The 288,358-nt window shown below is 36.5% G+C and overlaps 3 protein-coding genes across 4 annotated transcripts in view; 1 reads left to right on the top strand and 2 right to left on the bottom strand.

Annotated features, from left to right (window-relative positions):
- LOC123560855 (vascular endothelial growth factor receptor 1-like) overlaps window positions 1-87,109 on the bottom strand; it is a 100,451-nt gene extending 13,342 nt beyond the window's left edge. Inside the window, exons 1-8 of the mRNA XM_053516837.1 lie at window positions 87,001-87,109; window positions 62,495-62,869; window positions 36,106-36,287; window positions 20,934-21,063; window positions 18,001-18,146; window positions 16,598-16,751; window positions 13,182-13,241; window positions 9,266-9,354 (exon numbers count right to left, since the gene is read on the bottom strand). Coding sequence (XP_053372812.1) covers window positions 9,266-9,354; window positions 13,182-13,241; window positions 16,598-16,751; window positions 18,001-18,146; window positions 20,934-21,063; window positions 36,106-36,287; window positions 62,495-62,869; window positions 87,001-87,040 — 1,176 coding nt within the window. The 5' untranslated portion in view covers window positions 87,041-87,109. The remainder of the gene's footprint in view (window positions 1-9,265; window positions 9,355-13,181; window positions 13,242-16,597; window positions 16,752-18,000; window positions 18,147-20,933; window positions 21,064-36,105; window positions 36,288-62,494; window positions 62,870-87,000) is intronic.
- Window positions 87,110-111,945: 24,836 nt separating this feature from the next.
- On the bottom strand, window positions 111,946-181,919 carry LOC128559843 (prenylated Rab acceptor protein 1-like). 2 transcript variants are annotated; one of them, XM_053552564.1, is made up of 5 exons: window positions 181,791-181,919; window positions 161,234-161,443; window positions 135,652-135,749; window positions 132,465-132,566; window positions 111,946-115,336 (listed from the first exon to the last, which is right to left on the bottom strand). In XM_053552564.1, the coding sequence occupies exons 1-5, from the start codon at window positions 181,868-181,870 to the stop codon at window positions 115,245-115,247; spliced, it is 582 nt and encodes a 193-aa protein (XP_053408539.1). In that variant the 5' UTR covers window positions 181,871-181,919; the 3' UTR covers window positions 111,946-115,244. The 2 variants fall into 2 exon arrangements, with proteins under 2 accessions (XP_053408539.1, XP_053408540.1); XM_053552565.1 differs by lacking the exon at window positions 181,791-181,919 and adding an exon at window positions 181,603-181,753.
- A 6,230-nt stretch (window positions 181,920-188,149) lies between these two features.
- LOC128559842 (V-type proton ATPase subunit F-like) lies at window positions 188,150-233,929 on the top strand. Its single transcript, XM_053552563.1, has 5 exons — window positions 188,150-188,233; window positions 216,923-217,004; window positions 221,764-221,846; window positions 225,030-225,152; window positions 231,543-233,929. Exons 1-5 carry the CDS (start codon window positions 188,171-188,173, stop codon window positions 231,570-231,572), a joined length of 381 nt encoding a protein of 126 aa, XP_053408538.1. The 5' UTR covers window positions 188,150-188,170; the 3' UTR covers window positions 231,573-233,929.
- Window positions 233,930-288,358: the final 54,429 nt, after the last annotated feature.

Genomic DNA, 288,358 nt, shown 5'->3' with positions numbered 1-288,358 from the left:
TGTATTGGGGTGTGTGTGTGTGGGGGGGGGGGGGGGGGGGGGGGGGGGGGGGAGGTTAAGATGTTGGGGGAATGATGACATAGGATACTACGAGACAATATCAAACAAACAAAAACCACTGGTAGTCATGTTTTATGACAAAACAGTATAATTTGTATGTAAAGTGCCACCCAAGACAGATTTGCTTAAACTTATTTTAAAATTGCGCCTGCTGTTTCAAAATTTTCAAGGTATGGGGTCAAAATATTACCACAGATTTTCAGATTAAAAGAAGGAAAATAGATAAGACAAACAATGTACCTGTATTTGTGGAACTGGATAAGTCTTGCACTATATGGCAATGTGTAACATATTATTATTATTAACTAATTTCTATGTCAAAAAAGCACCATAACTGAGCCAAATTCCTTGTCCAAGTTATTTAGTCTTGCCTAGATATAAAGACTATGATGGTAAAAAAGTTGTCAAAGTTTCAAAGCCATATGTCAAACAGTTTAGATAAAATGTAGACTTGTGTGAAAACTGAACCAATATCCACGTCCAATAAAGGGCCATAATTCAGCCAAAGTACTTGATAGAGTTATGTACTCTTGCCTACAGATAAAGACTGTTATAATACACAAGTGATAAATGTTTCAAAGCCATAATGTCAAACAGTTTACACAAAATATGGACTGGTACGAAAACTGAACCAACTTCCAAGTTCAAAAAGGGGTCAAAATTCAGCCAAATATCTTTGACATAGTTACATACCCTTGACTACAGATAGAGATCATGATAATGAACAAGTATTCAAAGTTTCAAAGCCACATGTCAAATAGTTTTGACAAAAGGTGGACTTGTATGGAAAACTAAACCAATTTCCAAGTCCAAAAAGGGCCATAATTCAGCCAAAATGATCATTGTAAATTTTAATTATGCCGCTTATTGCAGTACCGCTTATATCATAAACAATTATTTTCTTGTATTAAAGTGCTGGCTCGATTTTAAAATAAAAACAAGGGGGTCATTGACCCTAAAGCGCTCACCTGTGTACAAGGCTTCAAGTATGTTTGTATAAGTACAGAGTTAGGTTTCTTCTATGTTAACCTATATTATATACATATCACACACACTTTTGAACCTAGAGTAATAATTTGAACAATTATGGTAGACATTACAAATCTAATATCACATGCCAAATATCAAGGCTCTAGCCACTATTGATTCAGAGAAGAAAAGTGACCACGCCCCCTGACAGCCATGTTTTTTGACGAATCGGAATAATTTGAACAATCTTGGTAGAGGGCCACACAAGAACCATTTGTGCAAAATTATTTTAAAATCGGGCCAGCAGTTTCACACAAAAAAGATTTCGTTTGAAGATTCGTTTGAAGTTTTTTTTCTATTTTTAGCTCTGGCAGCCCCTATGTGCAACCAAGCAAAACCGTTTGAACAACTTTGGTACAGGACCACCCAAGAAACATCATGGCCAAGTTTCATTAAAATCTATTCAGTGGTTTTGGAGGAGATGTCGTTTAAACACAAATGTTGACGACGGACGACTTGACGCACGGACGGACGACGGACACAGCGTGATCATAATACCTCAACATGAGCACTTTGTGCTCAGGTGAGCTAAAAAATTGTACAAAAATTGTAACTTTCTGCCAAGATTATTCAAATTATTTTGATTTGTCAAAAAAGATGGCCGCCAGAAGGCGTGGTCATTTTGCCCCTCTATGTATACTTTAGAAACTTTTAAAATTCTTCCGGTCCAAAACAACTGGCCCAATTTTAAAATAATTTTACACAAACGTATCTTTGATGATCCTTTATGAAGAATGTTCAAGTTATTTTGATTTGTCAATGAACATGGCCACCAGGAGATGTGATAACTTTTCCCTATATGTATAAAGTGGAAACTTTAAAAATCCCCTGCTGGCTGTATATAGTGGAAACTTTCTTGTATGTAACTGTTGGCATGATTTTGAAATAATTTCACAAAAATGGTCCTTGGGTCCAAGTTAGTTTCAATTCCTCAAAAAGACATGGCTGCTAGGGGTGTGGTCATTTTTAGCTCCACTATTCGAAGAATAAATGACGCTATCCTACTCACCAAGGCGTCGGCGTCACACCTTAGTTAAGTTTTTCATACCAGTCCACATTTTGACAAAACTTTTTGATCTATAGCTTTGAAACTAGCTGTGAAAAAATTGGACTAGCAGTTTAAGGGGATATGTTGTTTGAAGATTTTTCTATTTTTAGCTCTGGCGGCCCCCTGTGTGCAACCAAGGGAAAAAGTTCAAACAATTTTGGAGGAAGACCACCACGGCCATGTTTCATCAACTTCCATCTCACAATTTCAGAGGAGATGTCATAAGTGTGGATGAAGTGACGGGCAACAGACTGACAGACAGTGAGTGATCACAATAGCATACCCGAGCTTAGGTGAGCTAAACAGCAGACTGCAACTGTGATGAATAAATAATATGTAGTCACTTGGTTAACTGAATAGTTATCAATAAAAGAACTGCTGAAATTACACTTTTCCATCAAGTAATTATTTGTTACAACAAAAGCAAGCAACTAACACAATATTAAGAAGTTTTAGCAGTTTAGCCTTAAGTGTGAAACAAATCAAACTAGAGCTCGTAGAACATGAATGTTGATGCATTCAGTAATTGCAAAAGGAATAGAAATTATTTGGTCACTATACACAAAAGTTCTACTGTTCTGGGTCAATGTGACCTTGACTTTTAACCTATTGACCTCAAAATCAATAGGGGTCATCTGCTGATCATGACCAACCTCTATCAAGTTTCGTGATCCAAGACCCAAGCGTTTTTGAGTTGCCATCCAGAAACTGTTTAACTGTTCCAGGTCATTGTGACCTTGACCTTTGACCTACTGACTTCAAAACCTATAGGGGTCATCTGCTATCATGATCAACCTCCCTATCAAGTTTGGTGATCCTAGGCCCAATTGTTCTCAAGTTATCATCCGGAAGCTTTTTAATTATTCAGAGTCACTGAGACCTTGACCTTTGAGCTACTGACCTCAAAATCAATACAGGTCACCTGCTGGTCATGATTAACATCCACATCAGCTTTCATGATCCTAGGCCCAAGCATTCTTGAGTTATCTGGAAACCGTTTAACTGTTCCTGGTCACTGTGATCTTGACCTTTGACCTACTGGCCTCAAAATCAGTAGGGGTCATCTGCTGGTCATGATCAACCTCCCTATCAACTTTCATGATCCTAGGCCCAAGCGTTCTTGAGTTATCATCCGGAAACCATTTAACTGTTCCGGTTCACTGTGACCTTGACCTTTGACCTACTGATATCAAAATCAACAGGGGTCATTTGCTTTTATGACCAACGTTCCTATCAACTTTCATGATCCTAGGCCCAAGTGTTCTCGAGTTATCATCTGGAAACCGTTTAACTTTTCCTGGTCACTGTGACCTTGACCTTTGACCTACTGATCTCAAGATCAATAGGGGTCATCTGCTGGTCATGACCAACCTCCCTATAAACTTTCATGATCCTAGGCCCATGAATTCTTGAGTTATCATCTGGAAACTGTTTAACTGTTACGCCTCTCTGTGACCTTGACTTTTGACCTATTGAACTCAAAATCTATAGAGGTCATGCGCTGGTTATGACCAACCTCTTTATTAACTTTCATGATCCTAGGCCCAAGCGTTCTTGAGTTTTCATCCAGAAACCGTTTAACTGTTCCTGGTCACTGTGACCTTGACCTTTGACCTACTGATCTCAAAATCAATAGGGGCCATCTGCTGGTCATGACCAACCTCCCTATCAACTTTCATGATCCTAGGCCCAAGTGTTCTTGAGTTACCAACCGGAAACAGACTGGTTTACATACAGATCGACTGACATCTGCAAAAGAATATACCCCTCCTTCTTGGAAGGGGGGCATAAATATATTGCTCAATTTTCATGGTGGTATTTGGCACTGACAACTGTGAAACTTTATTTGCAAATATTTCTGCACTGCAAAATTAACCTCTTATACAGAACAACAAACTTATCTACCTTTAAGGTAGTTCTGCAAATTTGGATTGTAATTTTTTCTAATTAAACTCTTGATTTTTCAAAACTTCAAAATATACTTAGAAAATTCAGCAAAAAAACAAGAGTAGTCCATAAGACAGCATGCTCAACGTTTCTCAGTGCTTGACTCTGAATTAGAGCTTTGCCAGTAAAAACTTTATTAAACTTTAACTAAAAAATTCTAAGTTAAAAAGGGGCATAACTCTGTCAAAATTCAAATCAGAGTTATGGGGATTGTTTCTCCTGGTGTAGACTTTGATAGTAAATAGCTATTTTAAGTTTCAAGTCAAAAGCTTTGATAGTAACAGAGATATTTGACTTTATCAAAACCTTTAACCGAACAATTCTAAGTTGAAAACGGGGCATAACTTGAACATGTCGGCAATCTGCACAACTAGGCTTGATCCTGATCACTCCTGTGAGGTTTCGTCGAAATCTGTCCAGCAATTTCACCTATGAAAGCTGGACAAGATTTTTCTATTTATAGCTCTGGTGGCCATTTTGTGCATAGAAGTGGAACATGCCAGCAGTATGCACAACTAGGGTTGGTACAGATTACTCCTGTGAAGTTTCGTCGAAATCCAGCCAGCAGTTCGACCTGTGAAAGGCGGAAAAGATTTTTCTATTTTTAGCTCTGGTGGCCATTTTGTGCAGCAAAGCAGAACGTGCCAGTGACATGCACAACTAGGGTTAGTACTGATCACTCCTGTGAAGTTTCGTTTAAATCCAGCCAGCAGCTTGACCTGTGAAAGGCGGACAAAATTTTTCTATCTTTAGCTCTGGCAGCCTTTTTTTGCAACGAAGCAGAACGTGTCGGCGATATACACAACTAGGCATGGTACTAATCACTCCAGTGAAGTTTCGTCGAAATCCAGCCAGCAGTTTGACCTGTGAAATGCGGACAAGATTTTTCTATTTTTAGCTCTGGTGGCCATTTTTTGCAGCGAAGCGGAACGTGTCGGCGGTATGCAAAACATGGCTTGGTACTGGTCACTCCTGTGAAGTTTCGTCGAAATCCAGCCAGCAGTTTGACCTGTGCAAACCAGACAAGCTTAATGCCGACTGACGGACGGACAAATGGCGGAGGCAAAAACAAATGTCTCCCCCACCTATGGGGGAGACCTATTAACTTAATTGGTTCATGACTTTGTGCAAAAATATGTTTAAGTTCAGACAGAAATTACAAAAAAATTAGGGATAATTTATAACAAGAGCTGTTGGAAGACAGCAACGCTCGACTATTCAACAGCCTTGTCAATTGAATGAATACAAAAGTCGAAAAAGGGGCATAATTTTGTAAAAATGCGAAACAGGGTTATGGAACCTGCACAGTGCTTATCAGCTCATGACAGTGGACAAGTGTGTTAAGTTTCAATCCATTCCCATAAGTGGGTACTGAGATACTAGCTCACATAATAAGAATTTAACCAACAAGAGCTGTCCGTAAGACAGCCAAGCTCGACTATTCGAAATATTGTCCCAGAAGCACGAAAATATTACCCAAAAAGGTTAAATATCAAAGGAGTTTTAAGTTTAAAAGGGGACATAATTTGACCAAATGCATATCAGAGTTATGGGACTTGCTGCTATCAACTACAGTCTAACCTGTCTTAAGCAGCCAGCCAAGGGAAGCAGACAATTTGGCCGCTTAAGCCAGGTGACCGCTGATCGGAGGTGCAGCCAGTATAAGTATTTTTCAGACTTCTGACCAGTTTAGCCTTTAGGCCCATTTCTTTGGGTTTTCCATTATTATTTTACCAGGATTCAATGACGTGCATTTGCCTTCGCAATACGAATGGTCTTCTTAGCAATCTAAAACTCCGGCGTGGTTTTTTACTACAAAAATTTTTACAGACAATTTTCCAACTTCAAAACAAGTTTGTTTACAATTTTCGCCATTTTGGTAAGGGAAGCTACTCTCCGCGCTTATTGTCTACGCTAAATCTAAGATTGCCGTTACGTTCCGTAAAAGATAGAGTGGTTTATATTTTTTTTCAAACACAATTAATTTCGTATAAATTCAATAGTATTTTGATGACAGAAGTATAAAAAATCACAAATATGCTACTAATTAGTTATCGAGTATTATCTTTAACCGAGGTCAAACTGTGAACAACAAAATTGACATGAGGTGACACGCTAATTGCCGATAATTACTGGCCATTTGATAATAACAAAAAGGGGATTACACCTTTGGTTATCAGTTTTAATTGAGAAGCTCATGTCATTTTGTCTTTCTTGTAGTGAAGTCATGCGAAACTTAGCAATCACGTGCTTCTGAAAAATCGGGTATCTTCGGCGATTACTGCCTAAAAATAATTGGTTTTGGAAGAAAAATGGCCGCTGAAAGGGGTCAAATACGGCGGTCGGGAGGCAATTTCGGTGGCCGGTGAATAAACTTAGCAATCACGTGCTTCTGAAAAATCGGGTATCTTCGGCGATTATTGCCTAAAAATAATTGGTATTGGAAGAAAAATGGCCGCTGAAAGGGGTCAAATACGGCGGTCGGCAGGCAATTTCGGTGGCCGGTGGCCGCTGAATAAAGTGATAAAATAGAGGAAAATCCGTCGGGGGCATCATAAAATGGCCGCTGAACGGAGGTGACCGCTGATTGGAGGTGACCGTTAGTACATGTTAGACTGTAGTTTTATAACCCCGAAGACACGTGAAGTTTCAATTCAATATCTGCATTAGTTTTGGATGCATGTAAAACTTTAACCAGAATTTTCTAAGTCCAAAAGGGGACATAATTTGCCCAAAATACATGTCAGAGTTATGGGACTTGACCCAGTGAGGTTGGTAATTGACCTAGAAAAAGAAAAAAATAAGTTTCAAATCTATATGCCTTTCAGTAATAACTTTATGTACTTGCACGCAAAACTTTAACCATGATTTTCTAAGTCCAAAAGGGGACATATTTTGGCCAAAATGAAGGTCAGAGTTATGGGACTTGCTGCTATCAACTAGTTTTATAACCCCGAAGACACATGTGAAGTTTCAATTCAATATCTGCATTAGTTTTGGAGATAGTACCTTGCATGTTAAACTTTAACCAGAATTTTCTAAGTCCAAAAGGGGCCATAATTTGCTCAAAATACATGTCAGAGTTATAGGACTTGTCTCAATGAGGTTGGTAATTGATCTAGAAAAAGTAAAAATAAGTTTCAAAACTATATGCCTTTTAGTATTAGCTATATGTACTTGCACGCAAAATTTTAACCAGAATTTTCTAAGTCCAAAAGGGGGCATAATTTGGCCAAAATGAAGGCCAGAGTTATGGGACTTGCTGCTATCAACTAGTTTTATAACCCCGAAGACACATGTGAAGTTTCAATTCAGTATCTGCATTAGTTTTGGAGACAGTAACTTTAACCAGAATTTTCTAAGTCCGAAAGGGGGCATAATTTGCTCAAAATACATGTCAGAGTTATGGGACTTGGCCCAGTGAGGTTGGTAATTGACCTAGAAAAAGAAAAAATAAGTTTCAAAGCTATATGCCTTTAAATGATAGCTGTATGTATTTGCATGCAAAAACTTAACCAAGGTGTGACGCCGACGCCAGGGTGAGTAGAATAGCTAGACTATTCTTCGAATAGTCGAGCTAAAAACTGCTAAGTTGAAAAAGGGGCATAATTTTGTGAAAATGCAAAGTAGAGTTATTAAACCTTTGCCATGCATGTCATTTCATGATAGTGAACAAGTGTGTGAAGTTTCAATCCTTTCCCATTAGTGGATACTGAGATACCAGCTTACATACAAAACCTTAACCAAAAATTAAGACAAAAAAGGGGCATAATTTTGTAAAAAAGCAAATAGAGTTATGGAACCTGTGCAATGTAAGTCAGTTTATCACAATGAATAAGTGTGTGAAGTTTCAATCCATTCCCACAAGTGGTTACTGAGAAACCAGCTTACATACAAAAACTTAACCAAATTGGGACGCGGACGCCGACGCATGGGCGAGTCCAATAGCTCTACTATTCTTTGAATAGTCGAGCTAAAAATGGGAAACAGGGTTATGGAACCTACACAGTGCTTATCAGCTCATGACAGTGGACAAGTGTGTGAAGTTTCAATCCATTCCCATTTGTGGGTACTGAGACACCAGCTTACATAATTATAAGAATTCAGCCCAAAACTGCTAAGTGGAAAGATGAGACATAATTTTGTAAAAAAAAAAAAAAATAGGGTTATGGGACCTGCTTAGTGCATGTCAGATGATGACAGTGAACAAGTGTGTGAAGTTTCAATCCATTCCCATCAGTGGGTACTGAGATTCCAGCTTACATACAAAACCTTAACCAAAAATCTCTTAGTCGAAAAAGGGGCATAATTTTGTAAAAAAGCAAAACAGAGTAATGGAACCTGTGCAATGTAAGTCAGTTTATCACAGTGAATAAGTGTGTGAAGTTTCAATCCATTCTCACAAGTGGTTACTGAGATACCAGCTTACATACAAAACTTAACAAAATCGGGACACCGACGCAGACGCGGAAGCACAGGTGAGTCCAATAGCTCTACCATTCTTTGAATAGTCAAGCTAAAAATAAGGGCATTTTTTAGGAATTTGGCACTTTTTGAGTGTTTTTTAGGAATTTTAGGGAGGCCTAAAAAAACAAGAGCTCTCCGTAAGACAAGCGCGCTCGACTTTTCCCAGTGCTTGACTCTGAATTAGAGCTTTGCCAGTAAAAAAAATTCCAAGTTAAAAAGGGACATAACTATGTCAAAATTCTTTAATAAAATAGCTTTGATAGTAACAGAGATATTTGACTTTATCAAAAACTTTAACCAAAAAATTTAAGTTAAAAAGGGGCATAATTCTGTCAAAATTCAAACCAGAGTTATGGGGATTGTTTCTCCTGGTGTAGACTTTGATAGTTAATAAGTATTTTAAGTTTCAAGTCAATAGCTTTGATAGTAACAGAGATATTTGACTTTATCAAAAACTTTAACCAACGGCGACGCTGACGCCGACACCTGAGCGAGTGCAATAGCTCTATTTTTTCCTCGAAAAGTCGAGCTAATTAGGAATTTTTAGGGCCACTTGAAAGCCTGAGATAACTAAGAATTCAATATAAACCTTGAAATGATTTGATGCTTTTTAAAGACAGTATATTTGCAAACTGAAATAGTTGCGAAATTGTTGTAAAAGAACAAAATTTCTGTACAGATTGACTTGATCAGAATATATGATACACAACTTACCCTCATTTTCAACGCAAGTAGGATGAAGACAATAATAAGGATCACTGCCAGGCTGGCGCAAACAATCGCCCCAATTGCATATGGTGAAACTTTAATAAATAATTAATGAAACTTTGGAAAGTTATATGATATGTAGGAAATTCACTGCACAAAATATGATAAACTACCTATTGATTTTTTTATATATATATTTTTTTGTTTTTGTTGGGTTTAACGTCACACCCACACAATTATAGGTCATAATGTGACTTTCCAGCTATGATGGTAGAGGAAGACCCCAAGTGCCCCTCCATGCATTATTTCATCATGGGCAGGCACCTGGATAGAACCACCGACGTTCTGTAAGCCAGCTGGATGGCTTCTTCACATGAAGAATTCAATGCCCCGAGTGAGGCTCGAACCCACATCAGTGAGGGGCAAGTAGTTGGAAGTCAGTGACCTTAACCACTCAGCCAAGGAGGCCCATTTTGTTTATATATTAGACACAAATAACGGTCAGCCTTAGAGCACAGACAATATAAGACGATGGTACAACGCCCAGACTACGAAACCCGATGTTGCCGGGCTGACACCAAACTACAAAAACTCTTTCAGATAAGATTATAAATGCTATGAATCCTGCGTAGGGTGATTTGCATTTGATCTGTATGTCAAAGAACCAAGTGAAGCTTCTAGAAAAGAAGCATCTTCTGCATCTTATACAACCCTCAAACACATCGATAAAGTTCTTCTGGAGGAGTCTCCTATATTGGAAACCAGTGGTTAATACAACTTAGATACACACAAGGTAGTATTGAAGCTATTTAGTCACAGGGAGGAAGATAGACATTTTAAATATACCCACATGAAATAGCAAAATTATATCACAGATTAAAATTAGATGTTAGATATGGTAGATATGGGTAACAAGTATATTCTAGCATGACCCAATTTATTTTCCAGATTAAACAATGAAGACTGAAACTGTGACATTCATATGCAACAAAATCTCTGTTTGTATGTCACATTAAATTTTATTATGTCATGGAGTCAAACACCAGTGGTGTATTGAAAATAAAACAAAAAAACCATTAGGGATGGCAACGGTTAACCGAGTACTCGCTCGGTGATACGAGTATCGATTACGAAATTTATTAATCGAGTACTCAAAACAAGAGGGTCATTGACCCTAAAGCGCTCACCTGTACAAGGCTTCAAGTCCACTTGTATAATGTAATGGTACAAGTAAAAAGTTAGGTTTCTTCTATGTTAGCCTATATTATATACATGTCACACAATTTTTAAAGTTTTCACTATATACATATAGGGAAAAGTAACCAAGCTCTCTGGTGGCCATGCTTTTTAATAAATCAAAATAATCAGAGGGTCACACAAGGACCATTTGTGTAAAATTATTTTAAAATCAAGGCAGCAGTCTCACAAAAGAAGATTTCTAAAATTTCCACCATACATATATAGGGAAAGTAACCATACCCTCTTGCGGCCATGTTTTTTGACAAATCAAAATAATCTGAACAATCTTGGGAGAGATTATCACAAGGACCATTTGTGATAAATTATTTTAAACTCAGGGCAGCAGTTTCACACAAGAAGATTTTTTAAATTTCCACCATATACATATAGGGAAAAGTGACAACGCCTCCTGGCAGCCATGTTTTTTTGACGAATAGTAATAATTTGAATAATCTTGGTAGAGGGTCATACAAGGACCATTTGTGTAAAATTATTTTAAAAAAGGGCAAGCAGTTTCACACAAGAAGATTTTTAAAGTTTCCACTTTATACATATAGGGTAAAGTGACCACGCCTCCTGGCTGCCATGTTTTTTGACAAATCGGTAAAATTTAAACAATCTTGGTAGAGGGTGACGTAAGGACCATTTGTGTGAAATTACTTTAAAATCGGACCAATGGTTTAGGAGAAGATGTCGTTCGAAGATTTTTCTATTTATAGCTCTGATGGCCCCTCTGATGTGCAACCAAGCGAAACCATTTGAACAACTTTGGTAGAGGAACACCCAAAGAACATCCAAGCCAAGTTTAATCAAAATCTATTCAGTGGTTTTGGAGGAGATGTCATTTAAGCACAATTGTTGACGCCGGACGGACGCCGGACACAGCATGATCACAATAGCTCACCATGAGCACTTTGTGCTCAGGTGAGCTAAAACAAGGACTATCTTAAACAAGAGGGTCATAATGACCCTGGATCGCTCACCTGAGTAATATGAGCTACATGTTTTAAAGATCAAACTGATGATAAAATATTAAGAAAGTCAGTAGGTCACATTCATGGTCAATGTAATTCAGTGTAAAACTGTGTATGTCATCAAAATTTCAAGGCTGTATCTTAAAAAACAAGAAAGTAGGTCAGTAGGTCAAGGTCACAGTCAAGTGACATCATATTACTTGGGGTCATCAGGTAATTATAATTAAACAGTCTTGGAAATAGGATCAAATGATTTTTTAAGTTTTTTTTCCTATATATCTCACATAGTAACTGACCCCAGGGCAGGGCCTCTTTTAACCCCAGGGGCATAATTTGAACAATTTTGGTAGAGGACTACTAGACAATGCATCAAGCCAAATTTCAAAAGCATAGGTCGTATGGTTTCAGACAAGAAGATTTTTAAAGTTTTTTCCTATATAAGTCTATATAAAACTTAGGACCGCCAGGGCAGGGCCTCTTTTCACCCCAGGGTACAATCTGAACAATTTTGGTTGAGGACCATAAGACAATGCTACAAACCAAATATCAACAGTCTACATGTTGTGGTTTCAGACAAGAAGACTTAACTTTTTTTTCATATATAACTCTATGTAAAACTTGGGACCCCCGGGGCGGGCCATATTTGATCCTAGAGGAATAATTTGAAAAATTTTGGTAGAGGACCACTAGATGATGCTACATACCAAATATCAAAGCCCTAGGCCGTGTGGTTTTGTACAAGAAGATTTTCAAAGTTTTCCCTATATAAGTCTATATAAACCATGTGACCCCCAGGGCAGGGCCATATTTGACCCTAGGGGATAATTTGAACAATTTTTGTAGAGGACCACTAGATGATGCTACACACCAGATATCAAAGCCCTAGGCTCTGTGGTTTTGGACAAGAAGATTTTTAAAGTTTTTCCTTTCGGTTGTCATGGCAACCAGAGTTCTGGAATTCAATTCTTTGAACAATTTTTGTAGAGCTTCACCCAAGGAACATTCCTGTGAAGTTTGGATGAAATTGGTCTAGCGGTTTATGAGGAGATGTCGTTTAAAGTAAAAGTTTACGGATGGACGCCAGACGAAGTGCGATCACAAAAGCTCACCTTAAAGTTGATGGACACACGACACACGAAGGACGACGGACATTGAGCCGTCACAAAAGCTCACCATGAGCCTTTGGCTCAGGTGAGCTAAAAAAAGAGTTTTGAAACATTATATTACTGCTTACGGTAGCCATGGTGAAACAACTAATGATTTTGAATTATCTCCCTTTAATAGTGAACAAATGCTAAATATGGCCGATTCTTGCCTATTCTGGTTACAGAAACCACTTCTGAATACTGTTGAAAAACGGCATTAAACCCAAAACAAACAAACAAACAAACTTCTGAATAATCGAGTACTTGATCGAAAAAATCGGAGAGTACTCAAGTACCAAAATCGGTACTCGTTGCCATCCCTAAAAAACATGCAAATATTTTGTGGATATAAGTACTATTATTATCCTTGATACTGTGTTAGAATGAAGTTATATTTCTCCAACAGTGAAGTTCTTTTGAATAAATTATTGTATGTCACATTGATGCATATTATGATGTCTCTCAAACTGCATCATTGAGGTACAATTCCTTCACATCTGAATTCCAATTGTTTTATTCAAGGACAAAGTAATATATTATTTCTTAAATATAAAAGTTACTTACAGCCTTTATCTTTTTTGTATTCAACACTGACTGGTGCGGCAGTAGAAGTTACACCTCTGCCTGTAACAAGATTACAAGTCTTTTAAAACTTCTGACAGCCAGGATAATTTTAATATAGTACTAAACTGCTCCATTTTCTAAGTTGTTTTACTGAAAAATTGACAACATTTTACATTAAAGCCACATGGAAATAAACAAGCTAGCCATGACAACCCTACAGCCACTCACTTGACCTTAATCTTCTGACATCAAAATATATGAAGACACACTGTATCATGAATTGCAACACTTTTGTTAGTATGGAAAACATGCCATTGCTCGTCTGCAACTTTCTCATCTAATGATGATTAACAAGTGTTCAAAGTTTCAAAGCTGTAGCTCTTATAGTTTTTGGGGAAAAGTGGACCTAATTAATATTTCAATAAAGGGCCATAGTTCTGACAAAATGCATATCAGAGTTATGGTTCTTGGCTACATAGTCCTTTCAAGATGATTAACAAGTGTGCAAAGTTTCAAAGCTGTAGCTCTTTGTTTTTGAGAAAAGGTGGACATAAACAAAAATTTTAATCAATGCAGACACCGACGCCAATGATCAAATGACGACAATGCCTCGTAGATTTTTTAAAAAAATCGTGCAAGCTAAAAATTCCTGGAAAAATGAGTCGCTCAAGCAGACCATTTGCATAAATCTGAGGAAACTTCACACACAGTTTGGTAACTATCCAATATAAATCATTTTTAAAGCTCTAAGGGCTCCTAAATGCAACCAAGAGGTACCATTTGTAAAAACAAAAATTGAGAAAGGTCCATGGCAATGGATGCTATATATATGACAAGTTTAGTAGCAATCCATTAAAGAGATCTGTAAAAGTTGAGTACATAAGGTAGAGAAAGAGTTTTAATTAAGGGTCATACCTGAAGAAACAAGAGCACCGCAATATATGCCTGAAGGTATGACCTTTGACCCCTAAGTGTGACCTTGACCTTAAAGCGAGCCATCTAAAACATAGGCTCTGCATGTCATCTTGATATGGTGAACATTTGTGCCAAGTTCCTTTAAAATCCTTCAAGCAGTTCAAGAGTTACAGAGCGACACGAAACATAGTCATATGACCTTTGACCCCAAAGTGTGACCTTGACCTTGAAGTGAGCCATCCAGAACATGCGCTCTGCACGTGGCTCAATATGGCAATTATTTGTGTCAAGTTTCTTTGAAATCCTTTAAGTGGTTCAGGTATGACCTTTGACTCCTAAGTGTGACCTTGACCTTGAAGCGAGCCATCCAAACATACGCTCTGCACGTCATCTTGATGTGAACATTTGTGTCAAGTTCAAGCAGTTCAAGAGTTACAGAGCGGACACAAAACAAAGTCATATGACCTTTGACCCCTAAGTGTTACCCTGACCTCAAAGCGAGCCAACAAAAACATGCGCTCTGCATGTCATCTTGATGTAGTGATTATTTGTGTCAAGTTTCTTCAAAATCCTTCAAGGGGTTCAAAAGTTACAGAGCAGACACTAAATTGCTAACGGACGGACAGGCAGACACCTGGGGTATAACATATAATACATCCCTTTGGGCGTATAAAAATCCCGAAATAAGGCAAATCCACTTCATGTTAATGATAAATTATATGCCAAATTCCATGTGAATTGGATGGAAACTGTAGGAGAAGCTGAGTACACAAGAAAATGTGATAAAAGAATGGATTGAACGACAAATGAACATTTCGTACATATTATGCCTCCAGGGTCTCCAACAATGAGGCATAAAAATGTGACATAACAAAGCTTAAAGTCCTTACTAAAACCCATTTAGAGTAACTGAAACATTTAGAGCAAGATTCTGAGATAAATGGTCTCAAAGTTTAATGTGGCATGTTTTCTTCAGTTGACATTTGGTAACTTTCGATAATCATATGGATATAATTATATAATAGACATTTAATTCAGCTGCTTACTTTCATTTATAAATGTGCTTCATAGCAGATACTCATTTACTTATTTCTACAGATATACAGACCTAAGGTTCTCCTATTTGTATTATTTTAGAGACAGCCGGGCAACTGCATAGAATCAGACATTCTACAAGCCAGTTAGACCACTTCCTCATATGATGACCCGAGCAAGGCTTGAACAAACAGTGGTGAGGGGCAGGAGATTTGCAGTCAGCAATAGTGATGTTCCGATTGTCGTCGATGTTCGATTAATCATCGCCAAAGTTTCAAAGTCGGCGACATCGATTCTGACCAAAAAGAATCGATTCTAGTCGCTGATTTTATTAAAAAATTAAAATCCCGCTTTCAGGACTTTTTCAGATACTTCTCGCTGTTTAGCTTAAATACTTTAGCTCTTTTATAATCTTTGGGTTAGTATTTCAAAATATCTGCTCTTTAAATTGGAGAACGCCGTCAGGTTAGCTGTCATGATCGTAACAATAATAAAATTTTTGTTGCCCTGGCAGTAAAAAATAAGACGCCTTGAAATATTTTGGGTTCTGCATGAAGCCTGAATGCCGGGTGTTGGTTCCTTTTAAGGAAAATTTTGATATTACTAGAGCTGTTTGCAAAATATGCTTTAAAGCATACATTAACGAAGGTACCCCTCCCACGTTTTTCTAATTGGAAATAATTTTCAGGTTTTATTTGACAAGCTTTTATTATTCCCTCAATACAAAATAGTGGATTTACTTAAAAAAAGATGATAAACTAATTCCAGACCTGCTAGCAATGTCCCAAGCATATCTTCCATGTCAAATTTGGCAGTGCATCTAGCACGACTTGAATCCCAGGCCTTGAGTCATAGAGAAAAGATGAATTCTGGTTACTTTTACATTTGGTCCAATAGTTCCTCCCAGATCGCAGTTTGGACTTATTTGTTCGAACATTTGAACAGCCGATTAAGCTATCGGTTGGTTAACTTTTAAGGCTATATGTCGACATTTTAGAAGAATTTGAAAAACAAATCTTTGAGTTAAGAACTGCCTTTATAGTGAAATAAAAAAAATCCCATCAAGACAAATATTTTGAACCAAGATCTAACCAGCAGATAGGTTAACAGCCGGTTAAAGATTCGAACAACTGGGCCATAATTGCCCAACAGTTGCTAAAGGCTGTACAGTACAGCAGCTGTGTCTTAGAATTCTTCATAAAAAGTAATAAAAGTAGTCATACAATAATCTGAAAGTCTTGAGAAAGGTTTGCAGTTACTACCATATTGCCACATTACAAGTCTGTATTGATCTTTCCGTTCCGATTCTTTCGATTAATCGAATCGGAGAGAGATCAGAATCAGAGAGAGATCAGAATCGGACCGATTAATCGATTCTGCTTCAGCTGTCCGATTCTCATCACTAGTCAGCAATATGAACCACTCATCAATGAGACACCACATTAAAGTCATTTAAATTAACATACCATTGACCTTCAGATATAAGGTCTGTGTAGCAGAACGGTCAACACCTTTCACTGTGTTTGAGACGATACATTGATAGGATCCAGTATCCATTGTAGTTAGGTAACTCAATCGGCAAGTAACAAATTTGCATGGTAGAACTTTCGACTTATTCACCTGTAAAATGTAGATTATAAAATGCCTAAAAAGATAAAGAACACTGTGCTTTAAATATTATGAAAACAAGTGACACAATTTAGATTTTGACTCTCCTATTTTGTTCATTCTATATTAAAGGAGGTACTGGTAGTATACCGTAACATTGTGTGAATGCCCAACTGAAAGCTAACATAAGGATTTACGACAACGTTTACGACAAACTAAATGTGTTTGTATATTCATTCTTCTAAAACAAATTCATTAAACTGTCTCTGATCCGATGCTTATTGGTTTAATAATGCTGAAATAATGAATTACCATAGAAACGCTACAAAACATTAAAAATATGTCATGATGTTACGTGTCAGTTACCGCGCAAAATTAAAAGCTCTTATCTTGAAAGTACTTTATTCTGAGCATTGTTTTATTTGAGCTATTTTTAAATAGCCATTATCATCCAAAATATTTTAATGAGTCTTTCACTTTGAATAATTAAAATTATTTTGAATAAAAATAATTCATTTTATTTTTGCGAAAAATAGCGTTCTATTGTAATACTGGCTACGCCACTGCAGACCGATGGTCACGCTTGTAGGTCACAAAACCAGTTTTAGTTCCCGGTTTGTTTTATCTTGATCTTAAAAGTGCAGTATGTAGGAACCAGTCTATGTAAAGAAAAACTCGAGCATACGTGTAACGCTCTCAGTTGAATTTCTACAAGACAGAAGTCAAGTACGACGCTCTAACCTTTAATCAAGCGGCCACGCCCCAAACTTTTATGAATTGATTCTAACAACATTTAGTAAATAGTTTAATTCTAAGGTTGTTTGAACAAATTTACTGTTTCTGATAGTTTGTATGTTCCAGGAACGTTGCTGTTAAACTGAGACCAGGAGATAATGACGTCACAGATATTACAGTATCAAAGGTTGATGTATGACGTGAACAAAGTGTCAATGTGAGATCAAATCTATTAACATTTAAGCATTCAACTAGATAAATCATGAACTTCGTTAAATGCAGTATGATTTTTACTGTACATGACTTCATATATTCTGTGCCGCGTAGTGATAAAGACAATATTGTTATAGCTGAAAATCTCAGATATGTGACGTTAATTGTGAATTATTATTAATTTAGTTGTGTGTGTATTTTAAGTTTTGTGGAGGATACATGTGTAAAGACTATAACAGACAAAATTCATACCAAGGAGAATACTAAATGAACTAAGCATGAGAATTTATATTATAATATCATAAAACACAACCTTTTTGGGGAAGAATTTCCAGGTCCAGTCAGGTCGAGGGTTACCATGAGCTTCACAAGCCAATGTAATGTTCGAGCCTTCTTCTGTCTGGTGATTGTGTTCTTCTGTCCGAGGGAAAGTTCTCAAGTGTGAAATGTAGGGAACATCTGTCAAGACAAATTACCTGATACATTAATACACACAAATGAAATACAACAGGCATAGAAATAGAACATACACAGGCACAAAAATAGAACATACAACAGGCATCAGACACAGAAATAGAACATACACAACACAGAACAGGCACAAAAAAAGAACATACAACAGGTATAGAAATAGAACATACAACAGGCATCAAACATAGACATAGAACATACAACAGGCATCAGACATAGAAATAGAACATACAACAGGCATAGAAACAGAACATACAACAGGCACCAAAACAAAACATACATGTACAACAGGCATCAGACATAGAAATAGAACATACAACTGGCATAGAAATGGAACATGCAACAGGAACAAAAACATCAGAACATACAATAGGCATCAGACATAGAAATAGAACATACAACAGGCACAGAAAAAGAACATGCAACAGGCATAGAAACAGAACATACAACAGGCACAGAAATAGAACATACAACAGACACAGAACAAGAGCTGTCACTAATGGTGACAAATGCCCCCGCAGCACCTTGACCTTTGACCTGGTGACCTTGACCTTTGACCTGGTGACCCCAAAGTCAGTAGGGGTCGTGTACTCAATAAGTACTATCTGCATGTGAAGTTTGAAGGTCCTGGGTGCAGTGGTTCGTGAGTAAAGTGCCTTCATGCAAAAAGTTAACACTGGCCCCTGTGACCTTGACCTTTGACCTGGTGACACCAAAGTCAGTAGGAGTCGTGTACTCAGTAAGTACTATCAGCATATGAAGTTTGAAGGTCCTGGGTGCAGTGGTTCGCGAGTAAAGTGCCTTCATGCAAAAAGTTAACATTGGCCCCTGTGACCTTGACCTTTGACCTGGTGACCCCAAAGTCAGTAGGGGTCATGTACTCAATAAGTACTATCAGCATGTGAAGTTTGAAGGTCCTGGGTGCAGTGGTTCGCAAGTAAAGTGCCTTCATGCAAAAAGTTAACATTGGCACCTGTGACCTTGACCTTTTACATGGTGACCCCAAAGTCAGTAGGGTCGTGTACTCAAAAAGTACTATCAGCATGTGAAGTTTGAAGGTCCTGGGTGCAGTGGTTTGCGAGTAAAGTGCCTTCATGCAAAAAGTTAACGTTGTGACAAACAAACGAGTTAACATTGGCCCCTGTGACCTTGACCTTTGACTTGGTGACCCCAAAGTCAGTAGGGGTCATGTACTCAATAAGTACTATCAGCATGTGAAGTATGAAGGTGCTGGGTGCAGTGGTTCGCGAGTAAAGTGCCTTCGTGCAAAAAGTTAACATTGTGACGAACGAACTAATGAACGAGTCAACATTGGCCCCTGTGACCTTGACCTTTGACCTGGTGACCCCAAAGTCAGTAGGGGTCATGTTCTCAATAAGTACTATCAGCATGTGAAGTCTGAAGGTCCTGGGTGCAGTGGTTCGCGAGTAAAGTGCCTTCATGCAAAAAGTTAACATTGTGACGAACGAACGAATGGATGGACAGTTGAAAACTAATATGCCTCCCTTCGGGGGCATAAAAAGAACATACAACAGGCATAGAAATAGAACATACAACAGGCATAGAGATAGAACATACAACAGGCACAGAAATAGAACATACAACAGGCACAGAAATAAAACATACAACAGGCATTGAAATAGAACATACAACAGGCATAGAAATAGAACATACAACAGGCATAGAAATATAACATACAACAGACACAGAAACAGAACATACAACAGGCATAGAGATAGAACATACAACAGGCATAGAGATAGAACATACAACAGGCATAGAGATAGAACATACAACAGGCATAGAAATAGAACATACAACAGGCACAGAAATAGAACATACAACAGGCACAGAAATAAAACATACAACAGGCATTGAAATAGAACATACAACAGGCATAGAAATAGAACATACAACAGGCATAGAAATATAACATACAACAGACACAGACGTAGAAATAGAGCATACAACAGGCACTGAAATAGAACATACAACAGGCATTTTAATAGAACATACAACAGGCATTTTAATAGAACATACAACAGGCCCAGAAATAGAACATACAACAGGCACTGAAATAGAACATACAACAGGCACTGAAATAGAACATACAACAAGCATAAAAATAGAACATACAACAGGCATTGAATTCGAACATACAACAGACTAAAAATAGAAGAAATGGAACACACAACTGGCTCAGAAACAGAACATACAACAGGCATAGAAATAGAACATACAACAGACATTGAAATAGAACATACAACAGGCACAGAAATAGAACATACAACAGGCATAGAAAAAGAACATACAACAGACATTGAAATAGAACATACAACAGGCACAGAAATAGAACATACAACAGGCTCAGAAATAGAACATACAACAGGCATAGAAATAGAACATACAACAGACACTGAAATAGAACATACAACAGGCACAGAAATAGAACATACAACAGGCATTGAAATATAACATACAACAGTCATAGAAATACACTTGTTAATGAGTGTAAGGCCTGCAACACTGTCTAATCATTCAGAACAATTTGTCCCTCATTTAACAAATCTTTATTTATAATACAATTAAATGAAATGTACATGGCAATATGACTGTTTGACACTGGTCCTGTGAGCTTGACTTTCTTTAGGTTTGAACATAACACCATCATATGCAAAGTTTTGGAATAAACATGACACTTCAGAATCTGATGAAACTGATTATCAATATATAATATGACTAACTTCAAGGCCCTGCAACAATTGTATAACTTACATTGAACACTTTCTGGTTTGAACATGGTTGTACAATTATATGTTGAAGATATGTTGACAAATGAGGCAGAACATGTAAACAGCTTTCCATCTATCATATGTTGTAAGCCAAGGGTGACACTTGAGGAAACCTGCAAATTAACAGCTCTACAAATTACAAAATAGTAAGAAACATTGATGTTAACATATGCTTCAAGACAGATATCTCAATTTAAAACTCAAACACTGGATTGACCTGGTTTCTCTATTATGAATGACTGACAACTCACAGACATGCACACTATCAAGCTTTTCCTGAACTATAATTAGATAATGATGTACTGGAAATGCCACTGGGAATACTGCCGAGTTCCTATCATATGAACGAAGCTACAAACAAGAGGGTAATTGTCCCTAAAGCGCTAACCTGCGTATAAGGCTTCTAGTGTGTTTGTATAAGTACAGAGTTAGGTTTCTTCTATGTTAGCCTATATTATATACATGTCACACACACTTTTGAACCTAGGGCAATAATTTGAATAATTATGGTACACATTAAAAATCTGATATCACATGCCAAATATCAAGGCTCTAGCTATTATTGATTCAGAGAAGAAAAGTGACCACAGCCCCGGCAGCTATGTTTTTTGACAAAGCAAAAAAATTGAACGATCTTGGTAGAGGGTCTGTTGACACAAGAACCATTTGTGCAAACTTATTTTAAAATTGGGCTAGCAGTTTCACATAAAAAAGATTTTTAAAGTTTCCACTATATACATATACATGCGGCCATGTTTTTTGAAGAATCAAAATAATTTGAACAATCTTGGGAGAGGGTCACACAAGGACCATTTGTGTCAAATTATTTTAAAATCGGTCCAGCAGTTTCACACAAGAAGATTTTTAAAGTTTTAACTATATACATATAGGGAAAAGTGACCACGCCCTCTGGCGGCCATGTTTTTTGAAGAATCAAAATAATTTGAACACTCTTGGTAGAGGGTCACACAAGAACCATTTGTAAAATTATTCTAAAATCAGACAAGCAGTTTCATACAAGAAGATTTTTAAAGTTTCCTCTATATACATATATGGAAAAGTGACCACGCCTCTGGCGGCCATGTTTTTTGACGAATCGGTATAATTTGAACAATCTTGGTAGAGGGTAGCATAAGGACTATTTGTGTGAAATTATTTCAAAATCGGACCATCGGTTTAGGAGGAGATGTCATTTGAAGTTTTTTCTATTTTTAGTTCTGGCAGCCCTTATGTGCAACCAAGCGGAACCGTTTGAACAACTTTGGTCAAGGACCACCCAAGGAACATCACGGCCATGTTTCATCAAAATCCATTTAGTGGTTTTGGAGAAGATGTCATTTAAACACAAATGTTGACAATAGGCGACTTGACGCACGGACGGGCACAGCGTGATCGCAACACCTCACCATGAGCACTTCGTGCTCAGGTGAGCTAAAAACCTGTTCAGTTTGATAGCATGTTTCCAACTGTTGTTGCCACTGTCAAAAACAAGAGGCCCAAATGGGCCGCCAAAGTCGCTCACCTGAAGAAAACCTTAACCATCTGACTTTGTTTCTAACTAGGTTTTGTGAAAATCCTTTAAGCTGTTCATTATAACCAAAGTTATATAAAGGCTTTTTTCTATAATTTGCTGTCACACACCAAAAACGCATAACCATCAGCAGCCAATTGTATAAAACATTTAACCGCGCGGTAACCACTAAGTGCCAGTAACCAACATGGTAACATCGTGGTAAGCGATTGTATAAATAACGTCATTCGTGGTAACCACAATATAACCACGGTTAATTTTAACCCACCTACGGGAGCTTGGTAACCACAAAGTAACCACTCAAACATGGCCGCCGTACAATTCGACGTATTGACAGACAAAATTTGATTGACTTGACAGATGAACAAGAGCTGTCTCCATAGGATGACACATGCCCCCGATGGCACTTTGAATGAATAGTTATGGCCGATGTTAGAGTTTAGGACCTTTGACCTACGGACCTGGGTCTTGCGCGCGACACGTCGTCTTACTGTGCCACACATTCATGCGTAGTTATTTTAAAATCCATGCATGAATGACAAAGATATGGACCGGACACGCCCATCAATGCACTATCATGAAAAATGACCTTTAACGTCTAATTGTGACCTTGACCTTTGAGCTACGGACCTGGGTCTTGCGCGCGACACGTCGTCTTACTGTGGTACACATTCATGCCAAGTTATTTGAAAATCCATCCATGGATGAAAAAGATATGGACCGGACACGAAAATTGCGGACAGACCGACAGACGGTTCAAAAACTATATGCCTCCCTTCGGACCATCGGTTTAGGAGGAGATGTCATTTGAAGTTTTTTCTATTTTTAGCTACGGACCTTGGTCTTGCGCGCGACACGTCGTCTTACTGTGGTACACATTCATGCCAAGTTATTTGAAAATCCATCCATGGATGACAAAGATATGGACCGGACACGAAAATTGCGGACAGACTGACAGACCGTTCAAAAACTATATGCCTCCCTTTGGGGGCATAAAAATTACGCAAAAGTTATTTAGGTGTTCAGCTGACAACATAGACAGACTTGTTGGACTTGTTGGACTTCTTGGACCGACTTTGGAGCGACGGACACAACGGAACCAAGCTCTGACACCACGGCAACAGATTTTATTCGACGACGAATCATGAGTGGATTTTATAGGGCTCCCGTCTGTAATTCACTAATCGGTTGTATTGACGGGACCCGTGTTAAATATTTTCGTCCGTTTATCCGCATTTGTTAATAGAAAACATCATCACAGTATCAATGTCCAGGCAAACTGTGACCACAAAGGCATGTATTTAACAACGGTATTGCACCATTGCGCACTAGCTCTACAGTACATTACATACACATAGATACAGTATGTGAAATAAAGAAGCAAACATCTTACTTGATAATCCATATTCATCAATACAGAACGCATTTGTAGACATTTCAAACAGCATTTCCTTTTTACAGTCCTACTGTCACTTTAAACACACATTACTCCGAGGATACTTATAAAATCCATATTTTAATTAAATGCACAGACTCTCTCTGCAATGTTTACACTGTTTAATAACCTTGAAATCGGTAAAACACAATATGTACACACGTGTATTGATGACATCATTATACTGATGACATCATAAAAGTACCTTGTTCAAGGAACTATATGGAAGGCCGGTCTTGCGCGCAGTACATTATTGGTAAATTTACCGTGGTTAAATTAATATTTTACGTGGTTAGGTTACCGCGCGGTTAAACTGGTTTATACAAGAGAAAATATTCAATGGTTACCTAACCATGATATATACCGCGGTTATAAATTTACCGTGGTATATTTTAACCATTGTTTATACAATTGGCTGCAGAAGAAATCATTCAAAGGTATTTCTACTTAACTCTAGTGGCCCATAAGAGCCCAAGTGCACCCCTTTTAAACAAATTTAGCATAATTTTTAAAGACCTTATAATGATGTTACAGACCAAGTTTGATGAAGATCTATCAAGCGGTTCATGAGAAGAACTTTAAAGGTATTTCTATTTCAAGCTCTAGTGGTCCCTGAAAGGGGCCATTAGTGCCCCCAATTGAACAAACATGGTAAAAGACCTTATAATGATGGTCCAGATAAGGCCTGATGAAGACTCATGAAGCAAGTTCATGAGAAGACGTCCTTTAAAGGCATTTCTATTTTTAACTCTAGCAGCCCCTAAAAGGGGCCAAGTTCCCCCATTTGAGCAAATTTAGGAGAGGACCTTATGATGCTACAGATCAAGTGTGATGAAGATCCATCTAGCAGTTCATGGGAAGAAGTCGTTTAAAGGTATTACTAATTTTAGCTCTACAGCCCCTAAAAGGGGCCAAATGCCCCCATTTGAACAAAATTGGGAGTGGACATTACAGTGATGCTACAGACCCAGTTTGATGAAGCTTCGGCAAGCGGTTCATGAAAAGAAGTGTTTAATAGGTATTTCTTTTTTTAGCTCTAGTGGCCCCAAAAAGGGGCCAAGTGCACCCATTTGAAAAAACTCGAGAGAGGACCTTATAATGATGCTTAGACTAAGTTTAATGAAGATCCATCCAGCAGTTCATGAGAAGAAGTCATTTAAAGGTATTTCTAATTTTAGCTCTATGGCCGCCCCACCCCCCTCCACTCAAAACAAGTGCCCTATTTGAACAAAATTGTGAGAAGACCTTATAATGATGCTACAGACCAAGTTCGATAAAGATCCATCAAGCAGTTCATTAAAAGAAGTTTTTTAAAGGTTTTTCTACTTCTAACTCTGGTGGATCCTAAAAGGGGCCAAGGTGGACCATTTGAACAAACTTGATAGAGGTCCATGCCAGGATGCTCATAACTGACAAAGTTTGGTGCAATTCTGACCAGTAGTTTCAGAGAAGACGTTTAAGTAACAAGAAAGAGGGCCATGATGGCCCTATATCGCTCACCGGAGTTGATCTGGCCTACTGATCAAGTTTTTGACCCCACATGACCCAGTTTCAAACTTGACCTAGAGATCATCAGACAAACATTCTGACCAAGTTTCATAAAGATAGAGTCACAACTGTGGCCTTTAGAGTGTTAACAAGTTCTTCATTTGATTTATTATTATTATTATTATACCAGATTTATATAGCACCCTTTTCATGATAAACACGTTCAAAGGCACTTTACATACAGCAACTGCAGCCACACAGGGCGCGAAATCATCCTCTTCTAGTACAGACACAGCGCGATCTGACCAGAGGGACAGAGTGAGATAAAGATCCTAGAACAGACAGAGAGAACTTTTTCAGATACAGACGTGTCCGGCTAACTTAGCCTAGCTCTTTTCAAATAGACAGTCTGGTTCTTTAATGTGCCCAGTGTATAGCACCGATACACGCGAAGCCGTCTTTCCTGGGAAAAACCAGTACAGGCCTCTAGTTAGGTGGGAGACACTCAAGAGCATCTCAGAAATTTCCAGTGCCTGGACCGGGATTTGAACCCCGGACCTCTGGATAGACAGTCAAGCGTGTTACCACTAGACCACCGGCCCACCTTGACCGGGTGACCTAATTTTTGACCCCACATGAGCCAAATTCGAACTTGCCCAAGAGGTAATCAAGACAAACCAAACATTCTGATCAATTCTCATGAGTTTCAAACTTAAACCGTGGATTCTAGTGTTAACAAGATATTCCTTTGATCTTGCCTGACCTAATTTTTTAACCCACATGACCCAGTTTCGAACTTGACCTAGAGATCATCAAGACAAACATTCTGACCAAGTTTCATAAAGATTGAGTCACAACTGTGGCCTCTACAGTGTTCACAAGCTTTTCCTTTGATATGACTGGCTCACCTAGTTTTTGACCCCACATGACCCAGATTCAAACTTGAACTAGCGATCATCAAGACAAATATTCTTACTAATTCTCATGAGTTTCAAACTTAAATTGTGGTCTCTAGAGTGTTAACAAGATTCTCCTTTGATCTGGTCTAGTGACCTAGTTTTTGACCCCACATGACCCAGTTTCAAACTTGACCTAGAGATCACCAAGACAAACATTCTGACAAAGTTTCATAAAGATTGAGTCTTAACTATGGCCTCTACAGTGTTCACAAGCTTTTCCTTTGATTTAACCGGGTGACCTAGTTTTTGACCCAACATGATCCAGATTCAAACTTGATCTAGAGGTCATCAAGACAAACATTCTGACCAAGTTTCATAAAGAGTGAGTCACAACTGTGGCCACTAGAGTGTTCACAAACTTTTCCTTTGATCTGGCCTACTGATCTAGTTTTTGACTCACATGACCCCAGTTTCGAACTTTACCTAGAGATCATCAAAGCAAACATTCTGACCAAGTTTCATAAATATTGGGTCACAACTGTGGCCTCTAGAGTGTTCACAAGGCAAATGTTGATGGACGTCGCATGCCGGACGCCGGACAATGACCGGTCACAATAGCTCACCTTGTGCACTTCGTGCTCTGGTGATCTAAAAATGTTGATGCAGGACGCAGGATAACAGACTAGGGACGACAGACTATCTACCTATACTAATATCTCACCCTGAAAGCAACAGCCAATCAATACTCATTCATAATAAAAGGATTTTGCAAAAACAATCAAGACCCTCTTATGGGGATTGGAACCTGCCACCTCCTATACTGTCAGAAAGGCTTGAACTTAAAATGTAGGAGACAGGGCTCTTGCCATGAAATAATATTTCCTCATTTATAGCATGTAATTTGAAATAAAATATATGAATATCACAGTATCATAACTGTATATACTCTGAAGGTTGGTTATCTTTATGTATATATTGATCACCATATTTTAAAATAGGACAGGGGCAAGAGGGAAAACTGATGTAACTCAATTAATTTAAGAACATGTTACAACAATTTCCCGTTCTGCCCTTGATATTTACTCTGAACTTTAGTGATCATTAGATATAAATCAACCTTAGAATTTAGATTTGAGAATTTCAAGTAGAAGAATTTTTGAAGAGTCAGGAGTATCCCTTCCTCAGCAGGGGTGTAGAAATGGGCCAAAAGCTGGAAAAATCACCCGGCTATTTGAGCATTCTCACCAGCTACTTTTTCCGCAACAACGGAAATAAATTTTGTCAAATTTGTGTTCACATCCGCGGAAAGTTGACAGGACACGATGCTGAATTTGCTCGATCTATATCTGTATCCCCCTGGCAAGTAATTAATTTGTTTACTTCCACTGAAAACCCCAGTCGCTATTTTTAAACATGACAATAGTTTCCCACACGCACATGCGGCATTAGCTCGATATGTGACGTCAATAGTCGCATCCCTCTCGCGAGTTAATGTAGCAGGAAATCTCAGAATACACAAAATGAAAGTATGCCGTTATGCACATGATGCGGCTTACAGGAAAACAGTTGTAAACGAGTCCCAAAAAGGAAAAAAACAAACACTGCATTTATGAACTAACTTTAAATCAAAGATATTTCAGTAATAAACAAGAGCTGTCAGTGGACAGCGTGCTCAACTATTCTCAGTGCTTGATAGTATAATATAAGCTATGAGTAAAACTTTAACATTACAATAAGCATATTCTAAGTCAAAAAGGGGCCATAATTCAGTCAAAATGCTTGATAGAGTTGCCTCCTCCTTTTTACAGACTGGGGTCATGATGGTAAACAAGTACGCAAAATATCAAAGCAATATCTCAATGGACTTTGAAAATATTTGGGGTGGTACGCAAACTTTAACATTTATTCTAAGTCAAAAAGGGGCCATAATTCAGTCAAAATGCTTGATAGAGTTGCCTCCTCCTTTTTACAGACTGGGGTCATGATGGTAAACAAGTATGCAAAATATCAAAGCAATATCTCAATGGACTTTGAAAATATTTGGGGTGGTACGCAAACTTTAACATTTGTGTGACGCTAACGCTCACGCTCACGCCGACGCCGGGGCAAGTAGGATAGCTCCCCTATTCTTTGAATAGTCGAGCTAAAAACTATTGAAAACACTAGAGGGCATGTTTATATTGAACAAGAGGACCATGATGGTCCTGAATCGCTCACCTGTCCCCACATGACCCAGTTTTGAACTGAGTATGATGTCGTTTTTTTCTATTATTAGACATAGTGACCTAGTATTTGAGCTCATGTGACCAAGTTCTGAACTTGACCTAGATATCGAGATAAAAATTCTGACCAAGTTTCATGAAGATCCATTGAAAAATATGGCCTCTAGAGAGGTCACAAGGTTTTTCTATTTTCTGACCTAATGACCTAGTTTTTGAAGGCACTTGACCCAGTTTCGAACTTGACCTAGATACCATCAAGGTGAACATTCTCACCAATTTTCATGAAGATCTCATGAAAAGTACGGCCTCTAGAGAGGTCACAAGGTTTTTCTATTAATTGACCTAAGGACCTAGTTTTTAAAGGCACGTGACCCAGTTTCGAACTTGACCTAGATATCATCAAGGTGAACATTCTGACCAATTTTCATGAAGATCTCATGAAAAGTATGGCCTCTAGAGAGGTCACAAGGTTTTTCTATTTTTAGACCTAATGACCTAGTTTTTGACCACACGTCATCCACTTTCGAACTTGACCAAGATATCATCAAGGTGAACATTCTGACTAATATTCATGAAGATCCATTGAAAAATAAGGCCTCTAGAGAGGTCACATGGTTTTTCTATTTTTAGACCTAATGACCTAGTTTTTGACCGCATGTGACCCACTTTCAAACTTGACCTAGATATCATCAAAGTGAACATTCAGACTAACTTTCATGAAGATCCATGGAAAAATATGGCCTCTAGAGAGGTCACAAGGTTTTTCTATTTTTAGACCTAATGACCTAGTTTTGGACCGCACGTGACCCAGTTTCGAACTTGACCTAGATATCATCAAGGTGAACATTCTGACTAATTTTCATGAAGATCCATTGAAAAATATGGCCTCTAGAGAGGTCACAAAGTTTTTCTATTTTTAGACCTATTGACCTAGTTTTTGACCGCACATGACCCTCTTTCGAACACGGCCTAGATATCATCAAGATGAACATTCTGACCAATTTTCATGAAGATCCATAGAAAAATATGGCCTCTAGGGAGGTCACAAGGTTTTTCTATTTTTAGACCTACTGACCTAGTTTTGGAAAGCACGTGACCCAGTTTCGAACTTGATCTAGATATCATCAAGATGAACACTCAGACCAACTTTCATACAGATCCCATGAAAAATATGGCCTCTAGAGAGGTCACAAGGTTTTTCTATTATTTGACCTACTGACCTAGTTTTTGATGGCACGTGACCCAGTTTCGAACTTGACCTAGATATCATCAAGGTAAACATTCTGACTAATTTTCATTAAGATCCATTGAAAAATATGGCCTCTAGAGAGGTCACAAGGTTTTTCTATTTTTAGACCTACTGACCTAGTTTTTGACCGCAGTTGACCCAGTTTCGAACTTGACCTAGATATCATCAAGATGAACATTCTGACCAACTTTCACAAAGATCCCATGAAAAATGTGACCTCTAGAGTGGTCACAACCAAAAGTTTACGCACGGACGGACGGACGCACGGACGGACGACGGACGACGGACGCTGCGCGATCACAAAAGCTCACACTGTCACTTTGTGACATGTGAGCTAAAAATAGGTGTAAAAATCGTTAATATGTGCAGACAAAACTTGTATAAAAAACATCAATTATTGAAACGAGGGCGGCCTATTTGGAATAATTTTATTTGATTAGGCAGCCAATTGGCGATAATTAGATTACTGAATAACAAATTGGATAAGCATAATCATTTAATATATTGTGTACTTGATACGATTATATGAGCAGTCGTCCCTTACGATCTATAGCATTCTTTTATTATTACCCAGGCTTAGTTTGGGTAAAAACAAATAAAAAATGCTTTAATTAAGTAGAAATTGTAAGTATTGAATACCTATGATGATAGAAAAGAAACACAAAACAGATATGTTTATAAGAATTTTGAATTCCAACTTCTGTTTGCAATATTTGTCACCAATTCGCGACCGTTATTTTCGGATATTTCTGTCCTTTCTTAAGAGATTTTATAGTGCAATCTTAATAATAAGTCACTAAATAGTCTACATTTAAGAAACAAGAGGGCCATGAAGGCCCTGTATCGCTCACCTAACCTAATGACCTAAAGATCATCAAGATTAACATTCTGACCAAGTTTCATTAAGCTATGGTCATAAATGTGGCCTCTAGAGTGTTAACTAGTTTTTCCTTTAATTTGACCTAGTTATCTAGTTTTTGACCACACATGACCCAGATTCGAACTTGATCTAAAGATCATCAAAATTAACTTTCTGACCAAGTTTCATGAAGATATAGTCATAAATGTGGCTTCTAGATTGTTAACAAGCTTTACCTTTGATTTGACCTGGTGACCAAGTTTTTGATCTCACCTGACCCAGATTGGAACTTAACCTTAAGATCATCAAGATTGACAGTCTGACCAAGTTTCATGAAGATAAGGTCGTAAATATGGCATGTAGAGTGTTAATTAGCTTTTCCTTTGATTTGACCTTAACTGACCAAGTTTCATAAAGATAGGGTCATAAATGTGGTCTCTAGAGTGTTAACTAGCTTTTAATTTTATTTGACCCCAAATGACCCAGATTTGAACCTGACCTAGAGGTCATCAAGACAAACATTCTGATCAATTCCCATGAGTTTCAAACTTAAAATGTGGTCTCTAGAATGTTAACAAGCTTTACATTTGATTTGACCTGACGACCTAGTTTCTGACCCCATCTGACCCAGATTTAAACTTTACCTGAAGATTTTCATGATTAACATTCTGACGAAGTTTTATTAAGATATGTCATAAATGTGGCCTCTAGAGTGTTAACTAGCTTTTCCTTTGATTTGACTTGGTGACCTAGTTTTTGACCCTACATGACCCAGATTCAAACTTGACCTAAAGATCATAATGGTTAACATTCTGACCAAGTTTCATAAAGATACAGTCATAAATGTGGCCTCTAGAGTGTTAACAAGCTTTTCCTTTGATCTGACCTGGTGACCTAGTTTTAGACCCGACCTAACCCAGATTAAAACTTGACCTAAAGATCATCAAGATTGACAGTCTGACCAAGTTTCATGAAGATAAGGTCGTAAATATGGCATGTAGAGTGTTAATTAGCTTTTCCTTTGATTTGACCTGGTGACCTAGTTTTTGACCCCACTGACCTAGATTTGAACTTGAACTAAAGGTCATCAAGGTTAACATTCTGACCAAGTTTCATTAAGATATAGTCATAAATGTGGCCTCAAGAGTGGTAACTAGCTTACCTTTGATTTGACCTGGTGACCTAGTTTCTGATTCCACTTGAACTAGATTTGAACTTGACCTAAAGATCATCAGGATTAACATTCTGACTAAGTTTCATAGATATATTTCATAAATGTGGCCTCTAGAGTGTCAACAAGCTTTACATTTGATTTGACCTGGTGACCTAGTTTTTGACCCCACCTGACCTAGATTTAAACTTGACCTAAAGATCATCAAGATTAACAGTCTGACCAAGTTTCATTAAGATATGGTCATAAATGTGGCCTCTACAGTGTTAACTAGCTTTTCCTTTGATTTGACATGTAAACCTAGTTTTTGACCCCACATGACCCAGATTTGAAGAGGACCTTAAGATAATCAAGATTAACATTCTGACTAAGTTTCATTAAGATATGGTCATAAATGTGGCCTCTAGTGTTTAACAAGCTTTTCCTTTGATTTGACCTGGTGACCTAGTTTTTGACCCCACATGACCAAGATTCGAACTTGACCTAAAGATCATCAAGATTAACATTCTGACTAAGTTTCATGAAGATACAATCATAAATGTGGCCTCTAGAGTGTTAAGTTGTTAACAAGCTTTTCCTTTGATTTGAACTGGTGACCTAGTTTTTGATCCCAGATGACCCAATATCAAACTGTTCCAAGATTTTATTTCGGGTAACATTCTGACCAATTGTCATTAAGATTGGGCCAAAATTGTGACCACTAGAGTGTTAAAAGTCAAATTGTTGACGACGGACGGACACAGGCAATCAAAAAAGCTCACCTTGAGCACTTCGTGCTCAGGTGAGCTAACAAGAGGGCCAAGATGGCCCTAGATCACTCACCAGAGTAACACACCATAACAGTGTAAACATGTTTGACCTAGTCATCCATTTTTTGATACCACATGACCCAGTTTCAAACTCAAGAGTTTTCAAAGAGATAAACATTCTGACTTAGTTTCATGAAGACTGGAGCAAAAATGTGGCCTCTAGAGTGTAAACAAGATATTTCTTCGATTTGGCATTAGTGACATAGCTTTTTAGCCAACTATACCCAATTTTTGTCCAATCCAAGATTTCAAGGAGACAAATATTCTGACCAATTTTCTTCAATTTGACCTAGTGACCTAGTTTTTGACCCTACATGACCCAGATTAAAACCTGTCCATGATTTCATGAAAACAGTTATTCTAGCAAAGTTTCGTGAAGATTGGAGCAAAAAGTAGCCTCTAGAGTTGTAAACAAGCTTTTCCTTTGATTTTACCAAGTGACCTAGTTTTTGACCCTACATGACCCAGATTTGAAATCACATCAGGCTTTATGATACAAAACATTCTGAACAAGTTTTATGAAGATTGAATAAAAAATGTGGCCCCTAGAGCGTAAACAAGTTTTTTCTTTGATTTGACTTGGTGACCTATTTTTTGTCCCCATGTGACCCAGGTAAAAATACATCCTAGACTTCATAGAGACAAACATTCTGAGCAAGTTTCATGCACATCAGATGAAAAGTGCAGCCCCTACTGCATACACAAGGTTTATCTTTGACTTGACCAGGTGACCTAGTTTTTGACCCCAACTGACCTAGATTTTATCAAAACAAACATCCTGACCAATTCCCATGAGTTTCAAACTTAAAATGTGGTCTCTAGAGTGTTAACAAGATTTTCCATTGATCTGGCCTAGTGACCTAGTTTTTGACCCACATAACCCAGATTCGAACCTGGCCTAAAGATCATCAAGATAAACATTCTGACCAAGTTTCATGAAGATAGGGCCATAAATATGGCCTCTAGAGTGTTAACAAGCTTTTTCTTTGATTTGACCTGGTGACCTAGTTTCTGATCCAACAAGATCCACACACTGGAACTTGAACTAGAGGTCATCAAAACAAACATTCTGACTAATTCTCATGAGTTTCAAACTTAAAATGTGGTCTCTAGAGTGTTTACAAGATTTTCCTTAGATCTGGCCTAGTGACCTAGTTTTTGATCCCACATGACCCAGTTTCGAAATTGGCCTAAACATCATCAAGATAAACATTCTGACCAAGTTTCATGAACATACGGTCATAAATGTGGCCTCTAGAGTGTTAACAAGCTTTTCCTCTGATTTGACCAGGTGACCCAGCTTCTGACCCCACATGACCCAGAATCGAAATGGAGCTAGAGGTCATCAAGACAAACATTCTGACTAATTCTCATGAGTTTCAAACTTAAAATGTGGTCTCTAGAGTGTTAACAAGATTTTCCTTTGATCTGGCCTAGTGACTTAGTTTTTGAGCCCACATGACCCAGTTTTGAACCTGGCCTAAAGATCATCAAGATAAACATTCTGACCAAGTTTCATGAAGATAGGTTCATAAATGTGGCCTCTAGAGTGTTAACAAGGCAAATGTTGACAGACAACGGACGACAATGACTGGTCCTTAGTAGAGAAGAAATTTCTGATATTATTAGTTCTAAAAGAGTTGTTGGCTTATGACAAAGCATGTATATACCAGGGATTCCACTAGACCTGAAAACCCAAGAGTCCCAGGACCCTTGGGTCCAAATTTTGAAGGGTCTTTTTCCAAAATACAGGAGTCCTGTCCAAACACATCGATATAATTGACCCTGAAATTTTCTTATATAGTTATAAGCAACTGGTAATACAATAAAGCCAAGATTATGTTACAACATAATAAAAATGTCTGTTTCAGGTCACACTGTAAACTAATATTTATCAAAAATCATGTTATACTGATTAGGTCTTTCATCAATATTTCATTAACAGAAAAGTTCTATAAAGTGCTATAACACTCTCTTAAAAATATATCCAAAAGGTACAATCTCGATACTGGTACACTTTCAGAATGCCGTCTGAGAGCAGTTTTTGCTCAGATTACTTGACCCACTAGGGTAAACCAGAGATAGTTCCTCAAATTTTTATGTTATTTATCATAAAATATTGCATTAAAAGTCAGCTTTTTTTAAAGAATTTTAGAAAAATTGCATATGACATCGGGTGTAATTAGAATCGTGAACGGACATTCTAAACTTATTTTTGTTTTCGAAATTCATTAAAATTTGTGGATTTTCCAGTTGAAATTACGATACGATCACTAAACAATGGTCTAATTTAAAGGTTGCATGAAGAAATCTTACAGGGCACTTTTCACGTGCTCGGTTAATCAGCTGGCCGCTTACGGATAATTTAATAATTGGCGCCTTTTTGACAGTACACAGAATCAATAAGCTTTATCAATTAATTTTAACAGTTACCTGTGTGCAATCCCCGTGACATTATTTGCTGATAAAAAAAATCGGCGAGGCATGTCTACAGGATAAAAGGCGGGATTTAGCAGAAGATCAAAGGCAGGAAGACACTGCGATCGCCTATCAATGGTGGGTTTAACTCCGCCTTCCATACCTTACTGCTTATGTCATGCATATCATTATTAGTGTAACTGGAAAATCGCATGACCGCAGGTGTTTATTTAGAATACACGTGTTAATTGTGGATATAAGTTTTACTGCAGGAAATGAATGATAAGTGAAAGGATTATCAAAGGAAAATGCCCCCGGGTCCCGAGTGACGCACAGGGTCAAATGGAACCCCTGTATACTAGTTTTAAAATGAAAGAATCTGATTCTCAATCTGAATATGACAGTGAGGACTAATGATATAACAAACAGCCAGTGCTGTTCTGAATATTGCCAGTGCCTAGACAATAGAAATTGTGTTTACTAGTCAGTATATTGTGCCAATCATAAATGCTTTCTGAATTTTCCTATTAAATATATTCATCTATATGCCTAATTCTGGATGGTAAAAAATGATGGAAAACCTGCCTCAGATGATTCGAGTTTCAGAAGGGCAAAAATCGCTGTCAGCTCGGAGGGCTCTGCCTCCCTGAACCCCCTACAGGGGACGCTGTCCCCTTGAACCCTACAGGAGAGGAGCCCCCAGACCTACCTTATATTTTTGGAGATTCACCTGCTACTTGAAAACATTTTTACACCCCTGCCTCAGTTTAAAATCATATAACATGAAATCGTTTACTTAAGCTGGCATACAAATTCTTTGGTTTCATAAAGCAACAAATGGTATTTCACGAAGACACTAATTTGTCAATTTAAAATTTAAAAGATAACTCAATTTTGCTTGTTAATTGGGATTTTATTTTGTTGATTAAGACAACCTTGAGATTCCAAAAATATTAATGAGTTTGTAGTGCACACTTATTAAATGGAGACAGGTTTTTACTACTGACCAAATTTATATAAGTAGTCAAGTAATAATAATTTCTATAAGGCAAAGTAATAGATGATGATTTTTACCAAGTTAGCCGAGTTTTCTTGTTTGAACCTCAAATGATCATAATCCACATGCCATCTGGGTAAAGTCCAATCTAACTTTGGTTTCTGGTTACCATGGAAACCCATTGTGCATGTCAAGGTCACAGAGTCCCCTTCATAGTAGATTGGACCATCATTGCTCTTGGTACAGACAGGAATTGTATCTGAAACACCATCAAAGAAAACCTTCAAAACTTTTACTCTCTGATTTCTAGGTTGAAAAACATTCTAATTTCTACAACCTTTATAACGAGGATGTCTGAAAATTCCAGATTTGCATTAAGTTTAACAATTAAATTCTGGCTTTGGGAAATTTTACCAGAATCAATTTTTCCACCTTTTTTTGTTTTGAATTTAGCACCCTTTTTCACCAGTTATATATGAGTATTTCAGTTAAGTGCCCTAACCAGTATTCCTGGAGTCATCAATGTTAGAACAAGCAGTGTTTCGCTGTAGACAAGTTTGTACTTTCACAACCCTGTATACACTGAGGTACACACAATACTACACACTGAGGTAGCTTCTCTGAGGTACACACAATATCACACAGTGATGTAGCTACACTGAGCACTGAGTTACACACAATACTACACAGTGATGTAGCTACATTGAGGTACACACAAAATTACACAGTGATGTAGCTACACTGAGGAACACAATACTACAAAGTGATGTAGCTACACTGAGGTACACACAATACTACAAAGTGATGTAGCTACACTGAGGTACACACAATACTACAAAGTGATGCAGCTACACTGAGGTACACACACTATTACACAGTGATGTAGCTACACTGAAGTACACACAATACTACACAGTGATGTAGCTACACTAAGATACACACAATACACACAGTGATACAGCTACACTGAGGTACACAAAAAATTACACAGTGATGCAGGTACACTGAGGTACACACAATACTACAAAGAGATGTAGCTACACTGAGGTACAAACAATACTACAAAGTGATGCAGCTACACTGAGGTACACACAATATTACACAGTGATGTAGCTACACTGAGGTACACACAATACTACACAGTGATGTAGCTACACTAAGGTACACACAATACACACAGTGATGCAGCTACACTGAGGTACACACAAAATTACACAGTGATGTAGCTACACTGAGGTACACACAATACTACATAGTGATGTAGCTACACTGAGGTACACTCAAAATTACACAGTGATGCAGCTACACTGAGGTACACACAATACTACACACAGGGTTCTGCCGAGGCCGCGATATCCCGAGAATCTCGCGTTAAAAATAAGAATGTCGCACTAAAATTGGTCTAGAAGCATCAGTTGTCGCGTTACGAAAATTTTGGGGATGAAGTACGAATCGTACTGTATCAGAATAGAAGAGTTTTCTGCAAAAACGTCATTTTGATCAACAATGAACAATTTTAAGCTGCATTTTAGTATCTGCAGGCAAGAAAAACATTCAGTCTAATGTTTCACGGCCTAGTACTTGTAGTACATTGTACTTGTACATGTAGCTTCATAGAACCTCATAGAACACACAAACCCGATGTTGTTAATCGTTCTCCACCCACTGTCTTGGCAGGTGGAATTGAAAGTGAGTCCGTTGGCTCCTTAAAATCTGTCAACCATTCCACAGTAATTGCCTCCAAAATTGAAAATGCGTCACAAAATCAAACCACAAAGGGTGCAGAAAAATCGAATGAAGCCAAGAAGGAAAGTGAATCCAAATTTCAGGAGAGTTGTTTTAAAGAGTTCTGTTTTGTTTTGTTTTGGGTTTAACGCCGTTTTCAACAGTATTTCAGTCATGTAACGGCGGCCAGTTAACTTAACCAGTGTTCCTGGATTCTGTACCAGTACAAACCTGTTCTCCGCAAGTAACTGCCAACTTCCCCACATGAATCAGAGGTGGAGGACTAATGATTTCAGACACAATGTCGTTTATCAAATAGTCAAGGTGAACATACGCCCTGCCCGAGGCTCGAACTCACGACCCCGCGATCCGTAGACCAACGCTCTACTTACTGAGCTAAGCCGGCGGGCTTTGATTTAAAGAGTATCAATGGTTGGACTAAAATAAAAACTTCAGTTTTAGTGATGTTACTGTCTTATTTATTGACATATGGTCAAAAGTTGTTGTCCCCAAGATATTGAAAATGTCCCTATATTTTTCATACCAAGGGGACATGTGTCCCCACCATTTTTGATCTTTGGCAGAACCCTGTACACAGTGATGTAGCTACACTGAGTTACACACAACATTATACAGTGATGTAGCTACACTAAGGTACACACAATACACACAGTGATGCAGCTACACTGAGGTACACACAATACTACACAGAGATGCAGTTACACTGAGGTACACACAATACTACAAAGTGATGTAGCTACACTGAGGTACACACAATACTACAAAGTGATTTAGCTACACTGTGTTACACACAACACTACACAGTGATGTAGCTACACTAAGGTACACACAATACTACACAGTGATGTAGCTACACTAAGGTACACACAATACACACAGTGATGCAGCTACATTGAGGTACACACAATACTACACAGTGATGTAGCTACACTTGGGTACACACAATACTACACAGTGATGTAGCTACACTAAGGTACACACAATACTACACAGTGATGCAAGTACACTGTGGTACACACAATACTACACAGTGATGTAACAATACTACAAAGTGATGTAGCTACACTTAGGCACACACAATACTAAACGATGATGCAGCTACACTGAGGTACACACAATACTACACAATGATGCAGCTACACTGAGGTACACACAATACTACACAGTGATGTAGCTACACTGAGGTACAAACAATACTACACAGTGATGTAGCTACACTGAGGTACACACAATACTACACAATGATGCAGCTACACTGAGGTATACACAATACTACACAATGATGCAGCTACACTGAGGTACACACAATACTACACAGTGATGTAGCTACACTGAGGTACAAACAATACCACAAAGTGATGTAGCTACACTGAGGTACACACAATACTACACAATGATGTAGCTACAATGAGGTACACACAATACTACACAATGATGCAGCTACACTGAGGTACACACAATACTACACAGTGATGTAGCTACACTGAGGTACAAACAATACTACACAGTGATGTAACAATACTACAAAGTGATGTAGCTACACTGAGGTACAAACAATACTACACAGTGATGCAGCTACACTTGGGTACACACAATACTACACAGTGATGCAGCTACACTGAGGTACACACAATACTACACAGTGATGCAGCTACACTGAGGTACACACAATACTACACAGTGATGCAGCTACACTGAGGTACACACAATACTACACAGTGATGCAGCTACACTGAGGTACAAACAATACTACACAGTGATGCAGCTACACTGAGGTACACACAATACTACACAGTGATGCAGCTACACTGAGGTAGACACAATACTACACAATGATGCAAGCTACACTGAGATATGTACAATACTCAGGGTTAGCAAAGTGCTGACATTTAAGAGTATTGACACGTCGGTGACATTTACTGGTATTTACCAGCATATACAGAGCGCTTAAAAACTATTCCCTTACCCCCTCATCAATATTAGATATCATTGTATTTTAATGTTAATGGTGTCAGTAGGTGATATCAACATATCAACAGGTGTATTTAATTGTTTGGTAATTGTGTGTAATAGGTGACACTTTGATCATCACATCAACACATGTATGGATAAATTGCCTAAGGCCACAATTTCATTATTGTGCAAACACCATGCAAAGTAGCCCTGCAATTATGTCTGTAGAAAACAGTGATCAGTTAATCATGTTAAAGATTACTACTGCTGTAATAATAGAGTAGACCACTTAAATTCCCAAATGAACAGTTATTTTTGGTAAAAGGTAAGACAAGAAACCTTTTCATTATGTCATTGAGTGATTGACAACTGTTCATGATAAAAAGGCAAATATAGTTATAAACAAGAGGGTCATGATGACCCTATATCGCTCACGTGTTAAACTTGGCCCTGTAATCATCAAGATAAACATTCTGACCAAGTTTCATAAAGACACGGTAATAAATGTGGCCTCTACAGTGTTAACAAGCTCTTTCTTTGATTTGAGTGGTGACCTAGTTTTTGACCCCACATGACCCAGTTTTAAACTTGGCCTAGGAATCATCAAGATAAACATTCTTACAAAGTCTCATTAAGATAGGGTCAGAAATATGGCCTCCAGAGTGTTAACACCCTTTTCCTTTGATTTGAGCCGGAGACCTAGTTTTTGACTCCACATGACCCAGTTTTAAATCTGGCCTAGGAATCACCAAGATAAACATTCTGATCAAGTTTCATGAAGATAGGGTCACAAATGTGGCCTCAAACATGTTAAAAAGCTTTTCATTTCGTTTGACCTGGTGACCAGTTTTTGACCTGACATGACCCAGTTTCGATCCAGACCTAAAGATCATCAAGATAATCATTCTGTGCAAGTTTGTATCAAATCAAAGGGGGTTGGAGTGGTGACTTATTGAATGTGATTATGTATGACTTTGAGTAATCACTATGTCCAGTATTGTATAAATATTTGTAAATATGTTCTACTTTCTCAATATTTTCTGTGAAATATACTCAGTTTGATTGCTGTTTGAAGTAAATGCCAGTATTTGTTGCTTACACTGATTTTAGGGGTATCTGTCATGCCGGTATTTATATACTTTGCCAACCCTGACAATACTACACAATAATGTAGCTACAATGAGGTACACACAATACCACACAGTGACGTAGCTACACTGAGGTACGTAAAATACTACACAATCAGGTAGCTACACTGAGGTGCATACAATACGACACAATGATGTAGCTACACTGAGGTGCATACAATACGACACAATGATGTAGCTACACTGAGGTGCATACAATACGACACAATGAGGTAGCTACACTGAGGTGCATATAATTCGACACAATGAGGTAGCTACACTGAGGTGCATACAATACGACACAATGAGGTAGCTACACTGAGGTGAATACAATACAACACAATGATGTAGCTACAATTCTTTGGGAACTAATCTCACTGATTACCTGATTGATAATGTAGGTACTTTGCCGGCCAATCAATTACTTTAATTAAGAACTCTAGTTTGACAGAATAATGTTAGCGGTGTTTGTTTTTTTCTGTGGGATGTATCATGGATGTTCTCCGGACCGTTTAGGTAGGGATTGACCCAATCATCCGGGACAGTTTGCATGCTGTGATGCATTTCGCAGACATCATTCCGGTCGATTCTGTCTGTTCAAAATGTTAGCTACACTGAGGTGTGTACAATACTACACAGTGATGTAGCCACATTGAGGAACACACTATACCACACATTGATGTTGCTACACTGAGGTACACACTATACCACACAGTATTGTAGCTTCACTGAGGTACACACAATACCACAAAGTAATGTAGCTATACCGAGGTACACACAATACCACACAGTGATGTAGCAACACTAAGGTAAACACTACACCACACGGTGATGTAGCTGCACTGAGGTACATACAATACAAGAAAGTGATGCAGCTTCACTGAGGTACACACTAAACCACACAGTGATGTAGCTAAACTGAGGAACACACTATACCACACAGTGATGTAGCTACACTGAGGTACATACTATACTACAAGGTGATGTAGCTTCACTGCGTTACACACAATACCACAAAGTAATGTTGCTAAACACAGGTACACACAATACCACACAACATGTAGCTACATTGAGGTTACAATACACTATATCTCACAGTGATATACTGTAGGCATACATTTATTAGCGCGGCAAAAATTTAGCGCAAACGCAATTTTTGGTGAAATATCTAATTAATGCATGGACGTGAATTAGCGCTCTCGCGAGACTGCTAATTTCTAATTTTAGCGCTGTCCGAGATGAGGCTCTCGGAGATTTACTGAGATTCACGAAGATTTTCGGAAATAAACTTAACTGTCGGTAATTTTTATGTAATGTGTTTCTGCTGTAATTATATGTCATACTGATTATGAAATCAACTTTTTTCACTGTCAGCGGGCTAAAGAAAGAACGATTTATTTGAAATTATTTACTTAAGTGTTATACCGTAAATCTCTTGAAAATTGTGAATACTAGTTACTACTAGTAAATATCTGATAACTGATTAAAGTCTAATAAAATTCAGTTTTCATTCTGGTCGATGCACACAGAAATGTGAAAAAAGAATCAGTCATGACAGGGTGGCGCCTTATAGGTCTAATGGATGCAATCGAAAAAATCCATTAGCTAAAAACTTTAAAACATGTACCAAGTATGACTTTAAGATAGTGTGCCGTGATGATACTTGTATTTTTTCAATGATACTTTTAACTGTGATGTAGCTTTACGTTTATGTACAGTATATAAAGTATAATATTGCCTGTATTGTCTTCTTGTATTTGATTATAAAAATCTGCGTGTTTTATATTCTGTATACTAGTTATAATTGCTGAAATAAAACGAGATTGTCACACATTTTAATCATTGAATCCCCTTTGTCCTGCATTGTGTCTTAATACAAACGTTCACACCTTTCCGTAAACAAGCGACTGCAACAACGGACATGCCCGAAGGTGATACGGAAATCGATAACAACTTGATCAAATGACAAAAAACACAAACTACAAGCTTAAATATTTTATTTTGCATGATCATATATTTAAAATAATAATATGAACAATAAACAGGAATATCATACAAACCTTAAAATAGTAGCAAGCAGTGTAACTAGTGCAAACTCTCAAGAGTGTTTATTTGCAAAATTTCGAAGAAAACATCATCAAATGAAAATGTACATGAAAATGCTCGGACAAATTACTGCGCGGACATGAATTAGCGCACGTGCGACAGTGCTAAAAGCGCTGTTATTAGTACACCGCTAAAGTAAGTAAGCCTACAGTAGCTACATCGAGGTACACACTATACCAGACAGTGATGTAGCTACAGCAAGGCACACGAAATTCAACACAGTGATGTAGCTACACTGAGGTACACACAATACCACACAGTGATGCAACTATAAGGAGGTACGCACAATACCACACAGTGATGAAGCTACACTGAGATACACACAATACCACACAGTGATGTAGCTACACTGAGGTACACACAATACCACACAGTGATGAAGCTACACTGAGATACACACAATACCACACAGTGATGTAGCTACACTGAGGTATGTACAATACTACACACCATTACACAGTACACACAATACTACACAGTGATGTAGCTACACTGAGGTACACACAATACTACACAGTGATGTAGATACTCTGAGGTAAGCACAATACTACACAGTAAAATAGCTACTCTTAGGTATACACTATACCACACAGTGATGTAGCTACACTTAGGTACACACAATACTACACAGTGATGTAGCTACACTAAGGTACACACAATACTACACAGTGATGCAGATACACTGAGGTACACACAATACCATACAGTGATGTAGCTACACTGAGGTACACACAATACCTAACTGTGATGTTTGTTTTGTTTGTTTGTTTGTTTGTTTGTTTTGGGTTTTACACCGTTTTTCAACAGTATTTCAGTCATGTAACAGCGGGCAGTTAACCTAACCAGTGTTCCTGGATTCTGTACCAGTACAAACCTGTTCTCCGCAAGTAACTGCCAACTTCCCCACATGAATCAGAGGTGGAGGACTAATGATTTCAGACACAATGTCGTTTATCAAATAGTCACGGAAAACATACGTCCCGCCCGAGGATCGAACTTGCGACCCCGCAATCTTTAGACCGACGCTCTACCTACTGAGCTAAGCCAGCGGGTTTTCTAACTGTAATGTAGCTACACTGTGATGTAGCTACACTGAAGTACACAAAATAATTCACTGTGATGTAGCTACACTGAAGTACATAGAATACTATACAGCAATGTAGCTACATTGAGGTACAAAAAATGTACATGTATATACAATACTACACACTGATGTAGCTACACTGATGTATACACAATTCTGTACAGTGATGTAGTACACTGAGGTACACACAATGTAGCTACACTGAGGTACATACAATACTATTCAGCAATGTAGCTACACTAATGTACATACAATACTTCACTGTGATGTAGCTATACTGAGGTACACACAATACCATACAGTGATGTAGCTTCACTGAGGTACACACAATACCATACAGTGATGTAGCTTCACTGAGGTACATACAATACTTCACTGTGATGTAGCTATACTGAGGTACACACAATACCATACAGTGATGTAGCTTCACTGAGGTACAAACAATACCATACAGTGATGTAGCTTCACTGAGGTACATACAATACTTCACTGTGATGTAGCTATACTGAGGTACACACAATACCATACAGTGATGTTGCTACACTGAGGTACACACAATACTTCACTGTGATGTAGCTATACTGAGGTACACAAAATACCATACAGTGATGTAGCTTCACTGAGGTACAGACATGTAGCTTCACTGAGTTACACACATACTTCACTGTGATGTAGCTACACTGAGGTACATACAATACTACACACCACTGAGGTTCACACAATACTACGCAGTGATGTAGCTACACTGAGGTATATACAATACTACACAGTGATGTAGCTACACTGAGGTATATACAATACTACACAGTGATGTAGTTACACTGAGGTACATACAATACTACACACCACTGAGGTTCACACAATACTGCACAGTGATGTAGCTTCACTGAGGTATATACAATACTACACTGTGATGTATCTACACTTGAGGTACATACAATACTACAAACCACTGACATACATACAATACTACACAGTGATGTAGCTTCACTGAGGTACATACAATACTACACTGTGATGTATCTACACTTGAGGTACATACAATACTACACACCACTGACATACATACAATACTACACAGTGATGTAGCTTCACTGAGGTACATACAATACTACACTGTGATGTATCTACACTTGAGGTACATACAATATTACACACCACTGACATACATACAATACTACACAGTGATGTAGCTACACTGAGGTACATACAATACTACGCTGTGATGTATCTACACTTGAGGTACATACAATATTACACACCACTGACATACATACAATACTACACTGTGATGTAGCTACACTGAGGTACAGACAATAATTTACTGTGATGTAGCTACACTGAGGTACACACAATACCATACATTGATATAGCTTCACTGAGGTACGCACAATACTTCACTGTGATGTAGCTACACTGAGGTACACACAATACTTCACTGTGATGTGGCTTCACAGAGATACGCACAATACTACACAGTCAAGCAGCTTCATTGATACACACAATACATCTCTGTGATGTAGCTACACTGAGGTACATACAATACTACACAGTGATGCAGCTACACTGAGATATGCACAATACTACATAGTGTTGTAGCTACACTGAGGTACACACAATTTTATAGTGATGTAGCTACATTGAGGTTACATACAATACTATTCAGCAATGTAGGTACACTGATGTATATACAATACAGCAATGTAGTTACAATGAGGTATGCACAATACTACACAGAAATGTAGCTTCACCGAGGTTCACACAATACCTCAGGCCACATTTAAAAATGTCTTTGTTTGCTGTCTCCCAAGCCTACTCTGTGAAGATGGGCAGGTAGGTAGGCAATTTTTTATTCCAGTGCTACTTATAACTAATTATTTTATATTTCTCATGAAGATAAATGAATAAAATATGAAAAGATATCTTATGTCATTTTATATCTGATTTGTTGATACTTTTGCGAATATTTGAAAAAAAATCTAAATTTTAAATGATACAATTAAACTTCTTTCTGCTCCTTTACAACAATGACTAAAATTCTAAATTGTTGTTATCATTTTATGTGGTAGAGGTGGACCTCAGTCTGGGTAGGATGTGTGGAGGTGTAAAACGTATTTCATTTCGTAGGGTTTAGTTCTTTTTGATAATTTAATTTTGTTCATGTTTTTTTTAACAGATGAACTTAATACTAGGGGGAGAGAGAGTACAGATGAGGCTACAGATCCATGGTAATGTAGTTTAAAAGGATTCACTGAAAAAAGTCACACTCCTAATCTCCCGACGTCGATATAAAAATTTCCTGTCGTAAATACTGTGTGCTAAGACAATCTACAATTCTGAAACTTTACTTAAAGTAATTTACATAAGCCTCTAAATGTTGAAATCTATTTGCATATGTTACGAGGAAAATATGCATACATTTAGTAAACAGAAAACCTATGTCATTAAACGCACGTGTATTGTTCTCCCGCCGAAATATACAGAGTGCATCAGCAATTAATTCATTTTTAGCAGTCAGAGTTCAGGATTTTTGCTACACTACCGTCTACACTACCGTACCCTACCGTCTGTATTTCAAGTCGTGCAACGTGAGATTCTGAGCTATTTTCATATTAACATCTGATAAATTGATGAATTTTGCGCGGCGACATCGAATAACAAGAGGGCCATGATGGCCCTATATCGCTCACCTGAGTACCATTGCTTTAACCAAAAACAAAAAGAAAAAATTCTTACAAGGTACAGATCTGTCAAAATACACCTAAAAATTGGAGGTACCATCCATGTTGTAACGCAAATGCAGAGCAATAATAACATAAAACAAAGTCATATAACCTTTGACCCCTAAGTGTGACCTTGACATTGAATTTAGCCATCCGAAACATGCGCTCTGCACATCCTTTCAATAAGTGAACATTTGTGTCAGGTTTCTCTGAAATCCATCAAGGGGTTCAAGAGTTACAGAGCAGAAGGGAAATTGCTAACCAACACACAGACAGACAGACGGACACCGAGGCGATAACATAATACGTCCCTGTGGGCGTATAAAAAAGAATCCAGATCTTATGTTGATACAAGTTGTGTGCAAGTTTGGTTAAAATCAAATCATAAATGAAGCTGCTATTGTGCAGACAAGGTCAAAATAGCCGATTTTGGCTCTTTCCGGGGCCAAAACTCTGGAACCCATTATGGGATCTAGCCGGTTCAAGAATGGAACCAAGATCTTTTGGTGACACAAGTTATGTGCAAGTTTGATTAAATTCAAATCATAAATGAAGCTGCTATTGTGCAGACAAGGTCAAATTAGCTAATTCCAGCCCTATCAGGGGCCATAACTCTGGAACCCATTATGGGATCTGGCCGGTTCAAGAAAGGAACCAAGACCTTATGGTGACAGAAGTTTTGTGCAAGTTTGGTTAAAATCAAATCATAAATGAAGCTGCTATTGTGCAGACTAGGTCAAAATAGCTAATTTTGACCCCTTCAGGGGCCATAACTCTGGAACCCATAATGGAATATTGCCAGTTCCAGAAAGGAAACAAGATCTTATGGTGATACAAGTTGTGTGCAAGTTTGGTTAAAATAAAATCATAAATGAAACCACTAACGTGCAGACAAGAAATTGTTGACGGACGGACGGACTGACGACGGACGACGGGTGATCACAAAAGCTCACCTTGTCACTATGTGACAGCTGAGCTGAAAATGGCGGCATCTATAACGTTTTCGGTGGCAACACCTACGAGTCTAATCAGGAGAGGTGTATTGAATGAATAAGACAGGTTACTCTTCTCAGGACCAGAAATGGACAGGAAATAATAGTTCCCGCTGTAATTACTCTTTTGATTTTTTGACCTGAAGAGACTGGAGTAGCCCTTCCGCAAACACAATACCAGTCATGAAACGCACGTGCTTCTCTCCCGCCAAAATTATAATAACGTACCCACAATGTAATTATTTTCGCAAGCGTGCACAATCGATCTCATTTCAAATCTACCAAAAGTATCCTAAGATGTTAAACAAGAGGTTCTTACAGTTTTGTATATAGTTTTTTTGTGGTTTAATACGTTCTTTAGAACAGATATTATTAACACCGGTTATAGCAGTTCTCTAATAGATTGTTGTATGATTTTATTAAACTATCTAATGGTATAATTGCCATTTTTTTTAGTGTACACCTGAAAGATTTTGAACTATACATTTAAAACCTGGGACAGCTGTACAAATTTACAAGAGATCATAGAGTGATCTTGGCGCCCACCATTGAGCCATTTTTGAATGTTCCAAATTTCAAGACTAGCTCAAGGTCAAAATCAAGGTCAAACTAGAAATTGCTTTTGTAAACAAGAGATCACAGAGTGATCTTGGCGCCCACCAATGTGCCATTTTTGAGTGTTCCAAATTTCAAGACTTACTGACTAGCTCCAGGTCAAATTTCATTTCCGTACACAACACTGTGCATGTGGTTCAAATTCGAAAGTTGTAGCTTGAGAAATGTGAAAGTAGGTCACTAGATCAATTTCAAGGACAAAGTTCTTTGTACACAAAACTATGCATGTGCATCAAGTTTGAAGGCTGTAGCTTGAGAAATTTGAAAGTAGGTCACTAGGTCAATCTTAAGGTCAAAGTTTAATTTGACACACAAAACTATGCAAGTGGTGCAAATTTGAAGCCTGTACCTTCAAAAATGTGAAAGTAGGTCACTAGGTCAATGTCAAGGTCAAAGTTTGTTTCGGTACACAATCCTTGCATGTGGTCTAAATTTGAAGCCTGTAGCTACAGAAATGTGAAAGTAGGTCACTAGGTCAATCTTAAGGTCAAAGTTCATTTCGGTACACAAAATTATGCAAGTGGTCCAAATTTGAAGGCTGTAGCTTGAGAAATGTGTAAGTAGGTCACTAGGTCAAAATCAATGTCAAATTTAATTTTGAAACACGGAACTATGCATATGGTCCAAATTTGACGCCTGTACCTTCAAAAATGTGAAAGTAGGTCACTAGGTCAAAATCAAGGTCAAAGTTTTTTCCAGTGCACAAAACTATACATGTGGTCCAAATTTGAAGGCTGTAGCTACAGAAATGTGAAAGTAGGTCACTAGGTCAAAATCAAGGTCAACTCATGTCAAGGTTCATCTTGCCACTTAAAAATATACATGTGGTCCAAATTTGAATGTTGTAGTATTGACAAGAACATTTTAAAAGCTTTTCCCTATATAAGTCTTTATGAACCATGTGACCCCCGGGGTGGGCCATTTTTGACCCTAGGGGCATAATTTGAACAAACTTGGTAGAGAACCACTAGATGATGCTACATTACAAGTATCAAAGCCCTAGGCTTTGTGGTTTGGACAAGAAGATTTTCAAAGTTTTTCCCTATATAAGTCTATGTAAACCATATGACCCCCAGGGCGGGGCCATATTTGACCCTAGGGGTATAATTTGAACAATCTTAGTTGAAGACCACTAGATGATGTCACATACAAAATATCAAAGCCCTAGACCCTGTGGTTTTGGACAAGAGGTTTTTGAAAGTTTTTCCCTATACAAGTCTATATAAACCATGTGACCCCCAGGGTGTGGCCATATTTGACCCCAGAGAAATAATTTGAATAATCTTGGTAGAGGACCACTAGATGATGCTTCAAACCAAATATCAAAGCCCTAGGCTCTGTGGTTTTGGACAAGAAGGTTTTCAAAATTTTTCCCTATATAAATCTATGTAAAATATAGAAATAAACAAAGGGCCATAACTCACTCATAAATTGTTGAACCAGTCTGATTTTCAGGGGGACACAACTAGGGTACCAATACATCATTCTGACAAAGTTTGGTCAAAATCCCCCTAGTAGTTTCTGAGGAGATGCGATAACGAGAAATTGTGAACGGACGGACGGAATGACGGACGGACGGACCACGGATGCTGAGTGATTTTAATAGCCCACCATCTGATGATGGTGGGCTAATGACAGACATTCCGGGGTTAACTGAAAGTGCTGCTCTGTCACGTGAATAAAGTTTGGGTTAATGTTCTGCAGCTGATCAGAACTTATAAAAAAAAATATTCTGCTCAGTGGGCCAATAAAAAAAAATTCGGAGCGCAGTGTTTTTTGCAGGTTGGTCGGGAAACAGCAAACAAACCTAATTTTAATTCTGGCCTCACTGTGATGTAGCTACACTGAGGTACACACAATACTACACACCAATGAGGTAAACACAATACTACACACCAATGAGGTAAACACAATACTACACACCAATGAGGTAAACACAATACTACACAGTGATGTTGCTACACTGAGGTACACACAATACTTCACTGTGATGTTGCTACACTGAGGTACACACAATACTTCAGTGATGTAGCTATACTGAGGTACACACAATACCATACAGTGATGTAGCTACACTGAGGTACGCACAATACTACACAGTGATGTTGCTACACTGAGGTACACACAATACTGTGAAATCATTAATATTCGTGGGGGATTCATTTTCGTGGATTTCATGGTTGAGTCAATCCACGAAATTTAATCACAATGAACAAGTAAAATTCCTATTAATTTTATGTTCAAAAGTTGAAATCCACGAATTCTTATCCCCACGAAATTGCCGTTTTTACCAAAACCACGAAATTTCATGCCCACGAAATTAAATGATTTTACAGTACTACACAGACATGTAGCTTCACTGAGGTACGCACAATACTACACAGTGATGTAGCTTCACTGAGGTACACACAATACTTCACTGTGATGTTGCTACACTGAGGTACACACAATACCATACAGTGATGTAGCTTCACTGAGGTATGCACAATACTACACAGACATGTAGCTTCACTGAGGTATGCACAATACTACACAGTGATGTAGCTTCACAGAGGTACACAATACTTCACTGTGATGTAGCTACACTGAGGTAAACACAATACTACACTGTGATGTAGCTACACTGAGGTACGCACAATACTACACAGACATGTAGCTTCACTGAGGTATGCACAATACTACACAGACATGTAGCTTCACTGAAGTTAACACAATACTTCACTGAGATGTAGCTACACTGAGATACAAACAATACTGATGTAGCTTCACTGAGGTACACACAATACTTCACTGTGATGTAGCTAAACTGCTATACACACAATATAAACTGTGATGTAGCTACACTGAGGTACACACAATACTACACTGTGATGTAGCTACACTGAGGTACACACAATACTACACAGTGATGTAGCTTCACTGAAGGTATGCACAATACTACACTGTGATGTAGCTTCACTGAGGTATGCACAATACTACACAGACATGTAGCTTCCCTGAGGTACACACAATACTACACTGTGATGTAGCTTCACTGAGGTATGCACAATACTACACAGACATGTAGCTTCCCTGAGGTATGCACAATACTACACAGATATGTAGCTTCACGGAGGTACACACAATACTTCACTGTGGTGTAGCTACACTGAGGTACATACAATAATACACTGTGATGTAGCTACACTGACGTACATACAATACAATACAGCAATGTAGCTACACTGAGGTACATACAATACTATACAGCAATGTAGCTACACTGAGGTACATACAATACTATACAGCAATGTATCTACACTAATATACACACAATATTACACAGTGATGTAACTTGGGTACACTGAGGTACACACAATATTACACAGTAATGTAACTGGGGTACACTGAGGTACACACAATATTACACAGTGATGTAACTGGGGTACACTGAGGTACACACAATATTACACAGTGATGTAACTGGGGTATGTTATTACTTTTTGCAAAGCAATGAAAAAGCTAAAAAAAATTCAAGGGAGAATTCCTTGAAACACAAGGTTGTGCCTCAGTGTAACTTTCTGAATACATCCTGGCTTTTTTAATGCAACAATAATTGAGCAGTTTGCTGTTTTCCCCAAGAATATTTATTGACTTTGCGGAAGGAGATTCTATACCTTGACAGCTGATCTGAAGATCAGAACTGCAGGCAATGTAACTAATTAATTCTCTTGCTTGCAGACAAATTTTGTTTCTACTTGCTTGGAAATGAAATTGTCACAGCAGTATGTCTTAACTTGTTCTGTTAATAAAAAAACCATTTCACTCCACTTGACAAATGGCCGTTCATTCTTAGTTATTGTTAAAAGAATAAGCATCAAATGAAATATTACTTATGAATAAACTGTCTTTTAAAAGATGTGGGGCCTATAAAATTCAATTTCAAATATGCAAATAGAATAATGCTTTATGTGACAAATAACATGGTATTAAACCGGCTTGGTCTTAATTCAGAATGTAATTAAAATTGTATTTTTAGTAAATTATTTTCAACAAATGAATTATTTATAACTTCTCCAGGGCTTTGTTTAGAATTAAAAACCAAAACTGCTTTCAGCAAAACAATGTAATGAATAATTCTTCTAGGGATAATCATTAATTCTTAATGACAGTACTATGTGACTGGTCTCATTTAATCATTGTTATTGATTTTGTCTAAGTCATAAAGTCTCTGCAACCAGTCTGCTCTCATCCTTGACACTTGTGAAGCAGACTATGTTTATTGCATTAATTTTACATCTGCTGCAAAACTCCATATGTGCCTAGAAACACTTTCATGAAGTCTTAAACTAAACATTATTTGTAATCAACCACAAGTGTTGAAATAACTTAACATCAAATAAAAACAAGGCAATCAGTAACACCCATGGATACTCAGTCATGGAAGTTGTGTTAAGGAGAAATGTGGTCAGAAAGAGTTGTGGTTCTTTAACACTGCACTCCCTTTCATTGATCTCTATGAATTATGTAAAATATGAAGTCAATAGCTTACATAGTATTCGAATTAGGCCCCTGACAAGGTTTTCAACAAGAAACGCGGCAATGCCACGAAACCAGGTTTTCAACACTTTTCATAAGAATAAACAAGAGTGCCAGAATGTCACAATATACACCCGTCACAGCAAATTTCTTTACTCTAGCACCTGTATTTGCAGATGTAATTTTAATTTTGTGGTTGTTTAGTAATCATTGTAATTCTTTTGTTTTTCTAAGTCCACAAAAAAACTCCTTACCAGGTAGAGATACCTTAAAATACACCTAAAATTAGAAAGTAACAACTATGTTGTACCACAGAAAAGTGGTCTTGGTTTTTCCCTACGGTCAATTATAAAAAAGTTACAATATAAGTTATTTATAGTAACAACTAAGGGAAGTTAATCTTAAAAAAAAAAAAAAAAAAAAAAAAAATACAAAAAAAAATAATTGTAAGTCCACACAGAAATCCTTACCAGGTAGAGATTGGTCAAAATACACCTCAAAATTGGATGTAACATGCATGTTGTACTACAGAAAAGTGGGCTCGATTTTTCCCTACGTCTAGTAATGAAAAAGTTACAATATAAGCTATTTATAGTAACAACAAAGGGAAGTAATTCTAAAGAAGGGAACTGCGCAAGACACTTTGTCTCATGATGGTGTATAATTGTGCCAAGTTACATCAAAATCCCTCTATGCATGAAGAAGATATGCTCCGGACAAAGTTTTCATTCTTGTATCCTTTGACCTCTAAGTGTGACCTTGACCTTAGACCTAGGGACCTGGTTCTTGCGCATGACACTCTGTCTCATGATGGTGAACAATGGTGCCAACTTTCATCAAAATCCCTCCATGCATGTAGAAGATATGCTAACCCTAACCCTAACCTAACCCTAACCCTATTTTTAGTAACAATGACCTTGACCTTGATCCCAGAAACCCCAAAATCAATCCCAAGCTACAACTTTATATAAGTTTTCTATACACCAAGTTTCATCATGATAGCTCATTCCTAAGTTAAGTTATTGACCGGAAACCCTTTTTCTATTTTAAGTAACAGTGACCTTGACCTTCACCCCAGAAACCCCAAAATCAATCCCAGCCTTTGTCTTGATATAAGCTACATACATACCAAGTTTTATTCAAATACCTTTACCGAAACAAAAGTTATTGACCGGAAACACCAGTTTGACGCCGCCGCCGCCGCCGCCACCACCGCCGCCGCCCGCCCGCCCGACCGACATCTACCCCAATCTAATAACTCAGGTTTTCGTTGAAAACCTGGTTAAAAAAGGGAGATAATTCAAAAATGGGATCACTTATAGTAACTGTTATGGTTCCTTTTCACTGCACTCCCTCTCACTGACCTCTACCAATCTGTAAAGTATGCAGTCAATAACTTACATAGCAATCAAGTTATGACACTTGTCACTGCACTTTCTCTCAAGGAGGTCTATCATAGTATAAAGTTACAACTTGGTACCTTCAATACTTTTTGAGTTATCCTCCGGACATCAAGTATCAAACAAGAGGGTCATGATGACCCTGGATCGCTCACCTGAGTAATATGAGCTACATGTTTCAAATGTCAAACTGATGCTAAAATATTAAGAAAGTCAGTAGGTCACATTCATGGTCAATGAAAGTCAGTTTTACGATTGGTGTGCAAAACTGTGTATGTCATCCAAATTTCAAGGCTGTATCTTAAAAAGCAAGAAAGTAGGTCAGCAGGTCAAAGTCACAGTCAAGTGACATCATATTACTTGGGGTCATCAGGTAATTATAATCAGGTAATTATAATCAAACAGTCTTGGAAATAGGATCAGATAATTTTTTAAGTATTTTTTCCTATATAACTCATATAATAACTAAGTGACCTTGGGGTGGGGCCTCTTTTAAATCCAGAGGCATAATTTGAATAATTTTGGTAGAGGACAACTAGGCAATGCAATATACCAAATATCAAAAGCCTAGGCCTTTCAGTTTCAGACAAGAAGATTTTTAAAGTTTTTTCCTATATAAGTCAATGTAAAACTTTGGACCCTAGGGCGGGGCCTCTTTTCACCCCAGGGTAATAATTTGAACAACCTTGGTAGAGAACAACAAGGCAATGCTACATACTAAATATAAAAGGCCTAGGTATTGTGGTTTCAGACAAGTAGATTTTTAAGTTTTTTCCTATACAAGTCTATGTGTAACTTAGGAACCCAGGGCAGGGCCTCTTTTTACCCCAGGGGTACAATTTGAACAATTTTGGTAAAGGACCATAAGACAATGCTACAAACCAAATATCAAAGGCCTATGTCTTGTGGTTTCAGACAAGAACATTCTTAAACTTTTTTTCCTATATAAGTCTATGTAAAACTTGGGACCCTGGGGCGGGGCCATATTTACTCTAGGGGGTTAATTTGAACAACCTTGGTAGAGAACCACTAGATGATGCTACATACCAAACATCAAAGCCCTTGGCCGTGTGGTTTTGTACAAGAAGATTTTCAAAGTTTTCCCTATATAAGTCTATATAAACCATGTGACCCCCAGGGCGGGGCCATATATGACCCTAGAGGGATAATTTGAATAATCTTGGCAGAGGACCACTAGATGATGCTACATACCTGATACAAAAGCCCTAGGCTCTGTGGTTTTGGACAAGAATATTTTTAAAGTTTTTCCTTTCAGTTGCCATGGCAACCAGAGTTCTGCATGGAATTCAATTCTTTGAACAATTTTGAAAGGGGGCCACCCAAGGATCATTCCTGTGAAGTTTGGTGTTATTCTGCCCAGTGGTTTTCAAGAAGAAGATCTTTTTAGACAAGAGATCACAGAGTGATCTTGGCGCCCACCTTTGAGCCATTTTTGATTGTTCCAAATTTCAAGACTAGCTCAAGGTCAAAATCAAGGTCAAATTTCATTTCAGTACACATCACTGTGCATGTGGTCCAAATATGAAAGCTGTAGCTTGAGAAATGTGAAAGTAGGTCACAAGATCAATTTCAAGGTCAAAGTTCATTTCGGTATACAAAACTATGAATGTGCTTCAAATTTGGAGACTGCAGCTTGAGAAATGTGAAAGTAGGTACTAGATAAAATCAATGTCAAATTTCAATTCAGAACACAAAAATATGCATGTAGTCCAAATTTGAAGCCTACAGCTTGAGAAATGTGAAAGTAGGTCACTAGGTCAATTTCAAGACCAAAGTTCATTTCGGTACACAAAACTATGCATGTGGTCCAAATATGAAGGCTGTAGATTAAGAAATGAGAAAGTAGGTCACTAGGTCAAAATCAAGGTCAAATTTCATTTCGGAATACAAACTATGCATGTGGACCAAATTTGAAGCCTGTACCTTCAAAAATGTGAAAGTAGGTCACTAGGTCAATGTCAAGGTCAAAGTTTTTTCCAGTGCACAAAACTATGTATGTAGTCCAAATTTGAAGGCTGTAGCTACAGAAATGTGAAAGTAGGTCACTAGGTCAAAATCAAGGTCAACTCATGTCAATGCTCATCTTGCCACTCAAAACTATACATGTGGTCCAAATTTGAATGTTGTAGGTTATTGACAAGAAGATTTTAAAAGCTTTTCTCTATATAAGTCAATATGAACCATGTGACCCCCGGGGCGGGGCCATATTTGACCCTAGGGGGATAATTTCAACAAACTTGGTAGAGAACCACGAGATGAAGCTACAATTCAAATATCAAAGCCCTAGGCTTTGTGGTTTGGACAAGAGGTTTTTCAAAGTTTTTCCCTATATAAGTCTATATAAACCATGCGACCCTGGGGCGGGCCATATTTGACCCCAGGGATATAATTTGAATCATCTTGGTAGAGGACCCTAGATGATGCTTCATACCAAATATCAAAGCCCTAGGCCCTGTGGTTTTGGACAAGAAGATTTTCAAAAAATTTCCCTATATAAATCTATGTAAATTATAAAAATAAACAAAGGGCCATAACTCACTCAAATATTGTTGAACCAGTCTGATTTTCAAGGGGACACAACTAGGGTACCAATACATCATTCTGACAAAGTTTGGTCAAAATCCCCCTAGTAGTTTCTGAGGAGATGCGATAACGAGAAATTGTGAACGGACAGACGGACGGAAGGAATGACAGACAGACGGACCACGGACGCAGAGTGATTTGAATAGCCCACCATCTGATGATGGTGTGCTAAAAATGTTGACGGACAGACGACGCACGACAAACGATGCACGACGGACACTGAGCGGTCACAAAAGCTCACCATGAGCCTTTGGCTCAGGTGAGCTAAAAAGGGAGATAGTTCAACAAGAGTGCCAGACTGTCACAAAATATGCCCGTCTGATGAAAACTGTTGGACTTTAGAGCGGACAAGGCTAAACTCGCAGTTTTTCGAGTAATTCAAGGGCCATAATCCAAGAGTGCCTGGGGCGATCTGGGTGGTTATCGAACTAACTTGACCGAGATATTATGCCCACAAACATTGTCGGCAAGTTTGGTGAAGATCAGATGAAAACTGTTCGACTTAGAGAGCGGACATGCTTTGGACGCCGCCCGCCCACCACAGTTGTTCACGTAATACATCCCACTCTTTCAGAGACGGGCGTATAAAAATGGGACCACCTAGAGTTATAGTTCCTTGTCAATGCACTCCCTCTCATTGACCTTGACCTCTATGATTATGTAAAGTATAAAGTCAATATTTTACATGGTATTCAAGTTACACCCTGGACAAGGTTTTCAAAAAAAAGAAAATAATTCAACAAGAGATCACAGAGTGATCTTGGCGCCCATTGAGCCATTTTTGAATGTTCCAAATTTCAATAATAGGTCAAGGTCAAAATCAAGGTCAAATTTCATTTCAGTAAACAACACTGTGCATGTGGTCCAAATTTGAAAGCTGTAGCTTGAGAAATGTAAAAGTAGGTCACTAGATCAATTTCAAGGTCAAAGTTCATTTCGGTACACAGAACTATGCATGTGCTTCAAATCTGGAGGCTGTAGCTTGAGCAATGTGAAAATAGGTACTAGGTAAAAATCAATGTCAAATTTCAATTCAGAACACAAAAATATGTAAATGGTCCATATTTGAAGCCTGTATCTTCAGAAATGTGAAAGTAGGCCACAAGGTCAATCACAAGATCAAAGTTCATTTCGGTACACAAAACTATGCATGTGGTCCAAATTTGAAGGCTGTAGCTTGAGAAATGTAAAAGTAGGTCACTAGGTCAAAATCAAGGTCAAATTTCATTTCGGAACACAAAACTATGCATGTGGTCCAAATTTGAAGCCTGTACCATCAAAAATGTGAAAGTAGGTCACTAGGTCAATGTCAAGGTCAAAATTTGTTTCGGTACACAAACCTATGCATGTGGTCCAAATTTGAAGGCTGTAGCTACAGAAATGTGAAAGTAGGTCACTAGGTCAAGATCAAGGTCAACTCATGCCAAGGTTCATCTTGCCACTCAAAACTATACATGTGGTCCAAATTTGAATGTTGTACGTTATGGACATGAAGATTCTAAAAGTTTTTCCCTATATAAGTCTATATGAACCATGTGACCCCCGGAGCAGGGCCATATTTGACCCTAGGGGGATAATTTGAACAAACTTGGTAGAGAACCACTAGATGATGCTACATTACAAATATCAAAGCCTTAGGCTTTGTGGTTTGGACAAGAAGATTTTCAAAGTTTTTCCCTATATAAGTCTATGTAAACCACCCCCAGGGCAGGGCCATATTTGACCCTAGGGGAATAATTTGAACAATCTTAGTAGAGGACCACTAGATGATGTCACATAATGTGACATGTAAAATATCAAAGCCGTAGGCTTTGTGGTTTTGGACAAGAGGTTTTCCAAACTTTTTCCCTATATAAGTCTATATAAACCATGTCACCCCTGGGGCGGGGCCATAATTAACCCCAGGGAAATAATTTTAATAATCTTGGTAGAGGACCACTAGATGATGCTACATACCAAATAGCAAAGCCCTAGGCCCTGTAGTTTTGGACAAGAAGATTTTCAAAGTTTTTCCCTATAGATATAAATATATGTAAATTATCAAAACAAGAGGGCCAAGATGGCCCTAGGTCGCTCACCTGATAAACACACCATAACAGTGTAAACATGTTTGACATAGTGATTTCATGGAAACAAATATTCTGACCAATTTTCATTAAGATTGGATCAAAAATGTGGTCTCTTAAGTGTAAACAAGCATTTTCTTCAATTTGACCTAGTGACCTAGTTTTTGAGCTAAGATGACCTACATTCGAATCTGATCTAGATTTGATCAAGGCAATCATTCTGACTAAATTTCATCAACCTCGATTAAAAAATACAGCCTCTATCGCATACAAAACATTTTTCTTTGATATATCCTAGCGACCTAGTTTTTGACCCCAGGTGACCCATATTCAAACTTGACCTTTATTTCATCAAGGCAATCATTCTGACCAAAATTCATGAAGACCAATTGAAAAATACAGCCTCTATCGCGTACACAAGGTTTTTCTTTGATTTGACCTCGTGACCTAGTTTTTGATCCCAGATGACCCATTTTCGAATCTGGCCTAGATTTTATCAAGGTTATCATTCTGACAAAATTTGATGAAGATCAGTTGAAAAATACAGCCTCTATCGCATACACAAGGTTTTTTTTTTATTTGACCTAGTGACCTACTTTTTAACCCTAGATAACCCATTTTCCAACTCGGCCTAGATTTTATCAAGGTAATCATTCTGACCAAAATGCATGAAGATAAAATGAACAAGAGGACCATGATGGTCCTGAATCGCTCACCTCTTCCCACATGACCCAGTTTTGAGTATGACGTCGTTTTTTCTATTATTTGACATAATGACCTAGTTTCTGAGCTCATGTGACCCTGTTTTGAACTTGACCTAGATATTATCAAGATAAAAATTCTGACCAATTTTCATGAAGATCCATTGAAAAATATGGTCTCTAGAGAGGTCACAAGGTTTTTCTATTATTTTACCTATTGACCTACTTTTCGAAGGTACATGACCCTGTTTTGAACTCTACCTAGATATCATCAAGGTGAACATTCTCACTAATTTTCATGAAGATCTCATGAAAAATATGGCCTCTAGAGAGGTCACAAGGTTTTTCCATTTTTATATCTACTGGCCTAGTTTTTGACCGCATGTGACCCAGTTTCGAAACTAACCTAGATATCATCAAGGTGAACATTCAGATCAATTTTCATGAAGATCCATTGAAAAATATGGCCTCTAGAGAGGTCAAAAGATTTTAATAATTTTAGACCTACTGACCTAGTTTTTGACCGCAGTTGACCCAGTTTCAAACTTGACCTAGATATCATCAAGATGAACATTCAAACCAACTTTCATACCGATCCCATGAAAAGTATGGCCTCTAGATAGGTCAAAAGGTTTTTTTATTATTTGACCTACTGTCCTAGTTTTTTAAGGCACATGACCCAGTTTCAAACTTGACCTAGATATCATCAAGGTGAACATTCTGACCAATTTTTATGGAGATCCATTCACAAGTATGGCCTCTAGAGAGGTCACAAGGTTTTTCTATTTTTAGACCTACTGACCTAGTTTTTGACAGCACGTGACCCACTTTCGAACTTGACCTAGATATCATCAAGATGAACATTCAGACCAACTTTCATACAGATCCCATGAAAAATATGGCCTCTAGAGAGGTCACAAGGTTTTTCTATTATTTGACCTACTGACCTAGTTTTTGATGGCATGTGACCCAGTTACGAACTTGACCTAGATATCATCAAGGTGAACTTTCTGACTAATTTTCATGAAGATCTTGTGAAATATATGGCCTCTAGAGAGGTCACAAGGTTTTTCTATTTTTAGACCTACTGACCTAGTTTTTGACCGCACATGACCCAGTTTCGAACTTGACCTAGATATCACCAAGATGAGCATTCAGAATAACTTTTATACAGATCCCATGAAAAATATGGCCTTTAGAGGGGTCACAAGGTTTTTCTATTATTTGACCTACTGACCTAGTTTTTGAAGGCAGGTGACCCAGTTTCGAACTTGACCTACAAATCATCAAGGTGAACATTCTGACCAATTTTCATGAAGATCTTGTGAAATATATGGCCTCTAGAGAGGTCACAAGGTTTTTCTATTTTTAGACCTACTGACCTAGTTTTTGAAGGCACGTGACCCAGTTTCGAACTTGACCAAGATATCATCAAGATGAACATTCTGACCAACTTTCATGAAGATCTTGTGAAACATATGGCCTCTAGAGAGGTCACAAGGTTTTTCTATTTTTAGACCTACTGACCTAGTTTTTGACCGCACGTGACCCAGTTTCGAACATGACCTAGATATCATCAAGATGAACATTCTGACCAACTTTCATAAAGATCCCATGAAAAATGTGACCTCTAGAGTGGTCACAAGCAAAAGTTTACGGACGGACAACGGACACCGCGCGATCACAAAAGCTCACCTTGTCACTTTGTGACAGGTGAGCTAAAAATACAGCCTCTATCGCATACACAAGGCTTTTCCTTGATTTGACCTAGTGACCTAGTTTTTGACCCCGGGTGACCCATTTTCGAACTTGGCCTAGATTTCATCAAGGTAATCATTCTGACAAAATTTCATGAAGATCAATTGAAAAATACAGCCTCTATCGTATACACAAGGTGTTTCCTTGATTTGACCTAGTGACCTAGTTTTTGACCCCAGATGACCCATTTTCGAACTCGGCCTAGTTTTCATCAAGGTTATCATTCTGACAGAATTTCATGAAGATCAGTTGAAAAATACAGCATACACAAGCTAAATGTTGACGGACGACAGACAGACGACAGACGACGGACGCCGGACATCGAGCGATCTGAAAAACTCAGGTGAGCTAATAAACAAGGGGCCATAACACACCCAAAAATTGTTGAACCCAGTCTGATATTCAGGGGAACACCTTGGGTACCAATACACCATTCTGACAAAGTTTGGTCAAGATCCCCCCAGTAGTTTGTGAGGAGATGCGATAACGAGAAATTGTTAACGGACGGACGGACGCAGAGTGATTTGAATAGCCCACAATCTAATGATGGTGGGCTAAAAAGGGACCACCTAGAGTTATGTTTCATTTTCACTGCTCTCCCTCTTACTGGACTCTATCAATATGTAAAGTATCAAGTCAATACCTTACATAGCATTCGAGTTATGCCCCCGTCAAGGTTTTCAAAAAAGGGAGATAATAAAAAAGTGGGACTCCTTATAATTATGGTTCCTTGTCACTACACTTCCTCTCAGTGAGCTCTATCATTGTATAACGTTACAGCTTGGTACCTTCAATACTTTTTATTCTCCAGACAAGAAGTGTGACAGATGGACAGACAGACAGACAGATGGACACAAGGTGGTGACTATATGCTCCCTAAGAGCACCTCTAACTGCCCCCACCCCCACAAAAAAAAGGGCGTGTAAAAAACACAAAACCAGAATAAGATCATAGTTACATTCTAGCCAAATTTAGCAATAGAACATGGATAGGAGACATTCCTCGTCAACTGCAAACATTTTTATGACATAATCATAAATGAAAGTTAAATGTTTTGAAACTGCAAAACTCACCTAAAATATATAGTTGAGCAGATGCAGTCTGTTCTGACATCAGTTTACATGTGTATGTGCCTGCATCTGATACTGTCAACTCATGTATAGTGATATCTGGCCAAACCTCCTTGTGATATTTGAAATCAGACTTATTGACTGTACTACTGCCGACTAAACCATCATTTGTTCTGTTCTGTTCAGCAAAATTTAGTATCACTACAGAAGCATTTGATCCAACTGGTGTAAAAGACCATTCAATATTTTCTGGGCCATCAATCATTTCCATTCCGTCTGTAGTGTTCTTCTTGATAATACATCTGAAGGTTGCGTTGCTTCCCACAAGAGACACAAGATTCTTTACAGTAACAATTAACTCATCATCTGTACTTAACCCTGAAATCAATATATATGGTTGTATATCACACGAAATCAAAATAAAAAAACAAGAGGGCCATGATGGCCCTATATCGCTCACCAGAGTTGATCTGGCCTACTGGCCTAGTTTTTGATACCATATGGCCTAGTTTCAAACTTGACCTACAGATCATAAAGACAAACACAGTTTCATAATTATAGGGTCACAACTGTCAAGGGGGGGTATTCGATCTACTCCTTCCCACCGAAACAAAATGGCGGCCAAAACTGAAAATGTGAGTTTTTCTTACTTTTTATCTTTTTTAAGGATTTCTAGACCATTACACATGGCTATCAACCTGCTCCACTGTTTTTTCTATCTATCGGTACCTTTCACTTTGGAAACAGTGCTGTAATTTGTCTGGAATGCTGGTCATGGGATTTGAATCATGGAAAATCCTCCGTTAAACACGGGATAAGGAATAGTGCGATTAACAAAAATGGTCTTTTTTCCTAATTATTCAAACAGCTGTGAGCTATTTTTCTGATTAGAAGTAAAATTTCAATATATATTTCCTTCATGGTTAGTCTGGAGCCGATTAAAAGTCGTAATTTTAAATTACAGTTTTTTGTCTGATGGTAAGGAACAGTGTACGAAAATAAGAGGATAAGGTGCAGTTCACTTCTTCAAGCGACTTTTTTCTTTGCTCTTTTCAGAGACAATCAAGTAAAATTCTGTTAAAGTAATATTTTGGCGATCATTTATAACTATTTCTTGCTCAATGTAGTAAGATTTAAAAGGTATCCGCCTGTCTATCAGACACGTGATGTACTGAAAGCCAAAAGTTTAGCAAGTATTTAATATAGTATCCCTTGCCAACATTTAACTATCTGTAAATTTCTTTTTGGTATAGGAGGGTTTACACTATGTGCTTTTACATTTGTGTTTTGACAAGTGGTGCTTATGCTTCTAATGTTTTTGGAGTTCCCACTATGTGTTAAAGCATACATGTTAATTTCAGGGGTGAAAGCAGTATCATAAAATACGTTTATCAACACATCTAGTTCCATAAGCTTTATAAATAAACGAATCTAAATCTTAATATTATGATTTGAAAACACTACTGCTAACATCTTTTTATACAAGAGGGCCATGATGGCCCTATATCGCTCACCTGTTATCATTGCACTTGAGGACAAAGGACAAGAAGGTCCTCAGAAAAAATATCTAAGTCCAAAGAACAGGAACAACAAAGGGAAGAAATTTAACCAAAAAGAAAAAAAAATTCTTACAAGGTATAGATATGTCAAAATACACCTAAACATTGGAGGTACCATCCATGTTGTACCACAGAAAAGTGGTCTCGGTTTTTCCCTACGGCCAATAATAAAAAAGTTACTAAAATAAGCTATTTATAGTAACGTAAAAGGGAAGTAATTAAAAAAAATAATATTGTAAGTGAACAAAAGAAGGATCTGCCAAATAAATCTGTTGACATAAATGAAATTTCAGATCAGTATCTTCATTAGTTATGGAGATATACCCATTTTAATTTGAAATAAAGGGAGGTAATTTGACATAAAATCAGTCCATAGTTATCTACCCTGATTGTCTCAGTCCAACTAATAACAATAATGAAATTTCAAATAAGTCCTATAAGTACTTACTGATATAAATCCATTTTGATTACAATCAGGGGAGGTAATCAGATATAAAATAACTCTGGAACCTACGATTGGATCTGATTTGTCATGGAATCCAAGATTTATTGTTGTTGAAGATATTTTGGAAGTTTGTATCAAATAAAACCATAAATGAAGTCTCTATATGGCTGCAAAAGCCAAAATAGCCAATTTTGGACCTTTAAGGGGCCATAACTCTGGAACCCATGATGGAATCTGGCCAGTTGAAGAAGCGAAGCACGATCTTGTGGTGATACAAGTTGTGTGCAAGTTTGGTTAAAATCAAATCATAAATGAAACTGCTATTGTGCAGACAAGGTCAAAACAGCTAATTTTGGCCCTTTCAGGGGCCATAACTCTGGAACCCATTATGGGATCTGGCCGGTTCAGAAAAGGAACTGAGATCTTATGGTGACACAAGTTTTGTGCAAGTTTGATTAAATTCATATCATAAAAGAAGCTGCTATTGTGCAGACAAGGTCAAAATAGCTAATTCTGGCCCTTTCAGGGGCCATCACTCTGGAACCCATAATGGAATCTCGCCAGTACAAGAAAGGAACCAAGATCTTATGGTGATACAAGTTGTGTGCAAGTTTGGTTAAAATCAAATCATAAATGAAGCTGCGTTTGTGCAGACAAGGTCAAAATAGCTAATTTTGGCCCTTTCAGGGGCCATAACTCTGGAACCCATAATGGGATCTGGCTGGTTCAAGAAAGGAACCAAGATCTCATGGTGATACAAGTTGTGTGCAAGTTTGGTTAAAATAAAATCATAAATGAAACCACTATCGTGCAGACACGAAATTGTTGACGCACGCATGGACGCACGCACGCACGCACGGACTGACGACTGACGAAGGACGAAAGGTGATCACAAAAGCTCACCTTGTCACTATGTGACAGGTGAGCTAAAAAAGGACTACACCTTATTTTCCAGAAGCCTTTCTCCTAATGGTATATAATAATTCAAACATTTTAAAAGCTTTTTTGGGGAAGTAATACACCCAAAATCACATAAAAAGTCTGAAAAAAATAATTTTGAGGTATACAAGTGAGGTGCTTTCATTTCCAAAATAGAACATACCTAGATTAAACACACAAAAAAATCAACCATGAAAATTTTCTCCGAAGAAAGTTATGATACATTAAAAAACATCACCACTTTTTCCTTGAGGGTTTTCAAAATACTTACGTGACTACACCAGTGTTTAAAAAACAAACTGTTTTCGGGAACAGTTGCGCGGTTGACTGTGTCAGTATGTTTAGTAGAATAGCTGAAAATATACCAGCATTTTAGCTACATACTGATTATACAAACTGCATTTATTTTTCTGGCTTCGTATATCATTAAACTAACAAGATGAATTGAAATCAAATTTTATTTAAACATTCGGAGTGAACTAAACCAGTTTTTTTCTTTTTTTTCTAAGTAATTTAAACATAATACAAAGAATAGTTTTGTCTGAAGGAAAAGTCCTGGAATATTTACAGTCATTCTAACAACTGTGAGAACATTCTATCATATTTTTATCATACATAACACAAAATCGATGAGTATGCTCAAGGTAACGTATGTACCAGTTAAGTTAATTATGCATATACAATGTATTTACCGATACCACTTTTCGTTAATTTAATAAAATCTTTTATATGCTCTTTGAATATGTTTCGATAACATTAAATTTTGTATTACTCTTAATGGGCAATAGTGTATTCTCATTTGAATTCAATCATCTATGGTACTGCCCTGAAATTTATGTACATCCTAAATTTCTAGTATATTGGTCCAAAACTATAATAAAGAAAATGTTTTAAGATGTTTAATCACTATCGAGGCAGTTATCATATCATGTGAATTGCAGAAAAGAAGAATAAACAATATCGCGACAACAAATAGCTTTTTTTCAAAGCAAATACATACGTTACTGCACAATTACACTGGCATGTAACCTCCTGCTGTACAAAAATAAGAATCTGCGTTATGTAATCGTCAAAATTCTATGAAAAGATATAAAATCCATCCTGTACGAATGAATTGAAGCATTATGATTGATGTAAATGAATTACAGATCAAATGGAACTTGAATTACATTGTCAAATCAACTTTGGACATAAATAATGGCACCCGTTCAAAATTAAACATAATGCGAAAATACTTTTCTATCTTTTCATATCCTGTATATTCTGAACATGATATTCAAATTATTTTATTACTACATTACGAATGCCACAAAAAAAGAAATGTTTTTTTATTTGAAATTATACATATGTTACTATTGGTTACGTATGTATCACTCGTACACACTGTATCTTTACTTTTATATACATTAATATATATGTAATGATTTCATTTGAAAATAATAAGCATATTCTATATTTAACAAGAGCTGTCCGTAAGACAGCGCGCTCGACTTTTCTCAGTGCTTGACTCTGAATTAGAGCTTTGCCAGTAAAAAAATTCCAAGTTAAAAAGGGACATAACTCTGTCAAAATTATAATTAAAGTTATGGGAATTGTGTCTCCTGGTGTAGACTTTGATAGTAAATAACTATTTAGAGTTTCGAGTCAAAAGCTTTAATAGTAACAGAGATGTTTGACTTTTAACAAAAAATTCTAAGTTAAAAAGGGGCATAATTCTGTCAAAATTCAAATCAGAGTTATGGGGATTGTGTCGCCTGGTGTAGACTGTGATGGTAAATAAGTATTTTAAGTTTCAAGTCAAATGCTTTGATAGTAACAGAGATATTGACTTTATCAAAAATCTTTAACCAAAAATTCTAAGTTAAAAAGGGGCATAATTTAGTCAAAATTCAAATCAGAGTTATTATGGGAATTGTGTCTCCTGGTGTAGACTTGGATTGTAAACAACTATTTTGAGTTTCAAATATAAAGCTTTAATAGTAACAGAGATATTTGACTTTATCAAATTTTTAAAAAAAAATTCTAAGTTAAAAAGGGGCATAATTCTGTCAAAATTCAATCAGAGTTATGGGGATTGTTTCTCCTGGTGTAGACTTTGATGGTAAATAAGTATTTTAAGTTTCAAGCTTTGATAGTAACAGAGATATTTGACTTTATCAAAAACTTTAACCAAAATTTCTAAGTTAAAAAGGGGCATAATTCTGTCAAAATTCAAAATAGCGTTATGGGGATTGTTTCTCCTGGATCTCTTATCATATCTATAGCATACACTTCTCAAAACTGAATTTGTTTACAATGTGTAGGTGATAAAAGGTTATCAAAATTAAAAGTTGGCGGCCTAAAAAGCTTGTAAACATGAAACCCTGCGTCACTGTTGACGTATGCTGACGTAGGAGTTAGTTTCAAATATTTCAGTAACGTATGTATCGATCACGTATGTATCATTTCCTTCTTTGATGCTCATAAAGAATATTCATAGATAGATATTTGTTGCCTAAAGGGTAATCAGCTATCAGATATGACAATGAACTTCGTCTTTAAGAGCATTAAAAAAAAATGAATTAAATTGTGATATTTCTACAATACGGTAACGGATGTATCAATCTGTTATATACGCTTCTGGGTAAGGTTTTCCACGCTGATATGGTATAAAATGTAACCCGAATTAACAGCATGAATGAGCAAGCATAATAGTTATATAATTTACGAACAGACATGTGTGAATGTTTATTCTACCCAGAAACGGCAGAAACATTATCATATTCTTTGGCATAACGTATGTATCATTATGGTTGAGACATCATTTTAAATGATGACTGATACCAAAGGAGTCCGGAAAAATTTGTATCTATGTTTGATTATAAAATAACTTCCTATGTTACTTCATAAAAATATGTGATTTCGTTGACTACTGATGAATTTTAACTACAAGAACGTTCATTAAACATAACAAGAGATCACAGAGTGATCTTGGCGCCCACCATTGAGGCATTTTTGAATGTTCCAAATTTCAAGACTATCTCAAGGTCAAAATCAAGGTCAAATTTTATTTCTGTACAAAACACTTTGCATGTGGTCCATGCATGTGGTCCAAATTTGAAAGCTGTAGCTTGAGAAATGTGAAAGTAGTTCACTAGGTCAATCTCAAGGTCAAAGTTCATTTCGGTATACAAAACTATGCATGTGCTTCAAATTTGGAGGCTGTAGCTTGAGAAATGTGAAAATAGGTCACTAGGTCAAAATCAATGTCAAATTTCAATTCAGAACACAAAAATATGCTTGTGGTCCAAATTTGAAGCCTGTAGCTTGAGAAATGTAAAAGTAGGTCACTAGGTCAATCTCAAGATCAAAGTTCATTTCGGTACACAAAACTACGCATGTGGTCCAAATTTGAAGGCTGTAGCTTGAGAAATGTGAAAATAGGTCACTAGGTCAAAATCAAGGTCAAATTTCATTTCGGAACACAAAACTATGCATGTGGTCCAAATTTGAAGCCTGTACCATCAAAAATGTGAAAGTAGGTCACTAGGTCAATGTCAAGGTCAAAGTTTTTTTCGGTGCACAAAACTATGCATGTGGTCCAAACTTGAAGGCTGTAGCTACAGAATTGTGAAAGTAGGTCACTAGGTCAAAATCAAGGTCAAATTTCATTTCGGAACACAAAACTATGCATGTGGTCAAAATTCAAAGCCTGTATCTTCAAAAACGTGAAATTAGGTCAATGTCAAGGTCAAAGTTTTTTTTGGTGCACAAAATTATGCATGTGGTCCAAATTCGAAGGCTGTAGCTACAGAAATGTGAAAGTAGGTCACTAGGTCAAATTTCATTTCAGAACACAAAACTATGCATGTGGTCCAAATTTGAAGCCTGTATCTTCAAAAATGTGGAAGTAGGTCACTAGGTCAAAATCAAGGTCAACTCATGTCAAGGTTCATCTTGCCACTCAAAACTATACATGTGGTCCAAATTTGAATGTTGTAGGTTATTGACAAGAAGATTTTAAAAGCTTTTCCCTATATAAGTCTATATGAAGCATGTGACCCCCGGGGCGGGGCCATATTTGACCCTAGGGGGATAATTTCAACAAACTTGGTAGAGAACCATTAGATGATGCTACATTACAAATATCAAAGCCCTAGGCTTTGTGGTTTGGACAAGAAGATTTTCAAAGTTTTTCCCTATATAAGTCTATGTAAACAATGTGACCCCCAGGGCAGGGCCATATTTGACCCTAGTGGCATAATTTGAACAATCTTAGTAGAAGACCAATAGATGATGTCACATACAAAATATCAGAGCCCTAGGCCCTGTGGTTTTGGACAAGAGGTTTTTCAAAGTTTTTCCCTATATAAGTCTATATAAACCATGTGACCCCCGGGGTGGGGCCATATTTGACCCCAGGGAAATAATTTGAATCATCTTGGTAGAGGACCACTAGATGATGCTACATACCAAATATCAAAGCCCTAGGCTCTGTGGTTTTGGATAAGAAGATTTTCAAAGTTTTTCCCTATATAAATCTATGTAAATTATAAAAATAAACAAGGGGCCACAACTCACTCAAAAATTGTTGAACCAGTCTGATTTTCAAGGGGACACAACTAGGGTACCAATACATCATTCTGACAAAGTTTGGTCAAAATCCCCCCAGTAGTTTCTGAGGAGATGCAATAACGAGAAATTGTTAACGGACGGACGGACCACGGACGCAGAGTGATTTGAAGGACGGACGGAAGGAAGGACGGAGGACCACGGACGCAGAGTGATTTGAATACCCCACCATCTGATGATGGTGGACTAAAAATGAGCTGGCGACAGTAACGTATATATTGTTTACGGTCGTTTGAAGCTTCATAAATTACTAACAGACAAAGGTAACAGTCAAAGATTCGGTATAAAAATCAAACAAGCTTAGTGCTATATGACATGGAGACGAATTACTCTTCTATTAATTTGTGAATAAGATAGTAAACAGTAACATACACATGCACCTCACTAGTGATTTTGGGTGAATAATTCCTTTTGCATTTTTAAATGAAGACTGAATCCAAGTCCCCATAATTATAGCCATGTTTATGAAAATGTTTACATTTTTCACTTATCTCAGGCTGATGAGACATCCTACTTGGAAGTCTTTCAAGTGAGATTGGATTACCGTATGTTCCGAATGCCTGGTTTATATATTTCAAAAGCACGACAACCAAATGCTTATACGGAAATATCATTCATTTTACACATGGAAATGCACAGCACCTGAAAATTGCTACTAGTATTATACTACACGAATTACAGTAAGATGATCAGAGTTTCACTTTAAATATGCAAATGAGATTGTGAAATATAAAAAGCAACGGTTCTTGGCCGTCATGAATAATCATAAAAGTCTACCAAGAGACCTAACCGATTTGTAATTTCCAGAGATTCGTTGTTGCTTATATTTCGTGAAAAGCTTCTGAAGTGGAAATCAAACTTTAGTAGTATATCTTCTGAAGAGGAAATTGGTTGCTTTGTATATTTAACCAATGGAAAAATCGGTTACATTTGCTCCCTACCTATTTAGCATTTGAATGGCCAAATATAAGTTCCTATAAAATGTTTGATTGGCCAAATATCTAGGTATAAAGTGATATAAGACACCACTTAGAACAGAGAACAACAGTTTTGTTTAATCGACAATCACTGAAAAAGTCAAGTGTGGTTACCTACTGACATATCTTGTCTGGTAATATGTTCATTCGGGGATTATGTTACTGTTCTACTCCTCAATCCAACCCCTTCAATTATTACATGGTAGAGAAATGTCAACTGGTTATCTCAGAAACGATGAAAGAAAACTGTAAAATCCTTTTGAAAAAATTGCACTGCATCTTATCCTCTAATTTTTGCACACTGTTCCTTACCATCGGACAAAAATTGTGTTTTTTGAAAATACGAACTGTGATCTCCACAAAACAAACAGTATTAGATAAGTATGTGGAAATATTCCTTCCAATCAGAAAAATAGCTTACAACCTGCGGTATATTAGGTAAAAAAGACCATTTTTGCAAGTCAAACTATTCCTTATCCCGTGTTTAACGGAGGATTTTTCATCGATTTGAATCTCATGACCTGCATTCCAGACAAATTACAGTACTGTTTCCAAAGTGAAAGGTAACGGTTGATAGAGAAAACAGTGGAGCAGGTTGATAGACATGTGTTATTGTCTAGATATCCTTGAAAAAGAAATAAAGTAAGAAAAACTCTCATTTTCAGTTTTGGCCGCCATTTTGTTTCGGTGGTAAGGAGTAGATCGAATACCCCCCTTGACTGTGGCCTCTAGTGTTCACAAATTTTTCCTTTGATTTCACCGGGTGACCTAGTTTTTTGACCCGAAATGACCCAGATACGATTCTGACCAAGAGGTCATCAAATTGAACATTCTGACCACTTCTCAGGTGTTCACAAGATTTTCCTTTGATCTGGTCTTTTGACCCCACATGACCTAGTTCTGAACCTGACCTAGAGATATCAAGACAAACATTCTGACCAAGTTTCATAAAGATTGAGTAACAACTGTGGCCTCTAGAGTGTTCACAAGCTTTTCCTTTCTTTTGACCAGTTACCTAGTTTTTGATCCCACATGACTCAGATTCGAACTTGACCTATAATAGATCATAAGGCAAACATTCAGACTAATTATCATGAGTTTCAAACTTAAATTGTGGTCTCTAGTGTTAACAAGATTTTCCTTTGACCAGGCCTACTGACCTAGTTTTTGACCCCACATGACCCAGATTTGAACCTGACCTAGAGATAATCAAGACAAACATTCTGACCAAGTTTCATAAAGACTGAGTCACAACTGTGGCCTCTATATTTTTTACAAGCTTTTCCTTTGATCTGGCCTACTGACCTAGTTTTTGAACCCACATGACCCAGTTTCGTACTAGACCTAGAAATCATCAAGACAAACATTCTGACCAAGTTTCATAAAGATTGAGTCACAACTGTGGCCTCTAGGGTGTTCACAAGCTTTTCCTTTGATCTGGTCTACTGACCTAGTTTTTGACCCCACATGACCCAGTTTCAAACTAGGTCTAGAGATCATAAAGACAAACATTCTGACCAAGTTTCATAAATATTGGGTCACATTTTTACTGTGGCCTCTAGAGTGTTCAAAAGGCAAATGTTGACGCATAAACGCATGCCAGACATTATGACCGGTCACAATAGCTCGAGCTAGATCACCTTGAGCACTTCGTGCTCTGGTGAGCTAAAAAAGACATTGGCCTTGTTGATAAAACGTCAGAAACTCAACATAAAGATACTGGGTTTGAAACATCAAGGGGGTACAACTGTACTACTTTTTATGACACTAGACATTAAAATTATTAGAGGCAGCAGTGATAAAATTACATGTAACTCAACAAACAGATCGGATAAAAACTGTTCAACTTAAAGCGCAGAAAAGAGTAACAAGAGATCACAGAGTGATCTTGGCGCCCACCAATGTGCCATTTTTGAGTGTTCCAAATTTCAAGACTTATTGACTAACTCAAGGTAAAATTTCATTTTCGTACACAACACTGTGCATGTGGTCCAAATTCGAAAGCTGTAGCTTGAGAAATGTGAAAGTAGGTCACTAGATCAATTTCAAGGACAAAGTTCTTTGTACACAAAACTATGCATGTGCATCAAGTTTGAAGGCTGTAGTTTGAGAAATTTGAAAGTAGTTCACTAGGTCAATCTTAAGGTCAAAGTTTATTTCGGTACACAAAACTAAGCAAGTGGTCCAAATTTGAAGGCTGTAGCTTGAGAAATGTGAAAGTAGGTCACTAGGTCAAAATCAAGGTTAAATTACACTTCAGAACACAAATCTATGCATGTGGTCCAAATTTAAAGCCTGTATCTTCAAAAATGTGAAAGTAGGTCACTAGGTCAATGTCAAGGTCAAAGTTTGTTTCGGTGCACAATCCTATGCATGTGGTCTAAATTTGAAGCCTGTAGCTACAGAAATGTGAAAGTAGGTCACTAGGTCAATCTAAAGGTCAAAGTTCATTTCGGTACACAAAACTAGGCAAGTGGTCCAAATTTGAAGGCTGTAGCTTGAGAAATGTGAAAGTAGGTCACTAGGTCAAAATCAAGGTCAAATTTTATTTCAGAACACAGAACTATGCATGTGGTCCAAATTTGAAGCCTGTACCATCAAAAATGTGAAAGTAGGTCACTAGGTCAATGTCAAGGTCAAAGTTTTTTTCAGTGCACAAAACTATGCATGTGGTCCAAATTTGAAGGCTGTAGCTATAAAAATGTGAAAGTAGGTCACTAGGTCAAAATCAAGGTCAATTCATGTCAAAGTTCATCTTGCCACTCAAAACCATACATGTGGTCCAAATTTGAATGTTGTAGGTTATTGACAAGAAGATTTTAAAAGCTTTTTCCTGTATAAATCTATATGAACCATGTGACCCCCAGGGCAGACCCATATTTGACCCTAGGGGGATAATTTGAACAAACTTGGTAGAGAACCACTAGATGATGCTACATTACAAATGCCAAAGCCCTAGGCTTTGTGGTTTGAACAAGAAGATTTTACAAGTTTTTCCCTATATAAGTCTATGTAAACCATGTGACCCCCGGGGCGGGGCCATATTTGACCCTAGGGGGATAATTTGAACAATCTTAGTAGAAGACCACTAGATGATGTCACATACAAAATATCAAAGCCTTAGGCCCTGTGGTTTTGAATAAAAGGTTTTTCAAAGTTTTTCCCTTTATAAGTCTATATAAAGCATGTGACCCCCGGGGCTGGGCCATATTAGACCCCTGGGAAAGAATTTGAATCATCTTGGTAGAGGACCACTAGATGATGCTTCATACCAAAATATCAAAGCCCTAGGCTCTGTGGTTTTGGACAAAAAGATTTTCAAAGTTTTTCCCTATATAAATCTATGTAAATTATAGAAATAAACAAAGGGCCATAACTCACTAAATAATTGTTGAACCAGTCTGATTTTCAGGGGGACACAACTAGGGTACCAATACATCATTCTGACAAAGTTTGGTCAAAATCCCCCCAGTAGTTTCTATGGAGATGCGATAACGAGAAATTGTTAACGGACGGACGGACGGACTGAAGGATGGACAGACCACGGACGCAGTGATTTGAATAGCCCACCATCATGATGATGGTGGGCTAAAAAGGCCAATTTTCTGTAATTCAAGGGCCATAATCCTGAAGTGCTTCGGGCGTTTTGGCTAGTTATCAAACTTGGCCGAGGACTTATTGGTAAACACATTTTGTTAAAGTTTGGTGAAGATCAGCTGAGAACTGTTCAACAAGCATGCGGACAAGATTTGTGACAGACAGAGAGAGACACACACACACACACTGAAACACACACAGACAGCAGTAAATCAATATATCTCCCACACCACTATGTGGTGGGAGACATAACTAATAAAGGGCCATAACTAAGTGAACAAGAGCTCATCGAACACGAAATGCCCCCCTTGATGCATTCAGTAATTGTACAAGGAACAGAAATTATATGCTCAATGTAAACAAAAGTTCTACTGTTCTGGTTCAATCTGACCTTGACCTTTAATCTCTTGACCTAAAAATCAACAGGGATCATCTGCTGGTCATGATATACCTCCCTACTAAGTTTCGTGATCCTAGGCCCAAGCATTCTCAAAAGTATCGTCCAGAAAGGGTTAACTGTTACGGGTCAATGTGACCTTCACCTTTCGCCAACTGACCTCAAAATCTGCAGGGGTCATCTACTGGTCATGACCAACCTCCCTATCAAGTTTCATGATCCTAGGCCCAAGCGTTCTCAAGTTATTGTCTGGAAACGGTTTAAATGTTCCGGGTCATTGTAACCTTGACCCTTGACCTACTGAACTCAAAATCAAAAGGGGTCATCTGCTGGTCATGATAAACCTCTCTATGATCTTTCATGACCCTTGGCCTAAGCGTTCTCAAGTTATCGTCCAGAAACTGTTTAACTGTTCCTGGCCAATGTGACCTTGAACTTCGACCTAATTACCTCAAAATCAATAGGGGTCATCTTCTGGTCATGACCAAACTCTCTATCAATTTTCCTTATCCTAGGCCCAAGCGTTTTTGAGTTATCGCCCGTAAACCATTTTACTGTTCCTGGTCACTGTGACCTTTGACCTTCTGATCTCAAAATCAATAGGGGCCATCTGCTGGTCATGACAAACCTTCCTGTCAACTTTAATGATCCTAGGCCCAAGCAATCTTAAGTTATCATCCGGAAACCGTTTAACTGTTTCGGGTCACTGTGACCTTGACCTTTGACCTACTGACAATAGGGGTCATCTGCTGATCATGACCAACCTCCCTATCAACTTTCATGATCCTAGGCCCAAGTGTTCTTGAGTTATCATCCGGAAACCATTTAACTGTTCAGGGTCACTGTGACCTTGACCTTTGACCTACTGACCTCAAAATCAATAGGGGTCATCTGCTGGTCATGATCAACCTTCCTATCAACTTTCATGATCCTAGGCCCAAGTGTTCTTGAGTTATCATCCGGAAACGGATTGGTCTACATTCCGACCGACTGACCAACCGACTGACCGACATCTGCAAAACAATATACCCCTCCTTCCTCGAAGGGGGGCATAAAATTCATCCAATTGGAACCCGCTTGGCACATGTATGCACAAATAAGCTTGGTACTGATAATTATAACAAGGTTTGATGGAAATCTGGTAAACAAGAGGGCCATGATGGCCCTATATCGCTCACCTGTTATCATTGCACTTGAGGACAAGAAGGTCCTCAGTAAAATATCAAAGTCCAAAGGACAGGAACAACAAAGGGAAGAAATTTAACCAAAAAGAAAAAAAAATTCTTACAAGGTATAGATATGTCAAAATACATCTAACAAGAGTGCCAGAATGTCACAATATACGCCCGTCACAGCAAATTTCTTTACTCTAGCACCTGTATTTGCAAATGGAATTTTAATTTTGTGGTTGTTTAGTAATCTTTGTAAGTCTTTTGTTTTTCTAAGTCCACAAAAAGACTCCTTACCAGGTAGAGATACCTTAAAATAGACCTAAAATTTGAAAGTAACATCTATGTTGTACCACAGAAGAGTGGTCTTGTTTTTTCCCTACGGTCAATTATAAAAAAGTTACAATATAAGTTATTTATAGTAACAACTAATTGGATGTAGCATGCATGTTGTACTACAGAAAAGTGGTCTCGATTTTTCCCTACGACTAGTAATGAAAAAGTTACAATATAAGCTATTTATAGTAACAACAAAGGGAAGTAATTCTAAAAAGTGAACTGCGCATGACACTCCGTCTCATGATGATGAACAACTGTGCCAACTTTCATCAAAATCCCTCCATGCATGAAGAAGATATGCTCCGGACAAAGTCATTCTTGAATTTGATCTTTGACCTCTAAGTGTGACCTTGACCTTAGACCTAGGGACCTGGTTCTTGTGCATGACACTCCGTCTCATGATGGTGAACAACTGTGCCAAGTTTCAACAAAATCCCTCCATGCATGTAGAAGATATGCTCCGGACAAAGTCTGTGGACGCCGCCCGCCCGCCCGCCAGGGGCGTTCCCATAATACGTCCCGTTTTTCAAACGGGCGTATAAAAATTGGAGGTACCATCCATGTTGTACCACAGAAAAGTGGTCTCCGTTTTTCACTACGGCCAATAATAAAAAAGTTACTAAAAATAAGCTATTTATAGTAACATAAAATGAAAAGGGAAGTAATTAAAAAAAATAAATATTGTAAGTGAACAAAAGAAGGATCTGCCAAATAAATCTGTTGACATAAATGAAATTTCAGATCAGTATCTTCATTAGTTATGCAGATATACCCATTTTAATTTGAAATAAGGGGAGGTAATTTGACATAAAACCAGTCCATAGTTATCTACCATGATTGTCTCTGTCCAACTAATAACAATAATGAAATTTCAAATAAGTCCTATAAGTACTTACTAATATAAATCCATTTTGATTACAATCAGGGGAGGTAATCAGATATAAAATAACTCTGGAACCTATGATTGGATCTGATTTGTCATGGAATCCAAGATTTATTGTTGTTGAAGATATTTTGGAAGTTTGTATCAAATTAAACCATAAATGAAGTCTCTATATGGCTGCAAAAGCCAAAATAGCCAATTTTGGACCTTTAAGGGGCCATAACTCTGGAACCCATAAAGGAATCTGGCCAGTTGAAGAAAGGAAGGAAGATCTCGTGGTGATACAAGTTGTTTGCAAGTTTGGTTAAAATCAAATCATAAATGGAGCTGCTATTGTGCAGACAAGGTCAAAATAGCTAATTTTGGCCCTTTAAGGGGCCATAACTCTGGAACCCATTTTGGGATCTGGCCGGATCAAGAAAGGAACCGAGATCTTATGGTGACACAAGTTTTGTGCAAGTTTGATTAAATTCAAATCATAAATGAAGCTGCTATTGTGCAGACAAGGTCAAAATAGCTAATTTTTCCATCACTCTGGAACCCATAACGGAATCTCGCCAGTTCAAGAAAGGAACCAAGATTTTATGGTGATACAAGTTGTGTGCAAGTTTGGTTAAATTCAAATCATAAATGAAGCTGCTATTGTGCAGACAAGGTCAAAATAGCTAATTCTGGCCCTTTAAGGGGCCATAACTCTGGAACCCATAATGGAATCTGGCCAGTTCAAGAAAGGAACCATGATCTCGTGGTGATAAAAGTTGTGTGCCAGTTTGGTAAAAATCAAATCATAAATAAAGCTGCTATTGTGCAGACAAGGTCAAAATAGCTAATTTTGGCCCTTTCAGGGGCCATAACTCTGGAACCCATAATGGGATCTGGCCAGTTCAAGAAAGGAACCGTGACCTTATGGTGATACAAGTTGTGTGCAAGTTTGGTTAAAATAAAATTATAAATGAAACCACTATCGTGCAGACAAGGAATTGTTGACGCAAGCACGGACTGACGACGGACGAAGGGTGATCACAAAAGCTCACCTTGTCACTATGTGATTGCTAAGATTTAACCTAGTGACCTACTTTTTTAGCTCATGTAACTCATGTTTTAATATGAGTTAGATTTCACAGAGATGGACATTCTGACAGAACAAGAGCTTGTTGAACATGAAATGCCCCCCTTGATGCATTCAGTAATCGCACAAGGAACAGAAATTATCTGGTCACTGTACACAAAAGTTCTACTGTTCTGGGTCAATGTGACCTTGACCTTTGACCTATTAGCCTCAAAATCAATAGGGGTTATCTGCTGGTCATAACAGGCTTTCAAGCACTATTTGGCAAAAAATTAGGGCTAAAATTAGGGCTATTTTTGCCAAATATAAGGGCTAAATTAGGACTAGATGCCCACAGGCAACATGTCGTGCCTGCCTTTTGACCATATATATTGTTGCTTTTCATCATCACCACGCCCGGATCCAGAAATATTTGAATGGGGGGAGCACCAGTTTAGAAAAAATGCATCACCGGCGCAGTGCATAGCGCTGAGAGGGGGTAGATAGGCGAGGGGGGGCCTCTGTCTGTGTTAGGAAAATTGGGGTTTCCCCATGAAAGTTTTTGATATACAGGTATGAAATGGTGGACACTGGTGCAATTTTTTGTCTAAATGTTGAGGTACTGGAGGGGTACTGCTCTCAATTTAGGGGGGGGGGGGGGGGGGGGGGGGCGGGGGGGGGGGAGGGGGGGGGGGGGGGGGGGAGGGGGAGGAGGGGGGTTCTCCCCCTGGAAAAATTTGAAATACAGGTATGAAATGCTGGATTGTAGTGCATTTTTTGGTCTAAAATTTGATGTGTGTAATTTTAGGGAGATGAGGGGACTCTCCCCCTGGAAAATTTTGAAATACAGATATGAAATGGTGGCCTCTGGTGCATTTTTTTACTAAATTCTGAGGAACTGGAGGGGTAATTTCTTATAATATGAGGGGGGTCAGGGGGTTCTCCCCCTGGAAATTGTTTAAATAAAGGTATGAAATAGTGGCCTCTGGTGCGTTTTTGGGCATAAATTTTGAGGAAATATTATTTCTTTGCCAATATAGTTTGGTGCAACTTTGATGATTATAGGTTACTTCTTGGGGGCCAACTTGGGGGCGGGCCTGATCATTCATTGAAGTATATCTATGTTTCATGAAGCTAGGAACTCATGGAAACTGATAGAAGCATCCTCTGTAAATGAATCTTAATGAATCTTAAAGAATATTAACTTCAATAAATTAACTGGATCATTCTAGGACGTTTTGGCCAGCGGACGTTTTGGCCCGGACGTTTTGGCCTAGGATCTTTCGGCCTAGGATGTTTTGGCCAGGCATTTTTTGAGGGTAGGACGTTTTGGCCAAAAATAAATTGTGGTTTCATATCGTGCAAAATATGGTTTGGAGATTATTCTAAAGAATGTTATAGTAAAAGTGAACAAATTAAACTGATAATAAAACATACTCATGGTATTTTATTTTTATAATTTTTTTATATATATATTAAACATATACACATTGTATATGTGTGTGTATGTGAAAATATTTGCCATTTACAACAAAACAAAAGAGTTATGAAAATAAATCTTATTCACAATTATTTATTTAAAATGAATGATCAATTATACTGTAACATATGATAACATATTAATGTCCAGATATTAATTTGCATATTATGGAAATAATTTATTTTTGGCCAAAACATCCTACCTCAAAAATTTTCTTGGCCAAAACATCCTACAGTACGTCCAAGATGAAAGGTCAATTTTTCGCGCGACCTCGGTGACAAAAAACGATTGACTGTGTCCTTTTGCGGTGTCCCGAACACGCTAGCACATCGAAACGGACACCGAGTCCGTTATCGGCTGCCTAGCGATCGGCGGACACGGTGCGTCGCGGTGTACAATTGCGGTGATTCTCCGTGTTCAGATCGTCTCAATTAATCCCGTTTTTGATTGTAGAAAGATAATTTTTGCTCCTATATTTTGTTTTAACAATATTGTTTTCTGTTTTCAGGTGAACACTAAGCTTATAAGATGTGTAATTATAAACTGTTTTGTTTCCTTTGTTTATGTTCATAGTTGTATGTAAAAAATGTTAAAACGTCCACTAACAATTACTACTAACATTACATGTTGGAATAAATGTTTTACTCACCTCTGTTGCAATTAAACTGCCTAAGTCTTTCTTTCGTTTAGCATGTTTGCCAATTTTCACGTTGCGAAATTATTTGGTAAGTTACTTATGATTAATAAGTTCATGTTGGTATAACAAGTGCTAATTAGGTAATTGTCGACATCAATAAAGAGTATTTAAATTTTATAGTTTTCGAGTAAAACTTCTTTCTATAAAATGCAGTTTCAAACAGTTAATTTTAACTTCAAGTCATGAAAATTGTTCGATGTTTAAATCAATATCATTTTCACTTGTACATGTAGTCTAGTTTATTTTCAATTTGCAATGATTTATTATCGTAAAATTTACAATGAAACAAGGGATAAATCAAAAGTTATGAAGCAATTGTTTTATATTTCAGGTACACATCAACTACTAGTATATAAAAAATAGAAGAGAAAAAAAAACAGAAGTGAAGTTTCGGAGCAAGACGCGGTTGTGGCTAGTAATACGGTCCCGCACGGTCCTAAAGCTAGTCATACGTGAGGCACGTTCAGCTAGACAGTCTTGCTTGGACTACAAGAGTAGTGATAATCACATACGACTAGATTTTTGGCCGTCGTGCGGGTCTGTTCACTACAGGATGTTTTAAAGCCACTAATAAATATGTATCATTTCCATACGGTTTATAATAAATAATGAAAGCGTAAAGTAGTTGTTATCTATACTTACGGGTACTGGTAGAAACTTTCAACAAGAGTGAAAATTACAGCACAACACCAGAGGAGGGAAGAAGCAGAAAACGAAAATCGGGCTTCTATATCTTTTATTAATTCACTTTTTTTCTATACGAAATTTAACGGAATATAATATTTATTAGGAAGCACAAACAATTCAAACAAATAAAGCCAAGAATGATTTACACTAGAAAGAAAAAAATATTTTGCTATGTTGCGTTCTCATATAATGCTTCCATTTGATTTTATTTCTTATTCATAACATGTACATAGATACAAACGATACCAACAATTGAAGATTATTTACACAAAATACAGACAGACATATTCTATAAATCGTCATGTAATAATCACACACATAACGTGACAAATACACGTGCAGTTGTTAAAACTAAACAGTATAATTCTATTTCATATTTTGTTTCTGTTCCCTTTAGTCTATTACACAGACAAAATTTTATGAAAAAGATCATATACGTTATTACGAATATGCAAATATTACGAATATGAAAGTATCTTAATCTTGCCGAAAATAATACAGAATGGAGAATAAACAATTTTTGTCAGTAGTGAATACATAATATGAATTATATAATAAACACAAAATAATTTCTGTAAGCATTACCTATACACAGGTTATGTTTTATATGAGGCTATAAACATATATGACATTTAATGCTAATAAAATTATGTTTACAAAAAAAAAAATAAAAAAAAATTAAATTGTGAGTTGTTGCTTCCAAGGCTCTTGCTCAGCACTATTTTTCGTAATCTTGCCCTGAAAAAAAAAAGCAGATAAAACATAATTTTTAACAGCTGTATGTTACACATTAATAGTTTCCTGAAATTTGAAATGTCATGTGATATAATTCGATTAATTTGTTGTTTCAGACATGTAGACAAGCATCTAAATGTTTAAATGGATAATTACTTTGTTTACTTTAAGTGAATACCACTGTTTTCTTTCCCGAGCGAAAACTTTAATGTCGATATTCTATGTTGCATTAAAATTAAATTTCAAATTCTCTTGATATTTACAAAAGCAAATAAATTCGTTACAAATTAACAAGTTATTCAAAAACTATTAATTTTAACTGGTAACTTATATCCACGTCCAATAAAGGGCCATAATTCAGCCAAAGTACTTGATAGAGTTATGTACTCTTGCCTACAGATAAAGACTGTTATAATACACAAGTGATAAATGTTTCAAAGCCATAATGTCAAACAGTTTACACAAAATATGGACTGGTACGAAAACTGAACCAACTTCCAAGTTCAAAAAGGGTCAAAATTCAGCCAAATATCTTTGACATAGTTACATACCCTTGACTACAGATAGAGATCATGATAATGAACAAGTATTCAAAGTTTCAAAGCCACATGTCAAATAGTTTTGACAAAAGGTGGACTTGTATGGAAAACTAAACCAATTTCCAAGTCCAAAAAGGGCCATAATTCAGCCAAAATGATCACTGTAAATTATATTATGCCGCTTATTGCAGTACCGCTTATATCATAAACAATTATTTTCTTGTATTAAAGTGCTGGCTCGATTTTAAAATAAAAACAAGGGGGTCATTGACCCTAAAGCGCTCACCTGTGTACAAGGCTTCAAGTATGTTTGTATAAGTACAGAGTTAGGTTTCTTCTATGTTAACCTATATTATATACATATCACATACACTTTTGAACCTAGAGTAATAATTTGAACAATTATGGTAGACATTACAAATCTGATATCACATGCCAAATTAGGGTCTAGCCATTATTGATTCAGAGAAGAAAAGTGACCACGCCCCCTGTCAGCCATGTTTTTTGACGAATCGGAATAATTTGAACAATCTTGGTAGAGGGCCACACAAGAACCATTTGTGCAAAATTATTTTAAAATCGGGCCAGCAGTTTCACACAAAAAAGATTTCGTTTGAAGATTTGTTTGAAGTTTTTTTCTGTTTTTAGCTCTGGCAGCCCCTATGTGCAACCAAGCGGAACCGTTTGAACAACTTTGGTAGAGGACCACCCAAGAAACATCATGGCCAAGTTTCATCAAAATCCATTCAGTGGTTTTGGAGGAGATGTCGTGTAAACACAAATGTTGACGACGGACGACTTGACGCACGGACGGACGACGGACACAGCGTGATCACAATACCTCACCATGAGCACTTTGTGCTCAGGTGAGCTAAAAAATTGTACAAAAATTGTAACTTTCTGCCAAGATTATTCAAATTATTTTGATTGTCAAAAAAGATGGCCGCCAGAGGGCGTGGTCATTTTGCCCCTCTATGTATACTTTAGAAACTTTTAAAATTCTTCCGGTCCAAAACAACTGGCCTAATTTTAAAATAATTTTACACAAGCGTATCTTTTTTTTTTATGTCTCAGACATATATAATAAAATTTCGTAATAAAAAAAGAGTAACAAATAGAAAACATTATAATGCACAATGCATAGTTCGGTGCTCATCTAATAATAGAGCAAGATGACAACGACACAATCATCCGCTTCTATTCGTTTCGTCATTATTGATTTTTGCAAACTTCTGTTTTATCAGCTGAAAAGGCAGTAAATTTCTCGAGAAGATATAAAATACACTTTGGTATGTATTCAAACAAATTTCTGTTTGCAGATAGGTATTGATATCTTAAATAAATAACAGGTAAAATTAAGGTTTAGCGGTATATCACAAAACAACAGACTTTTTCAGTAAATGAACAGCATCTCGACACACAACTTATCTGTCCAATACATGTTTTATTGTTCTGTCCCACAGAGTTGGATACTTAAAATATTCTAAATGAGTTGTCCCCCTTTAAATAAGAATGCCATTTGTAAAGAAATAAATGTAAACAATTGTCAAAAACGATGTTTTACCTAGTTATGTAAAGTTTAAACACTCGCACGATGTGGCAAATGCATCAAAACGAAGACATGTAACAGCTTTTAAAAAATGGTGTTTTTAAAGGCGCTGAACTGTCCAGAAGTGTGGCCCCTTCATGCAGTCCCTTTCCAGAATTCAGTAAATATATGAGTAAACTGACAATGGTTTTGTAGAATAATAGAAATGTTTTATACGCTGTCAAATTTTCATGTAAAACAATGCTTTCTTTCTATGATTTGATGACGTTCGAACTTTTTTCTCCGAAACATGGACCTATACCTTAAACCAGAACACTGCTTATTCACTGAGAAATCGATTACCGGACGACTAGAAAATCGCCAGGGGAAATGCTAGTCGTCCGGTTACCGGACGACTAGAAAGCAGTCTAGGTGTCCGGTTACCGGACGACTAGACACTTCCTTTAATTATATTTTGTGTCAAAACTTGTACGTTTTGATAGATAATGAATTATTTGAAATTATTTATTAAACTAAATAACTGTTACATTTTTATTTGCTTGCTTACTGTAAATATTGCTACTAATACCGCGAGAATATAGGGGCACAGGCTACTTTTATTTAAGGAGGTGGCTATTCCTACGGTCCCGTAAGAATAGCCTCACAGGCTATTCCTACGGCTCTCCCGTAAGAATAGTGAAATAGCCCATAAGTGGCTATTCCTACGGCTCTAAAGACAGTTTCGTATGTCCATTTTGAATTGCACTGTACCTAATTAATTCAAATGGTATATTTTCGAAAAATTGTTTACTTTTCACTATCACATCGAGAGAACAGGAAGTGATTTCGAATAATCAGGTCTAGGAAAGTGGTACATTTACAGATTATCTGTAAATTTACAAATAATTTACAGATTTTTCGATCTGTAAATTTACAGATTGTGTGTATGAAAATTGATGAAATTACATTTATCCCTAAAACCGCAGCTTGAAATTAATTGGTTTATTTACAGTATGCACAAATTAACATCATTTGTGAGTTTCAGCCATTTTTATTGACTAAATTTTTGGCATTTTCAAAAAAATCAAAGTCAACAGAAATGACTGAAAGTTACAATTGACCTTTATTTATCAGTACCATAAGTAAATCAATTAATTTCAAGCTGCAATTTTGAGTCCAAGTATGATTTTAGAAGTTTTCAAACATTTGATCTGTAAATTTATAGATCGAAAAATCTGTAAAATTAGAGATTATCTGTAAATTTACAGATAATCTGTAAACATGCCACTTTCCAAGACCTGATAACAGGGTTGGCAAAAAGACGGGAAATACTCGTATTTCCCGGGACGGCGGGAAATACGGGTAATTCCCGGGAAATACCAGTGAGAAATACTGGGGAATACTCTTCAGGCCTTACAAATAGTCCAATTATACACTCCAAAATACAGGGGAGGTGTTACTGCTAATTGGTGGATTATTGACAGATTCTATAATGATACAGAATATACAGTATAGCCCCAAGCACTATATTTAACTATCCTATTGCACATGTTTGTTGCAAATAAAGTAACAATACTTTGCTGTAAAATAATTCCCACCATTGTGATTTCACGAAACAGTGAAAGAAATTCATCAGTCAAACCTCTGAGCATTTATTCAATTTCTCAAAATACATGTAATTGCTTTTTATTTTTCAAAAGTACTTCATTCCGCTTTTCATCCTGTGACAGTTAGCATTAATATGAAGCCCAAAGATCCTGTGTGGAATTTTTATGATATCATAGAATCTGATGATGGTTCAAAACAAAAAGCAAAGTGTAAAGACTGTGGATTTTGCTGTCATTCAAACAAAACTTAGAAATAGACTTGGAGTGAAAAAAGCAGCAAAACTGGTGTTTTGCTTCCGCATGTTAAGGTCCAAAGAGGAATTGGACTGGTGATGAAGGAACTTTCATGGTCACCAGGGGTCTGACAGTGGAATATAATATGATTTTTGCCATAGTGTATGTGTGCATGCAAATGCTAGTTATTTAACAGATATTTTGTGGGTTTTTTTTGTCAAAATAAACTGTTTTTTGCTGAAAATTTGAGTATTTCCCAGTATTTCCCACTTTTGCAATTTTTATGAGTATTTCCCGGTACGGGAATTACCGGGAATTACCACCGGTAATTACCGCACTGGTAAATACCATGCAAACCCTGCCTGATAATGGAAAAGGCTGTTCGAAAATATACCAGTTGAATTAATTCAGTACAATGCAATACAAGATGGGCTTACAATACTGTCTTTAGAGCCGTAGGAATAGCCACCTGCGGGCTATTTCACTATTCTTACGGGAGAGCCGTAGGAATAGCCTGTGAGGCTATTCTTACGGGACCGTAGGAATAGCCACTTCCTTTATTTAATAGTATCATGAATCTCGTTTGAGACTGAAGAAATCAGAAATGAATGCAAAATAATTACGTTTTATATACTTTCGGCGGTGTTTCTCCAAGAAAATCTTTGGTAAATGTTTTTGAACCTTTGGTCTTCCTTCATCAAAATTGCTCTTTCGACTTATGAAGGCGAAAAAATGCGCCGAAGAAGCGTTTGTTGCGCGAAAAAAACAAATAGAACCCACTATCACACGCTGTCTCCAGATCGGGAGACATTCTCTGATTTGGGGTACATCAGACAGCACTTTCGTGCCATGAAAAATCTCCCGATCCGGAGACTGTCTCCGAAATCGGTGAATCTTACTGCTGAAAGTCTCTGGATAACAAATAATTTGTCAATTATCGGCTGTCGTCTATGAAGAAACAAAAATAAAATAAATATAAAATCAGAAACACCAAACCGATAGAATATTAAATCAGTATTTTTGAAAAATTAAAAATACCTATTTGTAAAAGAGCAAATAATGCAAAAAGCCGCAGCATCTTAGATCCTCAGCATCAACAAGGCCCTTTGTTTACCCTGATCTGCGCTTGGGTGACTGTGATCTATTAGTTACGTCTAATTTCCGTGTAGTACCGTAGTTTTCCGTTCTTAAGGCTAAAAGAATTTGTCCTTTGTTTCATATAAATTTCAGCTACTTCAAAACAATTTTGATACAGTTTCTAGATTTTCTCTCCGTTGTAGACCTATTTTCCACATGATATCCATATATTTGCTTCAAGAAAACGAAAAGAAAAAGGGGTGTTGAATAGCATGCAGTGAAATGCAAGTCAACTGAAGTCAGGTTCCCTCATATTGTCGCATTTCAGAAAGCGGTCCGCAGAATAAACACCCTACTTTCGTTTTAAAGTAAAAAACTCGAAAACATGCGAATATTAGCACGAAAAGTGTAATAGTTTATGTAAAATTAATTCCATGAGTGAAATAATGTCCATTTTGGTCCACGGTTTATGCGCAAATGCACGGGAAATGGAAAAATTAGGATCTTCTTAGGGACTTCTTTCGACTACACCGCGGAAGCACATTTTTGACCCAATTACTAACCTATAAGGGAAACTATTTTATCTAATTTTCCGAAATTTTTGCATTTATTTCTCAGAAAACCTTCAGTAAAGACAACAATTCGCGTTTTTCTAAGGCCATCCCATGCCCGTTTTTTGGCCAAAAATGTCTCTTCATGTGCACGTTTTCGCATTTTTCGAGTGTTTTACATGAGTTCAGCAATGTTTAAGTGCACAGAAGGTAAAATAAGCACTACTTTGTCTAAAATGCCACGGATTTAACAAATCCATCGTGATTTCATGTCTAGATCATACAAATACGGGATTTGATCTGCACCAGATTTAGCGAAATTATCACCCCATGTGCGAAAATTTAGTCATAAATAAAAAAAATAAAAAAATAACTCTCTGTTCTGTGCCACAATGTCGTTATACGTTATTAGAAATAGAATTATGAAATTCCGCTCTGTCTGCTGCCACTTTGCGAAAAATACCTGATTTGTCACTTATGGGCAATATGCCAAGAAAAGAAATTGTTCTTTGATTCATATAAAATTCAGCTACTTCAGAACAATTTTGATACAGTTTCTGGATTTTCTCTCCGCCGTAGACCTATTTTCCATAAGATATCCATACATTTGCTTCAATAAAACGAAAAGAAAATTGGGTGCTGAATAGTATGCAGTGAAATGCAAGTCAACTGAAGACAGGTACCCTCATACTGCCGCATATCAGAAAGCAGGCCGCAGAATAAACATCCTACTTTCGTTTTCAAGAAAAACAATTCGAAAACATGCGAATATTAGCATGAAAAATGTCTTATTTTATGTAAAATTCATTGCACGAGTGAAATAATTAATGCCCATTTGGCCCCAGTTTATGCGCAAATGTGCGAAAAATGGAAAACTTAGGATCTATTTATTAGACTTTTTTCGACTACACCACGGAAGCACATTTTGATCCAATTACTGCTATATAACCTATTAACTTCCCGCAGCGATTACTTCCCCTTACGGTACATAAATCACGGTTATAATGAACGCAAGGGAAGGTAACCGCTGTGAGGAGCTTAGTCTCATATATGCACATACTCCATCACTTCAAACTGTTAATAGGTTTCTTTGAACTGTAAAATTTCTTTGTTTTCTGATCTCATCATTAGAGTTCCGCATTTTCTTATCTCATATAAAACTGTTCGAGTCTGCGTAATTATCAAGCTATTTCCATTATCAATGACATAAATATTGTCAATTTACGTCCTTGATGCTAGTATTTGCTTTCTATGCTTCGAATTGCACGTGGCTTGAGATCTCCATTACCTAGACGATGATGCTCGGGTTGATACTATATATCTTGACTTCCGTAAAGCTTTGACAAATTCAGAAGGTAGAGGGTTATGGGGTACAAGGACCACTATTGAACTCTTACCTAACCGAAGGCAAAGAGTGGTGGTGGACGGTAACTTAATTATACGAGATGAAGGACGTCATTTCAGGGATTCCGCAGAGTCCAATACTAGGACCAGTTCTCTTCATTATATTCGTGAACGATTTGCCAGATGTAGTAGGGAATGTTTGTAAAATGTTTGCGGACAATTGTAAGCTTTATCGAAATGTAAAATCGACAACAGATCTCAAGAAGAAATACAAAAAGACATAGACAACCTGTGCAAGTATAGCAAAGACTGGCTAATGAATTTCAATGTTCAAAAGTGCAAGGTAGTTAACTACGGTAACAAGAAATGTAATTTCGAATAATTATGTTATGGCTGATAAGGATGGTAACCGACATAAATTGAAAACTGACACTAGCGAAAAGGACATTGGAATTGAGTTTACAAGTAATTTTTTAACCTGCAGTAGAGCTGAATTTTAGACTATTTTATATTTTAGACAACCTGTTGGTATTTATGTAGTTTTAAAGTCATGGTTATTTCCCTTGGAATATTAGGGATTCCTTGTTACTAAATTTAGCTGTTCATGGTCATGGTTCTGTTTTAAGTTCCCGCTCTTTGTGGTGTTTTGTGAAAAGTGCTTAGTCGGACATGTTTGTTGTAAAACTTGAGTTGCAGAAAGTTTTAGGTTGAATTAAAGCGTTTGATAAATCAGGATATGGATGCAATGGTCAGTATTTGTCGTTGTATTGGTTGCTATTGTTTTAAAGTGATCTCGGTTGGTTGCAATGGTTAATTATCGTTGGCTTTGCGTCTGTTTCGTGTTTGTCTTGTGTTTCCGCGACGGTCTACTACTGTCATTTGTTCTGTAATAACTGCATGTCACTGAATGGTTTTGGGTTTTACAGCTAACAGATCACAGTATGGACAGAGAGAAGATGCAGAGATGTATTGTAAATTGTATGTGTGGATGCTGTTCCATTAAACAGGGTAACAAGGTATTCCCAATAATCATGACTTTAAAAGTACACAAATACCAACTGAGTTGTCTAAAATATACTGAGTACATATATAAACGCAACACTTGGTCTACAGTCAATATTTTTTAACCGACGCTGCCTTGCATTGGTAAATGCAAATGGTGGTTTTACAGTTTATTAACTGTGTGCCAGTTCCAACGTGAATTTAGACCCTTTATATAATTCAACTATACATGTACAAGGAAATTATAAAGGAAAGTATGAAAAATCGAGGGTAAAAACGTTGCGTTTCTAGATGTACTGAGCATATAAAGCATATAAAATAGTCTAAAATTCAGCCTTAAACTAAATTTTAAAAAATCAACGGTTTTAAATTAAGAGCAGGATCTTTGCGTTACAATGAAAACATATTTTGTAAAATGAAATCATTCAAATGGACATCAGACCAAGCTACAACTTTAGGAGTAAGTTTTACAAATAAAAAAAACTAAACGAATAAATTAAATTATGATAAAAAAAATGAAGAATTATATGCGTGTCTGAATAAATGGAAAAAACATGAACTGAGTTCGTTAGGAAAAATAACAGTAATAAAGACGTTTGCTATCCTAAAAATTATTTTTTCCCTTAACAGTGTTAGAAATCCCACCAGATAATTATTTTTCAGAACTAACTAGATGCCTCTACTAATTTCTTTGGGATGGAAAACCAGACAAAATATCTCGAAAAACAATTATAAAAGATTACAAGGATGGTGGTTTAAAAATGATTGATGTGCAAGCATTTGAAAATGCAATAAAAGGTAGCTGGGTGAAGGAATAAGGTCAGTAATTCGGTCGAAAATGTGCTTCCGTGGTGTGTCGAAAGAAGTCCATAATAAATAGATCCTAATTTTCTCATTTTTTTTGCGCAAATTCGTGTAGAACGAGTGCTTTAATCACACTTTTTCACTGCTAGAATACATTCTGCATGAAATGAGACGGTTTTCATGTTCATACACCCCACATGGCAAGTTTTGCAGATCGTAACCGGAAGTAGGTGTTTATTGTGCGGACAAGAGCAAATATGCGCCATTTTTAGGTTAGCAGACCACAACTGACTTGCATTTCACTAGGAACTATTCAACCCCCTATTTTCTTTTCATTTTTTCGTTTAGTTTTGATAGAACTTTCATGAAAAATAGGTGTAGGAAAAAGTGATGTTCTCTAAAGATACATAAAGACGACCTGAAGTTGTCGTTTTTTATATGAAACAAAGAAGGATTTGATTTACTGACCTTTAACCTGAAACGAATTTTAAACTCAGAAAATAAAGGTGCTTGCCGCGGAAAACATCTTATTTGAAGGAAATTAATAAACTCGGTGTTAAAATGCTTTTTGAATGCAACTTCTTTTACTCCATTACTTCTAAATCAAGAATACCTTCCTTAAAGGCGTTATCTCAAGTTGGTCTAACATTAATTTTGAAAACAAAAATATTAAAAACGTATCCACAGAAATTATATGGAATAATTCATTGATCAAAAGATCAGGCAAAACTATTTTCTATAAAAAATGGTAGGAGAAAGGGGTAAAAATGATCAAAGATTTGTAAAGCTATGAAAACAAATGATTCTACAACTTTGAGGAATTTCAAACTCTTTATGGAATTGAAAATAAACAGTATCTTTATTACTATTCCCTGATATTAAACATCCCCTCTGCCTTGAAAGAAAAAAAGAGTCAGAAACGGTATAAATGAAAACATGAGAGAAACATACTATCTTATTACAGTGTATACATTACCGCGTGGTATGTGACGTCATTACAGCAAGAAAATTAATAAACAAATCCATCGATTCAGAACTTAAAAACACCGTAGGTATTTCATTTTTTCACCGATTTTAATAATTTTTTACGAGGCTCAAGCCAAGATAGTTGGCTATCAACACAAGACAATGTTTTTCTGAAATTCTAAGCAGTTTTTGCAAAGATTCGTTCCAACCCCGAAATTCGGCAAATTCTTGGAGGGTAATACGGCAAGAAAAAACCCGTGTTTTACTGAATAATGCAGCATTGATTTCTTTTACATTATTGTGCTTTTCACCGCTGTTTATTTGGGCTCCAAGAAGGCCTGCGAACCACTTTACTGGAAATAACATTGTTGGTCTTCTGCGAAAAAAATACGTTTTCGGCAAATGCTAATACGGCAAGAATGATATGACGGCAAGCAGATTCGTGAATACACCTATTTTCCCTTTACGAACAGTTTCGCGGATTACTGAGTTTGAGACTCGTTTCCTTATGTATAATACCTGTTTGCAGATTTCTTTAGCTTGTAAGATTAATTTCGGTATGACATGATATGAAAGAACAGCTTTTTTCAATGCTTCTTAATGCTTCGTTTAGTCAGTAAAATTATTAAAAAATTTCTGTTTCATTACTTATCTAATAATTTAGAGCTTTCAAGGGAAGGTTCCTAATTTCTACTTTATTTATAGTCTCAAGAGGTATCTTTAAACTTTATGATGAGTTCCTGTGTATTTATATACTAGTGCAGACGCGAATAATAACAACCATCCTAAAAGATTCAAACTGCCAAAAAGTCTACAAAAAGTGTTCACATTATGTGTTTACTTATCAATCATTAGATGAAACAACAATGCCTATCAATAATAGTACTTGATAATGTATCGAAACCCCATATAGGAATAAGTCTTTAAGATTTCGAGATTATGGTGATAAATCTACTAAACTTTGATAAGAAAAAACTTGACAAATACTCGGACGACGTATTTTTACTTTTTCGGAGTAATGACGCGGACAAAGACTACACTTAAACTTGGGAAACTATCTAAGACGTCAGTGTTCAGACACAGAAACTAACAAGCGAGTTCAAATGTAAAGTCTGTTACATCGCGGATACGTACAGAAGATGAAATTTTCAATAGAATTACTTACTAACATAAAATTAACACATTAAGTTATAGTATAAGCAGATAGTTACAAATTTTAGAAATATATTAAACATTTTGAAATGTAAAACGTAACAGTAAAAAATAAAGTAAAATTGGAAATATTCATTTTATCAGACTCAAGCAATGGCAATACAACAAATGCAAAATCAACAAAAGGTCACCAAGTCAGCTTTGTATACGCAAAGACATATTATGCAAATTGAAACTTTGTAGTCAACGTTCATAAATGAAGACTATGCAGCATCCTTTTGTGTGATAAATTTGTATTTCAAAATTATCTTTATTCTAACAAAAATTTTACTGACGATGGGCAAACTTGCACATATGATATAAAATTATTGTAAGAGCAAAGTATTTCCATCTCGACTTTGCATTTGTCGTATCGTCCAGTTTAATAAAAAATATAAAAATGAAAACAATATACAAAATGTAATCTATCAAAATATATTCTCAAATACTTCGACACTATCAACGCGTAAACCAATGGCTAGAAGAATATAAAAAATTCGACTTTGAGTAAAACAACTTTGTATTTCATAAAGACCACACCGAACGCGAGAGAAAGAATTATTGCATGACCTTTGAATCAAGAATAGTGATTAGCGAACGAGCACGAATAAGTGTTATATTGATCTGCTACTGAGGCGTAACACATATCTGTTGGTAAATAAAACATTGTTGTCACAGACAGAATCAAGGGTCCGTATAACATATTCCAAATACAGGTCATGTAATGAAATAGTTGTTTACTAAGTTATGACCCAAGTTATGAAGGAATCATATATCCAATCACATAATGATGAATCTAGAAAGTGGTAACACTTTATGCCCTGAACTGGGGGGGGAGATGGGGGCATAAAGGTATGAAAAGAAAAGGATATTTACCCTGTTCGATTAACATTATAAACTTGAATTTTCATAAGATTTTGCATAATCTAATATCGAAATTGTACAGTATTACAACATTCTTCATTCCCCTATACGTATGTTGTCATAGTATCAAATTATGACAAATTTTATTAACAATGTTAACAATCGTCCAAAATATCGTTTCAGTCATGGTCGTAAAATGTTATGTTGTAAAACTATGCCTATACAATCACTTTACTTGCCAACAATATTCGCAAAAAGTATTTTCAAGGTGTGTTTAACAGATAAACTTTAAGAAAATCTCAAGAGGGCTATGATCGCTCACATAATACAACTGATTGTAAAGCAAAGCCACATCCTTCCTATGACTGAAAGTGCATGAAAAGGTAACAATAGTTTTGAAAACAGACCACTGAATTATTCCTTCTTATAAATCTCATAAATACGTAGACATGTTTTGTCAACACCTCAAAAATGAAACAGGGCTTTACTGTTTATAAACGGTTCCATCTAGTTTAGCATACCATGCACTACGTAGGTAGGCCCTGTTTACTTACCTTAAGATACAATCAATCAAGCTGACAGAAGTAAGTTTAAGGGACAATAGGTGTATTCGTGAATCTGCTTGCCGTCATATCATTCTTGCCGTATTAGCATTTTCCGAAGACATATTTTTTCACAGAAAAACCTACCATTTTATTTCCAGTAAAGTGATTCGCAGGCCTTCTTGGAGCCCAAATAAACAGCGGTGAAAGGCACAACAATGTTAAAATCAAAGCCTTGAGATGTCTGGTGGTTGCTAGAGTTATTTTCATTTCAAATGTCAATCTATATATAAATATACATGTATAAGAAACAAATACTAATATGCCTCGATCCAAGATAAACTCTGCCTGACCTTACATGAACAGCTGGAAGTCAGTGATGTAACCATGGGCTGGAATACCTAATCATTGACAGATCTTATATAATCTAAATGGCCAGTGTGAATGGATAGAGGATGAATAAGAACTGCTTGATCATTGATAATTCATCCGCATTGTTCATGAATGGGACTACTTTGTGTAACACATGAACAAATTCCTTTGGATGTGATTTGGAATCAAATAAAGATGCTACATGATTGTCAGAAATACACTTAACTTTGGTAGCGGGATAAACCCGCAACCAAAAATCAATACTGCATTATTTTGTAAAACACGAGTTTTTTTTTAGTGCGCATGCGCGTAAAAAAGTCTCTCAAAATTTTGCTCTCCGTTTTCTTGGATTATTTCATCAATATAAATGGATTAAATGTGAATATATAATTTATGATGGATATATTATCAATATTGTGCTTGATTTGTAAGTGAACATTTCTTATTATAAAACGATATAAACAGTGCCAAAATAGGCATCAAAGTTTATTTTCTTTGTCTCATACTACAAGCAGAATAAATCAACTGCCGGAGGCGCAAACATTATTTGGTTAAGAAATCAGATATAAAAAGTGTTCACCATGTAAATAACTGTACAATACTGAAAATACAATAATTATGGATTATTAAAATTGGATTATATTTTTCTCTGTGCTGTTGAGATAATGGATTGTTCAGACTTAACGGAGCTAGAACCTGTCACACTGTCAGACGATACACATGTTAAGGTTCTGTCCACGTGCCTTGTGGTGCAGAATTCGGAGAGACTCGTAAAGAGTCGCCGATGTTATATGCAAACAAGTTTGTAACATCAGTGATGTCTAATAATTCTTTTCAAGATCATGTATTAATTTCCGAGAATTGCAATATCGCTTACTCAGTCGGTGATTATGATGTTTTTGATAGCAGCGGTAACGACGTTCGTAATCGTATTGGTTACCAAGGTAACTGTGATCCAAATTCGGAAATGCTGGAATATCAACGTCTTGTAGAGCGTTACCATGCATTGCCATCAAAACTGTTCACTGATCAAATTGTTGCTGATTATTCCAATTGCGAAACTGAATTAGAGAGAGTTCGGATTCTCCTATTTGAAACTGTACGTGCAAACGGTGACTGTCCATTCGATGAAAATTCGGAATTAAAACGTAGGGTCCATACAAGAAGCGGAGACTCGATCTCGTTGAAGCTAGCAAGAGATATCCGGCAAACATTTATTTATACGCGTCACATGCTAGGTAGAACATAGAGGGAAGTAATACATGTATGTAACCTAGACAACATTTCGGCAATAAAGGACGCTATCAATGAAATCCAAAGCCCAGACTGCAAATTCAACAGGAAGCGACGCGACAGACAGAATATTTAATGAACAGAAATAAACATACGATCATACGATCTTAGGTCGGTGATGTCAAAATTGGGGTCCCTGTATCGCGGTCAGTAAATTTAGTAGCAATTTGTACTTGAAAAGAAAGGAAAATGTCCATCCAAATGTGTGGCATTGGTCTATTGATGCTTCAAGTGTGTGATGTGCTGTGTGTTGTGTGCTTGTCATCTTCCGCTTTCAGCCTCCGCCGCTGGCTAGCATTCTGGTGAAAAAGAAGCCGAGTGCGTAAGTCTTCCCTGCCAGTACACAGCCTCTCTACAGACAAGCCCTTTTGCAGGGGTATGACTGAATAGCGAAATCAAATCATTAAATCTAAAGTGATGAATATTTTTATTAATCCTTTTAAGATTTTTTTAAGAATATAATTCTGCGTGTATGCCAATTTTCAAGAAAAAATATTCATATTTAATATGGTTATGAAAGCAAAAACATATACGGGTGTTGATTTCGCCCGATTTTATATGCGCGGAATTCTCAAGTGACAAGCAAAATCAAATCATAAAATTTAAAGTATAGAATATTTTTCAAAATCCTTTTAAGCTATTATTTAGAATATAATTCTACGTTTGTATGCAAGTTTTCAAGAAAAAAATATTTATATTTAGTATGGTTTTGGAAAGAAAAACTTATACGGGTGTTGATTTCGTCCGATTCTGCGCAGAAGTGACAAGCAAAATCAAATCATAAAATTAAAAGTTGGAAACAATTTCTAAAATCCTTTTGAGCCATTATTAAGAATATAATTCCAGTCTCTCACAGTTGGCGCCGCACGGTAACCGAGCACCTTGCAGCCTCAAGTAGAACTGCAGGGGACTCGGAGGAGGTCTGTCCCCCCAACATGTGGCATGCCAGGCCAACCGGTGTGAACAAACCCCCAGCTATGGGACAAATAGCCCCTGTGTTTCCAAGGTAGGGTATGAACTCGGAACTAAGGGTGAGGTAACCCCGACAGAAACCTAAAGAGTTGAAGACAGAGGTGTTTGGCCATTGGCACTCTCTTAACGAACCACAGAACCATGCAATATTGCTATGACTACACAGCCATTCGGTATACAACAGTGTGGTGCTGAATCTCTGAGGTCCCTCCAGGGAGATTCAGTGCCGGCTCTGAGCCTCGACAGAGTCCACACACAGCTACTGGGGTCCCTCCTTCAACCCACAACATGCAAAGAGAAGGTAGGAACATACCAAGGAGAAGAACCAATCCGCATTAGCCTTTCAGGCTGATGCATTGGAATGCGGAGGGTGTCTTCAACAAGAAGGCTTATCTTGAGCATATTCTCCATGAGAAAGACATCAATGTCTGTTGCATTCAGGAAACTCACCTACAGCCAGAGAAATCCTTCAAAGTCAGAGCCTCATGTCCAGTGTTTTCGCTGTGACAGAATTGGCAGACGAAAAGGAGGAATCATGACATTAGTCAGGAACAACACCAGCGCTGTCCAGACCAACATGCATATGGATGACTCCGAGTTCCAAGTTCTGAGCCTCAGAAAGAACTAGTTCAACTTGAAACTTGTGAATATATACTCTCCAAGTGACAAAACTCTGTCCCTGGACAAAGTTACAACTGATGAAACCAGGTTCATCATTCTAGGCTTTAACAGTCACTCACAAAGCTGGGGATAAGACCACCTGGATAAACGTGGAGAGGAAGTGGAGACCTGGCAAGATGATAACAAGCTTAACCTCATCAACATGCCGGACGATCACCCAACTTTTTACTCCAGAAGCTGGGGAACAACGTCAACCCCTGACCTTGCTCTATGTACTGATGACATACATGGACATGTCAAGCGGGAAGTTGATGAGCAACTAGGAGGTAGCGACCATCGCCCAGTCAATCTTACTATGGACCATATAGCCTCTACTTCACCTAACATCCCCAGATGGAACTACAAGAAGGCCAGATGGACCTTTTACCAAAGTCTGAGTGATGAGTTCTGTAAAGACATCATTTGGAAGATAGTGACATGAACCGGGTTGTCAAAGACTTCAACGCCAGTATACTAAAGGCTGCTTACAGCGCCATTCCAAAGGGAGCAAGAAAGGACTATAAGCCCTTCTGAAGTGAGTTGGAGAATCTACAGGCAAAGCTATCAGAAGCCAGGGAGGAAGCAGAAAACAATCCCTCACAAGAAAGTAACCTTTCTCTACAGCGAGCCAAGGCCAAATTCCTCAGGTACAAACTGGAAGCACAGAGGAAGAGCTGGAGAAACAAAACAGCCTCAATCAACCTAGAACGAGATGGCCAAAAGCTATGTAGATTGATGAGACAGCTGAACGATGAGGACACAGGAAGAGGCTCAGTAACTTTGGAAGAGAATGGTGAACTGTTGACGGGTAAACAAGCTGCAAACACTTTTGCTTCCAACTACAAAGATGTTTCCAACATCCCCATCAACAGGGAACGGCAAAGGGAAGCCCAAAGAGAAACAAGAGCAACGCCTTGCGGGTGCAGATGCTCATCTAATTTTTTTTGTCTCTGTATAATAGAATATTGTCCTACCCATGATTTTCTAAGTCCAAAAAGGGCCATAATTCTTGCAAAAAGCAGGATGGAGTTATGTTTCTTGCTGTACAGAGTCAGCTTATGATGGTAAACAACTGTTGCAAGTTTCAAAGCAATAGCTTTGATAGTTTAGGAAAAAAGTTTACCGAAACATAAAACCAATAAACCTGATATTTTCTAAGTCCAAAAGGGGTCATAATTCTTGCAAAAAGCAGGACAGAGTTATGTTTCTTGCTGTACAGGGTCAGCTTAGGATGTGAACAACTGTTGCAAGTTTTAAAGCAATAGCTTTGATAGTTTAGGAGAAAAGCTGACCTAAACACAAAACTTAACCAAGAAATCTGATTTTCTAAGTCCAAAGGGGCCATAATTCTTGCAAAAAGCAGGATGGAGTTATGTTTCTTGCTGTACAGGGTCAGCTTATGATGGTGAACAAGTGCTGCAAGTTTCAAAGCAATAGCTTTGATAGTTTAGGAGGAAAGTTTACCTAAACTTAAAACTTAACCAAGAAATCTGACATTTTTTAAGTCCAAAAGGGGCCATAATTCTTGCAAAAAGCAGGATGGAGTTATGATTCTTGCTGTACAGGGTCAGCTATTGATGGTGAACAAGTGTTGCAAGTTTCAAAGCAATACCTTTGATAGTTTAGGAGAAAAGCTGACCTAAACATAAAACTTAACCAGGCAACGCCAGCGCCAACGCCGATCAAGTTATGACAATAACTCATCATTTTTTTTCCAAAAATCAGTTGAGCTAAAAAGGGAAAGGCAGACAAGTCAAGTGACATCAGTATGCATGAAACAGAGTCTTAAACTACATGAGCTACAGAAAGCTCTTAGGCAATTGAAGACAAAGAAGTATCCTAGACCAGATGGAGTCACAAATGAAATGCTGACCCATTTAGGCAATGCAGCAATTTGCAAACTCCTTGCAATTTACAACTACAGCTGGACACAAGGACTACTTCCACATATATGGAAAGAGGCAGTCATGATCCCTATCCATCAGAAAGGGAAGGATCTAAAGAAGACTGCAAGCTATCGTCCGATCAGTCTAACCAGCTGTGTTGGAAAGACCATGGAGAGGATTGTGAATGCACGCCTGAAGTGGTACATGGTACAAGATGGCTTCAGACAATTCTGCTCCACTGAGGACCAGACCACTTACCTATCGCAAGAGATAGAGGACGCCTTCCAAGAGCAGAAAGTCATGCTTACAGCATGGATTGATCTGCAGCGAGCGTTTGACAAAGTCTGGACTGATGGACTCCTCGTCAAACTGATGTGGAGTGGAGTAGGAGGTCACATACTGAGGTGGATTAAGTCATACCTCTACAATAGGAGAGCAGGAGTCAGCTTAGAACATGCCAGTAGTAGGAAGTTTCTGTTGCGTCATGGTGTTCCGCGAGGCTGAGTCTTATCCCCTACACTCTTCCTGCTTTTCATCAATGATCTGGTCTCTGAACTACCAAAAGGAGTTAAAGCTGCACTCTACGCTGACGACTTGGGTGTTATGGAGTAAGAAAGAGCATGCCACAACAGCCACACACAGGATGCAAGAAGCCATCAACAAGCTTTCAGCTTTGGCTGAAGATTGGTGTGTCTCGATCAATAAAGAGAAATCGTCCACCACACTATTCTCCATGTCGCCAAAGCAGAGGGCGGGTAAAATCAAGATGGGAAATACTTCGCTGACTGAAGAAGACGAGGCAAAATACCTTGGAATGACCTTTGACAAACAGCTGAACTGGAGACCCCACATTAGTCAAGCAGAAGAGAAGGCCTGTAGGAAGCTTACCATGATGCGTAAATTTGCTGGAACAACGTGGGGAGCAAATGAGCACATACTCAAGACAATATATCAAGGAACAGTGAGACCCCATTTAGAGTATAGCTCAACTGCCTGGTCTACTACTGCAAAAACTAACCAACAGGCTCTAGACAAGGTTCAAAACCAAGCATTGCAGATCATGACAGGTGCTACAAAGTCTACACCAATCTCCTTCATGGAGAAGCTAACAGGTACACAGCCGTTACAAGACAGTAGACATGCAAAGGTCCTGCTTCAAGCAGAGAAATTCAGGTCTTTCAAGACCATCCAATGAAAGCCAAGTTGAATGGCTACCCCATAAATCTGCTCAAACGTAGCAGCTTCGTTCACGAGGCAAAGAAACTCAATCGAGAGTTAAAAACTGAGCCGAACATACCAACGACTCCCCTAGATAGAGAAGACATTATAAACCCTCTAGCGGATGATCTCATCATTATCTGTCCTCTGTGACTGTGAGACTTGCTGTTCCTCATCTTGACTGCGGGAAGTAAGAGGTTTAAGGTATTTGGAAGAGCCTCACACTGGCTATGATCAATGAAAACTATCCTCCGAAACATGGACTCATGTCTATACACATGCGCCATCAAAGATGGAGGAGCAGGAGTTTTCATTCAATACCCATCTGGCAAGAGAGAAACACTACATGCAGCTACAGGAAAACACTGCAGCTATTACAAGGCGGAGACTGAAACACTCATGAAGGCCGTCTCAATGACTGAAGACTCGGCAGAAGAAAGCTCCTCGTTTGTCTTTCTCACAGATGCAATGTCTGTCATGGAAGCTCCGATCAACAATAAAGCTCCGCAGCTAACCAGGAAAATGCAGAGCCTGAGTATAACCTGCAAAGTAGCACTTCAGTGGATTCCATCCCACTGTGGACTTGCAGGCAATGAAGAGGCAGACCAACTGCCTAAGCAAGGAGCTCAGTCAAAGCAACCAACAACACCTGTGAGCTACAAGGAGAAAGTCACCATCATCAAGGCACTAACGAGACCCTAGATTGGGCCAAAATTGTGACCTCTAGAGTGCTAACAAGCTTTTCCTTTGATTTGATCTGGTGACCTAGTTTTTGAACCCAGATGTCCCAATATCGAACTCATCCAAGATTTTATTGAGGGTAACATTCTGACCAACTTTCATTAAGATTGGGCCAAAAATGTGACCTCTAGAGTTTTAACAGTCAAATTGTTGACGACGGACGGATGAAGGACACGGCGATCACAAAAGCTCACCTTTGAGCACTTTGTGCTCAGGTGAGCTAAAAACCAGCAAATTACGTTATAAAGCTGCTATGTCTGTAAGACTTTCACTGTTAAGTAATTGATACTGTTGTTCATCCTCTATACTTGGTACTATTAATGTAGCTATTCTGTATAAAATGTTTTCTGCAATTAAACACATGATCACATGATACAAATATTTGTATTTATGTACTATTTGTAGGGCGATGTACAAGTCTTACATAAAATTTCTGTTCTGTTCAGTTCTGTCTTGAAATACAAAACTAGCCAGTAATCTATGAACTCAATTTGATAACCAACGTTTGGAAGAAAGTTTGTGTTACACTGACCATAGGGAGAAAAAAAGATTTTAGGATCATAATTTTAATAAATTTTATCGTCAAATATCAATTAACAAGTGAATGAAGTATTGCCATGCAATACAAAGTCCCCTACTGGAAGGCACCTAATTTTCTCTACTGCAGTATAACATAATGAACTGATATCTGTCAATGATGTATAAACAATATTGTACTATATATACAATATAATATAACAAAGCACTTGGATTAAAATTTGCATATATAAAAACGTAGTTGTTTTCATTTGGAATTTTTCTGGCCAATTATACAAAAAGTTATCATAAAAGTTATTTATAGTAGTAACAACAAATTAAAATTAATCCTAAAAAAAAAATCTATATAATGTAAGTCCAAAAGAAAATCTTTACCAGGTAGAGATAGATCAAAATACACCTAAATATTGGATGTAACATGCATGTTGTACCACAGAAAAGTGGTCTCAATTTTTCCCTACGGCCAGTAATAAAGAAGTTACAATATAATCTATTTATAGTAACAACAAAGGGACGTAATTCTAAAAAAGTGTGCCTCATGGTGGTGAACATTTGTGCCAAGTTACATCAAAATCTCTCCATGCATGAAGAAGAAATGCTCCGGACAGTCATTCTTGAATTTGACCTTTGACCTCTAAGTATGACCTTGACCTTAGACCTAGGGACCTGGTTCTGGCGCAAGACAATTCGTCTCATGGTGGTGAACATTTGTGCCAAGTTACATTAAAATCCCTCCATGCATAAAGAAGAAATGCTCCAGACAGTCATTCTTGAATTTGACCTTTGACCTCTAAGTATGACCTTGACCTTAGACCTAGGGCCTGGGCTTTGCGCACAACATATTGTCTCATCCAGGGGAATGTTCGTGCCAACTGATATTTAAATCCTGTTTTCCATCACGAAGTTATAGACCAGACAGGAAAAAAATCCTATTGACCTTTGACCTCAAATTGTGACCTTGACCTTTAAGCTAGGGTTCTGGGTGTTGAGCATGACACGTCATCTCATCATGGGGAACATTTATGCCAAGTAATATTGTAAGTATATGATGGATGACAGAGTTCTGGACCGGACAGGAAAAAAACCCTATTGACCTTTGGCCTCCAATTGTGACCTTGACCTTTGAGCAAGGGTTCCGGCATTTGCGCACGACATGTTGTCTCATCATGGAGAACATCTGTGCCAAGTTATATTGAAATCCCTTAATGAATGACAGAGTTATGGACCGGACACGAAACAGACCCTGTTCATGCTATGTTAATATTTGACTACTAAGTGTGACCTTGACCTGTGAAAATTGTGCATGACACATCGTCTTATTATGACGTACAATTGTGCCAACTAATATTAAAATCCCTTCATGGATGAGAGAGTTATGGACCGGACAGGGAAAAAAGCCCTGTTGACCTTTGACCTCCAATTGTGACATTGACCTGTGTCAGGGGTGCGGGTTTTGCGCAAGACATATCGTCTCATCATGGGGAACATTTGTGTTAAGTAATATTAAAATCCGTTCATGGATTAAAGAGTTATGGACCGGACACGAAACAGACCCTGTTCATGCCATGTTAACATTTGACTACTAAGTGTGACCTTGATCTTTGAGCTAGGGGTCTGAAAGTTGTGCATGACGCATCATCTTATTATGAGGTACAATTGTGCCAAGTGATATTAAAATCCCTTCATGGATGGGAGCGCTATGGACCGGACAGGAAAAAAGCCCTGTTGACCTTTGACCTCCAATTGTGACCTTGACCTTTAAGCTAGGGGTCCGGGTTTTGCGCATGACACATCGTCTCATCATGGGGAACATTTGTGCCAAGTAATGATAAAATCCCTTCATGGATAAGAGTTATGGACCGGACACGAAATTGTGGACGGACGGAATGACGGAAAAGCGCATTCATATAGTCCCCGAAACTGGTTTTCAACCAGTAGGGGACTAATAAAATCAAAATGGTCAATTTACACTGCAATGCTTAAAAAACTAGAAATTGTGTCCATAGGACATGCATGCCTCGCACACTGTGCAATCCTCTATATAGCAAAAACTATCAAAGGGCCATAACTGCAGTAAAAATATTCATAGAAAAAATTCCTTCCTTTATGGTCGGTCATCTGCACATCAAGCTTGTTCATCTGTGAAAGCTGAAGCAAATCAGGTTAATAGTGCGATAATAGTGTGGGAAGAGTTGAACACAAAAGATTTTTCTATAATATTCATATAGCACAAACTATCAAAAAGGCAATAACTGTAGTAAAAATAGTCACAGAAAAAATTCCTTCCTTTATGGTCAACTACACATTCTAACACGATCCGATTCATTTTCCTATTAAACAAAGAAGGCTGGAAACAGTGAATTATTAAACAACAATTCACTGTTCTGACGTCACAACTATTACGTCATAGCGTCAAGCGGCGTAGCGGCGCGCTGGAAAAGAACCCGACTGAAAACGGGCAAATATTTAATGCATGCCGACAAGGGTGTACTTTAAAGTTCTTGATAACGTGTTAGAATCGAAATAATATATCTCATTCAGTGATTTGCTCTTGAATAAATCACTGTTTGTCGTTCAGATGCGTAGCATTATATCACTCGGACTACGCCCTCGTGATATAATTCCTTCGCATCTGAACTCCAAACAGTGATTTATTCAGCGACAAATCACCGATGAGATATATTATTTCTTAATTAAGCTTGTTGATCTGTGAAAGTTGAAGCAAATCAGGCTAATAGCGTGGGAAGAGTTGGATACACAAGATTTTATGGCAAAACTATCAAAGGGCAACAACTGTGGTAAAAATAGTCACAAAAAAAATCCTTCCTTTATGGTCAACTACACGTTAAGCTTGTTGATCTGTGAAAGTTGAAGCAAATCAGGCTAATAGCGTTATAAGTGTGGGAAGAGTTGGACACACAAGATTCCACATTGCAAAAACTATCAAAGGGCCATAACTGTGGTAAAAATATTCACAGAAAAAAATTCCTTCCTTTATGGTCAACTACACATCAAGCTTGTTCATCTGTGAACGTTTGAAGCAAATCAGGCTAACAGTGTGGGAGGAGTTGGACACACAAGATTTTTCTATAATATCCATATAGCAAAACCTATCAAAGGGCAATAACTGTAGTAAATATAGTCACAGAAAAAGTTCTTCCTTTAATGTCAACTACACATCAAGCTTGTTGATCTGTGAAAGTTTGAAGCAAATCAGGCTAATAGTGTGGGAAGAGTTGGATACACAAGATTTTATAGCAAAACCTATCGAAGGGCAATAACTGTAGTAAATACAGTCACAGAAAAAATTCTTCCTTTAATGTCAACTACACATCAAGCTTGTTGATCTGTGAAAGTTTGAAGCAAATCAGGCTAATAGTGTGGGAGGAGTTGGACACACAAGATTTTTCTCTATATTCCATATGGCAAAAACTATCAAAAGGCAATATTAAACTGTGGTAAAAATAGTCACAGAAAAAAATCCTTCCTTAATTGTCAACTACACATCAAAAGCTTGTTGATTTGTGAATATTTCAAGCAAATCAAGCTAATAGTGTAGGAGGAGTTGGACACGCAAGTTTTCAGGACGGACGCTATATGCCCCCACATAAATGCGTGTGCATAATAAAAGCACACCTTTTCTGAAGTTCTGCCAAATAAACTGTTTGATAACATGGTAATTTAAGACATATAATTTTTAATGTTTAATTTTGAAATCATTCATGCATAAAGCAAATTGGATCTATTGAGAAAACTCTGTTTTCAGTATGTCATGAATCAGATGTGAAATACATCAGTAATGACGAAAATCTGTTCTCTAACAATTGCTGTATGGGGAAACTCTTCACAGAAATGGGAATTTTTCAATGTCAGCATTTTTCTGAATCAAGGCACACAAGGTGTGATCTTAAAACACCATTTATAGAAACTTAGAAAGTATTTCATTCAAAGCAATTGATTTTGTACACATTTTCTGATATTAATGACAAAATATGCTTTTTCTTGAAAAATATTTAATAACAACTGGTGTGAATAAATTTACGACAAAACAGCTTTAACAAGGCAGTCTGAAAGACAGCTAAATCCCCCGCCACTGCTATGGATAGTGAAAGGGTAAACCTTTGACCCTAAGCTGTGACCTTAACCTTGAACTGACATGGCTGACTCATGAATTCTGCACAATATCTTGTTGAGGTGATCATTTGACCCAAGTTTCATGAAAATCCTTCAAGGGGTTTAGGAGATACAGAGCTCAAACCTTTGACCTTGAGTTGTGACCTTGACCTTGAGTTGACATGGCTGACTCATGAGTTCTTGATGAGGTGATCATTTGACCCAAGTTTGATGAAAATCCTTCAAGGGGTGTAGGAGATATAGAGCGGACACAAAATGGAAGGCTCAAACCTTTCACCCTTAGCTGTGACCTTGACCTTGAGCCAGCATGGCTGACTCAAGGGTTCTGCACATCGTCTTGATGAGGTGATCATTTGACTCAAGTTTTATAAAATTCCTTCAAGGGGTTTAGGAGATATAAAGCGGACACAAATTGGAAGGCTCAAACCTTTGACCTCGAGTTGTGACCTTGACCTTGAGCCGACAAGGCTAACTCATGGGTTCTGCACATTGTCTTGATGAGGTGATCATTTGACCCAAGTTTCATGAAAATCCTTCAATGGGTTTAGGAGATATGGAGCAGACACGAAAGTGTTACAGACAGACGGAAGGACGGACGGAAGGAGACCATTCCTATAACCCTCCACCATTTGTGGCGGGGGATTAAAAAAGAGCTGTTTGAATAACACCTACAATTTTAAGCTTTTTAAATAGAAATGTTAGCAGCATAGACTTTAAAACAGTTCAGCAGGAAGCTATAAATACAGAAATATTGAGTTTACTCATTGACTCAATGTATCTGGCAGATGACATTTATAAAACAAATTTCAAAATTTTTTTTACTTTTATTTTGAAAGTTCCTATGCAAGTAAGGGTGACTTAAAGAGCTAGATCCTCAATCAAAATTTAATTAATATGTCATATGCTTCAATCACAAGTTATGAAAGTGAGCATTTTAAAAAGTAGATCTCTATTTCAGTCTAAGTTAACATTTCCACTATCTACAATCTATATTTTAAATTAATATGGTAAGTAAGATACATAAATATAAATTATCATAAATTAATCAAAACAACTAACTATCACATTTCTATAAATCAAACTGATAAAATAGCATATAAAAATAATTTCATACATCATATATACTGTGAAGTCATTTTTTGAATTTGCATTTGAAACAGCAAACAAGACAGTTTGAGCGGAATTAAATTAGCACATTTTAAATTTCAAAATAACACAAGAGGCCCAAATGGGCCTAAGGCGCTACTTGAAGAAAACATTAACCGTCTGACTTTGCTTCTAACTATCCTTTAAGCTGTTCATTAAAACTAATTTTTTCTATATTTTGCTGTCATGCACCAAAAACACATAACGGTAATCAGAAGAAATCATTTAAAGGTATTTCTATTTTAACTATAGTGGCCGCTTAAAAGTGCCCCCATTTGAACAAATTTGACATAAGACCTTAATAATGATGTTACAGACTAAGGCTGACGAAGATCCATCAAGCGGTTCATGAGAAGAAGCACTTTAAAGGTATTTTTATTTTAAGCTCTAGTGGCCCCAAAAAAGGGGCCCAAGTGCCCACAACTGAACAAATATGGTAAAGGACCTTATAATGATGCTCCAGACAAGGTTTAATGACGACCCATCCAGGAGTTGATAAGTTAGTTAAAATATTTTTAACTCCAGCAGCCCCTAAAAGGGGCCAAGTGTCTCCAATTGAACAAATATGTTAAAGGACCTCATAATGATGCTACAAATAATTTTGATGATGATCCATCAAGCGGCTCATGAGAAGAAGTCATTTAAAGGCATTTCTAGTTTTAATATTAGTGGGGCCAGGCGCACGAAATTTAACAAATTCTGGATAGGAGCTTATAATGATACTACAGACCAAGTTTGTTGAAACTCTACTGAGCAGTTCCTGAGTAGCTGATAAAAGATATTTTTATTTTTAACTCTAACAGCACCTAAAAAGGGGCCAACTGCTCCCATTGGAATAAACCGGGGGCAGGACACACTAATGCCAAGTTTGATGAAGATCCATTCAGCTTTGCATGAGAAAAAGTCTTTCAAAGGTATTTCTATTTTTAGCTCAAGTGGCCCATAAATGGGGCTAAGTGCCCTCCCCCCCAACACCCATCGAACAAATTTGAGAAAGGACCTTATAATGATCCTCTAAACCAGGTTTGATGAAGATCCATCAAGCGGTTCATGAGAAGTTGTTTCAAGGTATTTCTATTTTTAACTCAAGCAGCCCCTAAAATGGACCAAGTGCCCCCAACTGAACAATGTTGATGAAGGACATTATAATGATGCTACAAATCAAGTTTGATGAAGATCTATCAAGTGGTTCATGAAAACGAGTCATTTAAAGGCAATTCTAATTTTAGCTCTAATAGCCCCTAAAAGGGGCCAATCGTCCATATTTGAACAAAATTGGGAAAGGACCTTATAATGGTGTTATAAACCATGTTTGATGAAGATTCATCCAGCAGTTCATGAGAAGAAGTTATTTAAAGGTATTTTAACTTTAGCTCTAGTGGCTCCTAAAAGGGGCCAAGTGCCCCCATATGTAAAAAATTAGTAGGGGACCTTATAACGATGCTACAGATCAAGTCTGATGAAAATCCATCGAGTGGTTCCTGAGAAGAAGACTTTTAAAGGTTTTTCTATTTTTAGCTGCAGTGGCCCTATAAGAGGACCTTATAATGATGCTACGGACCAAGTTTGGTAAAGATCCATCATGCAGTTCATGAGAAGTTCTTTTAAGGTTTTTCTATTTTTAGCTCTGGTGGCCCCTAAAATGGGCCAAGGTGAACCATTTGAACAAACTTGATAAAGGACCATGTCAGGATGCTACTGGCCAAGTTTGGTGTAATTCTGACCAGTAGTTTCAGAGGAGAAGATGTTTAAATATAAAATGTTGACACAAGACAACGGATGCTGGACCATCCACCTATACTAATAGCTCACCCTGAACAAAGTTATGGTGAGCTAAAAATAAAGTCACCAGTACCTCACGTGTCATTATCATATTGTATACCTGTCAATAACAGTGAAAAGTCGTATGATATCCTACTGGAACAGTCTGTTAACTGGTAAAGATAGCAAACTGGCTCTCGAAATTTATAAGTTATGTTAAATCAGCCAAATGAAAATTTCAAATCGATAAGTAAGATAAAAGACATACTCATTGCTGTTGGTCGCCCCGATTTATGGGAAAATCAGTTTCAAATTAACCAGAAAAATCTCCATAACAAATAAAATGCATACTTATCGACCAATTTAAGCAGAGCTGGCATGAGCAACTTCAACAGTCAAATAAGGGACGTATTTACTCTAGCTTTAAAGAAATCCACCAGTTTGAGCCATATTTTCTAAAACTTGAAGAACAAGAATATATATATATTTTTAGATTTCGAACCGCAAATCATTTATTCCCAATTGAAACTGGAAGGTATGATGGTACTCCAATTAATGAGAGGTATTGCACTTCGTAATAGAGATCAAATAGGTTCAGAGAGGCACTATTTATTAGATTGTCAGTATTTTCAATGCGAAAGGGAAAAATTCCTAGGTCATGAAGCATTAAAAGCTAGAAATCACGACTCTACGTTTAACAGTCTCATTTCTTCAGCATCTCAATTAGTCTTAAAAAGTATTAGTAAGTATGTAGCTGTTGTCATGAATAAATTCAGGCGCTAGATATACCAATACCTTCCCTCGCTACAAGCTTACAACCGCCTGGTCTTAAATTTGTGAATCTTTCCTAGCGAGTGATATGCAAATATTCGTCCTACTCCAATAAAAATGATTTCACAGTATATGCAATTTCAACATAATCAACCCACATATCATTTCTGATATTATTTACAAAACAGTGACTCGACAACATGAGCAACTTGGGGGAAAACAGTGTAGAGATTCTTCATTAATACCAGAGGCCTTAGTTTTCTTAGAGTAGAAAAAAATTTGCTACTTTAAGCAAACACTTGAGAAATGACAGCTTATTTCAATGTTCTGGTTAAAATCAACATAGTTATCAAATATAGCAATATTGATTTGGCCATACCATAATCACTAATTGCCTTTGCTTTGAATAAAAGTGATGCTTTATTTGAAATGAGTCAGAAGGTAACTCATTATCAATGTTTACTCCAGTTTTTTGTCATTGGGTATACAACAATATCTTCAGTTCCTTCTTTGAAATTTAAATTCCAGCATTCAGATCTGTAACTATGTATTGCAAAGACAATCTTACATATGGTACTCTTGCACTGACAAGTATCACAGACAAAACTCCCCTCCTCCCCCACCATCCAAGAACATTCAATATCTAATGCCCATATTTTTGCAAGCCTAACACATCGATTTTTGTCATACTGCCTGGTTTTAGTATTAGGGGACATTTTTCTACAACATGCCACCAAAGGGTTATGAAAAATAATGACTCCTGAAAAATGGTAATTTTCTAATAAATTATAGTCTGATTAGAAAAAAAGAGGAGAAAGGATGATAGCCCCTGTGTATAATATATAGAATAACCTGACCACTTAAAAATTATGTTAAGACTTCACAAAATTTATTCTAAAGTCAAAACTTCAAACAAGAGGGTCATGATGACCCTGGATCGCTCACCTGAGTAATATAAGCTACATGTTGCAAATGTCAAACTGATGCTAAAATATTAAGAAAGTAAGTCAGTAGGTCACATTTATGGTCACTGAAAGTCAGTGTAAAGATCAGTGTGCAAAGCTGTATGTGTCATCCAAATTTCAAGGCTGTACCTTAAAAAACAAGAAAGTAGGTCAGTAAGTCAAGTGACCCCTAATTACTTGGGGTCATCAGGTAATTGTAATTAAACAGTCTACGAAATATGATCAGATAATTTTTGAATTATTTTTTCCTATTTAACTCATATATAAGTGGCCCCTTTCACCCGAGGGGCATAATTTGAATAATCTTGTTAGAGAACAACTAGACAATGCTACATATCAAATGTCAAAGGCCTAAGTCTTTAACTTTCAAACAAGAAGATTTTTTTTAATGTTTTTTCCTATATAAGTCTATGTAAAACTTGGGACCCAAAGGCCAGGGCCTCTTTTCATCCCAGGGGCATAATCTGAACAATTTCAGTAGTGGACCACTAGGCAATGCAACATACCAATTATCAAAAGCCTAGGTCTAGCAGTTTCAGAAAAGATTTTTAAAGTTTTTTGTTATATAAGTCTATGACCCGGGACAGGGCCTCTTTTCACCCCAGGGTAACAATTAGAATAATCTTGGTAGAGGATCATAAGGCAATGCTACATATCAATTATCAAGGCCTAGGTCTTGTGGTTTCAGACAAGAAGATTTTAAAACTTTTTTCCTATATAGGTCTATGTAAAATTTGGGACACCAGGGTTGGGGGCCTCTTTTCACCCCAAGGACATAATTTGAACAATCTTTATAGAGGACCATTAGATGATGTAATTGAGGCTCTATGCCTTGCGGTTTTGCACACGAAAATCTTTAAAGTTTTTCCTTTCTGTTACAAGCAAGTGGCAACAAGAGTTCTGTGTGGAATTCAATTCTTTTAACAATTTTGAAAGGCGGCCACCCGAGAATCATTACTGTTAAGTTTGATGTAAATCTGCAGAGTGGTTTTGAAAAAGAAGATTTTTTTTAGAAATTGTTGATGGATGCACGGCGGACGACAGACACTGAGCAGTCAAAAAAGCCATTGTAAATCAATACATTTTGTCCATAACATGTTACCTTTCTAAATATTCATGGTCAGCAAAACCAAACTGTAGGAGTATAATTAAAAAGAACTGAGCAAGATCAATTCTTACTTTCCAATCAAGTTAACACTGTTTATTTTTATGTATATGCATGATTAGCTTCAGTTTCTATGTAAGTATAGCTACATGTTTGTAACATGTGCAAACATAGAAATATCCTCTATAGATAATCAATAACAGTATTTTTTCATTCAAATACAGTGTAACTGTAAACAAGAGGGTCTTCTTTCGCTCACCTGAGTTTAGTTGCTTGCTTAAACAAATTCCTTTGCTAAAGCTTCAAAAACAAAGATTATGGTAAAGATTATTCAAGATAACTACTAAAATCCGGTGTAAAATGCAGCCCCTATTGCATACACAAGGTTTTTCTTTGATTTGACCTAGTGAGCTAGTTTTTGACCATAGATGACCCATATTCGAACTTGACCTACATTTCATCAAGGCAATCATTCTGACCAACATTCATGAAGATCAATTGAAAAATACAGCCTCTATCACATACAAAAGGTTTTTCTTTGATTTGACCAGGTGACCTAGTTTTTGACCCCAGATGACCCACATTCAAACTTGACCTAGATTTCATCAAGACAAACATTCTGATAAAATTTCATGAAGATTTGGCATAAAATGCAGTCCCTACTGCATACACAAGCTTTTTCTTTGATATGACCTAGTGACCTAGTTTTTGACCCCAGATGACCAATATTCAAACTTGGCCTAGATTTCATCAAGGTAATAATCATTCTGACCAAAATTCATGAAGATCAGTTGAAAAATACAGCCTCTATCACATACACAAGGTTTTTCTTTGATCTGACCTAGTGACCTAGTTTTTGACCCCAGATGACCAATTTTCTAACTTGGCCTAGACTTCATCAAGGTAATCATTCTGATAAAATTTCATGAAGATCAGTTAAAAATACAGCCTCTATCGCATACACAAGCTAAATGTTGACAGACAGCATTGCTCAGGTGAGCTAAAAAACAAGAGCTGTCCGTAAGACAGCGCGATCCACTATTCTGCGATTTTACAGTAAAATGAATATATGTCTCAATAAGAGACCTCTACTTTAACAGGAAGATACACCAATAATTCTGTTAAGAACACAAATCAGAGTTATTGGGATTGTTTGGGGAGTTTCAAGTCATTATCTTTTATAATACCAAAGTTATGTCCAGAAAACGAAGTTTGTCAAAAAATTTAAGTATGGAAGTGGCATAATTTGGTTAAAAATACAAATCAGGAGTTATGGGGATTGTTACCACACATGCAGATGATGATGATAAAGATACATTATAAGTTTCAAGTTTTTATCTTATATTATCCAGAAAACGAAGTTTGTGAAAAAACTTTAAATATGAAAGGGGCATAATTCTGTCAAAAATACAATTAGAGTTATGGAGATTGTAACCACACATGTAAATGATGATTATAAAGAAATTTTTTTAATTCCAAGTCATTATCTTTTAAAAGTACCAAAGATACGTCTATAAACAAAGCTTTCGAAAAAATTTAACATGACAAATTCCAAGTATAACAACTTGGTGACCTTGACCTTGGGTATAATGGGCCAGCCCCTGCACATATTTTGTTTGTATGCTGGACAATGTTTATGTGAACTTACAGTAAGATATAAGCAATAGTAACAAAGATATGACAGAAAAACAAAGGTTGCCGAAAAACTTTAACCTTAAAAATAACCTAAGTATAACACCTTGGTGACCTTGACCTTTGGTATAATAGGCCCAGCCCCTGCACATACTTTGTTTGTACGCTGGACAATGTTTATGTGAACTTACAGTAAGATTTAAGCAATAGTTACAAAGTTATGACAGAAAAACAAAGGTTGCCGAAAAACTTTAACCTTAAAAATAACCAAAGTATAACACCTTGGTGACCTTGACCTTACGTATAATGGGCCCAGCCCCTGCACATACTTTGTTTGTATGCTGGACAATGATTATGTGAAGTAACAGTAAGATATAAGCAACAGTAACAAAGATATGACAGAAAAACAAAGGTTGCAGAAAATCTTTAACCAAGAAAGCACACGCCGACGCCAACGCCAGCGTCGGGGTGAGTAGAATAGCCCCCCCTATTCTCCGAATAGTGGAGCTAAAAAGAATGTCAGGGTTAAGAATATTAAAGATAAGTGTTGAAATCTGTATCAAAAGTTACACAGGTGGGTCAAACTTCAACGCTGTACCTTCAAAATCAAGAAAGTTGGTCAGCAGGTCAAGATTAGACTTCAAGATGAGCACTGAAATCTGTATCAAAAATTATACAGGTCGTTCAAATTTCTACAAGAAGATTTTCTAAGTTTTTCTTATATAAGTCTATATAAACCATGTGACCTCTAGGGCGGGGCCATATTTGACCCTAGAGGGATAATTTGAAAAATCTTGGTAGAGAACCACTAGATGATGCTACACACAAAACATCAAAGCCCTAGGCCCTGTGGTTTTGGACAAGAAGATTTTCAAAGTTTTTTCCTATACAAGTCTATATAAACCATGTGACACCTAGGGCGGGGTCATATTTGACCCTAGGTTGGGATAATTTGAACAATCTTGGTAGAGGACCTCTAGATGATGCTACATACCAAATATCAAAGCCATAGTCCCTGTGGTTTTGGACAAGAAGATTTTCAAAGTTTTAAGTCTATGCAAACCATGTGACCCCAGGGCGGGGCCATATCTGACCCTCGGGGGATAATCTGAACAATCTTGGTAGAGGACCACTAGAGTGGACGGTGAGCGATCACAATAGCTCAACCTGAGCAAGTTGTTCTCAGGTGAGCTATAATGCATCAATAAATAAAACATCGAGTATGAATGTAGTTTATATACATTGTTCTGTATTTCAGTTATATAATGATCACTCAATTACCACAATCAAAGTCTTATTATAGCAGCATTCCTCCTGATGAGTAACGATTGTAATATTTCATCTCTTAAAAATGATGAATTCCTTTAAATCGCAATTAATATTGTCTTCTGCTGTGTACCAGACTTGTTTGTGAACAATGCCACTTCAGGTCCACTAATAGAGGACTGATCTATTACTATAATTGCGGTAATATTACACCTATTCCAACATATAGCATATTATGTAACAAGCAAACTTGTAAAACTGAAGAAAATTTATGAGTTATAATTTATCAAGCAGAATTGGAAAATCCAAATATCTATACTTTGAACTCTTCTGTTTACTGACGCCATCATAATTTTCAAGTTACTCATCTGAAGATGTGCTGCTTTAAAAACATATCCACATATAATACACTCTTCTTAAAACATTATTGTTTCATCAGGCAAGGTCAAGGTTACTTCAAATGCCAATGTTAAATATGAACATTAGACTGGTTCCATTTCCAGATCGAATGGTTCTCCTTCATCTCCAGGAGTATAGAATGAGGCATGTAACATAATCACAAAGAATGAGGCACCTGAAATAGACAAGTGAAATGGCTAATTTGCATGCTGATGTGAAATTTGCTGCAGATACCTGAAAAACACAAGCATGCTTGAAAAAGGCCTTTGCTAAATACACAAAAGCAAACCTGTACTTGACTACATGACCTTGAATATATGTATTACACACTGAATCATGAATGGTAACATCTGTCTTGATGTAACTAGAATGTGTCTGTAGGACACAGGGTGTGCTCCCACTGGTACATTTGTCACAAACAAGTGGCAATAATTCAAAAATTAGCAGACTTAAGGGGGTATAGCCTCAACAAACACTTTATATAAAGGATTCATTATTCGATCTAGGTCATATACTTTTTGAGCTGAGCATCATAAACAAAAAATCCACTATTTTGACTATTTCAAGGGCCATAACTCTGTAATAAGCGCTAAGATTCTCAAGAAGAATGCCAAGTGTGCAAGGTCACATCATGATAAAGACTCATGCAAGGTTTCATGAATTTACATCAAATACCCTGAAATCCTGAAAATAAGCTGGTTTTGAAAATAAACCGGTCTCGAAAATGAGCCACCATTTCACAACAGGAATAAGAGCTCTGCCAAGCGGGCAATAAACACCCGAATGGTTATATCAGAGGAGGATGGGAGCAAAATTTAAAGAACTTAACTGTGGAAGCCCAAAAAACAGGAAGAACAAAGAGAAGAAATAAAAAAAAAAAATTCTAAGTGAACAGAAAAAACTACCGTAATCGGCCGAATATAGGTCGCACTCGTGTATAGGACGCAGTGAAAAAATATCAGCAGAATTCTGGAAAAATGCTTATACCCAGTTATCACTTATCCGAATTTATGTTTGTCCGAAATTCGCTATAGTTTCTACGAACTCGCCGGTTTTTGCTAAATCATTGTCGATATTTCTGCATGTCGTGCAAGTATTTAAACTGAAAAGCATAAACTCTGTGTAAGCACTAAACTGCCGCATCCTCTGATCACTCAATGAATATTGACGCCAGTGAAAACGAAAATACACTTTGGCACGTGGCGGTAAAATGACGTAATTTTAAGACTGGTTTGCAAATTGTTTTGAACATTACGGATCAGCGACTATGATCATATTGGATCAGTCTAAAATCTCGCATGCACATTTACAATTGCCTCCGGGTATGATTAAACGGTTAATTGTTTTCAGATTGTGACAGTAGGTGTAAGATAACTAATGCCTCGGGCGTGAATTTCTCTATGAACAAGAGGATTATAGACAACTATCAAAATTATGTTTGAAGACTAGATAATCGGTTTTCGGGCTACCTGATTTGGAGTTTCAAGTATTTTAAAGCAAAATGTGTGAAAACACGCCGGGAAAGTTTTACACAGGTCTTGTTAAAAACTTAGGCCAGAGTTTTTTAATAACTTGGGTTACGGGAGATTTTCCAAAAATGAGCATAAGGAGGAGGGAATAAAAATAAAAATAAAGTAGGAAAATGTTAGCATCGTAAAAAAAAAAAAAAAAAAAAAATGAAAAAAACACAAAAATTTTTATTTTGTAAAAAGTGCCACTGGGTTAAAATAAATTGTTGTTTCAGGCAAATGTAGATTCACAACACAGTCTAGATAAATCAGACAAGTTATTTTCCCAATTTGAAGCTTTTTATTCCCACTTTCTTTATTAAAGCCTCCATGTTGTATGTTATAATATTATGTTGTAGAAACTATTAAATACTTGAAATTTTTTGCATGTTGCTTGCCTGCTTTAAACATATATATAGCTTGCTAATAAATAGAGACTAAACACGCCTGGCATTGTATTCTGTTTCTGGTGTTGGTGTGATTATATATAGTGTAGTGTAGTATTGTTGTCACATCCTATGCATATTGTGTTTCTGACCTTTTAACCCTTAGCACGCTAAGTTTCTGAAATGGACAGGTCCATCATTCAATTTGGGCAATACCATTTATCATTCGAAGAGGTGTTCACTCAAAATGTACTGACTGAATAGCGAACAGTGCAGACCATGATCAGTCTGCACGGATGTGCAGGGTGATCTAGGTCTGCACTGGTCGCAAAGGCAAAACCAATCGGTTGTACCATTGTAAGGGTTAAGGAAGACGGAAATAACTTTTCACTTTTTTCTTTTATGATTTCTCCATTTTTCATTTATGCTCCGACATGGGCCATTTTTCACTATACATGCCAGACAGTCCCAAGCCTGTTAAGTGTGAGGGGTCTCTTAAAAGTTACTGAACTCCATATCTGGCTACAACTTTGAAAGTAATTTGAGGTAGACTTTAAGATTTAAATTGCGAATTTTAAAAACAATCAGCAAAGGTACTACATTCAAACTTACACATACTTTTTCTTTAATAGTTCAAGATTTTGTAATATTACTCAGTTTCAAATGTTTTAAATATTAAAAGTAATTGGTCCATACATGGAGTTCAGTACCCTTGCAGGGCTTCCATTATGATTCAGTTTTATGGAGTCAGGACTGCCTAACATTCAGATTATGGAGTCCCTCTTAAATTTGCTTGGAGTCCTACATATTTTCACTTTGTACAGTTACCTTCAATACCATCATCACCATCATCATCATAATCATTACTATCATCACCATACTAATTGGTTCAGAACAGTGCATAAAGTAATAGAATTTAGAGAAAAGGACCACTAGATTGATTAGAAAACATCTTTTTTAACAACAAGAGCTGTCCGTAAGACAGCCAAGCTCGACTATTCGAAATATTGTCCCAGAAGCAGGAAAATATTACCCAAAAAGGTATAATATCAAAAGAGTTTTAAGTTCAAAAGGGGGAATAATTTGACCAAAATGCATATCAGTTATGGGACTTGCTGCTATCAACTAGTTTTATAACCCCGAAGGCACATGTGAAGTTTCAATTCAATATCTGCATTAGTTTTGGAGATAGAAACTTGCATGTAAAACTTTAACCAGAATTTTAAAAGTTCAAAAGGGGGCATAATTTGCCCAAAATACATGCCAGAGTTATGGGACTTGACCCAGTGAGGTTGGTAATTGATCTAGAAAAAGAAAAATAAGTTTCAAATCTATATGCCTTTTAGTAATGGCTGTATGTACTTGCACGCAAAACTTTAACCAGAATTTTCTAAGTCCAAAAGGGGGCATAATTTGGCCAAAATGAAGGTCAGAGTTATGGGACTTGCTGCTACCAACTAGTTTTATAACCCCGAAGACACATGTGAAGTTTCAAATCAATATCTGCATTAGTTTTGGAGATAATAACTTGCATGTAAAACTTTAACCAAAATTTTCTAAGTCTAAAAGGGGGCATAATTTGCTCAAAAAACATGTCAGAGTTATGGGACTTGACCCAGTGAGGTTGGTAATTGATCTAGAAAAAGAAAAAATAAGTTTCAAATCTATATGCCTTTTAGAAATAGCTGTATGTACTTGCACGCAAAACTTTAACCAGAATTTTCTAAGTCCAAAAGGGGGCATAATTTGGCCAAAATGAAGGTCAGAGTTATGGGACTTGCTGCTATCAACTAGTTTTATAACCCCGAAGACACATGTGAAGTTTCAAATCAATATCTGCATTAGTTTTGGAGATAGTAACTTACATGTAAAACTTTAACCAAAATTTTCTAAGTCTAAAAGGGGGCATAATTTGCTCAAAATACATGTCAGAGTTATGGGTCTTGACCCAGTGAGGTTGGTAATTGATCTAGAAAAAGAAAAAATAAGTTTCAAATCTATATGCCTTTTAGAAATAGTTTTGTACTTGCACGCAAACTTTACCAGAATTTTCTAACCCAAAGGGGGCATTTTTTGGGCCAAAAATGAAGTCAGGTTTTGGGTTTGGTGCTATCAATAGTTTTTTTTACCCCGAGAAAATGTAAATTTTTCAAATAAATATCTGCATTAGTTTTGGAGATAGAACTTGCATGAAAAATTTAACCAAAATTTTTTCTAAGCCCAAAAAGGGGGGAAAATTTGCTCAAAATACATGTCGGGTTTTGGGCTTGCCCCAGAGGGGTTTGGAAATTGACCTAAAAAAAGAAAAAAGCTATATGCCTTTTAATTGATGGCTGTATGTACTTGCAGAAAAAACAAACCAAAAGGTGTGCGCCGACCCCGAGGCCAGGGGAAAAGAATGCTAGACTATTCTTGAATAGTCGAGCAAAAAAATATTTTATTTTTTTTTAAAAATTTATAGCAACAGCAGCATTTAATAAAATCCCATCTTACGGGGTTTTGTTCAGCTACAAAACAAAAATCCCTTAAAAAATTGAAGAAATTTTTACTTGGAGTAGAATTTGAAAAAATACGTCATTCACCTTGCAATACCAACCAGTTAATTTTTTCCCCCATCAAGAAAATCAAAAAAGGAAAATTTCCCCGACCCCCTTTTTGATGTCAGCTCCCATGTGTGGTCTAATGTGTCAAAGATATCAGTTTTTTAATAGGTCGGAGACAAATTGAATGTTTTTTTTTTTCTTCTAAAATTACTGGAAAAGGATTTTCATGATGAAAATAAAAAGTAAGTAAAAAATTTTTACGGTGGGAAAAAATTTGTTTTAAATTTAAAAAGGGTGTGAAAAAGTCTTTTTTAAAAAATAGTACTTGCTGGGCTTTTGGCTGAAATTTCTATATTTTCCACAAATTTAAATTACTTTGTCTTCCCCTTAGGGGGCTTGTTTCACCCAAATTTAATCCGCCTTTTGTTGTCGCAAATTAAGCCCTTTTAATATGTCGCTGATCTGGATAAAGGTTTTTATTTAGGCGTTTTTTATCGACCGATCTTTCACACTGTCCCACTTCAAACACTGCCGGCAGTTTTTACGGGCTGCAATATCAAGTGTTAAACGCTTTTTTAGTTTGGGGCGGGCTAGTCCGTTTTAGTAAAAATTAGTCCGGTGTATTGATTTTGTCGTCCTTTGGAATATCGGGGGCCTTTCACGCGCTGTGATTTTTTGTGGGTTTAAAAGACACTGTTTTATTTTCCCCCAGGAAAATGTGCAAGGTCGGGGGGGAAAATAAAAAAAAATCGCAATTTTTAATTTTTTTTTTATTTGGATTTTGGAGAAATTTGGACCCCCCCTCCCGTAACCCCGTTATTAAACAAGGGGCCAGTGGCCCTGGTCGTCCCTAAAAACAATCCATAACGTGTAAAAAATTTTTTGACCTAGTGTTTCAGGAAAAAAATATTTTGAACAATTTCATTAAGATTGGACCAAAAAAATGATCTCTTCGATAAAACAAAGCATTTTCTTAGATATGACCTAGTTTTTGATCCTAGATGACCCATCGTTCAAACTCGACCTAGATTTTTTCAAGGCAATCATTCTGACCAAAATTTCATGAAGATCAAACTGAAAAAAATACAGCCTCTATACAAACAGATGTTTTTCTTTGTTTTGACCAAGTGACTTGTTTTTGACCTCAGATTGACCATATTCAAATTCGACTAGATTTCAATAAGGCAATCAACCTGCACCAAATTCTAAAAAATCAATTGAAAAAACAGTCTCTATCGCATACACAAGGATTTTTCTTTAATTTGACCTAGAGACCTGTTTTTGACCTCAGGATAACCCATATTCAAAATCGACCTAGTTTTCACAATGGCAATCACTCTGGACCAAATTCATGAAGATCAATGAAAAATACATTCCTCTTTGCATACACAATGTTTTTCTTCGATTTGACTAGTGACCTAGTTTTGACCCAGAGACCCATTTTCGAACTCGGCCTAGATTTTATCAAGGTAATCATTCTATGGCTAAATTTCATGAAGATCAGTTGAAAAATAACAGCCTTACTGCACCAAACAAGGTTTTTTCTTTCATTTGACCTAGTGACCTAGTTTTTGACCCAGATGACCTTTTCGAATTGGTCTAAATTTCATCAAGGTAATCATTCTGACCCAAATTCATTCCTACCAATAAAATACAGCCTCTATCGCAATACACAGGTTTTTACGTGATATGACCTAGTGACTAGTTTTTGACCCCAGATGACCATTTTCGAACTCGGCCTAGATTTCCTCAAGGTTATCAGTTCCTGACCATAATATCATAAAGACCAATTGAAAATACCGCTCTATCGCAATACACAGGTTTTTCTTTGATTTGACCTAGTGATAGTTTTTTGACCGAGATGGGCCCCAAATCCCGCCACGGCCTAGCATTTCATCCAGGCCCACTTCATTCTGAACCAAAATTCATGGAAGATCAATTGAAACTTACAGCCTTCTACGATTAACAAACACAAAGGTTTTTCTTTGATTTGACCTAGTGACCTAGTTTTGACCCGAGATGACCCATTTTCGAACTTCGACCCTGGATTTCATCAATGTTATCATTCTGACCAATATTCATGAGAAGAATGAAAAATTCAGCCCTCTATTGATACACAGGTTTTTTCTTGATTTGACTTAGTGACTAGTTTTTGATCCGAGTTGACCATTTTCGAACTCGGCCTTTAGGTGTGGATTTCATCAGGTTTCATTTTGACCAATATTATGAAGATTATTTGAAAAATACCGCCTCTATAGCATTTACACAAGGTTTTGCTTTGAATTTGACCTAGTTGGACTAGTTTTTGTCCGAGTTGACCCATTTTCGAAACTGGCCTAGCTTTCATCAAGTTATCATTCTGACAATACTCATGAGTTTAAATGAAAAATAACAGCCTCTATCGAAACACAAGGTTTTTCTTTGTTTGACCTAGTGACCTAGTTTTTTGACCCGAGATGACCATTTTCGAAACTCGCCTAGATTTCATCAAGGTTATCATTCGACCAATAGTCATGAAGATTAATTGAAAAATTACAGCCTCTATAGCATTCACAAGCTAAATGTTGACAGACGAGGACGAAGACGACAGACGCAGGACTTGAGCGATTCAGAAAAATCACATGAGCAATTGCTCAGGTGAGCTAAAAACTCTGGCCTTAATGATCAGTTACAGATAAATGCGATGTAAAATATCATTTTAATGAAAACAGCATTTTTTTTATCTTAAGGTTTTACATGAGCTCTAAAATTTTACATTTTATACAAAAGTAATCTAGACGCGGGTCCCGATACTGGCTATTAGCTATGCCCGAGTCATTTGGTATTTACTCCTTGAATTCTCTTCAATATAAGGTACGCCATGTAAAAAAGATCGATTTTCTTAATTTTGAGTCTTGGAAATGTTTGGTCTTTTTTATCCCCATATATAGGACGCATCGGTCCTTTGAGACTAGAATCTCGTTAAAAAATGTGCGTCTTATATTCGTAGGATGACGGTATAAGTCCACAAAAAAATCCTTACCAGGTATAGACATATCAAAATACACCTAAAAATTGGAGGTACCATCCATGTTGTACCACAGGAAAGTGGTCTCGGTTTTCCCTATGACCAATAATAAAAAAGTTACAAAATAAGCTATTTATAGTAACACAAAAGGGAAGTAATTCAATAAAAAAATTATTGTAAGTGAACAAAAAAGGGATCTGCCAAATAAAAACAAGAGCACTGCAATGCAGTACAATATACACACGAAAAAAAGTCATATGACCTTTGATCCCTAAGTTTGACATTGACCTTGAAGCGAGCCATCTGAAACATGCGCTCTGCACTTTGTCTCAATGTGGTATACATTTTTCCCAAGTTTCTTTTAAATTCTTTAAGCGGTTCAAGAGTTACAGAGCGGACACGAAACTGTCATATGACCTTTGACCCCAAAGTGTGACCTTGACCTTAAAGCGAGCCATCCGAAACATGCGTTCTGCACGCCGTCTCGATGTGGTGAACATTTAAGTCAAGTGTCTTTGAAATCCTTCAAGGGGTTCAAGAGTCATAGAGCGGACACGAAAATGCTAACGGATGGACTGCCGGCCGGACTGACACTAGCGTCATAACATAATACGTATAAACAAGAGGGCCATGATGGCCCTATATCGCTCACCTGTTATCATTGCACCTGAGGACAAGAAGGTCCTCAGCAAAATATCTAAGTCCAAAGGACAGGAATAACAAAGGGAAGAAATTTAACCAAAAAGAAAAAAAAATCTTACAAGGTATAGATATGTTAAAATACACCTAAAAATTGAAGGTACCATCCATGTTGTACCACAGAAAACTGGTCTCGTGTTTTCCCTACAGCCAATAATAAAAAAGTTACTAAAACTAGAGCTATCATAAAGGTGTGAATGTTTCCCCCCAATGCACGACACAGTACATTGCATTTGACGCCTAAGATTGCATAATTAGGACTGTATGTATGTAGACTGTATGTATACAGTATAGTAACAAAAAACAAAGTCCCATAACTATGCAGAATATTTATCTAAAAGAACGTAACATTTCACCCTGCACAACTAGGTTGATTTCTGGATCACTTGTGTGAAGTTCATTAAATTGTGTGCAAGGGTTCGAAGATTTGGCGCGCACAAGATTGCATATGCAGACTGTATGTACATAGTATGTGAACAAGGGAAAAAAGGTCCCGTAACTCTGCAATTTTGTCGTTGAAACAACCTAACATGCCCCATGCACAAGTACTGTTGTTACTGATCACTTGTGTGAGTTTCATTATATTGTGTCAAGGGGGTTTAGGAAGATGGTGCGCACAAGATTGTGTCTATGTTTTAGTATAGTAACAAAAAAAGAAGTCCCGTAACTCTGCAAAAAAAATTCTGAAAGAACCTAACTTTCCCCATGCACAACTACTGTTGTTACTGATCACTTGTGTGAAGTTTCATTAAATTGTGTCAAGGGGATGAGGAGAGATGGTGCGCACAAGATTGTGTCTATGTATATAGTATAGTAACAAAAAACAAAGTCCCGTAACTCTGCAATTTTTTTTATCTGAAAGAACCTAACATGCCCCATGCACAACTACTGTTGTTACTGATCACTTGTGTGAAGTTTCATTAAATTGTGTCAAGGGGATGAGGAGAGATGGTGCGCACAAGATTGTGTCTACAGACAGACAGACGAACGGATAGACAGACAACCTGAAACCAGTATACCCCCCCTTACAACTTTGTTGTCGGGGGGCGGGTGGGGGGGGGGGGGGGTACAAAAAAGCTATTTATAGTAACGTAAAAGGAAGTAATTAAAAAAAAAATTGTAAGTGGACAAAAGAAGGATCTGCCAAATAAATCTGTTGACATAAATGAAATTTCAGATCAGTATCTTCATTAGTTATGGAGATATAACAATTTTTTAATTTTGAAATAAAGGGGGGTTATTTGACATGAATCAGTCCACAGTTATCTACCCTGATCATCTCGTCCAACAAAAAACAATAATGAAATTTCAAATAAGTCCTTGTAAGTACTTAATGATATAAATCCATTTTGATTAAAATCAGGGGAGGTAATCAGATATATAATAACTCTGGAACCTATGATTGGATCTGATTTGTCATGGAATCCAAGATTTATTGTTGTTGAAGATATTTTAGAAGTTTGTATTAAATAAAAACCATAAATGAAGTCTCTATATGGCTGCAAAAGCCCAAAATAGCCAATTTTTGACCTTTTAAGGGGCCATAAAATCTGGAACCCATGATGGAATCTGGCCAGTAGAAGAAAGGAAGCAAGATCTTGTGGTGATACAAGTTGTGTGCAAATTTGGTTAAAATCAAATCATAAATGAAGCTGCTATTGTGCAGACAAGGTCAAAATAGCTAATTTTGGCCCTTTCAGGGGGCCCTAACTCTGGAACCCATAATGGATCGGGCTAGTTCAAGAAAGGAACTGAGTCTTATGGTGATACAAGTTGTGTGCCAGTTTGGTTAAAATAAAATATAAATGAAGCGCTATTGTGCAGGGCAAGGTCAAAATAGCTAATTTTGGCCCTTCGGGGCCCTAACTCTGGAACCCCCTATTGGAATCTGGCCAGTTCAAGAGAGGAACCAAGATCTTATGGTGATACAAGTTGTGTGCCAGTTTGGTAAAATCAAAACATAAATAAAGCTGCTTTGTGCAGACAAGGTCAAAATAGCTAATTTTGGCCCTTTCAGGGGCCATAACTCTGGAACCCATAATGGGATCTGGCCAGTTAAGAAAAGGGAAACCCTGATCTTTGGTGATAGAAGTTGTGTACAAGTTTGGTTAAAATAAAATCATAAATAAACCATATCATGCAGACAAGAAATTGTTGACGCACGGACTGACGACGGACGAAGGGTGATCACAAAAGCTCACCTTGTCACTATGTGACAGGTGGCTAAAAAAAAAATTATTGTAAGTTAAGAAAAGAAGGATCTGCCAATAAATTTTCTTGTCATAAATGAAATTTCAGATCAGTATCTTCATTGTTACGGAGATATACCATTTTAATTTTAAATAAAGGGAGGTAATTTTGACATAAAATCAGTCCATAGTTTTTCTACCTGATTGGGTCCCGTCCAACTGACAATAATGAAAATTTTCAAATAAGTACTATAAGTACTTACTGATATAAATCCATTTTGATTACAATAAGGGGAGGTAATCAGATATAAAATAACTCTGAACCTACGCTTGGATCTGATTTGTCATGGAATCCAAGAATTATTGTTGTTGAAGTTATTTTGGAAGTTTGTATCAAATAAAACCATAAATGAAGTCTCTATATGGCTGCAAAAGCCAAAATAGCCGATTTTTGACCTTTAAGGGGCCATAACTCTGGAACCCATGAAGAAATCTGGCCAGTTCAAGAAAGGAACCAAGATCTTATGGTAATACAAGTTGTTTGCAAGTTTGGTTAAAATCGAATCATAAATGAAGCTGCTATTGTGCAGACAAGGTCAAAATAGCTAATTTTGGCCCCTTCAGGGGCCATAACTCTGGAACCCATAATGGGATCTGGCCAGTTCAAGAAAGGAACCGAGATCTTATGGTGATACAAGTTGTGTGCCAGTTTGGTAAATATCAAATCATAAATGAAGCTGCTATTGTGCAGACAAGGTCAAAATAGCTAATTTTGGCCCCTTCAGGGGCCATAACTCTGGAACCCATAATGGGATCTGGCCAGTTCAAGAAAGGAACCGAGATCTTATGGTGATACAAGATGTGTGCCAGTTTGGTAAATATCAAATCATAAATAAAGCTGCTATTGTGCAGACAAGGTCAAAATAGCTAATTTTGGCCCTTTCAGGGGCCATAACTCTGGAACCCATAACGGAATCTGGCCAGTTCAAGAAAGGAACCAAGATCTTATGGTGATACAAGTTGTGTGCCAGTTTGGTAAAAATCAAATCATAAATAAAGCTGCTACTGTGCAGACAAGGTCAAAATAGCTAATTTTGTCCCTTTCAGGGACCATAACTCTGGAACCCATCATGGAATCTGGCCAGTTCAAGATAGGAACCGAGATCTTATGGTGATACAAGTTGTGTGCCAGTTTGGTAAAAATCAAATCATAAATAAAGTTGCTATTGTGCAGACAAGGTCAAAATAGCTAATTTTGGCCCTTTCAGGGGCCATAACTCTGGAACCCATAATGGGATCTGGCCAGTTCAAGAAAGGAACCGAGATTTTATGGTGATACAAGTTGTGTGCAAGTTTGGTTAAAATAAAATCATAAATGAAACCTCTATCGTGCAGACAAGAAATTGTGGACGGACGACGGACGAAAGGCGATCACAAAAGCTCACCCTGTCACTATGTGACAGGTGAGCTAAAAAGGGCCCATAAATTAGCTGCACTCAAAAATAAGCCATCCACATTTTTGTATCAGAAATAGTACCAAATTAAATGATATTGTTACGACATAAAATTTCATAACACAATGCAGTGTTTATCACGTATTGTGTAAGTTATTCATACCCCGTGGGTGATTAAATCATAGGTGTATTTGTTTGTTAGCATCGGATTATTTTCATTAAGGAATTGTAACAAAACAGGCATGTCAGAAGTATAAGTATTTACTGACCTCGATGCTTTTACTAAACAAGAATATGACCCTGAATCGCTCACCTGAGTAATATGAGCCACATGTTTCTAATGGCAAACTGATGCTAAAATATTAGAAAGTAGGTCAGTAGGTCACACTCATGGTAACTGAAAGTCAGTTTTAAGATCGGTATGCAAAACTGTACATGTCATCCAAATTTCAAGGCTGTATCTCTAAAAACAAGAAAGTAGGTCAGTAGGTCAAGGTTACAGTAAGGTGACACGTAATCACTTGGGTACAACAGGTAAATCTAACTAAACAGTCTAGGAAATATGATCTGATAATTTTTGAAGTATTTTTTCCTATATAACTCACATGATAAGTGACCACCAGGGTGGGGCCTCTTTTCACCCCAGGGGCATAATTTGAACAATCCTGTTAGAGGTCCACCAGGCAATGATACATACCAAATATCAAAGGCTTAGGCCTTGAACTTTCAGACAAGAAGATTTTTATTGTTTTCCCTATATGTCTATGTAAAACTTGGGACCCCCGATACGGGCCTCTTTTCACCCCAGGGGCACAATTTGAACAATCTTCATAGAGGACCACAAGGCAATGCTACATACAAAATATCAAAGACCTAGGTCTTGTAGTTTCAGACAAGAAGACTTTTAAAGGTTTTTCCTATATAAATCTCTTTTCACTCCAGGGGCATAATTTGAACAATTTTGGTAGAGGACCACAAGGCAATGCAACACACCAAATATCAAAAGCCTAGGCCTTGCAGTTTCAGACAAGAAGATTTTTAAAGTTTTCTCCTATATAAGTCTATGTAAAACTTGGGACCCCCGATGCGGGGCCTCTTTTCACCCCAGGGGCATAATTTGAACAATCTTCATAGAGGACAACAAGGCAATGCTACAAACAAAATATCAAAGACCAAGGTCTTGTAGTTTCAGACAAGAAGATTTTTAAAGTTTTTTCCTATATAAGTCTCTTTTCACTCCAGGGGCATAATTTGATCAATTTTGGTAGAGGACCACAAGGCAATGCTACGTACCAAATGTCAAAAGCCTAGGTCTTGTGGTTTCAGACAAGAAGATTTTTAAAGTTTCTTTCCTATACAAGTCTATATAAACAATGTGAACCCCGGGGTGGGGCCAATATTCATCCTAGGGGGATCATTTGAACAATCTTGGTACAGGCCCACTATATGATGTTACATAATAAATATCAAAGCCCTAGGCCTTATGGTTTTAGACAAGAAGATTTTCAAAGTTTTTCCCTATATAAGTCTATATAAACCATGAGACCCCCGGGGCAGGGCCATATTTGACCTTAGGAAGATAATTTGAACAATCTTTGTAGAGGCCCACTAGATGATGATTCATACTAAATATCAAAGCCCTAGGTCTTATGGTTTTGGACAAGAAGATTTTCAGTTTTTCCCAAAATTAGTCTGTATCAACCATGTGACCCCCCGGGCGGGGCCATATTTGACCCTAGGGGGATAATTTGAACAATCTTGGTAGAGACCCACTAGATGATGCTACATAACAAATATCAAAGGCATTGCAGTTTTGGACAAGAAGATTTTTTTAATTTTTCCTTTCGGTTCCCATGGCAACCAGAGTTCTGTACGGAATTCAATTCTTTGAATAATTTTTAAAGAAGACCATCCAAGGATCATCCCTGTGAAGTTTCATCAAAATTGGCCTGATGGTTTAGGAGGAGATGTTGTTTAAAGGAGAGTGTGGACGGACGGCCGGACGCCGGACGGTGAGCGATCACAATAGCTCACCCTGAGCCTTTGGCTCAGGTGAGCTAAAAACCAATTAACTACTTGGAGGGCCACTGGATATAAAATTATATTAGAAATCAAAATAAACAAAGGGCCATAACTCACTCAAAAATTGTACCAATTCATCATTCTGACAAAGTTTGGTCAAAATCCCTTCTGAGGAGATGCGATAACGAGAAATTGTTAACGGATGAATGACAGACCACGGACACAGAGTGATTAGAATAGCCCACCATCTGATGATGGTGGGATAAAAACAAGAAAGTAGATCAGTATGTCAAGGTCACAGTCAAGTGACCCCTAATTACTTTGGGTCATTAGGTAATTATAACTGAACAGTCTAGGAAATATGATCAGATAATTGTTTAAAGTATTTTTTGCTATATAACTCATATATAAGTGTGTCCCCCTGGGCGGGGCCTCTTTTCACCCCAGGGGCATAATTTGAACAATCTTGTTTGAGAACCACTAAGCAATGCTATAAACCAAATATCAAAGGCCTAGGCCTTGAACTTTCAGACAAGAAAATTTTTAAACTTCTTCCCCATATAAGTCTATGTAAAACTCGGGACCCCCAGGGCAGGACCTCTTTTCATCCTAGGGACATAATTTGAACAATTTTGGTAGAGGACCACCAGGCAATGCAACATACCAAATATCAAAAGCCTAGTTCTTGTGGTTTCAGACAAGAAGATTTTTAAAGTTTTTCCTATATAAGTCTATGTAAAACTTGGAACCCCCTGGGTGGGGCCTCTTTTCACCCCCGGATAATAATTTGAACAGTCTTGGTAGAAGACCATAAGGCAATGCAACATACCAAATATCAAATGTCTAAGTCTTCTGGTTTCAGGCAAGATTTTTTTTTTTTACCTATATAAGCCTATATGTAAAACTTTTCAATTCTTTGAACAATTTTTAAAGAAGATCATCCAAGGAACATCCCTGTGAAGTTTCGTCCAAATTGGCCTTGTGGTTTTGGAGGAGATGTTGTTTATAGGAAAGTGTGGATGGGCGGACGATGGACATTGAGCAATCACAATAGCTCAAAAGCTAAAGAGCTAACAAGAGGGTCATGATGACCCTGGATCGCTCACCTGAGAAATATGAGCTACATGTTTCAAATGTCAGACTGATGATTTTTAGAAATTTTTTGGAAGATTTTCCGAGGTAAAATCAAGTAAGCCCTGGGGCGGGGCCAATTTTACCCCGGGGGTCATAATTTCAACAAAGTTTGTAGAAGTCTACTAGGCAATGTTACGTATCAAATATCTAAGATCTAGGCCTTCTGGTTTATTTTTAGCAAATTTATGAAGTTTTCCCTATGTACAATCAAATTACCCCTGGGGCTGGGTCAATTTGACCATGGGGGGGTCAAGATTTGAACAAATTTTGTAGAGGTCCACTAGGCAATGCTACATGTCAAATATCTAAGCTCTAGGCCTTCTGGTTTATTTGAACATTTTGACCCCGGGGGTCATGATTTGAAAATTTTTTGTAGAAGTCTACTAGGCAATGCTACATGTCAAATATCTAAGATCTAGGCCTTCTGGTTTATTTTTAGAAATTTTTTGAAGATTTTCCTATGTAAAATCAAGTGACCCCTGGGGCGGGGTCAATTTTGACCCCGGGGGTCATGATTTGAACAAATTTTGTAGAGGTCCACTAGGCAATGCTACATGTCAAATATCTAAGCTCTAGGCCTTCTGGTTTATTTTTAGAAATTTTTTGAAGATTTTCCTATGTAAAATCAAGTGACCCCTGGGGCGGGTCCAATTTTACCCCGGGGGTCATGATTTCAACAAAGTTTCAAAGTTTGTAGAAGTCTACTAGGCAATGTTACATATCAAATATCTAAGATCTAGGCATTGTGGTTTATTTTTAGCAAATTTATGAAGATTTCCCTATGTACAATCAAGTAACCCCTGGGGCCGAGTCAATTTGACCCTGGGGGGGGGGGGGGGTGTCAAAATTTGAATAAATTTTGTAGAGGTCCACAAGGCAATGCTACATGTCAAATATCTAAGCTCTAGGCCTTCTGGTTTATTTTTAGAAATTTTTTGAAGATTTTTTTTCTATGTACAATCAAGTAACCCCATGGGGCGGGGTCAATTTGACCTCGAGGGTCATGATTTGAACACATTTTGTAGAAGTCTACTAGGCAATGCTACATGTCAAATATCTAAGATCTAGGCCTTCTAGTTTATTTTTAGAAATTTTTTGAAGATTTTCCTATGCATAATCAAGTGAGCCCTGGGGCGGGGTCAATTTTGACCCAGGGGGTCATGATTTGAACAAATTTTGTAGAGGTCCACTAGGCAATGCTACATGTCAAATATCTAAGATCTAGGCCTTCTTGTTTATTTTTAGAAATTTTTTGAAGACTTTTCTATGTTCAATCAAGTAACCCCATGGGGCGGGGTCAATTTGAACTCGAGGGTCATGATTTGAAAATATTTTGTAGAAGTCTACTAGGCAATGCTACCCGTCAAATATCTAAGATCTAGGCCTTCTGGTTTATTTTTAGAAATTTTCTAAAGATTTTCCTATGTAAAATCAAGTGACCCCTGGGGCGGGGTCAATTTTGACCCCGGGGGTCATGATTTGAATAAATTTTGTAGAGGTCCACTAGGCAATGCTACATGTCAAATATCTAAGCTCTAGGCCTTCTGGTTTATTTTTAGCAATTTTTTGAAGATTTTCCTATGTAAATTCAAATGACCCCTGGGGCAGGGTCAATTTTGACCCCGGGGACCATGATTTGAACAAATTTTGTAGAGGTCCACTAGGCAATGCTACATGTCAAATATCTAAGCTCTAGGCCTTCTGGTTTTTTTTTTAAATTTTGAAGATTTTCCTATAGAAATCTATGTAAAATCAAGTGACCCCTGGGGCGGGGTCAATTCTGACCCCAGGGTCATGATTTGAACAACTTTAGTAGAGGTCCACTAGGCAATGCTACAAGTCAAATATCTAAGCTCTAGGGCTTCTGGTTTTTGAGAAGAAGATTTTTTAAGATTTTCCTATGTAAAATCAAGTGACCCCTGGGGCGGGGTCAATTTTGACCCCTGGGTCATGATTTGAACAAACTTGGTAGAAGTCCACTAGGCAATGCTTCACACCAAATATCTAAGCTCTAGGGCTTCTTGTTTTTGAGAATAAGATTTTTAAAGTTTTTCCTTTCGGTTGCCATTGCAACCAGAGTTCTGCATGGAATTCAATTCTTTGAACAACTTTTGTAGAGTTTCACCCAAGGAACATTCCCGTGAAGTTTGGATGAAATTGGCCTAGCGGTTTATGAGGAGATGTCATTTAAAGTAAAAGTTTACGGACAACGGACGCCGGACAGTGAGTGATCCTAATAGCTCACCCTGAGCCTTTGGCTCTGGTGAGCTAAAAACAGATGCCAGACCATCCACCTATTTTAATAGCTCACCCTGATTCATCTGGTTCAGATGAGCTAAAAAGTAGGAAAAACTATATTACCAATAACCCAGAAGACTGCAGATCCTGCACCAGCCAACCAGAACAGGGGAAATGAACATAAACCAACTGCGCCATACTGCTGAGCTAAACTTAGTTCTCGACCTGCAAAAAAGTTTTACATTATATAATATCTAGCCTTGGGGAGTATTTTTCATTCTAAATAATTATAGGTCTACAATAACCCATAACACTTTCCCTGGAAAGAAACAGACATATTCATATTGCTTACAACCATATACTGGTACTTAACAAGCTATATAGTGTGGAGCACCACAGCCAAGTGGCTAAGGTTTTAATCATTTTCCCATCTGTGCTGTTGGAATGAAACTCTGTTCAGGACATTACATTATTTCATGTGAGGAAGCCAATCAGCTTGTTTCCAGTAAATTTATAATTCTACCCAGGTGTATGACAAAAACCTGTTGTCTAACTCCATCATTCAAGCCTGAAAAACACCCAACAATACAACTAGATATGGTTTGTTGAAAAACAATATGTAAATCTACACAAAAAACACACCAACTAGATATTAATCATACAAGAGTCCATCTGTCGCATCATACAACAATAGATATCAATACCTCTAATATACAATATTGAACTTCTTTATGTATGTATTGAATTATTGTTGTTTACCTTTACATAGCCTTTTTTTACTTGTTTTTTGTCAGTATGGGAAGGTTTTTACTAGTTTTATGTCAGTATGGGAAGTTTTTTTTTACTTGTTTGATGTCAGTATGGGAAGGTTTTTACTAGTTTTATGTCAGTATGGGAAGTTTTTACTTGTTTTATGTCAGTATGGGCAGGTTTTTTTTACTTGTTATATGTCAGTATGGGAAGTTGTTTTTTTTTTTTTTTTTTTTTTTTTTTTTATGTCAGTATGGGACGTTTTTTTTTTAACTTGTTTTATGTCAGCATGGGAAGTTTTTTTTACTTGTTTTATGTCAGTATGGGAAGTTTTTTTTACTTGTTTTATGTCAGAATGGGAAGTTTTTCATACTATTTGTCGTATGATGTTTACATTTTGCTTCACAACAACATAAACAAGAGGGTCATGATCAAATGTAAAACTGATGCTAAAATATTAAGAAAGTAGGTCAGTAGGTCACATTCATGTCAATGAAAGTCAGTTTTATAATCGGTGTGCAAAACTGTACTTGTCATCCAAATCTCAAGTAGGTCAGTAGGTCAAAGTCAAAGTCAACTGACCCTTATTACTTCAGGTCATCAGGTAATTATAACAAGCAAATTCGATGAATTGGTATCCCCCGCCGAAAGGGTCTGTGGTGAGGAATGGCAAAAAAATATATCCGGCAAAAAGTTAAGGATGTTAATAAGAAGCAAATAATTTCATTAGTCAAAATCAATTTAACAGAAAACAAATGTTTAATTAAAGAGTACATAATAAATGTATGATACTTTGATCCTGACTAAAGAATTTATTTTGAATGGGATATGCTTACTGTAATAAGCTTAGCTTTTAAAATTAAATGCAGTTAATTGAAATGCGAGGTTGGGGAATGGTACAACTTGCATGTTGATAAGTATTCAAGGAAGGTTTGAAAAAAATCTAAAATAAGGCATGAAATTTTTAAAAAAAATTTTAGTGGGGGTGGGGGGAAGGGAGGTTGGGGGGGGGAGGGGGTGTGACCAAGGCAAGTTGGTGACCAGGTGTGGGTGAACAACTTCACATGTTAATAATAAATGTTCAGGGAAAAGAAATGAAAGAAATTTAATGAAATTCTGCCAAACGGTAAGTTTGTTATGTACAAATATGTGGATTTTTAGACAATTAAAGGGCAATAACTTTGAAGTTACAAAAGAAATCCCTATGGAACTGTGTATGCACAACCACATTATAGAGCTCTAAATTCTGTTTAAGTTTCATAGTTCTAGGTCAAATATATCAAAAGTTATGATGCAGAAATTGCCATATTTATAGCACCCTCTATATAGTTAACACTAGAAACTTCTAAGGGCCATAACTCTGGTGTTACTTGGGCAATCTGACTGAAACTTGATGGGCCCCATAACCTTATAGTGGTGAACATATATATGTTTGTTTGAAAAAAATCTAAAATAAGGATTTTTTGGGGGGGGGGGAAGGGGCAGGGGGTGTGATCAAGGAAAGGGGGTGAACAGGTGTGGGTACACAACTTCACATGTTTACAATAAATGTTCATGGAAAAGAATGAAAGAAATTTAATGAAATTCTACCAAATGGTAAGTTTGTTATGTATAAATATGTGGATTTTTATACAATTAAAGGGCAATAACTCTTAATTTACAAAATAAATCTGAACGAAATTGTGTGTACACAACCACATTATGGTGATCTAAAGTCTGTTTAAGTTTCATAGTTCTAGGTCAAATATATCAAAAGTTATGATGCAGAAATTGCCATATTTATAGTACCCTATATAGTTAACACTAGAAACTTGCCATAATTCTGGTGTTACTAGGGCAATCTGACTGAAACTTGGCGGGCCGCAAAAGCTCATAGTGGTGAACATGTGTATGAAGTAATATATAAATATTCCCAACCATTTCCTAGATATGGCTCCGGACGGACGGAAAGACGGACGGAAGGACGGACAACCAAAACTATAACCCTCCGACTTTCGTCAGGGGATAATAGAACAGTCCAGGAAATATGATCAGAAAATTTTTAAACTATTTTTTCCTATATTACTCATATAAGGATCTGGCCAGTTTTTGAAAGGAACCCAGATATTATGCCAATACAAGTTGTGTGCAAGTTTGATTAAAATTGATTGCAAACTGTGGTCTCTATTATGTTCACAAGAAATTGTGGATGGACGACGTACGATGGATAAAGGGCGATCACAAAAGCTCACCTTGTCACTACGTGACAGGTGAGATAAAAACAAGAAAGTAGGTCAGTAGGTCACATTGATGGTCACTGAAAGTCAGTTTAAAGATCGGCTTGCAAAACTGACATGACTGGATCTGACAGATTCATCATGGAATCTAAGATTTATTGTTGTTGAAGATATTTTGCATAGAAGTTAAGTGCATACTGTAATGTTATACAAAAATATTTTCTGTATTGAAACGTTTTACTGAAGAAAACTGATAATTATCAAACATGTTATCGTTTGTGTTATCGTGCGTGTACATGTAAACCAGAAATATTGTTTATATCCGAGTGAAAAAAAAATCTAACCCATAATTTTAAGTTTGTTATCTCGGTTCTTTAGGCTGATTATATAACACGCTCCTAGACAAGCTGCTATGGCAATGAGTAACATCGGAGAGGTCAATCTGTAAATACAATGAAAACATTTTAAACATAAATAACAAGACATGAACATAATATTAATGAGAAAACAAGAGCGCCGCCAAGCGGGGCAATATACGCCCGAAGGCTTACATCATAGGATGGGAGCAAAATTTTAAGAACTTGACTGTTGTAGACCCAAAGGACTGGAACAACAAAAGGAAAACTTCAAAAAACAAATCTAAGTCCACAAAAAAAATATTCAAAGTCTACAAAAAAATCCTTATCAGGTACAGGTATGTAAAAATACACCTTAAAATTGGAGGTACCATCCATGTTGTACCACAGAAAAGTAGTCTCGGTTTTTCCCTACGGCCAATAATAAAAAAGTTTCAAAATAAGCTATTTATAGTAACATAAAAGGGAACTAATTAAAAAAAAAAATTATTGTAAGTACAAAAAAGAGATATGCCAAATAAAAACAAGAGCACAGCAATGCAGAGCAATATACACAAAGCAAAGTCATATATGACCTCTGACCCTTAATTGTGACCTTGACCTTGAAGCGAGTCATCCGGAACATGCGCTCTGCATTTCGTTACAATGTGGTGAACATTTCTGCCAATTTTCTTTGAAATCCTTCCAGCAGTTCAAGAGTTACAGAGCGGACACCAAACAAACTGATATGACTTTTGACCCCTAAGTGTGACCTTGACCTTGAAGCAAGTCATCCGGAACATGCGCTCTGCATGTCATCTTGGTGTGGTGAACATTTGTGTCAAGTTTCTTTGAAATCCTTCAAGGGGTTCAAGAGTTACATAGCGGACACGAAACAAACTGATATGACCTTTGACTCCTAAGTGTGACCTTGACCTTAAAGTGAGACATCCAAAACATGCGCTCTGCACATCGTCTCGGTGCGGTGAACATTTGTGTAAAGTTTCCTTGAAATCCTTCAAGGGGTTCAAGAGTTACAGAGCCGACACGAAATTGTTAACGGACAGACGGACACCAGCGTCATAACTTAATACGTCTCTTCGGGCGTATAATAAGAGGGTCATGATGACCCTGAATCGCTCACCTGAGTAATATGAGCCACATGTTTAAAATGGCACACTGATGCTAAAATATGAAAAAGTAGGACAGTAGGTCACATTCATGGTCATTGAAAGTCAGTTTTAAGATCGGTGTGCAAAACTGTACATGTCATCCAAATTTCAAGGCTGTATCTTAAACAAGAGCTGTCAGTAAACAGCGCTTGACTATTCTCAGTGCTTGATAGTATAATATAAGCAATGAGTAAAACTTTAACATTACAATAAGCATATTCTAAGTTGAAAAGGGGCCATAATTTTGTCAAAATGCTTGTTAGAGTTGCCTCCTCCTTTTTACAGACTGGGGTCGTGATGATAAACAAGTATGCAAAATATGAAAGCAATATCTCAATGGACTTTGAAAATATATGGGGTGGTACGCAAACTTTAACATTTATTCTAAGTCCAAAAGGGGCCATAATTCAGTCAAAATGCTTGACAGAGTTGCCTCCTCCTTTTAACAGACTGGGGTCATGATGGTAAACAAGTATACAAAATATGAAAGCAATATCTCAATGGACTTTGAAAATATTTGGGGTGGTACGCAAACTTTAACACTTATTCTAAGTCGAAAAGGGGCCATAATTCAGTCAAAATGCTTGACAGAATTGCCTCCTCCTTTTTACAGACTGGGGTCATGATGGTAAACAAGTATGCAAAATATGAAAGCAATATCTCAATGGACTTTGAAAATATTTGGGGTGGTACGCAAACTTTAACATTTATTCTAAGTCGAAAAGGGGCCATAATTCAGTCAAAATGCTTGATAGAGTTGCCTCCTTTTTTACAGACTTGGGTCATGATGGTAAACAAGTATGCAAAATATGAAAGCAATATCTCAATGGACTTTGAAAATATTTGGGGTGGTACGCAAACTTTAACATTTATTCTAAGTCGAAAAGGGGCCATAATTCAGTCAAAATGCTTGATAGAGTTGCCTCCTTTTTTACAGACTGGGGTCATGATGGTAAACAAGTATGCAAAATATGAAAGCAATATCTCAATGGACTTTGAAAATATTTGGGGTGGTACGCAAACTTTAACATTTGTGTGACGCTCACGCTGACGCCGGGGCGAGTAGGATAGCTCCCCTATTCTTCGAATAGTCGAGCTAAAAACAAACAATCTCACCTGAGTAATATGAGCTACATTTTCAAATGTCAAACTGATGCTAAAATATTAAGAAAGTAGGTCAGTAGGTCACACTCATGGTCACTGAAGTCAGTTTAAGATCGGTGTGCAAAACTGTAATTTGTCATCCAAATTTCAAGGCTCTATCTTAAAAAACAAACAAGAGGACCATGATGGTCCTGAATCGCTCACCTGTCCCCACATGACCCAGTTTTAAACAGAGTATGACATCATTTTCTATTATTTGACATTGTGACCTAGTTTTTGAGCTCATGTGACCCAGTGTTGAACCTGACCTAGATATCATCAAGATAAAAATTCTAACCAATTTTCATAAAGATCCATTGAAAAATATGGCCTCTAGAGAGGTCACAAGGTTTTTTATTATTTGACCTACTGACCTAGTTACTGACAGCATGTGGCCCAGTTTCGAACTTGATCTAGATATCATCAAGGTGAACATTCTGACCAATTTTCATGAAGATCCATTCACAAGTATGGCCTCTAGAGAGGTCACAAGGTTTTTCTATTTTTAGATCTACTGACCTAGTTTTTGATGGCACGTGACCCAGTTTCGAACTTGACCTAGATATCATCAAGGTGAAAATTCAGACCAAATTTCATACAGATCCAATGAAAAATATGGCCTCTAGAGAGGTCACAAGGTTTTTTTATTATTTGATCTACTGACCTAGTTATTGACAACACGTGACCAAATTTTCGAACTTGATCTAGTTTTTGATGGCACGTGACCCAGTTTCGAACTTGACCTAGATATCATCAAGGTGAAAATTCAGACCAACTTTCATACAGATCCCATGAAAAATATGGCCCCTACAGAGGTCACAAGGTTTTTTTGTTATTTGACCTACTGACCTAGTTATTGATGGCATGTGACCCAGTTTCAAATTTGACCTAGATACCGTCAAGATGAACATTCTGACCAATTTTCATGAAGATCCATTCACAAGTATGGCCTCTAGAGAGGTCACAAGGTTTTTCTATTTTTAGAAGTACTGACCTAGTTTTTTACCGCAGTTGACCTAGTTTCGAACTTGACCTAGGTATCATCAAGATGAACATTCTGACCAACTTTCATACAGATCCCATGAAAAATATGGTCTCTAGAGAGGTCACTAGGTTTTTTTTATTATTTGATCTACTGACCTAGTTTTTGAAGGCACGTGACCCAGTTTCAAACTTGACCGAGATATCATCAAGGTGAACATTCTGACCAACTTTCATGAAGATCCATTGAAAAGTATGGCCTCTAGAGAGGTCACAAGGTTTTCCTATTTTTAGACCTACTGACCTAGTTTTTGACTGCAGCTGACCCAGTTTCGAACTTGACCTAGATATCATCAAGATGAACATTTTGACCAACTTTCATAAAGATCCCAGGAAAAATGTGACCTCTAGAGTGGTCACAAGCAAAAGTTTACGCACGCACGGACGACGGACGCTGCACTATCACAAAAGCTCACCTTGTCACTATGTGACAGGTGAGCTAAAAAGTAGGTCAATAGGTCAAGCTCAAAGTCAAGTGACCCCTAATTACTATATAACTCATTTAACAAGTGACCCCAGGGGCAGGGCCTCTTTTCACCCCAGGGGCATAATTTGAACATTCTTGTTAGAGAACCACTAGGCAATACTACATACCAAGTATCAAAGGCCAAGGCCTTGAACTTTCAGACAAGAAGATTTTTAAAAAAAAATTCCTATATAAGTCTATGTAAAACTTGGGATCCCGGGGCGGGGCCACTTTTCACCCCTGGGTAATATTTTGAACAGTCTTGGTAGAGGACCATAAGGCAATGCTACATACCAAATATCAAAGGCCTAGGTCTTGTGGTTTCAGACATGAAGATTTTTAAAGTCTTTTTCCTATATAAGTCTATGCAAAATTGGGACCCAGGGGCAGGGCCTCTTTCACTCAAGGGTAGTAATTTGAACAATCTTTGTAGAGGACCACCAGGAAATGCTACATACCAAATATCAAAGGCCTAGGTCTTGTGATTTAAGACAAGAAGATTTTTAAAGTTTTTTCCTATACAAGTCTATATAAACCATGTGACCCCCTGGACAGGGCCATATCTGACCCACGGGGGATAATTTGAACAATCTTAGTAGAGGACAACTATATGATGCTACATACAAAATATCAAAGTCCTAGGCCCTGTGGTTAAAGACAGGAAGATTTTCAAAGTTTTTCCCTATATAAGTCTATATAAACCATGTGACCCCCAGGGCGGAGCCATACTTGACCCTAGGGGGATAATTTGAAATAAGTTGGTAGAGGACCTCCAGATGATGCTACAAACCAAATATCAAAATCCTAGGACCCATGGTTTTGGACAAGAAGTTTTCCATATATAAGTCTATGTAAATCATGTGACCCCTTAGGGCAGGGCCATATTTGAACCTAGGGGGATAATTTGAACAATCTTGGTAGAGGACCACTAGATGATGCTACAAACCAAATACAAAAGCCCTTGGACCTGTGGTTTTGGACAAGAAGATTTTTTTCTTTTGGTTGCCATGGCAATTCTTTGAACAATTTTGATAGGAGGCCACCCAAGGATCATTCCTGTGAAGTTCGGTGTAATTCTGCCCAGTGGTTTTGAAGAAGAAGATTTTTTTAGAAATTGTTGACGAACACATGACAGACCACACACGACAGACATTGAGCGGTCACAAAAGCTCACCATGAGCCTTTGGCTCAGGTGAGCTAAAAAGTAGGTCAAGGTCACAGTCAAGTGACCCCTAATCACTTGGGGTCATCAGGTAATTTTAATTAAACAGTCTAGGAAATATGATCTGATCATTTTTCAAGTATTTATTCCTATATAACTCATATAACAAGTGACCCCCAGGACAGGGCCTCTTTTCATCCCAAGGGGATAATTTGAACAATCTTGTTAGAGATCCACTAGGCAATGCTACATACCAAATATCAAAGGCCTACGCCTTGAACTTTCAGACAAGAAGATTTTTTTCCCCTATATGTCTATGTTAAATTTGGGACTCCCAGGGCAGGGCCTCTTTTCACCCCTGGGGCATAATTTGAACAATTTTGGTAGAGGACAACAAGGCAATGCAACTAACCAAATATCATAACAGCCATCCTCAGGAACATGTTCAATGTACAATCGGGCACATCCTTGCTTTAACTATAATACATATCATACTATTAATATACACTTTTTAATAGCTATGTGGTTAATAGTTAAAGCTATTAACCCTCGGTCCTTCGGACAAAGTGTCTAATATCAAAAGCAGTTTCAGGCCAGAAGATTTTTTTAACTTTTTTCCTATATAAGTCTATGTAAAACTTGTGACCCCCAGGGTAGGCCTCTTTTCACCCCAGGGGCACAATCTGAACAATCTTAATAGAGGACAATCTAGATGATGTCACATGCGGAATATCAAGGCTCTATGCCTTGCGGTTTTGGACAAGAAGATATTTTAAAGTTTTTCTTTTAGGTTGCCATGGCAACCAGAGTTCTGCATGGAATTCAATTCTTTGAAAAATTTTGAAAGGGGGCCGCCCAAGATCATTTCTGTGAAGTTTGGTGTAATTCTGCCCAGTGGTTTTCAAGAAGATTTTTTAGCAATTGCTGATGGATGCACGGCGGACAACGGACGTCGAGCGGTCACAAAAGCTCACCATTAGCCTTTGGCTCAGATGGGCTAAAAAGTAAGTGGAGATCTACTCACATTAGAGACTACTTTAAAGCAACTCATTCACAAATTTTAGGCATTTTTTTCTCTCTCTAAAAATTTAAACAAGAGGGCCATAATGGCCCTATATCGCTCATCTGAGTTTAGTTGCTTGCTTAAACAAATTTCTTCCCTTAAGCTTCACTAACAAGAACTCTTTGAGTAGATCATGGTAAAGATTATTCGAGGTAACTACTGAAATCTGCTTAAATATTAGACTGGTTGCCCACATTTTTTTGCTGTAGCTTCAAAAACAAGTGAATGAAGTATTGCCATGCAATACAAAGTCCCCTACTGGAAGGCACCTAATTTTCTCTACTGCAGTATAACATAATGAACTGATATCTGTCAATGATGTATAAACAATATTGTACTATATATACAATATGTTATAACAAAACACTTGGATTAAAATTTATATATATAAAAACCTACAGTTGTTTTCATATTGAATTTTTTTGGCTGATTATAAAAATGTTATCATGTAAGTTATTTATAGTAACAACAAAGGGCAATTAATCTTTAAAAAAAAAAAAAAAAAAAAAAAAAAAAAAAAAAATCTATATAATACAAGTCCACAAGAAACTCTTTACCAGGTAGAGATAGGTCAAAATACACCTAAAAATTGGATGTAACATGCATGCTGTACCACAGAAAAGTGGTCTCGATTTTTCTCTACCGCCAGAAATAAAAAAGTTACAATAAAATCTATTTATAGTAAAACAAAGGGACGTAATTCTAAAAACAAGGGTGCCTCATGGTGGTGAACATTTGGTCCAAGTTACATCAAAATCCCTCCTTGCATGAAGAAGAAATGTCCCGTACAAAGTCATTCTTGAATTTGACCTTTGACCTCTAAATATGACCTTGACCTTAGACCTAGGGACCTGGTTCTTGCGCATGACATGTTGTCTCATCCAGGGGAATATTTGTGCCAACTGATATCTAAATCCTGCTTTGCATGACAAAGTTATAGACCGACAGGAAAAAAATCCTCTTGACCTTTGATCTCAAAGTGTGACCTTGATATTTAAGCTAGGGTATTGGGTGTTGCGCATGACACGTCATCTCATCATGGGAAACATTTATGCCAAGTAATATTGTAATCCCTTGATGGATGACAGAGTTCTGGATCGGACAGGGCAAAAACCTTATTGACCTTTGACCTCCAATTGTGACCTTGACCTTTGAGCTAAGGGTCTGGGCTTTGCGCATGACATGTTGTCTCATCATGGGGAACATTTGTGCCAAGTAATATTAAAATCCCTTCATGGATGGCAGAGTTATGGACGGGACAAGAAAAAAACTCTGTTGACCTTTGACCCCCAATTGTGACCTTAACCTTTGAGCTAGGGGTTTGGGATTTGCGCATGACACGTCGTCTCATCATGGGGAACACTTGTGCTAAGTGATATTAAAATTCCTTAATGAATGTCAGAGTTATGGACCGGACACGAAACAGACCTGTTCATGCTATGTTAACATTTGACTGCTAAGTGTGACCTTGACCTTGAGCTAGGGGTCTGAAAGTTGTGCACGACACATCGTCTTATTATGAGGTACATTTGTGCCAAGTAATATTAAAATCCCTTCATAGATGGGAAAGTTATGGACCGGACAGGAAAAAAGCCTTGTTGACCTTTGACCTCCAATTGTGACCTTGACCTTTAAGCTAGGGGTCCAGGTTTTGCGCATGACATGTCGTCTCCTCATGGGGAACATTTGTGCCAAGTAATATTAAAATCTCTTCATGGATGGGAGAGTTATGGACCGGACAGGAAAAAAGCCCTGTTGACCTTTGACCTCCAATGTGACTTGACCTTTGAGCTAGGGGTCCGGGATTTGCGCATGACACATCAACTCATCATGGGGAACATTTGTGCCAAGTAATACTAAAATCCCTTCAAGGATGGGAGAGTTGTGGACCGGACAGGAAAAAAGCCCTGTTGACCTTTGACCTCCAATTGTGACCTTGACCTTTGAGCTAGAGGTCCGGGTTTTGCGCATGACACGTCGTCTCATCATGGGGAACATTTGTGCCAAGTAACATTAAAATCCCTTCATGGATGGCAGAGTTATGGACCGGACACGAAATTGCGGACGGACGGACGGACGGACGGACAGACGGACGGACGGATGACGGAAAAGTGCATTCCTATAGTCCCCGAAACTGGTTTTCAACCAGTAGGGGACTAACAAGAAAGTAGGTCAGCAGTTCAAGGTTGAGAATATTAAAGATGAGTACTGAAATCAGTAACAAAAGTTATAACGTGGTCAAAATTTCTACGCTGTCCCTTCAAAAACAAGAAAGTAGGTCATGAATAAGACAATTCTAGATGAATATTGAAATCTGTATAAAACATTACGCTTGTGGTGTAACTTTTTTTTCCACTGCTTCAAAAACAAGCAAGTCTATGTAAAATAAGGGACCACCAAGGGTCATGATTTGAACACTCTTCATAGAGAACCACTAGAGCATAACACATACTAAATATGTAAGCTCTGGGCCTTATGGTTTAAGACAAATTTTTTTTAAAAGGGTTTTCCCTGTACAAGTCTATTTAAACTAAGAGACTTCCGGGGCAGGGCTATATTTGACCCCAGGGGGGTAATTTGAATAATCTTGATAGAAGACCACTAGATGATGCTACATACCAAATATCAAAGCCCTAGGCCCTGTGGTTTTGGACAAGACGATTTTTAAAGATTTTCCCTATGTAAGTCTATATAAACCATATGACCCCTGGGACGGGACCATATTTGACCCCAGGGAGATAATTTGAACAACCTTTGTAGAGGACCACTAGATGATGCTACATGTACATACCAAATATCAAAGTCCTAGGCCCTGTGGTCTTTGACAAAAAGATTTTCAAGAGTTTTTCCCTATTTAAGTCTATAATAAACCATGTGACCCCCGGGGCAGGACCATATTTGACCCCAGGGGGATAATTTGAACAAACTTGGTAGAGGACCATTAGGTTATGCTACATACCAAATATCAAAGCCATAGGCCCCGTGGTTTTGGACAAGAAGATTTTCAAAGTTTTTCCCTATATAAGTCTATATAAACCATGACCCCCGGGGCGGGGCCATATTTGACCCTAGGGGGATAATTTGAATAAACTTGGTAGAGGACCACTAGATGATACTACATACTACATATCAAGCCCTAGGACCTGTGGTTTTGGAGAAGATTTTCAAAATTTTCCCTATATAAGTCTATGTAAACCATGTGACCCCCAGGGCGGGCCCATATTTGACCTGAGGGGGATAATTTGAATAAACTTGGTAGAGCACCACTAGATGATGATACATACCAAATATCGAAGCCCTATGACCTGTGGTTTTGGACAAGAAGATTTTTAAAAAATTTCCTTTCGGTTGCCATGGCAACCAGAGTTCTGTATGGAATTCAATTCTTTGAATATTTTTTAAAGAAGACCATCCAAGGAACATCCCTGTGAAGTTTCATCAAAATTGGCCCTGTGGTTAAGGAGGAGATGTTGTTTAAAGGAAAGTGTGGCCGGACGCCGGACGGATGGATGCCGGACAACAGCTCACCCAGAGTACTTTGTGCTCAGGTAAGCTAAAAATGTGGGTGCTGTGAAAGTCACCAGTGGAACAAATTATTGGCGTATGAATTTTTAAGGATAGCCTGATTAATTACCAAAATGCAATGTGAGGAAGGGAATAAACCATTGTAATGTATGGTGGCATATTTCTGCCACGAGATAGCTGCCACGAGATAGCTAGGTAGCTATCATGATAATTTGTAAACTTTCCAGGAAATGTGTGCATTTTTTCTGAAAACATTTCAGCAATAAATAATATTTTCTAGATATTTTCATTCATTCCTGAAAATGTTTTTGCGCAAAATTTCGCGTTAATACTTGGAGCTGCCACAAGATGCTCGGTAACTATCACGATATTTTTTTAAACTTTCCAGCAAAGTTTTACTCTTTTTTTTTAAAACATTATCGCAACTAGAAAATGCTTTTGTAAAAAAGCGCATGTCTCCCCCAATGCAAAGTCCTATAGGCACGAAGTCAATAGGGGTCAGGAGCGAAAGTCAAAGAGACACTGATGGTTGGCTGCAATAGGGATCATCTACTTGGCATGTCCAGTCATCCCGCTAAATTTCAACACTAGTGGCCTAGTGGTTCTCAAGTCACTGTTCAGGCTCCTGTGACCTTGACCTTTGATCAAGTGACCTCAAAATAGATAGGGGTCATCTACTCTGCATGTCCAATCATCCTATTAAGTTTCAACATTGTAGGTCAAGTGGTTCTCAAGTTATTTCCAAAAAATGATTTTACATGAACAGGCCACTGTGACCTTGACCTTTATTAGACTGACCCCAAAATCAATAGGGGTCATCAACTCTGCATGTTTAATCATCCTATGAAATTTCAGCATTCCGGGTCAAGTGGTTCTCAAGTTATTGATCGGAACTGGTTATCAATGTTCAGGCCCCTGTGACCTTGACCTTTAACGGAGTGACCCCAAAAACAATAAGGGTCATTTACTCTGCATGAACAATCATCCTATGAAGTTTCAACATTCTGGGTCGAGAGGTTCTCAAGTTATTGATTGGAAATGGTTTTCCATGTTCAGGCCCCTGTGGCCTTGACTTTAACAGAGTGACCCTAAATCGTTAGGGTTCATCTACTCTGCATGACCAATCATCCTACGAAGTTTCATCATTCTGGGTCAAGTGGTTCTCAAGTTACTGACCGGAAATGGTTTTCAATGTTCAGGCCCCTGTGACCTTGACCTCTAATGGAGTGACCCCAAAATCAATAGGGGTCATCTACTTTGCATGTACAATCATCCTATGAAGTTTCAACATTCTGGGTCAAGTGGTTCTCTAGTTATTGATCAGAAATGGTTTTCAATGTTCAGGCCCCTGTGACCTTGACCTTCGACGGAGTGACCCCAAAAACAATAGGGGTCGTCTACTCTTTATGACCAATCATCCTATCAAGTTTCAACATTCTGGGTCAGGTGGTTCTCTAGTTATTGATTGGAAATGGTTTTCAATGTTCAGGCCCCTGTGACCTTGACCTTTGACGGAGTGACCCCAAAATCAATAGGGGTCATCTACTCTTCATGATCAATCATCCTATGAAGTTTCAACATTCTGGGTCAAGTGGTTCTCTAGTTATTGATCAGAAATGGTTTTCAATGTTCAGGCCCCTGTGACCTTGACCTTTGATGGAGTGACCCCAAAATCAATAGGGGTCATCTACTCTTCATGATCAATCATCCTATGAAGTTTCAACATTCTGGGTCAAGTGGTTCTCTAGTTATTGATCGGAAATGGTTTTCAATGTTCAGGCCCCTGTGACCCTGACCTTTGACGGAGTGACCCCAAAAACAATAGGGGTCGTCTACTCCAGCAGCCCTACACCCCTTTGAAGTTTGAAGGTTCTAGGTCAAATGGTTCTCCAGTTATTGCTCGGAAATGAAGAGTGACGGACGGACGGACGGACGGACGGAAGGAAGGACGGACGGACGGACGGACGGACAGGGCAAAAACAATATGTCTCCTGGGGGAGACATAATAAATTATTTTTTGTCGATATGCCTTTTATTTCCATGAAACTTTAGGCTATTACAATAAACTTTTCAGAAAAGTTCTAAATATCAAGATAATTTCTGAAAGTATCGAGAATGGTAATCTAACTAATAAATGGCAGATGTGGGCACTTACACAAAAAGTATCGAGAAAATAATATAACAAGACCTGTCTGATGACAGCGCGCTCGACTATTCGAAGAATTGATTGAAGAATGGGGTCAAAATATTTCCACGGATATTCAGACAAAAGGAATAAATAGATTAGACAAACAATGTTCCTGTATTACTTTGATTTCGATAAGTCTTGCACTAAATGGCAATATATGAGCCAATTTCAAAGTCCAAAAAGGGCCATAATTCAGTCAAAATAGTTATGTACTCTTGCCTACAGATGGAAATCATAATGATAAACAAGTGTTCAAAGTTTAAAAGCCATATGTCAAATAGTTTTGACAAAACATGGACTTGTATGAAAACAGAACCAATTTCAAAATCCAAAAAGGACCATAATTCAGCCAAAATAGATGACAGAGTTATGTTCTCTTTCCTACAGATAGAGACTATTATACTAAATAAGTGATAAAAGTTTCAAAGCCATATGTCAAACACTTTACAAAAAATATGAACTGGTACGAAAAACTTAACAAAGATTTCTAAGTCAAAATGGGCCATAATTCAGCCAAAATCTTTGATGGAGTTATGTACTCTTGCCTATAACTGGACATGGTGATGGTAAACAGGTGCTGAAAGTTTCAAAGCTTTATCTCAAAAGACTTTGTCAAAATATATGAACTGGTACGAAATATTAACCCAGATTTCTAAGTCAAAAAGGGCCATAATTCAGCCAAAATCCTTGATGGAGTATGTACTCTTGCCTATAACTGAACATGGTGATGGTTGAACAAGTATTGAAAGTTTCAAAGGCTTTATCTCAAAAGACTTGTCAAAATATGAACTGTACGAAAAAACTTAACCATGATTTCTAAGACAAAAGGGCCCTAATGCCAGCCAAAATCCTTGATGGAGTTGTGGAGTTATGTCCCTTGCCTATAACTGGACCATGGTGGTGGTAAAACAGCGGTGTTTGAAAGTTCAAAGCTGTATCTCAAAAGACTGTCAAAATATGAACTGGTACGAATATTAACCAGATTTCTAAAGTCAAAAAGGCCATAATTCAGCCCAAAATCCTGGATGGAGTTTATCTGGCTATTGATATAACTGGAAGGTGATGGCATAAACAAATATTAAAGTTTCAAAGCTTTATCTCAAAGACTTTGTTCAACAAAAATGAACTGGTATGAAAAACTAACCATGATTTAGAAGTCAAAAGGGGCCATAATCAGCCAAAATCCTGATGAGTTATGTGCTCTTGCCTATAACTGGCCATGATGTGGTAAACAAGTGTTGAATGTTTCAAAGCTTTATCTCAAAAGACTTTGTATCAAAATGTTGGATGGTACGAAAAACTTAACCAGGTGTGACGCCGGACGCCGTGGTGAGTGTAGGATGAGCTACTTTTCTTCGAATCAGTCGACTAAAAAATGGAAATTGCTTTTGTGTATTAACAAAGGGCAGTGTCTCCCCATGCAAAGGTCCTATTATGCAAGAAATATGCAAGAAGTCAATAGCGGTCAGGGGAGCGAAAGTCAAAGAGACACTGATGGTGGGCTTGCAATTCGGGGATCATCTACTTCGCATGTCCATTCATCCCTCATGCCTAAATTTCAACACTATTGGCGTAGTGTAGTGGTTCTCAAAAGTCCACGGTTCAGGCTCCTAGTGACCTGGACCTTTGACTCAAGTGGACCTCGAAAATAAATAGGGTCATCTACTCTGCAGTCCAATCATCTATTAAGTTGCAACATTCTAGGTCAACAGTGGTTTCTCAAGTTATTTTCACAGAAATGATTTACATGACCAGGCCCCTGTGAACCTTGACATTTAATGGGTGACTCCAAAATTCAATAGGGGTCATCTAACTTACATGTACTATGCATCCTATGAAGTTCAACATCTGGGTTCAAGTGGTATTTTAAAGTTCTTATTGATCGGAAATGGTTTTCCAATGTTTCAGGCCCTGTGACCTGACTTTGACGGAGGACCCCAACAACAATCCGGGCATCTACTCTTCATGATCACTCATCTAGAAGTGTTTCAACATTCTGGGTCAATGGTTCTCTAGTTATTGATTGGAATCGGTGTTTCAATGTTCAGGCCCCTGTGACCTTGACCTTGAGTGGAGTGACCCCAAGATCATAGGGGTCATCTAATCTTCATGACCAACACCCTATTAGTTTAACATTCTGGGTCAAGTGGTTCTCTGTTATGATCGGAAATGGTTTCAATGGTCAGGCCCCTGTCGACCTTGACCTTTGACGGAGTGACCCCAAAATAACATAGGGATCATCTACCTTCATGATCCAATCATCCTATTAGTTTCAACATTCTGGGTCAGTGGTTCTTTAGTAAATGATTGTCGGAAAGTTTTCAAGTTCAGGGCTCGTACCTGACCTTTGAACAGGTACCCCCAAAAACGATAGGGGTGTTACTCCAGCAGCTACAACCCTATGAAGTTGAAGGTTCTTCTAGGTAAATGGTTCTCCAGTTATGCTCGGAAATGAAGTGTGACACGGACGGACGCCCGGACGAAGGGACGGACAGGGCAAAAAAAACAATATGGTATCCCCCAGAGGGGGAGAGGGGGAGGGAGACATAATTATCGCAATAATATTTCCAGCAAACTTTCCACTACTGAGATAATCTTTTCAGAACACTACGCTTTATCAAAATAAATTTTAAAGTATCGAGATAGCTACCTCATGGCAGAAATATGCCACCATAGTAATGCAACTGAAATAATGAAGATTACAGTTTTTGCTTATTTACAAGACTTTTACATATTTTCATTTTGTTCACAATTTATAATGATTCTATGCCAAAATTGGTAAAAGAACATTGGGATTGAGTGATTTTAAACAATACCATGGTGACATATTATCATATCTAGAGCTGCTTTGAGTAAAAGAAGAAAAGAAGCATGTCTCAACACTGCCTAATCATCTGAATAGTAAGTCTGTTCGTATATACGGTTTACTCACAGAAATAATTATACCTTTGATAGTTTTGGAGTGAGCAGCCTATGGGAAAGTTTTAGAGTAAGCGGCCCATCAGTAATCAAGGGCCATAATTGAAGGCCTGGGCGGGCCGATTGGCTAGTTATCGAACTTGGCCGAGGACTTATTGGCAAACACATTTTGTTAAGTTGGTTGAAGGATCTGATAAAAATGTTCGACTTTAGGTGCAGCAAGATTTATGGAAAGATGACAACACACACAGACAGGAGTAAATCCATATGTCTCCCCAACAGTGGTGTGGGAGATCTAATTACTTTGAGCACGTTCTTGAAACAGATGTAATTTTATAAGAATATAGAGCAATAATCAAAAAATCTTTTCACCAGGTAAACACTACATTGTAATAAATGTTTAGATTCTGATGATTTGACTAAAGTTGTGTTCTTAATTCAACATATTTAGAATAATAATAATCATCATAAAACTATTCATTCTAACATATGATCAATCTTGCCATGGATCAAATGTGACCTGACTTTGCGCCTACTGACCCAAAGGGCATTGTGGTCATGATCACCTTACTATTAAATTTCATTGGATCCTAGGCCCAAGAGTTTTAAAGTTATCATCCAAAAAACGGTTTAACTGTTCGGGTCACTGTCACCTTTGACCTACAGTCTCAAAAATCAATAGGGGTCATATGCTGGTCATGACAACTCCTTATCAAATTTAGATCCTAGGCCCCACATTCTCAAGTCTCATCTGGAAACCGTTGACTGTTCAGATCCTGTTGACCTTGAAGTTTGATTACTGACGTCAACGTCAAATTGACCTGATTCTATGATGTTACAGTCTGTGTACCAAACATGATTTAAATCTGCCAGCCTTTAATGAGTTATTGTCGGGAAACCATGAAACCAAACGGACGATGAACGACTGACAAGCTCACTCAGGGACTAATACCCCCCAAACTTATTTGTGGCGTAAAAAGGTAAAAGATCCTTCCTTACAATGTCATGAACACAAGTTTGAGAATTCCGCGGGTCTCTGAGAAGAAGCTCACCAACGTTCCTAGGCGAGTAAGGAGCCTTCCGAAGCAAATTCACGTTGTCTTGCTCCTACTGGACCTCAGCTGACCTGCTGTTTTTGGAGCATCTGACTACTTTGACCCACGTGCTCAAAATTATGTACGATCTTTAGAATGTTTCTGCATACATTTGTATTTTTTAAAATGATATTTAAACTTTCGCTGAAGGTCCGTTACACATTTTGTTTTCTTAATAATGTTTGAGGATAAAAAAGCATTTATCTGACATCAATCACGCAATCTTGAAAATGAGGCTAATTTTGGATGACCAATGGCGTCAAAACATCAGTAATTTTGGCACGTCAGTTAACGAGCAGTAGCAGTAAAAGCTTCCATTTAAGACCTTTTAAATTTATATAAAATTGATAAACAGCCCTGGATTAAGCAAAGTTATGTGAAAACAAGAGCTTGTCGAACACGAAAATGCCCGCTTGATGCATTCAGTATTGCAACCAAACGAACAGAATTATTTGCCAATGTAAACAAAAGTTGGTTCAATGTGACCCGAACTGTGACCTATTGACCTCAAAATCAACAGGGGTCACCTGTGGTATAATAAACCTCCCTAATTAGGTTCGTGATCCTAGGCCAAGCGTTCTCAAGGTTCGTCAGCGAAAGGGTTCTAAACTTTTCCTGCGTCAGTATGACCTTGAACGTGGCTAATGAACCTCAAATCTATAGGGGTCACTATGGGTCATGACCAACCCTCCTTATTAAGTTCATGATCCTAGGCCAAGGTCTCAACTAATTGTCTGAAAACAGTGTAAATGTTCCGGATCACTGTAACCTTGACTTGACCTACGGACCTCAAAATCAATAAGGGTCATCCTGCTAATCATGACCAATCTCCTATCCATTTCCTGAATCTGGGCCCAAGTGTTCTTGCGTTACGCCCTGATTGTTTTTACTGTGCCTGAGTCACTGTGACCTTGACCTTTGACCTACTAATTCTCAAATTGTCGAATAGCGGTCATCTGCTGGTGATGTACCAACCTCCCTATCAACTTTCATGATCCAGTAGACGCAATCTTGAGTTATCATCGGGAAACTGTGTAACTGTTCCGGGTCACTGTGACGTTGGAACCTCAAATCAATCGGGGTCATCTGCTGGTCTGACAACCCTCCAATCAATTTCCATGATCCTAGGCCAAAGCGTTCTTGAGTTATCATCTGGGGAAAAGGATTGGTCTACATATGACGACCAACATCTGCAAAACAATAGAACCCTCCTTCTTCGGGGGGCATAAATAGATGCCCACTGGCAACATGTCAGCATGCCATAGACCCTAACTGTGACCTTGCACTTTGAGATAAAGTCCATTCTCACTGAGTTAACATTCATGCCAAATATAAACAAGATTCCTCAATGCCATGTTCAAAGTTATGGGCCGGAACAAGATTGGCATGACGTTTACCTCAGACTGTGCACTTGACCGTGAGATAGGGACCAGGAGTTGTTTGTGCACGGGCACTCAGTCTCACTGGTGTACATTTATGCCCCAAATATAAAACAAGATTCCTCAAGGCACGTCAAAGTATAGGCGGACAAGATCTGACATGACCTTTGACACCATACTGTGACTGACCTTTGAGATAGGAAACCAGGGGTTTGTGCATAGCACTCAGTTCACTAGGGTAACCATTTATGGCAAATATAAACGAAATTCCTCAAATGTATTTCACAGTTATAGGCCGGACAAGAGTAGATTACTGACATGACCTTTGACATCCAACTGCGCTTTGCCTTTGAGATAAGAATATGGGGGTTTGCATATGACACTCGTCTCACTTGAGGTTAACATTCGTGCCAAAATTTAAAATATAAAATGACCTCCCATGTCAAAGTTATGGTCCCGACAAACAAATCAGACAGATGATTGCACAGTGCACGCACGCATAGTGCACATACACAGAACAGCCATTGGACAACTATGTCTTCGCTTCCGCAAGCAGGCTTGACAACAACTGTCTTTATAAAGAGGTTAACTTATTAAACATCTTTATCTTACACAACTATCTTTATAAAGAGTAACTAATTAAAAGTTTTTATCTTAAGCAACTGTCTTGTAAAGAGGTTACTTAAAACTAGAAGGTGTTGCTAGACCATGGGACATTGTCAACCAAATAAGGGGAAATAATTCAAATGGTTGCAGGTCTTAATAGGGTATAGCCTCAAAAAAAAAAATTTATTGACAAATCGGAATTAGTATTCTACCATATACTTTTGAGCTAGAGCATCACAAACAAAAAAATTCCACTATTTGGGCTATTCAAGGGCCAGAACTCTGTAATAAACACTATAAAATTCTCAAGAAGAAGCCAAGTGTGAAGGTCAAATATAATAAAGACTCAGCAAAGTTTCATGAATTACATTAAATACTTTTTAAAGTGAAGGCAACAAATTAGGGGAAAAGTGCCATTTTTTACTTTTCAGGCCACAAACTCTGGAAATGAGGGGGCGGGAACCGATGAAAATAGGAGAGTGCGCAAGTTCATATTATGATGAAAGATATGCAGGATTCACAATTTATATCAAATACTTTTGAGTAGGCGTGTCACAGGTGTGAAAAATTGCATTTTTACTATTTAGGGGGCCATACTCAGAATAGGGGCGAACCAGATGAAGTATAGGAGGTACGCAAGTTATATTGATTAAGCCACATGCAAGTTCAATGAATCTATATCAAACACTTTTGAAGCTAGGCGTGTCACAAGTGAAAATGTGATTTTTCGACTATTTCAGGGGCCATAACTTAAATTAGGAGCGGAGCCAGAGGAAGAAAAAATAGGATGAGGTGCACAAGTTCCTACAATGATAAAGACTCATGCAAGGTTTCATCAATTTATATCAAAATTTTTGAAGTAGGGCGTGTCACAAGTTCAAAATAGTGCATTTTGATATTTCAGGGGCCAAACTCTAGAAATAGGGGCGGACCCAGAGATAATAAACAAAAAGGACCCTGATGGTCCGAAATCGCCCCTGTCCCCCCATTCCCAGTTTTTGAACGAGTACAGAGCACTCGTTTGCGCCATTTATGGCTGAATATGGGCCCCATTCCCCTCATGAAATAAAGGTTTTTTTCCCCTTCTCAGAAGAAAATTCCCATGATAATAGGTGACTTGACACAACTAGAATGAACTCTCTTTCAAGTTATAGTATTATAGTGCCTCTAAGGAACGGCTATGCTATGACAATATAGTTACATTAGTTAGAAATGATTGAAAACACAGTATTAATAAGTGTGAAAATAGTTACATATACATGGCTAAAACTTCATTTTTGTCTTCTAAAACGACAAAAATTCCCCTTCTGAGGGTATGGTATCTGTCCCCAAAAGGTCTAGTGCCTGGAGTATGAGTCGTTTTTTCTATATTTGCCAATTCGTGACCCAGTATTTGAGCTCATGTGACCAGTTTGAAATGACCTAGCATATCATCGAGATAAAAATTCTGACCAAGTTTAATGAGATCCATGGAAAATATTGGCCTCTAGAGGAGGTACAAGGTTTTTCTAGTATTTGACCTAATGACCTAGTTTTTTGAAAGGTACATGCCCCGTAGAAACTTGACCTAGATATGATCACAAGGTGGAACAGTTGCACCAATTTTCATGAAAAGATGCTTATAGAGGTCACAAGGTTTTTCTCTTTTAAGACCTATTGACCTAGTTTTTGAACAGACGTCATCCACTTTCGAACTTGACCAAGCTATCATCAAGGTGAACATTCTGACCAATTTTCATGAAGATCCATTAAAAAACTAGAAATGTGTATGTAGGACACAGTTTGAGTGTGCCCCCACTGTACATTTGTCACAAATAAGTGGCAATAATCAATGTTTGCAGTCTAATGGGGTATTAGCCTCAACAAACATTTTATGAAAAGGATTCATATTCTAGTGCTATTACCTTTTGAGCTAGAGACATCACCAAACAAAAAATCCACTATTTGGCTATTTCAAGGGCCATAACTCTGTATAAAAGCTAAGATTCTCAAGAAGAATGCAAGTGTGCAAGGGTCACATCACGATAAGACTCCAGCAAGGTTTCCTGAATTTCATCAAATACTTTTGAGAGGTATATAATTAGGTGAAAAACAAAAACACAAAAAAAAAAAAACAAAAAACAAAAAAACAAAAAAAAAAAAAAAAAAAAAAAAAAAAGAAAAAAAAACAAAAAAAAAAAAAGAAAAAAAAAAAAAAAAAAAAAAAAAAAAAAAAAAACAAACAAAAAAAAAAAAACACAAAAAAAAAAAAAAAAACAACAAAAACAAAAAACAAAAAAAAAAAAAAAAACAAAAAAAAAACAAAAAAAAAGAAAAAAAAAAAAAAAAAAAAAAAAAAAAAAAAAAAAAAACAAAAAATGCATTGTTTATATTCCAGGGCCCAATTTAAAAAAAGGGGTGGAGCCAGCCAAAAAATTAAAGGTGTGCAAGTTTATATCATGATAAAGACTTATGCGAGTTTTCAACCATTTATATTAAATATTTTTTGAGCTAGGTGTGTCACAAGGTGAAAATGTACATTTTTGACTATTTCAGGGGCCATAACTCTAAAAATAGGGTGGGACCCACATGAAAAATAGGAGTTGCACAAGTTCATATCATGATTAAGACTCATGCAAGGTTTCATGAATCTATATCAAATACTTTTTGAGCTAGGTGTGCCACAAGGTGAAAATGGGTATTTTTGACTATTTCAGGGGCCATAACTCTGAAAATAGGGGGTGGAGCCAGATGAAAAATAGGAGGTGCGCAAGTTCATATCATGATTAAGACTCATGCAAAGTTTCATGAATCTATATCAAATACTTTTTGAGCTAGGCGTGTCACAAGGTCAAAATGTGCATTTTTGACTATTTCAGGGGCCATAACTCTGAAAATAGAGGGCAGAGCCAGATGAATAATAGGAGGTGTGCAAGTTCATATCATGATTAAGACTCATGCAAGGTTTCATGAATCTATATCAAATACTTTTTGAGCTAGGCGTGTCACAAGGTCAAAATGTGCATTTTTGACTATTTCAGGGGCTTTAACTCTTAAAATAGGGGGTGGAGCCAGACGAAAAATAGAAGGTGCGCAAGTTCATATCATGATAAAGACTCATGCAAGGTTTCATCAATTTATATCAAATACTTTTCGAGCTAGGCGCGTCACGAACTTCGGACGGACGGACGGATGGACGGACGGACGCACGGACAAGACCAAATCTATATGCCCCCACCACTCATGGGGGGGGCACAATAATGCCTCTAGAGAGGTCACAAGGTTTTTCTATTTTTAGACCTAATGACCTAGTTTTGGACCGCACGTGACCCATTTTCCAACTCGACCTAGATATCATCAAGGCAACCATTCTGACTAATTTTCATGAAGATCCATTGAAAAATTTGGCCTCTAGAGAGGTCACAAGTTTTTTCTATTTTTAGACCTACTGACCTAGTTTTGGAAAGCACGTGACCCAGTTTCGAACCTGACCTAGATATCATCAAGGTGAACATTCTGACTAATTTTGATGAAGATCCATTTAAAAATATGGCCTCTAGGGAGGTCACAAGGTTTTTCTATTTTTAGACCTACTGACCTAGTTTTTGACCGCACTTGACCCACTTTCGAATTTGACCTAGATATCATCAAGATAAACATTCTGACCAATTTTCATGAAGATCCATTGAAAAATATGGCCTCTAGGGAGGTCACAAGGTTTTTCTATTTTAAGACCTAATGACCTAGTTTTGGACCGCACGTGACCCAGTTTCAAACTTGACCTAGATATCATCAAGATGAACACTCTGACCAATCTTCATGAAGATCCATTGAAAAATATGGCCTCTAGAGAGGTCACAAGGTTTTTCTATTTTTAGACCTACTGACCTAGTTTTGGATAGCACGTGACCCAGTTTCTAACCTGACCTAGATATTATCAAAATGAACATTCTGACCAACTTTCATAAAGATCCCATGAAAAATGTGACCTCTAGAGTGGTCACAAGCAAAAGTTTACGCACAGACGCAAGGACGGATGATGGACGCCACACGATCACAAAAGCTCACCTTGTCACTTTGTGACTGGTAAGCTAAAAATGGGAGGTGAGCAAGTTCATATCATAATTAAGACTCATGCAAGGTTTCATGAATCTATATCAAATACTTCTTTGAGCTAGGCGTGTCACAAGGTGAAAATGTGCATTTTTTACTATTTCAGGGGCCATAACTCTAAAATTAGGAGGCGGAGCCAGATGAAAAATTGAAGGTGCGCAAGTTCATATCATGATAAAGACTCATGCAAGGTTTCATTAATTTATATCAAATACTTTTTGAGCTAGCGTGTCACAAACTTCGGACGGATGCACGGACAAGAGCAAATCTATATGCCCCACCACTTAAGGGGGTGGGGGGGGGGGGGGGGGGGGGGGGGGGGGGCACAAAAACACCTTTACCTGAAAGAACTGTCTTTATAAAAAGGTAAACTTCTTAAAATAGTATTTCCTCAAGCTCAAGAAGTGACAAATTTCAAAGTGATGGCCACTATCCAAAACATTTGCAGAGAATTCATTATACCATTAATTTTGATAAAAGAAACTTCAAACTAACGGTAAACAATTATAAAACACAAAATAAAACTGTTAATATCATTTTTTCTAGGGTGCCTCAAGTAAAACGGATTTAATGAGACAGAATTCGAACTCCAACATTGAAAACTTAAGGTCGAATCCTGCGGGTCTGTTTTGAATTTTGCTCACTTTATTCAAAAATAACCTTGGGGCAGAAGTAAAACCTACCTACATTTCTTCCACAATATGTAATCTAAAGAGTGAAGGCAAATTAGAGAACTTCTAACGCATGTAACTCAGTATTTTTAAAGATGTATAATTCTATCCCTTCTGTTTCAGAGGTAAGTTCATTTTGAACAGCAATAAATCGCTTATCAAATGAAAATTTTCCACTTTTGTATAATAAATCAATAATAAGTCTTGAAAGAAGTAAAAACTTACTAGAACAAGAGGGTCATGATGACCCTGGATTGCTCACCTGAGTAATATGAGCTACATGTTTCAAATGTCAAACTGATGATTTTTAGAAATTTTTTGGAAGATTTTCCGATGTACAATAAAGTAACCCCTGGGGAGGGGCCAATTTTACCCCAGGGGTCATGATTTGAACAAAGTTTGTAGAAGTCTACTAGGCAATGTTACATATCAAATATCTAAGATCTAGGCCTTCTGGTTTATTTTTAACAAATTTATGAAGATTTCCCTATGTACAATCAAGTAACCCCTGGGGTGGGGCCAATTTTACCCCAGGGGTCATGATTTGAACAAGTTTGTAGAAGTCTACTAGGCAATGCTACATGTGAAATATCTAAGCTCTAGGCCTTCTGGTTTATTTTTAGAAAATTTTGAAGATTTTCCTATGATCAATCAAGTAACCCCATGGGGCAGGGTCATGATTTGAAAATTTTTTGTACAAGTCTACTAGGCAATGCTCTATGTCAAATATCTAAGATCTAGGCCTTCTGGTTTTATTTTTAGAAAATTTTCCTATGTAAAATCAAGTGACCCCTGGGGCGGGGTCATGATTTGAACAAATTTTGTAGAGGTCCACTAGGCAATGCTACATGTTAAATATCTAAGCTCTAGGCCTTCTGGTTTATTTTTAGAAATTTTTTGAAGATTTTCCTGTGTAAAATCAAGTGACCCCGGGGTCATGATTTGAACAAACTTGGTAGAGGTCCACTAGGCAATGCTTCACACCAAATATCTAAGCTCTAGGCTTCTGGTTTTTGAGAAGAAGATTTTTAAAGTTTTTCCTTTCGGTTGCCATGGCAACCAGAGTTCTCCATGGAATTCAATTCTTTGAAAAAAATTTGTAGAGCTTCACCCAAGGAACATTCCTGTGAAGTTTGGATGAAATTGGCCTAGCAGTTTATGAGGAGATGTCGTTTAAAGTAAATGTTTATGGACGGATGCCGGACGGTGAGTGATCACAATAGCTCACCCTGAGCTTTTGGCTCATGTGAGCTAAAAAAAGGAAAATAAGGAAAAAAATGTTTGGTCTCAGTGGGGCTTGAACCTACGCCCCCCTGAAAATTGCAGTCAAAGTAGCTTTATGGTAGGAACTGAATACTCTTCAAAAAGGAGATACTCTGTTACGGGTCTAATACAATTGTCTTTATTAAGAGGTTAACTTACACACATCTTTATCCTAAACAAAAGCCTTTATTAAGAGGTTAACTTATTAAACATGTTTACCTGAAGCAACTGTCTTTATAAAGAGGTTAACTTAGACATACCTTTAACTTATTAAACATCTTTATCTTAAGCAACTGGCTTTATAAAAAGGTTAACTTGTTAAATATCTTTACCTTAAGCAACTGTCTTTATAACAAGAGCTGTCCGTAAGACAGCGCGCTCGACTTTTCTTGGTGCTTTACTCTGAATTAGGGCTTTGCCAGTAAAAACTTTATAAAACTTTAACCAAAAATTTCTAAGTTACAAATGGGCATAACTCTGTAATAAATTCAAACAGAGTTATGAGGACTGTTTCTCCTGGTGCAGACTTTGATAGTAAATAACTATTTTAAGTTTCAAGTCAATGGCTTTGATAGTAACAGAGATACTTGACTTAATCAAAAACTTTAACCAAAAATTCTAAGTAACTATGTCATAATTCAAACCAGAATTATGGGGATTGTTTCTCCTGGTGTAGACATTGATAGTAAATAACTATTTTAAGTTTCAAGTCAAAAGCTTTGATAGTAACAGAGATATTTGACTTTACAAAAATCTTTAACCAAAAATTCTAAGTCAAAAAGGGGCATAACTCTATCAAAAATCAAACCAGAGTTATGGGGATTGTTTCTCCTGGTGTAGAGTTAGATTATTACTAAGTTAATAACTATTTTAAGTTTAAAGTCAATAGCTTTGATAGTAACAGAGAAATTTGACTTTATCAAAAACTTTTAACCAACGGCAACGCCGACGCTGGGGCAAGTGCAATAGCTCTACATTTCCTTCGAAAAGTCGAGCTAAAAAGGTTAACTCATTAAACATCTTTATCGCAACTGTCTTTATAAAGAAATTAACTTACACACATCTTTATCTTAAACAACTGTCTTTATAAAGAGGTTAACTTACACAGTCACATCTTTATCTTAAACAACTATCTTTATAAAGAGGTTAACTTACACAGTCACATCTTTATCTTAAACAACTATCTTTATAAAGAGGTTAACTTACACAGTCACATCTTTATCTTAAACAACTGTCTTTATAAAGAGGTTAACTTACACACATCTTTATCTTAAACAACTGTCTTTATAAAGAGGTTAACTTACACAGTCACATCTTTATCTTAAACAACTGTCTTTATAAAGAGGTTAACTTACACAGTCACATCTTTATCTTAAACAACTGTCTTTATAAAGAGGTTAACTTACACAGTCACATCTTTATCTTAAACAACTATCTTTATAAAGAGGTTAACTTATTAAATGTCTTTATCTTATGGAAAGGAAATATATAATATATATTATATTATATATCAATATATATAATATAATATAATTAGTGTTTACAGAGAGGTTTATTTATATAATATTTTATTAAACACTTTTACCTTACGGAAAGGAAAATACATCTGTCTTTATGGAGATATTAATTTAGGAAGGAAAATATATGTCTGAGAGAGAGAGGTTTGTAAACATAGGTTGTATTGTTATACTGCTGCTTTGGACAAACCTGAAAGTAAATTTGCATATCTCATTTGTGCAGCACATTTTGAACACTGTCATTACAAGCCTTCAGTTTAAAGCTAGTAACACTATCTAAAAATACTTACATGCAGAACACAACAAGACCAATGAACACAAACAAGTAGTTGCTCTGAAAATGTTCAATATTTTTAATAATTCTTTTAGGCATAGGAGCGACAGATTTTGGGGTCTGAAATCTTCCAGTGTTTATGAACTCTCCCCATGGACGAATTCCATCCCTCGTCTTTGCAAACCATTCCCGAGCAGTAGCATTTGACAAGCTAAGAGCCATGATTCTGCAAAAAATAAAACACTGTCTTATTCCAGTGTCTTTAAGAAATACAAAATTACAAATCTCTGAAGTAGCAGATTTCTACTACAACACTGAGCTTCAATGACAGCAGCTTTTGGAGAATGAATGTATTACACTTTGAGGCAACCGATCCATTAGATAATGTCCAGTAAACTACACACAGGGATCATCCTACAAGGCGATTTGAGCGATATCGTCGCTTTAAAGTCGGCTACTTCGCCTAATTATCGCCTCCGGGCGAAATCCGAATCGCCGAGTTTTTCAGCGAGTGATTATCTGTTTACTTAAAGTTGTAAAACTTTATGCATATTCTAGATTAAATTATCGATAAATCCATAGTCAACCCCGCCTACTCGCCTGTCAAACTTCAGCCAATCGTAGCGTTAATATCCCACAGTGTCAATCAATAATATTGTAAGCCGCCGCCATTTTGAAAATTTTCAATCGGCGTGTAAAAAGCCGATAAACTTAACGAGAGCATGATCTTATGCTACAATTGTATATTATTCTTTCATTTTATTAAAGATTACTTCAAAATTTATTTCAATTACCCTGATTACGGTCAATTTCTGTAAATGAATTGCTCGGGTACTGCAGATAAAAAATGATTTTGCGGACGTCAGAACTGCCGTACAAAATATTGTAAAAAGATCGCCATTACCTAGAGTTTGGTGTTATTTTTGAAAAAATAAATAAATAAATGAATTAAATGTATAAATCTGAACAAGTTGATGCAAAAATCAGGCATTATAAAAGCACGAGAATCGAAATATGAATGAAAAATTTCATGGCGTTTTGATCGTGCACCTGTTAAATTACGAGTTTAGGACATGTAAATTTCGGATAAAAATTTAAAGGCGACTTTTTCCTAGCTAAGTTTATACTTTATTTAGAAATTCATGAAAATGATAATACAAAAATCAATTTCCTTAAATAATTACTGTTTATAAGTTACAGCTAGACCCATAGAAAGTGGATATATATAGGCAGGAAACTGAATGCTATGCCGATTCTTCTCCTTAAATTCCTCAACTTCTCCCTAAATTCTGCGGAGGGAGAAGTCACTTCTCCCTAAAATTTTGACCTAGGATGATCCCTGTACACATATAAAATATTCTGTTGTGTTGCATATCAACACATACCAAACTGCACCTACTACTATTTAAATATTAACGGTACAAGGTCAATTTAACTTGTTGCCATTGCTGTTTTTGGTTCATTAAAGAAAGTCTATTTGTATCAATGTATTTAAACCTTAAAAACTAAAAATCAGTCTGTCAAGCAAATACTGGCCCTAACCTGTTATACTCCATCAAAAAATTAAATATGCCATATGAAACTTCTAAATATTGACTAAATTCAGTTGGATAAGAAAGATAAAAAAATTAAATATTTTGAAAGTTAGATATTTAAATAAATGTTTAAGTTCACAATGATGTGTATTATTTAATGATAGGAAGCATAGAATTTTTAAGTAAACATAAAAATATAGTAATAAATAACAACTTTGTGTTCAGAAAGTATTGTGTGTTTGTATTTACTCATATCTAAATCTCTGCAAGATTTTTTTAATGTGTTACTGCCCTTATTTCTCAGGGGTGGGAATTCCTGTACTGGAAGTAAAATTGCAAAAAGTGGGAAATACTGCAAAAATGACTCAAAATTCAAAAAAAAATTCTGTTTTTTTTTGTGTGACAAAAAGATCAAATATCTAAGTGATAATTAATATTTAAATGAACACTTGCATGAGAAACATACATAATTATGTCAAGTACTTAGCATATATATATAGTATTGTTCACTGTTGAGACATAGACTTCCAATTTTACATCTACAGTTCAACCATCATAAGACTCAATAATATCTAAAAACATTCATGCAGAACCTATAGGCTGCATTTTCACTATCAAATGATAACATTATGTCTAAACTGTATGATGTGGGTGATAAGGTGGAACAACTAAGTTTTAATCAAATCCATTTAGTAATAACTGAGATAGAGTGAAAGTGTATCAAAACTTTAACCTGAAATTCTAAGTAACTAGAATGTGTCTGTAGGACACAGGGTGTGTCCCTAACTGGTACATTTGTCACAAATAAGGGGAAATAATACAAATGTTTGCAGTCTTAATGGGGTATAGTTTCAAAAAAAAAATATGAAAAGGATTCATTATTCTATACCATATACTTTTTGAGCTAAGAGCATCACAAACAAAAAATCCACTATTTTGGCTATTTCAAGGGCCATAACTCTGTAATAAATGCTAAGATTTTCAAGAAGAATGCCAAGTGTGCAAGGTCACATTATGATAAAGACTCAAGCAAGGTTTCATTAATTTACATTAAATACTTTGAGTTAGACACATAATTAGGTGAAAATGTGCATTGTTTTACTATTTCAGGGGCTATTACTTTAAAAATAGGGGGAGGAGCCAGCAAATAAATAAGAGGTGTGCAAGTTCATATTATGATACAGACTCATGTAAGTTTTCATCCATTTATATCATATACTTTTTGAGCTAGGTGTGTCACAAGGTGAAAATGTGCATTTTTGACTATTTCAGGGGCCATATCTGAAAATAGTGGGCAGAGTCAGACAAAAGGGCCATGATGGCCCTATATCGCTCACCTGTTATCATTGCACTTGAGGACAAGAAGGTCCTCAGAAAAAATATCTAAGTCCAAAGGACAGGAACAACAAAGGAAAGAAATTTAACCAAAAAGAAAAAAAAAATTCTTACAAGGTACAGATATGTCAAAATACACCTAAAAATTGGAGGTACCATCCATGTTGTACCACAGAAAAGTGGTCTCGGTTTTTCCCTATGGCCAATAATAAAATAGTTACTAAAAATAAGCTATTTATATTAACATAAAAGGGAAGTAATTAAAAAGAAAATTATTGTAAGTGAACAAAAGAAGGATCTGCCAAATAAATCTGTTGACATAAATGAAATTTCAGATCAGTATCTTCATTAGTTACGGAGATATACCCATTTTAATTTGAAATAAAGGGAGGTAATTTGACATAAAATCAGTCCATAGTTATCTGCCCTGACTGACTCAGTCCAACTAAAGATAATAATGAAATTTCAAATAAGTCCTATAAGTACTTACTGATATAAATCCATTCTGACTACAATCAGGGGAGGTAATCAGATATAAAATAACTCTGGAACCTATGATTGGATCTGATTTGTCATGGAATCCAAGATTATTTGTTGTTGAAGATATTTTGGAAGTTTGTATCGAATAAAACCATAAATGAAGTCTATATGGCTGCAAAAGCCGAAATAGCCAATTTTGGAACTTTAAGGGGCCAAAACTCTGGAACCCATGATGGAATCTGACCAGTTTAAGAAAGGAACCAAGATCTTGTGGTGATACAAGTTGTGTGCAAGTTTGGTTAAAATCAAATCATAAATGAAGTTGCTATTGTGCAGACAAGGTCAAAATAGCTAATTTTGGCCCTTTCAGGGGCCATAACTCTGGAACCCATTATGGGATCTGGCCAGTTCAAGAAAGGAACCGAGATCTTATGGTGATACAAGTTGTGTGGAAGTTTGGTCAAAATAAAATCATAAATGAAACCACTATCGTGCAGACAAGAAATTGTTGACGCACGGACGGACGAAGGACGACGGGTGATCACAAAAGCTCACCTTGTCACTATGTGACAGGTGAGCTAAAAAAAAGGAATGGAAATATATATATATATGTATATATATTTATTTTTTTAGGGGGTGAGGGTGTGGGGGGGGGGGCAGAGGATGCATGATCAGTGGTGGGCATGACTGGGTCGAGGAGCGAGGTGGGGGAATGGTACAACTTGCATGTTGATAAATATTCATGGAAGGTTTGAATTTTTTTTTTTTTTGGTGGGTGCGGGGGTCGGGAGGGGGAGGGATGTGATCAAGGTAAGGGGATGACCAGGTCCAGGTGTGGGTACACAAGTTCACATGTTTACAATAAATGTTTATGGAAAAGAATGAAAGAAATTCAATGAAATTCTACCAAATGGTAAGTTTGTTATGTATAAATATGTGGATTTTTATACAATTAAAGGGCAATAACTCTTAATTTACAAAATAAATCTGAACGAAATTGTGTGTACCGAACCACATTATGGTGATCTAAATTCTGTTTAAGTTTCATAGTTCTAGGTCAAATATATCAAAAGTTATGATGCAGAAATTGCCATATTTATAGTACCCTATACAGTTAACACTAGAAACTTCTAAGGGCCATAACTCTGGTGTTACTAGGGCAATCCGACTGAAACTTGACGGGCTGCAAAAACTCATAGTGGTGAACATGTATATGAAGTTTTATATAAATATTCCCAACCATTTCCTAGATATGGCTCCGGACGGATGGACGGAAGGAAAGATGGACAGAAGGACGGACGCCAAAACTATATCCCTCCGACTTTCGTCAGGGGATAATAAAATCATAAAAGAAGCTGCTATTGTGCAGACAAGATCAAAATAGCTTATTCGGGCCCTTTCAGGGGCCATAACTATGGAACCCATACTGGGATCTGGCCAGTTCAAGAAAGGAACCGAGATTTTATGGTGATACAAGTTGTGTGCAAGTTTGGTTAAAATAAAATCATAAATGAAACCACTATCGTGCAGACAAGAAATTGTCAACGGACAGACGGATGCACGCACAGACGACGGACGATCACAAAATCTCGCCTTGTCACTATGTGACAGGTGAGCTAAAAATAGGGGGTGGAGCCAGACGAAAGATAGGAGGTGCGCAAGTTCATATCATGATAAGGACTCATGCCTCATGCAAGGTTTTATGAATCTGTATCAAATACTTTTTGAGCTAGGCGTGTCACAAGGTGAAAATGTGCATTTTTGAATATTTCAGGGGCCAGACGCACAGATGCACGGAAAAGAGCAAATCTATATGCCCCCACCACTCATGGGGGGGGGGGGGGGGGGGGTGATAATTCATGAAATATTGGTGCAAGAGTTATGACCTTGCTTGTGTCATGACTCATATGATGTGAGTGATGATGCTGAACAACTATTTTAAGTTTGAATCAAATCCATTTAGTAATAACTGAGATATAGAGCGGGGTCAGGCATTTCCGAACACTTAAACGTGATTCTCCATATGGATTAAAGGAACAGGGTATTGCCGAACAAAGAAGTTATTTATAGTTCACCTTTATCTATAGTATGGAAATATACTTCTTGCTTGTATTGTAGCTATTATGTATCTATGAAAACATGTACTTAAAGAAGGTGACCGCGTGCGTCTATTTCCGAACATGGAGTGTCAGCCGAACAGACTAAAGTTCTATTTCCGAACATGAGTGTAAAAAAAGGTGAAAATTAAACATAAAACAATTAACACAGAGCTATAAAAATAATTGTATTTTATACTTCTTTGCGAATAATTACAAAATATTTTATTTTCAAAACATTGTCAAAAATTAGCTATTTCATTTTGCCGTTTCATTTGATCATTTTTAGACTTAATTAGAACTACATGAGAACGATTTCATTCAACATTTAAGACACCTAAACGGAAACAAAGCAGCGTCTTTCTGTCGTACCAGGCTTCTTAGGGCCTGTTCTGTTAGTTCCTTAGAAACGTTATTTTACTCTATATCAGTTTAATTTAATTATTTGAGTCCAGGTGCGTGCAGCGAGCAAATGCTATAAAACAAGCAAGTGTGCAATATTTACATTAATTGGTCACAAGTTACGTTTTTCACATTTGTAACTGTAGGCCTACATAGAGCATGTTTGTCATCTTAACAGATCTTAATATACCTTTACCCAGGCCAGATCCTGAAATATTTGATTGGCCTGGGTGGGGGGGTGGGGAGGGGCAGAAGTATAGAATGAAGGCGTAATCGGGGAGGTGCATAGTGCCTAGATGGGATAAGTACGGGAGGTGGGTACCTCAGCCCCTATTGGGGGAGGGGGTCTTCCCGAGGAAATATATTATATACAGGTATGAAATGGTGGTCTCTGGTGCATTTTTTGGTCTTAAGTTTGAGCTACTGGATGACGTATTCCTATCAGTTTAGGGGTTCAGAGGGCTCTCCCCTGCTAAGTTTTGAAATACAGGTATGAAATGGTGGCCTCTGGTGCATTTTCTGGTGTAAATTATGAGGTTCTGGAAGGAGTAACCTCATTTTAGGGGGTCAGGTATGAAATGGTTATCTCTAATGCATGTTTGGGTCTTAATTTGAAGGTACTGGAGGGGTATTCTCCGCATTTTAGGGGGTCAGAGTTGATCAGGAGTTTTTGGGTTTTTTTAAATACAGGTATGGAATGACGGCCTCTTGTGCATTTTCTGGTCTAAATTATGAGATACTGGAGAGAGTAACCTTCTCACCATTGGGGTGTCAGGGGGGCTCTCTTCCCTAGATATTTTAATGCAGGTATGAAAAGGTGGCTTCTGATGCCTTTTGTTTAATTTTGAGGTAAGGGAGGGGATACCCCTTGGGTGTCATAGGGCTCTCCCCCGGAAAATTTGAAATGGTGGCATCTGGTGCATTATGGGGTATAAATTTTGATAAAATATTATTTCTTTCCCGAAATAAATGGGTGAAACTTTGATGAATATAGGTAACTTACTAGGCAACATGACATATGTAGATCTATATACTTTACAATACTGTAAAAATAAATCCAGTAACATAATGGTCTAGTACTAAATTAAATACACTGTGTGTTTGGAAAAAGACGATCTGTGAAAATTTATTAGTGTATTTCCGAACACACAAATTACGTCATTTAAAGTGGCCCATTGATCTCCAACAGCCATGAAAACATAGTAAAATGTATACAAATGTGTATATCTCCTTACGAAAGCCACATGCAGAAATGCTTTAGACACAAAACCTTAACTCGTGATGTTCGCAACCTTACCATTTTACATAATTTTATGAACAGTGTCTGGTATACTTACTGGGTCGAAGTTTAAGTCGTCACTTTAATGTGTGTGTTAAATCAATATGGCGAAACCGAGTGAGGCTTCAAATTTTAAATGTTTTGGCGCGTGTAGAACTTTGTGCAATGTCGCTAACAAAAGCTATGATGTCATGTAAGAATGTTCGGCTCAGACACGCCAGTCGGAAATGCCCGACCCTGCTCTAGTGAAAGAGAATCAAAACTTTAACCTGAAATTCTAAGTAAAAGGGGGGATAATTCATTAAATATTGGTACCAGAGTTATGGGCTTTGTGTCATATGATGTGGGAGATGATGTGGAACACCTACTTTCAGTTTGAATCAAATTCATTTAGGAATAACTGAGATAGAGTGAAAGTGTATCAAAACTTTAACCTGAAATTCAAAGCAAAAAGGGGGGGATAATTAATGAAATATTAGTGTGAGAGTTATGGCACTTGTGCCTTACAGTACAACCAAAATGAAAAGTCATTTTTTCTTGCGACCTCCGCGACAAAAAGCAAATGACTGTGTCCATTTGCTGTGTCCTGAACACGCTAGCAGATAGAAGCGAACACCGAGTCCGTTTATTTGCTGCCTATCAATCGGCAGACACGCTTGGTCACGGTGTGCAATTGCGGTGATTCTCCGTGTTCAGATCATCTCAGTTAAACCTGTTTTTCATTGAAGAAAAATATTTTTTGCTCATATATTTTGTTTTAACAATATTGTTTTCTGTTTTCAGGTAAACACTAAGCTTATAAGATGTGTAATTATAAACTGTTTTGTTTCCTTTGTTTAGGCTTATAGTTTTATGTAAAATTGTTAAAATGTCCGCTAACAATTACTACTAACAATACATGTTGGAATTAATGTTTTACTCACCGTCGTTGCAATTAAACTAATTCTTTCTTTTGTTTAGCATGTTTGCCCATTTTCACACATTGCAAAATTATTTGGTAAGTTACTTATGATTAATAAGTTCATGTTGGTTAACAAGTGCTAATTAGATTAATTGCCGATGCCTGTTCGATATGCCGTATACGTTCGTTATCAATAAAGAAGTGTCTAGCCATCCAGTAACCGGATGCCTAGCCTGCGTTCTAGCCGTCCGGTTACCGGATGACTAGCAAATCCTCAGGGGATTTTCTAGCCGTCCGGTAATTGATTTCTTAATGAATTAGTAATGATTTTATATAGTTTTAAAAGTTATTTACTTAAGATATCAATACTTATCTGATATTTCAGTCAATAAAACAAATAAGATCGTGTTTGTATACAAATCCGTTGATATTCTATTTTTAGAAATGATAAAACATTGTTCGCCCAACGTCCATGTTATTTTGTAAAAGTGATGCTTTTCTAACAGCCTAAACTTTAATTCTTAAAACACAAAATATATTTGTTTAGAAGAACAGAAAGCTTATAAAACAGGCAATTCACTAATTAATTTTGACATTATTTTGAAATAAAATGGATTAATTACAAACGCTTAACTACTGTTTTACAAAAAGTTTTGAACATCACACTGCCGCTATTGAAATTAAATGTCATTTGAAACAGTTATTCATTAAAAAATATTTGAATATTAAATATGAAAATTGTAAGTAGAATCTATTTCAAGACTGTTTTAATTTTGAAAATCCAGTGAAAAAGTTGTTAAAACTTAAATATTCCGAAAATAAAAGCCATCAAATGAACAGATTTTAATGAGTGACGTCACGGCGATCTCGCCATTATTGATTTCGGCAAACTTCCGTTTTATCGGCTGATTAATGCAGTGATTTATTGTAAATCTTCAATATGTATTCACTCAAAATTTTGTTTGCAGATAACTATCGATATCTTAAGTAAATAACATTAAAACTATATATAATTATTATTTATTCATTCGGAAATCTATTACCGGACGTCTAGAAAATCCCCTGAGGATTTGCTAGTCGTCCGGTAACCAGACGGCTAGAACGCAGGCTAGGCGTCCGGTTACCGGACGGCTAGATACTTCCTATCAATAAAGAGTATTTAAATTTTAGACAGTTTCCGAGTAAAACTTCTTTCTATTAAATGCAGTTTAAAACAGTTAAATTTAACTTCAAATCATGAAAGTTGTTCGATATTTAAATCAATTTTATTTTCACTTGTACATGTAGTCTCGTTTATTTTCATTTTGCAATGATTTATTATCGTGAAGTTTACAATAAAATAAGGGATAAATCAAAAGTAATGAAGTAATTATTATTTTATATTTCAGGTACACATAAACTACTAGTACATAAACAAGAGCTGTCCGTAAGACAGCCAAGCTCGACTATTCGAAATATTGTCCCAGAAGCAGGAAAATGTTACCCAAAATGTTAAATATCAAAAGAGTTTTAAGTTAAAAAGGGGACATAATTTGACCAAAATGCATATCAGAGTTATGGGACTTGCTGCTATCAACTAGTTTTATAACCCCGAAGACACATGTGAAGTTTCAATTCAATATCTGCATTAGTTTTGGAGATTATGAGTAACTTGCATGTAAAACTTTAACCAGAATTTTCTAAGTCCAAAAGGAGACATAATTTTCCCAAAATATATGTCAGAGTTATGGGACTTGACCCAGTGAGGTTGGTTATTGACCTAGAAAAAGAAAAAATAAGTTTCAAATCTATATGCCTTTTAGTAATAACTGTATGTACTTGCACACAAAACTTTAACCAGAATTTTCTAAGTCCAAAAGGGGGCATAATTTGGCCAAAATGAAGGTCAGAGTTATGGGACTTGCTGCTATCAACTAGTTTTATAGCCCCGAAGTTTCAATTCAATATCTGCATTAGTTTTGGAGATAGTAACTTGCATGTAAAACCTTAACCAGAATTTTCTAAGTCCAAAAGGGGGCATAATTTACCCAAAATACATATCAGAGTTATGGGACTTGACCCAGTGAGGTTGGTTATTGACCTAGAAAAAGAAAGAATAAGTTTCAAATCTATATGCCTTTTAGTAATAACTGTATGTACTTGCACACAAAACTTTAACCAGAATTTTCTAAGTCCAAAAGGGGGCATAATTTGGCCAAAATGAAGGTCAGAGTTATGGGACTTGCTGCTATCAACTAGTTTTATAGCCCCGAAGTTTCAATTCAATATCTGCATTAGTTTTGGAGATAGTAACTTGCATGTAAAACCTTAACCAGAATTTTCTAAGTCCAAAAGGGGGCATAATTTACCCAAAATACATATCAGAGTTATGGGACTTGACCCAGTGAGGTTGGTTATTGACCTAGAAAAAGAAAGAATAAGTTTCAAATCTATATGCCTTTTAGTAATAACTGTATGTACTTGCACGCAAAACTTTAACCAGAATTTTCTAAGTCCAAAAGGGGGCATAATTTGGCCAAAATGAAAGTCAGAGTTATGGGACTTGCTGCTATCAACTAGTTTTATAACCCCGAAGACACGTGAAGTTTCAATTCAATATCTGCATTAGTTTTGGAGATAGTAACTTGCATGTAAAGCCTTAACCAGAATTTTCTAAGTCCAAAAGGGGGCATAATTTGGCCAAAATGAAAGTCAGAGTTATGGGACTTGCTGCTATCATCTAGTTTTATAACCCCGAAGACACGTGAAGTTTCAATTCAATATCTGCATTAGTTTTGGAGATAGTAACTTGCATGTAAAACCTTAACTAGAATTTTCTAAGTCCAAAAGGGGGCATAATTTACCCAAAATACATGTCAGAGTTATGGGACTTGACCCAGTGAGGTTGGTTATTGACCTAGAAAAAGAAAAAATAAGTTTCAAATCTATATGCCTTTTAGTAATAGCTGTATGTACTTGCACGCAAAACTTTAACCAGAATTTTCTAAGTCCAAAAGGGGGCATAATTTGGCCAAAATGAAGGTCAGAGTTATGGGACTTGCTGCTATCAACTAGTTTTATAACCCCGAAGACACACGTGAAGTTTCAATTCAATATCTGCATTAGTTTTGGAGATAGTAACTTGCATGTAAAACCTTAACCAGAATTCCAAAAGAGGGCTTAATTTGCTCAAAATACATGTCAGAGTTATGGAACTTGACCCAGTGAGGTTGGTAATTGACCTAGAAAAAGAATAAATAAGTTTCAAAGCTATATGCCTTTAAATGATAGCTGTATGTACTTGCATGCAAAAACCTAACCAAGGTGTGACGCCGACGCCGACGCCAGGGTGAGTAGAATAGTCAAGCTAAAAATAGAAAAAAACAGAAGTGAAGTTTCGGAGCAAGATACGGTAGTGGCTAGTAATACGGCCCCGCACGGTCATAAAGCTAGTCATATGTGAGGCACGTTCAGCTAGACAGTCCAGCTTGAACTACATGAGTAGTGACAAGTTAAAGCATAGCAAAAGTTCCTTCTAGGGCACATCTATATAAATATAAAATGATCACCTTGTAAAATTTTGGTTGCAATGTCTGTTTTCTACTGCCAAAAAATGTCAGATAAGTATTTACACTAATTGTTTAATCCAACAACAAATAAAATCTGTTACCACTTTCAGTAGAGTAAATACGGCAATAAGACATTGACCCGGTCAATCCATTATGATTCGATGTGTGAATTTGTTGCGCATAATTAGAGGGTCGCAATGGGGTTTGTTTTAACATATTAACCATGCATTTGAAGGTAACGATAATACTTGGTTGTTTACATTTAAATTTGCTGATATATGTCTATCTGGTCGACTGAATGTACATATGTTATGTTCTTCAAGAATGGAGGAAATAAAAGAATCAATTAATCATCCTCGGGTTAAGTATTATGTAATCCATGGAACGTGTTCAGTCAGAGAGTCGCCTCAATTGAGAAAGAATAGTTTATTGTTAGAGGTTATTTCTAAGGTCACGGAGTTTAATTGGCCAGCTTGTAATTACAACAGCTTTCAATATCAGTAGCTCAGTCAAGTGTGACTTACCGAAATAAGATATTCCTTCTTAAGAGAAGGAATAATAATCACATTTGACTAGATTTTTGGCCGTCGTACGGGACCGTTCACTACAGGATGTTTTAAAGCCACTAATAAATATGTATCATTTCCATATGGATTATAATAAATAATGGAAGCGTAAAGTAGTTGTTATCTACTTACGGGTAGAAACTTTCAACAAGAGTGAAAATTACAGCACAACACCAGAGGAGGGAAGGAGCAGAAAACGAAAATTGGGCTTCTTTATCTTTTATTAATTCACTTTTTTCTATACGAAGTTTAACGGAATATATCATTTATTAGGAAGCACAAAATTTCAAACAAATAAAGCCAAGAATGATTTACACTAGAAAGAAAAAATTATTTTGCTATGTTGCGTTCTCATATTATGCTTCCATTTGATTTTTTATTTCTTATTCATAACAAGTGCGTAGATACAAACCTAACCAACAATTACAAAATACAGACAAGACAGACATATTCTATAAATCTTCATTTACTTTAAGTGAATACCACTGTTTTCTTTCCCGAACGAAAACTTTGATTCCGATATTCTATATTGTAAATTATATTTCAAAATTCTTTTTTTAATATTTACAAAAGCAAATCAATCGTAACAAATTAACAAGTTATTAAAAAAATATTAATTTTAACTGGTAACTTACCTTTTAAATAATTATCAAAATTCCATGCCAAACTGTGAACGAAGATTAATCGTTAGGGTGTTAAATAACGTAATCATATTAAAGTAATTGTTAGTATAACAACAGAAGTTTGCAACAAAAATGCAAAAGTAAACTCTAAACAAAAGTACTGAATTTACAGGTTTTACTGTTTATTAAGCACTGTTTCATCGTATATGCTTCCTGTAAAGTGCTCTACCTGCAAAATACGAAAAGTCTCCAAAATTACCTTGCAGACGAACACTGAAACTGAAAGATTACGATGATATCTTGTGTTAACCAGCGATTTTTTTCCTTCTTTATAAAGTACCCCTAAAAGGACCTTTTCCCAACTGAAAAATGCAATCTTTTCCCCCAATTATCATCCAAAAATTCCCCAGATGACTAAATTAAGTTTGCATTTTGATGATTGCAGAAGGAAAACTTAGTTACATTGACATTCACCATGATTTAACCATTCAAACAGTTTGTTTGATGATATTTACATGGAATTAAAGGAAGAAGCATTCTAATTTAAATGATGTTATTAATTAACTATCAAAATTCCCAATCTGAGTGAAAACCCCGCTTTTTTTCCGAATTCATCCAGTACTGGACCTTTTCCCAAAAGGGCCAAAAAAATCACTGTTAACATATATGTATAAAAAAAATTATTTCTTTTAATTTTTGGATAAAATAAAATGAAAAATAGCGCATCTTAAAACAATCATGAACACCGCAATTCGCCGCGAAACAGCATGTTCGGCGAGCACCGTGTCCGGGCACGCTGTTCACCGCGATTTGCGGTGAAATCACCCAGCTGGGTGGTCAAATTTCTTTGAATACGCTGGTTCGGTATCGCGGTGATGGGTATCCATTTGAACTTTTCACTTTGGTCGTACTGCATATGATGTGGGTGATGATGAAGAATTAAAGCAAATCCATCAAGTAATTACAGAGATAAGGAGAAAAAAGAGAAAGTGTAAAAAAATCTTTAACCAAGGTGGGGACGTGGACAGACGCCGACGCTGGGGTCTTTCTTACCAAAAGAAACAATTTGGAAGTGAATTTCGGTAGCTTTATGCATAGAAATAAAATTCCAGTTCCCTAGCCTATATGCACAGTACTTTGGCTAGAGAACATTTTCCGGATGAATAAGTTCGCTGTGTTCTATATATCTATATAATTATATACTACATCACGCCTCTTTTCGAGTGTTACGTGCAGCTGCGCCCCTGTACAAGAAGTTTAAAAGTAGAATGGGAAGCGATTCTGGTTCTCCTGCCTTATTATTTTTTTTTTTTTGGCAGAATGCATCTGTACAAATGTGACGATATATCTGTGGAATGACTTCAGAACAATGTAATACAAAACTGACATACAAATAGCCACCTGCGGGCTATTTCACTGTTTGTACGGAGAGCCGTACGAATACTGAATAGCAACTTCCTTTCTTTAAACTAGCTTGCACAAGTAGACAAAAAGAAAAATTTCTAAACAAATTTTGAACTTCTTGAAACGTTGTTCGTCCATTCTACAGATAGAGGAGCAACTTGGACAGCAAAAATGTCCCCACATCTGATGTTCCCAAATATAATCAGATTTTATTTTATTTAGTTGTTTCATGCCTTTGGAGTACACATATTAAATATTTTAGTTAACTATAGACAATATTTCGTTATTTCATTGATTTTACAAAGATAGCTGTAAATCAGCGACAGATACGTTACAGTGCGAATTTTCATTCAAAAGAATATTTTAATATAACATAACAATATTTGTGTCCGTTATTTACCTGTTCAGACTAAATAATCTTTATAGTTTTATAAGAAATGAAGTTATTTATGTATTATGATCGAAAAAATAAAATCAAATTGTATGGAAAAACTAACGTAATTTACACAAATATCAGTTGTCATAAAACGCACTTCATATGGCCTGGTGCACAGTAAAGTGCCCAATTCAGCAAAAAATCATGTACATAGCCCCATCTTTCAAACAATACATGATAGAACTATGAAATAAAGTTTATAAGTAAGGTATGATACAGATGTAGATGTGGAGGTGAACATTTATCATGAAAATTTAGAAATAAAGTAGTGCAACAAGTTTAAGTAGGCAAAAATTAGCCATTTTTGCATGTAACGGGTTAGCATCTAAAATTTCATCATTTTTGTAAGCTGTCTCACAGAAATTCTGTTCTTTTTTACATCTTCACTATTAAATTTTGTGAAAGAAAAATATCTTTGCTTTCATTTGATATATAACATCATGTTCTTCTGTAATTCTTGTTCTGAGAATCATGGTTTGAACCAAAGTTGTATGGATGTAACGCCCTAGAAATCTGAAAATGCTATACTTAAAAAAGTGAAGAAAAAAGTAGTATCTTTTGGTGCTAGAACATGTGAGATGGCCTTGAAAAGTTTGAAAAATATGCAAGTTGAAATAGTCAAAGTATCATTTCTGTACATCAAGTCTGTAAATAAATATAGCCGAATATCTCATCAAAAGTTAGTTTGTGACAAAAAATCCGTAATGTCCGTCCCCCTACCATAAACTTCATTAAGTGTTATAAAACTAGAAATTTGCAGCACATTTTTATTACATATGATGACATGAGTAACATTTCCAAAAGTTGTTGAAATCCATCAAGCAGTTTTTTAGATATTGACAAAAGTGTAAAAGTTATCTGTAATGTCCGTCCCCGTAATGTCCGTCCCCACTTATCATTGATTTTGAATGTTGTATATATATTGTTATTTTCTATCAAATTCAATTCCTTTTATTTCTGATTTACCAATAAGAACTGAAATTTTTAAAAAAATGCATTTAAAATCAGTAAAATACATTATTTTGTGATATTTTTTCTTAAAAACACAGTGTGTGTAAAAAAAATGTCAAAATTTGTTGAAATCTTCAGCAAAATGAATCAGTTTCATACATGAATTTTACTTTCATATAAAGAACTTGTGCAAAAACATGAAAAAAGACTAATGAGTATATATATAAGGTAAAACTTTGCCAAATATTATCTATAAGCACATTTAAAGTGTTGGGGGACGGACATTACATTTTTGTACTAAAACTACATGTTGAAAAAAGTAAGTAGAGTTTTAGTCTTCTGTCATCTTGAAATTTATAGTGTTGTAATTTATAGGTTTTAACATCATATCGAGAAAACTATGCCCCTCTTTTGTCCCTTAGTAATTACAAAAACGTTTTGAAATGCTACCATTAACACTTGATCCCCCTCCCCTAGTGCCCTACTGTATATTTCTTATCTCTTATATTTTCTCTTATAATTTCATCTACACAATAAATGGTCATAAGATGCATCATAATCATTCCTTAATTAAAACAACATAATTAATTAGTGACCTATTGAGATGGCAACAACATGCCATAAAACACAGGTGGCCATAGAAGATCACAAAATCACACTTTCTCAACAGGGTGCCAATATACAAGGGACCATAAAACCCCTAAACTGGATCTTAATTGATCATTATGGAATCTTTACCTAAAACAACACTCTCTGATGTAAGTGTTATAATCCTGTGTATTGTATAAAATTAAAACCCTTAGTAAGGATATATTTTGCCTTTTTTGCCAAGGACTTCCCCCTTTAAAAAAAAGCATATATTAAATTAAACCGTGAAAAATAAAAGACTGGTACAAGTATACAAAAAAAAATAAATAAAAAAATAAAAATTGTTAAAGTGTTATATTTTTTCAATCATAGAACATTATTATGTTATCATTATTTCATTTTGTACCATTAACACAGCACTGATAGAAAGCTAAACTGATACAGTAATGTTATGGTCATCTACATTTAATATGCTTTTATTCTACTGGAAGGTTGTTAGGTATGGATTAGTTTTATGGGAATGCTTGTACTGTACGTATGTTTTTTTCTTTGAAACAGAACAGTACTTGCATATATATGATAATATGCAGTGAAGAATTTATTGTAAAGCTGATTTTGCCAAATATTGCTTAATACTAGTAGAATACTTTTTGCAAATAAGTAAAAATGAAATACTTCAATCTCGCTCGCTTTTTAACTGCTATTTCAATGAATGTCTGAAATGAATTTCCTTTATCATTTAGTAAAACCATTTACTATATTTATAGACATATTACCTATTGAAATGACACAAATGTTCCCTTAGTTAAGAAATTTGAATTTCAGAGTAATTTATGTTCCAAAGTAGTTATAAAAGCTGAACCAGTCATTTTATGTAATGTCCGTCCCCCGTTTCCGGCACTATTTATTTATGATATTTTCTGCTTAAATGTAATATAAATAAGAGTATTAATGTTTCTACTTTGTTGTTTGTATTAATTAATTGCTTTAAAGGTGTTTTCCTGCTGTAAATGTTCCATTTTCCAAATTTTATATTAAAGTGAATTTTACGATTAACAGAAAATAATCGTAATTTCAAAGAAATTAGCTATTTTTTTTAAAAAATGGAAAAGCAAAGAGTTAAGGCTTATATTTTCTTGATCTGTGACCTCAAACTATTAGAAAATACACGTAAAAGAACTGGTTTTGTATAAAACATTTACAGTAGGAATCTAATTTAAATGAAGGTGTAATGTCCGTCCCCAACCCGACATGGCAACTTAAATCCACTTTTTTGAAAAAAATTCACAAAAAGTTATCTATTTGGGTACTGATCCTTGTGCACAACATGTTGAAGTGTAGAAAAAAGGTATTTTTCAAAGCAAAGTAAAAACTTTATTTTTTGACTTAGATGCTAACCCAATTGGGCACTTTACTGTGCACCAGGCCATATTGGATTATGAAATAAGATCTATATCATCATGTAGATTAACGTACTAGAATTGATGAGGGAAACATATATATAAACAATATAACTGCTAGTTCTTAGATATATCTGAAAATACAGTCTTTTTGGTGAAAATAGTCTACCCATTTAGTATAAACGTATCTGTCGCATTTTTAAATTGCTTAATTGGCGTTACATTTGCTTTATATTTCATATATTTTGATATGATTCTATTTGAAAATAAAGTAATATAACATAAAATGTTTATGTTTTGTATAGAAAAACTTTAATTTGAACATCTAACATAAAAAATAGAAATTGTAACGTATCTGTTTTATTCATTATTTATGATGTCTTATTAACTCCAGATATCAATAATTAAACCGTAATCAACTATTTTCTAAAACTTTAAGTTAAGGTGATGATTATTCAAACAATTCAAACATTTTTACACTTTTATAGCAAAGTCGTATAACGTATCTGTTGTTTGTAACGTATCTGTTTTTAAAATTTAATATGTTTTCTCAAGTGAAAAATATGAAATCTGGACTAAAAGATAAATACTTTAACTCAGGGCTAGACACTAACTTTTTTCCAGTGGTGGTCCGAAGGACCAGCAGCTTTTGCAAACTGATGGTCCGACAGAATTTCAGGTGGTCCTACCTAGATGGATGTTTTTTTTTAAGTTAACGCAACCAGTAACATATGAGACCCCCTCTTCTTTCATGGAGTACTTTTTACAAACACTGCAAAACATGTGATTTTTATATTATTATTTTGATAAACAGATTTAACATCTGCCATTTAATTATTAAAAATAATTTTGAAAATCAAATTTAAAATAAAGATGTCAATATTTATGATTTTTTCAGCAATTCATGTATTTTAAGTGGGTGGGGTTTGGTGCCTCTTCTCGAAAAATGCTTCAAAATAAGACATTTTTTTGTAACAGTTGTCATTTTTTCTTAAATGCAGACTTTTTATTGACTTTTCATTAAGATTGCACTAGAAAATCTCGTTAAAAATGTCCGAAAATCACGGCCGTGAAAACGGGTGACAAATATAGAAAACGAAAGTAACATTAAATTCTTGATAAAATACGTGTTATAAATTTCTGTTTTTTTTTTTTCATTATACCTATTGAATACTTATAATTTCTGCTTATTAAAAGCATTTTTATTTGTTTTTGCCCAAACAAAGCCTCGGTAATGATAATAAATTAAATAAAATGCTATAGATCGTAACGGCCGATCGGCTTATATAAACGTGTCAAGCACATAAAATAAATGAATTTCGTTATCCAATTTGTTGTTCAGTAATAATCGGCAAGACAACAATACAGCAGAAGCTGTATACCGCTAATTAACAAGTTGTACAAACACGATAATAGGCTGCATCTCGCATTGTTTATCAATTAACTTTTAACTTTTGATCAATAAACACTTTTGATAATGACGGGCACTAAATACAAACCGCGAGATGACAACGTGTCAGTCGGCGCGTGGCGTAATTGACATATGTCAGTAGCTAATTAATATACGACGCTCCGCCTACTGCCATACTTCCGCTTATGGCGGCAAACAATATTTAAATTCACTGGGATTTTGATTGGCACAGGGGCAGAACTTTCGAACTCGAGACGAATCAAAGAAAATTTCCGCGGGTCACGCCGATGCATGGGGCATTTTCTGTGCGAGTCAGATACGAGTTTTTCTCGATTTTCGCGGGTCAAAATCCGGAACCTCGGGTCTACCGAACGCTGGATACTGTACTGATACCTCAATAGTTCTTAAATGAATACTTCAAGCAGATAGATAAGTTCCCGTGTTCCGTTCCCGGGTTTTAGTACCAGCGTTACATCCGGGCATTCCAAATTTCAAGAAAATACCCTTCTGGAAAACCAAATTCTATTTTTAAACTGCAGTACCGTGAACAATTCAATGTTTATTAATTTATTTTAAAAATGACTTGCTTGTAATTTTCGGTGGTCCGTCGGACCACACAGATTCGAGAAGTTAGTGGTCCTCCCTGAAAAGCACTGGTCTCGGACCAGCGGACCAGCGTTAGTGTCGAGCCCTGCTTTAACTCGAATACAAAGTTAATCACATGTTCTACTACACTGTCTTGTAACATTTCTAGATAAATGCAATATAAATGTATACTGAATGAAACACTTCGTAACGTATCTGTTAAAAACAAATTGAAACACGGTGGCAGTTGAACATCATCTTATTTTATTTTCTACAATATGTTTATTTCGTTAATAAATAAATGTTATTTTGATAATCATATCATTAAACATTCAAACTGTCAATAGTCGTTCCGAAACATGCATTATGCACCTAAGTATTTGAAGTGAATAGATGTTGTAACGTATATGTTGTCCATATTGTCGACACAAAAGGTATGTGATCAATATACACATGATTGACACATACTGAAAAAGGCGATATTTTGTTCAAGATATATATCATTAACTAATCATTTGAGCAAAACAGTTTAGTAATTGTCCCGATATTTAAATTTCAGTACCATGCAATTTAATTTAACCCTAGATCGCCGACACAGATTTTTGACCTCATGTGCATGTGTTTAATGTTTGATTTCGAAAATTAGTTATCTCTAGTGGACATTTTAGTGCGATTTTAGACAGTATAAAACATGCCTCCTTCATTTTGAAAGCAAAATAATGATAATACCAAAAACTATAAAAAGTTTAACTGTGTCGACATGTTGCCCATGTTTAAATTGGATTTGCTCCTCTATCTGTAGAATGTACGTGTTAATTACAGAAGGTTCTATGCCTATTCATAACCTGTTAGGTGAAGCCCTCATCGGAATGTACCAGAACGGAAGGTTCTTGAAAATTTATGCGCTTTAGTACTAACAAATGTAAACAGAGATTTTTTCCCTAAAATTTCCTTGGTTTCAGCCTAATCAACAGAACTCCTCGCACAACTCCGTAGTAATATACTGCATTCCATAACATAAATCATAATTAACCTTTGCTTAAGAGTCTGGTTTTCAAAGGCTGAAGTGTCGATATTTCCGTCAATATCCACTTTTGTTGCTTCTTTTTCCATGTCAACAAACCAACGTGTACTATTGCATATTGCGTTTAGCTAAAACCTCTACTGTGCCGTACTGCACGATACATAAGACCAAAAGGGGAATGTGCATAATTCTAACTTTAGGCAAAGAAGTATAAAATACTATATTTAGTTTATACATAATTTATTTTAGGTCGATTGTGAAGGAAGTTCTACAACTTATATTAATCACTCTCGACACCTCATTCCTGATGAAATCCATCGCCACGAGGGTATGAGAGAAGAGGCCAGTTTCTGCCCTTTTAATGCTGAGCGCCAAGCAAGGGAGCCATTGGTACCATTTTTTACGTCTTTGGTATGACGCGGCCGGGGATCGAACCCACGACCTCCCGCACTCGAAGCGGACGCTCTACCACTAGGCTATCGAGGCGGTTATTTTTTTTATATTTTTATAGCTCTGTGCTTTAGGGAACAATTCCATCTCTATTATTTTCAATATATTTTAAAAGATGCTCCCGCACTGGCGTAGCGGTAACTACAAAAACAGCAGTCTGCAAACAAATAGGCTTTTGCAATATCTACATCTACATCTACGTTGTACGTTATACTGTCATCTTTGACCATAATATAACGGTGCGCAAGAAAAAGAAAAGAGAAAAGCACACAGAGTAAGAAAAGAAAAGAAATACGGACAAGAAATCGGTTGCAGTTAGGATAAGAGAAAGATAAAAAACAGTGTACCAAACCACTACACCCCAGTCAGAGAGACCAATTCGGCTTGCGTGGCGCTACCAGGACACAAGGTCCCGCCGACACAGCTCACTCGTCATTTGGAAGTGAAGTTGGGACGACAGCTCCCTCTTGAAGGATACAAGAGATGGAGCCTCAGCGACGCTGGCTGGGAGTCTGTTCCAAATGGGGATGGTCCTTGGGAAGAAACTGTACTTGAAGCAGTCACTAGATGGAGAGTACTGCTGGAACTTATGCTTATGTGCTGCTCGTGTCCTGGAGGTTACTGGTGTAAGATATGTGGCTGATGGTATATCCACTAGTTCATTTACAATCTTATACAATAATGTTAGTTGGGCTTTTTGCCGTCTAGTTTCCAGGGAGTCCCATTCTAGATATTGTAACATGTCTGTCACACTGCTGGTGTTTCTGTATCTGTTTGTGACAAAACGTGCTGTCCTTCGCTGTACCATTTCTATCTGATGTATTTGGTCCTTTTGATGAGGGTTCCAAACTGAGCAGCAGTAGTCCAAATTTGGTCGAACAAGGGTCTTATATGCATTTGTTTTGGTGTCTTCTGAACCAATAAGTTTATGATACTTAAACATGCAACCAAACCTACTATAGTTTTTTTAAATTTTCAGTCCATATATTTGAAATTCATTTTATGACAAATTTGGAGAATGGAATATTGTGTAAGAATGGTTTCACTTCCTGGCTACTCCCAGTGCAGCGTGTCCTTGGGCAAGGCACATTATCACGATTGCCTCAGAAAAACCAGATGTAAATGGGTACCAGTAAATTGCTGGGGGTAAGGTATAATTGGTTTTAACTGATGTTAAAATAGGGCAGCACAAACGCTATACAGAGCTTATATTCATTGTTACACAAAGCGCTGGTAAATAAAATTTACCTTTACCTTTATCATGATTGGTGCGATAATCCAATCATTTCAACTACACACGATAGTCACTCTGTCTGATGGATAGTGATTAATCAACACCTAATTAAGGGTGCTAACATACTTTACGGGTAACAAGTTTATAGGATTTGGGTATTCTATATCATAATAAGTAATATTCAGAACTTTCTTTCATATATCATTGTGTTAAATATGTTTTACTTTTTTCATTTGTCAAACAGAAATATATTTGATGTATTGGACTTATTACATTTTCATCACTTAGTACAAAATGAATTCATATTCAATATTGATATATATATTTGTTTGTTTCAATGTAAGATTGAAATATCTTTTAAGAGTGAACACCAGATATATATATTACCAGACCAATTACGGCAAAGCGCCTGGCAGTACAAACGAACACGCACATGCCACAGCAAGTCCACTAACTCATAAGATTAGTTTCGATGCTGCTTTATATACAAGCCCGAATTGTACTACACATTCGTACTGGTTCAACATTTGCATATATATACTCAAATCTCTGTTTTCATGTCTCACAAATCAGTCTTTTTAACTGATTGGGACCAGAGAAGCTATATTTTCTGTTTCTGAAAGTTAACTGGATCTCGAGGATACATTGAATATATAGAGATAGTTTGCATTAAGAGATATAAATATATTCAGAACAGTTGACTTTACAATACGTGAGATCCGGCCGCTAGGATACAAGTTCGCATTATAAATTATTATATAGTAGAGAGAATTTATACGAACTAAATCACCACCACAATATAACAGACCAATTACGGCAACGCGCCTAGCAGTACAAACGAACACGCACATTCCACAGCAAGTCCACTAACCCATAAGATTAGTTTCGATGCTGCTTTATACGAGCCCGAATTGTACTACACATTCGTACTTGTTCAACATTTGCATATATATATATATATATATATATATATATATGGAAGTGGCTATTCCTACGGTCCCGTAAGAATAGCCTCACAGGCTATTCCTACGGCTCTCCCGTAAGAATAGTGAAATAGCCCGCAGGTGGCTATTCCTACGGCTCTAAAGACAGTTTTGTAAGCCCATCTTGTATTGCATTGTACTGAATTAATTCAACTTGTATATTTTCGAACAGCCTTTTCCATTATCAGGCAGGGTTGGCATGGTATTTACCGGTGCGGTAATTACCGGTGGTAATTCCCGGTAATTCCCGTACCGGGAAATACTCATAAAAATTGCAAAAGTGGGAAATATTGGGAAATACTCAAATTTTCTGCAAAAAACAGTTTATTTTGACAAAAAAAAACCCCACAAAATATCTGTTAAATAACTAGCATTTGCATGCACACATACACTATGGCAAAAATCATATTATATTCCACTGTCAGACCCCTGGTGACCATGAAAGTTCCTTCATCACCAGTCCAATTCCTCTTTGGACCTTAACATGCGGAAGCAAAACACCAGTTTTGCTGCTTTTTTCACTCCAATTCTATTTCTAAGTTTTGTTTGAATTACAGCAAAATCCACAGTCTTTACACTTTGCTTTTTGTTTTGAACCATCATCAGATTCTATGATATCATAAAAATTCCACACAGGATCTTTGGGCTTCATATTAATGCTAACTGTCACAGGATGAAAAGCGGAATGAAGTACTTTTGAAAAATAAAAAGCAATTACATGTATTTTGAGAAATTGAATAAATGCTCAGAGGTTTGACTGATGAATTTCTTTCACTGTTTTGTGAAATCACAATGGTGGGAATTATTTTACAGCAAAGTATTGTTACTTTACTTGCAACAAACATGTGAAAAATAGGTTAGTTAAATATAGTGCTTGGGGCTATACTGTATATTCTGTATCATTATAGAATCTGTCAATAATCCACCAATTAGCAGTAACACATCCCCTGTATTTTGGAGTGTATAATTGGACTATTTGAAAGGAGTGTAATCTTGTCTGAAGTTAGTATGATAAAATTTTTGGGTCAAATTTACAACGAATGTAAGGCCTGAAGAGTATTCCCCAGTATTTCCCGCCGTCCCGGGAAATACGAGTATTTCCCGTCTTTTTACCAACCCTGTTATCAGGTCTTGGAATGTGGCATGTTTACAGATTATCTGTAAATTTTACAGATTTTTCGATCTATAAATTTACAGTTCAAATGTTTGAAAACTTCTAAAATCATACTTGGACTCAAAATTGCAGCTTGAAATTAATTGATTTACTTATGATACTGATAAATAAAGGTCAACTGTAACTTTCAGTCATTTCTGTTGACATTGATTTTTTTGAAAATGCCAAAAATTTAGTCAATATAAATGGCTGAAACTCACAAATGATGTTAATTTGTGCATACTGTAAATAAACCAATTAATTTCAAGCTGCGGTTTTAGGGATAAATGTAATTTCATCAATTTTCATACACACAATCTGTAAATTTACAGATCGAAAAATCTGTAAATTTATAGATTATTTGTAAATTTACAGATAATCTGTAAATGTACCACTTTCCTAGACCTGATTATTCGAAATCACATCCTGTTCTCTCGATGTGATAGTGAAAAGTAAACAATTTTTCGAAAATATACCATTTGAATTAATTAAGTACAATGCAATTCAAAATGGACATACAAAACTGTCTTTAGAGCCGAACTAAATCACCACCACAATATATCAGACCAATTACGGCAAAGCGCCTAGCAGTACAAACGAACACGCACATGCCACAGCAAGTCCATTAACCCCAAAAAATTAGTTCCGATGCTGCTTTATATACGAGCCCGATTTGCACTACACATTCGTACTGGTTCAACATTTGCATGTATATACTCATATCTCTGTTTTCATGTCTCACAAATCAGTAGTGGCATTTTTAAATTAGTCTTTTTAACTGATTGGGACCAGAGAAGCTATATTTTCTCACTCTGAAAGTTAACTGGATCTCGATATATATGTATACTTAAAGTCACCTAGATAATGGGGCTATGTTCTTTACCGTATTTATTGGAGCCATATTAAATGTTTCTTTTACAAAACCTGTATCGTGGGTCTGCATTTTCAAGCAGATATTTTGGGTCCGTTAATGTATATATATAAAGGTAAAAACACAAAGTACTGGGCCTATGTTTTTTAACTTCTTTATTGGGTCCTTTTGAAGCAGCCCAACAGAATATACTACTAGCAGTCCAATAGAAAGATACAATAAGAGAAACATGATGACACTAGATCAATCACTTTGAAATATTTGCTCAGACTGTTCAGGTATGGAAGGTTACAGGGCGTTTGCGAACAGTCTAAAATGGTGTATGCCCCACCCCATCTATCCTCCAAAGGGCTGGAAAAAAATAATAGTCAGTCAAAGATATTGTACGTCTTCCAACAGCAGGGCTCAGTTTTGATCCGATTTGAACCGAACTGGTCATTATAGCATTATAAAAATCAGATTCATAAACAAAGTGAGAACTGTAGTGTAAAGTACAGGTGTTTTGCGCGATCAGGTTGTGTTATGAATTAAAATGAAAACATCATATATATACAGTTTCTTAAAAGTAAAAAATACATTTTGATAATTTTCACTATGATATCTTTAACTCTACTATTTCAATAATTCTCTAAAAAAAAAAACAACATGTAACAAATATATATTCGCTATAGAAAAAAAGACTTATAGTTTTCAAATTAGTTAATACAATGCATGTTGTTCTGATACAAATATGATTACAAAGTTTACATAATATTCTGGGATGACGAAAGAAAAATTGTCTAAATACCAGAAGAAAACCCCGACACTGCATAGTAAATTTACCTAGCAAACATTAATTGCTTAATTTTTTAGTATGTTATCAAGACATTTTATTCTAAATGAGAGAGGAATTGCAAAAATGAATGTACGTTTTATAAATTGGTATCATCAAAAATATCGAGGAGTGTTATACTTTTCGCATAGTTAAAATACAATCAAATAATTTAACAAATATGCAAACATCAATACATGATTTGGTATATAAATTGACCCTACCCGCTCTAAAATACACAAGAACTGGATATATTCTTGCTATTATAATTTAGGAAATTCAAGTAAATGTGCTATTCATAAATTGTTTAAAACTGAATTTGAATTCGAAGTCTATCTGCTATTATCACCGTCATTTTTTAAGGTTCAAAAGTAAATTTCTAGCCATGTATCATTAATCATTATGTTGTCTTTGGATTTGAATTGACCATGGTCATATTCCTTTCACTACTCAGAGCAGTGTTCTAAAAAAATCCAGAGTTGCCAAAGGAATAAAATAGTACACATTTCTACTCTGGAACCCAGCCTTATGGAGATTATCAATAGCGGAATAAGAACCTAGACCTGCTTTTCGTCGTCGTAAGTCTTTATCACGTAACTGTTCTGTCTGCACCAGATTTTATTTAGAATAGCCCGTTCAAAGGAATATAGTCCAATGTTTTAAGGTCAGAATATCTTGGGATCAAAGAGTCTAGCATTTGAATACTTTACCGTGTATTCCTGTCTATAACGCTGGCAGAGGGGTGAGAATAAACAGAGGCAGACAGATGTTTGAAATGCAGTGTCATTTTTAAAAGTAACGGTATGTTAACGGGATTTTAGATACGATTAAATAGTATGGTACAGTTTTTCTTTTCGGAAAAAACTACTTCCGTTACTTTCAGTCACATGATAGTCAAGATGGCGCATACAGCTCAAAAAGGAAAATTGATAGCTGTCATCGGGGATGAGGTTCTTTTAGCCTTTCTTTCTAGTCCAGCTAATTTGATGATAGAAAATAATGAGTTATTGCTCTTGTATAGGCCATATCTCCACTCGAAAGACCAAAATAGTGTAGGAAATTTCACCGCTGCCGGTGTAATGAAGTATTTCGACCCCCGGTCATTATTCTATAGAAAATGTGACTCCTTTCCTGTAAAGTATTGACTCCCCTTATAAAAAACTGACTCCCTTTGAAAACTCTATAGAATAACGACCCCCCGGTCATTATTCTATAGAAAAACTGACCCCTCCAAGTAAAATACTGACTCCCTAAAGATGACTCCCTTCGAATCTCATAGAATAATGACCCCGGTTATTATTCTATAGAAAAAGTGACTCCTTCCATGTAAAATACTCACTGCCGAAATTACTACATTCGAACTCTCATACAATATCGATTCCCGGACATTATTCTATTTAAAAAAAGTTACTCTTTCCGTGTAAAACACCGGCTCCTAAAGAGACTTTCGACGATAATATCTATTAAAAAGTGATCCCCACCAAACCTAACGGACAATTTTACTAGATCTACAACTCTAATACCCTCCATTGCCAATAGTTAACATTTTGATTGTACTACTACTACTGGTGCCGCTACTTCTATTGCTATTACTACATGTACTTCTTCTTCTACTACTACTACTACTACAACTGCTACTACTATACCTGCTTCCACTAATACGTCTTGTACATCTACTTCTTCTTCTCCTGCTGCTGTTGTTGCTGTCACTTATTCCTCTGCTGCTGCTGCTGCTACTGCAACTGCCGAGTGGGGGCATAAAATGCAGCAATTAGGCCTTAGATGCAGGAGTTATCACTAAATTTGACCAAATGACCGGGGGTCGTTTTTTTATGGGAGTCAATATTCTTCGTGAGGTTCAGTTTATTTCACGTGGGGGAGTCATAGTACTATGACCGGGGGGTCACTTTTTCTATAGAATAATGACCAGGGGGTCATTATTCTGTGGGGGTCGAAATACTTCATTACACCGGCGCTTTACCAGGTCTGGGAAAGTGATATCCCTGTTTCTTGTATTCTCAGGGTTTCTCATATTCTCGTTTTTTGCCTTAAAGTTGTCAAATGATAATATGAATTAAGGCACTGCCTAGCATGGGGATTTATCTTTTATATATCCACTTACAAAGAAATATTCAACACTCAGAAGAAAGTGAAACTTCACTCTAACACTGAAGTTTTCATTTAGTGTCATCATACCTCTTACAGCAAATATCATACTTTGCAAAATTTACGGGAAGCCGTGACGATGACCTCATTCACCGCGTTCTCGCACTGGCCTTAGAATTTTTTTGTTTGTTTGCACACCACGCAGAAACTTGACGGCCTTTACACTTCCTTACTGTTTTTAAAATTTTAGTTGCATGTACTCGGATGTTCATGCAGACAACCAGCCTGTGGTGTGTACATAAACCGGAACCGGAAAACAATGAAAAAATTGCCTCAGTATTCATAACTTTATCATGACATCACGGTACATTGGGGGTTCTAATTGACCAGAGAGCTGCATTTTCGAGTACCTGCCAGTTTCCACTTGGGTACAACGAAGTATATTTACAATGAACATATAGTGACTTTAGAAATAAATATCACACTATTTAAGAAATCAAATAAAGTTTTTTCACTGCACATGCCCCAGATGATGCTACTAACAACAAAACTTTGAAGTTTCATTGAATAATTATATCGATTTAATACCTTTATTTTAGTTAAAAGTTTGAGATTTTACACAGGGAGTCTATAATAAAGTCCGAGTAAAATGTAATCAATACCCAAGTGAAATAAGTATCATTCCGCAATATTTTGGACATATTAAAATTATGAATATGCAAACAACAAAGATGAATAACTATATACGGACGTTACCGTCTCGGGGATTTTCATCCCCTATAATGTTTGTTATTTTCTAGACAGGAATGATACAAAACTGACACACTGTTATATCTAAAGGCGCTAATATGTATGTCAGTATCACGCGACGCCTTTTAACGTCACATCATTGTATATACATGTCAACGTCATATCCGTTTTGTATGTTTTGTTTTATTATTATTATATTATTTTTATACCAGATTTATATAGCGCCCTGTTCATGATCAATTTCACGTTCAAAGGCGCTTTACATAGTTCAAATGCAGCCACACAGGGTGCATAATTCATCCTCTACTAGTACAGACACAGTGCGATCTGACCAGAGGGACAGAGTGAGACAAAGCCCCCACGACAGAGAGATCAGAAATCAGATACAGGCTTGTCCAGCTAACTTAGGCTAGCTCGTTGCGAATAGACAGCCTGGTTCTTTAACGTGCCCAGTGTATGGCACTGATACACGCAAGGATTGCCTGGGTTCCTGACCAGTACACCTCTAGTTGGGTGGGAAACACTGAAAAGCGTATCTGAAAATTCCCGAGTAGCTGCCGGGGATTGAACTCCCGACCTCAGGATTGGAAGGCCAGTGTGCAAACCACTGAGCTATTAAATCTCAGAAGCGTTAGCTGCTCTTGTTTTGAGTCTTAACATTGGAGACGAGGATAAACGGCAATAAATTGAAGAAATAGCATATAAATAAGAAGTAAACATAGAGATAAACTAGCTCATCATCGGAGAATAGTTTATTACAGAGGAAGACAGAAATTGCCGAGGAAAATAGAATAAAACCGGGGAAACCGATTATTGTCAAGAAGACACCAGATTATTGTCCCAGGTTATTGTCGAGAAGATACCAGATTATTCTCGAGAACACTTAGAATATTGTCTCAAGAAAGAGGAGAATGGAAGATCGTATTACAATTGTGACTGAGAACAGAAATTTGAGAACATTGCAGTTCATTCCTGACGGCGATCAACTTTCAACGGGAAAACAATGGGAAGAATGGCTAGAAGGAATAGAAAGAGAATTTAGATTTTTCAAGATTATGGAGCCAGAGGACAGAAAAGACGCCTTGATTATTTACGGAGGAAAAGAAATTGGTAGACTGGAGAAAAGTTTAACAAATTTCGATGACGGCGAAGGGCAGCAACTGAATGAATACGAAAAACTGAAAGAGAAATTAAGTAATTATTATGCGCCAAAGAAGAATAAACATTATTCAAGATACATATTTCTGAAGATGCGACCGTGGAGAAACAACGACCGCATATGCCACCAGATTGCGTGAGAAAGCACACAGATGTCAGGCCCTTCCCCAGAAATTTGTTAAGGCGCTGGGGTAAAGTTTGCATGGCGGGATAAGGGGTGGGTGCGGGAGGGGTTTCCCCTCCCGTGTTCAATTTAAAAAAAAAAATCGAACCCAAATGGTGCTTTTTTAAGTATACCATATGCAAAAAAACACAACAACATGTATTTCATTACTTCTACATTTTCACATAATCATATAACCATCAATATATCATATACACTACACAGATGTCCACTTCTTTTATAAGTATTTTCGAACAACACATATGTCTTTCCACTTCTTTTGTACTAACACTAACAACACATAGGCATTTTTTTTCATATAAGTGTCTGTCTTTGGCACTGTGCCATTCCTTTACTGCACCACTGAAATTAAAGTCATTCATTTTTTGTCCCTGCATGGACACCATGAGTAAGGCATTAAGCACTTTCATGCTCACTGGTGAATGGTGGGTGGCCTTTACACATTCAACTGCTGAAACCTCTCTCACAATCTGAAAGTACAAAAAAAAAGTATTTGTTATTTTCCCAGAGCAAGGATAACCAAGGATGGATTTATATTGTAAAAGTTCCTAAGATTTGACATTTATCTTGTGTTCTTCTGCACAACGTATTTCTGTTAAATACTTGTGGGTGTTAACAACACCATTGCAGCTTTTTTACATACAGAAGCAGGTTCTTTATTTCAAGTTTAACTATGTATTTTACTGCAAGCAGCAAGTTTCAGAAAGAACATGTATACACACCAGCTGTGGAGGTTGGTAGAAGCAGCCCCGCTGTAGCGACTTTGCACAGGTTTGGGTGAGACTAAGACAGATTACCAATAATCCACTCCATTGTGCTCAAAGTGTTCATCTGTGATAAGGGTGGCTTTCGCCTGTGCCCATTCAATAACCGCCCAGTCTTCTTCAAGGGAGAAGTGTGATGAAAGAGCCTGAAATGAAACATAAGTTACAATGACATGTTTCAATAACTTGACAAAATGAATCATAACTTTTTTGTTGTTGATAAGTTTTGTTTTTTCTTCTTCTAAAATTCTTTGGACCATACATGATGCTGTAAATATATTCAGTAAATAGAGATTCTAAATAAATCAATGTTTATTTAGCATAGAAATATAAATATTGACTTCCTTGAAATACAGCAGAAGAAGCCAAGGGACTAATTTGCTTTGTTAGTTATTGAGTTTATGTGCTTATCCCATTTCAAGTTGTTTTGAAGTGTTATGCCTAGATACTTTGATGACTGAACTTTTTCTAAAGTATGATGATGTAGTTTATAATTAAACTGGATGGGCTTCTTTTTCTGTGTAATACTAAGGATGTTACATTTATCAGGATGGAAATGCATCAACCAATCCTGTTCCCATTTACCAGCAGCTTCCAGATCAGACTGAAGAAGTTTAGAGTCATTTAAGGTTTTAATTTCTCTATAAATTATGCTATCATCCGCAAAGAGTCTTAATGTACTGTGTTTTATATAGCAAAATCATTGATGTAGATTAACTTGATCAAGACCATTATTGGAAATTATCATGACAGTCGTTTCAATTCTTTATCACAGTCATAGATACTGTTAAGCAGCCCAATCAAAAAATTAGATCGGTGCAAGCAGACCTGAAAAGTGACACTCTAATCACAATGCTTCAATGCTTTGGATTGTTCTATGTCTGGTGACAGGAGGTGAAGTTCCATATCTTCTTAGTAAAGGCCATTTATGAAAATAGGGGAAAAAACTCGCAAAGAATTGATTTTTGGTGAAAGCATTACAAATGATGTATCAAACACCATACTAAAAGTATAGAGAAGTATCATGGTGAAAAATGCATTTTTTTGGGGGTGAAAAGTTTAAAAATATAAATGACACTGTGAATTTCTGGAATCGACCCATATCACTGTTAATATTTTTATTAAGGAATTAAAATTTTGCATGGTTGTAGAGAATTGTACTACAAAAAAATTAATGCACATAATTCATTTAAAAAAATCCAAGATGGCTGCCAAAATCCAAGATGGCCGCCATGAAATTCTCATTCACAGAAAAATCGTGAAAGTATTTTACAAAAACACAAATATTCTGAAAGATATGACCAGTATCATAGTCTATACAAATATTTTATTTCAAAACACACAATCTTCAGTCCTAAGCAAATTCAACATGGCTTTCCAAATCCAAAATGGCCACCATTAAGTCATTTAACTAGAACATCAATTGTATACATTTTACAAAAAATACGATTTGAATCAGCATAGAAATTTATATCATAACAACATTTCCACATAATGCTAATTTGTATCAGTATTGTGCATTGTGCAATATGTATTTATAACTTACTTATTAGTTCTTACATACTGGGGATACACCACAAGTAGCTAAAAGACATGATCTATTCATCGATACTAACCATTAATATCATTTTGTATTGTATGTAACTTCATTAAGTATTTTATAGCAGTCATTAACTTTTCGCCTTAGGTACAATAACTCAATTGTCGAAATCTGGATGGATTGAATTTTCGCAACTTACTCCTTTGCAAGAACTAGATGCAGAACTACAATCAAGACCAACTTTCTTACAACTGCATGCTTTTGTTTTGCAGCCACTAGAACATGTGCATCGCACAATCTTTAATATATGTGATGGGGCTGGGCCTTTTGTAGTTGTCACTGGGAATAGTTTGTCTCCTACTAGTTCCCATCCCCAATCCAATGGATTCAGTGTATTTCCATCCCCTTTCCAGTCATGTACTTGCAAGTACACCCGTAGAGTGTGAAACTGTGTTGCATCAGAGGTCGGAGGTAATTGTTTGGGATCAACGAATATTGTACTTTTTGCTATCTTCTCATTAAACATACTAACACGTAAACTGTCCATTGTTTGACAGTGACCTCCTTTATACAAGTATAGGAGAGCTTGCTCTCCATAGTGCACTATGTCGTCCTTTGAAACATCACTTGGTGGGCTATGAAACGCAGAAGCGGCATGGCGAAACGTTTCACTCTTTTCAAATGCTTTGAATACTGTTCCCTTTCCCAAGCCATACACCTTAGACGTAGTATCACGTCCAAGAATAGCATGAAGGAATAAAATGTTCCTACATACGTCATCTCCAGGCTGTTGCTGCAGTTGATGAATGTCCTAAGCAACTGCTTCCCGATTCAACTTTGGTCTTGGTTGAAAATACACAGGCATGGACTGTGGCGATACATGATAACATAACAGTACAAGGAGGTCAGTATCATCGCCAACCAATATGGTAGGTTTTGACAGTGAACATTGAACAGCTGTAAGGACAATTAGAAAATCAGCGTCTGATGTAGCATGTGCTGTTTTTATTCCATCACTGTTCATTTTTTCTGATAACATGTTTATGAACATTTGCTTGTTTTTATGGTTTGCTAACTTAAAGAAGGTTTTCTTCTTGCCCCTAAATACACTCGAGGTAGTAAACCTTACTTCGGTTCCAACTGCTCCTGCGGTTCTCCTACCATGAGTACTGTCTTTGGTATTTGGACCACCATCATAACCATCAAAGACGACTGTGACATCTCGTGTATCTGGATTTTACAAATTTGACATAGGTCATACAAATGTTGTTAAATGTCTGGCCGTTTTCCCAAGGAATCCACTGTCATAACATGCCGCCCTCCAAGACATGGTTTAAATCATGATTGGTATCGAGTATATTGGGAGCAGGGTTATCGTTTGATTTCATAGCATTTGCTAGGGTTGGTTTGTCTGCTTCTCGCTTTTGTCTGGTAGTTTCAAACGATGCTGGTGGATGTGTGCATAACTCATATGTAAGTGGTAGTTCAGTTTCATCTGTACTTCTGTTGGCTGCACTCACTAGCCTCTGAAACAACAGCTGCGGGTCGATCTTTACTGCATCTCCATCAATTTTGAATGTTGATTTGTCATTCATAGGTATAACAGCATCTCTCTCTCTGAATGTGAATTCATTCACCTTTTTGCCGATCATTTTAGACACAACCCTTTCACCAATCTGTTTTGCTTGGTCAACATTGCTGTCATAAGAAACTACCCCACTTGTCAAGCTTTTTAGGTCATATTCTGTTTTAAATGGATTACGTTCATACAGATATTCAGTAATCACTTCTGTATCATGTCTATCTTGTTTGCGCACTGATGCATATGTGTCCTTGTGCTGTTCACTGGTTGCGTACATTTCCCCAGTAAATTTCTGCATAGCTTCGTTAATGGTAGATGTCGCTGGTCTCGATAAAACCCACACAGATCTTTGCACATTGGTCATTCCTCTTCCTCTTGTTAGTCCTCCTGCACTCTTCAAACTTCTCATAAGCATTTGTTCGATCACTAAGTCTGTTGACAATCCCGCCCAATATTGATCACTTCTTCTAATTACATGAAAACCATTCATAAAATAGTCATAAAGCTTTGGGTTTGATTTTGGTAACGCATGCATGTTCACCAAGTACAAATATGCTGACTTTGCATACAAGTTGTGTCCAGATGCTGTAAAGAACGGTAACATCGCTCTTAACGACCTAATATGTAGCTGCCAGTCACCTGTTCGTTCCGCCTTTATGAATTCTCTGAGTAACTCAACCATTTCTATATATTGTATCCACAACCGTGCAGTTCTACTGTTAGCTGATACCTTGTTACAATATGTATTTATTCTGTCCTGAATTTGTGTTATAACTTGATTTTTACATGCTGCTTCTATACTAATATCTCCAGTAAGAACAGTGTCAAATAATGTTAGGGCAGCATCCAAGTCAGCATCTAATTGCTGTGAAGTCTCAACGATGTTACATTTCTCATTACTTTCAGGATTGGACACGTTTACATGTACACTTTTACATTTCTGCACTTCATAATCACTACCATTACTACCATTTGTCTCACTGTTTTCAACTTGCATTTGAGATTCTTGTTCTTTCATTATGCCTGTTACAGGAGCTTGTCCCTCTGCAATGTATGTTTCATATCCAATGGCATCCAATTCCTCACTTGGCTTCAGATCTAGATGAAACACCTCTGAAACTATAAGAGAGTGGAGGGCCATGTGCACCATACTGTGACCCCTTAATGCTCGTGCTACAGCCTTTCCAGTAAGCATATGACTCACTGCTTTTTCGGCATATACTGTTGTAAGTATTTCCTGCAAACCAGAGTCATTCATTATATGTCCAATAGCACCTAGGAAGCTCATCTCAGTGTGAAATGCACCTAATCGGACAACAACCTTGCTCAAATCACTATTTGATGGCTCTGCACTGACGATCATGTTTGCCTTATACCACAGAGGTTGATCGAACGTTAGCACAGGAGACACTTGGTATCTCTTTGCATGATCACAGACCCATAGTAAAGTGGAATATATGCATGTTTCATCACTTGGATTGAGATCGATCATGGGCATAAATAAAACTGAGGACTGACCGGGGTATTTAACGTTGGTGTTTATCATTTGCATTGTACCGCTCCAAGAAGTACGATCTGGTTTCAGCAACCATGTTGTCTTCCATAGAATGTCCAAATTGGATGTAACATCAGTGTGTTCAGGAAGATCAGATAAAGGTCCATAACTGAGGTCCGGACTTTTCTTTAGACTGTAAAAATGGATGTTGATTTTACCAATCTCATTCAGTTCATCTGCTGTTACCTTCAGTCTCGGAATGTTTTTACTGGCTTTTATATCTGGTGTTGCTGCTGCTATAATCCCCATTCCATGAAAAGTTCCGTGACCATCTAGAGTTTGTATGTTATGGTCAACATTGTCTGCGACGTACTGTATGAATTGACCAGGAGTATGTCCAGGTATTTCTGAATCATTTGTAACGGCAGCAGTTTGTTCATATCTTTGTACCTCCTTATAACTACAACAGAAACCTATGTTGTGAAGAGTTTCAATCAGATATCTAGAGGCGAAATGGTGATGTAATTGAATATCAAGGCCTAACTGTAGTGGTGCAATCATAACCCTGGGTCTTACAGCTTGCATGATAGCCTGACCAATTGCAGCTAATTTGATTTCATTATCTTTACCGGCAAACATAGTATCTAAAATTCTTTTTAAAGAGTCAGGTAAAAATTCTACACTGTTCACAGAATGAATATCTGATGTACTGGGATACATGTCTTTGCTTGCTGGACATGTTCTAATGTCATTCTTAATCAATTTTGCAGCAACATCCACTAGTTTCATTTTCTCCCGTTCTGGGTCTTCATCTTTTGGAAGTTTATGGAAATCGTGTAGAATTCTTGAAACAGTTCTCCTGAATGTTACAACATTGTCTTTCTTTGGAATTGCAGTTATCACTATTTCATCTCCAAAGTGCTCTTCAAGACGATTTCGCATGTGCTTAACTGTAAAACTTTCACTTTTTCCTTCAAGATATTCGTCCATTTTTGTTACCAGTTCCTGTAAGGTGATCTGCTCATCATCATTATCTTCTAGATATTGTACAACTTTCAAAAATGCTTCTTCTCGCGACATAGTTTTCGGTCTGCCACCTGCATGAAGTGATGTGCGTCTTCTCTTGACTGTATCGGGATTATCTGAAAGTTTGTCTCGTCCTTTTCTAAAACGAACATTGCATACCTGGTGATAAACAGCATCAGACGCATGTAAATCACCTGAGTATTCAACTCTCGCTAAAACTTCATGCCCCCAATCATCATTTCGTTCTTTGGCTAGTTCATGTACAGTCGAGACTGTTTTAAGAGACCGACTTTGGGAAGCAGCGAAAAAGGTCACATATGACAGGGAGTCTCTTAAAACAGTCTCACTTAACAGGATGACGCTGGTTTCATATATTTTTCCAATTAAAGTACATGAATATCGGATACTTATATATTGGCCTCTATGGAAAATGATTAAATACTATTTCTTTAATTGCATATTGATAAAATAAAAAAAAATTTAAAAAAATTGCATCATTCGTATGATGTTGATAAAACAAATTTAAGCTCATGATCTGGCAAGAAAATAAAAGGGAGCAGTAAAGTATAAATGTTCCATTTGAACTATTTACACACTGAGGTTTATGATATTTATTTTTGTGTACTAATTGTTCATTGACATTTATTCGATTATTGACTGCATCTTTAATCTGTGTTTACTTCGTCGTTTCCTGTTAAATACACCATATTTTTGTTTCACCAGGAGTAAAGTTAATTTATTCACCGACTCCGAATTCTTCAGCGACTATCTACTTTCCAGATTTTATTTATACGCTGGTTTTCCCTAATCGAGCAATTCGAGTGCCTTAACAGCTGTTCTAATGCATACATGCCATAATTTTTCAGGACATTTCCGGGATTCTGAGTTAAAATTTCCGGGATTTTTACCCTTTGTCCGGGACATACACCGTGACATTAGTATTCGTCTGTTTCATGCATAAATATCATAAAATTGCATGTAGTTTCCGGAGATAAACATTGTTCACTCGCTTAGGAATAATTTGCTGCAAATGTCGTCTAGCTTTCTAAGGGAGGTAAATAGGGTAATTCACGTCTATAGTTCGGCACGTGAATTGGTTGCGTTCCCGAGGTGACTTACTACATACGAAGAATTAACCTGGTCATCGTGATTTAGAATCCAGCTTATTTGGTATCATTTTAAAGCTTAAACGTTTATCTAATCATTAATAAAATGGAATCCTCAAAGGAATAAAATAAATCTTGTAGATAAAATCGATATAAAATATTTCGGGTTGGGTCAATTTTCATGGATCGGTCGGCAAAGGCATTCAACAGTCAAAATTTTAATTTAGAGTATGTGTGACAATCAATCTACATTTTAAAAGCTTACAACCTTTTAGAATAATTATCGTTTAATTGAACGTTTTCAGCCATTTTTTCCATAAAGGCTACATGTAGCTTCACCGCCTACGTGCTAAAAACAACGAGATTTTCGGCTATTGTTCCTAACATTAACTTATCATAAAACTGTTATTGATTGCATAATTCTGTCAATTCATAATCAGGGTCATCAAAATAGCTGACTGTAAATTAATCTGGGTCATCAAAAGATTGCGGGGCGCGTTCAATATATGAGTGTTGATCGGAGCTGGCTTAATCAACATGTGTCCCGCTCGAGGGCATGAAACTGATATCGGATAATTAGGAATAGACAATGTGACACTGAGGACTGTTTATTGTGTTTTATTAATGTAAAATTCAACAATTTATAGACCAAAAAAACTAGTTTTTTGGGGGGTTATTTTTGTTTTCTGTATTTTTAAATTTCCGGGACATTTCAACTGTGTCCGGGACACCGGGACGAGTATGTCATTTCCGGGACAATCCCGGACAAACCGGGACGTATGACATGTATGTCTAATGTCGAAACAGTTCTTTTTTATGTTTTTCATCAGCCATTTTTTGTAAACAAATAAGTTCTCGTCTCAAACAACGTCACGCGAGATAAAGAACGCTAACTCTGATCGTGTAAAATCTTGCGAGGGAGCGTCTCAAAGTCGCTGAAAACGGTCTAAATATCGATTCGGGAGCCTGATTTCACAGTCGCTTGTCGCTTAAGGCAGGGGGTTGCTTAATTCAGACTCTTTTAATAGTAAATTGCGTCCGGAGCATAAAATAGGGTCGCATATGACAGGGAGTCGCTAAATTCAGGGGGTCGTTAAGGCAGTCTCGACTGTATTTTTAACTGACACGGATTTGACCTTACTTGATAATATTCCTTATAGTCCTTTAGTCTTGACGTTTCTGCAATTGACTTTCCGCAAAAAAGACAATCATCTTTAAATGAGAATCCAGAACTTGTAGACCTCAACTTAACCGGTTCCCTTTTGTCCTTACTACTCCCTTTACGTTTTGCTGCCAATACTTGATTTGGATTGATATACAACAAATGTACTGTCTTCTACAGTTAGTGTGTACCTTTTGACCTGCTTTCACACTTAATAATTCATTTCTTTCTCCGGCAGCTTTTTCAATACCACGAACTCCTTTCTCTCTCAGCTCAACTGTCCCTCCACTATCAAGTGATTCATTACAAATTACACAAACATCAATGTTAGTAGACGAATGTTCCATGACTGTTGGTAAATTCTAAAGTGATCTTTTACTTGCAGTCAGTATGGTTTTAGCATGATGCTTGGTAATAGTTTAGTATTTTTATGTGCGAATATCACTTGCTAGGGGATATGAGAAGTGACATCTGTACTGCATACATGTACCTGTGAATATAATATAAAAACTGTAAAATACAGAAACAAAGCATATGCTGCTGGAGGATAATTCATCCTCCAGAATTTCTATTTAGCATTACAGTAATACATCTAGCTAATCATAGAGTTATTCTTAATTTTTCTTCAAACCAAGTATTAATGATTATATATATCTAGAGATACATCAATTAAATTGAAAAACATTGGTCAACACACTAAAACAATAAATTAATTGTACTGAATGGCATTGCTCAGATGTACACTGTACTAGTTGTTAGTGACTGTATGCAGTGATACTTAGTCGGTCAAAATTTGCTATATATTAATCAAGCGTGCCATTTCATTACAATCACAGGTCAAGTATTTCCAAGCATAATAACCAAACAAGCACTTCTTTTGTCTAATAATAACATGTGATGGTGTAAACTAATATTTCCATCAACCAGATAACATACAAGTATAAATATGAAACGATAGATGCTGTAAAAAGGCAAAATACTTACATTGTTTTTGCAGACGATTGCAACTTGGATACATTTGATTTTTTGTTGACATCTTCTTGCAGTTAAGCATAATCGAACAATCCTTAAAACAGATGCTTCTACCAATTCTTACTTTGTTGATGCTAGTGAAATATTTCCGATTTAAAGATATTGTCTGTTATTTAACTAGATATATGAAGGATTTACAGATTCATGAATGGATCAGTCATTTTAAAAATGAGTCATACCTAGATTCTCAATTAAAAGAAAACTTAAGCATTTTAATGCCAGCCAGTCCCCGAAAAAAACTGAAACACCTTTTAATAAAATTTTGCCATGATTGTCAGATAGGAAATGATCTAACTAAGAAAAAAAGTACCAATAGTTAATGTTTTGTTAATACATAAAGAGTTTTCGACAATTTCTAATACTGAATGACTCGGTATAAACTTGTGTCTTTATACCTTACACTATTGAATCTGCTGGCACTTTGTATACCATTTTAGGTAAACTGCATACTGTGTTACTAATACTGAGGAAAATATTTTATGTTAAAGCAATGATAAGAGACAATTTGTTTTAAAATCAAAGATAACGCCAGTTTAAATGACAATTTATGGCGGCCATATTGGATTATGGACGCCATTTTGTTTTTTTTTCTAAATTTTTAATTAGTTAATATTTTGCATATTATACTAATCTAATGTTGTGCCAGATTTGAACATCTTTAGATGCATATTTCTGTTGTTATAGGCCGATTCCAGAAATCCGCATTTTCATTTATATTTTTAACATTTTCACCCCAAAAATAGGCATTTTGCATCATGATACTTTTCTATACTTTTTGTATGTTGTTACATACATCTTGAATAATACTTACACAAAAAATCAATTCTTTGCGAGTTTTTTCTTTTATTTGGCATTTTGGCCATAAATGGCCTTTACTATCTGTTATATTCAAATATACAGGATCTCGCAGACTTTCTACGGCAATGCGCAACAGCACCCAAGACATTATTACTGAACCCGGACAGTCACTGGTCAGATGATGAAAATATTAATGTGTCAGAAATTCCTTATCGGAACCGACTCAATACTAGATTGTTTAATGTTGACAAATGTAATGAAACTTTACTGCATGAAACTGTTCAAGTTGTCGCCACTGCCATGTTGAAGTGTGTTGAAAAACAGTTAGTAGATTTTATGCCAGGAGGCCAGTACGCGAAAGAGCGAAGTGAGAAAGACTTGAAACGGACGAGCTTTGCCCACACCACAAACCTAGGATGTGAGCATCATTTCGGTGATCTAGACAGTTCACAGAAACGTAGACCCAATGCTTCCATGCATCATCACACTACAGTTCAATTACTAAAAAGAAACAGAAAGTCACTTATGAACTGGTTGTCTGATATGCCATCACAGAGTAGATCAAGTTTAATGCAAAAGGCCAGAAAAGGAGGGAGAGAGTTGAAAGAAATTAGTAGGAATATAGAAAGGTCTGTTGGGAAGCAAATCAATGAGGATATTATAAAGGAAAGAGATAACCCCCCTAAAAGGAGAAAAACCCTGAAAGAGCCTGAAAATGACCTGGAGGAGGACTATGACATATCAAATAAATTACCAATCATAGAGCAATTCACTGACAATGAATATGTAGCCGTCGCCTATCAAGACCAGTGGTATCCTGGCTGTGTACTCAAATCCCAAGGACCGGAGGCTTCTATGAAATTTATTGCACCATGTAGGAAACCAGGCCGTTACATTTGGCCAGTAAGAGATGATACACAAACTGTCAATAAGGAATTTGTATTGATGTGCGGATTTATACTGCAGTATGTCAGTTCCGGATGTCAATGGTATTTTGAACAATATAAGGAAATAAATCAGTTATTTTAAGAACATAAATACAAGTTTTTTAGAAGTTAGACACACCAGTGTTAGAGTCAGTTTAAGTCGGTGTCCGTCTGTATATTAGAATCTAATAGATTGTTTTTCATAAATGTACAGTGTTGTTCTAAACTTTAACAGTATACAAATGTACATGAGCCATGTCACAGACAAGTGCAATAGTGCCCTTATGACATTCATGATGAAATTTGTTTTATATATATATATAAAGAAAAAATAAACAACATTACATGAGTAACATAGTTGCCTACCGGTTTCGTATATTGACGCCATATTGTATTATTTTTACATTTATTGACGTCACATTGTATTATTTGCCCTGATGAGTATAAAAGAAACCAGTAGGCAAATATAATATTACTCATGTAATGTTGTTTATTTTTTCTTTATAATATACTTGATCAGGTACAGACTTTTGCATTTATTATATATATATAATTGCACGCAATGTGTTTATATTAATAAAACACTATTTTATTTTTACAAGATACAATTGTGTGTTGCTTTATTTCTGTCTGCAGTTGGAAAAATATATTCCTAGAATTTCTTGTAAAAAAACTCTTCATTTTCTTTATTTCATAATGCAAATAACTTCATTGGTTGAAGAGATACAACTAAATTATTGCAGAAATGGATTAAGCATAAGAATTTACATTAAAGTTAAAAATTTCATGCAATTATCTGCAATATTGCAAAAGTTACAGGCATTTTACTGAATTTTGCTCGATTTTCGGTGCCGTTCGTTCCACGCATATTCTTACATATTTCTTAAGGAAAAATTCTACAAAACGACTAAAATTTGCGACACTAAAATATTCAAAACTTTACTTCTAGTAGAGATATCTTCAAAATTTAAAGTGTTCTGTGCAGCAAATGAAGAGATTTACAATATGATTTGGTTTTTATAGTTATAAATTGAAAGTTAAAAATCAGCTGTGGTTGCTAGATCAAGAAGAGGATAGGACCCAGAACTGTGCCCTGGGCCTAAATTAAAATTTTATTTGTTTCCCGCTTCCGTCCGACCGACTAGAATTGTGCTGGTCCTAAAACAATTTTGACCAAAAAAGTATGATCATTTTTTTTATTTCTGTTGATTAAATATTCTTTTTGTCATGTATCTTCTCGTTGAATTTGCAGTCTGGATCATGCTTTAAATTTCATTGAGAGCGTGGTTGATCGCCGAAAGAATAATGTCAATCAAGATGTCCTGACGTAATGGAATCATGCCACGGAATATTTACTGTATCTCGCACATGAGTAGGTGTCGATAAAATCCATGGAGACCGATTGATTCTTCCATTTTCCCGCCGTGTATTCAACTGGCATGTGACGTTTGTAATGCATTGACCTTGAACTCATGAATATTCCGTGTGTTTCCGTAATAAATTTTCGGTGAAGGAACCTAAATAACTCTAATCATTGAATATCGCATGTGCAGATCCATCTCGCTGTTGTAAGATGGAGTCGTCTGTGTTACCATATCATTTCGTATTTCATATGTGAACTTAACAGATTGGAAATTGTCACGCTTTAACATCATGATTTTTCTTTCAATTTCATGAAAAACTATTCAACAGTAATATTCTTCTTCATTCATAATAGTTCTGCAAAACTGTTTTACGAAATGTCGACTAAAATCTATATGAGTCGGACAATTGATTTGTTCAATAAATGAACATTTGAAGAAACTGTCACCTGTACATGAAAAAAATACACGTAATATGGATACAATTACATTACATAGAATTAAAATTGATGGTCTGAGCAGAATGCAAACCCAAAGTAACGTGCATAAAAACTGGAGAGCTTACCACTACACCAGCGTGCCATTGGTACACAAATTTAAATAGACATTTTCGGACAATAATTTCATATACTTGTAATTGCCGTTTCGCATACGCACCAAAAGTGAACAGGGAAAAGAAATAGAATGCATTGCAGCTGGAGTTCCAGAAATGAAAACAAAGCTGAAACGAAAATGTGCTTGAACTGAGAACAAATTCTCTGTATGGAGATCACTTTTCCCTAAAACTAGTCGAATTTTTCTTTGCCCATACAAATACAATGTAGTAAAACAATTGTACAGAAACCTTGTGATTCGCATGTTTATAAATCACATGTACCCATTTCATTATCCGGAGGCGACCTAGTGCCTTTGTATCAGTAACATATCATCGTCATCCATAGACACAATTTCTTCTATATATTTGTGAAGGCACTAGCCGATTCCGAAACGTTTTTATAAGAAAATATATAAGCCGCTAGGAAACCTCGTATCATACCGTAATGATCCCCGACAGTCGTCTATTAAACAGTTAACTTACTGACTGCAGTTTTTACACTGGTTTTCTTTGTAAAGCTGTGGCACAAAATTGCTAGCCCAACATGTGATTTCTAATATAATTTTATATCCAGTGGCCCTCCAAGTAGTTAATTGGGTTTTTATAGAAGGGTCATAAAGTCTGCAGACACTAATGAGATAATGATTCAAGTTGTTCATTATTTTCCTATTACACCTCAGCAGTGAATGGACTACCCTAGTAGATTGATGATTAATTTCTTTAGTACTCAAATTTCTGGGTTTAATTAGAGTAATATAAGTAATTATATGTGCATTCTTTGTTTCCATAATAAGAAAAAAATAATAATTGCATATAACTCATTAATGGTGTCATCTCTCTTATTTGGGGTATGGGATTAATTATTAGTTATAATATAAGTAATTATATGTGCATTCTCTGTTTCCGTAATAAGAAAAAAAAATTGCTCATTAATGGTGTCATCTCTCTTGTTAAGGGTAAAGGTCACTTATTTTGATCTAGTGACCTACTTTTTAGCTCACCTGAGCAATGCTTGGGTGAGTTTTTGTGATCGCTCGATGTCTGTCGTCCGTCGTCTGTCTGTCGTCTGTCAACATTTAGCTTGTGTATGCGATAGAGTCTGTATTTTTCAACTGATCTTCATGAAATTTTGTCAGAATTATTACCTTGATAAAATCTAGGCCAAGTTCGAAAATGGGTCATCTGGGGTTAAAAACTAGGTCAAATCAAAGAAAAACCTTGTGTATGCGATAGAGGCTGTATTTTTCAAGTGATCTTCATGAATTTGGGTCAGAATGATTGCCTTGATAAAATCTAGGCCAAGTTCTAAAATGGGTCATCTGGGGTCAAAAACTAGGTCACTAGGTCAATTCAAAGAAAAACCTTGTGTATGCGATAGAGGCTGTATTTTTCATTGATCTTCATGACATTTTGTCAGAATGACGACCTTGATGAAATCTAGGCCAAGTTCGAAAATGGGTCATCTGGTTTTAAAAGCTAGGTCACTTGGTCAAATCAAAGAAAAACCTTGTATTTTTCAATTATTGATCTTCATGAAATTTGGTTGGAATGAATGCCTTGATGAAATCTAGGTCGAGTTTGAATATGGGTCATCTGAGGTCAAAAACTAGGTCACTAGGTCAAATAATAGAAAAATATTGTGTATGAGATAGACTGTATTTTTCTATTGATTTTCATGAAATTTGGTCAGAATGATTGCCTTGATAAAATCTAGGTCGAGTTTGAATATGGGTCATCTGGGGTCAAAAAGTAGGTCACTAGGTCAAATCAAAGAGAAACCTTGTGTATGCGATAGAAGCTGTATTTTTCATTGATCTTCATGAAATTTTGTCAGAATGACGACCTTGATGAAATCTAGGCCAAGTTCGAAATTGGGTCATCTGGTTTTAAAAGCTAGGTCACTTGGTCAAATCAAAGAAAAACCTTGTATTTTTCAATTATTGATCTTCATGAAATTTGGTCGGAATGAATGCCTTGATGAAATCTAGGTCGAGTTTGAATATGGGTCATCTGAGGTCAAAAACTAGGTCAAATTATAGAAAAATATTGTGTATGAGATAGAGACTGTATTTTTCTATTGATCTTCATGAAATTTGGTAGGAATGATTACCTTGATAAAATCTAGGTTGAGTTTGAATATGGGCCATCTGGGGTAAAAAACTACGTCAAATCAAAGAAAAAAATGAATTTTGGTCAGAATAATTGCCTTGATCAAATCTAGGCCAAGTTCTAAAATGGGTCATCTGGGATCAAAAACTAGGTCACAAGGTCAAATCAAAGAAAAACCTTGTGTATGCGATAGAGGCTGTATTTGTGAATTGATCTTCATAAAATTTTGTCAGAATGATTGCCTTGATGAAATCTAAGTCAAGTTTGAGTATGGGTCATCTGAGGTCAAAAACTAGGTCACTGGGTCAAATCAAAGAAAAACCTTTTGTATGCGATAGAGACTGTATTTTTCAATTGGCCTTCATGAAATTTGGTCAGAATGATTGCCTTGATGAAATCTAGGTCAAGTTGGAATATGGGTCATCTGGGGTCAAAAAGCAGGTCACTAGGTCAAATCAAAGAAACACCTTGTGTATGCGATAGAGAATGTATTTTTCACTTGATCTTCATGAAATTTGGTTAGAATAATTGCCTTCTTAAAATCTAGGTCAATTTAGAATATGGGTCATCTGTGGTCAAAAACTAGGTCACTAGGTCATATCTAAGAAAATACTTGTAACAAGTTGTTTAAATTCAAGAGACCACATTTTTGGTCCAATCTTAATGAAAATTGGCCAGAAACATGTTTACACTGTTATGATGAGGTGAGCGACTCACCCTCAGGTGAGCGACCTTGATCTTGACCTACTTTCACATTTCTGTAGCAGTAGCCTTCAAATTTGGACCACATGCATAGGTTTGTGTACCGAAATAAATTTTGACCTTGACATTGACCTAGTGACCTACTTTCACATTTTTAAATGTACATACTTCAAATTCGGACCACATGCATAGATTTGTGTACCGAAATCAGACCTGGGTCCAATTACAATTACAATTTAATTAATTATAATTAATTACAATTTTTTTAATTAATTGAAAGTAATTGATAATTGAGACAAAAATCAATTATTTTAATTGTAATTAATTAATTAAAATCCAAACAAATGCAAAATAATTCAATTAAATTCAATTACTCTTCATTTACATGTAGCAAACTGTCACAAACATATGACAATTAAATATTGGCAAAAATACAGTTTACTCATATTGTCACCTGGGGGTATAAATTTCACACTTGCTGGTCATCTAAAGAGGTATTAATGTAATCTGGAATGGATATTATGAACCTGAAACTGTTGCTAGACCATTGATTAATATTAAGCTACTGAATTACAATAACTACAACAGTAACTTTGAAGCATTAATGTTTTTGAAATGCAATAGGACTTATAAACAAGCTACTGCATTATAAATCTGTGAATGGTGTTCTCTGACAGAGTAGTAAACTTTGAAGTGTTCATGTTTTCGAAATTCAATAAGGACTTATAAAGCTGCTTCATTAATATGTCTTTGATAGTAACATCATGATTCTATTTATGAATATATTGCCAAGTAATTAAAAAAATAATTAATTAATTTTCTTAAAATAATTGTAATTAATTAATTACTTCTGTAAAAAGGAAGTAATTATAATTGTAATTTAATTGTAGCATTTCTATTTTAATTGTATTTAATTTATTACTTTTGAAAATAATTGAACCCAGGTCTGACCGAAATGAACTTTGACCTTGAGATTGACTTAGTGAACTACTTTCACATTTCTCAAGCTACAGGCTTCAAATTTGTACCACATGCATAGTTTTGTTTTCTGAATTGAAATTTGACCTTGATTTTTACCTAATACCTACTTCCACATTTCTCAAGCTACAGCCTTCAAATTTGGACCACTTGCATAGATTTGTGTACTGAAATGAACTTTGACCTTGAGATTGACCTAGTGACCTACTTCCACATTTCTCAAGCTACAGCCTTCAAATTTGGACCACTTGCATAGGTTTGTGTACCGAAATGAACTTTGACCTTGAGATTGACCTAGTGAACTACTTTCACATTTCTCAAGCTACAGGCTTCAAATTTGTACCACATGCATAGTTTTGTGTTCTGAATTGAAATTTGACCTTGATTTTTACCTAGTACCTACTTTCACATTTCTCAAGCTACAGCCTTCGAATTTGAAGTACATGCATAGTTTTGCATACCAAAATGAACTTTGACCTTGAAATTGATCTAGTGACCTACTTTCACACTTCTCAAGCTACAGCTTTCAAATTTGGACCACATGCATGGACCACATGCACAGTTTGTGTACCGAAATGAACTTTGACCTTGATTTTGACCTAGTGACATATTTGTGCTTTGCTCATAGCACATTCATAATTATATTGACCAATCTCTTTGATATTTGGTATGTAAGTACCTTGTATGGAGCCAAAATTACCAATTGGTATTAGAGGTCACTGGATCCAAGGACTGTGATGACCTGGATTCTGACATAGTTACCTACTTTTAGGATTTTGAGCTAGTCTTGAAATTTGGAACATTCAAAAATGACTCAATGGTGGGCACCAAGATCACTAAAACATGTACTGTGTGATATTATTATTCTAAAAACTCATGACTTATTTTCGATAAATCATGTCCAAAGAAATGACAAGCCTTGTCGTGTCGGGACATGCCGATGATACATGTATGTTTTAAAATAAAAATGCCATTGACTCAACAGGGTTTTTCCAAAACCGTATTGCTAGATCCATATATATCGTTTATACATTTGCGTAGGCAGACTTTCCGAATATTTGGTTGAACGTGGGCGCTAGTTGTAAAGAGCCAGTTTTAACGAATGAAAACGCGTAAATATCGGCCCATTTTAAACGCCATAATGGATTTGAATGGGAAACAGTCGTTTCTTCAATTATTTTGGCGGGAAAACTGCACGTGCCTTCCATGATGCTACTCTGGTATTGACCGCGAGTTTACAGAAAATTTAGTATAAAATTTGCGTTATAATTTTGTATTAGATATCAGACCATCTTATACGCCATAATGGATTTCCAAATGAAACGGGAAGCAGACGTTTCTTCTATAATTTTGGAGGGAAAACTGCACGTGCCTTCCATGATGACCGCGTGTTTACAGAAAATTTAGTGTATGCGTTATATTCTCATGTCAGCAGCTATGTTGAAATGAAATGAAAATGCATGCTTCAGAGCTTGAATTTATTTTGTTTCTGTAGGCCAGTGGCCGTCTCTGAAATGGTTGAGTTTATATTTTTCATTCGAGTTCTTAATATTTCATTGATGTGTTCAGCTTCCAAAAAGAAAGGATGTTAATGTTTAAACAACAACAGGCTGATAATGACAATTCTTTCACTTATTTTGAAAAAAAAAAATACCGACCTACCGACCCAGTCCTTGAAGTAGTGGGTCGGAAGTGGCAAACGAACATATTTTTAAGGGTGGCCCTGGGGTACAGCAGATGTTACAGACACCTTCTTTCGCATTTCTCCTTCCACGACTACTGTCTGGGTTCTATCCTCCAGAAAATCAGAAATCCAATTGTTTTTGATGTTAGCAAATTTGCCATAAAATAGTCATTATGCAATTAGTTGTCATATTTCTTGATGTATTTACTACAGAATATATCTTTTTATTACACAATGGTTATTTTAATGTTTTAAATTCTAGAAGTTATTTGTGATGAAGAATCAAATCTAAATCCACGGAATAGGAGAAACTCTTGGACCATTTCTGTGGTTGAGGGTGGTATCAAATACTGTAACAAAATAAATAAATGGGATTATTTCTGTATTTAACATCTTGCGGCTCCATCTGAGAGACAAGTGAATTTTCTACAAATTTACACCCAATTACTGTTTATGAAATGGTTAATCTTTTACTGGGAATAAAACAACCCATTAGCCCCCTGAGAATATGAGTAAACAGGATATATTTACAGATTATCTATAAAACAGACTTTTCAATTTATAAATTTACAGATTGTATGCAGGCTTGGGGTAATGGAATACAGTAACTGTAATCACCTGTAATTGATTACTCAAATACAAGTATTCAAATGTATTTCATTTCTCACCTCAGTCTGATTACATGTAATGTAATTTAATCAATTACAGTGAATTTTCTGCCTGTAATTATGATTACTTTTGATTACTCTCTGATTACTGGAGGAATAGTATGACACCAGGGTATAAACATACATTTACAGTGTAAGTGATTATCTAATAAATGTATGGAGAATATTTCTAATAAGTTCAATTTAGTCAAAAATATTTCAATTCATAATTTATATCCATAACACTTAAGAGGTATGATAAATGCAGTTTGCAATCTTGTTATAGTCTTAACTAAAGGATCAATAATCCACTATTTACACAATGCCCTTGGGTAATGCAGAATTGAAATCAGAATGTAATTATTAGATAAAGGCTAATTTATCCTTCAAAATGCACTGAGATTTTTGTGAGCAGTCCCTTCTCCGAATGATATAACTGCAACCAAACAGTCCTTTCAATACTACTGAAAAATGTCAAAGTGGGTGCTGGATTATTTTATATACCCAAGGGTTGTTCTGGGCCCATTAAGGCCAAGTGTAAAATGTATCCATCGGGCCCCATCCATAATTTCTGAGGGTAAATTGTTTATACATTTTTTTTATGTATCTATCTTTTCAACCCATTGACACAGTTTTTACTATTAAAATATTGATTGATTTTATATAAAAATACATGGAAGCATAAATACTGAATATTAGAAAATGGAAATTATTTTTAGTTTGTTTGTCACAGCTTTCAATAAAGGTTAAATAAATGCAACATCTTTCACAAGTTAATGATGATTAAGTGCTATGATATCCTACTGTGAGATACAATGCAATGAGATACAATGCAAAAAATGAAGTTTCTGGATTTCCAGATTAATGAATCATTAATTGCATTATCAAATCTGTAAATAAAGTTAAAAACCATATATTCAGTTATATATGCCTATATTTCTGTCGTCTGAACAAATGGTTATATTGAAAGTAATCAAATGTAATCATGATTACTTGAGTGCAAGTAATGTAATGTAATCAGTTACTGATCCAAATACAGAGTAATCGAATGTGATTGTAATTAGAAAATGTCAAAGTAATTGTATCGTAATAAATTACTGACACATGTTATCAGCCCCAAGCCTGATTGTATGTATGAAAACTGCTGAAGTTACATTTATTTTCAAAACCGCAGTTTGTTGAAACCTCTCCGACAATGAATAAATTTTGATTTGATTTAATTTGAAATTAATGGCAGTGGTTAGTGAACCGTCACCGGAGCACTAGACCTGAGGTCTAATGAACCGTCATTTTTGTTGTATTAGAAGCAGTGACTGGGAAACCCATGCGCCATAGTCACATAAGTAAAAAATGTCACATAAGTTTTAAGCGCTGGTGCACCTTGCATCACATGTCTAAATCGTATTGAATGGGAAAGGACGAAACCGCGAATATTTTTTAGTAGGAATCTGTTGTAAAGGGACATAACCAATATGAGGAGTCAAAGCGCTTCAGTGTTTAGGCCACACCAAACTGATTACCTGTTTGTCGGATTTCCCATATCAATTTGACGGCAAATGAAAAAAAATAAATTTTTGACCACCCGCACCTGGTGTATTTTTTGCGCTGGGTCGAAATCAGTAAGAACGCAAAAAAAAGGAAAGGGAAAGGTTTAAACGCACCTTGCTTGTAATTTAATATTATTTATTGGAACATTGGAAGAACATGTTCTCTGTCACAGCCACCGATTCGACTACGTAGTCTCCCTACTGCAGAAGGAGTACCTAAATGTACCCTGTAGTATCAGTTCATCAAATTGTTGTCATTTTTTATCGCTTTAAAAATCGGGCATAACAAAATGGCAGCCCCCTATGTCTTCGTTGTCTCATGCCGAGATGACAAACGGCAAGTATTTCCGGCAACAGCTGTTGAGATTTCCCCGAGCTGCAGTTTTACAGAGTTGTTTAGGGCTGCTGCACTATACAGTAAGATGAATCTTTTCACAGATACTGTCCTGTATGCCTTCAGTAATGTCCCCTTTATGAATAAGAGAATAGCTTAATCTTTTCTGGCACATTTGAAATTTTTCAGTTTCTACAAATGCCAGTGGTATCAGGGATTTTTTAAGGCTGATTTTGGGGCCGAATATGGTCCCCATCCCAATTGCAAAAATTTGCTTATTTTACCAATTCTTAGGTTTAAATTTCCCAAAATTTTACTGACCGCTGGAGTTTCTCACTGAAGAAATACCAGAAAATTTAGTAGACACTTTCAAAAGACAAAAAATATAAAACAAAATACTTGTAATATGACATCAAACAATAACAATGCTGAAATAAAGGTTGTATGATGGTAAAACTTATTTTTTGTATTTCCCAATTTTCTGGTTTTACGCGTCCATTTTTCCCAACTGAACGGGCCCCGTGTCCCAGTTTCTAAACGGTAAAATAATCCCTGGGTATGAAACTTCACACACTTACAATTGTAAAAGTCATGTGCATGGCAAGTACCATGACAGTCACCATCATTTTTCTTCTGTTATCTCCCCATTATGAACTAATATAGCAGGTTAGTTAACTTGTTTCTGCAAGTTGAACTATTTTTAATTTCTACAAAGGTCAGTGGAATGATACTTCACACACTTACAATTATAAAAGTCATGTGCCTGACAAGTACCATAACTGTAACAACATTTTTCATCAGTAATCTGACCTTTATGAACTTAGAGGATAAGTTGATAATCTCTGATATTGTAGCATGGACTTAAATTCTATTCATGGTGAAAAAACCTGCCGGGGGCAACGGTTGGTCAATATAGCATTTTGTTTTGACGGAATGATTTTTAAGAAGAGCGCTCAGTTATGACAATGAATTTCATTGAAAACAAGAGCTGTCTCCATAGGATGACACATGCCCCCGATGGTACTTTAATTGAATAGTTATGGCCGATGTTAGAGTTTAGGACCTTTGACCTACGGACCTGGGTCTTGCGTGCGACACGTCGTCTTACTGTGGTACACATTTATGCCCAATAATTTTAAAATCCATGCATGAATGACAAAGATATGGACCGAACACGCCCATCAATGCACTGTCATAAAATATGACCTTTAACGTCTAAGTGTGACCTTGACCTTTGAGCTACGGACCTGGGTCTTACGCGCGACACGTCGTCTTACTGTGGTACACATTCATGCCAAGTTATTTGAAAATCCATCCATGGATGACAAAGATATGGACCGGACACGAATGCACTATCATGAAAAATGACCTTTAACGTCTAAGTGTGACCTTGACCTTTGAGCTACGGACCTGGGTCTTGCGCGCGACACGTCGTCTTACTGTGGTACACATTCATGCCGAGTTATTTGAAAATCCATCCATGGATGACAAAGATATGGACCGGACACGAATGCACTATCATGAAAAATGACCTTTAACGTCTAAGTGTGACCTTGACCTTTGAGCTACGGACCTGGGTCTTGCGGGCGACATGTCGCCTTACTGTGGTACACATTCATGCCGAGTTATTTGAAAATCCATCCATGGATGACAAAGATATGGACCGGACACGAATGCACTATCATGAAAAATGACCTTTAACGTCTAAGTGTGACCTTGACCTTTGAGCTACGGACCTGGGTCTTGCGCGCGACACGTCGTCTTACTGTGGTACACATTCATGCCAAGTTATTTGAAAATCCATCCATGGATGACAAAGATATGGACTGGACACGAAAATTGCGGACAGACTGACAGACCGACAGACGGTTCAAAAACTATATGCCTCCCTTCGGGGGCATAAAAAAAGATATAAATTTTGAATTTTCATAAATAGCATATATTAATGTCAATTTAAGTTGTATATAAGCTATAAGCTGTGTTATTTATATTTATGAAAATGATGGTGCACTAGACCTGAGGTCTAATGCACCGTTGATGTTTCACTAGCTACCGCAGAAATTAATCTTTGTGAGTCTCAGCCATTTTTGTTGACTTTGAGTTTTTGGCATTTTCAGAAAAATCAAAGTCAACAGAGATGACTGAAAGTTACAATTGACCTTTATTTATGCATACCATAAGTAAATCAATTAATTTCAAGCTGCAATTTTGAGTCTAAATATAATTTAAGCAGATCTGTAAATTTATAGATTATCTGTAAATTTACCACTTTCCTAGACCTATTTACATGCTATAGATTTAAATGCCTATTATGTCATAAAATGGCCATAAATTCAATAAAACTTAATGTATCAAAATGGATTCAATTCCTCATTGATTTTTGCTCGACTATTCATAGAATAGTAGAGCTATTGGACTTGCCCATGCGTCCGCGTCGGTGTCTGCGTCCGCGTTGGCGTCAGCTTCCGTGTCCCGATTTGGTTAAGTTTTTGTATGTAAGCTGGTATCTCAGCAACCACTTGTGGGAATGGATTGAAACTTCACACACTTATTCACTGTGATAAACTGACCTACACTGCGTAGGTTCTAAACTCTTTTATGCTTTTTTACAAAATTACACCCCTTTTTCGACTTAGAAATTTTTGTTTAAGGTTTTGTATGTAAGCTGGTATCTCAGTAACCACTTGTGGGAATGGATTGAAACTTCACACACTTATTTAATGTGATAAACTGACTTATATTGCACAGGTTCCATAACTCTATTTTGCTTTTTTACAAAATTATGCCCCTTTTTCGACTAAGAATTTTTTGGTTAAGGTTTTGTATGTAAGCTGGTATCTCAGTACTCACTTATTGGAATGGATTGAAACTTCACACACTTGTTCACTGTCATGATCTGACATGCACAAAGCAGGTCCCATAACTTTATTTTGCTTTTTTTTTAAAATTATGTCTCTTTTTCAACATAGAAATTTTTGGTTAAGTTTTTGTATGTAAGCTGGTATCTCAGTATCCACTAATAGGAAAGGATTGAAATTTCACGCACTTGTTCACTGTCATGATATGACATGCAGTGCAAAGGGTCAATAACTCAACTTTGCATTTTACAAAATTATGCCTCTTTTCCAACTTAGGAGTTTTTGGTTAAATTCCTATATGTAAGCTGGTATCTCAGTACCCATTAATGGGAATGGATTGAAACTTCACACACTTGTCCACTAGTAGCTGTCATGAGCTGATAAGCACTATGCAGGTTCCATAACCCTATTTTGCTTTTTTACTAAATTATGTCCCTTTTTCGACTTTCGTATTCATTCAATCGACAAGGCTGTTGAATAGTCGAGCGTTGCTGTCCTCCGACCGCTCTTGTTGTAAAACTTATCAAATTATTTCCAAAATTATGAATTTTCTGGTGATTTAAACCTATGTGTGTACTGTAGTACATATTTAAGGTTTACTGCGTCTACATGCATATAGCATGCCAATTTCCAATAATTATGTGAACCCAGGTTCGAACATAAAACCAGGTTTTTCGAATACTGAGCTATATTTTCGAGCGAAAACATAAGATAACAGGTGTAATCCATAGTTTACGTTTGTGAACCCAGGTTTACGTTCGATAAACTAGGTTTCTCGATTGAATTTCGGTCGTTGTCTTAAGTTTACGAGGGTGAACCAATATTTATGGGCATAAACCTGGGTTCACGAGCGTAAACCATAATTTATGAATGTGAACCTATGAACTTTGGTTTATTACTGTGAGTTATGGGACTTGACCCAGTGAGGTAGGTAATTGACCTAGAAAAAGAAAAATAAGTTTCAAAACTATATGCCTTTAAATGACAGCTATTTGTATTTGCATGCAAAGCTTTAACCAAGGTTGGATGCCGACGCCAAGGTGTCAAAGTAGAATAGCTTGGACTATTCTTCAAATAGTCAAGCTGAAAATTGCAACACTGAGGATATAAATTTTAAGACTGTATGTTAGACTGGCTAATACATAAATAAATTTAAGGTATTATTATTGTTACGATTTGTTTCTTACATTTTCAGGACACCTGTACAGGATTTTTATTAGGAGGGATTGGTGAAATAAACAAGAAAAGGGAGCCCAATTTCTTAGTAGTTAACAAAAGTATGTATTTAAAAAAGAACTTAAAGTTATAATTCACTTCTTAAGATGTTTGCCTTTTAGGATTTTAGCTTTCCTGAGCAAGAAGTATTTGGGCGGGCTATTGTGATCGCTCACTGTCTCTTGATCATTTGTCGATCGTCTGTCTTTCCATCCACACTTTTCTTCAGATGACATCTTCTTTGAAACTACTAGTTAGAATTGTACCAAATATAACATCCTCTCCCAAACTTGTTCAAATGGTTGAGCGTGACCCCTATTAGGGGTTACTAGAGCTAAAAATAGAAATACCTTTAAATGACTTCTTCTTATGAACCGCTTGATAGGTCTTCATTCAAGCTTGGTCTGTAGCATCATTGTAAGATCCTCCCCCAAATATGTTTAAATGTCCCCTTTTAAGGGGCAACTAGAGCTAAAAATAGAAATAATTTCCCATGAACCACTTGATGCATCTTCATCACAAACTTGGTCTGTAGCATCATTATTAAATGTAGATCACATCTGAATTTTATGCAAATTTAGGCACTTTGTCCTTTTAAGGGGCTGCTAGAGGTAAAAATTAGAACTATAATAAAGAGTCTGAGACCTTCCAAAATACCATCAGCCTGCTCCAATTGTTGTTTTGTCCACACAATTTTAAAGACCTAAGAACCATATGATGTTTGAACTCTCTGTAATCTGTCACACTAATTAATGTCATAAACTTTTATTGTCTCTGGAACTTTCAACACCTGGACTATATTATGGTCTTCTAAAGTTGCACGCTGTCTAGCCAGTTTAAGCTCTGAAATTCAAATGAGCAATCTAGAGCCATCATGACCCTCTTGTTGAAGATTCTGTATTCTCCAACTCACTGCGCATGTTGCAACAATTTGTCATTTTTAAAGTTTTATTACATTATTTTATTGTTAAAATGTTTATTGGGGGTCAGGGGGCTCCCCCCTTGAAATTTTTGAAATACAGACATGAAATGGTGGCCTATGGTGCATTTTTAGGTCCAAAATTTTGAGCTAATTAAGGGGTTAGTACCCTCTTGATGGGAGCGGCTTTTTTGTGGGGGGGGGGGGGGGGGGGGGGGGTTTTCACCCTGGAATATTATGAAATACAGGTATTGAATGGTGGCCTCTGGTGTGTTTCTGGGTCTAAATTTTGAGAAAATATTATTATTATTCCTGTGCCAAAATAGTAGGTGCATCTTTGATGAGTATATGCCACTTCTCAGCTAACTGAGTGGGGGGATGGTGGGGGGTGGGGCTACAAAATACAGATCTAACTTTGAAATGAATACTCTGACACTTCATTCGTGACTCCGCTCGTTAAAGCATGTATAAATCAGATTTATATGAAAAAACATTGCCGCGAAATTTATAACTCAAACTGATGTGTGCTTTTCATTTAACACCTGTCATTGCTTTTTTAGCTCATCTGATTTTTTGAAAAACAAATGATGAGTTATTGTCATCACTTGATCGGTGTCGGCGTCGGCGTCTGCATCGGCGTTGCCTCGTTAAGTTTTATGTTTTGGTCAACTTTTCTCCTAAACTATCAAAGCTATTGCTTTGAAACTTGCAACACTTGTTCACCATCATAAGCTGACCCTGTACAGCAAGAAACATAACTCCATCCTGCTTTTTGCAAGATTTATGGCCCCTTTTGTACTAAGAAAATATCAAATTTCTTGGTTAAGTTTTATGTTTAGGTCAGCTTTTCTCCTAAACTATCAAAGCTATTGCTTTAAAACTTGCAACACTTGTTCACCATCATAAGCTGACCCTGTACAGCAAGAAACATAACTCCATCCTGCTTTTTGCAAGATTTATGGCCCCTTTTGGACTTAGAAAATATCAGATTTCTTGGTTAAGTTTTATGTTTAGGTCAACTTTTTCTCTTAAACTATCAAAGCTATTGCTTTGAAACTTGCAACACTTGTTCACCATCATAAGCTGACCCTGTACAGCAAGAAACATAACTCCATCCTGCTTTTTGCAATAATTATTGCCCCTTTTGGACTTAGAAAATATCAGATTTATTAGTTAAGTTTTATATTTAGGTCAGCTTTTCTCCTAAACTATTCAAGCTATTGCTTTGAAACTTGCAACAGTTGTTCACCATCATAAGCTGACTCTGTACATCAAGAAACATAACTCTATCCTGCTTTTTGCAATAATTATTGCCCTTTTTGGATTTAGAAAATCATGGGTAGGACAATTTTTCTATTATACAAAAAAAAAATCAGATGAGCGTCAGCACCCGCATGGTGGTGCTCTTGTTATTCATGCAGTCTGTGAAACATGATTTTCATTTCTTTGACGATAACAGTAAACTACCTCGCCAAATTACTTCAATCAGCGATGACATATATGTAAAGAAGGAGCTAAATAATTTTGCCAATAAAATACGTCACGCATTCTACATCGAAAGCTGTCATTGGTGTATCTGATATCACATGTTAAATTAAAGTCTAAAGATCGAGAGGCACGTGGAAGCGTTGCATAATGGATGTCGAATCTCTAATCCCCAGGTTGATGACACGCTGTGTATTGTGTATTATAAATGGAAATGGCCGCGGGTAATATTGATTTTTAGGCTAGATAGTATACTTTAGACAATGAAATACACATTATTGTGTATGATGAGGTGTGTCAGTTCAAACTGTATGCTTATATGTATGATGAGGTGTGTCAGTTCAAACTGTTTGCCAATGTGTATGATGAGGTTTGTCAGTTCAAAATGTATGCTTATATGTATGATGAGGTGTGTCAGTTCAAACTGTATGCTTATATGTATGATGAGGTGTGTCAGTTCAAACTGTTTGCCAATGTGTATGATGAGGTGTGTCATTTCAAACTGTATGCTTATATCATTATATGTATGATGAGGTGTGTCAGTTCAAACTGTTTGCCAATGTGTATGATGAGGTGTGTCAGTTCAAACTGTATTATATATATGATGAGGTGTGTCAGTTCAAACTGTATGTTTACATGTATGATGAGGAGTGTCAGTTCAAACTGTTTGCTTACATGTATGATGAGGTGTGTCAGTTCAAACTGTATGCTAATATGTATGATGAGGTGTGTCAGTTCAAACTGTATGCTTACATGTATGATGAGGAGTGTCAGTTCAAACTGTATGCTTATATGTATGATGAGGAGTGTCAGTTCAAACTGTATGCTTATATGTATGATGAGGTGTGCAGTTCAAACTGTATGCTTATATGTATGATGAGATGTGTCAGTTCAAACTGTATGCTTATATGTATGATGAGGTGTGCAGTTCAAACTGTATGCTTACATGTATGATGAGATGTGTCAGTTCAAACTGTATGCTTATATGTATGATGAGGTGTGCCAGTTCAAACTGTATGCTTATATGTATGATGAGCATACTGTTTGAACTGTCATACCTCATCATACATATATGCATACAGTGTCAGTTCAACTTGGTGTAAGTATTTAGAGCAATATCTTTGTGCAAGAGATTTAGAGCAATGACAGCTTGGTGTAAGAGATTTAGAGCAATGACAGCTTGGTGTAAGAGATTTAGAGCAATGACAGCTTGGTGTAAGAGATTTAGAGCAATGACAGCTTGGTGTAAGAGATTTAGAGCAACATCAACCTGATGTAAGAGGTTTTGAGCAACACCAATAAGGTCAATATTGATTGATTAGGTTACACATCTGACATGCTCCAGGCATGTCAATGAAAGCTTTGCTTTCTTATATAATCAGCTGTCTTCATCAACTCTAGGTCACAGCACCATTATTTTTTCAGCTCCAGAAAGTGATATCTTAAGGCAGAGATTTTTTTAATAGTCTAGATAGCTATTGGACTCACCCATGCGTAGGCGTCCCGATTTGGTTAAGGTTTTGTATGTAAGCTGGTATCTCAGTAACCACTTGTGGGAATGGATTGAAACTTCACACACTTATTCATTATGATAAACTGACCTACATTGCACAGGTTCCATAACTCTATTTTGCTTTTTTACAAAACTATGTCCCCTTTTTGACTTAGAAAATCTTGGATAAGGTTTTGTATGTAAGCTGGTATCTCAGTACCCACTAATGGGAATGGATTGAAACTTCACACACTTGTTCACTGTCATGATCTGGCATGCACTGTGTAGGTCCTATAACTCTACTTTGCAATTTTTTCAAAATTATGACTTAGCAGTTTTTGGTTAAGTTTTTGTATGTAAGCTGGTATTTCAGTATCCACTTATGGGAAAGGATTGAAACTTCACGCACTTGTTCACTTTATGAGCTGATAAGCACTGTGAAGGTTTCATAACCCTTTTTCCCATTTTTACAAAATTATGCCCCTTTTATCGACTTTTGTATTCATTCAATTGACAAGGCTGTTGAATAGTCGAGCATTGCCGTCCTCTGACAGCTCTTGTTTTGGTTCAGATTATTTCCAGAATTTTTTTGCTGAAAATAAATTAAATAACATTTTAGGAAAAAATACATTTTGTACTCCTAAAAGTAATTTAAAATTTTCAAGAAATTTTACTTTGATGAAAGTTGTTTTGAAATAAAAGCTTTTATCATTTTAGGAAAAAAATGTTTATGCTCCTGATCCTTTTTATGATTCTGTTCCACTAATGTCAAGGTCACAAACTGTGTCACTGGTTTGCTATTGTTGGGGCAAGTGCGTTTCTTAAATGCATTTCTTGTTTCATAATTCTCATTCATTACACAATTTTGAGTCATTTCAGATTGTATTTCATATTATTTCTGTTACTATTTATGTTTATATTTTAGATACGAGTGTAATGGAAATAGAGGAGGTGTTCCGTAACTTTGTGAAGCGTACTGATATTGCCATCATTCTCATAAATCAAAATGTAAGTTTTTCTGTATCAGCTGACAGCAAGCTGTTACAACTAATCTTGAACATTTTATAAACAAATCATTTGAGTTGATATTGAAGTTTTCTGGGGGAAACTGGTGACAGATGTCTATTCAGTGTTTAACTAAACTGTAATGAAGTATCGACTTCCTGTCTATGTGTCTTTTCTCTAATTCAGTTTGTTTCATGCCTGTTCAATTTTTATAATGTTTAGTTAATTTTGACAGCAACAGTTTGAAACAAAAAATAAGCATATACCATGTACATGCACATAAATGCTAAAATATAATTTCGTTCGTCGTCCATCAACACCTCCCAGTCTAAACCACCAGTCCAATTTTTATAAAACTTCACAGAAATGTTCTTTGCATGATCCTCATTGAAAATTAGTCAAAGAAATGAATTCCATATAGAACTCTGGTTGCCATGGCAACTTAAAGAAAAAACTTTAAAAATCTTCTTGTCCAAAACCGCAGTAGCTAGGGCTTTGATATTTGGTATGTGGCATCATCTAATGGTCCTTTACCAAGTTTGTTCAAATTATCCCCCTAGGGTCAAATATGGCCCTGCCCTGGGGGGCTCACATGGTTTACATAGATTTATATAGGGGAAAACATTGAAAATCTTCTTGTCCAAAACCACCTGGCCTAGGGCTTTGATATTTGGTATGTAACATCATCTAGTGGTCCTCTACCTAGATTATTCAAATTACCCCCCCTCCCCCCCCAGGTTCATATATGGCCCTGCCCCAAGGGTCACATGGTTTATATCGACTTATATAGGAAAAAATCTTTGAAAATCTTCTTGTCAAAAACCACAGGGCATAGGGCTTATATATAAGGTATGTGACATTATCTAGTGGTCCTCTGCCAAGATTGTTTGAAATATTTGCCTCTGGGGTGAAAAGAGGCCCCGCCCCGGGGGTCCCAATTTTATATAGACTTGTATAGAAAAAAAACTTTAAAAATCTTCTTGTCACCACAAGACCTAGGCCTTTGATATTTGGTATGTAGCATTGCCTTATGGTCCTCTACCAAAATTGTTCAAATCAAAACCCTGGGCTGAAAAGAGGCTCCACCCCGGGGGTCCCAAGATTTACATAGACTTATATAGGATTTTTTTAAAAAAATCTTCTCGTCTGAAACCACAAGACCTAGGCCTTTGATATTTGATATGTAGCATTGCCTTGTGGTCCTCTACTAAAGTTTATTCAAATTATGTCCCTGGGATGAAAAGAGGCCTCGCCTGGGGGTACCAAGTTTTACATAGACTACATAGATTTACATGTTCCCTTTATATTTCCGTATAGCACTGACCCAGTCTAATCAAAGGAAAAGCTTGTTTACACTCTTGTTCATTTGATGTGCACTGAACTTGGTCAGAATGGTTATTGCATGAAATATCGGATGAAATTTTATCTGTGTCATGTGGGGTAAAAAACTAGGTCACCAGGTCAAATCAAAGAAAAAGCTTGTTTACACTATAGGGGGTACATTTTTGGATTCTATCTTCATAAAACTTGGTCAGAATGTTATCATAAAATCTTGCATGTCTTTAAATCTGGGTCACATGGGGTCAGAAACTAGGTCACTAGGTCAAATCAAAGGAAAAGTTTGTATACACTCCAGAGGCCACTTTTTTGCTCTATTCTTCCTGAATCTTTGTCAGAATGTTTGTTTTTATGAGATTTTAGACAAGTTCGAATCTGGGTCATGTGGGTTAAAAAAACTAGGTCACTAGGTCAAATCAAAGAAAGGGCTTGTTTACACTCAAGAGACCACTTTTTTGGTCAGATATTAATGAAAATTGGTCAGAATATTTGTCTCAATGAAAACACTAGGTAAAACATGTTTACACTGTTATGGTGTGTTACTCAGGTAAGCGACCTAGGGCCATCTTGGCCGTCTTGTTACCAAACTTGGTTTGTAACACCCTTTTATAGTCCTCCCTCAATTTTATTCAAATGATTCTGCTTGGACCAGTTTAGGGGCTGCCAGAGCTTAAAATAGAAAATCATTTAATCAACTTGTTGTCATGAACTGCTTTGTTTGTTTTACCAAACTGTGTCTGTTACATTCTTATATAGTCCTCTCTTCAGTTTGTTCTAATGGTTACACTTGGCATTATTTATTGACCGCATGACCTAAAACTAGAAAAAAAGCTGTAAATAACTTCTTCATATGAACTAGTGGTGTGGCGGTAACTCGATCAAAAGTTTAATCCAGGTCCAGGCACAAGACATTCCTGAAATTCTCATGAGTGTCTCCCAACTAGCAGGTCTGTACTGATTCTTCCCAGGAAAGATGGCTTCCTGTGTATTGGTGCTATAAATATAAAGGCACATTAAAGAACCAGGCTCTCTGGTCACAACTAGCTTAGCTAAGTTATTTTGACATACTCGTATAATAAAAGATTTCTCTCTCTGTGTTGAAAGCTTTCTCGCACTCTGTAGAGGTTGAATTTGGCATCCTGAGTGACTGCCTTTGTATGTAAAGCACCTTTGAACATTTTTATTATGAAAAGGTTGCTGTATTAATCTGATACAATAATATAATAACTTGATAGATTCTCACTAAACTTAGTCTGTAGTATGAAGGCTCTCTCCAAATGTTGGTGCAATGGTTGCATTTGGCCTCTTTGGCCAGAGGTAAAAAAGAAAAACTCTTTAACTTCATGACACGGACCTGATGATGGATCTTCATGAAACTTGGTCTGTAGCATCCTCTCTTTAATTTGTTAAAATGGTCCTACTTGGCCTCCTTTAGAGGTCACAAGAACTGAAAATAGAAAAAGCTTTAAATGAATTTTTCCCTAGAACCATTTATGGATTCACCAAACTTGGTCTGTAACATCCTTGCATGATTCTCTCTGAAGTTTGTTAATTGGTTCTGCTTGGTTCCTTTAAATGACTGCCAAAGCTAAAAAAATGTTTAAACAACTTCTCATCATGATTCACCAAACTCAGTCAGAAGAAAAAATAACCAGCCTGAAAAATAAAAGGCTGAATTAGAGCATGCTATTTTAGAAAAAAAAATATGATTTTGTGCATAGTCATTACTTACCTGTCAAATAATGTACATGTTTAAATAGTGCATGGGATTGAATAACTGTTATGTAATATTGCACTAATTATATATCATATTGCATTATTATGTGGTATATGTTATTTATATTGTAGATAGCAGAGATGATACGCCATGTTATAGACATGTATACAGATCCAATACCTGCTGTGTTAGAAATTCCCAGTAAAGAATGCCCCTATGATGCTAGCAAAGATTCTATTTTAAGACGAGCAAAGGTAAAACTTTTTAGAACAGAGTAGCTCTACTAACATCTTGTGATTTATTTGTCCCCTACTGGTTGAAAACCAGTTTCAGGGACTATAGGATTGTGCTTTTCCATCCTTCTGTCATTCTATCATTCCATCCGTCCGCAATTCCGTGTCCGGTCCATAACTCTGTCATTCATCAAGGGATTTTAAGATCACTTGGCACAAATATTCCCCATGATGAGCCGGTGTGTCGTGCACAAAACCCGGACCCTTAGCTCAAAGGTCACGATCACAATAGGAGGTCAAAGGTTAACAGGGCCTTTTTTCTGTCCGGTCCACAACTCTGCCATCCATGAAGGGATTCTAATATTACTTGGCACAAATGTACCTCGTAATAAGTCAATGTGACATGTACAACTTTCAGATCCCCAGCTCAAAGGTCAAGGTCAGACTTGCCAGTCAAATGTTAACATGGCATGAACAGGGTCTGTTTCATGTCAGGTCCAGAACTCTGTCATCCATCAAGGGTTTACAATATTAATTGGCATTAATCTTCCCCATGATCAGACGATGTGTCATGCGCAACACCCAGAACCCTAGCTTAAAGGTCAGGGTCATACTTGGAGATCAAAGGTCAATAGGGTTTTTATACACCGTCTGAAAGATGGGACGTAATATGGGAACACCCTTTTGTCCACAAACTTTGTCCGGAGCATTTCTTCTTCATGCATGAAAGGATTTTGATGTTACTTGGCACAAATGTTGATTTTGATGTAACTTGGCTTCCATCATGAGACGGAGTATTTTGCGCAAGAACCAGGTCCCTAGGTCTAAGGTCAAGGTCACATTTAGAGGCCAAAGGTCAGATACAAGAATGACTTTGTCTGGAGCATTTCTTCTTCATGCATGGATGGATTTTGATGTAACTTGGCACAATTGTTCACCATCATGAGACCGGGTGTCATGCGCAAGAACCAGGTCCCTAGATCTAAGGTCAAGGTCACACTTAGAAGTCAAAGGTCAGATACAAGAATGACAACTTCATCTAGAGCATTTCTTCTTCATGCATGGAGTGATTTTGATGTAACTTGTCACAAATGTTCACCACCATGAGACAGAGTGTTTTGCTTAAGAACCAGGTCCCTAGGTCCAAGGTTAAGGTCACACTTAGAGGCCAAAGGTCAGATACAAGAATGACTTCGTCTGGAGCATTTCTTCTTCATGCATGGATGGATTTTGATGTAACTTGGAACAATTGTTTACCATCATGAGACGGAGTGTCATGCACAAGGTCCAGGTCTCCTAGGTCTAAGGTCAAGGTCACACTTAAAAGTCAAAAGTCAGATACATGAATGACAACTTTGTCCGGAGCATTTCTTCTTCATGCATGGAGGGAAAAAAAGATTTTTCAAGTTTTCCTCAAAACTTGCCTATGTTTTGACCTATGATCTCAAGACGTGTTGTGTGGTTACCTGCACTAGAGACCTACTAAGACTAAAATTCTTAGCTATACATCCACTGACAAATATGCAATTCGGGCAGCATCCATCGTTTTTAGCTCCACTAATCGGAGAATAGAGGTGCTATTCTACTTGCCCCGGCATCGGCGTGAACTTTCTTGGTTAAAGTTTTTTGGCAACCTTTGTTTTTCTTTGTTACTATTGCTTATATCTAACTGTAACTTCACATTAACATTGTTCAGGATGCAAACAAAGTATGTGCTGGTGCAGGGCCTATTATACACAAGGTCAAGGTCACCAGGGTGTTATACTTAGGTTATTTTTAAGGTTAAAGTTTTTCGGCAACCTTTGTTTTTTCTGTCATATCTTTGTTACTATTGCTTATATCTTACTGTATGTTCTCATAAACATTGTCCAGCATACAAACAAAGTATGTTAAAAATATTTCTTTATAATCATCATCTGCATGTGTGGTTACAATCCCCATAACTCTAATTGTATTTTTGACAGAATTATGCCCCTTTCATACTTAGAGTTTTTTGGCAATCTTCGCTTTCTGGATATAACTTTAGTACAATATAAGATAAAGACTTGAAACTTAAATGTATCTTTATCATCATTATCTGCATGTGTGGTAACAATCCCCATAACTCTGATTTGTATTTTTGACAATTAATGCCCCTTTCATACTTAAATGTTTTGATAACCTTCCTTTTAAAGTAGAGGTCTCTTATTGAGACAAATTCATTTTACTGTCAAATCGCCGATTAGTGGAGCGTGCTGTCTTTAAGGACAGCTCTTGTTAACGATAGCCCTTGTTTTCGTTTTTAGCTCACCTGTCACAAAGTAACAAGATGAGCTTTTGTGATCGCGCGGCGTCCGTCGTCCGTGCGTGCGTGCGTGCGTGCATCCGTAAACTTTTGCTTGTGACCACTCTAGAGGTCACATTTTTCATGGGATCTTTATGAAAGTTGGTCAGAATGTTCATCTTGATGATATCTAGGTCAAGTTCGAAACTGGGTCACGTGCGGTCCAAAACTAGGTCAGTAGGTCTAAAAATAGAAAAACCTTGTGACCTCTCTAGAGGCCATACTTTTCAATGGATCTTCATGAAAGTTGGTCAGAATGTTCACCTTGATGATATCTAGATAAATTTAGAAACTGGGTCACGTGCAGTCAAAAACTAGGTCAGTAGGTCAAATAATAGAAAAACCTTGTGACCTCTCTAGAGGCCATATTTTTTAATGGATCTTCATGAAAATTGGTCAGAATGTTCATCTTGATGATATCTAGGTCAAGTTTGAAACTGGGTCATGTGCCTTCAAAAACTAGGTCAGTAGGTCAGATAATAGAAAAACCTTGTGACCTCTCTAGAGGCCATATTTTTCATGGGATCTGTATGAAAGTTAGTCTGAATGTTCATCTTGATGATATCTAGGTCAAGTTCGAAACTGGGTCATGTGCCATCAAAAACTAGGTCAGTAGGTCAAATAATAGAAAAACCTTGTGACCTCTCTAGAGGCTATATTTTTCACAAGATGTTCATGAAAATTGGTCAGAATGTTCATCTTGATGATATCTAGGTCAAGTTCGAAACTGGGTCACGTGCCTTCAAAAACTAGGTCAGTAGGTCAAATTATAGAAAACCTTGTGACCTCTCTAGAGGCCATATTTTTCATGGGATCTGTATAAAAGTTGGTCTGAATATTCATCTTGATAATATCTAGGTCAAGTTCGAAACTGGGTTAAGTGCCTTCAAAAACTAGGTCAATAGGTCTAAAAATAGAAAAACCTTGTGACCTCTCTAGAGGCCATATTTTTCATGGGATCTTTATGAAAGTTGGTCTGAATGTTCATCTTGATGATATCAAGGTCGAGTTTGAAACTGGGTCAGTTGTTTTCAAAAACCAGGTCAGTAGGTCTAAAAATAGAAAAACCTTGTGACCTGTCTAGAGGCCATACTTTTGAATGGATCTTCATGAAAATTGGTGTTCACCTTGATGATATCTAGGTCGAGTTCGAAACTGGGTCACGTGACGTCAATAACTAGGTCAGTAGGTCAAATAATAAAAAAACCTTGTGACCTCTCTAGAGGCCATATTTTTCATGGGATCTGTATGAAAGTTGGTCTGAATGTTCATGTTGATGATATCAAGGTCAGGTTCAAAACTGGGTCACATGAGCTTAAAAACTAGGTCACTATGTCAAATAATAGAAAAAAACAACATCATACTCAGTTCAAAACTGGGTCATGTGGGGACAGGTGAGCGATTCAGGACCATCATGGTCCTCTTGTTTTTGAAGCTACTGTCATGATATTTGAATCATATGTGCAGTTCTGTAACAAAAACTTTTCTTCTAACAAGCTCTTGATGGGCGTATTTTGTGACTATGGCACACTTTTTTGACTTGAAAATCCGCTAAATGTTTCATACCAGTCCATATTTTGCTTAACCTGTTTGGATTTGAAACTTTGACCACTTGTTTACCATCATAGTCTACATATGAAGGCAAGAGTACATTAACTAGGACAAGGACTTTCGCTCAGTTATGGCCCTTTTTGACATAGAAATTAGTTAAATTTCGCATACCATTCCATATTTTGTCTAAAATGTTTGGTATATGGCTTTGAAACTTTGAGCACTTGCTTACCATCATGGTCACACATTGTCATATAGTGCAAGACTTATCCAAATCCACAAATACAGGTACATTGTTTGTCTTATCTAGTTTTCTTCTTTTGTCTGAAAACCTCTGGAAATATTTTGATCCCATACTTCCATCAATTCTTTGAATAGTTGAGCGCGCTGTCAACAGACAGCTCTTGTTCTTGATGCACTTTCACTCAGTCTCTTTTTATTATGTCTCTGAGACATATTGTTTTTGCATTCACCTTGTGTCTGTCCGTCCGTCTGCATTAAGCTTGTCCGGCTTTCACAGGTCAAACTGCTGGCCGGATTTTGACGAAACTTTACTAGGGGTCAGTACCAAGCCTAGTTGTGCATATCGCTGGCACATTCAGCTTCGCTGCACAAAATGGCCGCCAGAGCATAAAATAGAAAATTATTGTCTGGCTTTCATATTGTTAACACTCTAGATACCACATTTTAAGTTTGAAACTCATGAGAATTAGTCAGAATGTTTGTCTTGATGACTTCTAGGTCAAGTTAGAATCTGGGTCATGTGGGGTCAAAAACTAGGTCACCCAGTCAAATTAAAGGAAAAGCTTGTTAACACTCTAAGAGGCCACATTTTTTACCCTATTGTCATGATTCTTGGTCAGAATGTTTATCTTGATGATCTTTAGGCCTAATTTGAATTTGGGTCATGTCGGGTCAAAACTAGGTTACTAGGCCAGATCAAAGGAAAATCTTGTTAACACACTGGAGACCACATTTTAAGTTTGAAACTCATGAGAATTGGTCAGAATGTTTGTCTTGATGATTTCTAGGTCAAGTTTGATCTGGGTCATATGGGGTCAAAAACTAAGTCACCCAGTCAAATTGAAGGAAAAGCAACAAACACTCTAGAGGCTACATTTATGACCCTATCTTCATGAAATATCTTGATGATCGTTAGGCCAAGTTTGAATCTGGGTCATGTGGGGTCAGAAACTAGGCACTAGGTCAGATCAAAGGAAAATCTTGTTAACACTCTAGGGGCCACATTTTTGATTCAATCTTCATAAAACTTTGTCAGAATGTTTGGTATCATGAAGTCTTGTATGATTTTGACTCTGGGTCATGTTGGGTCAAAATCTAGGTCACTTAGTAAAATCAAAGGAAAAGCTTGTTTATACTCTAGAGGCCACTTTTTTGCTCCAATCTTCATGAAACTTTGTCAGAATGTTTGTTTTCATGAAATCATGGACAAGTTTTAATCTGGGTCATTCAGGGTCAAAAACTAGGTTACTAGGTCAAATGAAAGAAAATACTTGTTTACACTCGGGCCACATTTTTGGTCCAATCTTAATGAAAATTGGTCAGAATATTTGTCTCCATGAAATTTCGGGCAGGTTAAAAATGAGGTCCGGTTGGGTAAAAAACTAGGTTACTAGGCCAAATCGAAGAAAAAAACACAGGAGGCCATATTTTTGCTGCAGTCTTCATGAAACTTGGTCAGAATGTTTATCTCCTTGAAAATTCGGACGAGTTTGAAATTGGGTCATGTGGTGTCAAAAACTGGGTCACTTGGTCAAACATATTTGTCAGCTCACCTGTCACAAAGTAACAAGGTGAGCTTTTGTGATTGCACAGCGTCCGTCGTCCGTGCGTGTATGCGTCCGTCCATCCGTAAACTTTTGCTTGTGACCACTCTAGAGGTCACATTTTTCATGAGATCTTTATGAAAGTTGGTCAGAATGTTCATCTTGATGATATCTAGGTCAAGTTCGAAACTGGGTCATGTGCGGTCCAAAACTAGGTCAGTAGGTCTAAAAATAGAAAATTTTGTGACCTCCATAGAGGCCATATTTTTCAATGGATCTTCATGAAAATTGGTCAGAATGTTCACCTTGATGATATCTAGGTCAGATTATTATATGCTCTAAGGGCTTGATCATGTAGTGCTTTAACAGCATTTTCATGTTTTCAGCAATATCATTTATAAAGAGTATAAAGAGCAAGGGAGATAAGGGCTCACCCTGTTTCAAACCGATAGTTACATTGAAAAAATCAGAAATATTTTACACAAGCATGAACATTACAATATATACATTTAGCATGTTAGTCATTTTACAGCTTATACCTGATTTTACCAATCCATAAATCCATAAAGATCTCTGTTAATTGTAACAAAGGCCCTCTGATAATCAATGAAAATGGAAATGTGCTTATCCAATCATCATATCATTTTGTAGTTTTTCTGTCCATAAGATGATTTGGACAAATTCCAGCTACCATTTATATTTTTTGGTTTCTCAGAATGCATTTTAATTTGAGCTTGTTTTGTGTTTCAGGGTATGTTTTCAGCTGAAGACTTCAGATGAGGACGTTTACAGTCTAGCTAGCTGAATAGAAAAAATGACAAGGGTTAATAATCGGAACATACATTTAGTATAGACTCTGCAATGTGTTATATTTTGTTTCAATGAATGTTTATGTTTTACATAAGACTTGTGCTGGACGCAAACATCCCTGGAAGTGTTACAGACCAGTGGGATTCTTGTTTGTAAACAGTTTTTATGTTGAAGATATATAGAATATTTTAGAACATAACCTGCTGGCTTTTATAGTTATTCTAATGCCTGATCACAAATTTATCTCAGAAATAAAATATATATAAAAGCTTAACCAAGAGGAGACACAGTTATTTTTATGGTTCAAGTACGATTTTTGAAACTTCTTTAACAATGAAAAAAAAAATGAAAGCCTGTTGTATAGAAGTAAATCATGTATTCAAGGAAAATTGATTTAAAGCCTCTTACTGAACATACAGAGAAACAGTGTCATTAATTGCATGTTGTACCTTTATACTTGTTTCATTCCATATCTTGAGTTGTTAGTATTCACTTTATATTGTTTAGCTATTTTCAACATGAAGAACTGTCAAATAGGCTTTTATGAAAGAAATTTTCTATTTAATGTTGTAAATATTGTTTCAGTGATATAGAAGTGAAACTCGGATTTTGAATATATATGAGAACTGTGTGATTCGTCGAAATTAGCACCAGTCTTTAGAAAGAAGACTAAAATCTTACAGTTAATCAGTGAATCAAACAATCATCATGAATAAAAGCAGTTGTATAACCATCATGTCAAAAATAAATTTACCATATGCTGTATATCTATAGTGTCTCAAGTGGTTATCATGCCACCATTGTTTTTAGCTCGACTATTCGAAGAAGCTCGACTATTCGAAGAATAGTCTAGCTATTCTACTCACCCTGGCGTCGGCGTTGGCATCGGTGTCACACCTTAGTTAAAGTTTTGCATGCAAGTACATATGGCCATCATTTATAGGCATATAGCTTGAAACTTATTTTTTCTTTTTCTAGGTCAATGACCAACCTCACTAGGTCAAGTCCTATAACTCTGACATGTATTTTGGGCCAATTATGTCCCTTTCTGGACTTAGAAAACCCTGGTTAAAGTTTTACATGCAAGTTACTGTCTCCAAAACTAATGCAGATATTGAATTGAAACTTCACATGTGTCTTCGGGGTTTTAAATCTAGTTGATAGCATCAAGTTCCATAACTCTGACCTGTATTTTAGGCAAAGTATGCCCCCTTTTGGACTTAGAAAATCCTGGTTAAAGTTTTGCGTGCAAGTACATACAGCTATTACTTAAAGACATATAGATTTGAAACATATTTTTTCTTTTTCTAGATCAATTACCAACCTCACTTGGTCAAGTCCCATAACTATGACATTTATTTTGTGCCAATTATGCCCCCTTTTGGACTTAGAAAATCCTGGTTAAAGTTTTACATGCAAGTTACTATCTCCAAAACTAATGCAGATATTGAATTGAAACTTCACATGTGTCTTCGGGGTTATAAAACTAGTTGATAGCATCAAGTCCCATAACTCTGACCTGCATTTTGGCCAAATTATGCCCCCTTTTGGAGTTAGAAAATCCTGGTTAAAGTTTTGCGTGCAAGTACATACAGCTATTACTTAAAGGCATAATTATAGATTTGAAACTTAGTTTTTCTTTTTCTAGATCAAGTCCCATAACTCTGACATGTATTTTGTGGCAATTATGCCCCCTTTTGGACTTAGAAAATCCTGGTTAAAGTTTTACATGCAAGTTACTATCTCCAAAACTTCAGATATTGAATTGAAACTTCACATGTGTCTTCGGGTTATAAATCTAGTTAATAGCATCAAGTCCCATAACTCTGACCTGTATTTTGGGCAAAGTATGCCCCCTTTTGGACTTAGAAAATCCTGGTTAAAGTTTTACATGCAAGTTACTATCTGCAGTACAAATGCAGATGTTAAATTGAAACTTCACATGTGCCTTCGGGGTTATAAAACAAGTTGATTTCATCAAGTCCCATAATTCTGACTTGCATTTTGGTCAAATTATGTCCCCTTTTGAACTTAAAACTTCTGGTTAAAGTTTTGCATGCAAGTTACTATCTCCAAAACTAATGCAGATACTGATTTGAAACTCTATAGTTATTTTAACATTTAGGGTAATATTTTCCTGCTTCTGGGACAATATTTCGAATAGTTGAGCACTGGTTGTCTTACGGACAGCTCTTGTTCATTCTTTAGTAGGTCCATTCTGTATATGTTATGGATATACCGTGACAATTATATGTAACGGTGTTGTATTTAATTTAGACCCATTTTCTTTTTAAGGAGATCATTGTAATGTAAAAATAGTTGCTAGAGAGATAAGATTTGTTATTTTTTACTCCATTAAATTCGAGAATTTCAAGTTAGAATTGATTACAGTGCAACACCGCTCCCTCGAGCATCAATGTCTTTAGTTCCTCGGCTTAATCAAGTGTAACACCGCTCCCTTGAGCATCAATGTCTTTAGTTCCTCAGCTTAATCAAGTGCAACACCGCTCCCCCAGGCATCAATGTCTTTAGTTCCTCGGCTTAATCAAGTGTAGTGCAACACCGCTCCATCGAGCTTCAATGTCTTTAGTTCCTCGGCTTAATCAAGTGTAACACCGCTCCCTGGAGCATCAATGTCTTTAGTTCCTCGGCTAAATCAAGTGTAACACAGATCCGTTGAGCATCAATGTCTATAGTTCCTCGGCTTAATTGCAACACCGCTCCCTCGAGCATCAATGTCTTTAGTTCCTCGGCTTAATCAAGTGCAACACCGCTCCCTCGAGCATCAATGACTTTAGTTCCTTGGCTTAATCAAGTGCAACACCGCTCCCTCGAGCATCAGTGACTTTAGTTCCTCGGCTTAATCAAGTGGAACACCACTCCCTTGAGCATCAATATCTTTAGTTCCTCAGCTTTATCAAGTGCAACACCGCTCCCTCGAGAATTAGTGTCTGGAGTTCTTCGGCTTAATCAAGTGCAACACTGCTCCTTCGAGCTTCAATGTCTTTAGTACCTCGGCTTAATCAAGTGTAACACCACTCCCTTGAGCATCAATATTTTTTGTTCCTCAGCTTTATCAAGTTCAACACCGCTCCCTCGAGAATCAATGTCTGGAGTTCCTCGGCTTAATCAAGTGCAACACCACTCCCATGAGCATCAATATCTTTAGTTCCTCAGCTTTATCGAGTGCAACACCGCTCCCTCGAGAATCAATGTCTGGAGTTCCTCGGCTTAATCAAGTGCAACACCGCTCCCACGAGCATCAATATCTTTAGTTCCTCAGCTTAATCAAGTGCAACACCGCTCCCTCAGGCATCAATGTCTTTAGTTCCTCGGCTTAAGTGTAACACCACTCCCTAGAGCGTCAATGTTTTTAGTTCGTCAGCTTAATCAAGTGTAACACTGCTCCCTCGAGAATCAATGTCTGGAGTTCCTCGGCTTAATCAAGTGTAATACCGCACCACTCTTGAATGAAGACGTCAACCTAGAGGCGCATAGCAAGGTATTCGAGGGGGTGTCTTTAAACATGTTAGGGGGTCAGGGGTATCTTCCCCTAGATTTTTTTTTGAGTCGGCTAAAGGCTGAAAGCCCTTTGACGAGTCCTTGCTGTTCAGCGATTCTCTAAATGGACCGAATAACACGTGAAGTATGTAGTTCCATTAGATTTCTCAAACTTCAAACAGTTCACTGCATGAATGAAGTTAAGTTGTGTCAATTCCCTTTGCTATGACCAATATACGATGTAATCTGTCATATTTATGACTTGTAATTGTGCAATACTCGAATGTAACTCATTAAGCATAAATGTGCATTTTAAGAATTGCGCAGGCTTACAAAGCTTGGGTAACATCCAGCGAAAGACAAAAAATAGTTCCACAGGGCTCCAGATAAGATGCGTATTAGCGTAAATTACGTATAGAAATAATGCAAATACGCATGTCTAATAATTTCTAAGCGTATAAAAACGTATATAAAATTACAGAAACGCACACAATGCTTTTTTAAAAACAAAATCTGAATCGTCTGGATGCGTTAGGTAACATAGCCGATCAGCCTTAATTCTCCCACATTGAACGTAAACATGCATCGTATGATTTCTATAAACTTTGCGTGGGTTGAATTTTGCAGTCAGTAAACGGATAAATCATCGGAAGAAGAAGCTCTTACTGGTTTGTTTAGTTACTACTGATATTAAAAATGATTTTAATTCTTATTTTTCGAGAAATAAACAAATCGGCGAAACATTAAATTGTATTTTCTTGTAGTTTTTGAAATCGAAAGTAGATCATCTATGTTTGGCTGCTTTCATGAAACGAAACAACTTTTTTATGAAAAGATTTAAATAAGAGGTAATTTAACTGTAAACTTCAATGTCAGATACTGCCAATTGCTGCTAAATGTCTTCGTATCATCACAATTTGTAAAATTTATTGTTGAAACTGGAGAAAAGTGTAATCGTATCCAGATATAATATTTTGGGTAAATATCGAGCTGTGTTATGAAATTTTAAGAAAAAAACTAAAAACAAACTGAAACTGGTAGACTATACTGTCAGTACATCAATCATTAGCCGACTCAGGGCCTTCAGGCCTTTGATTTAAAATACAGTTATGAAATGGTATCCTCAGGTGCATGTATTGGTGGGTGTACTCCCCTCATAAAAGGGGCTCAGGGGGCTCTCCCCCTGGATTTTTAACCAGGTTTTCGTAGAAAACTGGTTATTAGATTGGGGTATGTTGGCGGGCAGGCGTCAAACTTGGTTTCCTCACAATAATTTTAGTTTGGAACAAGCTATAGACACCAACTTGGCCTGTAGATAGATGATCAGGAGACGAAGCTTGGGATTGCATTTGGGTCAAGGTCAAGGTCACTGTCGCTAAAAATAGAAAAATTGGTTTCCGCACAATAACTAGTTTTCATTGATGTATTGAAATTAAACTAGGCCTATAGGTAGCTTATAGAAAAACCAAGGTTTGGATTGTATATGGGATCATTGGGGTCAAGTTCAAGGTCAGGATAACTTATTTAATCTTCACACTTGAAAATTCTACAGTGGCGCAGTGGTCTAGAGCATTGAGCCAAAAGCTACTTTTTAGTCAATGGGACGGAAGGGTGTCTGTTCAAATCCAACTGAGATCCAAATTTTTGTTTCTTTTTTTTTTTTGGTCAAGGTCACAGTTACTAAAAATAGATTTTATCTCTAAAAATAGATTTTTTTCTCTAAATATAGTTTTTTATACTCGGTGTGATCATCAAAAAGGTGGTTTCTGCTTTATAATTTTAGTTTGGACTTACTTACTGCCACCAAACTTTGTGTACAGTAAGCTTATCTGAAAAATTAGCTTTGAATGATATTTGGGGTAACTGTTACTAACTGGTACTTTTTCTTTGATGTCATTCATTCCGTAAGGCTTTTATATGGCTATTTTTCTCTTACGTGGCTAAAAGAACAATAGAGAGAACAAAAGTATAGCCACATAAATTTCCATATGTAGGTACGTCCGTGCGTCCGTCCGTGCGTCTGTCAACAATTTCTTGTCTGCACGATAGTGGTTTCATTTATGATTTTATTTTAACCAAACTTGCACACAACTTGTATCACCATAAGATCTCAGTTCCTTTCTTGAACTGGCCAGATCCCATTATGGGTTCCAGAGTTATGGCCCCTGAAAGGGCCAAAATCAGCTATTTTGACCTTGTCTGCACAATAGCAGCTTGTTTTATGATTTGATTTTTACCAAACTGGCACACAACTTGTATCACCATAAGATCTTGGTTCCTTTCTTGAACTGGCCAGATCCCGTTATGGGTTCCAGAGTAATGGCCCCTGAAAGGGCCAGAATTAGCTATTTTGACCTTTTCTGCACAATAGCAGCTTCATTTATGATTTGATTTTAACCAAACTTGCACACAACTTGTATCACTATAAGATCTTGGTTCCTTTCTTGAACTGGCTAGATTCGATATGGGTTCCAGAGTTATGGCCCCTGAAAGGGCCAGAATTAGCTATTTTGACCTTGTCTGCACAATAGCAGCTTCATTTATGATTTGAATTTAATCAAACTTGCACAAAACTTGTGTTGCCATAAGATCTCAGTTCCTTTGTTGAACTGGCCAGATCCCGTAATGGGTTCCAGAGTTATGGCCCCTGAAAGGGCCAAAATTAGCTATTTTGACCTTGTCTGCACAATAGCAACTTCATTTATGATTTGATTTTAACCAAACTTGCACACAACTTGTATCACCACAAGATCTTGGTTCCTTTCTTGAACTGGCCAGATTCCGTCATGGGTTCCAGAGTTATGGCCCCTTGAAGGTCCAAAATTGGCTATTTGGCTTTTGCAGCCATATAGAGACTTCATTTATGGTTTTATTTGATACAAACTTCCAAAATATCTTCAACAACAATAAATCTTGGATTCCATGACAAATCAGATCCAATCGTAGGTTCCAGAGTTATTTTATATCTGATTACCTCCCCTGATTGTAGTCAAAATGGATTTATATCAGTAAGTACTTATAGGACTTATTTGAAATTTCATTATTATCATTAGTTGGACTGAGTCAATCAGGGTAGATAACTATGGACTGATTTTATGTCAAATTACCTCCCTTTATTTCAAATTAAAATGGGTATATCTCCGTAACTAATGAAGATACTGATCTGAAATTTCATTTATGTCAACAGATTTATTTGGCAAATCCTTCTTTTGTTCACTTACAATAATTTTCTTTTTAATTACTTCTCTTTTATGTTAATATAAATAGCTTATTTTTAGTAACTTTTTAGCTCACCTGTCACAAAGTGACAAGGTGAGCTTTTGTGATCGCGCGGTGTCCGTCATCCGTCGTCCGTCAGTGCGTCCGTGCATGCGTGTGTCCGTCCGTAAACTTTTGCTTCTGACCACTCTAGAGGTCACATTTTTCATGGGATCTTTATGAAAGTTGGTCAGAATGTTCATCTTGATGATATCTAGGTCAAGTTCGAAACTGGGTCACGTGCCATCAAAAACTAGGTCAGTAGGTCTAAAAATAGAAAAACCTTGTGACCTCTCTAGAGGCCATATATTTCACAAGATCTTCATGAATATTGGCCAGAATGTTCACCTTGATGATATCTAGGTCAAGTTCGAAACTGGGTCACGTGCCTTCAAAAACTAGGTCAGTAGGTCTAAAAATAGAAAAACCTTGTGACCTCTCTAGAGGCCATATTTTTCACAAGATCTTCATGAAAATTGGTCAGAACGTTCAACTTGATGATATCTAGGTCAAGCTCGAAACTGGGTCACGTGCCATCAAAAACTAGGTCAGTAGATCAAATAATAGAAAAACCTTGTGACCTCTCTAAAGGCCATATTTTTCATGGGATCTGTATGAATGTTAGTCTGAATGTTCGTCTTGGTGATATCTAAGTCAAGTTCGAAACTGGGTCACGTGCGGTCAAAAACTAGGTCAGTAGGTCTAAAAATAGAAAAACCTTGTGACCTCTCTAGAGGCCATATATTTCGTGAGATCTTCATGAAAATTGGTCAGAATGTTCACCGTGATGATATCTAGATCAAATTTGAAAGTGGGTCACGTGCCATCAAAAACTAGGTCAGTAGGTCAAATAATAGAAAAACCTTGTGACCTCTCTAGAGGCCATATTTTTTATGGGATCTGTATGAAAGTTGGTCTGAATGTTCATCTTGATGATATCTAGGTCAAGTTCGAAAGTGGGTCACGTGCCTTCAAAAACTAGGTCAGTAGGTCAAATAATAGAAAAACCTTGTGACCTCTCTAAAGGCCATATTTTTCATGGGATCTGTATGAAAATTGGTCTGAATGTTCATCTTGATGATATCTAGGTCAAGTTCGAAACAGGGTCATGTGCAGTCAAAAACTAGGTCAGTAGGTCTAAAATAGAAAAAACCTTGTGACCTCTCTAGAGGCCATACTTGTGAATGGATCTCCATAAAATTGGTCAGAATGTTCACCTTGATGATATCTAGGTCAATTTTGAAACTGGGGTCACGTGCCTTAAAAAACTAGGTCAGTAGGTCAAATAATAAAAAAACCTTGTGACCTCTCTAGAGGCCATACTTTTCATGGGATCTGTATGAAAGTTGGTCTGAATGTTCATCTTGATGATATCTAGGTCGAGTTTGAAACTGGGTCAACTGCGGTCAAAAACTAGGTCAGTAGGTCTAAAATTATGGCCCTCTTGTTGATTTTATTTTAACCAAACTTGCATACAACTTGTATCACCATAAGATCTTGGTTCCTTTCTTGAACTGGCCAGATCTTGTTATGGGTTCCAGAGTTATGGCCCCTGAAAGAGCCAAAATTAGCTATTTTGACCTTGTCTGCGCAATAGCAGCTTTATGATTTTATTTTAACCAAACTTGCACACAACTTGTATTACCATAAGATCTTGGTTCCTTTCTTGAACTGGCCAGATCCTGTTATGGGTTCCAAGGTTATGGCCCCTGAAAGAGCCAAAATTAGCTATTTTGACCTTGTCTGCACAATAGCAGCTTTATTTTTGATTTGATTTTTACCAAACTTCCACACAACTTGTATCACCATAAGATCTTGGACCTTTCTTGAACTGGCTAGATCCCATTATGGGTTCCAGAGTTATGGCCCCTGAAAGGGCCAAAATTAGCTATTTTGACCTTGTCTGCACAATATAAGCAGCTTTATTTATGTCTTGATTTGGTTTTTACCAAACTTGCACACAACTTGTATCACCATATAATCTTGGTTCCTTTCTTGAACTGGCCAGATTCTATTAAGGGTTCCAGAGTGATGGCCCCTGAAAGGGCCAGAATTAGCTATTTTGACCTTTTCTGCACAATAGCAGCTTCATTTATGATTTGAATTTAATCAAACTTGCACAAAACTTGTGTCACCATAAGATCTCAGATCCTTTCTTGAACCGGCCAGATCCCATAATGTGTTTTAAAGTTATGGCCCCTGAAAGGGCCAAAATTAGCTATTTTGACCTTGTCTGCGCAATAGCAGCTTCATTTATGATTTGAATTTAATCAAACTTGCACAAAAACTTGTGTCACCATAAGATCTTGGTTCCTTTCTTGAACTGGCCAGATCCCATAATGGGTTCCAGAGTTATGGCCCCTGAAAGGGCCAAAATTAGCTATTTTGACTTTGTCTGCACAATAGCAGCTTCATTTATGATTTGAATTTAATCAAACTTGCACAAAACTTGTGTCACCATAAGATCTCAGATCCTTTCTTGAACCGGCCAGATCCCATAATGGGTTTTAGAGTTATGGCCCCTGAAAGGGCCAAAATTAGCTATTTTGACCTTGTCTGCACAATAGCAGCTTCATTTATGATTTGAATTTAATCAAACTTGCACAAAAACTTGTGTCACCATAAGATCTTGGTTCCTTTCTTGAAATGGCCAGATCCCTTAATGGGTTCCAGAGTTATGGCCCCTGAAAGGGCCAAAATTAGCTATCTTGACTTTGTCTGCACAACAGCAGCTTCATTTATGATTTGATTTTAACCAAACTTGCACACAACTTGTATCACCATATCCTTTTTATATGCCCTGAGGGACATATTATGTTATCGCCTCGATGTCTGTCTGTCTGTCTGTCTGTTGGTTAGCAATTTCCCTTCCGCTCTGTAACTCTTGAACCCCTTGAAGGATTTCAAAGAAACCTGACACAAATGTTCACCTTATGGAAACGATGTGCAGAGCGCATGTTTTGGATGGCTCACTTCAAGGTCAAGGTCACACTTTGGGGTCAAACGTCATATGACTTTGTTTTGTGTGTATATTGCTCTGCATTTGCGTTGCATTGCAGTGCTCTTGTTTTTATTTGGCAGATCCTTCTTTTGTTCACTTACAATAATTTTTTTTTAATTACTTCCCTTTCATGTTACTTTAAATAGCTTATTTAGTAACTTTTTTATTATTGGCCATAGGGAAAAACCGAGACCACTTTCCTGTGGTATAACATGGATGGTACCCTAATTTATAGGTGTATTTTGACATATCTGTACCTTTAAGAAAATTTTAACTATATTTTCTCATGATTCTTTTGATCTTGATTATTTTTTGACCTTCTTGTCCTTAAGTGCAATGATGACAGGTGAGCGATATAGGGCCATTATGGCCCTCTTGTTTTTTAATTACTTCCCTTTTATGTTACTATAAATAGTTTATTTAGTAACTTTTTTATTATTGGCCGTAGGGAAAAATGGAGACCACTTTTCTGTGGTACAACATGGATGGTTACCTCCAATGTTTAGGTGTATTTTGACATATCTGTACCTTGTAGGAATTTTTTTTCTTTTTGGTTAAAAAAATTCTTGTATGAAACTACTGACCTGATTTGAAAATAGTTTTATTTGAATTAACTTTAAGAAAATTTCAACTATATTTTCTCATAATTCTTTTGATTGATCTTGATTATGATTTTTTGACCTTCTTGTCCTTAAGTGCAATGATAACAGGTGAGCGATATAGGACCATTATGGCCCTCTTGTTGCAGTATACTTGGTATGTAGATAGCTTTTATCAAACACAAAAGGCTGGGTGGAAAAAAATGTTCACCACCACGAGACGGAGTGTCATGCGCAAGATCCGGGTCCTTAGGTCTAAGGTCAAGGTCACACTTAGAGGCCAAAGGTCAGAATACAAGAATGACTTTGTCTGGAGCATTTCTTTTTCATGCATGGAGGGATTTTGATGTAACATAACAGAATTGTACACCATCATGTGATGGAGTGTCATGCGCAGGTCCCTTCTTTAGAATTACTTCCCTTTGTTGTTACTATAAATAGCTTATATTGTAACTTTTTCATTACTAGTCGTAGGGAAAATTCGAGACCACTTTTCTGTAGTACAACATGCATGTTACATCCAATTTTGAGGTGTATTTTGATCTATCTCTACCTGGTAAGGATTTTGTGTGGACATATATTTTTTTTTTCGGATTTTTTTTTTTTTTTTTAAGATTAGCTTCCCTTAGTTGTTACTATAAATAACTTATATTGTAACTTTTTTATAACTGACCGTAGGGAAAAACCAAGACCACGTTTCTGTTATACCATCATGTTTTCATCATCGTACCACCGCGTTTTCACCATTGTACCATCGCCTTCTGGTTAGAAATCAACAATAGATGAATGTATCTAAATGTGTTTTGTGAGAAGAAATATGCTATATAGAGTCTTCTGTTTTGTAAACTGTTTTACAAAATGTTCAGTGCTTAGTCCATTAAAACTGTGTAAAATCTTCAAGGCCACGTCCTTTGTATTTTATGTATACATGAAAGTAAATAAAAAGCTGGGGATATTATTCAAACTCAGCTTATTCTTGTTAGGATGTACTAGGTACATAGTGCAATGTGAAAATGATATTGTATCAAGCCTGTTTTTTACTGACACATATACTGTACCACTGCGCATGACCACTGGAGGGTGATGGTATGATGGTGAAAACGCGATGGGACGATGGTGATAATGTGATGGTACAATGATGAAAACACGATGGCACAATAGTGAAAACGCGATGGTACAATGGTGAAAATGCGATGGTACGATGATGAAAAATGATATTACATTGACATTTCATAATCGTACCATTACATCATTGCGATTTCATCATTGTGCCATCGCATATTCACCATTGTGCCATCATTGTTTTGTCATCGTGCCATTGCGTTTTCGTCATTGTACCATAGTACATCGCGGTTCAGGATTCAATAAAAAGTCATGACACCGTAATTACGGTATTCATATTATAAGTTTTCGTCAGGAGTTCAATCCCCATTTTTTTCAGTTTGCATTACATACTTTGTGTAAGTTTTTGTTTTGTTTCTTATTTTCATATAAAATTGGTAGTATCTATAAATCAGTCAATCCTAAAATTATGGCCGAGCAATGCTTTTATTAAAGTGAAGTGTAAGATTAATATAAAACTTATACAACTAACTCGTATAGGTTTTAAAAATATCACAGGAAAGCTTATAAAACATTAAGCACCTTGCTGTTACTGGGAGACACAGTGCTATTAGGAGATTTGGTACTTTGAGTAGCTATAGTTCAGTAAAATAATAATCAAAACACTGAAAGCATGGAAAATCAATCATATCATATCAAAGGCGGAGTGTATTTAGACATAATTACGTGTCAATTGTGACATATAATTTTAGTGAACATGTTAGAACTAGATTGTCATCATTGAATTGTACTGAAGAAAAAAATTAAAGACAAAATTTAACGGGTCTGAGAATCTAACTCATGACGAAAAAGTATAATATGAATACCGTAACCGCTCTAGGCCAACGAGAAATCACAGACTGCATCGTAAAACGTACTAAGTGTACTGAATTCATTTTATGTTATTGTTTTGTTTGTTTTTATTTAGCCCCCCGCCAAAGGCGAAGGGGATATTAGAAATGCTCTCCGTGCGTGCATCCGTCCACAATGATCTTTGTCCGGAGCATAACTCCAAAAGTACTGAAGGGATTTTCTTCAAACTTCATACACTGATAAAACACCTTGGGAGGAAGTGCAGTGTGCAAGAACAATAACTCTACCTTGCCTATTTTTAGCCCACCATCATCAGATGGTGGGCTATTAAAATCACTCTGCGTCCGTGGTCCGTCCGTCCGTCAGTCCGTCCGTCCGTCCGTCAACAATTTCTCGTTATCGCATCTCCTCAGAAACTACTGGGGGGATTTTGATCAAACTTTGTCAGAATGATGTATTGGTACCCTAGTTGTGTCCCCCTGAAAATCAGACTGGTTCAACAATTTATGAGTGAGTTATGGCCCTTTGTTTATTTCTATAATTTACATAGATTTATATAGGGAAAAACTTTGAAAACCTTCTTGTCCAAAACCACAGAGCCTAGGGCTTTGATATTTGGTATGAAGCATTATCTAGTGGTCCTCTACCAAGATGATTCAAATTATTTCTCTGGGGTCAAATATGGCCCCGCCCTGGGGGTCACATGGTTTATATAGACTTGTATAGGGAAAAACTTTGAAAAACCTCTTGTCCAAAACTACAGGGCCTAGGGCTTTGATATTTTGTATGTGACATCATCTAGTGGTCTTCAACTAAGATTTTCAAATTATACCCCTAGAGGTCAAATATGGCCCCACCCTGGGGGTCATATGGTTTACATAGACTTATATAGGGAAAAACTTTGAAAATCTTCTTGTCCAAACCACAAAGCCTAGGGCTTTGATACTTGTAATGTAGCATCATCTAGTGGTTCTCTACCAAGTTTGTTCGAATTATCCCCCTAGGGTCAAATATGGCCCCGCCCCGGGGTCACATGGTTCATATAGACTTATATAGGGAAAAGCTTTTAAAATCTTCTTGTCAATAACTACAACATTCAAATTTGGACATGTATATTTTTGAGTGGCAAGATGAACCTTGACATGAGTTGACCTTGATTTTGACCTAGTGACCTACTTTCACATTTCTGTAGCTACAGCCTTCAAATTTGGACCACATGCATAGTTTTGTGCACTTGAAAAAACTTTGACCTTGATTTTGACCTAGTGACCTACTTTCACATTTTTGAAGGTACAGGTATCAAATTTGGACCATATGCATAGTTCCGTGTTTCAAAATGAAATTTGACATTGATTTTGACCTAGTGACCTACTTTCACATTTTTGAAGGTACAGTCTTCAAATTTGGACCACATGCATAGTTATGTGTTCCGAAATGAAATTTGACCTTGATTTTGACCCAGTGACCTACTTTCTCATTTCTTAAGCTACAGCCTTCAAATTTGAACCACCTACATGGTTTTATGTACCGAAACAAACTTTGACCTTTACATTGACCTAGTGACCTACTTTCACATTTTTGAAGGTACAAGCTTCAAATTTGGACCACATGCATAGTTCTGTATTCTGAAATAAAATTTGACCTTGATTTTGACCTAGTGACCTACTTTCACATTTCTCAAGCTACAGCCTTCAAATTTGGACCACATGCATAGTTTTGTGTACCGAAATGAACTTTGACCTTAAGATTGACCTAGTGACCTACTTTCACATTTCTGTAGCTACAGGCTTCAAATTTAGACCACATGCATAGGATTGTGCACCAAAACAAACTTTGACCTTGACATTGACCTAGTGACCTACTTTCACATTTTTGAAGGTACAGGCTTCAGATTTGGACCACATGCATAGATTTGTGTTCTGAAGTGAAATTTGACCCTTGATTTTGACCTAGTGACCTACTTACACATTTCTCAAGCTAAGCCTTCAAATTTGGACCACCTGCATAGTTTTGTGTACCAAATTAAACTTTGACCTTAAGATTGATCTAGTGACCTACTTTCACATTTCTCAAGCTACAGCGTTCGAATTTGGACCACATGCACAGTGTTGTGTACGGAAATGAAATTTGACCTTGAGCTAGTCAGTAAGTCTTGAAATTTGGAACACTCAAAAATGGCACATTGGTGGGCGCCAAGATCACTCTGTGATCTCTTGTTTGAGTTATTCCCCTTTATCTTATTTTCTTAAAAAAAATTGTCCGGAGCATAACTCCAAAAGTACTGGAGGGATTTTCTTCAAACTTCATACACTGATAGAACACATTAGGAGGACGTGCAGTGTGTAAAAACAATAACTCTACCTTGCCTATTTTTTGAGTTATTCCCCTTTATCATATTTTCTTAAAAAAATTGTCCGGAGCATATCTTCTTCATGCATGGAGGGATTTTGATATATCTTGGCACAAATGTTCACCACCACGAGGCGGAGTGTCATGCTCAAGAACTAGGTCTAAGGTCAAGGTCACACTTAGAGGTCAAAGGATACAAGAATGAAAACCTTGTCCGGAGCATTTCTTCTTCATGCATAGAGGGATTTTGATATAACTTGGCAAAAATGTTCACCACCATGAGACAGAGTGTCATGCACAAGATCCGGGTCCTTAGGTCTAAGGTCAAGGTCACACTTAGAGGCCAAAGGTCAGATACAAGAATGACTTTGTCCGAAGCATTTCTTCTTCATGCATGGAGGGATTTTGATGTAACTTGGCACAATTATACACCATCATGAGATGAAGTGTCATGCACAGTTCCCTTCTTTAGAATTACTTCCCTTTGTTGTTACTTTAAATAGCTTTTATTGTATCTTTTTCATTACTAGTCGTAGGGAAAAATCGAGACCACTTTTCTGTAGTACAACATGCATGCTACATCCAATTTTGAGGTGTATTTTGACCAATCTCTACCTGGTAAAGAGTTTTGTGTGGACTTACTTCCCTTAGTTGTTACTATACTCAAAAATGGCTCAGTGGATGGCACCAAGATCACTCTGTAATCTCTTGTTAGGTTAATAGGTTAAAGGTCAAGGTCAGATTAAACCAGAATGGTAGAACTTTTGTTTACAGTGAGCATATAATTTCTGTTCCTTGTGCAATTACTGAATGCATCAAGGGGGGCATTTCGTGTTCGACGAGCTCTTGTTCTAGCTCTATGTGGATGAAAACTTGACTTTATTCTAACTCTATGTGAATGAAAGCTTGTACTTTCTTCCAATTTATTCTAGCTCTCTGTGGATGAAAGCTTGTACTTTCTTCCAATTTATTTTAGCTTTATGTGGATGAAATACTGTAATTTACTGTAATTTATTTTAGCTTTGTGTGGATGAAATATTGTAATTTACTCTAATTTATTTTAGCTTTGTGTGGATGAAATATTGTAATTTACTCTAATTTATTCCAGCTCTCTGTGCATGAAAGCTTGTAATTTACTTTAATTTATTCCAGCTCTCTGAGCATGAAAGCTTGTAATTTACTCTAATTTATTCCAGCTCTCTGTGCATGAAAGCTTGTAATTTACTCTAATTTATTCCAGCTCTCTGTGCATGAAAGCTTGTAATTTATTCTACGTTATTCCAGCTCCCTTTGCATGAAAGCTTGAAACTTATTTGCATTGCTCCAAACCAGTACTGATGCCACATGAGACAGTGTGGTCTTTACCTCAGTTGGATCTAGCAGCTGATACCTGAACCACTAGATCAGTGCTTCCCTTGGTCATCTTAGGGGCAAGTTAATTTCTGACTTCTTTGGCGGTACTAGAATGTTGAAGATACAGCTTGTTAGTTATTCCTTGAAGTACCTGCTATCTCTTGGTCAGTGACTGTTCTGAGACATGGTCTCTTTGGCAGAAACTTTTGTTTGACAACCTAATTAAACAAAGTTTTACAAACTCAGTTATTTGTATGTTTACTTAGTTCATTTATGAAAATTGCAGTCTGTAAGGAGGAAGTTATGAGCTTTAAACAGTTTACCACAAAGTATAGAGAGATATTCTTCAATGAAACATTTTTTTCAGTATAAATGTTCATAACATTTTTGTTATCAATCTTGTTTTCTGTCCTTCAAGGAAATCAATGTAATTTTAAATACCTCCAGATCAGAAAGGTTGTCTGTTTTAGATACCTAGCAATATTGGAATTCTCTTTAATCTGTATTTATATTTTGATGATGAATTACCCGAGATGAATGACACATTGGATTCCATTTGTGAATAAAATCAGTTTTATGACTCACTGATTTTGTTAACACTGCACAGACATTTTTCCTGGCTTGGCCTGAAGAGTTCTTGTAATTCAAAGCTTGCTCTTTATCTGAAATTATGTTAAAATGTTATGTACAAAAGTGTCTGATGCACATATTTCAGCAGCATCACTATGATAGTTGATACAATTCCATTTTTGGTGATAATTTAACGCAGAAATTAAACCCAGACATTGTCTCTGTTTCATGTGTGGAAGCTGTCAGCAACAGCTAACCCATCATAACCACTTAATCAATCAGTCACTCGATCAATCGATCGGTATTTAAGGACTATGCTATTTCGACAATGCAAAATTCGTATGTAAAACTGAGATTGTCGTAACAACGCGAGAAATGCACGGGGATCAAAAAGAAACTAATAATTATAAGAAAATGTATCTTCGAATAAATTATAAAGTATCAATGACACTCAAAAAACATGTCCCAACAGTGCACTAGAAGAAAATGCATAGACATTTTCGGGGTAAGTATTTGGTACCGTAAGTCTCTCATATATATACAATATATATATTCTTCAATCAAGGATATGTCAGTGTAAATGAGCTGAGCGTTAGCTTTCTAAGAAAACGCCGTTAAACTATGTTACACGAATCACACGTGCACCGCTCTTTTACAAAACTGTATCCGCCATGTTTTCTTCAGTGAACGAAATAAAATGAGTATTTTACCTTAGATTTCCTTATTGTAGAGTACGACTGACTTTCTAATCTAAATAAAACATCACTTTTTTATAACATCCCACTGTCCGATCTTTCTGATCAGTTAACGATCACTCACAATTACAAAATAAAACCAACGTGTCATCAAAATTATCACTTTACACGGCTTCATGGACATCACGGCCTACTAACATTAAATTTGTAATCATGCGCCAACCACACAAATGATGAAAGATCGGTACTTTTTCAAAGACATGTGTTATTTCCTGTAATTTTCTGATATTCTAACCTTCAAACAACCGAATTGTATGCACAGAAATAACGAAACATTTATGCAATATAGCTTTTAGTATAAATTTTGGATCTATCTTTTTCAAGCCCAACAACAGACATGTATATGTCACAAACCCGGTCTGTCCTCGAAATCAGTGTCAAAGGTTACTAGAACATAAATACAATAAATAAACAACCGCTTACTATGTTCTTGTAAGTCCTGTAAGATGAAACGGCTCGTGTTTATACATTCATATATATTCCGTATCGGAAACATTGACAATCACAAGTCGATCCTTACCACGAACATGAAAACAGTTACTTTTATGCCTTTGTTTACATTTCAAAAGTAACTATTCACATATACGTTCAAGAACGTAAATTTCGTGCTTTCCGACCCACATGGTGTGTAAACTTCTGTATTTAAAAGTATGGTGTATTCGGCAAACCATTTGTAACTTCCGACGTGGTAAATGCCATTGTCAGTTATGTTTACGAAATTTAATTGAATATTTATGTTTTATACTTGCAAAAGAAAAACTTGATGGTCATGGTCGCTGGCTTCGAATTCCTCGCCCATCACCGACGTGGGATCAAAAACCCACTTGAGGTGTGAAACTTTTCACGTAAGGAAACCATCCAACTGAGGTTAGTGTCTCGATCTAGGTACTAGTCTGAGCCTCAAAAAATGTCTGGAGGGACCCCTGGAGCCTTTCACCACCAACAAAACCTGGGAAAAGTTCATTGTGTCGTTTCGGTGTTACTCACAATCAAACAAAATAAACATTGTTCCCGTTTTTGTTTGTTTGTTTTATATAAATGAATATGCAAAAAGGGTTTGTTTGTTTCAGTGTAACGTCAAAATATAATATTACAATTATATATCAACAGTGAACGCCACATGCATTATTTGTTCACGAGGGGTTATGCTTTAATCTTACAGGTAAAACAAATATATTCCTTTTGTATAAAGGGTAAAGGTAAATATATATGTTTATGTGTGTGTACTCGTGGAATTAAATGTGAAGTGTAAAAAGTATATATTCATAGTTCAAATCATCCATGCTAAATAATACGTACGATATGTTTGCTTTCTCACTGTCTAACATGTTCGAAATGATTTATTCGATTTTTTAAACAAACTCTGAAGTTTAGTAGGTTGTAGCATTCTCTAGGTCAATGGTATTTTTATTACCTTCTGTAGTCAGTCATTATCTATTGTAAAAAAACTCTTTTTAACCAAAGTGGAAAAATTCAGGTACTTGAAAATGCAGCTTTCTAAAGTTAGAATTCTCGATGTCATTTGTCAGACATACCTTGTAAATAAATAATATTATTACAAAATTAATACTGCTATTTCTTTTGTTGCACTTTGCGGACTTATGATAAAGTTATTTATGTGCATCTGTTCACAACGAAGCACTGACCCTGAGGACTATGTATGGGAAAATATAAGAGTGAACTAAGTATTGACTGAAAAAGGGCAATATTTATTTTGCCGAACAGTACCTTAACAAATATATATTTTCACATATCTGGGCTAAAAATACCGCTTAACAAATATATATTTTCACATATCTGGGCGAAAAATACCGCCATTGCAAAACAATACATTAAAAAAATATATATATTTTCACATGTCTGGGCAGAAAATACCGCCGAAAAATACCTTAACAAATTTATATTTTCACATATCTGGGCGAAACATACCGTCCTTAACAAATAGATATGTTCTCAAATCTGAATGGAGTTACAGTCCAATACCATAACAAATATATATATTCACATATTAGGGCGGATATAACCGCCGAAAGCATATCAAGAAATGTAGATGAATTAGCATATTAAAAGAAATCTTTCAAAATTAGAAAATTGTCACTTGAAAGAGGAGGCGGAATGGCATGTGGTGGTAAGATAAAACCAGAAATTAGCCAAAATAAAATTAAAGAAAGAAGCGTGCTATTCACTCTTGAATGCTGACGAAGAAGGAAGATGCAGTTTCACGATTGGTTCAACGGTATAAAAGGAATTCATTGATTGGCTTTTACCGTAGTATATAAATTAACATAATTTCACCGATTTGCTCCAAATGTACAACAATGACATAAATAAATTTATCTACCTATAAAATTTATATATATATGAGCAGTACAATTCCTGTAAATGAGCACTACGTAAGCGCCCAGGCCCCTCTCGCACACCATACCTATAGTTCGGACTTCTTTAATGTGTAAAGGCATGTGCACAAAAATGACAAATTTTGCCAACACTTGGTAAATTGTAATGTGTTTTTTAGAAAAGTAATAAACGGAAATAGAAAATAGCTCTCAGCTCATTTACACGGATAGTTTAGCTTTATTATGTATGTTATAGTTTTTTCGCAGTTATGCACGATGACATAGAATACTTACCCCGAAAATTGTGACACGAACATACTGATAACTTTTCCCACTTTACTTTTTAAATTAAAGTAAGAGTTCAGCACTTCATGGTTTTGATGTATTGTCACATTGGAATAAAGTTTGTTTTACAGTAACTTCGAAATTAACCAGAAATAATATCATGTACCCCACCCACGTAATTCATAATTTCAAAATAGCATAGGCCTTAAAGCACTGGTACATTCGTGCTAATATCAAGAGGATTTGCACATTTTTGTGGAGCGTGTAAGATAGTTAAGGTGTTAATTATTAACAGAGATTAAATGTTCCGAACCCAGGGAGTACACTTTACTTTGAATTGTAACCGTTCTATCTGCTGAGACTTTAAATAGTGCCAACCCAAGCTGATCCTGTAGGATGCTCTTAAACAGCAACCCTCAAGTACACTTAAGTTTCACGCAGCATGAACCTTTCCAGTCATGCTATAGCTCCAAACAGCAGATACTTCAACCTCTAGTATACAGTACATGTATTTTCAGCACATGTACTGTGTCAAGAGAGTATACTGATTCTACTGTAGTATACTGTATGCACCATAGCATACAGTGGCAACTGTACAGTATGTACTTTTGTGTGCAGTGAATTATTTGCTTCCTGAGCAGAAGCCATTCAAATGTTTATATATTTTAGTCACAGTGGTCCATGTGTGCAGTGCTTTTTGAAAGAGGTCAATGTAAGGATGCCAAAGACCAAGTTTTGTGGATATCTGGTTTGTAGTTTCTGAGGAGAAGCCATCTAAATGAAATGCTGATGACGGACGATGCGCAATGGACGACGGGCGGTGGACGCCGGACAACCCACCGATACTAATTGCTAAAAAGCAGCATTTAACTGTATGTTTCCCTGAAACATTTCTCAATCCACTTATCAAGTTAAATAGAAACCAATGAACGATTATGTATGAAACAATGGAAATTCTCTCCGAGTAATCCAAACAGAGCAACACTTTCTGCTGCTATGTGTCTGTATATAAACATGAATATGATTAAACACACAGTTCTTTTACATATGTGCCGTTAACACATAGACTCATGTAACAGAATAACATTTTGACAGTCTCTATATAGTGTTACCAATACATCATCAATTGTTAAAATTGTTTAAAATGTCACTGGTCCATACAAGTTCACAGCCAGTATAATTTTTATCTAATACTTTAAGAATGACTAATTCTATAACTAATACTAATTTTATGACCTCTCATGAACAGACTCAATCAAACCGAGTCAGACTCTGCTATTATTCTCTTTTTTGTTGTTGTTGCATTCTATGCTTCCAAGGGATCTTTTTACAGATTTTATTAATGATAACATCGTGCAGTACAAGTAGCAAATTAACATCCCTAGATCATAATTTCACTCAACATTATTTAACACAATGCATACTAAGTTCAAAAATGAGTGCTACTCTCGACAACTGGCATTTTTTCTTGGGGTTTTACACCTGTTTCAACAGTAACTTTAATTTGGGTCTAGAACCAAACGATGAAAACAATCAACTATTTCAGATGTCTGTGGTCTCTCGCACTGTAACTTAACCCCTTATTCAAGATGGTGTAGATTGTCCCCCATGATATTATCAACATCAGCATTGTTTGCAAGTAAATCTAAATCATCCAGATTTTGCCTTCAATTTCATTCTGCTAAATATATACTGCAATTGGTCCTCTAAGCGGTTACAGACAGGTACTTCAACCATCACTTCTACCGAAGTACACATAAAGCTCCATACATCTGTTGTTGAAATTTAAGCTGCTTCTTTCTAGCATCACCTCGGATGCCTGGTAAGCAGGAGTGCCAGGCTATTAGGACCCACCAGCCATTTTTGTCATGACAGTATTCATGCTCCTGTGCTTGCTCAAACCCATGTAACGTAACTTTACCACATGGAAATTTTGTGAAACAAGTATATTTTCCGGCTTTATATCCCTGTGAATGATTATTACATGGATAATAGAGGTGGAAATTGCAGAGATGCACACAACCCATTTAACTCATTTTCATTATGGGTTTACTGTTGTTAACAATCGTATTAAAGGTTCGGATGATAACACTCTGTTTTTAGTATGAATACATGTTTGTGTACTTTGACTTGACAAGGCTGATAGTTGGACATAGTGACAAAAGTACAAATATATATATATTGTCCGTAAGTATTGACCTGGCACTCATTAATCTTCGCCAATATGTTCGGTCGTTTTCGTTATTTTACGCTATATTTGTGCCCTGAAAATATCTACGTTGAACAAAACAATCATTTCAATTAACCAATGGCACAGTTGCGTAGTGGTAAGCCATCCGACTTGTAAGCACATTACTATGGGTTCGAACCATTTCTTCCTTCCGTGTAATTGTGTCGTTATTACATTATTTTATGAACAGTTTCATTTTTTTTGTCGTTGACAACAATTTCTTTTAATTGTCCCTTGAACGAATGGATACTTGTTCGATCCTGAAGAGTTTAAACGAAATCTATGTAGGACGGTTTACTGACATGTACTTAGTAGAATACTGGATAGTATAGTATTTAGTTGATAAATCATGATAAGTGTGACAATTTTTCCGTATGTTAAATTTACAGATTAAAAAAAAAAATACAGATAAAATAAAAAATGTCTGACAGAAGACTCGAACTCACATCCCTGAGATTAGTGGCAGAACGCTTTGTCTGCACAGCTATATCTGCATGTGGTATATAATTGGTTTTTCAATAGTTATATCGTAAATTACTTTATTCAAACAAGTTGACATATTAACAGTATGTAAAAGCTGCTATAGCAGAAGCCTTCTTCTCTTCATACAGTGTCACCAATTAAGTTAATGGGCTTAAGAATGAAAATAAAGTAATATGTGGCTCTAAAACTAGGTGATTTGGGTAACAGCACAATACAAAGTACATTAGCCTGTGTACATAATAGTACGTTGAAAGAGGTGATCCTGGAAATTTAACCCTAAGCCTCTCGTATCTTACGGGTTTTTTTTTTATCTCGGAGGGTCTAACCCCACCTCAGACATCCAATTTCACCAACATTTTCACATTATTCCATTATTCTTTCTCTCTAGTTTGCTTATAAAACTCATTTAACTCCATTATTATTGCAGAAGACAAAAAGAATAGTGAACTAGATACTGACCCGGAAGTACTTTTAGGTATGACGGTATTAAATACATTTCTTCTTTGAGGTCAGAGACCACCAATTCAAAAAAGTACAGGGAACCTACTGGGAATGAGGTAAGTGTATACCTGGGAATAAGGTAGCATCTGTGCGTTCTGATTGGTCAGTCATGTAAACAAACCCAAGATGTGATTATTTTTTTCAAAATGGAATATTTTTACTGCATTTACAGTATTTCATTATACATTTTGACAAAATTTGCTACATTTTATGTGTATTGAAAAAAAGTTTCATCAAATGAATTTCTCCCGCCATGACAACGATGTAAACAGGGGTTCATCTCATTCACACGAAAATTACTTAAATAAAGTATCACTATTCATATGTTTTTCGTCCGATATTTTGGTGGAACAAAGATAGTTCTTGAAAAAAATGTGATTGGATATACATGTTTCGATATATGGAAGGCCGTACACGCCATAATGTTATAATGGAAGTCTATGGGAAAACAATAGGTGTTCTCTACCCTTGAGTCATATTAAATTGTCAAAGTCTACAGTGTTTTATTTTACTTTTCCATTCTTTCACTTGTTGCCAGACCAGGCTCCTTGTATAAAATAATTCAAATGCTATTGAAAACACAGAAAAAAACAATATGTCATGCAAGAGCACCGGCTAACTTTGAATGACATCACTATTTTAAACAATGTATTATTCCGCAAACTTTCCTAGCATCCTCAGCTGTCACTAAGCAATATCCTTAAACTACATATTACCAACTTCCATATATCTGACCTCTTCTAAAATACTCTATAAGGATATGATTACTGATCAAATTGAAAATAAAAGAATACCTAGCATAAAAATGCCTTTTTACACTTCCCCCCCCCAAAAAAAAACCCATAAAATAAAAATAAATAAATAAAAATTGAACTATATAGTGTCAGGGACTACATTCGAGTGTAATCCAAAAATTTAAAACGGGATCCATATCTTATGGAACAGAGGAGATACTGAGATATTTTTATATGATATACTGTATGGGCAATGTCCCCACTTGTGTTAAACTCTCGAAAGACCAAAATATTGGAAGCAGTTTCAGATAAAATTTTCATCGCTGCTGACCCTTTAAATTCTATAGGTTTAAATGCCGATTGTGTCACAATTTTGAAATTAATTTTAAAAAAAACATATATTTATCAAAATGGGATTCGGTTAAAGGTAAATTTTATCTAACGTCGCTTTGTGAAACAATGAACATAAGCTATGTAGAGCTTTTGAACGACCCTTTTTTAAGAACAGTTAAAACCAGTTATACCTTACCCCCAGCAATTTGCGAGTATATACCATTTACAACTGGGCCTACTGAGGCAATCGTGATAAAGTGCCTCACCCAAGGTCACACCGCAATGGGAGTTGCCAGGAATCGAACCTGGGGCCTTCACCTCTGTAGGATAGCATAATAGCCCTATCAACCAATGCGTCCGCACGAGTTCCTCATTAGTTTATGTTAAATTATGTAGTATGTAAGTTGTTGGCTCAGCTCAATCCAGGGGTCATGGGTTCGAGCCCCAGTGGGGTCAGGACTTCTCATATGACACTAGTACTGCTTATTCCAAGAAGCAGACTCGAGAGTGGTTCCAGTAAGCTTAAACTCTGTACATTTAAAGCAAAATACTCTTTTTTCATTACCAACATCTTACTCTCACCAATATTTCACATCTTGTGATGGAACCCTCTCTTCACAAAAATATAGTGAAAAAGTACAAAATTTTAATGTAGAACACTACAATTTCAAAACCCCATTAGTTTTCTAATGTTTTTTTCTAAGATCTTTATCCTTTCAGCTGTGAAGACAGAGTATGTTTTTTTGTTTAACAGATCAACTTTCTCAGACATTTGATGAATGTCTATACACCCAAAAATGTCCCCTTTGCAACTTTTTAGTTGTTAAGTGTCAGATTTCTTTTATTTAAAAAAAAAAAAAATTAGATTATACTTTATTTGTGCCGTGCCATGAGAAAACCAACATAGTTGGTTTGCGACCAGCATGGATCCAGACCAGCCTGCGCATCTGCACAGTCTGGTCAGGATCCATACTGTTCGCTATCATATAAAATAGGTGACCACCATAAGAAATAGGTTTTCAACTCTATGTCCCACTTTTTCTTCATTATTTTGAAAACCACCCAAATATAGAACAATCTGAACGTCCAGTTATTTTGACTAAGTTGGAATAGGTAAAGGTAAAGGTAATTTTTATTTACCTTTGCTTTGTGAAACAGTTAACATAAGCTCGGTAGAGCTTTTTAGCAACCCTTTTTCAAGAACAGTTAAATACACAGAGCTAACTTAATTCTGTTTCACTGTTACAGTAAATAATAATTAAAGACACTGATTCTGGTGTGCCTGGTATGTGGCCTATGGGGATGATAAGGTCTGGTATTGGAGGTAAGGGCCAATACACAAGTCTGGACCATTGATAGACTTGCTTCTGTTTATCATAATAAGCTACTGTATAGCTACTGTGCAGTAAATAAATTGCAGGTGATATTTCTCACCTTTATAGCAAATCAGTTCTCACCTTTATAACCAGTTTAGAAAGCTTGATTGAATTAGGGCTAGATACACAAAGTGATAAGATACAACAGTGTTTTTTTCATACTTTTGATTTACATCTCATCATTGCTGTTTTTTTTTTTTTATCAAAAATGTAAAAAATGCATTCAGGCACTTAGCTTTTAGATATAATAAATTATGTGTATTTTGAACAATGATATATCTTTATTGCTGGATTTTATTATACATAAAAGAAACCTTATTTAGACAACACTAGGGGAATTATGCATTTTTAATACTGTCCATAGCCCTTTTTATCTATTAAAAATGCAACTGAACGCTTCTTTAATTTCTAATAAAATTCAGCAATTATCATTTTTTTCTGGTTTTATTTGCTTATTTTTTGATAAAAAGTTCATAATCATTGAATAAACAAACTTTTAATTTCTCTTAAATAATTATTTTATTGTTAAGGAGTGTCAGAGAATTGCTTTCCTATAAGAGTTATAATTTAACTGGCCAGGACATTACTCAACATGACTGAGCAATCAGTATTAGTATATTATCAGTTAAAATAATTTTGTGTACATTCTGAAAAGAAAAAAGAAAAAAAATAGCAATGCAAAACACAGGAAATAACCAATTTATCTGTAGGCAATAAAATTTATGATTCTCTGACAATAATTAGGCTACATGTCAAGTCTACAGGGGTTTTATGGACCCTAATCAGACTGGACCAGACAGGATCTTGTATATTGGGGATTAAAAAGTCTGGTATTTGAGGGGTGGGTGGGGGGAGGGGTCACTTATATAGGAGATTTTCTTTGTCTTTTAATAACAATTCATTAAACCCAGAGGAAAAATCTCATTACAGCAAGTTTTGTACATAATATAATGTAAACATATATATTGAAAAATATGTAAATTACGCCTCTAGTGCGACTCAAACCCACATTGATGAGGGGCAAGTGATTTGAAGCCAGAGACCTTAACTACTTGGCCACACTCACAGTGCCCCCTCACACCAAAATGAAGGTGAAAGATTGAACTATACCATGCTACTATCTTAATAACAATTTGTGCATCATTATTCTTTTAAGATAACAAAATATGTAAAATTAACTTTAAGTCTATGGTTATCTTCAGACAGGTTCAAATCTCTTAAACACTAATAAAACTTTTTTATGCAGTTTAAGTCTCTTCACTTTTAGACTTCTGATAGCAAGTATAATTATACCTAATTCTGTAACTGAAATGTTATTGAATTGTGATTGCAAATTGGAAAATATGATGAACATGATGAATTTCTTTCTATTTTGTCTCTTGGAACCCTCATTTTATTATTCTGCACATGTGCATGTCTAAGTAACTATACTAAATTAAAAAATAGATTTATAAAATAAACACATTTTAGAAAGATATGCAAAACTCCTTGCAAAACTATTTGGTGGTATATTGAAATTAAAAAGCAGAATGGTCTGTGTTAATAGGCAAATTCCCTCTCTTACTTATTCAAATTCCCTCTCTTCTTTCTTGCTCTATATACATGTCAAATTTCACTGGTATTTTTTTTTTCAAATATTATTAAAAATGTTCTTACATTAAATGCATTTTAAGCTCATCTGAGCATGAACACATGGGTGCCGGAGGGCATGGTCACTTTTCCTGATATGTATATATATATGAAACTGCTGTTCCAGTTTTGAAATAATTTCACACAAATGGGCCTTTTGTGACCTTCTATAAAGACTGTACAAATTATTTTTTTGTTATAAACATGGGTGTCAGGGGTAATTGTCACTTTTTCCATATTTGTAATATTGGAAACTTTAAAAATGTTCTGGTCAGAAACAGCAGGGCCAATTTTAAGACAAATTTACATTAACTGTCTACCATTATTGTTCAGCTTATTCCTTTTCATTCAGAAATCATGGGGGGTGTCATAACCTAATATTCACCAGTCCTAAGTATTACATTTTCTACAAATGCCTTTTTACACTCCCCCCCCCCCCCCCAAAAAAAAAAAAAAACCCAAAAATAAAAATAAATAAATAAACATTGAACTATATAGTGTCAGGGACTACATTCGAGTGGACCACGGAGGAATACCGGCGCATTACTACCGTCATACCTAATCACAATAAAGATTTTATTTTATTTGGTACTGACTGGTGCTTTCTGTTACCTTATTTACTCACTATTTTTAGTGACGTCCGATCTTGGTAAAAAAATCTACCTCATTTAAAATGTACGGTCTCGATATATTTTAATTTGAGCCAACGGCCTGTATAAAGGTCTACGTTAAACAAATTAATAATTGCCTTTATTCTTTATAATTATATAATATCTATTTAATCAATCAAATCAATCGTCAAGTCTTTATTTCTCATGCTCGGTCGTTCAGTAAAATCCAAAGCAGAGTGGCGGTAGGTTAACACATTTCTGTGCTATTGATATGCATGCTAGATCTATAGACGAAATAAAAATATGACCCTTTAAGGGGTATTTTTTGTCTTCAGCTTAAGATAAAAGTAGCATGTTCAAGCGCGTCAGTTACTTTCATTTTCGATGGTATTAAACACGCGTGTTTTTCTCCGCCAAAAAGTACGTATACGAAACATTTACTTCTGGTTCTATTACACAGAACGGGTAAGATGGGGGCAGTAGATAGCTACATTCAAAATTCTGCCATAAAACGCGTTGACAGCGACAAAACAGTGTTTCTGTTAAAAGTAATTTGTGGCAATTCAAACTTCATAGATACTCAGTCTAAAATTTCGTAATTGCATGAAACTTTACCATTCTGTGAATAACTAGCCTATTAAATAATCTACCCATTTCATTAAAAAATAAACTCTGGCAAAAATGACGGTACTATCACATGCCACAACTTGTAACTAATGCAAAATGTACACAGAATATCAGTGCAGTCATGTATACGCTGAGATTTAGTCACATGCCAAATGGATTTTCATTGTATATCATACGGAAGCTCATGAAGCTTCAGAACTTATGTTGACCGAATGCTTTTAAAAGCGATACATTTGTTGGTTTTCGCGTTGTTGTTTTTTTTAAGCTTGGTTTTACGTCACACCTACACAACTTAGGTCATGATGGCGAATTTCCAGCTTTAGATGGCGGAATAAGACCCTAGGTGCCCCGTCGGGCATTTTTCATCACGGACGAGAACCTAAATCTACAGAGCTTCCGAAAGCACATGAACGAATTCTACACCCTATGGGACGTTTCGAACCTACGGTGTTTAGGGGCAAGCGATTCGAAGTAAGCGGCCTCAACCACATTGCCGAAAAGCCCCTTAACGGCGGTCAATTGAAATGCAATGTACACTCCAAAAGCCCTAAAACTGTTACTTTACCCTCTTTAAATTCGGGACTCATTTACCTTCAGTAATTACTAAATTAATTGTCATTGGGGTAGCTATGCGTAAAAGAGCCCACATATCATGCCGCCAATGCACTTGATCGCTCGAAATATTTAGTGACGTCATATATTGTATGACATAATAGAAATTCAGCGTTTGAAAAATTATAGCGTGTTACGTTTGTAAAGAAGGCTATGTATATTGTAAAAAGGGCTAAGGCTGAAGCAGTTGACGATTTTGTATCGTACAGGTTTTTCTTGGATTATGCATTTAAAAATACTGTGATTAAAGATATTGTTTCATATGCATAGCTCAGTAATTTACCTGAAATTCTTCAAAACACTGCCACTGAATCAATTTTCGGATGATGGATTTTACTTTAAAAGTTGTGCATTGAACTGGACATCAATTGGAAGGATTTTAGGATAAAAGGAATTCTGATTACAGTAAATAATTTTTATCAGTGAATACTTAATGCCACGATTCTTTCGTGCATAGTAAGTTCTTTTTCTAATTTTCATTTTTGAATTTTTCCAAATTTCATTTGTACACTCCTAAATTGTAGACTCTTTTTCAAACTCTAACTGTTTTTTAATGGAGAAAAAATAGCTAAGTGTAAAAAGCGAAATCGGACCGCGGACCCATTCTCTCTATTTCATACCAGCGCATAATCCAGACCGCTAATTCAACAGAAATGTACGGAAATAACAGAAATAAAAGGAAATTCTTAAACTTTTGGTTAAAAATCTGGCCGGCATTTCAGCACGGATTACCGTAAAATATTCATGAATGATTTGAACATAGTATTTATATGTTTTAACATAGTCTTGTCAAATATTAACTCGGGCATCTTAATTTTGAGTTGACCCCTAATTTACTGCGCTACGGGTGCCGCCATATTGGAAAGTCGGCTACGCTCTATGCGGAAAAAGAAAAATGTATGATTATTTCTTTAAAATGACCTATATTGAAAAAATGAAACCTTATTAGTAAGGCTTAATCACTCACCTGAGTACCTTTGTCATAAACAACCAAAGATGATGAATTCAAATGCAAAGAGTAGTATAGGGGACTCTTTAACGCCACGACTGAGCATGCGTGAGAGTGACGTCATGCGCAGCGGCCATTTTGAATTCTATTTTTAGAGTGACATAATTTTTCTATTTTAAGAATAACCTCACTCTACTATCTATATCTCCCTGAAGTATACGGAGCTGACTCATATACCTATCTAGGGCGTGTTCGCGCACATTGAGGGTCAGGTACTCAGCCCTAGACGGGGAGATAACGTGAAGTGAAAGAAAAATATACAGTAGAATCAGATTAAATGCTATATTATTAAAAAAAGATTACAGAGATTTTTCCATTACGGATATAAAATACTTTGGAAATAACAAAATTTATACAGGATAACTTTTATTTTGGACACAATATGAATAAGCGATAAATACCTGTTTGCTCCTTGACGTTCAGTGAATAAATAGACTCCGATGAAAGTATACTAGTTCTAAATGCGCATGCGTCAATCTATTTTAGAATGAGATCATTGTCTATTTTCTGTTACAATAAAATGCGCACCCATCAATCTATGTTTTAGAATACAATCATCTTTGTTTTTAGTTACAACGATAATTTTTCTAGTTATTCTACTTCTGTATATTAATACATCTCAATGGAAAGAGTTATATACTTACAAAATATAGATTAATGTAAACGAGCCTTCTTGAAATAAAATGCATGAATAAAATAAACTAGGAACTTGCTTTTCATATATGTTTACTCCTCAAACTACCGTAACTAAATAATCTAGTCGTAAATATATTAGTTCAAAATGCGCATGCTCAACTCTATAAACATCACGCGTGCGTCCCTCATGATCATCTATTCTTTAAATCCACTATTCACCTGCACCATTAATATGCATCAAAAAGTCTTTGTCCCATTCAAACTGAATATTCCCTTAACCCTAGATGAAAACATTCTTTGTCTATTCAAAACTATTGACCATAAAGTACGAGCGCCGCTCTGTCTAGACAAACAATACCTAACGGAACTATTTTCAACAAAAGTCCTTTGTGCTCGATACTAAATATAGTTTTAATCATTGATGTTCATTACTCAAAGTCACGCACAGCTGTGGATTACAAAAGATGAAAAGAATCCATTTTCCTATTGAAATTGACAAAGCCTTTTATCCCATGACCTAGTGCTGAACTTTTTTCCGACAACAGATGAAAAGAATCCTTTGTTCCATTGAAAGTTAATGACCCTTTTGTGCCGTGACCGAGAGATGAACTTTGTACGACAAAAGAATCCTTTGTCCCATTGAAATTGAAAGGCCTTTTGTATTGTGACCGAGAGCTGAACTTTTTTCCGAAAAAAAGATGAAAAAGATACCTGTATCACATTGAAATTTAATTGTTCTTTTATAGCATGACCTAGCGCTGAACTTTTGCGGACAAAAGATGAAATCTATCCATTGTCTTATTGAAATTGACAAAGCCTTTTATCCCATAACCTAGTGCTGAACTTTTACGGACAAAAGATGAAAAGAATCATAAAGAATCATATGTCCCTTTGAAAGTCAACGGTCCATTTGTAGCGCGTTATAAAGATATTTGTGAACCCAGTTACTGTTTCTATATATTTCTTTGGCATTGTTTTTTCACTCAAAATGGCCAGAACGGTTTTATTTTTACGATACAGCTATATGTTCCGTGTTGACTTAATGACCCGAGAGAAGTTTAGCCCTATAACTGTTTTAAACTCTGTGGCAACATTTTACGATATCAAATTGAAAATGGTTACCCTTAATCGATACATTAGATCATAGTCCTCAAAAAAGTTCTCGATTCGATTTTCAATCGTTATCGAGTTATGACGTAGTAGCGATTTTAAACTTTTCTAAAACTTATGAGGTCTCGTCACGTCTATTCCTATAAAGGTGTTATATATGATATCTAAATACTGACCAAAGAAATAAGCTCCGTATCCCGTATTAATTATGAAGTTTAATATGTTATTTACGAACGTAAGTCAGTCTCAGCTGTTATATATATAAAAATACTCAACAAGTAACGAGCTCTATATTCCGTATTAATAATAAAGTCCATTATGTTATTTACTGACGTAACAATATACACCAGACACTGTCTGAAAAATATTTTGGAACTCCATTTTTCAATGTTGTGTTGAAATACTAAAACCATATGCATTTGCCGTATGATAGCCAAACAAAGCTTTTTTTTCAAATGTCCAGTGGTATTTACACGTCAATGGAGCGAATGAAGTTTAATATTTATATTAAAATAGATTAAATGCGCGTACCGTGAAGAAAGCTGCATTGTGGCCCTTAATTAACTTCTATTGAAGTGCACGATATGGTCAACTGCATGCATATTTTATACCCGATTGCCATAGCAACTGTTTTAAGTTGGGAGTTTTATACATTCCTTATAACGTTTGATTTAAACCAGGGATTTTTAATACTTGAAATCTAGCTGATTTTGGTCTTTTATACATAAAACTTAAAAGAAATAAGCATTTTTTTAAATAAACAGTTTATGCCATGAAAGTTTATTTCATTAAATAAATGAGAAATATATATTCCTAATTTCAGTAGTTTGTCTCTTTAATAGTAGAACAGTCCATTTGTTTTAGATTGATGAGAAATATAATCATTTTAGAAATTTGCCTATTTTATATGCCGTTTTTTAGAAATATATACATAAGTCATATAGCGTATGTTGATTTGAGAGCGGATGCATTGACACTAGACTAATTTATATGTCAAAACCGATTTTGACGATCTTGGTATGAAGCGGAAGGCATCAGTGAGAACTAAGTGTTGGTAGCATACAACCGGAAATGAAATCACTCATGCGTAAAATATCGATTTTCTCATTTATTACTCAACCGACTATACCCGTGTTTGGTATCCTACGAAAGGTTTTGACTAGTACTATTTCATGGTTTGCCCTAAAAGAATATGGGGTCACTCATGCGTAAAATGCGTCAAAGTAAGCTTACCTGATCCTTACACTTTGAGATCAAAAATGACAATAAACGAATTCACGGGGTAAAGTAAAATAAATAGAGTCTGAGCAACGTTCTGATTAGTCAGTAAAGGTTATAGCAATGCTCTGATTGGCTAGTGATATGACGCATTCTGATTGCTTTAAATTCTCAAAGAAAGGCTAGCTTACATGTTTAAACATATCATTCCATACTGGAATATCTATTTTTAACTAGCCAATGAAATCACCCCTCTTTTTACATAAGCCTTGCTTTGAAAATGTGTCCCTTCGAAACGGATATATTAAAGCACGCTTTTAGTTTGTCAAATCAGTCTGACTTTAGACGTCAAAGCTTACAGTATGGAAAACTCTCGCCATTCAAATGTCATCATCAAACGACGAAAAGCAATCATCATATGCACGATTATGCTTGTTGTTATATTTACCTTGCCTTTCGCTTTAGCGTTTGCGACTAAAAATTCAACTACACACGTAGATTATGAAATTAAAGTGAACGAAAACCAGACTGCCTGTCACTATATAAAGCAGTTCGTTATACAGCAAAACGTATATATTACTGTCTGCAACAGAGATAGTGAAATCCTAGTGGATTTGAGACGTTTTATATATCACACCGCAAGTATCATCGGAATACAACTTTACCTTAAGCAGTGGAAATCAATCATACAACTTCTTCCTAAAATCGACGCAGCCATCATTGAAGCACAAAGCATTAAGAATATTACATATCGACACAAAGACTAGAAATACTATAACAACAATCATTACACCACCACCACACCACCACCACCACCACCTACTCCATCACCCTCACACCACCACCACCTCCTCCACCACCACACCACCATCACCATTACTGACAATAATTCTGACAGCAAAATATGTTTTAAAAACGTAAGAATGGCATTTAAAATTTGTAAGAACACAAAGCAATGCCTTGTTGTATGAAAATAATTTTACATCTACTTCACAAATGAATAAGTGCCCTCTATGTCACCAGTCATTCTCTAGGCGCGACGCTATGCTGAGACGTCAACGTAATAAGCATTGGAGTGACGAAGCCACTGACAGTTTTTCACCACCATTACAAACATTAGACATCTCAAAAGAGACGACGTTTCAACATCCATTTTCTATGGTCGTTTCAGGACCAAGTGGTAGTGGAAAAACTGAATGGACAAGGAAACTGTTATCATCAAATCTTGTAAGACCTCAGCCTCAGCGTATCATATGGTGTTTTGGACAATGGCATTCATTGTATGATGAACTTCAGCGTGAAATCCCCGGGGTCGAATTTGTACAAGGTATTCCAGTCTACTTGAATGATTCCCAGTATATAAATGTTAGTCAAAGGAACCTGCTGGTCTTTGACGACTTGATGACTGAAGCTAAATGCGATCAAAGAATTGCTGATCTCTTTACTAAGGGCAGTCACCACAGGAACATATCTGTCGTATATCTCACCCAAAATTTGTTTCCTCAAGGTAAAGCCTGCAGAGATATCGCTTTGAATACGCAGTATTTCGTGCTATTTAATAATCCTATTGATAGACAGCAAGTAGCTACATTGGCAAGAAGAATATATCCTTCGTCTAGTAACATCTTTATGAAACGGTTTGAACGAGCAACATCAAGACCTCACGGTTATTTGGTATTAGACTTAAAATCGAGCACCCCAGAACAACACCGTTTACGTGAAAACATTTTTGAGGCAACCACTCCAGAAAAGAGAAAACGAACAGATGATGAATATAAACAAGAAGACTATTTCAATGGTGAAGGATACTTATCTGATAAAAATGATGACAAGATTGAAGATAAGGAGGAGAATTATGATGACCATGATGATTATGATGATGATGATGATAGTGATGATGAAACAGAAATCAGAAATAGTGACACAAGCTTTGTAAAGAAACGATCCTTGATCAAGGGACCTCCAGGTAAACGTAGAAAAGTTGAGATTATAGAAGAGCGCTCACGCCGTGATATATGGGATAAGCGTTTTCAGGATCCTCTCAAACAATCTATTAAAGAACAATTTAAAGCTAAAGTTATCAACTATACAGAACAAGGGCTCACTTTTAAAGAAGCGTACCGTCGCACTGCTAATGATGAATTGCCTCAATTAAGAAAGAGATTGAGACAAAATTATGCCCGATTTTTAATTGACTTTTATGAGCTACAATACGACCCTACTCAGCAGCAGATTCTACAGTCGGCTAAAAAACTAAGAAGTCAGCACGGCATGACTGTCAAAGAATCTATTCGGCAAGCCATTGCCTTTGAAAAGACCTATTTGATGAGTTGTGGCCCGATCATAAAAGCAAAGAAGAATATTCAATAGATGATAATAAAGAAAGTGATGACGATGAAGAATCGGATGATGATGAATGAACGTTGTAAGAAGGATTGGCGTGCTTTAACTTTTCACCATGCCAAAATGGGTTCCATAGAGGTATACGATTATAGACAAGAAAAATGGGTACCGGATAAACCGGACCCGGAAAAATGGATACAACACTTCAAAGACTTGAGGGACGGATATGTGTATCCTGATCATATATGCCGTTACATCGTGGGTAGCGGTGCACATCGAAGAAAAATGGCTGAACTAAAAGAGAAACAAGAAAGAGAAGCACAAGAACAAAAAGGGAAAGATCTCCCCACAGTAAAACTTGTGACACCCGTAGCCCAAGCGGTTGATATTGCTAGGTCGGAAATAAGACGGTCACGAAAGCATAGTGATTTAAAGCGACATAGGGATACATTGGATACACCTTTGAGTCGAGATTTAGACAGCCCACGACGTAAGAAATATCGCGAAAATATGACCCAAGATACTTTGGATTGGAACACCTATACATTCTAAAATGAATAACTATGAACTCGAGGAAATGTTAAAAGAGTACCCTGTGACAATATGTGCTGCGGATCAGCTTCAGATACGTAGGGGACAATACGTCATTTCAAATACAGAAACGAGCCAGGGATCAGGAAAACATTGGGTGGCCTTTTATTTTCCAAAAAGGGGAGATGACGAATTTTTCGATTCACTAGGTAATAGACCAGAGCACTACAAAGTTCATTTTGAGCAAGTGTTAAGGAAGCGTTACTGGATGAATTTCAGTCAAATACAGGATACAGATTCAAATATATGCGGGCTGTATTGCGTATACTACATTATGAACCGATGTTCTGGTCGAAAAATGAAAGACATTGTAAAACCGTTTGATGTGTATTGCAAGAAGTTGAATGATGACTTTATTTTGTCTTATTTTAGTTGATACATGTAACCTGTATTAGTGATACAAGCTTTGGCAATAAAAGATTGAAAGAACAATTTGTCTTTGTTATCTATATCCAATACGTTCGAATTTGATTTGAAAGAAAAGATGAAGCGTCGGTAGGTGTTGTGGTGTACACAAATAAAACAACATATTTCTTTATTGTATTTTATTTCTTCAACATCGCTTCACAAATTGATATGATGCTTCGCAATAAAGGTCTCTAGCAGTTCTAAATGAAGAATTGCATCAATAATATCTACAGATTTTGTAAGTAAAATAAGATTATGTTTATTAATCTTCTCTTGGACTGGAAACCAATCATATAGAAATTCTTGGCCACCACCTCGTATCGCATCGTTGACATAAAGCGCTATTTCCTCGTTCTCAGGAATATAAGTCATCCAGTTACTTTCACTGATCGCCTCAATACTAAAATTCATCTTACGAAATCGAATCATGTCGATCAAAGTGTCTTTAAAAGATATAAAAGTGCTCTTTTGCTTTAACCATTGTTTTGTGCCTTCTTGTGGAAACTTTTGTGCTGTTATTTTACTAAGAACCATTCTATACGGCTCATAGTCCAACATGTAATATTACGGTATGTAGGGTCTTTCTACACAGTCGGAAAATAATTTTCTACAGAGATCCGATGATAACACATCCATCACTTATTCTTTATCACACTGTCTCTTTAGTCTGTCCTTCATACATATTTTGATCAACACAAATCAGCAACGAATTTCAGTCAAACACGCTTTTAAATCTACCAAATTCTGTTTGCATGATGATCACAGAGCATAGTAAGTACATCTATGTAGATATTTTCGGGTCCTTCAGGTTCCGTACTGATGTTACAGGAGCAATAGGAATTTGGTTGCAAGCTATGTTCGCACCACTTGAGTTCTATTTTCGGATGATACTTGCTCATGTGGTTTCGGAGCATGTACATCCATGTGGAGTAATTCATATCGAATTCAATTCTTGTTTTTGTTATGTTCTTGTACTTAACATAGAGACACCCCTTCGCTTTCAGAAAGTCGCGTAAAGCACACTCTATGTCTACCAAATAATGAACGCTTGGCAAATTAATCCCCATGTCCGTATATGAATCACCAGTGTGGATGATGGAGAAGTCTACATTCAAAGTCGTCCTGTTTCTTATATAGGCTGTTAATAATTCTACCCAAATGTCTTCGGAAAACCCAAAATGTACTTTACTGTAATGCACTTCATTAATCCATACTTTGTGATGTACTGGACACACTTCCTTTAGGTCAGCAGCGAAGGAATTCATCATATTCTCGAATACTCCCGAGTTATTTTCCATGATTTTACTTCAGAATGATTTTGTCTGATGAAAGCGTTATTATATACTTTTCATTCGAGGTATTTTAGTAACAGTGGTCATTCCTTTTGATTGGCCGGTTAAAACAGATATTCTAGTTTGGAACGGCTTTGAACCCAGCTATCGCGCACATGACAAGTTTTAACATGTAAGCTAGCCTTTCTTTGAGAATTTAAACCAATCAGAATGCGTCATATCACTAGCCAATCAGAGCATTGCTATAACCTTTACTGACTAATCAGAACGTTGCTCAGACTCTATTTATTTTACTTTACCCCGTGAATTCGTTTATTGTCATTTTTGATCTCAAAGTGTAAGGATCAGGTAAGCTTACTTTGACGCATTTTACGCATGAGTGATCCCATATTCTTTTAGTTCAAACCATGAAATAGTACTAGTCAAAACCTTTCGTAGGATACCAAACACGGGTATAGTCGGCTGAGTAATAAATGAGAAAATCGATATTTTACGCATGAGTGATTTCAATTCCGGTTGTATGCTACCAACACTTAGTTCTCACTGATGCCTTCCGCTTCATACCAAGATCGTCAAAATCGGTTTTGACATATAAATTAGTCTAGTGTCAATGCATCCGCTCTCAAATCAACATACACTATATGACTTAAGTATATATTTCTAAAAAACGGCATATAAAATAGGCAAATCTCTAAAATGATTATATTTCTCATCAATCTAAAACAAATGGACTGTTCTATTATTAGGAATATATATTTCTCATTTATTTAATGAAATGTTAAACTTTCATGGCATAAACTGTTTATTTAAAAAGTTGCTTATTTCTTTTAAGTTTTATGTATAAAAGACCAAAATCAGCTAGATTTCAAGTATTAAAAATCCCTGGTTTAAATCAAACGTTATAAGGAACGTATAAAACTCCCAACTTAAAACAGTTGCTATGGCAATCTGGTATAAAATATGCATGCAGTTGACCATATCGTGCACTTCGATAGAAGTTAATTAAGGGCCACAATGCAGCTTTCTTCACGGTACGCGCAATTAATCTATTTTAATATAAATATTAAACTTTATTCGCTCCATTGACGTGTAAATACCACTAGACATTTGAAAAAAAGCTTTGTTTGGCTATCATATGGCAAATGCATATGGTTTTAGTATTTCAACACAACATTGAAAAATGAAGTTCCAAAATATTTTTCAGACAGTGTCTGGTGTATATTGTTACGTCAGTAAATAACATAATGGACTTTATTATTAATACGGAATATAGAGCTCGTTACTTGTTGAGTATTTTTATATATATAACAGCTGAGACTGACTTACGTTCGTAAATAACATATTAAACTTCATAATTAATACGGGATACGGAGCTTATTTCTTTGGTCAGTATTTAGATATCATATATAACACCTTTATAGGAATAGACGTGACGAGACCTCTTAAGTTTTAGAAAAGTTTAAAATCGCTATTACGTCATAACTCGATAACGACTGAAAATCGAATCGAGAACTATTTTGAGGACTATGATCTATTGTACCGATTAAGGGTAACCATTTTCAATTTGATATTGTAAAATGTTGCCACAGAGTTTAAAACAGTTATAGGGCTAAACTTCTCTCGGGTCATTAAGTCAACACGGAACATATAGCTGTATCGTAAAAATAAAACCGTTCTGGCCATTTTGAGTGAAAAAACAATGCCAAAGAAATATATAGAAACAGTAACTGGGTTCACAAATATCTTTATAACGCGCTACAAATGGACCGTTGACTTTCAAAGGGACATATGATTCTTTATGATTCTTTTCATCTTTTGTCCGTAAAAGTTCAGCACTAGGTTATAAGAAAAAAGGCTTTGTCAATTTCAATAAGACAATGGATTCTTTTCATCTTTTGTCAGCAAAAGTTCAGCGCTAGGTCATACTATAAAAGAACAATTAAATTTCAATGTGATACAGGTATCTTTTTCATCTTTTTTTTCAGAAAAAAGTTCAGCTCTCGGTCACAATACAAAAGGCCTTTCAATTTCAATGGGAAAAAGGATTCTTTTGTCGTACAAAGTTCATCTCTCGGTCACGGCACAAAAGGGTCATTAACTTTCAATGGAACAAAGGATTCTTTTCATCTGTTGTCGGAAAAAAGTTCAGCACTAGGTCATGGGATAAAAGGCTTTGTCAATTTCAATAGGACAATAGATTCTTTTCATCTTTTGTAAACCACAGCTGTGCGTGACTTTGAGTAATGAACATCAATGATTAAAACTATATTTAGTATCGAGCACAAAGGACTTTTGTTGAAAATAGTTCCGGTAGGTATTGTTTGTCTAGACAGAGCGGCGCTCGTACTTTATGGTCAATAGTTTTGAATAGACAAAGAATGTTTTCATCTAGGATTAAGGGAATATTCAGTTTGAATGGGACAAAGACTTTTTGATGCATATTAATGGTGCAGGTGAATAGTGGATTTAAAGAATAGATGATCATGAGTGACGCACGCGTGATGTTTATAGAGTTGAGCATGCGCATTTTGAACTAATATATTTACGACTAGATTATTTAGTTACGGTAGTTTGAGGAGTAAACATATATGAAAAGCAAGTTCCTAGTTTATTTTATTCATGCATTTTATTTTAAGAAGGCTCGTTTACATTAATCTATATTTTGTAAGTATATAACTCTTTCCATTGAGATGTATTAATATACAGAAGTAGAATAACTAGATAAATTATCGTTGTAACTAAAAACAAAGATGATTGTATTCTAAAACATAGATTGATGGGTGCGCATTTTATTGTAACTAAAAATAGACAATGATCTCATTCTAAAATAGATTGACGCATGCGCATTTAGAACTAGTATACTTTCATCGGAGTCTATTTATTCACTGTACGTCAAGGAGCAAACAGGTATTTATCGCTTATTCATATTGTATCCAAAATAAAATGTATCCTGTATAAATTTTGTTATTTCCAAAGTATTTTATATCCGTAATGGAAAAATCTCTGTAATCTTTTTTTTAATAATATAGCATTTAATCTGATTCTACTGTATATTTTTCTTTCACTTCACGTTATCTCCCCGTCAAGGACTGAGTACCTGACCCTCAATGTGCGCGAACACGCCCTAGATAGGTATATGAGTCAGCTCCGTATACTTCAGGGAGGTATAGATAGTAGAGTGAGGTTATTCTTAAAATAGAAAAATTATGTCACTCTAAAAATAGAATTCAAAATGGCCGCTGCGCATGACGTCACTCTCACGCATGCGCTGTCGTGGCGTTAAAGAGTCCCCTATACTACTCTTTGCATTTGAATTCATCATCTTTGGTTGTTTATGACAAAGGTACTCAGGTGAGTGATTAAGCCTTACTAATAAGGTTTCATTTTTTCAATATAGGTCATTTTAAAGAAATAATCTTACATTTTTCTTTTTCCGCATAGAGCGTAGTCGACTTTCCAATATGGCGTCACCCGTAGCGCAGTAAATTAGGGGTCAACTCAAAATTAAGATGCCTGATTTAATATTTGACAAGACTATGTTAAAACATATAAATACTATGTTCAAATCATTTATGAATATTTTACGGTAATCCGTGCTGAAATGCCGGCCAGATTTTTAACCAAAAGTTTAAGAATTTCCTTTTATTTCTGTTATTTCGTACATTTCTGTTGAATTAGCGGTCTGGATTATGCGCTGGTATGAAATAGAGAGAATGGGTCCGCGGTCCGATTTCGCTTTTTACACTTAGCTATTTTTCCTCCCGTAAAAAACAGTTAGAGTTTGAAAAAGAGTCTACAATTTAGGAGTGTACAAATGAAATTTGGAAAAATTCTAAAATGAAAATTAGAAAAAGAACTTACTATGCACGAAAGAATCGTGGCATTAAGTATTCACTGATAAAAATTATTTACTGTAATCAAAATTCCTTTTATCCTAAAATCCTTCCAATTGATGTCCAGTTCAATGCACAACTTTCAAAGTAAAATCCATCATCCGAAAATTGATTCAGTCAATCAGCGGCAGTGTTTTGAAGAATTTCAGGTAAATTACTGAACTATGCATATGAAACAGTATCTTTAATCACAGTATTTTTAAATGCATAATCCAAGAAAAACCTGTACGATACAAAATCGTCAACTGCTTCAGCCTAAGCCCTTTTTACAATATACATAGCCTTCTTTACAAACGTAACAAGCTATAATTTTTCAAACGCTGAATTTCTATTATGTCATACAATATATGACGTCACTAAATATATCGAGCGATCAAGTGCATTGGCGGCATGATATGTGGGCTCTTTTACGCATAGCTACCCCAATGACAATTAATTTAGTAATTACTGAAGGTAAATGAGTCCCGAATTTAAAGAGGGTAAAGTAACAGTTTTAGGGCTTTTGGAGTGTACATTGCATTTCAATTGACCGAGGTTAAGGGGCTTTTCGGCAATGTGGTTGAGGCCGCTTACTTCGAGTCGCTTGCCCCTAAACACCGTAGGTTCGAAACGTCCCTTAGGGTGTAGAATTCGTTCATGTGCTTTCGGAAGCTCTGTAGATTTAGGTTCTCGTCCGTGATGAAAAAATGCCCGACGGGGCACCTAGGGTCTTATTCCGCCATTTAAAGCTGGAAATTCGCCATCATGACCTAAGCTGTGTAGGTGTGACGTAAAACCAAGCGTAAAAAAAAACAACAACGCGAAAACCAACAAATGTATCGCTTTTAAAAGCATTCGGTCAACATAAGTTCTGAAGCTTCATGAGCTTCCGTATGATATACAATGAAAATCCATTTGACATGTGACTAAATCTCAGCGTATACATGACTGCACTGATATTCTGTGTACATTTTGCATTAGTTACAAGTTGTGGCATGTGATAGTACCGTCATTTTTGCCAGAGTTTATTTTTTAATGAAATGGGTAGATTATTTAATAGGCTAGTTATTCACAGAATGGTAAAGTTTCATGCAATTACGAAATTTTAGACTGAGTATCTATGAAGTTTGAATTGCCACAAATTACTTTTAACAGAAACACTGTTTTGTCGCTGTCAACGCGTTTTTTGGTAGAATTTTGAATGTAGCTATCTACTGCCCCCATCTTACCCGTTCTGTGTAATAGAACCAGAAGTAAATGTTTCGTATACGTACTTTTTGGCGGAGAAAAACACGCGTGTTTAATACCATCGAAAATGAAAGTAACTGACGCGCTTGAACATGCTACTTTTATCTTAAGCTGAAGACAAAAAATACCCCTTAAAAGGTCATATTTTTATTTCGTCTATAGATCTAGCATGCATATCAGTAGCACAGAATTGTGTTAACCTACCGCCACTCTGCTTTGGATTTTACTGAACGACCGAGCATGAGAAATAAAGACTTGACGATTGATTTGATTGATTAAATAGATATTATATAATTATAAAGAATAAAGGCAATTATTAATTTGTTTAACGTAGACCTTTATACAGGCCGTTGGCTAAAATTAAAATATGTCGAGACCGTACATTTTAAATGAGGTAGATTTTTTTACCAAGATCGGACAGTCACTAAAAATAGTGAGTAAATAAGGTAACAGAAAACACCAGTCAGTACCAAATCAAATAAAATCTTTATTGTGATTAGGCATGACGGTAGTAATGCGCCGGTATTCCTCCGTGGTCCACTCGAATGTAGTCCCTGACACTATATAGTTCAATGTTTATTTATTTATTTTTATTTTTGGGGGGTTTTTTTTTGGGGGGGGGGGGGGGAGTGTAAAAAGGCATTTTTATGCTAGGTAATCTTTTTTTAATAATATAGCATTTAATCTGATTCTACTGTATATTTTTCTTTCACTTCACGTTATCTCCCCGTCTAGGGCTGAGTACCTGACCCTCTATGTGCGCGAACACACCCTAGATAGGTATATGAGTCAGCTCCGTATACTTCAGGGAGATATAGATTTTAGAGTGAGGTCATTCTTAGAATAGAAAAATGATGTCACTTTTAAAATAGAATTCAAAATGGCCGCTGCGCATGACGTCACTCTCACGCATGCGCAGTCGTGGCGTTAAAGAGTCCCCAATACTACTGCAAAGTGTGGCCTCTAGTGTTCACAAGTTTTCCTTAAATCTGACTTTGACAATTATTAACATGGCATCAGTTACGTCAAATGGTCAAGTATAAGTAAGTATTGAAATTTGTCAAATGTCAAAGCTGAAGCTAATATATTAAGAAAGTATGTCAATGAAAGACAGCTTTGAGATCTGGGTGCAAAACTGTATATGTGATCCAAGTTTCATGGCAGTACCTTAAATAACAAGAAAGTAGGTCAGTAGGCCAAGGTCACAGGCAAGAGATCCCTTATTACCCAAGGTCATCAGGTAATTATAATTAAACAGTCTAGGAAATATGATCAGTTGATTTTTTAAAGTATTTTCCTATGTAAATCAAGGGACCACGGGGCTGGGCCTATATTGACACTGGAATAATATTTTGAACAATCTTTGTATATGTCTATGAGACAATGTCACATTCTAAATATCTACGCTCTAGGCCTTCAGGTTTCATAGAAGAAGACTTTTGAGATTTACAATATATGCTTATAGGGAAAATGAGCCCCGCCCCCTGGCGACCATTTTTTTACCGAAATGAAACGTCTTAATTATAAGCGATTTTGGTAGAGGGTCACCTAGAGATCATTTTTTACAAAATATATTTGGAATCCGGCTGATAATGTCTGAGAAAAAGATTTTTATGGATTTTACTTTCGGTTGCCATGGCAACCACAATTCTGCATGGATTTGCTTGAAAATAGTCTATGGAAAAAAAACTAGGATGGTGGGACCAATTATGATCCCATGGACATGATGTGTACTTTTTTTGTGTGTGTGTAGGAATAAGAAGTATTTCTTTTGTTAGCATGCGTCTTTAAACCTAATCTTTTCTTTTTTAAGTCAGCGACCCAATTAATAAGGGAAATAACTGAGAACCGTAATATCAGATGTTATGCCCATTGCATGCTTTGATTCCGGCTACTTAGCATTACACCAGTTGCTGTGGTGGTCCTGTCTTGCCCCACGTACTTTCTGTAAACAAATAAACGTCCTCATTTGTGACCCAAAAGTGGTCATGAAAAACGGAATCCCGTTATAACTTTGAAATGTCTGGTATACGAAGAAATGACTTAGCCAAACCAAAAGTAGATTTTCCAGCGACGAATAAACTGTCTGCCGATAACGACAGCCTGGTAACAAAAAATCAAGGAGCCGATGAGGGATTGAATAGCTTTCAACGTTGTTTTTGGTTTCGATAGTAAATCTTTTTAAATTCGACAACCGTTTCGTTAGAATTCAGTTCTAAGCCTGAAATACGAAAGCCTTGGTCGGGCCTACGGTTATGTCTGTGTCTAGGGAACCTTAATTAAACACAGACATTCTTGACTGAAAATACTCTTAATGCTACGGCGCAAGTTTCTTTTTTTTTTTTCTTTCTTTTTTCTTTCTTTTTTAAATAAATTGGTCTTTTCGCGTTTAGTCTCTATTTAGCCAAAAATTCTTAAAAACCTAGCAAATCGTTCGAAAGTGATGCAGCTTACTGAATCTCTATAAGAAAGTGTATTATTTGATCACGCCTCTCTGCGCAGCCCCGACCGCCCCCGGTCAAACCAATCGATCGTAGGCCTAGCGAAATTTGGATTTTGAGACCTGTTGTCAAATACAGATCGATGCCTGGATGTGTTCCAAATCGTAATTGTTGTATTATATGTAAAAGGGTTATTGGGATGTTATTTTTAGAACATATCTGGGTATTGGTGGAGGTGTAATTTTTGTTTTTATAATGTTTTAACTGTTATTTTCCCATTAAATTTGTCAAAAAGTCCAAAAGGTTAAATGAAATAAATAATACCAAATGTTTGATGTTGTTAAATTAGAGTTGTTAATTAACAAAATCATCTATAAAGAGACCCGGGTGCCCTTCCTGACATATTTACATTCGCCCAATTCTTTTCCATTGAAATTTTTTTTGACGTTCATTTCGTATGAACAGCAAAAGGAAAGGCGCGAAAGTTACGTCATCGCTGCTTAGTGATAACTAGTGATGTTCCGATTGTCGCCGATGTTCGATTAATCATCGCCAAAGTTTCAAAGTCGGCGACATGACATCGATTCTGACCAAAAAGAATCGATTCTAGTGACTGATTTTGTTAAAAAATTAAAACCCCGCTTTCAGGACTTTTTCAGATACTTCTCGCTGTTAAGCTTAAATACTTTTGCTCTTTTATAATCTTTGGGTTAGTATTTCAAAATATCTGCTCTTTAAATTGGAGAACGCTGTCAGGCCAGCTGTCAAGATCGTAACAATAATAAAAATTTTGTTGCCCTGGCAGTTAAAAAATCAGACGCCTTGAAATATTTTGGGTTCTGCATGAAGTCTGAATGCCGGGTGTTGGCTCCTTTTAAGGAAAACCTTGATACTACTAGAGTTGTTTGCAAAACATGCTTTAAAGCGTACATTAACGAAGGTACCCCACCCACTTTTTTTCTTATTGGAAATAATTTTCAGATTTTATTTGACAAGCTTTTATTATTCCTTCAATACAAAATAGTGGATTTACTTAAAAAAAGATGATAAACTAATTCCAGACCTGCCAGCAATGTCCCCAGCATATATTCCATGTCAATTTTAGCAGTGCATCTAGCATGACTTGAATCCCAGGCCTTGAGTCATAGAGAAAAGATGAATTCTAGTTACTTTTGCATTTGGTCCAATAGTTCCTTCCAGATCGCAGTTTGGACTTATTTGTTCGAACCTTTGAACAGCCGGTTAAGCTATCGGTTGGTTAACTTTTAAGGCTATGTGTCGTCATTTTAGAAGAATTTGAAAAACAAATCTTTCACTTAAGGACTGCCTTTATAGTGAAATAAAAAAATCCCATCAAGACTAATATTTTGAATCTAACCAGCAGATAGATTAACAGCCGGTTAAAGATTCGAACAACTGGGCCATAATTGCCCAACAGTTGCTAAAGACTGTACAGTACAGCAGCTGTGTCATAGAATTCTTCATAAAAAGTAATAAAAGTAGTCATACAATAATCTGAAAGTCTTGAGAAAGGTTTGCTGTTACTACCATATTGCTACATTACAAAAGTCTGTATTTATCTTTCGGTTCCGATTCTTTCGATTAATCGAATCGGAGATCTAGAGAGATCAGAATCGGACCGATTAATCGATTCTGCCTCAGCTGTCCGCTTCTCATCACTAGTGATAACCGACCGCTGTTTTGACGACGTCCGCGTATAGTCAGGGAGAACGTTCCATAGATGACGTCGCAGTTGTTCCGTCTGGTGAACAGAATAGCCGGGAAGCTGATTTCAATGTTAAATGCTACAAATTATATGCAATTTATAATATTATATAGTTTACAAATGGAAAGGAAATATAATGTAAATATAAGAAATGAAACTATTTTTTTTTTCGGTGTTTATGCGAAATGAACGACAGAATAGGATTGGCAAATTAAACATGAATCATGGATTTGCCGATCCTATTCTGTCGTTCATTTCGCATGGACACCGAAACAAATCATTTCATGTCTTAATATACTGAATATCATTACCTGTATAACGGACCGTTCCATTATTAAAAGTATTAAAACATCGCTGACCTCAAAATCAAACTGTACACACCTATCTTATTTATAAATATGCCATGTCGATAAGCATTATGTACTTTAACCGTTCTAAGTATGTTTTAGTCTATGTTTTTAAATTGCTGCCATTTGTTAATTACTAAATATTTTTCTCTTCTGTTTTTTGTTGTTTTTTTTTTTTTTTTTTTGGCCGACAGTCTAAATTTTTATGCTCGCAGGGGTTAACATGTATTTACGTAAAAACAAAGTATCTATTTACAATCGCGCTGTATGAAATTTTACAGGCATTTTTGTATAAAATCATTTTAATAATTTTGCTTGACATTATGTCAGTATCTTATTGAAAATGCAATAGAACTCAAGTTATAATTATTATCTAGCGGTGCTGAAAGTTTGAAGCGACAATAGTATATAATAAATGCTCTATGCGCGTGTTTGTGTACGCGACACCTATTTTGTTAAACTAAAAGATTACCTGTTTCTTTACGGTTATAATAGGCTGTTACTCCTCCGTCAAGGTCCTCGCTCGTGCGCTTCTGTCCCCATGGTAAGTCCGGCTGACAGCGTGAATCAACTAGTAAGTGACGATAGCAGCAGCATCATTGGCAGGATTGAAGTTGGAATGATTTATTTTATTCGCCCGCCTAGCATAAACATTTCGACCGACAGCGCCTTGTTGCCTTGGCCCAAGAGAAGCACGAGTCCTCCTCCATACACCGGGACCACGTGGCATAATGAACTTACTTTTTTGGCAGCGAGTAAAAATTTTGTTATCAGCAGCCTGAACGGTTTTATCTCCGGTGTTGAATCGAGAAAGAGAAATTCGCTTTTTTTTTGATTTGGGTTTAACGTCTTTATTTTTCTTTAACAAAAATACTAAACTGACAATCTTTGTACATTTGTTTTCAGATAACATAACGACAACATTTTTTTTTCTTTCAAGTCCCATTTTAGCTACAAATTTATAGTATGTCTACAAGTTAATTGTCCGCGAAGGAGAAGAATTCTATAAGACTAGTCTTCCATTCTTATCCTTTCCTAAGTTACAATATTCACTGTATGACTATGTATCAATGTATATGTTAACTATTTGGGAATAAATATGTTTAAACTAACGCCAAAGAGAAATTCGCACGGAATTATTCTGCTTATATACCGTTAGTTGAACTGATACCCGGTTTAATGATAAGGTGCAGACCGGAAACCATGCATAACGGACGACAATACCCGAAGGTCATCGATTGCTTAGTGATAGTAACGTAACTGACTAGCAACGGTGTTTACAGCTTTTCCTTGCAAAATAAAATAGGGTTATTATAACAGTAGCTCAATTTCGGATGCTGTATGCGACTCGAGTGGATTTTCGCCAGATCGGATCTCACGAGGCGCGCAAGCGCCGAGTGTGATCCAACCTTGCAAATTCCACGAGAGCCGAATACAAAATCCCAGATCTAGCTACCGTTAAAATGATCCTTTTATTATATACCTCTACCTTTTGTTTGTTGTTTTGTTATTGAACGAAATCTTCAATGTTTATCAATTTTAAATGGGTACTAAGTGAAGTTTTTATGTGCGCTATTTATAGAACTGTGTCAGGTCATGCATATTAATGAAAGTAGTCCGGCAGCATACAATACGGAATTTAAAAGGTTCAATACGGATTTGTTTCTGCCTGTTCATATTTAATTGTTAAATACAAGCCGACCTTTTACAGAATTTATATAGGTATATAATAAAGTAAATTATTCGCAGGAGAAAATAATTTTTATTATGTACTCGCATCTTTTGAGGATTATTATAATGCAACTATTTTTAATCATTTAGAATTGATGCAAAGCTAAAACAGAACATGACAAATAGAATAAAAATGTTTGAAATTAGGATGAAAGGTTATGTACTTTATCTATTCACGATGAGACAATGTCAGTCTATAGATATTTTTGGTACGTAATCTAAAAGTAATGAATGGAATTCAAACTTTATACAAAGATTAAAGACATTAGGGAAAAGTGCTTTGTACAAGTATAATTAATCTACCTAGCTTACTTTTTGAATTACCTCCATTTACTAAACTTACATATAACACTTCTGTTCCAAAGAATAACTCCAAAACTATCGAATCGATTTTGTTAAAATTTCATACAATAATTAGAAACTACAATGTCTAAAAATCATAAGTCTATCCCGCTCACTTTTTAAATTATTTCCCTTTATAGAATTTAGTTGTCTGAGCCATAACGTTAAACACTAAATGTCAATAATGAGACACAAATTGGTGCAAACACGGGGTTTAATAGTTACTGTATTATGTACTTTTTAAGTAAATATCAAATGTTCGACCTCAGCTCATCGACGTTATCATCAATATATATAGATATATGTATGTACAGTACAACAAATGGTCTTTGATTTTGTATATTCCCTTTGTCTGTATATTTTGTAAATAATTTGACACATATATCTTAAGCATTGTAATAGGAAACGGGGTTCTTTCTTTATTTTAGCTTGTTTTCACGGTAACGTATGTACCGATACTTACGTTATTTGATTTTATAATTGAAACAAATGTACTACATAAAACAGGTGTAATCCGATTTCTTTTTATATTAGTCATTTCTTATTACAAGTCACTTTCACTTCACCTAATTTTGATGAACAAAATGCCACCTCCCACATTTGACCAAACGTTTACTGCATAATGGAATAGTTTAAACACGGTAGAAAAAAACAATAACACCAAATGTGTTTTATTACACAGATTAACCCATTTGATCTCATTCTGAAGTATGTATTACAAGTCCGATTGTAAAATTTACTGTATTTGTGCTCTTAGAAAATACGTTTAATGTTCTAAACTCTTCACATTCTTAGAATAGATCATAAAATATACATCTGACATACAGAAAAATATTAATTAAAATTTACAATAGCGGGACTCTAATTGCAAGGCTGATAAAAACAATGCTGAAAACGTCAGTGTGAAGTGGAATTTATTTCCTAAGCAACGAAGTCATGCAAAAGTTACGAACATAATTTTGACCAATAAGGTATAAATAAGTATCTTTAATATTACAAACGAAAATTTGAAATACCCGCCGTCCAAAGAATAAATAGTCGAAAACAGATATGACTGTCTACCACTGAGTATATATCATGCTTTGTTAAATCTATCATTCATTTCACCAAAACCTGCGTTACATTATAACACTTAAGATTGACAAAAACTTTTATATTTGGAAATTGTTTTAAAATGCACCCTTTTGCCAGATGCAGCTTATTGGTACATACGTTACTTAATTAGATTATGTCAAAATTTCAAGTAATTGTTATGTTATATACCTAGATAAGTTTCCATATAGGAACGCAGTAAAATACTTACTTCAGAAAGTTTTGTATGAATTATTTGACAATACTGAATATTCTATTGCAATCATGAGTTAACTAGTACATTTACATGTTTTAGCGACTCACTCATACAGCCGACATTCAATCTCACAGAAAACAAACATAATATATATATTTGCAATGTTTGCTTGCAATGTTTGTTGGTATATTCCCAGACGCCTCTCAAAACATACGTTACGATGCAGACGTATTTTTTATTGTTTATGTGACCTGGTCGTTACTGCGAAAACACACATAATAAAATAAATATAATACATGTAATAATAAATTCTTTATTTTCAGGAGGTAACATGTACAGACATGCAAATAAAACATTTACAACGTTTTAGTTCAAACATGGCCTTCTATAATATAAAAAATGTACAAACGTTAAATTACACGACAATCACTCAACATAATCTAAAATCGCATTCAGACTTTAACATTATACATAAAACAGAGTAAGGTAAGTTTTATAGTCAAAGGCTTCATATGATCTAAAACCTTAGTTGGTACATTTCTGTAACAAATAAGATTTCAGTTACCTTTTTAATGAGTTAGAGAACGAGTATTTATAGGAGTGTTATTCCAGTAATGTGCAGAGATATATGAAAAAGAAGCTTTCATGTATTAATTAAGTTCGTTGTTTGGGTGTTACTTAATTGTTATTTGAAATCGATCTAGGCTATATGCGTTATAATTGGAAAAGTTGAGCAAATCTTTTATATAATTGGGTGATAGGCTTTCCTGAGCTTTATACACCAAGACCGCCGCGTGATAATGACACATGTTCCTAAATGACAACCATTTCAGTTCATTAAATAAGAGTTGGGTTTGTCTGATTCATTTTTATTATTAGTTTTGCCATTCTTGTCTGAAGAACCACATCATTAGCCATATTCTTGATTTGATCATTACTTAAAAAGAAAAATTCCCAGATGGCACTGACCCTGTCACTGAATGTTTCATATCTGACCACTGCTTTGTAAGTTGCTTGAATGAACAGACTCGACCACCCTTAACTGTACAGACTGTCAAACTCGACCACCATTAACTGTACAGACTGTCAGACTCGACCACCATTAACTGTACAGACTGTCAGACTCGACCACCATTAACTGTACAGACTGTCAGACTCGACCACCATTAACTGTACAGACTGTCAGCAACCGAAACTGGAAGTCGATCTCAAATGGTTCTTTTCAGGTGAACTTTTGGAGCTGAATTTGTTATCAAATGGTACTTTTAATATGAATGATTTCGTAGCAATCTTCAGCAAAAGGATCTCTGAAATAATTGACAAACATGCTCCTCTGAAAGAAAGAACTATTATTGTACGGCTAAATATACCATGGTGTACTAGCTATCATAAGTTGCTGAAGCAATACAAACGATCAATTGAGAAGATATTCTTGAATGATAAAACAAAAATTTCTGAATTAGTCGAATTTTATGAACAACCCTCTGTGTGAGTGAGTTCGAGCTTCTTTCAGAAACTGCCATCAAGAAACTGATGACATCTTCAAAGACAACAACCTTTGAATTGGACGTCATTCCCACTCTGAGATTAAAAAAAAATAACTTGCAATATTTCATCAAGGTTGTCACAAATATCATCAATACGTCACTGATATCAAGCGTGTTTCCAAGTGAGTGGAAAAGTTCAGTCATAAGACCCCGGTTGAAGAAAACAGGTCTTCCCTTAGAACTCAAGAACTATCGCCCTGTGTCCAATTTGTCATTTTTATCAAAGATATTGGAAAGATCTGCATTGCAACAAATAACTGCACATATTGAGTCAAATAGCCTTCTACCATCATATCAAAGTGCATATCGTAAATACCATAGTGTAGTGACAGCAATGATCAAAATGCACAGTGATCTATTCTATCCTACAGATAAGAAACAAGTTACGATCGTGGTAATGATTTTCCTTAGCGCTGCTTTTGATACTATTGATTTTCCAACTGTTTTAAAAATTCTGAAAGTGGATTTTGGCTTCACTTACATCACTCCGTTGAAATGGTTAGAATCGTATCTAACAGAGAGACAAATAAAAGTTATCGTTAATATTGCATCTTCTCAGACTGAGTCAATGCATTATGGTGTCCCTCAAGGCTCCTGTGCAGGCAAAGTGATATTTACAATGTACATTGCTGTCCTGAACAAAGTTGTTCAAAAATATTCTGTAGAACTTTATGAATATGCTGACGTTCATAAACTCGCTTTCAGAATGCAAGCTGGCAACGTGCAAAGTGAGTCAAAGGCTTTAAACCAAGTTTGTAGCTGTTTAGATGACATTATTACGTGGATGACGAAATTCAAACTGAAAATGAATAATTAAAAAACGGAAATTATTATCTATGGTACTATGAATCAGCTAGCTAAATTCAACATCACGAGTGTAAATGTTGGTGGTTATGAATAGAAATGCGTTGATCATGTTAGAGTTCTTCGTGTGCATATAGAAAATACTCTGAATTTTGACTTACAAATTAAAAAGAAATGCCAAATTGCAATATGGTCAGCTGAAGGATCTGAAAGGAATTAGAAAACACCTGTCACAAAAATCAACAGAAATTCAAGTGAATTGTTTAATTCATTCTCATATCGATTTCTGCGACGCTCTTTTTACCGACATACCAGCATATCAGATTGAAATCTTCAAAAAATCAAAAATCATGTTGCACGAGTTGTGACCAATGCTTCATTTAATGAACCACTTACTAACATCTTGAAACAACTACATCTTGGTTCCCTGTAAAGGCAAGAGTGATGATCAAAGTTCTAGTGTTGATTTTTCGAGTAATTCAAGGCACTGCTCTATCTTATCTGAGTGAACTTCTCCATCCTTACAAAATAATACATACAAAACAAGATCATCAAATGAAAAAAACTTTGTTATACCAAGAACAAGAACAAAATTTGCAGATAGATCATGCGTGTAATAGGTTCAAAATGGTGGAATGCCCTTTCAAGAGACTAAAAGGGAATCAAAAGTGAAAATAGGTTCAGATTAAATTTAAAACACTACTTTTTCAAAAGTTTTTCATGTGACTGTACAAATAAAAAGCAGGACAATAATGTCACACTGTCAGAAATTTCAAGTGACTGTATAATTTGTATTTTTATAGTATTATGATAAAGCCTTTTTTTGGAATATGACCATCTAGTGATATGCAAATACTGTAAATTAGTTTTATTTGATATTTGTAATTAATTTTTCTTAGATCAATTAATTATTATTTTTTAAATAAAATTCAGACATACATTTTAAGGTAAAGCGCAAAAGAATATTTCAATACTTTTTGCGCTATATAAATGTATTTGTATTATCTAATTAAGCTAATATATGGAGTTGATGCACTTATTTCCTGTCCGCCACACGGGACAACAATAATCTAGTGTTGATAATATATATGAATTGTAGTCATATCATAACTTAAGTAATACAGTATGTCCATACCACGAGACTTTGACGTAATTTTTTGGTTATACGGCAAGCTAAATTGACAATGACTTCGTCGATTCGAAACTTTAAAGCAATGTAAGTTCTGTACTCCTTAGTCAAATTTGGCCAAATATAGCGGAGGCTATGGCAAAACGTGTCTACTACACACTAAAGTAAAAGGTTTTATGAATAGACGAGCAGTTTTGGCCTGAAAACGGGAAAACTGTTTTCTTTTCAAAAATTTAGCATGCTAAGGCGGCAAGCAATTGTCCCTTTTGGCAGAAAGACGGGTCATTGTGGACACTAAGAGCGTTCTGCGTTTTACCGATCCACAGGGACTTATTTAAGGTTCTGTTGGAGACCTTAGATGGAAATAATGTGGCTGAAGTAATAGAAATCTGTGGAAAATGCAGAATATGCTAAGTCGGCAAGTCCGCTAATAGGCAAGCCATTTTGTGCTTTATCGTCAGATGAGTCGCACTTCTCAGCAAACAGTCATTCCATGTTCTCCAAAATGAGATCTACTTCTTACCATAACCACATCAATTTTCAAAGACTATAGATTATATTATACATTTAGAAATTCTTGTCCCACAGTTTTCTTGCGAGTTACCTTCTGACTTTGCCCGTCGGAAGATATAAAATTCACAGACGAGCACATCATCAATAAAATTTAACCAGGTCACTATCACAGTCGCCATGTGTCAATTTCTTAAAGAAGCGGATCATTGAAAAGCGTTCAGATGAAAGCAAACAATGAAAACTGCAGACTCGGTTTGCAAAATGCAACACTGCTTACGTAGGACCTGAAAGTACAATACTTAATCTAGTCAAACGATATAAATACCTGCTGAATATATTTTTCTGAAAGAAGGGAATTCTTTTAAAGCACTGCACGCAAACAATGAAACAGATTATGTTAAGTCGGAAAAGCTATAGGGGAATGTGCACCTCTCCAAACACATCCCAAATTGTAGAACCACTTACTAAAGAAGTAATACATTATACGTATGTTTAATCTATTTCAGTACGGTGGCTTCAGCAGCGGAAGAACCTGTGCATATGTGCTCTGCATGTAGGAACGCATATCATCCTCGTGAAGTTCCATGAAATAACACACAGCGGGGCACTACTGTTCACCTGTTGTTGCAAATGCTATTCAACTAGGCGGCTCCTACATAAGTATAGGTACAGCGTTCTGTAATTATTTGCCAATTTCAATTTTTTGAGAATGTACATCCGGCATATGTTTGGATTTTTTAAACAACCTTTTCCCCATAACAATTTCGCCATCTGTTTGCATCTAACTTTATATTTGAAGCCGCTAAAATGTTATCACCGGGTTCTGAATGATAGAAAAGAAAGAAGCTCAAACAATGTGCTCTTAGCACATCAATATCTAGATTACATCTTATAAGGAAATGGTGCTGTTGTGCTTTTGTAAACATGAAACACTTTGCTGAAATAGGAAGCTTTTTTATTAGCTCATCTGTCACATAGTGGCAGGGTGAGCTTTTGTGATCGCCCTTCGTCCGTCGTTCGTCCGTCCGACAATTTCTTGTGAGCACGATAGAGACCACATTTTGCAAACAATTTTAATAAACCTTGCACACAACTTGTATTGGCATAGTATCTCGGTTCTTTTCGGAAACTAGCCAAATCCTATCATGGGTTTCAGAGATATGGCCCCTTAAAGGGCCAAAATTTGTTATTTGTTATTTTTTGCTTGTGAACACGATAGAGACCACATTTTGTAACTGAGTTTAATTAAACTTGCACATAACTTGTATTAACCTAATATCACGGTTGCTTTCGAAAACTAGCCATATCCCATCATGGGTTCTACACTTATTTGTTATTTTTGGCTTGTGAACACAATAGAGACCACATTTTGCAATTGATTTGATTAAACTTGCACACAACCTATATTGGCATAATATCTCGGTTCCTTTCGAAAACTGCCCAGATTCAATCATGGGTTCTAGAGTTATGGCCCCTTAAAGGGCCAGACATTGCTATTTTGGCTTTTGCAGCAAAATAGAGACTTCATTTATGGTTTGATTTGATACAAACTTGCAAAATATCTTGAACAACAATAGATCTTGGATTCCATGATGAATCCGGCAGATCCAATCATAGGTCCAGAGTTACGGCCCCTGATTGACCCTTGAAAGAGCCAAAAATTGCTTAAAGGTTTAAAGCTGAGAAGCATTGTGTCTTTCAAAAATTTTAGACATAGTTGTAAAATTGAAATCGGTCGATAATTATTGGGGTCATCTTTGTAACCGCTTTTAAAAATTGGTATTACGAACGCCTCCTTGAGTGCATCTGGAAATATTTCGTAACAAATGCTTTGATTTATAACACGAGCTGTAGCAGGATTAATATAGTCACCACAGTGCTTGATTATGCTCGGACCAATACCATCAATTCCTGTTTAATTGTTTGGATTTAATTTAGCAATGATTTTCTTAATTCCAAGGGCTCATATATAGTCAAAATTAAATGCGACAGACTTAAATTTGTTATCAATAATGTTCTGGAGTTTTGAAAAAGTTTGCTTAAAAAACATGTCTTTTCAATAATATTCGAAATATTGATAAAATGCTCATTCATTGCGTCTAAA

This window comes from Mercenaria mercenaria, chromosome 10 (genome assembly GCF_021730395.1).
Source record: "Mercenaria mercenaria strain notata chromosome 10, MADL_Memer_1, whole genome shotgun sequence".
Classification (NCBI taxonomy): Eukaryota; Metazoa; Mollusca; class Bivalvia; order Venerida; family Veneridae; genus Mercenaria; species Mercenaria mercenaria.
Note: the sequence above shows the minus strand (reverse complement) of the source record. Positions and strands in the feature narration are given on the sequence as shown.

Excerpts from the sequence above, each read along its gene's own strand:
- LOC128559843 (XM_053552564.1), bottom strand. The coding sequence starts at position 181,870 with ATGGAAAAAGAAGCAACAAAAGTGGATATTGACGGAAATATCGACACT. Across the intron at positions 135,750-161,233 it reads GGTCTTGTTGTGTTCTGCAT|ATTGACCTCTCCGATGTTAC; the intron begins GTAAGTATTTTT and ends TTGTATTTACAG. Across the intron at positions 115,337-132,464 it reads TGCAGTCTTCTGGGTTATTG|GTGCCTCATTCTTTGTGATT; the intron begins GTAATATAGTTT and ends TGTCTATTTCAG.
- LOC128559842 (XM_053552563.1), top strand. The coding sequence starts at position 188,171 with ATGATAGTCAAGATGGCGCATACAGCTCAAAAAGGAAAATTGATAGCT. Across the intron at positions 188,234-216,922 it reads TAGCTGTCATCGGGGATGAG|GACACCTGTACAGGATTTTT; the intron begins GTTCTTTTAGCC and ends TTACATTTTCAG. Across the intron at positions 225,153-231,542 it reads CTATTTTAAGACGAGCAAAG|GGTATGTTTTCAGCTGAAGA; the intron begins GTAAAACTTTTT and ends TTTGTGTTTCAG.